The 288,358-nt window shown below is 35.4% G+C and overlaps 1 protein-coding gene across 15 annotated transcripts; it reads left to right on the top strand.

Annotated features, from left to right (window-relative positions):
• Positions 1–55,770: 55,770 nt before the first annotated feature.
• On the top strand, positions 55,771–173,368 carry LOC149773729 (adenylate kinase 9-like). Of its 15 annotated transcripts, none has more exons than XM_089946200.1 (41): positions 55,771–55,866; positions 60,468–60,671; positions 63,615–63,735; positions 66,737–66,886; positions 68,489–68,601; positions 70,207–70,314; positions 71,077–71,148; positions 72,420–72,548; positions 77,008–77,082; positions 79,798–80,039; positions 81,636–81,816; positions 83,853–84,015; positions 88,926–88,973; positions 92,141–92,191; positions 96,675–96,782; positions 99,891–100,122; positions 101,976–102,206; positions 105,481–105,584; positions 108,047–108,199; positions 112,833–112,883; positions 113,670–113,735; positions 114,801–114,841; positions 117,423–117,600; positions 121,333–121,454; positions 126,051–126,263; positions 127,777–127,979; positions 131,090–131,186; positions 133,943–134,070; positions 134,555–134,774; positions 137,769–137,954; positions 138,639–138,755; positions 140,773–140,991; positions 145,021–145,234; positions 146,362–146,563; positions 149,513–149,659; positions 157,373–157,590; positions 159,864–160,019; positions 161,802–162,003; positions 163,335–163,433; positions 168,806–169,023; positions 171,471–173,368. In XM_089946200.1, exons 1-41 carry the CDS (start codon positions 55,846–55,848, stop codon positions 171,680–171,682), a joined length of 6,015 nt encoding a protein of 2,004 aa, XP_089802326.1. In that variant the 5' UTR covers positions 55,771–55,845; the 3' UTR covers positions 171,683–173,368. The 15 variants fall into 15 exon arrangements, with proteins under 15 accessions (XP_089802326.1, XP_089802327.1, XP_089802323.1 ...); XM_089946201.1 differs by lacking the exon at positions 108,047–108,199 and adding an exon at positions 109,836–109,883 and having other exon boundaries at positions 96,675–96,866; XM_089946197.1 differs by having other exon boundaries at positions 96,675–96,866.
• Positions 173,369–288,358: the final 114,990 nt, after the last annotated feature.

Genomic DNA, 288,358 nt, shown 5'->3' with positions numbered 1-288,358 from the left:
CTCAAGGTGATGGTATAAAAGTTTAGCTTAGAGTAAATGTTCACTGCTTTCAGGAATTCTATAATACAAGTGATGTTTATTGAATCAAAACGTTTCTTCGTGTCATGCACATTGTAATACTGATCGCGCGTAGGTTGCAGGTCGGAACATTCTGTCATAAAGTGCTTGACAGTGAATGGTTCATTGCAAGAAACGCACTCTGGTTGGTCTTCGCCTTTTAGTATGTGGGAGTGGGTTATATGCGTCTAACCAGTTCGAATTCTTGCAATGACTACAACCTCCTTACGCACGGTTCTGTATGAAGGAGTGAATTATTCTAGGATTGGCTTAATGGCATGAAGTTTATTATTCATTGCATCATTCCATGATGCCTGCAACTTCTGACGTAAAGTCTCTTTGATACTATTCTCCTAGGGTTGGCCTAATGGCATGAAGTTTATTATTCACTGCATCATTCCATGATGCCTGCAACTTCTGGCGTAAAGTCTCTTTGATACTAGGTTTACAATCAGTGTACGCTATTTTAAAATCAGATGGTTCTTGTGATAGGACTATTTTAACAGCGCGACTTACTTTTTCATTACCTTTAATACCAACATGGCTAGGTAACCAGAACTATACGATGTTGTGGGAGGTACTCAGCTTTGTTATTTTAACGAGAACATTGGTCAACAATGGGTTCTCCAGTTTTCTATTGTGTAGTGACTGAAGTATTGATAGGGAGTCGGAAAAGATGGTGCTGCTTAATATACGTTTGTTTTCGATTTATTGCAGAGCAAGGTCTATTGCTTTGATTTCGGCAGAAACAAAATGATGTTCCATTTGGTACGCGAACTTGTGCTGTGTGTCTTCCATTAACGAAGGCTGCAGCAGCCTTTTCCAGATCCTTTTATCCGTCGGTATAATGTCGCTTGTAGTTTCAGTGGGGAGTTCATGATAAGGGTTGTGGAAGATGGAAGGGTTTGTCTCGGATTATTTTCCATTGTGTTGCGTAAAAGGTATTTTTGGTTGTTTCAGAAGCCAAAGAGGTGTTTCGGAGATGGACGTTCTCTGACTTTTAGAAAAATGAATTTTTTTACTCTCAAGGCTAGATGATATTCTAATGCCAAAGTAAGGTATGGCTTTTGGTGTATTTTCGTATAAGGTTTTGTATTTGGGTTGCAAAACAGCCGAAAAAGCAGGGTTCAGAGGTTGGATCTTATTGTGAGGGCATACTGAGAGGAAAGCATTTCTCTACGAGGTGATAAATGTGGTTCGTTCGATTTAGCAAGGCTTTCACACAATGATGTCTTAAGTGCTCAAAGAGCGGGTCTTATTCCTTGATGATGAATTGGATAAAGCATTTTCAAATATGACATTCTGGCTGAACTTAAACAACGCAACCATAGTACAGTTTGGAGCGAATGAACGTTTTATATAAATTGAGGATGACTTTTCTATCAGCACCCCAGTCAGTGTGCGCTACTACCTTTAAGTATATCTAGAAATTGTAAGCATTTAGTTTTCAAGTTCTTTAGGTGCGGAAAAGTCAGTTTTCTGTCGAAGATAATACCTAAAGACTTTGTTTCCACAACAACTGGAATAGGTATTCCGTCCAAAGTGAATTTAGGTTCATCGTGATATCTTCGTAACTGACAAATGCTTACATACCATTTTTGATTTCGAGAATTTTCAACCGTTAGTAATGGTACAGTTTTGTTTATATTTTTATATAGTTGTCTTTCAATTGTATGCACGTGCTTTGATTGATAACATATTAGAAAATCATCAACGTATAACGAGCAATCCACACCAGAAGCCAACCACTTGCTAATGCTATTGATTATGATGTTGAAAGGCGTCACATATAAAATGCTGCCCTCGGGTACACCCATTTCTTGCTCGTGCAGATCGGAGAGGGTAGAGCCCAATCGTGCCTTGAAATCTCTGTCTGAGAGAAAGTTTGATATGAAAGAGGGCAGACAGCCTTTTAGACCCAGATCGTGAAGGTCATTTAATATCCCGTAATTCCATGTCGTGTTATAGGACATTTCTAAATAAAAGAAAACCGCTAATAAATGTTCCTTCTTGATAAATGTGTCGTGAATAAATGTATCCAGTTTAACCAGATGATCATTGGTGCTACGGCCATGACAAAAACCACTTTGGAAAAGAGATATTAAATTGTTATTTTCCAGGTACCATACAAGCCCAGAATTGATCATTCGTTCCATTGTTTTGCACACACACCTTGTCAATGCAATGGGTCAATAGTTGGTATGATCTGCGCTGTCTTTACCTGGTTTGGGAACTGGCATTACTGTTGCTTCTTTCCGACTCTCAGGTACATTAACAGCAATACATAAATCATTGAAGGTTTTCAAAAGAGATGTTAATGATGATTCTGGAAGGTATTTCAAAAACTGGTAATGTATTTCGTCAGAGTCAGCGGATGAATCAATGGTCTTGTTTAAAGCCTCCATAAGCTCTAATAGTGAGAACAGTTGGTTATAACTTTCTGAGTTGTTGGATGTGAATTTGAAACGTGACTTTCTTTCAGAGTTTTTAATCTTCGGAATTCTTCTGAATAATTAGATGATGAGGAAAATTTTAGAGAAACTGTCGGCAAGAATATTTGCTATGTCACGTTTTGAACTATAATTGTTATTGTTCAGTTTCAGATGTCGGAGAAAATTGTGTTTTCACTTTCCGTTTTTTCTTTTGCGGTTAGTGTCCCAAAATGTCTTAATAGAGAAATGAGAGTTTAAAGAAAAAACGTAGTTCTTCTATGATGCTTGTTTAATTTCTTCGATTGTGCGGCGAGATTTGGCCCGAGAATACTGTATTTACTTAAATTTTCGGGCGTCGGACGATTGTTAAATTTTTTCGATGCTTCTCTGCGTTGGCTAATGGATTCCTTACATTCCTTAATGACCCAAGGTTTTGGGGTTCTTTTACAGTTCGGCGAGTACTTTGCAATGGATTCTTCTGCAATCTCGATTAAAATAGAAGTAAAATGCTGAATAGGGCCATTAACGATGAAAACTGTATAGTCATTCAGCCTAATTTAACAGAGTGTTTCAAACTTAACCCAGCGGGCCAACTTTATATTCCATTGTGGAATTACGTCATCAATTGTATAGTTAATAGTTGCAAGGGAGATAGGAAAGTGATCAATGCTATGAAAGTCATCAGAGACATTCCATTCATAGTCCAAAAGGAGAACAAATTGTCTAATCGATACACGTGTATGTACCCATTCCTTGGTGTAAATATGTCGGTGATTTGGTGATATATAAACAAAAATCGTGTCTAGAAATAAAGTCTTCCACTTTGTGGCCTCTGTCACTTACATGATTTGAACCCCATAAAATGGTATGGGCATTACAATACCCGAGTAAAACAAATGGCGCGGGAAGCTGTTGAACAAAAATGTCTAATTCGTTTGGTACTAGGTAGATGTTTGGTGGTATGTAAATAGAACAAAAAGTAATGACTCGATGTAGAGTGACGCCTACAGCAATGGCTTGCAAATTTGAGTTTAATGGGATGGCGCTATGAGGGGCTTTATTGTTCACAACAACATAAACTCCTCCTGAGGCCCAGTCAACATTTTAAAGTAGGTATTAAACAGGGAGTACTTTTTAAGTGTGATGTTATCCGTATCGTTCAATAAAATGTCCTAAGGGAATATTACTGTAAGATCTTGTTAGGTTAAAAGCACACTAAGATCATGGTATTTGGCTTTAAGTCCTAGTACCGTCCAAAAATGTACGAAGTCTTTACACAAACACATCAAAATGTCAAGCAACAAACTATAAAATAAAGCCCTACACTTAATTTACGTATATCATCATGTCAAGCCACGTACTATCAAATAGGGCCAAAACACTTAATACACATACATCAGCATGTCAAGCCATGTACTACGAAATAGGGCGAAAACACTTAATACACATACTACAGCATGTGAACCAGCGTACTATCAAATAGGGCCAAAACACTTAATACAGTTAAACAAGCACACCAAGAAATGTAGTATCAAACAGAGCCCAAACACTTAATACACATACATCAGCAAATATTTTCGAAGCATATGGGTGGCTATGAAAATGGCCTTTGGTTTTATGTTAACATCATTCCGTTAACACAGATGGCATTGCTAAGGTCTTCTTCTCTTCCTCAAACTTCTTCTGATTCTGAACCGTAGATGATTACTCTCTTTAGACAGCATTTTCTCTCCACATAGATTCTTCTTTTATAACCGCTCGTATCGATGATCCGGATAATTGTCCATGATGATTTGACATACACGGGTATGTCCGTACAGAACAGCATCTACGATACGAGAGTAGATGATTCAGCATTAGTCCACATCTTGTGACGAGAACTGGTGAAGGGAATGAAATGAACCGCTGTTATTTATAGTGGAAGAGCGGATCGAAACGAATTGAGGTTTCTTCATCAATCCAAACATACGTTACAAAATTCAGCCACATTGAGGAGTCTGTCTTCCAATCCGAAGACAGCTGACTGTGACGTGCCATTACTTATATGGATCCGCTAGCCTCTGTGCGCAGTGAATCCATGCAACAGAGTTTTCAAACATGACATAAGCTAAAAAGACGATAAATTGAGATGTACCGGCCATGGAGACGAGAAGCGATGGTATAGCAGCGGCTACCAAAGTCAACCTAGTCTTCCAGACGAGACCGATTTTAATTGGGATTTAGTCGATTTTCTTTCTTCTTTGCAAGAATTTGTTCCTATGCCAGTACCTTTGATACCTTCTCCTTCTTTACCACACGTCGATGATTTTAAACAGCTACAGAAGACGAACTGGATAAATTTTTACAACAGCAGAAAGAAGCAGAACAAGCTTTTCTCCTTCGACAGCAACAGCGAGAAGAAGAGGGGGTAAGAAGGAAACGACAGGAAGAAGCAGTAGAGAAGAAACAAGTTGGTGCGCATTGGCGAAACCAAAAGCACTTACCCAACCGGACAGCCGAATTGTTTCGTGTCACTGAAAGAGTGCGTGGCCGTCATCATGCCGTCTATAAATTGGAAGAGATGAAAGTGGATTTGTTAAAAGGAACGTTTTTTTTTGTTGCTCCATTTACAGCGCATGACCAAAAATGAAGACGAAGTCTACGACATCTAAAGCATTCTCAAACGAAGAACCCATGAAGTGGGAACACGACGTGTCAAAGAAGTCAATGTGTGTTGGAAAGGATATCATCGCATTTTGATTATTGGATCGACGCTTCGCATGTCATCGACTATAAAAAGAAGTGACCATCATGCCCTTCTGCAGCAGCCTCAGCTACCGCTACCGTGGCAGTGACCACTCCTTCACACAGTTCTTCTCTGCAAGATCTACAAAAGCAACCCTTGTGTGTGTGGTGCGAAGAACGTGTGCCTAAAACGCAAATCGTCCTTTTCTGCAAATCTTTGTGGTGTATTGTGTCCCACAATCTCCAACACAGAGACCACAACAGGCAACAACAGAACTATAATACTATGGCAACCATAACAAGATCACCAAACAAAATAAGAGATCTTTGCTCTTCCTGACCTATCGGAGCTGCCCGATTTTGTCGGATTTGCCAGATATTCCAGAAACATTTAACACCAGAGCGACATTCTCACCCGATTGACCCACCCACTCGCACCACTTATTTAATATCCAACCGTCAGTTACCATCACCTACCATCCCATCTCCAGTAAATTACCCACCAAAGTGTTTGTCCCCGTTACCACCGTCACAAACATCCCGCCATTCCCCTACTGATCAATGTCAACAGGCAAACAAAATGACAGATGCATCAAAACAACTCACTACCACCAGTAACAAGGGTAAGAAAGTCTAACCAGGAACAATAGCTAAAACTCCACCATTGCCACAAGGCAAGCACAAAAGGGGGCAGACAAACACCCCAAAATCAAAGAACCCAAACCACCACAAGGCAAAGGAAGTCATCCACTCCAGTCAAAAACTAGGCTCCTCCACGGAAACAAATATAGCAGATCCAAACATATATAATCTACTAGGAACATAAGATGATCAGGAATGACAACTTATCCCTATGCTATCTCCGGAAAAGAGGAGGGCAAGACCACCAGAGGGGATATGGAACCAAAGAAAGGGTAAGACTCCGATGAACGGAATATCCAATGTGAAAAATACAATAACAACAAATCCTAAGACAACAACCAAAACAAACAAGACAACAACCAAAACAACCAAGGAAAATATGCCTACCAAGCAACAAACAGAAAGAAATACGAAAGAAGGGACCAAACAACTAACAAAAAAGGACAATCGACCAAGAATAGGAGAACTACAGGTAAAAAGCCAGTACCACATCAAAGACCTAACTATATTCATCGCCAGCAGCAGCTCCAAACACATCAACATAAATACCAATAACTTAGCATCAATCCTAACCAAAACGTATGCAGGGGCCTTTGTAATCATTTGACCCAGATCAAACAACATCATAGTTAGGTGCACCACCAAAGATAGGTAGGCAAATACATGGAGATACAGCAAATAGGCCCAACCCAAATCAAAGTTACAAGGCACGAGACTCTCACAAAAAACACCCCCAGCAAAACCCAGCACGACCAGACCATGATCAAGAAAAAGGAGCAAAAACCCAAACAACGAAGACCACACCGACACAGGTGAATGGACCAAAATCATATACAACCTACAAAAACGTCATTAAACTACATCCAAAATACAATCTTCTAAACAACAATGACCTAGCCGTAGAATTAATAAAACAAAGAGCTTCCAGGTTCAATTCAAGTCAAGAACAACTGACCAACATATTTCTAATGGAATTTTACCCAATCCCACCACTGCTAGCTTACTTCGATGGCTACTCGTACCCACTACTTGAATACAACATCAAACCTCGCTTTTGCAGTCATTGCAAGTCATGGAGACACCACGCCAGCAGTTGCAAAAACAAAATATGATGCGACACCTGCGGCGGCAGCCACAGCATCTTATTCAAGTTATGACAGAACAAACAAAAATTAAGTTATGAGAAAGCAAATGCAACAAGCCAAATGAAACATACCGTGCAGGAAAAGGAGCCAGCACCTCAAATACCTAATATCCCTAAAGTCAAACCCTAAGCCCGTCCCTATCCAAGTTCACCACAATCCAGCAAACCAGCTGACAATAATGGTAACACAATCCAACCAAATAAATCCGATCTATCTACCTTCATTCGGGAGGCTCGAAATAAAACCAAAACAGAAAATTCAGGGCCACCATTACCGAGCAATGAGAGTAGCAAGGGCGTAAGCAATGCAGGTAACATAAGTGCGCCCTCACACGAGGTATTCTCACATGCCACCATTATTCACTATCTAAAGGACCTCATTGTGGGAATCACAGACATCTCTCAAAATTATCATATGCATTATATCTCATTCTTCAAATTACTATCTGACTTAATAGAAGAACACCTCGAAACCAAACGCTAATTTGACCTTTATAATCGGCTAAAATAACTTAATAATAACATCAAGAATGGGTGAAACCAGGAAAAAGAATCTCATAATCTGATAATGGAATAGCCGGAGATTAAGCATTAATAAACCAGAACCAATGATTAAACTCCAACAATCCAAACTCGAACCTGATTTGATAGTTATCCAAAAATAAACTCATTCTCCAAATATCTAAAAATATACCTAACATCCCAGGCTATTCAACCAGTACATTCACTATGAGAGACACTGAGAAAAGGGAAGGTTTAGCCATGTTTGTCAGCGATACAATACGACATACATCATTCCAACAACACTCTGTAGCTACAAATGACCCTAACAACCCCACACCCCTTGAGTATCACTCGATACTCATTCACAGTGGGCAACTTTTATTCTGCATTTTTAATATCTATGACCCTGGCAAGCCACGTGTATCTCCACTTTTAACTATGACCAATCAATCAGCACAACGAGAGAATATATGATATGTGGTGACTTCAACACACATATCAAAAGATGGGTAGGAAAGCACCAAAATAAAGAGTGGTTAATTAATCGAAGAATGGGTTCTCAACAACAATCTGGTCATATTAAATGATGGTACTAAAACCAGAATTTCACCAGAGGATGGATCACTGTCTGCAATTGATCTAATAATGTTTACACCAAAATTAGCATATATGACTAATTGGGAAGAAGATAGAGACATTGGACAGCGACCATTTCCCCATAATTATTACCATTAACCTTTCCAATCCAGTTGCCACTTCCTAAAAGGTTTCCAAATGGAGACGAGACAAAGTCAACTGGCATTCATTCAATTCCTTGCTCGCCGGAACTGTAGCCAACCTACGGGAAGACGACATCGACGTATCCAACCAAACAATCCTTGAAGCGATAAATGCAGCCGCCACTCAAAGCATCCCCACTACTGGAAATGATATCACTCCAAATGCAAAACAACCATTCCCACGGCGGACTGACGACTGCAAAAATATAATCAATGAAAAAAAGAAAGCTTCCATAAATTTCGCCATACAGAACAATCAACTGACTATACAGACTATAAAACAAAAGAAAAACAAGCGAATAATAACACGAAAAGAACAAAGGAAAAATCTTAACAAAAATAGTGTTCCACCCTTGAAATCAAGCAATGCAATTCAAAACAGGTTTGGAACAAACTAAAAGCGATAAAGCAATGCGAGGCAAACATAGTAACAATATTCCAAATATCATTGGTGCATCAACAAACAAAGAAAAGGCATAGCATCTAGCAAAATATTTCGCTTTCCATACCTCTCTAATGAACTCGACCCATGGATTTCTTCAATTAATGACCTGTTCAGCTGGGACGAATGGCGATCAGCACTTAGAAATAAGAAATCCACCTCCCCAGGAGAAGACAATTTACGATATGAAATGTATAAGAACCAATATGGAAAAAATATTATTAGATATGATTAATCAATCATTGCAGACTGGACAAATTCCCCACAAATGGAAACAGGCTATAGTTATCCCGATCCCAAAAGCTGGCAAGGACCCTACAAGGACCCTATCCTCCTACAGATCAATCTCCCTCACCGATACTGTGTACAAGGTGATGGAGACAATGATTAACAACAGACTCAAACATCCCCTTGAAAGCAATAATCTTCTCTTACAAAACCGAAGTGGCTTCCACAATAAAAGATCCACCCTAAACCAACTAATAAGGCTCGAGTCTCGTATGAAACTAGCTTTCAATGATAAAGGAAAATGATATCGACACCTCATAGCTATTTTCTTAGACCTTGCGAATGCCTTCGATTAAGTTTGGACTGATGGTCTCATTGCCAATTTAAACCACTATAAAATCAACGGCAACACGCACAAATGGATCAAAACCTTCTTAAAAGAACGACGCATCAGAACCATAATAGAGGCACAATATTCAGAAGAATACTTGCTAGAGAATGGCACCCCACAAGGAAGTGTCCTTAGCCCGAGCCTATTTAACATCATTATAAACGATCTAGAACGCTCTGTTGACCTCAGTAAAAGTGACCTATCACAATTTGCCGACGAGCGTGGCAGATGGAAAGCGGGCATCCTACGCAGCCAACAACTAATAACTGAACTAAAAGCCAATTTAAATAACATCGGCAAATGGGCCGGTTAATGGGGGTTCAAATTATCAAAAGGAAAAATAACGGGAACACTATTCTCCCCCCCCCCATAAAGGGTACAATATAGAACCATAGAACCACCAACCGTATATATTCAAGGCGAACCATTCAAATTTGAAAAAGTCGCAAAATGTTTAGGCATGTACTACGACCAACATCTCACATTGAATCATCACCTCACCGAATTCATACGAAAATGTAAAGGATACCTTAATCTCCTGAACAACATCAAAGGTTTGAGTGCAGACCAAGATACATTGGTAACACTCTACAGGGCCTTAATTAGATCCAAACTGGATTATGGCTGTCAGATCTATGCATCTGCCACAACATCAATTCTTAAACGCCTTGACATAATCCAAGCAAACGCTCTACACATATGTACAGGCACAATCTAAACTACCTCTATAGAAGAACTACATATCCCAACAGACGAAACATATTTAACATTAAGAAGAGAATATTTAACATTAAGATATGCCGCCAGAATTTCTATACACGTTCCCAGCCATCCCACAAGGAACATCATTAACAAATGCAACATCCCATTTAGCCGTAGACTCCTTCCCCTCCCACCATCTGTAAAAAAGATCCACACATTATGTAAAGAACTACAACTCAACTGCCTTCGTGCAGAACCAACACGATATCCAGACCCTACTACATCGACAAAGAGAAAACCTACCATCAGCACCTTAGCAACAACTTTCGGATCCAAAGAAGAACATCTTTAAGAAATAAGATCAAAGAGCCGGACTATATTAGACAATTCTTAAAAATGATTCGTCAAAATATACACAGATGGGTCAAAATCAAACAAACCAGAAAGAACTGCTGCAGCACTCACTATCCCGGAATTGAATAAGGAAACTGGAAGCAGACTCCCGGATAATTTTTCAATATACATAACATAATTATGGGCCATATTTGTATCAGCGAAGACAGCATATCAACAGAAATTCCTGGAAACATTAATAATAAGCGACTCACTGAGTGTGCTAAAAACTTTGGAATCAGGCAACTCAAAGGGGCGTGAAAACCTCCTAAAAGAAGCCAACCTGCTACTTAACAAGATGAAACAACAAGACCAAATTGTAGAATTCACTTGGGTCCCGTCGCATATAAACATCCCAGGTAACGATAAGGCCGACATAGCAGCAAAGAACGCACTAAGCGAACCAGAACTGGCCCACATCGATTACAGCGTCCCAGAATTATACAGCATAATATCCAGAAACATCGCCTCTAAATGGCAAACCCAATGGCATACATGCGCCAAAGGACGCACGCTGTACTCGATACAAAAAACAGAGAGTCGCAAAACCCAATATCAAACACCATCAACATAGCCAATACCCATTCATACAATATTTGATCATCAACCGAATTAATACAGGATAAACCCTACTAGCCAGTAGTATGGAGAAACAAGTACTGGCTAATTGTGGAAATGGAGCAAAATGCCCCAACTGCGTTGATGATGAAGACCTCCGGCAGGTTTTTAGCTTATACCCGAGATATGACAAACAAAGAAGAAAAGAAGAAAAAATAACCACCACGTTATAGAACATTGGCTCGTCATATACGAACCCCCAACTACTTTATCAAACTAATCCCAACCCCAGTCAAACAAATGATGCCATGTTGATCTTCCTCAACCTATTATGCTTAGACCGGCTTGACATCTCACAAATCCTATATATAATTACTATTAGCCACTTACTCAACCCAATCAACCATCTGCTAGTTTCATGGATTGAAACATGTGGGGAAGTGGGTGCGGACGTAATATACGGTTTACCGCCCGTGTAGGGGCGTGTAGAGCGTGAGGCGGGCTTATGCTGAACATGCACCCATCACCCACTAAGGCACTCTGGGTGGTTATAAAAGCAATGCAGTTTAGTGACAGATTCAGAAGTAGGACATAGCCAATACCCATTCATACAATATTTGATTATTACATCACCGGACATCCATCTTGGAGCGACTGTGTGGAAAAGTAGGGCGGGTGTAGCATACAGTTTACAGCCCAAGTAGGGGAGTGGTCCGCGTGAGGCGGGCTGATGTTACACCTGCACTTATCACCCACTTCAGCACTCTGAGTCGTACAAATGTTTAATTAATTAAGCAATGCAATAGGTGATCGGTAATTAAGCAACCTTTATATTCAGACGGGGACGTAATCTTAGACGATAAAGGATTGCCATAGCTCCCCATCCACAAAAACAGCCCCCTTCAGAGCTACCCCAATACTCTAGAAAAGAGATACTAATTCATTTGCCAATTACATGTTAGTAAGTTAAAAAATAAAAGTGTGTCTATAACCACCTGGTTTGTTTAACTTTTTTAGAAGTGTTTCTATGAGCACTTCGCTTCTGTTGCTTGTAAAAATATAGTCTGTATGTGTTGTTTTTGTAGTTAGTTTTTGTAAGTAAGAAATGAGTGAGTGTCTCTTTTAGGTCCGCGCATTCCATGTTTGTTTTGGGTAATGATATGGGTCTTGTACCTTCTGCTATCAGGGGATATTTTCCTTCACGTCCTCGCTTCACATATATAAATGGAGCGCTCGTCAGGCTGGCTACCCTGAAATCCAAGATAGTTTAAACAATATAGGGAGATGGGCAGATAAATGGGGATTTAAACTATCCCATGATAAAGCTATTGCTGTCCTCTTTAGAACCAATCGTAGTTATACAATCAAGTTCCCCGAACTCACCATACAAAATAAAATCATTAAATTCGTAAAAGTATCACGATTTCTGGGCATGTATTATGATGAACATCTTAATTGGGGACACCACATAAACGACCTAGAAAACAGATGCAATACGTACATAAACCTATTAAGGAAACTTAAAGGGACCACATGAGGATCCAATCAAGAAACACTCTTCACACTATACAGGGCATAATAAAGGTCCAAACTGGACTATGGGTGTCAAATATATAATTCAGCTCCACATAGGCACACACAAAAATTAGACCTGATACAAAGAAAAGCGCTGGTCACCTGCACCGGTCTCTTCCGTCTGTATCCCTAGCTGAACTACAAATACTAACTGGAGAACTGTCCCTACACCTAAGAAGGCAGGCGTTAACCTGAAGATATGCAGCTAAAGTAAATATCCACCTTAACACACACCCCACCTGTATAGCCATAAATAAATGCAACACACCATTCAGTAATAAACGAGTGTATACCGTCCCTGCAGGAAAACTTATATATCAATTGATTAGCCAACTACCAACTGACGATTATCAAGCCGAATTAACAACAAACTACGACACAAAGACATGGACTAATGTCAAACCATCATTCAACACACAAAACACGGAATTTGGCAATAAAAAAGATCAGGAACTCAAACTTAAAAAATTTATCACAACAGAAATTATGACAAAATACCCTAATTCAATTAAAATATACACTGATGGGTCCAACATATCAGAGCCCCCCAAATCAGCAGCAGCAGTGGTAATACCCAAACGGAACATTAAAATGGGCAAACGGCTACGTAACCACTACTCTATTTGCACAGCAGAATTCTGGGCCATCCTAGGAGCCCTCAGATGGATTAAGAACAATAACATACCTAAAGCAGTGATTATAAGTGACTTGCTGCGCGTCATATCATCTATACTAAATAATAATACTAAATCAAGAGAAAATTTCCTCAGGCAAACATATTCATTAATTAAAGAATTATATAACAACAAGCAAAAATTCTAATTCATGTGGATACCATCCCACAATGACATTCAAGGAAATGAGTTAGCTGACCACATAGCGAAACAAAAACTAAATGAACTAACTCATATAGCCGTTAATTATAGTGTCAGCGAACTCCAAAGCATAACAAAAACCTTTTTTTGATAGCAAGTGGCAAAAATGCTGGAACCAAAACACCAAACGTAAGATTCTAAAAGGTATTAACAGGAATAAGAAGCCACCCAAAATCAACAACACTGATCAAAAGACCATAACTAGAATCTAAACCGGAAAAACCAAATTGGACAGCAGCTTTTGGCAATACATAGGACTCCATCCCCACAACTCAAACTGCTACCACTGCCAGGCTTCAGAAGACCCAACACATATATTCAACACCTGGCAAAAACTAAAGAAAGAAAGAACCAAACTAAAAATGGAGCAAAATAAGATTGGAACCTTGGAAACATACCCAGTTTTAATGAATAACAACCCCATGCTTAATCTCACATATATAAATATAGTTAACTTTATACATGAATCTGGGATACAAAACATACTATGAAAGTAAAATTCCATAAATGCAATTCAATTTATTACAACTAGGAGACAGGCTAACAAACTAAATGTAAGGAACAATAAGATTACATGTCTTTGACATGTCTTAGCGACCCGAGTATTCGGCAAAGACATCTGTCTTATCAAACTAGATTTAGCCTGAAACTACAATCACAGAACTAGTAGACAGGCTAACAATCTTAAAATTAGGGAATACATAAGATCAGATGTCTATGACATGTCTTGGCGACCCGAGTATTCGGCAAAGATATCTGTCTTAACCAAATAGATTTAGCCTGAAACTACAATCACAGAACTAGTAGACAGGCTAACAATCTTAAAATTAGGGAATACATAAGATCAGATGTCTTTGACATGTCTTAGCGACCCGACTATTCGGCAAAGACATCTGTCTTATCAAACTAGATTTAGCCTGAAAATAAAATAACACCAAACAAATATAACCTGACATAAAATAACACCTGACAAATAAGGCAACTTTGAATTGAAATAGGAAGGGAGGAAAGAAATAAAAAGGGAAATTTGTTGTTTTCCGCCATTTTTCTTCGGGAGTAGTGGAGAAAAGGAAATATTTTCGTTTTATTCTTTACCCCTGCCTCGAAAAACAAACAAATTGTTATAGTTACTTCACTCTTATAAAATCAATCTAACCCCTCGTTTACCCCCTTTCTCTTAACTGTACCTGACAGACCAGAATGTACGTAACACAATTAATACCTCTGAGAATCTAATAATCTAGCTGAAGGTGACAGTAGTATATATAGAACGATAAATTTTAGGCCCCTAAAATTAGAGCACATAAGGTGGTCCAACACCCAAGACCATTAGGGCCCGCTGCACAAAGTGGCAAACCAAGAAATAGCTTTAGGAAAGAAAGGTGGTCTATAAGGTGGTCTAAAACACCAACGACAATCTGGCCCAGCAGCACAAGGCCGCAGAAAAACACGATAATGTATAAACGCAGGACCCTAAAAACCGAATCCAACATATAAGGTAGTCTCAAAAGTCCAAGATCGTTAAGACCAGCCACACAAGGTGGCAAACTTTATTAAAAACTGTCACCTAAAATACCTCTCCTTAGAAAAATTCTAACTCAAAACAGCAGAGTTTTTTCATAGTTGTGTAGGACGACAATTTAGACTCGATACCCTAATGTCAAGAAGCACCGAAATGTGACCTTGGGTCCGCTTTTTCCGTCCTCTCCTCCGTTGTCAAGGCCGGACATCAAAACAATCAGCGTACAGTACACGCCGTTAATGCCACTGAAAACTCATTACCAAACATATGAGTGTGTGATGTGTCCGTTCCCACTCATACATACCTAAATGCAGCTAAGAAGTAACCACTGAATAAACTGAGTGTGTGATGAGCCTATTCCCACTCGCCTTCAGTCCCTCCATTCAGACAGTTAGAACCTCTTATTAGGTCCACTGCCTGACGGCTTCAATTAAAAAGTGCTCCCTGAGCACATAATTGCCTGGGGAAAGTGGCTCCAAATCCTTATCCTAGGAACAATTAAATAGCCTGTCATGTAGGCACAAATCAGAGGTACATGCTCCAAAAGGCGCAAATCTCTATAATCCAACACAGATAGATAGATAGATAGTCTGGTTACCCATCGTTGATTCGTAAACTTTGAAATATGATCGGCAGACTAACCAAGCTTCTGGAACTTCAGATGCACCTGGAGTACGCCCGGCACTTGCTGGATGAACTGGAGGTTATTGCAGAGGAAGTTAGTTCGAAGATGAAGAGGAGGAAAAGAAGAAGTAAGAAGAGAAGAAAAGGAAAAGAAGGATCCTACCTCACCTCATACTTAGAACTCTGTGTGAGGTCAAGCCTGAGGTGAGGACACATTCACAGGCAGCACCAGCACCACAGCCACGTGAACAACAGCCACAACCTCTGCCACTAGTACAAGCGGATGTGGTCCCACAGAGGGAAACTGGGAGATCATCAGAATCCCAGAAACTGAAGATTGGGGTTCTGACGCCTCTAAAAAGGCCACTGCGCTTCCAAGAACAACTATGAATTTGGACAACGATTGGAGTCGGCATTGTGTCTGTGGTGCCCGGCCTTGGAGGTGTCATCACTGACAGGTGCATCTGAAGTTTAAAAAAAAAAAAAAACCTTTTCAGGGCTAACCAAATCTCTAGAAAAGAGACTATTCGAATTTCTAATTTGAGCGAGTGTGGATTAGTGCGATTATAAACACTCCTTTACTGATGTGAATGTGTATATGTTTGTATGAGCTAGCGTACGTTTGTGTGAATAATAATGTGTCTGTGTTTGTATGAGGGCACATACGCTTGTGTGGACAGTAGATTTTGGGGTTTGTAAGCGTTCGCGTACGTTTGTGTGGCTAGTAGATAGTTGGGTTTTTCTCCTTCGCGTGTGTGGATAGTATATATTGGGGCTTTTGATATTATATTTTGTGTTTTTAATAAATATGTGGGTTTTTTCCTCTTCCCGGGTGTGGCTAGTAGATTTGGGGTTTGTGGATAGTATATTTGGTTTTCTCTTCCCTCTTCCCCGTGTGAATAGTATACTTTGGATTTGTATGAGTTGACGTAAGTGTGTGTGGATAGTAGATAATATGTGAAGTGAGTGTAAGGGATGTTTTCCTTCACGTCCGTGCTTGAAGTATATAAATCATAGCAGTCGACATTCTGGATACCCAGCGTTGACTAGTCAACACCTTTGGATAAAATGGATTTGTTTAGCAACTTAAAAGACAGTTGGTCCTGGATGGTGGATACCGCCTATGTAGTGGAAAGGCTTAAACATGAATGGAGGAGGTATCCAGTTGCCAAAGACTTTGTGACAAGATAAGTGACCAGCCTGAAAGTAGCCAGGGATCTGTAAAAGGCATGATAGAGGAGGAAGTGGAAAGAATAAGAGACTTAATTTAATCAAAATATGTGAGCGTGGGAACATTGAAGGAGACACTTGATGGTGTCATTAAATTCCGGTGTTTACAGGAGACAAGAAAATAGAGGACTTTGAAAAAAAGTACCAAAACTGGATGAAGGTACAGGACAAATTTGGATTAATGGAACATCATGACTGGATACCAGATGATGATAAAAAGAAGAAGAAGAAAGCAATTATTGAGAAAGTGAGGAGATGGTGGGAAAAGTGGAGAAAATAGAAAAAGAATAACACAAAGGCCCTTTCAGGGCCAATCATATGCCTCGAAAAGATTTACTTTCTTGCCTGAAACACATTTTAGTAGTCGGTTGTATAGTTATTTATGTGTTAGATTAATGTTGATCCATCTATGCCAGTATATTGTATGTTGTATGTGTCATATATGTATATGTCCTGCCAGTCCCGTTCCCGCCAAGCGTTCAATGTATTTTATCCCGCTGTTTGGTCCGATTAGGGTCAGCCCCTTGCTACATTGTTACCAATCTCCAGTACTATGACGTCACCTAACCTGTTCTATTCCTATTGTCCCTATACATCAACCCCACTTTCCCTTGTTTATATACAATCCCAACCTTTTGTCAGTATATTCCTTGTCCGCATATCATCCCAGGGGGTCTTGTTATGCTAATTCCCATTGTTCGTATACATCATGTCCGTATATCATCCCAGGGGTCTTGTAATGCTTATTCTCATTGTCCGTATACATCATGTCCGTATATCGTCCCAGGGGGTCTTGTAATGCTAATTCCCATTGTCCGTATATCGTCCCCCTGTACTACTCTTAATACACATACAACAGCATGTCAAGCCACATACTGCCAAATAGAGACCGAACCCTTAATATAGTGATGTTTAGCACTGGGACATATGCCGCAGACATGTAGTATGTGTCCCACCCATTCGCATTATCATGTTACCATGCCAACCAGTCCTAACGCAAACCTCTTAATACTAAGCGCCTAGCGAGGCAGCTGTTAGTACCATTTTTTAAGTCTTTGGTATGACTCGGCCGGGGTTCGAACCCACGACCCACCGCATCCGAGACTCACGTTCTCACCATTGGGTCACCGGTACCGTCTTATTATATTATGTCATGGCTTTTGTCAGACACACACACACACACACACATTCTTTCAATTATGTTCTGTTGCATTTCGTAATGTCAGCTTACTAGCATTTGTTTGTACGTCATTTTCTGTTTGAACTGTACGTATGTATGTATGTATGTATGTATGTATGTATGTATGTATGTATGCATGCATGCATGCATGAATGCATGCATGCATGTTCGCACGCACGCAGGTAGATAGGTAGGTAGGTCGGTAGGTACGAAGGCAGGCTGGCTGGCAGGCGTGTAGGTAGTTAGGTGGGTAGGTCATTAGTTATATATCAATATATGTCTGTCTGTCTGTCTTTCTTTTCTTTCTTTCTTCTTTTTTTTCTATCTTTCTTTCTTTCTTCCTGTGGTATAATTATATATTATGAATGAAATATGTACTTTGTTCGTAAAGTATTTTAGTTCTTTCGTTAAATTAAGACATCTGGTTGCAAAGGTTGACAGAATTACGAAGAACTCTAGAATCGTCACGTCACATCTTCCAAGAGGTATCATATATTCCCCAAATATATCTTTTCAATAAGTTTGATTGTCTCTTTGAGATTATACCAACACTTTTAGTCTGATATTTATTGGTAATTATGGCAGTTACAGCGTGGAAAGACGTCAGTCGATGGATTGAGATTGCCTATTCCCAAGATTTCTGTGAGTGTAAGTGTTATTGATTATCTATCGATGTTTATGAACTTTGTTGTAAACCCACTTTCATGACTTTACACATTGATCTATATCTCCTAGTATGCTATTTTTTTAAACATTTGCACAGTAAGCCTATAGTACATGTTTACCCTAAAATGTCACTTTCACAACTAAACATTACATTGTTGCAATTTTCATTTGAAATAGGTTACTGGATGCAGAAATTCCCATATTTACTGTAGTGCATTTGTGACCTGATATTTGCAGTATTTGATTTGGAACAATAGACTGCAGAGAAGATGTAAACTAGTTTCTTTTTTAGTCGGATTTGCATCCCATATATACTGCGTAAATATGTTGTGGTTGGATAAAGTTTTATCAGTTGAGAGACTTGTTCATGTCCACATTCTTCTGTGAACAGAGTTGAGGTTATTTACTTCTGTAAGTTAGCATTTAAACCATGCTTGTATATGGGGTGGACTCTATATCTATGTTACATATATACCGACCCCTTCCCGCCACCAGCTATCAAATGAGCAAAAACCTTAGTTTAACTTCTTAGTGTTGTTCTTGTCTTGTAGTTTTAAGCCATTTTTCTTAGGATGATAGTGTTATACATGACATCACAAACTTCCGTGGGAATAACTTGTCCATATTCAGACAGCCGAGATAATTTGTCTTCAATTTCCAATCGTGAGTCGAGTTGAAACATGGCCGCCAAAGTGTTCATTCAAAACAAAACGTTCCAGAAGGTGGGGCTAGAAACGTTACCCCACGATCGCAGTCAATCAGTAAAGAGAATATTGCACAATAATTTCATGGGCTTAATTAGACCAGTCTGAATCACACAACTTAATAAACAGATACAAAATGAAAGAGAGCAGACAACTGAACGTGAGGAAACAAACACCTCGAAGCAACAGCAACAACACAAAAAAGCTGAGAAAAAGACAACAAACAGAATAAAAATAGCATCACCAAAAAAAGAAGCCCCTAAAACAAAAAAGCAAAATGAATCACCTGGAACTAAAAATATTAAAAAATGCTAAAAGAGATCGCACAAAGCCCACAACTAATTCCTAGTCTGCAACAAGAAACAACCAAGAAAGCCACATCACAAAACAGCAAGAACAAAGTACCACAGGACACCCAATCTTCTACACCAATCCAAAAAATCCAAACAATCAATACAAAATACCTCAGATAAAATGACCAAACCAAATAAAGGAAAAAGCAAAGCCCAAAACAGACAGCAAAACAAAGTGAAAGAAACAACAGCACTCACCAAAATGAATCCACATAAAAAACACAATAGTGTTTTACCATACAGATAGACAGTACAAATAAAAAATATATAAATTAAAAAGATGTAGATGTAAACTCACCACAAAAAAAATGGATAAACAGGAAAAATTAAAAATCATATCGATTAATGTAAATGGTCTGATTTTGAAAAATCAAAATCTTTAATTCAGATAATTAAATCTCATGATGTCATTTGTGTACAGGAAATATATCACATAAAATAAAAATAATACAACACATAGATGAACAACTCAATGCAATATTTATTATAAGCAAAGATCTAAATAATCCGTTTTCAGGAGTTCGAATAATTATTAATAACAAAACACTACAAAACAATTGGAAATTAATGGAAGTACCAACTGAATGCAAATGTATAGTCATACATATCTTCACAAATAAAACAAATATTATTAATGTTTATGTACCCTCTAAAAACAAATAAAGAGCATGTCTTTACGGATTGTCTAATTATATACAAGCATTAATTATATACAAGCATTTAAATTAGATAACTTAATAATAATTGGAGACTTTAACGCAGTAACCAGTGACCTTGATCATAAACAAGGTATTACCAAATGGGAAAAAGAATATACACTAATAATGAAAGGTATTATACAAAATCACAATCTAATAAACACTTATAGGTTTTTGCACCCAGCCAAAGTAGAATACACACATATGACAGAATTTACAGTTTCAAGAATAGGCCATTCCTATGTAACACAAAATCTACAAAATTGTATTATAGATAGTAAAATTTTAGAAGAAATAATATCTGATCATAAATCCATAACGCTTGAAATTAAAATATTATCCTCAACCAAATGGGGAAAGAATCACTGGAAATTAAACAACTCAATACTCAGCTTACAAGAAAATCAAGAAAAAAATCAATAACTTTTCTAACAATTTAAAAAAATATAATATTTATGAAATTTGGGAACAGATCAAACAAGAATACAAAAGAACGAGTCAAAAATACTCAAGAATGCAAGCAGAAAATTATAAAATTATTGAGATAGAGTGTATAAAAATAATAAAAGATAACATAACAGAACGGGAAGAAAAAGAAAAAGCAAAAAAAAAAAAAAAAAAAACACTTGAAGAAATAAATGAAATAAGAAATAACTGGGAAGAAAGAGCAGGTCTCTTTCAAGATATATATAATGTAGGAAAAGGTATATATAAAAGAGAATAAATTAGGAGAGGAATGCAAAGAAACATAACTAGGTTAAAAGATATTGATCAGGAAATAGAAGGAACAATCTTACATTAAATAAGAGACTTTTATGCTAAACTTTATACGTCACAAAATATTCCTGAAGAAACAATAACAAATTATACTAAATGTTTACAATTCCCAAAATTAAGTGAAATTAATAAAAATAAATGCGATGACATAATTGCAAAGAATGAAATAAAAAAAAAACAGTTGATGAACTCAACAAAGATAAATCTCCTGGTCTTGATGGCCTAACAGCTGTACTTTATAAGGAATTCAAAGATTCAATAACACCACTACTAAAATCATTATGTAATAACATAATTAAGAAGAAAGAAATGACAAAAAGTATGAAAACTGGGATAATAACCTTAATATATAAAAACAAGGATGAAATAACAGACTTGGAAAACTGGCGCCCAATATCCTTATTAAACCTTGATTACAAAATTTTAAGTAAAATATTAGCAAATATATTAAAAGCATCTCTAGAAAACTTGTTAATACAAATCAAACATGTGGAGAAGAAGGTAGGAATATTCAAAATAATATTTTGTCTATTAAAATCATAATAGAATACATGGAGTAAAAAGATCTGTCAGGTGCATTAATTCTCTTTGATCAAGAGAAAGCATTTGACAGGATAGAAATCAATGTTATAATACACAAACTTCAAAAATATGGATTTGGACCAGTTTTCACACAGTGGGTTCAAACACTATATAACAACATTGAATCTATTGTACAAACAAATGAGGCTAGAATAAAGCCTTTCCCAATAATCAGATCATGAACTTACTCCGATAAGTCCAAGGTAAAAGAGCTTTATTTTGTTGGCTTGAAAGTTGACTTGTTGGACTCATAACGTTTGCTTGCGTGCATAGTTTTTATTGATGAACATGTTCAAACCTGGTGACAAATATCTATTATATCTAATCATTCTCATCGCAATATTTCTCGCAGGCAATTATCTTTCATTACATTTTCAAGTCTAAACCGGAGAAATTTCAATTGTCGCAAAGAGCTGCTACATTAATGACTAATTTTTCTCATCCCGATGCATTCACGAACACTTTTGATAATTGCTAGACGTAATTAGGACACATGCGGTAAATTATTTTAATTAGGTAAATTAATTAGGTTTCAATGACTTTCTGATAACAAAACACTTTTTCGTATCAGATCGTAAGTACGACAAGGTTTTGCATGACAATCTGATATGAATAGCATCGACTTCTTACTTTAAGGTTTCATATGAGATGGCTGTTTTACTTACTATCTCATTTAAAATTTCTGTTTTTCGAAAACCTAATACTCATGATAATCAAAACGAAATCAGTAGCATCTTAACGGACACTGTTTAAATGGTATATGGCAAATTTCAGTTCAGCTGCTTCGGATAGATCACGAAATATTATTTCAGTTTGCAGCTACATATAATTCGTTACTGGCATTGTACTGGAAACGATATAGCGCCATTTGCATTACACGCTTATTGGAGGGGATTCTTTAAAACAATATGCAGTCATTACAACATAAACTGATACGGCATGGAACAAAGGCATTATGTTATAAAGTCGCACAGTTAAATATACTGAAATCAACAAAATCTATTCCGGATAGACGAAATGCATTATGATGTGCCTGCAATGACAAATCGTACTGTTTTGCATCAAAGTTTAGTAACCTCATCACTTATATAGCCATTAGAAAATGGACAGATAACTTTCTGAAAAGTTTCATTCTTCCATGCACCAAAAGCAAATTGAAGACTGATCTGCAATATGGGATATTTTCACTGTCGAAACTGTGATAGTTATGAGCACGATAGTTCTTATGATTCGACTCTATTTTGTTATGTAATATTTGTTACACCAAACACCTCTGTAGAGATAAGCCAATTTCTAAAAAATGATCACGCCGAAGTTTCGAAAGAGACTTTTTTTATCTAAATACCAGACCCTCATGTAGAAATAATAAAATCTATAATGAAAAAGCATATGGACATTTCTAATGGATAGATGTAACAGCCATGGCGGTGATTAGAGACCCAAATTGAATGTTATATCTGCAAGCACAAAACCCACTCTCCGGCCATCTTGGTTTAGGAAACGTGTATAGGCGCTGCTGGGTGGTGGTGTTGGTGAGGTTGATTAGCGGATTGTACCGTCTTACAAGGTGTCCGCTTTATTCAGTTCTCGTTATCTAGGAGATGATAGCCCTTGGTGTTATTGCCCAGAGGGAGTAAATATTAATATAAAGTGTGAAACGTTTAGGTGGTATCAATAAAGTTCTAAGCAGATATATAGAACAGAATGATACAAGAACCCGTACATGATAAAACAACAATTTAATCAATTACACAAACAACTGTATTGATACATTACATTAGGAAGATACACTTCTTTTTGAAATAAATCTTTCACCGAATTTCAAACACAAATATATTTATATAAATAGCAGACCTGTTTTAAATGATACAATTTGTTCATCACAGAATCGAGTGAACAATCGAAGTCATTGCCTTGTACAACTTCATAACTTGCTGATTTCCAGTCTACTCCAACTTCACTGTGGTCTTTCCTCTAGGTCCTTCCGCTTTTTCCTTTCTCCAACCTCCGTACTGTCTCGCCTCTTTTCGGCCTTTAAATTTCATGTGTGTTGGTGGATACGTATATACTTGAACCAGTAGGTACGTGGATTCGTCAGTAGAGCTCATCAATAAAATCATCGATTCTTCGTAATGGGAATGAATCTGTATTTGTCACACTATTCACCTTCATATAATCAGTAAACATACGGAAAGTTTTATCTGGTTTTGGAACAAGTATATATGGTGAACTACAGTGACTTTCACTGGGCTCTATAAAATCATTCTCCAGCAAATGTTGAATTTCTTTTCTCAAGTATCCCTGTTTGCGAGGGTTCATCCTGTACGGGTGTTGTTTCACAGGTTCGGAATTCAGAATTTCAACGTCATGAAAAATTTTGTTCGTTCTTGTATGAACATCTGAAGTGCTCATATTCAAATAATAACTGTTTAAGTTCATTTCTTTCTTGCTCCTGCAAATGTGAAAGTTTCTGGCCCAGATCTTTCATAATGTCTGAATTCCGGGGATTTATCACTCCAATATCAGTATAATCCGATGATATTCCTTCACACAAGATTCACTGAGTGGGACAGGTACAACTAAATTAATTGTATGCTTAACCTATCTCTTTCAATATACTCTTTTAGCATGATTATGTGACAGATTTTCTTTTGTTTACTACTCCCAGGAGTGTTTATTATGTAACTTAAATCATTTATTTTCCTGTCAGCTGTGTAATAATACCATAATACTTGGCCTGAAGACTATTTTGTGGTATGGGCAAGAGAGCCAGGACTCTATTACCAGAGTGAAAGCTCCTTTCCTTCGAGGTTTTTTTATCATATCTTGACTTCATGTTGGATTGAGTAGAGTGCAGATTTGCTCTTGCGACCTCACACGCCTTTGAGAACTAATACTTAAATTAGAAACATAATCAAGAAGATTAATTTCAGAATCTTCATTAAAAAGAAGTTTCTCTTTCAATAACTTCCATGGACCACACACAGTGTGTCCAAAAACCAGTTCAAAGAGACTGAAACCTAAAGATTCTTGCACTGATTCCCTAACAGCAAACAATAGCAAATGAATGCCTTCATCTCGATCTTTACTCGTATCAAAACAATATGATCGAATCATATTGTTCAAAGTCTGATGGAATCTGTCTAATGCCCCTCAGGGTGATAGGCAGAAGATTTGAATTGTTGGATGCCTAATTCCTAAAGAACTTGCTGGAAACGTCCAGACATGAAATTTGAGCCCTGGTCAGAATAGACAGACTTGGGAAGACCATATTGAGTAAAAAAAAACTTTATCAAATCCTTTAATATTGTTTTAGATTTTATATTCCTCAAAGGAATTGCTTCTGGAAAATTTGTTGACCCACACATAATGGTCAGCAGGTATTGGGTACCTGACTAGGTCTTAGGTAAGTGACCAACACAATCTAGCATAATTCTACAAAATAGTTCGTCAAAGGCAGGACTAGGTTGTAGGTGAGCCTTAAGCATTTTCTGATTAGGCTTCCTGCCATTTGACAGATATGACAAGATCTACAGTATTTACCAACATCACGTTTAATTTTTGGTCAATATAAGTGAGTCAAGTTCTTGTGATAAGTTTTATTTATCCCTAAATGACCAGCCAATGGTGGTTCATGGGGCAGACTAAGTATTTCTTGTCTGTAAGGTTTTGGAACTACAATATGATAGTTCACTGACCATTCGTCATCAGCAGGTACCTCGAGCGGTATCCATTTCTTCATAAGAATTTCATTTTTAATGAAATAACAGACATGAACTTCAGTAGCTTCAGTTTCACTAATGGCACTTTGAAACAAACAGGAGATCTCTGGATCTTTTTCCTGTTCGACGACAAGTGATTGTCGTTTATCACCCTGATTAGAATATAGAGAATGAGTAGTTAAAAGAGGATCACTCTGATCAAAACTTTCTGATTGATCCAAACAAGGAGTGAAAGTTACATCATCAAAAGCCTGACCAATATATGTGTCAGCTAAAGGAATACTTTCCTTATCAACATCATTATCAAGAGCGTTCTTTGCCATATCACTGGAAACTGCACAAGCTGGGAATAAATCAAGGAATTCTTTTTCAATTAGATCGACTTTCTGATCCAAGCAAGGCTTGTCCGTTACAAGTGGATTAACCACAACCTTGTCTCCAGCTAGGTCGTTGCCTAGTAATAAATGAATGCCATCAACAGGTAAAACAGAGACTGTTCCGACTGTCACGGGTGATATAGAACTCTTCGATATGAATGGTTCATAATTCTCCATAATCAAAGCAGACTGGGGTTTATTAGACACGACAAATGTTGACCTTTTGGAAATAAGAGCAATTGGAATAGGACTGTCTTGATTATGATGCCTATCTTTCAATTTGTAGCAATCAGAAATAACGTGCGTTTTTTTTCTTGCAGTAGGAACACGTAGAAAAAGACAAGGATCTTGAATCAAGCTTCTCTGAAGCTTAAATTTTAGAAGTTGTGCCAGCTTGAGTTTTAGAAGGGCTTTTATTAGGCTGAAATACTTTTCTGCAGAAGGCTGTTGAGTTGAAGTCTTATTTACAAAAGAAACTTTATTAGTTAAAGAATACGCATCAGCAGCTCGAGCAGCTTTTTCCAAGGTTTCAATCTGATGATCATCAAGATAAGACCTAATGTAACTATGGACTCTCCACGTAATAAAAGTTGTTTGAGAGTTTGATAATCTTCTTAAACTTTTTTGGCTAAGCACCATCTATCAAATAACTGCTCTTCTCTCTAACAAATTCGACATGAGTTTGTCCAGCTTCTTTTCTATAGTTTCTGAATTTGTGTCAATAAGCTTCAGGGACTAACTCATTCTTTAACTGTATCACAATCGCCACTTTGTTGAACTGACAGTGAACGGTAAATATCACTAGCTTTACCAGTAAGTACACATTGCAATAATTGTAATAATTGAATCCAATGCTCCTTTGACCATTTAATCTTTTCAGCAACTTTTTCAAAAAAAGGAAAATATTTGTCTACTTTTTTTCTCTGAAAGGGAGCACAAATCTAATATTCTTTGTAAGATCAAAACTTAAATTTGTTTTTTTTTTGAAGTATGAATGTGCTTTTCACTTGACAGTTCCATTTCTTTCAATCTAAATTTATATTAAATCTCTTCTTTCTCTCTTTGCATTTGCATTTGTTCGTTTTGTAATTGCATTTGTCTTTCTTTCTCTTTTTCTTCTGCTTGTAAATGCATTTGTTTTTCTGTCTCTCTTTCCTGTCTCTCTCTCCTCTTTCTCAAATTGTAACTTTATTTGTTCTTTTTCTTTCTCAAATTTCATTTCTTCTTTTACCAATATCATTTGTTCCTTTTATTTTTTCCAATTTCATTTGTTCTTTTTCTTATTCCACGTGCATTTGTTCTTTTTCTTTTTCCAATTGCATTTGTTCTTTTTTTTCCAATTGCAATTACATTTGCATTTTTTTTCTTTTTTTTTCTTTCTGAAATTTTTGCGTTCTTAACTCCAATTCCATCTTGCATTTTAATTTTCATGCCTTCATTTTTGTGTCAGAGTCTGATACAGACTTACTTATCGAAATGAAAGCACTTTGTCCAAAACATTCTTTTCTACTAAATGCTGAACTGAAATATTTCTTATTTATTGTTTCGTTAAGGAAGCCCTTACCTCAGAAAGATCTAATTTTCTGGCAAGTTGCATTAATTCACCTTTTTGAAAAGATCAAATTGCACCTGGGTAGGATTTGAAAGAAAGATATCTACTTTTGATGACATTTCAGAAAAAACTTGCCGACTTCACTTAAACATAACTATTAATACTAAGTATTTCGCAATTTCATAAATGCCTAATTGCGAAAAAGAGGATCACATGATCATGTTTACATGTAAAAGTCACATAGCTCATGTATGTTATTGATATGAAGCAATCATTTTTCTACTAGAAAAAGGCTAGGAACTAAGTCAAAAATAGAAAGAAGTGTTTCTATTATTAGGTATTTATGGAACGATTCAGGTCAAACTGAATTTTCTGGAAAATATAAAATTCCAAATAAACAAAATAACATTATATTGACATGTAAAGAAAATAAAAAGATTCAAAACCCACAAACAATCAAATCAATTCAAACACAAATTAAATCAAATATAAATTAAATCAAATATACGTAACAGTACAAATATTTCCATTCATTCATATTCTACGTTGTCGAGTGTAAAGTGCTGGTAAAATGGCAGATATTATACTGATGCTATACGTTAATTAGCTAGGTAGTGATCAAGGGACATAACTCAAGCGAGCCATAATTTCAACCCAATTTTGTCATCATTTGTGGCGCTCGGTCGAAGCAGCCGAATACTAATTCGTACAGAAGAATTAATCATATAGTTAACTGGTACAAATTTATATCAGATAGATATTTTAATCTTGGGATCACCTACTGCACAAGACGTGACGTGTAATATCGTGAACGGCGTAAAAGGATATTAAGAGGTTTTCTGTGTTCTATATCGCGGACATATTTCATTAACATTATGGCAATAGTTCACTTGAACTATTGTTAGACTTTTTACTACCATATCCATTTAACTATATGGACCCTCAATTCTCTCTCTCTCTCTCTCTCTCTCTCTCTCTCTCTCTCTCTCTCTCTCTTCCATTTCTGCAGAATTAATCAATAGCCCAGTGCCGTGCTGTTGGCAAATATTCGCCAATTCGTAATCTTAATTTACACGTCCATGACTTCTGATAACGAAATCATAAGACCACAAGGAAATCAATTCTTATTCTGAATTTCTTTGAGAATACAATAAACCAAATATCTTCTGTAACAGTGTTTTTAATACAAACGTGTGCGTAATACAGCGATGTGTTGCACTTAGATGCTTAACACCATGTATTGTTTTTGTTGTTTGTGCCGAGTTATATAGCTTCTGTATGTTGCCATCTCTTCTATTTATTTATTTAAATTTTTTGTGTGCCTCTTTGTGCACCATTTGTATAAGTCTTTGGTATAACTCAGCCGCGGTTCGAACCCGCAACCTCCCGGTTCCGTACCTGACCTATATATCGTTTTGTTTCAACAAAATCTGATGGTGCATACCCAAATCCGTAAGTAGTAACACATTATTTTGGTGTTATAAAACCATAACGTAGATCCAGATTTGATCAGATTGTTAACTTTCATAATAGTTTTACTAAGAGAACGTTATGTTTCTTGTGCAATCGAAAGTATCTTCTTTTTCTATATTACTAAATGAGGTAAAATACACTTCATGGTGTATCAACATCGAATTTGTTTACCTTCCATTAATCTAATTAATTGTAGTAAATGTTGCAAAACTCTTAATCACATTTTGTTGTTTAATTCAGTTAATGCTTCATCTATTTCTGATTTAGCTCCCTGGATTAATTTCCTATAGCTAGTCTTTTAATCAACGTGATCATTAATTTATTTTTAAATTTCATCTGTTTTTGTTATTAACTCTTCAACTTCTTTTAAATCTTTTCTAAATTGTTTCACTTTTGTATCAAATTAGTATATAATACCTTATATCAAATTTATATAAACTATTTTGTATCTAATTCGTCTATACTACCCTGTATGTAATTCATCTATACTACCCTGTATCTAATTCATCAATAACACCTTGTATCAAATTTGTCTATACTTTGTATAAAATGTAGTAATACTACCTTGCGTCTAATTCGTCTATACTACATCGTATTTCGTTTGGTAGTACCACCTTGCGCAATGACGATATTATTAATTAGTTATGGCTCTGTAAATATTTTACTTCATCTTGGAGCTAATTTGCCTTATATTTAGTTCCAACAGAAAGTAATTTTTAAGTTGTTAAATCCATATATGTTAAAGAATTAATTTTAACACATCAATCAATAATTAATAAATCGTATATTGTTCTCGTAGACCTGATACTGCCGTCATTAACACTCTTCATGAAGTCATTCATCTTTTCATTGCGTTCTATGAAGTTAGTTTTTCTGCATTATTCATTGACAGGTGTTAGTCTATCTTGCAGTTTGTTGACACTGATGTTAATGTCTTCCACAAGCTTTTAGTGTCGTCTGCTTCTTTCCATCTTTAATCTATTTTTCCAACTGATGCATTGTAATTGCACTGTATTATAATTTTATAGATACTACTTTGTTTAGTCCATGTCATTTTCTAAAGCTGATATTTCAATGTTTATCCTTTGTTTAATTGGATGCAACTATTGCTGCGTGTTTTCTACATGTATTATGTTCCTTTCTGCGATAACTATAATGAATGGAAATAGATGATGTGGTTGTTTATTTCGTGGCACTTAGAACTTAAGTAGTCTTCTTATCAGCTATTTAGTTCTACATTTCATATAGTTTAGATTATATATTATTAATATTCTCTGATCAACACTTGTTAATTCTTATCCACTTCTTAATTATTTTTATATCTTTCAAATTTATATTCTACAACGTTGTACGTATGTTAGGGTTTAGGACGTGTTTGTACAAGCCCTTTATTAGCTGCATCCGACATATATGTGGGATTTCCAAAATTAGCATTTGGGTCATAGTATATTAAAGCATCTAGTTCCATTACATTATCGTCTTTCTCTAAGAATTTAAGATTAAAACCACCAGTACCTCTTACAGATAGTATCCCTGTAAGAATGATATTTCCCGTCATTTTCTAGCTACTCGAATATATATGTAATGGGCATACTATTGCAACATAATAATTGTACATCTATGTTTTTAATGTTCATATTTAATCTGTTTGTAGCAAATATGTTTAATTGTTTGTATGGACCATTTAAATTGGGTGAAATGAAATCGTTATGAAATACAGTTTTAATGTGTAGGCATTCAATACATTATTAACATGTAAGCATTCTAACAGAGTAGAGCAAGTGCCTTAGTAGTAATCACTGTATTGCTATGTTGACAAGAAATATAGGCAAGGCATTGACTTTGAAAATCGACAAACTGAAGCTGACACAGGATGCGTCCATAAAGCTAAGATTTATACTCCTCAATTAAATCTTAGCATTATAAGGCTGAAGAAGGTTCCATGCACTGTATAATCTTTGCTTGGAGGTATACAAGTTGGGAATTATGTTTCTGAAAGTCAAAGTCTATACTTAATTTATTGTCATTATTACTCTTAATTTAAAGTACATTTCTAAACTGTATAAACCATTTGCCATTAATATTGTCCTGCATTTACCATTTTTGCTTAAGTAAGTAAATATAGTATTTCAGATCATGTAGAATATTATTACACACATCTACACAATCTCGCCTATGTATAAAGGGCTGGATAACTATATTTATGTTTCAACTTACCTTCCACAGCAATGCGTCTAGTGAAGTTAATAGGCTTATATCTGTGCTACGATAGTAATACATTTGTCAAGACTTATTTCATTTACAATTATTGCCTAAGCTACCATTTAATCAGCAACATTCGACTGAGACGTTACAATCATATCGTATTTTAAAAGTGTATTGCGTATTTTCTTTTATTACCTTTGCAACAACACCCTGTTAATACGAGGAATATTACATAATGTAATGACAACAACACGCTGTTAATGCAAGAGGAATATTACATAATGTAATGACGACAACACGCTGTTAATGCAAGAGGAATATTACATAATGTAATGACAACAACATCTGCACTGCTTTGAACACAGGATTTTCTGTCATCGTTTTAATTCGTTCAGTTTGTACCTGACTCCTTACAACAGATCTCAGATATAATATAACACTCAGACTGAGACAAACAATTCCTTCATATATTAGACGGCTCTTATCATGCAAAAACTAAATCTAACTCGTGCCTTCGTCTTACAATAGTTTGATTTCAATAAAAATCACAGTCGGCCTGCGAACCCCATCCTCTGTCCCATCGTATGTCATATTTCTCTTTTGCAAATTTATATACTTCAGTTTATTTTTTAATATAATTTCTTTGTAATATAATATTATAAATACACAAGCTGTATAATAAATAGTTTATAAATATTTATTTCATAGATATCTCCAATCCTAATGGTGTGGAATATTAATTTTACAGGTATTATGCATTATTTGAAATTACTCTACATTTATGTTATTGTTTGTTGGAATAGAATATATTTGCCCGGAAATTTTATTAATTATTCGGAAAGGAGATATTTGTACATGCTACACTTATATACTGTTTTATTAATCCATTTCTAGCATATAATTCCTGTAGATTATTATACAGAGCCGTTATACGCTCTTCTCCACAAGATAATTGACTTTGGCAGAGAGTTGTGTCACACATTGCTGATATCTTTCCCATTTAGCAAGATCATCAAATCTGAAAACGTATTGCTTGAATAATATTTAATGGAAAATATTCTTGTCATGTATAATATTTATAATCTAACAGACTTACTAATCATTTATAATATGTAACTAAAAAAATCTCAATGCATGAAAATTATAAAGTGTGCTCCTTCGTTTGTTAATTTGCTTGTTTGTTTTAATTTAAACAAAAATCACTATTATAAGTTTATACGTTGGCTTTTCATGCTTGAATAATTCAATGTTCAAGTCAGTTGGATAAAGGTTGTTGGATAGTCGACATGAGTTAGTAATGTTCGGTGTTGACTGCAATTACTTTCAAATCTGCAAGAAGAAATGTATGGTTGAAAACAAGCTTATAATTTAAACATAAAAGCAAGGTTTATATAAAAAAGTATTTGAAAATAATGTTTCTAGACCATTGTCTTTAATCTGTTTAGAAACAATTAGTCAGTATTAAAGATTTAATGTGAAAAAGGTCAATTAATTTGAAAAGGTGTTTTAAATTATTGTCTTTATTCTCATTTTAGTTTTCAAAACGTAAATAAAACACCCAATCGGGTCAAAGAAAATATCGACAGTTCCAGAACACGCGCTTTGTGCACTGCTTCCAAGTGTTATTTATTATGATTTTGACAGTATTGCAGTGCAAGTGTGTCCCAGTGCTATATCGTCGAAGGTAAAAGTGGAATTAACGACACAATCTTAGGCAATTAAAACCGCAAAGGGTTTTCTCAATCTTAGTTCTAAAAGAGACAAGTGGATGCTTATATCATAGACCTAAATATGTTTTTGTTTAAATTTGTATCATTTTATGTTAAGTTTTGTAGTGACATTTTTCGAAGCACACCTCTTCTTCTCTTCTTCCAAAATGTTGTTTTAATATCTCTGTGGATATGTAAAGAATTTACAGTATCCCACGTCACTATTTTGCTATTTTATTCATTTTAATATTTTCTCGTCAATTTTTTTAACTTTTCCTGTATCTTTTATTTTCATTAATCGTTAAAATTAAAATTAGGTACAAATCATTAGAATTGTTTGACTTGCCGACAGCAGATATAACAGCTTCATCATGCCGTAAACAACTTATGGCAAACAAATGTTCTTAATGACTTTTGTACCAATTACTAAAAGCGGTTAAACAAGTAAAGGACAAAGCGACAATTACGTCGGCAATTACACATACTAAATTCATCCCTTTGGTACAAGCACAAATATAGGATATAACTACGATCATCCCACTTCCTCCTATTCGAAATTGTTACTGCGTTCTAACACCATCGTTTTACTCTCTCTCTCTCTCTCTCTCTCTCTCTCTCTCTCTCTCTCTCTCTCGTTTAATTCTGAGGTCAAAAGGTCGGTATATTGTCAGTTTGGCAGTGCTTTGTCCACCAGACACAAGCCTTGTCGCCTTGTCAACAAGTGACCGCGTCAGTAAAGGTTATAAGTGCTCTGTCCTTACTGGAAACGTCGCCAGACAGAGAGTGTCTACTTTCGGCGAAGATCCACCTAAAGGATGATCACTTGGAACTTTAACATAATTTAGTCAACAATGAAAGGTGTGCTTAAAACATATATGAAAAATGGACAATGGGGTGAAAACTGGAAACTTTTACACTGTAGATGATGTAGATTTAGCTGTTGTATTTATGAGCTTGTCATTCTTCTTTAGCATTCTTTTAAGATCAAAATAATTAATCATGCTCATTAGTACTAATTTACTGAACAACAGTTTTGTCAGCTCTCTTGATATTATAATTGTAATGAATTGCAAACTGACTAAACTTTCGCAGTTGATGATGGGCTAATTAAAAACCTCAAAGCTTTTACATAATCTTGATTTAGGAAAACGCAAGAGAAGTGCTTGATACTGCGTGGTGAATTGTGTCCATGATCTTTGTGTTTCTGTTAACATTTGTCGAGTGTTAAGTGTGTGTGATATGGATTTTTAACGTAGCTTTAACATTTTTCAGTCATATTGCTACGATAGCTGCAGTGTGGCAATTTATAGTGATGTCTAGCACTGGGGCATCATGCCTCATACGTGTAGCATCATGTCCCACCCAGTCACGTATATATACATACATACATACATACATACATACATATTTATATATCGACCGCTCCGGTGACCTAGTGGTTAGAGCGTCCGCCTCGGAAGTGGGTGGTCGTGGGTTCGAACTCCGGCCGAGTCTTACCTAAGACTTAAAAAAAAATGGTACTAACAGTTGACTCGCTAGACGCTCAGCATTAAGAGGTTAGTGTAAGGACTGGTCGGCCTGGTGTCAGGATAATGTGACTGGGTGGGGACATCATGCTATATGTCTGCAGCATGATGCGCCAGTGCTAGACATCACTATAAACTGCCACACTACAGACATCGTAACAATATGACCGAAAAATTGTTAAAGCTACGTTAAAAATCCTAATCACACACAGAGAGAGAGAGAGAGAGAGAGAGAGAGAGAGAGAGAGAACGTTCTATCAATGATATATCACGAGGTGTATCCTTTTTTAATTAAAAGGAAAAGAGGCTTTTTCATTCCTGTAATGAAAAATGTATACACCGAGTGGTATATCATTGATGCAGCGTACATATTTTATTTATACCACATAAAAATAAATATATTTGCCCTTTGAACGGAGTTTAAGACTGACTACAGGCAAACTGTGTGCTGACCGAGTGAAAGAACTCCTCAATCCCGAGTGTGTCCGCCACAAAGTGTAGTTCTATGCCTTTATTGCTATTCACAATCACCCTTGCACATTGATAAGTGACTTGTTTTCTTTTTTGTGTTTCTATTTTTATTCACATTGATTAAATCAATATAAGACGCACTGATGATTTCAACATGAAAGATGGTTTTAATGAAGAAAATAGAGCACTTCAAACACATGTTTAGCTACTCAATTCACATAAACGTTCAGAATTTCACGTACCGGCGCGTGGACATTAGTGAGGAATATAAACTAAGCGCATTGACGAACCATTAAGGGGTACTTAAAATATTTTAATATATTTACAGTTGATCTATATATATAGTCTGCTTCAATAACGGTCCTACTGACTATACACCTCCCCCCCCTCTCTCTCTCTCTCTCTCTTAGACACATCGGTCGGTTTGACTTAACTTTTATGATCATTTATAAGTCCAGTCATGACAAGCGAAATTGAGAGAGAGAGAGAGAGAGAGAGAGAGAGACGGGAATTATTAATACTTTGTATGGTTACTTTCATACGTTACTAATGATTGATGAGTAGTGGATAGCACACATGGGCGGATCATAATTTGATATACCAACAGTACTGGTATATCAAATTGCTTTATACCAACACTTTCAAAGCCACTTTGTGTGTGTGTGTGTGTGTGTGTGTGTGTGTGTGTGTGTGTGTTTCTGTGCGTTTATAAGTATATAGCTGTTAACAAAGTCGTTTCATATATTCCTTTTAATTTATTATTTATTGTCTACACAGAAAACTTTACTCTGTCATTCACCATTGTACGTAGGGATTAGTGGTACATAACGAAATTTTGGTGGAAACGTTTCTGTCTTCATTAGGTACTAAATGACGAGATACGACAACATCCCCTGGAGGCAGTCGATGTGCAGTTTGGAAAAGACAGGATTATGAACTATTTTCTTCACATTCATTTATCAGGCTTAAATCGATATTGATAAGCCAATTATTCACACAAATGTCAATATTTCCTGCCCGTCACTAGGATCGTAGGAAAAGTTCATGGCAAAGATTAAAGCGCTTTGTCTTACGTAACTGCATTTTATTCTCTAGGTAGCGTTATATTGATCATTTTCCTGTAGTTAAATAAACTGCAATTACAAATTTAGAATTCCGAAAATATGGATATCGTGCTCTAATAAGTTTAGGTTTTGCTCAGAACATTTACGATGTTAAATTAACATCCTTAAGATATATATATATATATATATATATATATATATATATATATATATATATATATATATATATATATATATATATATATATATATATATATATATATATATATATATGAACATACAAGATGACTTCAATCATGGCGATTTCCGACTTCCGTTCACATACAAAAAGCCGGCAGTTTTGGCCTCCTTAACCTCGCGTCCTCTGTCCGTCGATCTGACCACGTTAACCTGTTAATAGTGTTATTTTCTCTATATCATCATATTGCAGACGAGCCTTGCCATAAACATGTCCACCTATTGAACTGTATGTGAAACTTTATTTTCGTTTCTTGCTATCTGTTATATGTGATGAGATTGCCAATCATATTGAATGTTCGTAATTTAGTCTAAATTTATATTAAATTAGACCTGTGTCACATGACTCCATGCTATCCAATATTAGTCCGTTGCTGGTTAGACAAGTTATAGCTGAACAAAGAAATATGAATTCAAGTGTATATTGTACGCAATAGATGATAAGAAATATTTTAGTCATTATAATGCATTGCGACTATTTTTTTGTTGTTGTATGTAGATGTATGTACGAACGTGGCTTTTATAATAATAATTTCTTACAACTGTTCTTATGAAGGAAGAATATAATATGTAACCAAGTTAGTTCATGTCCACTCATGCGTAATATATATAACTGCATTTCTCACTTAAATGTGCAACATGTGTTACATGGCTGTCTTTTTTAAGCTATTACGGGGAATAGTAGATATCCATAAGATTGTGTATCCTCGGTAATGGGTTCAATGGTGACATATGGTGGGGCAAAGGTTTTGGACCTACGGGTCTGAGGGGGTAAGTATTTTCCGGAGGGGTCGTTCAGTAGACCGGGAGTAGCCGACATCACGAGGTCATTCCATACCATTTATTGAGATAGGTGGATTATAAACATTTGTGCTGGATGGATACATTAACAGAGTTAACAGCATGATATTTATATAAATTAGATCAAATTATGATTAATTTACATTATACATAAACATTTCATTCACATGCTTGTGTCAAGTATTTTCGCTAGATCTCAATCCCACAAGATTTGATAATGTTACAGCCTTGGCATTAAGGCTGAGATTATAACTTGTCATGCACTTAATTTCATTTAGGTATTGACCTTCTTGTTCGGGAATATGATATAAGCGGCATGACCGTCAAGTACAAGCACACAGTTTACTGTCAATCGTGCCTCCGAGTGGGAAAGTGGTCTACTTTGGGGACAAAGTTATCAACAGTGTACAACATTTTCCGACAAAAAAGCTTAGCGCATTGAGCAGATGTTTTGTACTCTCCAGCTGCTTTGGAGGTTTAAGTAGATGATGAAAGCTTTATAAACTCACAAGTGTTTTAACATGCACGTGGGAGAGAGAGAGAGAGAGAGAGAGAGAGAGAGAGAGATTCATCTCTGTAACGTTGTATTTGCGTGGTTGGGTGTGCACTTCCATTCTTTAAAGCACAATTAGGAGTTTCTTACACGGTCATTAGTTCATGCAACTCATGCGTATTTTTGTGCTAAACTATGATAATAAAAACGTCATCATTTCCAGTATCAAACCACTTTGAATGAGTTAATCTATTTTCCTCAAAAGTATATCTGCTGACGTTTAGCCACCTCAAATTATTCACAAGATTTTTTATTTATATGGACACACAAGATAGTGGTTGGTAAAGGATTTATTAGCAAGTCATTCTTCATATTGCATTTCGAAGGATTAAACTATGTTAAAATCCTTTCACTGAGTCAAAATATTTTGCGTTTTTATGTATTTATGTCTTATGCTCATTTCTATGAACGCAAGAAAATAAATTATTTACCTTATCGACCTGACTACTCCAGCTGGGTTATATTAACAATATATTTAGTACCAACTTGCTACATGTCTGGTTGAAAGAACGATTAAAGACTGGAATTATAACTACCGGTATAAAAATTTTTGATCATAGTGGTGTCCTTGTGACTATAAACTTGACCTTTTGAATACCACACAGGTAGCGACATCTATATTCGGCAGTGAAAATCTATATTTTGTATTCTATTTTTTTATTCCTTAAAAAATGATTTAAGCAGTAGCCAGTAATTCAGAATGTTGCTTACTTTTAAAAATTCTTAATAACCTTATTTTTACATTAAAAAATTTCAGATATATCCTCCTTTTAATATTGGCAAATTGATGATCAAAAAAATAATAAATAAAATATGCAAAATTGTATTACTTATACTCAATGAAGTATATCTTTACTAATTTCATTCTTTATTCTATTTTTGAAAATAGTCGATATTTGACCAATGTGGCATTTAAATTGTTTACAATAACCGTTGGTTTATAAACTTATTAGCATTATATTATATTTTCCCAGTCCTAATTACATTCCCTCGTTTGTAAAAAAATTCCATTATATTTTTATGAATATGTAATTTGTAATGTGTGCTTGACATTTGTCCATGATTGAGTGTAGAGTTCTGACAACTGACTAGTGTCATTTTTTTATAAAGAGAGAGATATTTACTTAATGTATACTCAATGCCTTTTCTAATTTATATACTGAGATTGTTATGGAAGCGAACGTGTGAATCTCATTGTGATCATTTTATTGTCTTAGGTCAAGTGAAATTAGTATATAAAGATATGTTAAACAAAAGTATTGATTTCTATTTTATTATTAGTTCAAGGAATTCTTTTTAGTTGTGTTCAGATATAATTTCAAAGGAATTATTTATTTAAATTATTCATTGAAATTACAAAGTTCTAATTGACGTTTAGGACTAAAACACTACTTTGGGATTATTGAGGACTCATTCAGAGATATTCTGGTACTTCAAAACTATAGGGCTTCATATGGAATATTCTGTTTTTTTGAACTTGGGAAATATGTTTAGGATTATTTTGGATTTAATTTCACAAGTCTGTATAATCCATTAAATTTTACAGCTTGTATTCAAGGGAAATACATTGTTTGTTGAATTTACAAGGCTTATCCGTTTCGCTGCTCTCTGCGTTTTAGGTTAAGGTCATAGATACGTAAAAACAATATTCTATTTAGGTAAACAACACATGTCGTGTCCTTTGCATCTATCACGATAGAATTTTGCAGTAACATATTTAGGTTTCAAATTTTCTCTAAATTGTATTATTAGTAATTTTTGATTAAATTATATCGAACGTAATTTTTCCCTAAATTGTATTGAAACTAATTTTATTTATTTCTGTACTACAACTGTACAATGTTTTAATAAAGATTGTGCTTTTACGAGAAATTGCAAAACCCCTTGAACTATAAAATACATTTCACTTGTATCAAAAAGTCAGCAATTTTTAGACTCCTTTGTAAGCTATGCTGAACAGGCAAATTACTTTTTGCTGAGTACACTAGAATATTCCACGAGTTTCTTAAAACAAATAAGCTGATGCAGTAGATTGTCTGTCTGATGACGTACACAGACACAGATTTTGTTGTTGTTGTTGTTGTTGTTGTGGGGTTTAACACTATTTTCAGCACACGATAGGCTATACATGGCGGCCAGTATTAATGGTGGAGGAAGAACCCAGGGAAACCCCGGAAAGAACCACCGACCCACGAGAAGCTACTGGCAAGCTTTCTCACATACCCACATTGTCTGAATTTGAGACTCGAACCGACGCAGACAGAGGTGAGATGGCAGTGATCCGTAACGGAGAGCGCTTTCGACCACTCGACCACTCGGGGCCCCCACAGACACAGAGAATATCAGTGAGGATGACGGAAGCCTCGTTTTGATTCGAAATCAATGAACACAAAAAGTAGCTTGACTAATGTCCAAATCTGGCTTTGAGGATGCGTCCCAAATTGCGTATAAATTGAGAACAAGCTTGCGCACAATCAGTTCATTCATCGAGAATCAGATGATTCTGTTTTCCTTACAATGAACGCGCGTACCTCTCCTTCAGCCATTCTCCAAGAATGTAGGCGCCTCTACACAGTTATGAATGCCATTTCTTGTTAAGAGATCCTGAACTCATTCTCTCCCCCCCCCCCCAACCATTGGCAAAGAAATTTCTTAAGTTATGAGTGTTTCCTTCTCATAGCACGAAGTGAGGAGAGGATTTTGAGAAACATATAATCAGAACACATATGTTACCGAAACAGCTTGACCTTTACCTGACGTTGCCAATCTTAAAGACCGGGAACCTGAACATCATAAGAGGAAACTAAAGAGTATGTATGTATGTATGTATGTATGTATGTATGTATGTATGTATGTATGTATGTATCTAGGTATTATGTATGTAGGTATGTATGTATATGTGTGTGTATGTGCGTGCGTGCGTGCGTGCGTATGTATGTATGTATGTATGTATGTATGTAGGTATGTACACTTAGTAGAGCCATGGAAGCTCAGTCGGCCTCATCGGTATGTCTTTGGGAAAGCAACTCCAATTTCCTCGGAATGATATACCCTATGACGTTTAATTAACGTGCAGTTAAATCCCAACCAACAACAAATTGTTCTAAAATCATTACTTCTCTGGAGATCTGTTTTCTCAGATTTTAAATTTACTCACAGGAAACAAGCTACTTTTTCACATGGTTATCTAAATCTATGCAATTCAGTTGCTGTTTTAGAATGAATGATTTCTAATTCTTTTCACAAAAACATAAATATATTGCCATATTGTAACAATGAAATATATTCTTTTCAGCCAGATAAAGATATTTTAACATTGATATGCGCAATCTGTAAACTATGGCTATTGGTTTAAATTGGTTTAAATTGAGGCTGAGTTATGTCATTGGTTTAAATTGGTTTAAATTGAGGCTGCCTTGTGTCAAATTCACTGAAACAATAGTGCTTTCTTTGTTCCTGAAACAAAATGCAAAAACATTATACGAGTTTGATTCCTGTAATAATATTTATTGCAAAGACTTTTCAGAATTTTTTACAATCTGCTCTGCTGTTTAAAGATCGAAAAGAAACTGCCGTTAGTAATAAAGGTTTTACAGAGTAGAGCAAGTCTGCTACAAGGAATCAATGTGATATGGACAAGGTAATATAAATGCTGCTGGGTTTTTTGTGGGGTGGGGGGTTGTTCGCTATACCGAATCTATACCGAATTGGACGGCTTATATGAATAGTGTTTACCGCATGCATACCTCACTCCCTAAATGCAGGTTATTATTGTTTGATTTATTTTTGTTGTGTTTTATGGTCTTTTTATACTGTTGTTCAACTCTGCTTTTAGCATCTTTGATGCAATGAGTCACTTTTCATCGATTATGTTCAATCAATATGCACTGAAATCTGGATTTTAATCTCTTATGTCATTTTAATGAATATCATCAAACATACAGCCGCCTAATATTCTCTTATTTGTTTAAACAAAAGCAATTTAAAACAGTATTAAAGGTTTTTTATTTTTTTTATTTTAGGAATTTATATAAATTAAATTTTAAATCGTTTCATGTTTACGAGAACTTTTAAACTAATTATATAAACAATTAAAAGCAAATGATCATGCCTCTAAACCAAGCATGTGTTGCAACAGTAAAAAGCTTTTAAAAAGAAGCCAAATATAAAACTAAAAATAATTTTAGGAAGGACTGGTTTGCAACAGTGGGTAGTATTATATATATACATATAGTTTTTATTGTGCGCTGTATCTTTTTCAATAATTGCTTTTAGGAGTTGTTGAGCGTATCTCACTAATGTCCTTTTCTTAAACAACTTACTAAATTGCTAATTGCTGTCTATGATTGCAGATTATATATTTAGATTATAGTTTTATTTTGATAATCATGTTTACTTGGATATGCGTTCAGGACATTGGTATTCCCGTGGGAAAATTGGCGTACCTGCTGTTTGCCATGTTCTTTATTAAAGGTTTAGTATTAGAGTTGATACTGGTAATAACTTAGAACGTTCTAGAATTGAAGTTTTGACCCTCATCTCGGTCTTCAAATAATAATTATTTGTTCAATTTACAAAAGTTGTTATTTTTTGCATTTTCTGTTACTTAGTTTACTTAGTTCAAGAACGTGGAAAAATGACAAATGTTTCAAAAGACAATATTCTTAGAACTCTTACCAGGGCCGCAGGTGGCCTAGTGGTCGAACGCGCTCGCCTTTACATATCACTGCCATTTCACCTGTCTGCGTGGGTTTTAATCTCGGGTTTGGCCGATGCGGATATATGAGAAAGCTGCCAGTAGTTCCCGTGGGTCGATGGTTCTTACCGGAAGTTTTCTGGGTTCATTCAACACCTCTTATACTAGCGGCCATATATAGCCTATTACGAGCTGTAAAATTGCGTTAGACAAACAATAACAAAACAACAGAACTGTTACAGCTGCATACATTAATTTTATTATCTTCACCTCAATATATCTAATTTTTCTGAACGTAAAGACCAAGACCATTGAGTCTTTAAAAGTATGATGAGCAACCTCATATTTCGCATTCTATTTAACTTTTTTAAATTAATATCTTTGCACTCACTTGCAATGTTATGTCACTGAGTACTGAGTACATGTATGCCTGGAAGAGATAGCGTTCATCCAACACCACTTGGGAATAGAGCGACAGTACCTTAAATTTGCATCCAATTCAGAGATTAAAAAAACAGAGTCTTGATAAATTCACTGTCACAAATACAAAACCGTTAATCTAATGTGAATTGATAATATTTTAAATTTTAAGCGCTTGTATTATGAGCCACTGAGGTAGGATAAATCAGTCTTGATAGCAAACAATGCCTGACATACATTTGATATATGATGTCATTTGTTTTCTGTCGATGATAAATATCGAACGGCTATTTTAACACAGCTTTTAGTTACAATAAATGTGACCTATGCTTGCACTTATTTTTAGATGGCTTGTCCTTATCATGCCTTATTCATATTATTTCTTTTAGCTCCACTGCTTCTGAAGTATTTTCTGTTGTTTTTTATTATTTAGTTTGTTAATAGCCTTTAGTTGCTTTACTGTTTTAGTGTTGCAGTTTTGGTTACAGCTTTCTGTGATATTTAATTCTTCTGTAACGTTCTCATATAGTTTTCTTAGTATTTGTTATAAGTAGCTTTTAATTCCTCTTTCTTGTGACATGTATGCCAATAGTTCGCACACATAAATTGTATGTGTGTACATATGTACATTTACACAGCTTTGTTAGACCCCTTGTCCTTATATAGATGTCATATTTATAAGCGTCAAACGGTATCATAAGTGTGTATTTGCTAGACATTTAGACATATATGTCTAACGTAAAACGGTATCATAAGTGTGTATTTGCTAGATATATAGACATATATGTCTAACGTAAAACGGTATCATAAGTGTGTATTTGATAGACATTCAGACATGCATATTTAACGTAAAACGGTATCATAAGTGTGTATTTGATAGACATACAGACATGTATGTCTAACGTGAAACGGTATCATAAGTTTGTATTTGTTAGACATTTAGACATGCATATTTAACGTCAAAAAAAATGTCATAAGTGTGTATTCGCCTGACAATTAGACTTGTATGTCTAAAAGAGCATTTAAGTTTAGAGTAAAAATATTCGCGTAAATAGATTTCTCTGCTCTGAACGCCTACATGGAATTCAAATGTGGAGGGAGGATATATATTTTTACCATATATACCTAGTTTCATTATGAAAATTAGTATGTATGTATGTATGTATGTATGTATGTATGTATGTATGTATGTATGTATGTATGTAATATTTATTATTTTTGAAAACGTTGTGAATTTGTTTATAAATTTAGTTAGAAGTAAAGTGTGATCAAAACTATATGTGTTGCAAAATAGCATGAAAAGAATACAAAAATGATTAATTTCACGATATTAAACGTAAAATAATATATCATGTGATGCTTTAATCTTGATGCGGATTTAAAGATTAAATAAAAAGCAAGTTAGCAGTATCGATACTGATAGCAATATGGTTCAACCGTGCAGTATAAAGAAGAATTGAATTACATTATATGATGATGATAACTGTACACATGTGTATGCGGTAAAATTTATTCGCAGCTTGAACATCTAATAATCTTGATGAGGTCACTCTATAAAGATTCGACAAAAAGAGAAGAATTTTTGAGAAACTTGGTTCAGTTAAATCAGCACATGGTGTCTCGTTGTAGGAAACATGCAATTTGCATTCAACCACAGAAACGAATAAAATATAACATAAATCAGAAATCGTTCATACATTTTGATATGACTTAGAAAACATTTAATGTGCTAAACATTAAGGTTTTGGGGTGTATTGCAGGCTTGTTGATACAACAAAATGCAACCTTGCTGTTTCTTTTATATGGTTTAAATTGTTTGCAAATAAATTAGCGTTTATGATATATTTACAAACAGTCCAGTTTCTTACAGGAATATCAAACAATGTTGAGAATAATTGAATCCGAGCAAACTGAAACTAAAATACGCTGAACTGAAAGAATAGTTAGCGGACGACTCTGCCTATACGCTACACAAGAAAGTGACAACAAGATTTCCCCACAAAAGTGTTTACGTTGGTCACGAGGGTGGCTAAAGGCAGATATTGTTAACCCGCATTTGTGAAATATAATGTTAGATAAAATATATGGATGATGTATCAAAATACACCTGGTCTGAGAAAATAAACGCGAATAAGGAAGATAACTGTAAAATATGCAAAGAACGAAAATTTGATGCTTTTGACAAACAAAAAAGAGATTTACAAGAAAAGAAATAAGACTTTATTATAAAACGAAACCGTATAGTATATTTCAGTTTTGTCAGACAAACAAAACATCTGCAATGGACGCAATTATCAGATCTCTGAATACTTAAATGTGGAGGCATTTGACCCGAGAGGAAAATGACAAAAAGTAATATATATGTATATCAAGGCTCATTTATGGTTGCAATAGCACGTACCACACATCGATATAAATGAATCTTGTTTAAGCTGGCAAAGAAGAAAACAAATCAAACGCACGGATTAATCTCTTCTTTTAATTGACAACTGATATAATTGGAACTCCTAAGTACAAAATCGACAAAAATGTCAGAGTTGAAAATAAAGGTAATATTTGCTACCTAACATAACCCCCAAAAATATGTCAAATGAGTCTATTAATTTTAGCTGATCAGGTAGTTAACAAAATGAAACAGTATGTACTTGTGAATTAGAAATCATATGTTCAACTGTTCAAACGTTGGAAATCATCTGGAAACATTACTACATTAAGATAAAAGATAAATCGAAAGTACACCTCTCCAGTGTAAACGACTGCATTATACATTAATAAGGAACGCAAACGTTTTGAGGTTTATTACGATAATGAATTTCTAGAATGTGAGATGTGGAAACATAGTGCATTAGTAAAAAAAGGATTTGAAACACGTACTTCATAAGATTTTTGTACTGATTACGGAAGCTCAGGAAAAAAGAATGTCAATTCCCAAACATACTGATAAATAACAAAATTATACACACGCAAATGTGATAAAGCAAAAACAGTATTGTCAGTGTCTTGGTTAAATAACAAAAATCACCTAAAATTAAAACAGTATACAAGATGACGTATCTTTACCAATACATATGGTAAAGAAACTCATATAAACGTTGATGCAATAATGATGACATTTAAACGTGTTTACAAATTTCAGTGAAAGGTGACAAAGCAGCGATTCACACCAATAATAACTCAATTATGCGTTTGTTTTGGACAAGACCTGTAGCATGTACAATCTTCATTCACAATTATCAGATAATCAATCAAATAACTTGATAAGAAAATAATTGTCATATCATCTGGATGAAGTTAAACCCAGTTTACGTTTGCCGTGTATATATGTATTTATTTTGAATATAGTAAAACGTCGATTATCCGGACCCATCGGGAGACATTTTCCGTCCTGGATATTGATCTCCCGTGTAATAGAAATTTGTTGACAAGTAGAACTATGAATGAAGTATCTGGCTTAAGTAGGTCTAATAATGATACATTTCGCTGTATATGTATCACTAACAAAGAGAGTACTAGCATTTTGTACACATCTGAAACGCATAAGAGCAGAAGAAAGTAAACACATCAAATATATTTGTAAGATACGTGCATTAATTCTAACAATAACTTCAGCTGGTATAGTTGTTTTCGCACATGGATCAAACTTAACGGCAATAATTACATTTGAAGTTATTGATTTCGGTTTTACTGGTGTTAAAACACCACTAACAGATGATACTGCAAACTCGATTCAGAAAACTTTGGTTTGCAGAATAATGTGCAGTAGTAGCATGTGCCATAACCAACTCTAACTTTTTCTCACACATGCGAGAGAGAAATCTAGCTGTTTTGCTAACTTTACTTTTCTTATCTCAGTCTGATTATTTCAGTCAGGTCTTGTCTGTCATGATGTCCACGCGCTCGGAACTATTTTGAAATTGTCTTCTGCTCTGCTTGACGAAGTTGTTATAAAATCGATTACGATCTCCACGGTATAAACTAATCAAGTACCTAGTATTGAAAAATATATTAGAAAAGTGCACAGCATGAATAAAATACATCAACAATAAACGAACAAAATGGCAGCATTAAGAGCGTTTGCTACTCATAAGTACAACAAAGAATGGCTACAACAGTTGTAACTGGAGAGGAATCAGCTATCAGTCAAGAATATTAAAAAAAACCAACATTTTTTTAACCCTGATAAATCTGATTTAGTCAGAAATTGACAGAACGAAATTCGAATACCAGGCAAAAATTGAAGAGTTTAATGAAAGCTGATTAAAGACAACTGCATGCTTGAATGAAATATTTAAAGAACAACTTTAGGGTTACCCAGAACATTAACAGCCTGGACGACGCTTTTACTCCATATGCGATACCCATGTTAAGGATGATGGACATGACTCAAAAGATCCTAACGATAAGGTAAAACTTGATGAAACCAAGTTAACCTAAACCAGCTGATTTATAACAGCATTCTGATGATCAATTTAACCTAAACCAACATATTTCTAACAGGCTTCTGATGATCAATTTAACCTAAACCAACATATTTCTAACAGCCTTCTGATGATCAATTAAACCTAAACCAACAGACTTCTAACAGCCTTCTGATGATCAATTTAACCTAAACCAGCTGATTTCTAACAGCCTTCTGATGATCAATTTAACCTAATCCAACAGATTTCTAACAGCCATCTGATGATCAATTTAACCTAAACCAGCAGATTTCTAACAGCCTGCTGATGATCAATTTAACTAATCCAACAGATTTCTAACAGCCTTCTGATGATCAATTTAACCTAAACCAACAGATTTCTAACAGCCTTTTGATGATCAAGTAAAATATGAATTAATAGTGTTCGCACTTGTTATGGGTGTTAACGTGTATGTTGAATACAGTATTGCATACAACCGAACGAAGACCACTGGCCGATTATGTATGCATGCATGTATGTATGTATGTATGTATGTATGTATGTATGTATGCATGTGTGTGTGTGTATGTGTCTGTGTGTGTATGTCTGTGTGTGTATATTTGCACGTTCTAATATGTGGTAAAACAGTACAAGAATTTTTACACTAAATTTTATAGGGACTGAATGAACATACATTTTATTCGAGTACATAATTGTCACCTATCCATCTTTTAAACAAGACTTCCAAAAGAATGAGGTTGCTAATAGATCAAGAGGTGATCGCGATAGATTTGGAAGATAAATCGAGTAAGTGGCTAGAATAGAATGGTAAATTTCTACCGATATTTTGTTTCTAAATAACAACTGTGGTCGATCGTGTAAAAGTGCCACTTTGTGATTATTAAGGAAATATTCGTTTTCATCGTTGTTTATAGCAAGGACAAGAAAGGCAAGGAAGACAATACCTAAAGAAAACTGTGTTATTCCAGACGAAATGAAAGGACATAATATGAAGCAGAATAGTCTGTTAATACGTTTCGAGTTTCCATTCAGCTGTAGATTGCTAACGTGTCAATGTGTCATTAAGGTAATATATTTATGCTGTCAACAAAGAAAGAAGATCTTCACTACTCCGTGTTAACTGATATAACTGATATAATATCTCTCTCTCTCTCTCTCTCTCTCTCTCTCTCTCTCTCTCTCCATGAAATGAATAAAGTTTTCATATTAAATCACAAAACCCTATAATTATTCTAACGGTTTTTTGTCTTTGATTACGTCAGGTATCTTTTTATTCTTTGCAGTAAAGAAAAATACTTACTGGATATTCACTAGTGTAATAACAGTTAACGTTCTCTTTAATATCGCTGTAAATTATTGTCTGTAACAACACCAATGCCTAATATATCTATAAGTCATAAGAGGTTTCATTATGTCACTGCATTTTTTAAAAAATTTTGTGTTGTTGTTGTAATATAATTCTAACAATAAAGACGCAATATATCGGTTTGGTTAATTTGATCTTCCTTTTTTTATAACTGTATATCCCCATGTCATCATTAATAATTGCCCTCTTGTGCAATTATGTCATATATCAATAGCTGTATAGTCTTATTATTATTTAAGTTGATGTAATGTATCACATGTTTGCTTTATTTTCTATGTATTAATAGTGTTTGCACAAACTGACCTGGCTTTGCCCCAAATAATGACTTTTAATCTTACTTGACTCATTTTGAAGATACGGGAGAATTTGGAACCAACAGTTCCAATGGCATTTTCTACTACGATTATGCAGGACAATATGTTTGCAGCGATCTGATTTCACTCCAGATCAAAGCAGCGACGAAGGATGTAGCCATTTTATAAAATCTGGCCAACTCTCGTTGGAGATTGCTGTCGAGAAAGCAGCGAGAGTGATCTCGTATGCCGAACTCGACAGTCCTCTGTAAATCAACAGTATGATAGACTTGATCCTAAACTATTAAAAGAAACATGGAAAAAGAAACCATCGGCATCGATAAGGTTGATGCTTTCCATCCAGAAAAGACATTGCAGCAGTCACAAACCCCACTTGCATTATGGAAAAGAAACGAAATAAACAGTAAAGATGTCACGATGGCATGAACAAGAATAGCATTTAATCTCAGGCTTTGCAAGCCACTTGGATGATAAAATCACACTCTTAACCAGAAAACGTTGTAATGTCTGTCAAATCGATCATAATAGTTAATAAGAACATGAACAGTGTTTGATGAATCCAGAAGAAAAGATCAGATCTTATCTGGAAGAAGCATGGATTCCATTCGCATAGTTGACCGCCATTGAGATAAATGCATCAAAACATTCTTGCAGCAGAGTACAGTGAATTTCAGCTCACGGATTTACTTGTCTGAGCTCTTTAAAGAGAATATAAACGCAAAATCATTTCTTATCATTGACTGCTAAAATGAATACATGAGAACTTCATTTCATGAGTCCATTTTTCTGCCTATACCGCCCTCCTCCTAGTAGAAAAAACTTGCTGGCTGACTCTCTCTTTTTGGAGCATTTTCCTAATCTCCTGGACTATGGAAATTCGATAGGTGGCAACCTGATTATTCTTGGAAATTTCAACTTTCCCTTTGACTGTCCCGGAAACTCAAATACATCAAAACTCATAGATTCCTTTAATGTTTTCAACCTCAAACAGTCAGTTAACCAACCCACCCATAAACATGGTCACATTTTAGACTGGATTCTTCATATACCTAATGATAACATTCTACGGTCCTCCCTGGTATCCCATGACCTTGTATCAGATCACCTCTGCATTATATGCCATCTTGACGTATCAGTCCCTAACCCTCCACCTTTATCTGCTACTAAGAGAAACCTCCGTATGATAAATAGAACCAAACTAATGCACGACATCCAAGCTAACCTAACAACTTACTTACCTCCTACCGCAGAACAACTCGATAACTGTCTGCGTTCATTGCTTGACAAACATGCCCCAGCTACCAAGTGCAGAGTATCAATTCAAAAGTGTTCTCCATGGTATAGCAGTGTTAGGGGACCAGCTTCGCACTGCTAAAAGAGACCGCCGTAAAGCTGAGAGGCTCTGGCTTTCCACCAGACTCACTATTCATAGCAAATCTATGAAGTCGCTAAGAAGAATGTCACAAATATAGTCCATGCAGCGAAATCAGCGCACTACACTACTAAGATCATGGAAAGTTCCAGCTGCAAAGAGCTCTACGAGATTACTAACAAGCTAATGTCAAGGAACAAATCAACACCACTTCCAATTACCTTCGCTCCAGTCGACCTTCTGGACATGTTTGCAATTTCTTCTGTGACAAAGAACAAACCATTAGAGATAAGCTTGACACCACAATTTCAAATGACTCGTCGTCACCATACTGTTGGAATACAGAATTTGAGCAGCATTTGAACCTGTCTCTATGGATTTCGTACTTACAATCCTGATGAAGAGTGCACCAAAGTCATGTGGACTTGATCCAATTCCAACATCACTGCTGCCTGAGTGCTTAGATCCAGTACTGCCTTGATTCTGCTGAAGAAACCAACACTAGATCATAACGATTTAAAGAACTACCGCCCAGTTTCTAATCTCCCATTCATATAAATTATTTTACAAAAGGTTGTTCTATCCCAGCTTGTATCTCATCTAAATTCAAACAGTCTTTTTAGCAATGTACAATCTGCATATCGCCCTTGCCACAGTACTGAAACTACTCTTCTAAAAGTAGTTAATGACATTCTCTCTGCGTTGCATAGCGGAAAGATTACAGTTCTCATCCTCCTTGATTTGTCTGCAGCATTTGACACAATAGACCATGATATATTACTTCACCATCTCCAGCATGTATTTGGCATTCATGATACAGCCTTACTGTGGTTTAAGTCTTACTTGGTCAACATGACACAAATTATATCTTCAAATGGAATACACTCCAGCCCAGTTGATCTATGTTGTGGTGTTCCACGGGTGTCTGTTCTTGGTCCTGTTCTCTTCATTATGTACACTCAGTCGCTCTCAAGTGTCATAGATCATCATCCAGTGTCTCACCAATTGTATGCTGATGACACCCAAATATACAAATCTAGCCACCCAACTGAAGTTGATGCTACCATCCAAGGTGTAGAGAGGTGCATTTCTGATGTGAAATCAAGGATGACATGTAACAAGCTGCAGATGAATGATGATAAAACTGAGGCCATTCTGATCACAGCACAAAGACTTTCTCATTCACATCCTTTACCTCAAACAATAAATATCAGCAACACCAACATTATATTCACACAATCAGTACGAAACCTAGGTGTTACTCTGGACCGTACTCACACATTGCACCAACATGTTATGAATATATGCAAGGCTGCATATCTTGAGCTGAGACGCATCAGCTCAATTCGCAAATATCTTTCAGTTGATGCTACTAAAACACTTGTGTGTTCATTAGTACTTTCAAGACTGGACTATTGTAACTCAATTCTGTCTGGTTCATCTGAATAACTACTCCAGAAACTTCAAAAAGTTCAAAACACAGCTGCTTGGATCATACTTAGATTACCACTATCAGAGCACACCTCCCCGCTGCTCTGTACCCTACACTGGCTATCCATTCGATCCAGAATCAAACACAAAATGTGTTTTCTGTGCTACGCTTCACTGTCGGACTCTAGTCCAACATACCTATCCAATCTCACACATGTGTACACCAGCAAGATACTTACGCTCCTCTTCTGACAATCACATACTCATTATTCCCACTATGAAAACAAAGTCATATGGACAGCGTTCTTTTGCATACCAGGGCCTAGCAGCGTGGAATGAATTGCCCACTGAACTTAGACACAAAGACACAGTGATCACATTCAAGAGTGCTCTCAAAACTCACTTATTTCGACTGTAAGAACAAACTTAAAGACCTAATAATGTTTCCTACCTGAAATATTCTCAGCATATTTTTTTATTTTTTTAATGTTTTTCTAATTTCATGGTGTTTGTTTTTGTAATAATATTATTATATGGTTTTTTTTTATCTTATAGGTGTTGTCTAATGTTGAAAGCGCTTAGAGCTTCTAAAGATTAGGCGCTATACAAAGTCCTTGTTGTTATTATTATTATTATTACTTCCTGATCCACAGTTCGTACACAGAAACCAGGAAACCAGTAGTGTGTGCAAAAGGTGAGCGTCCTCATGAAAACCCCAGGTACGTTGTAGTCTATGTTATCGACACATGCGACAGTCATTGTCAAGGAACATATTGGGTGACCGTCTACTTTGGAGATGGATATAGAAGAAGCTGCATTGTGTGTCCATGTCCACGAATTCTGGTCATTAAAACGAGTGTGGCAAAGAGCAACACCTAACAGCTTTTTTCAGGGCCACCCAGCTCTCTCAAAAATAGTTCGTTGCGTGTATGTCATTGTCTTTCGTCTTTCACAATTAAAACATAAACCCTATCTCCACCCTTCGGACTTGTTTGTGAATTTATATCAGCAACGTTTGTGTGTATTCGTGAATATTCATATTCGTTATCTCTCCAAGTGTAGGGATGTGTGTATGAACGTGTTCCTCCTTATTGATATACGGTTTCACACTACGTTTTGGTCAGTAAGTGTCGGTGCTGGTTAGTAGATGTGAGTTATGGTATGTAAGGCGGCGTGCTGATCAGCATGTGTGGATGTTGATTAGTAGATATATGTGGTTGTCAGTTTGAATCAGGATTGTTGACATTACCATTCCCCGTGTAGTCAAACAGACCCAAAATTCTTTACCTATTGACATTTTAAACCTTGATTCTTTATCCTTTGTTCCAACGGCGGATCACAATGTTTAATCAATGGAATAATGTTATATTCGACCTATGTCCATAAAGGCCAAATCCAAAATGGTTGCCATTATGTTAATTTGCCTTGTGTCAATACAGACCCATTTGCATCTATATTGCCACCTATTACTGCCTCTTAATATTTTGTATTTTGTGGATCATATATTGAATCAATTACTGTAATTGCTCCAAATGTGATTTTGATGGTCAATCCCAACAATCATTTTGTGTATTTAAAATAGATTCTGTGAAATAATGAAAGTTATCATCCATATTGCTACATGTTGTTTTTGTCTCAACCTTAAGACAATTTTATATATGAATTTCCGCTGAACAGAAGGTATTTATCATCAAATATCCAGTATGTCAGATATTCATCTTGTATATTTTTCCTTATTTCCTGTCCGAAATTTGTACTGTGAAATGATGAATAAGTGTTCCGTGATATCATCCATTTCACCCCTATTCATTAAAACATTGGGACTTGTTCTATGCAGAGAGAGAAAGAAAACAAAAACATGAAGAAAATAAATATTCGGCTTCAGTTTACTCATCCTCTAGCGTAGTTATGCTCATAAGTTTGAACGTTGAGCCTAGATGTTATTTCCTTGAGCCAAACCGCCTAAATTTTCAAACTATAATTTTAATATGATTAAATCTCATTAAATAAATTCATACAAATCATGATTGCTTCCGTTATAAAAGCTGTCCTAATTAAAATTTCCATAAATAATTTCCTTTTTTTTATATATTGAGAATTGTGATCAAATTTGCTTCTTGATACGTTCGATATTTTTCTTCTAATTTAGGGCGTGACCAAGGTATTTGTAATTTTGAGGAAACAATGAGGAAGTTAACAAAATGAATGTATATCTATCTATCTATCTATCTATCTATCAATAGATAAATAGATAGATAGTGGTTTTTTTTGTAATATAGGCCACTGGACCATGATACATATCCATACATCATACGGTACAAAAAGATGTTATAGTGCGTAACAAAAGAACATCGTATTTATAAGAAGTAACATACATGACAGTAATAATTATTGCTTTTTGAGATATAGGTGAGATACAAATATATACTGCACATTACTTAAACAAACGGATGTAAGGGTAACCCTAAAACTTGTGCGGAGCAAGATTTGTGATATTGAATTAAAGTCTTATGTAGCAGGAGTTGTTGATAAAACGGTTCTCTGCTCTTAAAGGCTTTTTCATTATAAAAAAAACTAAAAAGCTAAATTATTCATCATAATTTTCCTAGTATCATTGTGTACAAAGGACCTAAATTTTTCTAAATTTGGATTTCATATACAAAGGTGGGTAAGTATTTTCTTCGTATTTCTCCATATAGCGGACAAGCAGTAATAAAATGGAATTCATGTTTGATCTTACCATTACAAATTTGACACAGTCTTTCCTCATAGCAGATACTTTCATATCCTCCAGTATTACCTCTGATTGACAAGTTCCCCGCTGTAAGCATAGTGATCGCTATCTCCCAACAATTCTAGATATCTTTGACAAGTCAATTCTCTTCCCAATGACCTATAGTAACGCAGTATTTCCATCGACTTAATCTCATCCTGCAGCTTTTGCCTAAAAATATCTTCACATCTCTGGCTGAACAGTCAAAGAAATATATTTTCATCATTAAAGCCCTCGGTATATCAAATCCAAATGCAAATGGAAGCTTTTTGACATAGTTAGCCCAGCAAGCACAGTCCCCCCCCTTCTTAATATATATATATATATATATATATATATATATATATATATATATATATATATATATATATATATATATATATATATATATATATATATATATATATATATATATATATATATATATATATATATATATATATATATATATATATAATAATAATAATAATAATAATAATAATGAGGACTTTGTATAGCGCCTAATCTTTAGAAGCTTTAAGCACTTTACATTAGACAACCCCTATAAGATAAAAAACATATAATTATATGATTACAAAATCAAACACCATGAAATTAGAAAACATTAAAAAACATGCTGAGCATATTTAAGGTAGGAAACATTATTAGGTCTTTAAGTTTGTTCTTGCAGTTCTTGTTGGGCCCTGGTATGCAATAGAACGCTGTCCAAATGACTTTGTTTTCATAGTGGGAATAATGAGCATACGATTGTCAGAAGAGGGACGTAAGTATCTTGCTGGTGTGTACACATGGGCGAGGTCGGATAGGTATGTTGGACTAGAGTCCGACAGTGAAATGTAGCACAGAGAACAAATTTTGTGTTTGATTCTGGATCGAATGGATAGCTGTGTTTTGAACTTTTTGAAGTTTCTGGAGCAAATATTGAGATGAACCAGACAGAATTGAGTCACAATAGTCCAGTCTTGAAAGTACTAATGAACACACAAGCGTTTTAGTGGCATCAACTGAAAGAGATATTTGCAAATTGAGCTGATATATATATATATATATATATATATATATATATATATATATATATATATATATATATATATATATATATATATATATATATATATATATATATATATATATATATATATATATATATATATATATATATATATATATATATATCAGTCAAAGACACACAGGTACAAAACTACCGTAAAGATGGCATCATTTTATCAGCTGGTGGTTACAGGAAAACGAAATATAGACATGCTATTTAATTTATTAATTTTCTACCACTACTTTCTTCCTACTGGGTTCTTTTTAATTTTATTACTTGTAATGGCGTAATAATCTTTCTTTCTGAACAGTAATACTGAGTGCACGTGAGAAGCATGATGTTGATGTCGCTTTGACATTTCTTTAAACATTCACCAGGTACACATAGGTATGCCACTGTGGGCAGTGCCTATGTTATTGTATACATGAACAAAGTGCCGTATTTATTTAGTATCAGTTGAATTCCGGAGTTGAGGTGATGTATATTATTATAACTTACCGGATGTTACTGAGACCTTGACGACGAAACAAAAATGGCGGACTCAGCGGAGTCGGTGAGTTGAAGAAAAAACTTTTATGTAATTTGACCAGGATTTCGGTCTTAAAAACCACTTGTATTGATTAATTATGTGATAGAAATGTTCAGTATAGTTTTAAATTGATGCAAATGTAGAAGAGTTGTGCACATTCTACTGAGAATATCATTTTGTAATGTATATTATTTAACTTGTCTGTGTTGTAACATCACAATGTCGATGTGTAACTGCGTTTCTTTCTGTCTTGAATTTTTTTCTTTATAGCGGAAACCACAGTTCCAGTTTTTATATGAATTGCAGGAACCTTAAGTTTTAATAAAGTTTTAGTATTTGTAAATATAAAAGATGTTATCCATACAATAATTCCATTCTGCAAAACGATTTACGAAGATGATCAGTGGATTTTATTGCCAAGATCAGATCTATTCTAAATCGTATCCAGCCATCTTTATCTGAACATTATTACTCAGAACAAATACAGTCTGGCTCTGAGTTATTTAATCCTATTATACCTTGCAAATTTCAAACTATTCCTTACTCTGTTTGCACAAAAGTTTGCAGTTTGGAAGTGTGTCAACGTCATCGTTGAATACAATGTTGATGCCATGTTAGTTTTAGGAGACGGAACTGCCTACTTTGCTTATTGAGGTCATTGGCAGGATGAGGACTGAAACAAAAGTAGATATGTTACACATTAGAACATGTGGGATACAACTGCTACAGTGAATACAGTTAAAATATAATGGAGATGAAAGTGCTTTTAAAAATTTATCTGAACGTGAAAAATATCCAGTAGGTATGATCTTGGTTTAATTCTTTTCATTTTAGTTGCAAAATATTCCACAATTATTCAGTATCAGGACTGATAAAATGCATAGGTTGACATTCATTAACTTTTAATTTTCAAAGATGCTAGCCCAGGATATATGCTTATTTTCTGTTCAAAAACAAGTTTACCAAGTACTAATTTTCATGGCTTAATAATTTATTTATTTTTATCTGGCCATTCATGCCCCCAGGACATACTGAATGCTTGGATTGGCCAGACTTCACTTATTCATTGATATCCAGTGATACTACAGTTTTCATTGGTAACTATCACATGTGAACATTCCATTCCTTTGAATGGATATTAGACTAAGTAACTGAATTATCAGGCAATCAGAACTCTTAAAACAAATCAGTTGATGATTATTAATTAACAGTGTTTTAAATGGATTTGTTATATTGTATTTGCATGCCACATATACTAACAAGCAAATCACATTTATATCTAGTGAGTCAATGTAGTTAAATTAATAGAAGGCAAATACCTAACATTAGAGTCAGTTTCCATTACAGACAGATTAAATGAGAGAACAGTATAATAATTTTGAAATATTTAATTGATTATATAGAGGATGTTTCCACATTCAATATTTAATTGGAATCGAGGCAATTATGTAATTATGGAGTAATCTGTATTTATATTTTAAGCTGCAAAAATTTATACAATTACAACTTTGAAGAAGAAAAAATGTTTTGCCGTTATTTCAAAAGAAATCTTAAACTGGTAAGATTGTGCAGCAGAGTACATACATGTACAGCATGTGCAGAAAATCCCTGAAGTCAGAGTTGCTGACACTCCCCTAAAAACAAGGAAATTTTCCAACTAAACATGAATAATTGTTGTTTAAAATTGACAGCTCTTAGTGTTTAATTTTTTGTTAATTACAAGCACAGACATCGATCATAATTCTTTTGTTCTGTCATTTGATCAAGTCTCAAAAGAATTAGTTTGTGACAGTCTGAATTCCAGTAAATTCCTTGCCATTTAAAAAAAACAAAACATGTTGCACTTTGTTCCTTTTCTCTTTCTTGCAATGGATTACAGTGCATATATCTCATTGAATAAGCACCAATTTATGAAAGTTTTGGACACTTGAAAAGGTAGGTAGGTACAAGTAAATTTTCTGTAACCACTAGTCTTGTACAAGTAGATGAAATTTTTTTATCAGCCCCAAGCATGAATAACAGTGGCTTTACCCTAGAACTTTTGTTAGGCAAATTGCTGAGATCTTAAATTGTACCCAAATATACTTCTAATCAGACAGCATTATTGTGAAATTTTTTATTGTTAAAAATATTTTAAAATTTTAGAAATGAACATTATTATGGTTTAGAAAATTCTGTCAATGAGGTTTTGTGTCTCTTTTATTTTAATTCTAGCTGTTGTGAAAATAATGCATGTTGTATGTAGCACATATGTACTTGCTCTGTTTTTTGACACTGATTAATGTTCTCATCATGCCTGTGTACCTCATTTGGATGCATTAGGCTTCCCTTCTAATCAGAGAGCATGTTTGAATTTAGATTTATCCAAATTGCAAAACTTTGCAGGGTCATGAAATGTATGGATTAAAACTGGTATGAATGGATGAAATATTTTTGTCTTGATTGTATTTGTGCCATTTAGTTACTTTTCAGAATTGAAGGTTAAGTATCATTTAGAAGGGGTCAGATCCAAACTATAATGATATTTGATACATATAGTTTAGCTTGTAGTTTATTCTTATTGTCGTCCCCATACCAGTAATTCAGAATGTTTTTGTAAATTATGGGGTTGTTTCTCATATCTTTGTTCCAACTGCAATAGCTACATTTATGATTAGAAATTTGGAATTGGTAAGTGAAAACTGCTGCTTAGTTATCTTATGGCAACCTTTGGAACCATGATGTGACAACTAGAAAATGATATCAGCACTTGGTAATTACTTGGATGTACAATGATTTTGTCACTAACAACATTGGGCAGATGCAGTTAAGTCACAGCATAATGCTATTTCAATTGTAAGACTGCCAGTTCCCATTTTTACATGTCACTTGTCTGGGTCACAGATTTTAAGTGACCAGCCTAATACAAGACTCATGTAGTCAACATCAGCTAATTGTACAAATCCATAAAAATGTGGTCATGGATACAAGTACATAAAAAATTTTTATAAATAAAATTGCTGTGAATCAGGTTTCCTTAATGCAAATATATGTTTAAGGCTTTATTGATATAAACTATCATCGGGAGAACATTAAGGTCAGAGCCCTTTATCAGTGAATTTAAGCTAGACAATATGCATAGAGATGTGTAAGAAAACTCTAAATAGAGAATTGTAATGGCTGGCCTGAGGTTGAGGCAGAAAGAGCTAGATATATATCGTTTATAAATATCTTTGTACTTGTTAAAATTACGTTTAATTTTCCTTCAACAAGATTGTAAATTTGTCATCTAATACATTTAATTTCCCACTCAGATGATTTCAGCTTCCATTGTCTAAGGTAGCCAAATTATTAGGGCTTGGTGAACTAAAATTTGAAATGACCACTAAAATTTTCAAATAGGTTACTCAATTTGGGCTAGGTGACATAAAAGTAGGTATTGGTGACCTAATATTTTCAAGCAGGTCACCCAGTTGCTACTAAAATTTGAATGGTACTTAGATGGAACACTGAATATTTTAACATTTGTTCTTAATAGTTTAAGAATCATAACATCTTAAGAATTAATATGAAGATAGAAAGGAACATTCTGAATATATGCTTCCCAGTGTCTGCATTAAGGACTGGTATAGTGCAGTAGTCCTAAATTAATATGCTCTCATATTTACTCACTCATATGCTGAGTCGAACTGCAACAACATAAGATCCTAATCTGCATTAGCATAATGCACCTGCAGATTGGGGTCTACGTTGTTTATTCTACTGATTACTCCTAACAAGCTGCACAAACTGGATCTGCATTATGTGCTGGCAGATCTGGATATGTTCTGTTCGATTTATCTTATAAACCAAAATGGATGGTGCTTTTCTTACTGGTCTCGAGTCAAAACAAACCATGTTTTAATATACCTTGAATTACATGTAGTTTATTTGTCTATCAGACATGTCATCTGGTATCTCGTGTACATCAGTCTCCATTAAAAGGCAATATATATTCCTAGTGTAGCATTCCACATATAGGCAGACTTCCCAAAAGTGTACATTCCTAGTGTAGCATTCCATATATAGGCAAACTTCCTAGAGTGTATATTGCTAATGTACCATTTCAAATATAGGCAGACTTCTCAAGAATGTTTATTGCTAATGTACCATTCCACATATAGGCAGACTTTCCAAGAGTGTATATTGCTAATGTATCATTCCACATATAGGCAGACTTCCCAAGAGTGTATATTGCTAATGTACCATTCCACATATAGGCAGACTTCTCAAGTGTATATATTGCTAATGTACCATTCCACATATAGGCAGACCCAAGAGTGTATATTGCTAATGTAATGTACCATTCCACATATAGGCAGACTTCCCAAGAGTGTATATTGCTATTGTACCATTCCACATATAGGCAGACTTCCCAAGAGTGTATATTGCTAATGTACCATTCCAAATATAAGCAGACTTCCCAAGAGTGTATATTACTAATGTAGTTTTTCACATAGAAAAATGTGGTATATGTTTAAATATTTGTCTGTGATAACTCTCCATAGCCATCCATATTATCCACCAAGAATCATCAATAAAGGTTGAAAAAAATCATACTGCATTCATTCTGTTTTTACCTCCTATTTATTTGTTATTCTTTTCAGCCACATGAAATAGGTGGAAGGGAGATTCAAGCAGAAACTACTCAGATGAGCTTTCCTGACAGTAGCATCACAGGTTATCAGGAAGGAAACATTCCACAAACAATCTCCATGGAAGCTGTCAGTCTTTCAGATGCATCACATTATTCATCGGAAGTCGAGGCACTCCTCAGAAAAGTCGATTATGACCCATACAATGAGGAAGAGGTAGTAGCCTTTGTCCAAATATATTCACTGAAGCAGGCATATAGTGTTACACATTCATCATGTAACCCCATTTTCTGTCTAGTCACGTTACACATTCATCATGTAACCCCATTTTCTGTCTAGTCACGTTACACATTCATCATGTAACCCCATTTTCTGTCTAGTCACGTTACACATTCATCATGTAACCCCATTTTCTGTCTAGTCACGTTACACATTCATCATGTAACCCCATTTTCTGTCTAGTCACGTTACACATTCATCATGTAACCCCATTTTCTGTCTAGTCACATTACCCATCCATCATGTAACCCCATTTTCTGTCTAGTCACATTACCCATCCATCATGTAACCCCATTTTCTGTCTAGTCACATTCTTTCATTCATTGACAAGGAGTAAAGTTTTTGTTAAGTAATATTTGGAAAGAATTCATAGATCTAAACCAAATTTTGATATGAGATTGTATATTAAGAAAACCTAAGTCAAGTTCAGTTTTCATGTTTTTAACTAAATTTGAGGTATATCTCTTTGCCTTTGCACACTGAACAAATCTTTCTTTGATTGCATAATATCAGCAGTAGCAGTCTTGTCATATTGATATGTACAAGGTTTCAGTAATTGTAACCAAGGCATATTGCCTAGTCCCAATCCTAAATATGTAATAAAACATTGAAACATTTCTGATTTTGTCATCACGTGGTCAGTCTTTCTCTCTTGATCTCCCTGTCTCTCACTCTCTTTTCCTGTCTCTTTCTCTCTCAATCTGTCTGTCTTTCTGTTACTTTTTGTGTCTTTTTATTTTTATTTTATCTTACGAACATATGATTAGTTACACATGAATTGTCTAGGTCCCCAGCTAGGGTTTGCAGGGATGGTCCTGGATTTTAAAAAGCTGTCGCCAAAAAAATCGCCAACCTCAATATTTTGTCGCCAATTTTCAAAAAGTGTCGCCAGAACAAGTAGTGTACATTTTTCCAAGTGTTAATTTAGTCTATTAATGTAACAGGCAATGAAAATTACAAAAGATGGGTTACTTAATTCTTTAATTACAACAAGCATTAACAAAATGTTACAAAGTGTTACTTGAAGATCCGTCGCAATTTTAGGGCTGCCCACTTGTTGAATGCAGTTTCAAAGTCTAATTTTTCACATCTGTACATGCTGATTCTCATGAAATTCTCGAGAGATGAGATGCAGAGTTTATTTCTGATGTCAGTTTTTATGAGGTTCATCTTACTGAATCCACGTTCACAGTCCACAGCACTGACAGGTGACACCAGTAGTCTATCAGCAGCCCCCCCCCCCCTTATGGCTAGCTTAACAAAGCTTGTAGTGAATTGCTTCCTAAATCCCAAGAATGATCACTGAATGCTGTATAAATTTTCTCGACAAACAAAATAGGATCTACATTCCCACGAATGAAACTTACACGAATCAACACCTGGCAATATTGGACCGTATATATAAGCATAAATTCACACCCAATTTAGAGATTCTTTCACTCTTGTATTTTGAGAAATAAATAATTATTATTAATTATGCAAAACTGGTTGTTGTTTTTGTTTTGTGCTATTTCTTGTTTCGGAGTTTAAGTCTCAGCAGCTGTAACACGGATTGATGGCAAAAGGAAAAGATCAATGAGTAAAATGCTGCACTGGCGACAGACATAATTGTGATTGAGATTTTTCCATTTGCTTTGTATTTATACACAGTAGTCGGTACTTCAAAGGTTATCAGTTTTCTATGAAGGTTCAGCAAAACTATTGTACTGGTATATGTAACAAAAAAAAAAAAAAAAAAAAAAAACCAACAGAAGATTTAGCCATTCAATTAATTGTATCTGTTCTATTCGCATCTTCAGAAGTCGGTCAGTTGTAGGTATAGTTCGGTAGCATGATTGACTGTATCACAGCATACTCAGCCCAGATGTCGGCATAAGCAGATTATGATGTAACAATGCACTGTAAAGATGGGGTTGTCAATACGAACAAAGGATTGTTTGTGTAACAGATTGATTCCAATGCATTGCTTAGTCAGGTTTGTGGCTTCCTTTCGTTCTCCCTTTTAATTTATCCAGTCCAAATCTATGATTGTATGTACAAATTAAATAACCAAAAAGTCTGTCGCCAAAAAAATCGCCAGATGGGATATTTTTGTCGCCAATAAGGAAAAAAAATCTCAATTTGCGACATTGGCGAAGCCCAGGACGATCCCTGGTTTGTCAGTATTGGAACATGTATATTTATAGGTGTATATGTATGTATCATGCCCTTTCACAGTGAAGAAATGGGGTGCGAAAATCAGACAAGAGAGATAAAATGAAGCAAAACCTTTATTTTCTTGCTATATGAAAATCTTTTTATTTTGTCATTAGTCCCACGCTCACACACACACACACACTAATACCATGAAAAATATAAATTTTCATTGCAAGAAGATATTGCTTGCCAAGTTTCATTTTATTGAAAAATGTATACAACTAGTGTATGTCAAAGATATAATGTATATAATATGCATATACTGTATTGTATGGCCAAGCAAGCAAACTATAATTGCATTTGAATGCAGGACATTTGCTGTTAAATAAATAATGAAATTTAAAAAGCCATTAGACAAGATATTTATAACTTTGTTTTACATGTGTTAAACAGACTTCTGTAGTGGTCAGGAATATCTGTAATCAGTTAAGCTTGATATTATGCACTGTAACTTGGCCAGCTATCCAAGTAACTATTATGCCCCTACATGGTGGAAGCCATATTTACACTCTGCTCTGAAGGTCAGAAACAGCAAAAGATCAATTTGCGACATAAATATGTATTCTGTAAATTTATGTTGTGCTTAGGCTATGCAATAACATTTGTTTACTTTGGTTTTGTAAAAGAGGAACATGTAATATATGATTAGTTAATGATTTTTGTGGTGTAATATTTATTTTTCAGACTGAGTTGAGATATCTTCATTCTAAACCAACATGTTTCATCATAATTGGGAAACCAGGAGCAGGAAAGACAACCCTTGCTCGCAGACTGGCCTTGGAATGGAAATGTGAAATTATAAATCGTATGTTCAAATGTTCATTCTTACACATGTGGTACATGTATTTTCAAAGGGAGCATAGCTTCAGTTTATGTTAATGCAACATATCATACAATGTTTATGACCTAATCACAGGCATAGCAGTCTCATGCACCAAATCACAGGCATAACAATCTCATGCACCTAATCACAGGCATAACAATCTCATGCACCTAATCACCGGCATAGCAATCTCATGTACCCAGCCTCAGGAACAATCGCATGCACCTAATCACAGGCATAATAATCTCATGCACTAATCGCAGGCATAACAATCTCATGCACCCAATCACAGGCATAACAATCTCATGCACCTAATCACAGGCATAACAATCTCATGCACCCAACCTTAGGCATAACAATCTCATGCACCTAATCAAAGCCATAATAATCTCATGCACCTAATCAAAGCCATATCAATCTCATGCACCCAATTACAGGCATAACAATCTCATGCACCTAATCACAGGCATAACAATATCATGCACCCAATCAAAGCCATAATAATCTCATGCACCCAATCACAGGCATAACAATCTCATGCACCCAATCACAGACATAACAATCTCACACACCCAATCACAGACATAACAATCTCATGCACCCAATCACAGGCATAACAATCTCATGCACCCAATCAAAGACATAACAATCTCATGCACCTAATCACAGCCATATGAATCTCATGCACCCAATTACAGGCATAACAATCTCATGCACCTAATCACAGGCATAATACTCTCATGCACCCAATCAAAGACATAACAATCTCATGCACCTAATCACAGCCATATGAATCTCATGCAGCCAATTACAGGCATAACAATCTCATACACCTAATCATAGGCATAACAATATCATGTACCTAATCACAGACATAACAATCTCATGCACCTAATCACAGTCATAACAAGCACATGCCCCTAATCACATGCATAACAGTCTCATGCACCTAATCGCATGCATAACAATCTCATGCACCTAATCAGCAGTATAGCAATCTCATGCACCCAACCTTAGGCATAACAATTCTTATGCACCTAATCACAGGCATAATAATCTCATGCACCCAACCTTAGGCATAACAATCTCATGCACCTAATTACAGGCATAACAGTCTCATGCACCCAATCACAAGCATAACAGTCTCATGCACCTAATCACAGCCATAACAATTCTCATGCACCCAATCACAGGCATAACAGTCTCAGGCACCTAATCATAGCCATAACAATTATCATGCACCTAATCATAGCCATAATAATATCTTGCACCTAATCACAAGCATAACAATCTCATGCACCCAACCTTAGGCATAACAATCTCATGCACCTAATTACAGGTATAACAGTCTCATGCACCCAGTCACAGGCATAACAGTCTCAGGCACCTAATCATAGCCATAACAATTATCATGCACCTAATCACAGCCATAATAATATCTTGCACCCAATCACAAGCATAACAATCTCATGCACCCAACCTTAGGCATAACAATCTCATGCACCTAATTACAGGTATAACAGTCTCATGCACCCAATCACAGGCATAACAGTCTCAGGCACCTAATCATAGCCATAACAATTATCATGCACCTAATCACAGCCATAATAATATCTTGCACCTAATCAAAAGCATAACAATCTCATGCACCCAACCTTATGCATAACAATCTCATGCACCTAATTACAGGCATAACAGTCTCATGCACCCAATCACAGGCATAACAGTCTCATGCACCTAATCACAGCCATAAAAATTATCATGCACCCAATCACAGGCATAACAGTCTCATGCACCTAATCACAGCCATAAAAATTATCATGCACCCAATCACAGGCATAACAGTCTCAGGCACCTAATCACAGCCATAATAATTTTATGTACCTAATCACAGTCATAACAGTTCTTCTGAAGATATGTGGTTCAGTAGAATTACACAAAAACACAAAAGGAGAAACCCACATTACTGGACAAGTATAGCTTTGGAATAGAAGAAAAAATATTTAATTCCTTCTTGACTGCAGTTATGTGAAAAGTGCATGATTGGATTAGCTAATGATTTGTCCATAGGTATGGAATTATGGAATAATTACATTAATACAGTATTATTTCATTGGAACAAATGCAACTTTGCTTAGTGCCTGCTCATAAATTCAGACTTTTAATTCCAAACAGCATATGGTTGGTTATTTTACAACATACTTGGTTTACAATAGTGTTGGGCATGTGGCCTTTAAATCACAGTTCTGAATGTTTTTTTTTAGTAATTTTTAACATAAAATGATCCAGAAATTTTCAGTTTAAGGTAACTTCAGTCTTAATTTGAATCTTTGTTTCTCTGCCAGTTTAACTTCAGTAAAATATTGGGTGGATGGAGTAGCAGAAATAATTTTACAGTGGAAGTACTTTCTCATCTGGAATAAATAAAATGAGAAAATACTTCAGAAATGTGAAACATAACCAAAAATAGTAAATCCTTCTAAATTGTAGTCTTACGGTATATATATACTTAGTCTTTACAATATAAAGTTTGACTTTGTTATAATCTCTTCATTATAATGACATTCATAATTCAACATAGTAACACTTATGACCCCATGACTAAAATTTATCCAAAAACATAAATAAATATATTTAATTTGTATACACATGATTGACATTTTGTTTAAGCCCCATTCCCACCACCACCCCACCACAGAAGCACAAACATTCTTCAAATTTTCAGTTATTCACACTATACCATGGTTGGGGTCAGACTGCTGTTAGTTTATGGATACCAAGTTCCACATTATAATGAGGCAGAGATATACCTTTGAGACTTAAGTTGCATTTCATCTTGATTTAATGACTGTGACATTGTGTGCACTTCATATGATACTAGCTTTTAAAAAGTCATACAAAGGAAACTTTTGAATCTTCATTCTTAAATGATAATTAGCTCTAAGTTGTTTAATATAGCCATCTGTTTTTTGTATTTTTTCAGCCACGGAATTGCTGCAGCAAACAATTGAAATGAACTTGGAGTTTGGTCAGAAGTGCACAGAGATCCTGATGAAAGGCGAGGCTATTCCTGAAGACATGGTCATCAAAATGTTGGAGGATAAAGTAAACTCACCAGAAGCTGCACACCATGGTAAGTCATGCATAACAGTGCATCCCAAAATGATAAAAAGTTTGTAACTAGCTTAAAATATTTTTTCATCATCTTGGTTTCTCATTTTTAAAATAAAATTGTAAAACTGTTCTAGGGTTAGTTTATACAGCTGATTATCATAGAGGCAGTTAAAAGATAAGTCCTTTGAACACTGCTGTGGGAGAGTCCATTAGGCTAATTTGCATAGGTAAAATACACCAAGTGGAACAGATTAATTCATTTTAGGTTAGGTAAGTCATAGAGATGCATGTTGAAGAACAATATTTAATGCATATACATTCTTGAATGAGAATCTTTAAGCCATCATTAACAAAGATTCTTAGCATGTACATGGTCAGCAGCATTTCTTTGAAGTCAGATTTTGCTCCATGTATAAAATACAAAATATGATTATTTCAGTGCAAATCTGATTAATTTTTTAAGACAAAGGTTTGAAATGCAGCTGTTATTTAGTGAAGGAAGAGCCCAGTGAAAACTACATTTCATTTCATTCTGAATTCGTATTGTGCAGCAGCAAAGGTAGCATTTTAGTTTTGAACACTGCCAAAACACCATATCAGCATTAATCATTCAGATGTATGACATGCTGAGAACATTAATGATCTTTGGGGAAGTTTGGACAGTGGTACCATCTTGTCTCAAAGAGCACAAAGATGAACACAAATGACATCAGCATTGCCCTCAACCCCTCCACCAACTGAACTATTGAGAGCAGCAAAAATTGTGTCAAATTAAGAAAACATCCCACTGTCAAATGAATTTGAAGACAGAAACTTGATATATTTTTTTATTTATTTAATGTTTTTATGGGTGTTTATGTGAGTATGCATGTGTAGCGTGATAATACTGGGCAGTGCTAAGTCTGTTAACTAGTTTTGGTTTATAAGTATTTTAAATGCTTACAAAATGTGTTATTTTCTTTTTTGTCAAATTTGAGTTTTCAGTAATATTTAACATGCTAATATGGAAAGATAGCTTATTCTGAATTGGATGACATCACATTTCTATGTCATGCCCGCTGACCCCACTTGGGACCCCAAAACAAACTTTTCTGAGTTGACAAAAAAAAAACCAACACTGTTTGGGAATATGGCAGGACTGGTATGAATTAGTCTTTAAAGAATTTTTAAGATTGTCTTTCATATTATCCTGATATGACATGTAAGTTAATGTATCTCAGTGGTCAACAATTTTTACACCTTGATGCATTGGACAAGCAAATTGTTGTGTTGGACTGGTCTAAATTTTAAATGTCTGCCAAGCATGTGCAACATTTCAGACATACTGTTGTTATTGACATGTAAATGGCAAACCAAATCCCTGCTAATAACTTTAGTTGTGCAATAAAACTGCTCCATGAAAATTAAAAAGCTGCCCACTCACAGCTCCATCATGTCCTTTGACAACAAGTGACTGTAGAAATGGAGTAAATTAGGGGAAGGATTGCACTCAAATTATGTTACTTTACAAAACTTAATGACAAGTTTTGAAAGGAAATGGTTGTATATAATTTTTGATTATAAGTTGAACAGAACAAGAAGGAGAAAGATTGTTGTTCAGGTTCATATATTTTCCTTGCAGGTTATGTTCTGGATGACTTCCCATGTCTCTCAGAAGCAACTATCTCTATCAAGGACCAGCTGGAGCTGATAAAAAACTGGAAACTCAAGCCAGACTTCATTATCAATCTCAAGGTAAAAACAAAAGACTAATCTATGCATTTTCCTGACCTTAGATATGAACTACATCTTAGGGCACTCTCTTTGATGTCATGTAGGTTAATATAAAATTATAAAAATTACGAATGCACAAAATATGTACAAACTCAATTTTGTTTTGTAGCAAATGTAAAATTTTACACATCACCAAAATTTTTTGCTTAGTGTATATTACTAAAAAGTCTTCAAGTTTAGTCTGTTCAAACCTGGATAACTTCTATCCATAGGAAACCTATTCACTGCATGGAAACAGATTCAGTTGTAATGGCTTACATTATACTTGTCTAGTTCACACAGGGTACCAAGACTATTTTAATTCCTTATGTACAAAATTTACTTCCCTTGGAGAGGAAATTAGGTTTAGAAAATAGATAGTGTTTTTTTTATTAAAAAAAGAATGCTATCAGTAGTTTCATTTGTTTTTCATTCCATGGATGGAAACTTTTATCCTCTGTATAGAACTTTGCAAGCATTGATTTAATTTATTTCTATTAAAAACAAATTTCACATTTACTGCCATGGCTATGTTGCTGTCTGTTGCTAGGTTTTTCTATGCATGTTTATGACTGAACTAATAAGGCTTACTGACAACTTCAGCATCGACCAATAAAAACATTTTTTTACATATATTAACTCAGAGTGATGGATATATAGTCATGTAATGAATTAACTTGATCTGCCTAATAATCTGGATTGAGTGGCTGTCAAATTGCAGATATATTTAAGCTACATGACAAATATACATCTTTTTGATAGAAACTGGTTTTATTTTACTGGTGTTCTAAACATTATCAACAATGAGGTGACAAAAGACCAGTCTGCTTTGGTTCTTTGTAAAATGGAATATTTTATTTGGGTTGTTCATTGGGTAAATTTTTTTAATGATCCTACATTTTTTAAAAAAATTGATATTATTTCAAGATTTTACACTGTACAGCATTTAATAAATTTATGCATTATATCTTACATATTCTGATAATTCACTTGTGTACTTTGCCTTTTAAGTAAAATGAAGAGGAATCAATTGTCCCATATGCAGGGCAACCAAATAGATAAATCCATTGCCCAAAATGTTATGACAAATAAAAGTAATGCTGGGCAACCAGATAGATAAATCTATTGCCCTGTATGTCAGGATTAATAAATTGAATGCTGAACAATCAGTTAGATCAGTCCATAGCCATTTTTGTCATGACTGTTAAAAGTACTACAGGGCAACAAAATGACTTAAAGTCATGGCCCAAATAGATAGTTTGGAAGAATTCCAAGTTTTTATTAACTGAGTGATTAAATTTGAATTTCCTCAAAGAGTTTTAGCTGGTCAGCAGTTTTCATGCACAACCAGATTTTCAGTATGGTTGTCTTATAGGCAGTGATGTTTTTGAAAATGGTTCATCTTATGCTTTACATTATAGTCCTAGTCAGTTAGGTTCAATGCTCATGAACATATTGTACTCAGTAAACACATTCATTATGCCTGTGTAATGTGAGATGTAATAACTGTTTACTTGTGTATTTTCGTTGGTATTCTTTAGACTGAAGATATCATGACATAGCTAATAAATTTATTGCATACTTTAGATCCCAGATAAAGATTTGGAGCGTCGTAGAACAGGGCAGAAAATAGACCCAATATCTGGAGAAGTGTACACAGAAGACATTTACAAACCTGAGAAACCAGTCAAGGAGGTATATTTGAAGTCAAGTGATATAAAATAATTCAGTTACGCATGGCATATGCATGAAGAAAGATTTAGGGAGAGGGAGAGAGTGGTTTTTCTTTAAATATATAAAAAACATTATAATGATTTTATTTTTTCTACATTTGATTTGATTTAATATACAAGTCAGAGTTCCTTTGTGGTTTAATAATAAGTTTGCAATAGGGTATATATATTTATATTTCAAACCATTCCTTTTCACAAATATAATGAGTAATACAGTCTTTTGAACTCATGTCAGTGTTACCAATGAGTCTTCGGTTAAAATTTTCTATTTTACATGTAGTCCTGAGTTTTACTATTCATCTATTTGTTTACAATGTCAATTTTGTGTTTTGGTAATTAACTTAAAAGTGAACTTTAGGTGGTACATTATATATATAATGTGTTTCTACAGCCACTTGGTTAATATCGGTGATGGACATTCATATATAGTTATGTCTGGTTATTGCTTTGAGATGGGCTTACTGCATTTTTAAACTATACATTTAAATAATATTACTGCTAATTAAAAAAATATTTTGTAGTATTTTAAAACTATATAAAATATCATACTAGTTGTGTTAGTGTGCATATATGAATAGTTGTTGTTGAGCAGAGTCTGTTTTAAAGGGTTAGAAAACTACTGTGAATAGATGGCAAAATGCCATTGATATGAATCACATTTATTTTCAGTACATTTTATGTTTTACATATGAGATTCAATATATGACCTTATTATCTGTTTTAGCCTGAGAAGGAGGGAGAGGAAGAGGAGGGAGAGGAGGAAGAAGAGGGTGAGGAAGAAGAATCTTCTCAAGCAGTAAGTAGATGTAGGGTTATGGTTGAATTTTGTATTAAAAGACAAGAAGTATGATATCAAAAGCCTGGAAAGTATGCTGCCTGAAAAAAAACACATGTTCTGCATTGCTTCAGATACTGAAACAGCAGGGATTAGCACCATTTTCATATGCAAAGGATGAAGGGGAAAGGGATGAAAATCATGTAGTGTAAATGCTTTTAATTTTTCTACATTTATTAAATCTGCATCAAGCAGCTTAATTAAGTACGCTCATTCCTGCAGATTGAAACACAATACTTGAAGCTACCAAGATTATTTCTGTTCTTATGGATGTGAAGAATAACAAATCCAAAATTTTGAGATAATGTTCTATCTTACAGTTACTGCCCCTGTTCTGAGGTTATATAACAAATTGTTCACCTGGGTAAATATTACCTAACATGTTTGCTTGATTATAATGCTAAATACACCATGGGTGGATGGTTAGTCATTTCACTTCACAACAGGACAATAATTGTTTTGTTATGATGATAAAATATCAAATAAGTAATATAAAGGACAGATTCGGAGTGAGCAACACCATTTTGAACTACGGGGCTATTGCAGTCGGTTGTTTTTTTTTAAAGAAAAGAAGAGGGTTGAAGTAGTCAGAACACTCTGAGAAATCCAGGATAATGTCTGTTATCTATGATGACATGATGAAGCAGGCTTATGAGGATAGTATGATGTGACCTTGATAGTAACATTAAGACTTGTGAGACAATTGATTTCTCATTTGGAAAATATAGCGTGTTAAACATGATTTAACTGAGTTTCAGCCAGTGATCAGTGGAATCAAAGGTGCTGCCAGGATGAATGATTGCGTGAATAGAACAGATTAACTTCAGAAACCATCAGTAGATTAATCCTTTTACAACTATAGGCACCATTTATTTTAATATTTTTATTTTGATATAGTTCTAACAGAGCAGAGAAGGAAGAGAGATGAATCTTGAAGTGTTTCCTTCTCCCCCCTCCATTTTCTTGTATCCCCTTCCCTTTGTGAATGACAAGGGATGGAGAGGACCCCCCTCCCCTTAAGATAAAATCCTAGCAGCACCTCTGTGGAATTATAACACTGAGGAGTAATAATTAATATATTTGTATGTTATATCATTATTTATATTACACATTTATGATAGGTCTTAGTAAGAAAAATAAAGATCAGAGTGAATTTTGATCAGCTTTTGCATTCTTTGATTCTAAAGCTGAAAGTTATGAATTTGACAAACTTTCTGTAATACATTTTATAGGGTGAGGATGTAATCCCTGAACTTCCTGCTGAGGTGCTGGAACGTCTTGTGTCACGTCCGGAGGATATGCAAAATCAAGTGGAAATGCAAATCAGACATTACAAGAACAACATGCTTCGAATTTTAGAGGTTAGATAGTACATTCATCATCCGTTGAAGAAGTAAATTATTTGAAGCTTTTTAAAAAAACATGTTGTTACAATCATCTTAAAAAGTGCTGCACTTTAATGCTTTTTATGTTACCCTATATTTCTATCTTTTTGTAAGCCAAAGATTTGCATTAATGAGAATTTTGTATGTACTGATGACAGCACACTGATCCAAAAGGGGGTGGTGGGGCTCATCTGGTTAATAATAATAATAATAATGAGAACTTTGTATAGCACCTAATCTTTACAAGCTCTAAGTGCTTTACAACATTAGACAAACACCTATAAGATAAAAAACATATAATGATTACAAAAACAAACACCATGAAATTAGAAAACATTAAAAAACATGCTGAGAATATTTAAGGTAGGAAACATTATTAGGTCCTTAAGTTTGTTCTTGCAGTCGAAATAAGTGATTTTGGTTAACGTTTTTTCATATATATATATATATATATATATATATATATATATATATATATATATATATAATAGTAATAATAATGAGGACTTTATATAGCGCCTGATCTTTAGAAGCTCTAAGCGCTTTACAACATTAGACAACACCTATAAGATAAGAAACATAATAATATTATTACAAAAACAAACAACATGAAATTAGAAAAACATTAAAAAATAAAAAACATGCTGAGAATATTTCAGGTAGGAAATATTATTAGGTCTTTAAGTTTGTTCTTGCAGTCCAAATAAGTGAGTTTTGAGAGCCCTCTTGAATGTGATCACTGTGTCTTTGTGTCTAAGTTCAGTGGGCAATTCATTCCACATTGCTGGCCCCTGGTATGCAAAAGAACGCTGTCCATATGACTTTGTTTTCATAGTGGGAATAATGAGTATACGATTGTCAGAAGAGGAGCGTAAGTATCTTGCTGGTGTGTACACATGGGTGAGGTCGGATTGGTATGTTGGACTAGAGTCTGACAGTGAAACATAGAACAGAGAACAAATTTTGTGTTTGATTCTGGATCGAATGGGTAGCCAGTGTAGGGTACAGAGCAGCAGAGAGGTGTGCTCTGATCATGGTACTCTATGTATGAACCGAGCAGCTGTGTTTTGAACTTTTTGAAGTTTCTGGAGCAGATATTGAGATGAACCAGACAGAATTGAGTTACAGTAATCCAGTCTTGAAAGTACTAATGAACACACAAGTGTTTAGTGGCATCAACTGAAAGATATTTGTGAATTGAGCTGATGCGTCTCAGCTCAAGATATGCAGCCTTGCATATGTTCATGACATGTTGGTGCAATGTGAGAGTACTGTCCAGAGTAAGAACTAGGTTTCATACTGATTGTGTGAATTTAATGTTAGTGTTGCTGATATTTATTGTTTGAGGTAAACGATGTGAATGAGAAAGTCTTTGTGTTGTGATCAGAATGGCCTCAGTTTTATCATCATTCATCTGCAGCTTGTTACATGTCATCCATGATTTCACATCAGAAATGCACCTCTCTACACCTTGGATGGTAGCATCAACTTCAGTTGGGTGGCTAGATTTGTATATTTGGGTTTCATCAGCATACAATTGGTGAGACACTGGATGATAATCTATGACACTTGAGAGTGACTGAGTGTACAGAATGAAGAGAACAGGTCCAAGAATAGACCCCTGTGGAACACCACAACATAGATCAACTGGGCTGGAGTGTATTCCATTTGCAGATACAATTTGTGTCCTGTTGACCAAGTAGGACTTGAACCACAGTAAGGCTGTATCATGAATGCCAAATACATGCTGGAGATGGTCAATTAATATATCATGGTCTATTGTGTCAAATGCTGCAGACGAATCAAGGAGGGTGAGGACTGTAATCTTTCCGCTATCCAACACAGAGAATGTAATTAACTACTTTTAGAAGAGTAGTTTCAGTAATGTGGCAAGGGCTATATGCAGATTGTACATTGCTAAAAAGACTGTTTGAATTTAGATAAGATACAAGCTGGGATAGAACAACCTTTCGTAAGATTTTTTTATATGAATGGGAGATTAGAAACTGGGCGGTAGTTCTTTAAATCGTTATGATCTAGTGTTGGTTTCTTCAGCAGAAGCTTTACAATGGCAGTTTTGAAAAATGATGGGAATTCCCCGGATGAGAGAGAGGTATTAATAACATCAGTTAGTGAAGACAGTACTGGATCTAAGCACTCAAGCAGCAGTGATGTTGGAATTGGATCAAGTTCACATGACTTTGATGCACTCTTCATCAGAATTGTATGTATGAAATCCATAGAGACAGGTTCAAATGCTGCTAATGGTTGCTGCTCAAATTCTGTATCCCAACTGTATGGTGACGAGGAGTCAATTGAAATTGTGGTGTCAAGCTTATCTCTAATGGTTTGTACTTTGTCACTGAAGAAATTTGCAAACATGTCCAGAAGGTCGACTGGAGAGAAGGCAGTTGGAAGTGGTGTAGATTTGTTCCTTGACATTAGCTTGTTAGTAATCTCGAAGAGCTCTTTGCAGCTGGAACTTTCCATGATCTTAGTAGTGTAGTGGGCTGATTTTGCTGCATGGACTATATTTGTGACATTCTTCTTAGCTTCTTAGCTTAAGAGACTGATAATCAGGTGCTATAATTTAAGTGATGATGCTAATTAAACGGTCTGAAAGCCATAAAGTGTCGACAACACTAAATAATGCTTTTCATTCAATCTTTTCTGTGAACCCAACTTCTTGCCACTATGCAGGAAATCTTATGAACATTGTACAAAAAGTATTCAAACTGATATTATGGTTCCTCATAACAGATTACCACATATAATAGAGCACTATGACATTGATCAAAATATTCCTTGGGTTCATTCAAGTTGTAGATAGTGCTGATCACTCTGAATCAGTGACTGTTGATTTTGGTTTACCACGGAGTACTATGAAATCTGAAGGAGCCAAGATGGTTCAGTGGTTTCTGTGCCAGATTTGCAATTGGAGGGTGTGGATTTATAGTCTAGCACTCACTTGTGTTTTCCCCCAAAATCCATTGCATTAATATGTAGTGAAATTATTAATATGCATTAATATGTTGTGAAACCCCTCAAAACTGAAAACCCATTGGGCCAAATATAGTTTTCTGATTTTAGAGGTTTTCTGTTTATTGAGGTATTTTGCAAATGCAAAATAAATATGTATTTTTGTAAGTACATTTTTTGATGAGAGAAAAAGAGAAAAGAATTGTAATGGAACATTTGTATATGTGTGTTTAAGAGTGCATTAATTAGGAAAGCTGCCAGTGTTTTTAACATTTAATAAAAAAATTACCTGAACAAATATATGCCTCTTCTGAAAATCACATTTAGTCACATGAATAAATACATTTGTTCCAGATATAAATACAGTCCTTGTATTGAGAAATATTTAAAGAACAATATACTTTTATAACTTTATTATAAGTCTATTAGAAATATGGATAATCCATATTGTTCCTATGCCAAAATCTTTTCCATGTTTCTTCAATGTTAGTTTTGGCAGATTCATACTATTAATCAAACTAATTTTATCATGGTTGTTTTGACATCATGACTTGCAAGTGAAAACAAGTGACAATCTTGATTACTTAAGTGCATGTCATGATTTTTCACCTCTGAAAATCAGTTGAGTAAATCGACTTTTAGAATACTGTTTTGTCAGCTACCATAGGTACAGCATAGAAAGCAAAACCACATGCCTGGTTAATAGAGCATGAGTATTTAATTATAAAGCAAAAAAAAATGTTCTATTGATCATGTTTACAAATGATTTGCATCAATAACAATTTGATAATAAGCTGATAAGCATAATCTTTCTTAAATGGCCGATCTACAAGCATGTAATCATTAATAATTTACCATGAAAGCTGGCTCATTTTTTATTGTGCAAAGAATTCAGATTAGCCAGTAGTTGGATCTAATATGTGTCAGTACATGTGTTAAGTATTGTTGTAATCTTGTTGCCCTTGGGACATTTTATCACTGATAGCCTACAACAGAATTATTTTGCTAAATGTAAATAATTTAGTCCACCATGTGTAAATTTAGCAGCTAAGGTACATTTCCAAGTTTGAAGGGAGTTTCAATTTTATGGAATTTTTTAAAGTGTAAAATTGAAATTTGGGATCAAAATTTGTTTCAGTTTTGAGAATAGAGAGGTTTTGGTACTGAAGAAGAAAAAAATGATTTTATTAAAGATGGAAAACGTTGGAAATCTTTTAAAAATTTTGTTCTTGAGGGCATTACTATATACTGCAGGTTGTTTTGAGGGGTTTTGCTGTAGTATGAAAATATGTCATGTTTCTAGAAATTTTGCAAAGCTGTTTCATAGCATATTGTTATATAATGGCATGTTTGTACAATTTTTAAGCTTTTATATTTTGGTTAAACTGAGTATATTTTAAAGGTTATTTTAAGTAGCTTTTATTGCCTGTTTTTTTTAATTCTTTAACTTTTTCAGGATTACATGGCAGATCATGACCAACAGTATCTCATAGAAATGGATGCCAATCAAACGGCTATGATGCTTCACAAGGTCAGCATTCTGTTTTATATTATGATAAACATAATCAAAACAAAGGTTAAAAACAGTACTTTCAGTCAGGTGCATTCTCTAGAATTAAAAAAACATAATAATGCTGTCAAAGGTTTTCATCAGCAAATACTGTCATGGGAGACCAAAATTGAATGGGCTTTGTGATTTCTACAAATATTGAATTTAAGTACCCAGACAGCATAATCTTGTATGGAGATAGTAAGTCCTGGATCTCTTTTCCAGTCCAGGAATTTAAGTACAAACAAAGAAGCCTTTTTAACAATGTGATGAAAATTGATGCCAGACAAATACATGAATTCATAGGATACAAGCAGCATACTGTGTTTGTATTGTTTTTTCATTACAATATGTTTCTAACCTCAGGGCACACACGTTTTTTTGTGTACTTTATTGCCTATGCCACACAAAAAGGTTTAAGCTGTGAGATTTTCATTTGTAATGTTTACAAGTCAAGTGATGGGTGGATGTTGTTTGAAGTGTTGTCATTGTTACTCATACACCATTAGTTCATGTTAAGAGGGAGAGAAATATGGATCAGTGGGAATAGTGGTTATTGAACTACTTCAAATGAAGTCTATACAATACTTGTTTCTTCCTCCCTTTATTAAAAGTACATCTTCTCAACAGGCCTGTGTGTTATCTTTGTTCTTCCTTTGGGTTCCTTTATACAGAAAACTCTTGCCAGTTAAAATAGCAAAGTGAATAACATGATTTGATACAATCTTCAGGATAAACTAAAAACAAACTTTTAAATTCAGTGAGTATTTGGTAAATATATATGTGTGTGGATGTATGCTTGTGTACAAAGTAACATAATTTCTTGAATGTTTCTGCTAAATTCCAGTGGAATCCAGATAATTGATGTAATGCTATAGTTCCTTCAGTTCAGCATCATGAATAATATTCATGTCTGTAGCAGTGAATTTTCACAAGAGGGTCCCACAATGTAGATAAATTTACTTAATTCATTTTGCACACACAAATGATTTCAACACCATTTTTGTATCCAAATACAGAGCAACATCATTCAGTTTATACATGCGGTTTACATTTAATCTGTCACGTTGGTCTCATACCATCAGTATGCTGATACTGTTGGTAGAACAGAAGCTGTGTGGAAGCAGGCAGCATGAGAACTGTCCCAAGCTTGCCTTGCAGTGTATGCCTTCATTCAGACTGGTTTAGTCTAAGCTGCAATTGACAGACAGTCAGTAGTAAAAATATTAAAGGCTGAATATTGCATAACAGCACAGACTTCAGTTATCTGTTTGGGGAGTCCTCCTGTTGTCCAGCTTCATCATCACCATTGACAAGTGGGTGCTAGAGGAGTTACCTCCTCACATAAACTTTCTAAAAGTGATGGCCACAGTAAATTTATTTCATTTCTGGAAAGTTCAGTTTTATGGGAAGACAGTTCTTATCATGTTGGACAACCTAGTGGTGGTGGGCTATCTCCTCAGCCTGGGGTTGGGGTAGGGGGACCAGCACAACTGACATATATTTTTTGCTTTTTTAAATGCCTGTCTTGGTCAAGCATTTCTCCAACATGAAAAAATTGCCCACTTCTATGTCCCCAGTCCTAGACTAAAAAACCTGGGCCACTTGCAGTCAGTTACTAGGGGTTTGGGGGCTATGCCTAATCACCAGCCTCCCATCCTCCCCCTGCCCTAAAGGTCTAGTAACAAAGATAGTACAGAAAATGAGGGATCAGAAATGCAAAATGATTATGATTGCGTCTCTAAATTGGGACAAGTCCTGGGTGGATGATATGCTTGATCTAGTGATAGACATCTCCATGAAAATCCTGCAACGCCCAATTAACTATGGTCATGGCTGTTTCATCTCTGCCTAAATAGTCATCTTCATGCCTGGTTCTTGTCAGGAGAGCGTTGCCTCAAATGGAATTTGAATCTTTTATCATAGAGAGAATGTCCAAGTCAGAATGATCCTTTACTTGAAAGTTTTACAAGAAAAAGTGGCAGATTTTCAGGTCTGGTACAGTGTCAGCAATATCCTCCCATTAAATGCCTCAGTACCACATTTGGCTAACTTTTTCTCTGGCTTTAGAAATTTGTCATTGATTTGAAGATATGTCGAAGATCATAGACTCCTGTTATCAAACATACAAAGACAATTGCATGTTAGTGAGAAAATGTTTCAGTATGACACAAATATTGAGATCACATTGCTTTCCAAAACAGAGCAAGCATTGATGATTTACAGCAGGTGATCAAATTATAGAGTTCAAATGAATCTTTTATTTTTCTTTGACTATATCATTTCCTTTCACTGAATTTATTATTCTGATTAATACAATTTTATATCATACTTTTTTTCTTTTTTATCATTTAATGAGAGCCAGATGCAACCAGGCCATTTATGTTCAACATCTTTAAACATTCATAGAGCTATGATAGATCTAGGGAAAAAATGTTGTATTGATGATGTCAAAATGTAATGACCACATCATTTCGAGCAGCACTATAAGATTTAATTTTGCAAAAGTGGATTACCTGGTATAGTCTGGTTAATAATTAAAGTGTGCTGAAGTGTTCAGAAAATCCTGTCTTGGTCCTTGCTTACCTTTACTCATAGAACAGGTATCATGGTTCACTATACTGCACAGTGACATATATGATGATGAAAGATATTAATTGTAATTTAATACTGAACTTTATCTTCTCTACTGAATAGCAACTGATGCAGCGTTTGAACTGCTTTGTCCTGCGTCCAGCTGCTGTTCCACTTCGTCTCCATGACCCAGAAGAAGAAGAACTTCCAGAGGAGATAGAAACAGAGGAGCTTATGAGGAATCTGGGTTCAAAGCAAATGGTGGCTCCACGATTCAGATGGCGTAGAAGCAGGTGGCTACGTCACTGCCCAGTGGCTCTCCATGATGGAAATATTATTCCCGGAAAGCCAGACCTGGCTGTCAGGTATGAATTTTGCTGATCATGTGGATGAAGAAGTGGTCTAACATGTATTGCTCATTTTACATCAGTATGGGGACGCAGAATTAATATCCATCCAGTTGTGAAAAAACTTGCACATGTATTTTGCATATATATCTTAGGATTTTGCCCAGAATGGGTATCCTGTTAGCTTATGAAGCATACTCTTTGGTTCTTTAATTTCAATCAGAAACGTGCTGACAGTGTCCTACAACGAATTAAATAGTGAGCACAATTTGCATGTTTTTCTTAGAGTTAAGGCCCTTGCTAGACTAAGAATGGATGTGCTCACTTTAACAATCAGATTTGCTTGGAAGCTTTGTCTTAAAAAGGTCTTAGCTGAGTTGGATGATGAGTAGGTTTTGACTGATTTTGTTTTACATAATACCTCCCCAAGATCAGACCATGGTATCCTTATAGCATAGATATGCTTTAATTTCCATTAGTCATTTCACTTCAAACAGATTTTCTGGGAGGCTTCACATTAGCAATTTTTTGATGAGTTTGATTGTAAATAAGAAGTAATAGGTTTTAATTATATGTTTAAGACCATGTGGATCACAGAGATCACATAGTTTCAGATAGTGTGCATAGTGTGCATATCAGTATGTTTTATACATGTTGTTAGTCCAAATACATCAGTTCTGACAAGGCTACTTTTACCAAGTACACAAAACCTTTTTTTTGATAAATGAAGTTAGTTTGTATTTATTATTATTTACTAATCACCTTTGCAGTTGGTGATGATTCTTGAAAAAATCAATTATCTTTTGCATTAGATAATCAAGACACTTCTGCAAAATTTTGTAGTAAAACAGTTAAATACTATACTGGTTTTAAAAAAAATGAAAATATGACAAAATGTAAATGCATTTAGTTTTTTGTCATTGTATATGTTTAGATTACAGATAGTGGACTCGCATCATACATGTGTATTTACTTATTTTGAAACATACCAAACATTTGAAGTCAGTCATTAATGTTAACTATATTGCATGCTGTATGTCCTCAGGGAAAATACTATTTTTTATTGAATGTACCTGAGGGGAAATTGCTATTGTCTATTGAATGTACTTGAGGGAAAATGCTATTGTCTATTGAATGTACTTGAGGGGAAAATGCTATTTTCTATTTAATGTACTTGAGGGGAAAAATGTTGTCTGTTTAATGTACTTTAGTGGAAATGCTATTGTCTGTTGAATGTACTTGAGGGGAAAATTATACTTTCTATTTAATGTACTTGAGGGAAAATGCTATTGTCTATTGAATGTACTTGTGGAGAAAATGTTATTTTCTATTTAATGTACTTGAGGGGAAAATGCTATTTTCTATTTAATGTATTTTCAGATTTTTGGTACCGGCAGCAATGAATCAAGATGAAATTAGTGCCATCCAATTTTCTCTAATTTTACACTGACCATTAATTCCAAATGCAAAAAGCTGAAGTTATAATGTTCTATTAGTTACTTTAAATCATCCCCATTGTATTACATTTACTACCGTACATGGTGGTTGTAAAATAGTCTTGGCTGTGATTATGCTGTGCTTGTTTTATGAGGAAATCCTTATTCATTCTTTCAGTTTCTTGGACAAAATGTATGTGTTATCAAGTGCTGAAGCCATGGAAAAATTCCTGAAGAATCCCAGACCTTACTTATTGCCTCCTCAGCCCCGTCCGCCATGTAAAATTGCTGTTCTGGGCCCACCACTGTCTGGCAAAACCACATTCTCTCATCTCCTTGCACAGAAATATGGAGCCAAGGTATGTTTGTGTCTCAGCAAAGACTTGGAGAGATTCAGATTTGATAAACACCAGGGAAGGTTCATAATGAATTTGCTCTGCAATAAGCATTATATACTTTTATTAATAATCCTGGATGATAAAATGCACACTAGTCTATAATATGCAAAGTGATTTTCAATTTCTGGGACCCTTATTTATGTGATAATAATAATTGTTTGATTGTTAAATATACCTCTTCTTTGTTAAAGTATGTATAGATAACTCGTGAACCTGTTATAATATGGAGATTGGTGTGGATCGCATTTTTTTATTTTCAAAAATACCACAATAGGCCCATATTTGCCAAAGGTGAATAAAATCACAATAAAAAAATTAAATTCATGAATTTTAATAAAATTGGTATATTTTTGAACATTTTCTTTTTTTAAGAAAAGCAATTCTCAGGACACTGTAAATAACAATACATGGCAAAATATCAATTAGTTAAAATGGCACTAATGCCTACAGCTGTCAATACTTTAAGAAATAAATACCAGTTAAATAAATCGTATCAAGTGAAATTTGTGCTTTAGTTTTATCATTTTATTTGTTTTCAGTGTAATCATCATAAATGCAATATGGCTTTCTGCATTCAAATGTAAAATGTGTAAATTTGCTGTCACAGTGATGCCATGTGCATTTCTGTGACAACCTAAATGCCAACTATGTTTTGATTTCTGTCTTGTGTATGCGTTGGCTGCTTGGTACTATTGACATGCACTTTATTGTCATGTTAGACTTTTGCATCAAATCAAGTAAAGGGTGTAGAATATAAAAAAGTTACATTGCATGTAATTCATATTTGCATAAGAGCTAGCAGTCTTACTCATGTGTTAAGCCAACACATTTCAATTTACTAATCAATGACTGAAAATACAGGAAGTACGTATAGCATGCTGAAAGTATCTAACAGTAACCTGTGGTTTTTCATGCTTATTCATCAGTGTGATCAATGAAAGCAAAGGAACTAAGGTACATGGAAAGTTTAGTTTCACAGATGCTGTTCATGGAGAAATGACTACAAAAGTTTATAGCGAACGTAAAATTCCAAAATTGACACTCAAAGTTTTGTTTAAGGATGAGCAGAAATTTTGCTGTAACTTGCAAAGACATTGCAGCATCAGTATCTTACTATTATGAAAATATAAATAATAAAATAGACTTTTGACATACTCATTTTCTAAAATTATGTGTTGCTTTTAAAAATAAAGACTTGTTTTATTCAGACTCTACAGTAACATTAGAATATATCCACATTGACCTGCAAAAGGGAATGACATAGTATGCCACATTTTTTTTACTGTGTTGTGTGTTGAAACCACCTGGTATAATGCATGAAATGATTTTTCAGAGATTAGATATATAAAAAGTCAAATGTATTTTAAATAAAGGAGGTCTTCCTTAGAAAAGTTATTTTTATTGACAATTCTTACCGACATGCTTATTATACAAGTATTCAACCATTTACCACACCCAATCCCCAGTCCACACACACTTGTCACTGTTCATGCCCACCCATTTCCTAATTGTTCAGCAGTCCTCTTTCAACTTGAGCATTTTGTATCCAATGGTCTTTTGTTTTGGACCCTGTTGTGCATGAGTTAATGAGGGACTGGTGTACTTAACATTTCACAAGCGATCATTCACAATGGCATCATTTTCAGGTGTCAGAGATGTCATTTAAACATTATGATCATATTTATATATGGTTGTTATATATTTATGTGTTGTACATTTAGTTACTGATTTATGTTGGTAAATAAACATGTAACAAGATCAGTTTTTTCCTTTTTTGTTTAACCAAACCTTTATTTCTAATTTACACAGCAAATGGCACAGTAAGATGTTGGTCATGTGCATCTGTTGTATAATATGCCTTGTGGACAGTTTGATAAATTAATTATAATTGGTGATAATTTTCATCATGCTCAGATACACTTATAAAATTGTGCAGTGACTATTTTTACATCAGTGATGACATCTTCACAACTCTCATCCTTTGTGTAATATTGCAGGTTCTTGATATGGATGCACTGATAAAGCCCAGGTTAGAGGAGGAGAAGAGAAAGAACCTGAAGCAGATGAGAGATGAGGCTACAGAAAATGCAATCAACCAAGTCAAGGCAAAGATCAAGGAGCAGATTGAGGCAGAGCAAGCTGCAAGAGAAGCTGCTGAAGGTAAAAGCAATTTTTGAGGCATTTTATATTAATTGATAGGGCAGGTCTTCTTTTGATTGGATGACTTGGGTAATTGTTTCATCTTCATCAGATGCCAAGACATGTGTTACTTTGCCAGTGGCAGAATTGCAATATAGAGGGTTTAAATTTTAGGTTTACATTTTATGTTACATTCTTGGCTGGATTGTAGAACAAATCCACTCTGTAAGTTGATATGTCTTTTAGCTCATCCATCTGTCCATCAATCAGTCAGACTGAGTCTCTCTGTCTTTTGTTCAGTTTAGGGTGAGCACCTAAATTAGTGTTTGCCTTCGTAGCTCAGTTCCCCAGACATTATTGCTTGCATTTAACTCAGACATTATTGCCTGCCATGTAACTCAGACATTGTTGCCTGTCATGTAACTCAGACATTATTGCCTGCCATGTAACTCAGACATTGTTGCCTGCCATGTAACTCAGACATTGTTGTCTGCCATGTAACTCAGACATTGTTGCCTGCCATGTAACTCAGACATAATTACCTGCCATGTAACTTAGACATTATTGCCTGCCATGTAAACTTCATATTTAGGTTTTACATGTCTTGAGGAGTTTTATAATGTTCAGACAGGATTGGGTCATTGTGACTTCATTTTCTGAATATCGTGATTCAGATTACATTTTGTGATTAGCTAAGTTTATTTTTCTTTGACTTACAGTTCAGGCAGTTGGCAATTTATTTGTTAATAGCCATTTACAGAGCTCAGTCTTTATAATTATATTCATGGGAGCCACTTTTACATTGAGAGATGTTCCATTAAGGCTCTGTTTTGCACCTACGGGCAAAAATGAGCATTTAATCATTTGATACCAGATCACTATTAGTTCTCATGAGCTAAAATAAAATGAAATAAGTTAATGACTATATCCACATAATAAGTTTCATATCTTTGTTCACATGTGTACAGTTGTATAGTGTAATTATCTACCGGTTACTGTATGTTCTAATTCACCTCAGAGTCATTGTTTCAAGACATGACTTTTTAACTCATTCTTTTATCTGTAATAATTCGTTGATTTATTATTTTATTCTGGAATTTATTTGTATTTTTAGAAAGGTGCTGAATGCTTATTTTTTCATGCAGTCTATAAACTCATTTGCAGGTTCCAGCTTTTAAGTCACTTTATATTTATTAATATCCTGTCTTTCAGTATATAATTTTTTTCTTCTTTTCCTTCACAATTAGCCTGGCTGTAAAGATTTATATTTGGCCAGAGCCCTAGGCTTAAGTGATTTTCTTTTGTCATTCATATATGTTTTGTAGCTTAACCAATTCAAAACAGATGATGTTACTAGTATTTTATCAGATTTATGACCTTGAAACTTTTATCAAGGACATGCTGGCAGAATTATGTATGTTAGTGGTGCTATCATTAGTTCATCACATCTCATGTAGTATGGCATACTTACATATGATGAGAAATTGTTTTTTGATTCATGCTATGACTTTGAGCTTTTATGTTTGCTATAAGGCAGAGTATGTTATGTTGTTGTGTTTTCCATCTATCTGTCCCTGTTTCCATTACCAATTTCATTTCCACAAAATAACTCAAGTTGTCTGTCATCTACAGTTACTAAATTTTGTGGGTAGCTTGCACTTAGGGTAAGCAAGAACCCTACTGATTTCAACATCAAAAGGCCAAATGTCAGATTTACAGTGATTGTAAATTGAAAAATATTTTTGCACTATAACTTGAGTTCTCCACCATCTTCAGTTGCCAGATGTTGCAAATAGCTTGCAGTTAGCATAAGGAAGGTGCCTATTGATTTGGGGGTTCAAAGGTGAGTGAAAGATGAAAAATGGTTCCTTCACAATAACATTACTTATTTATCATGGATCCAGACTAAACTTTGTCAGTGGCTTGCACTTGGGTGAGAAAAAAACCTATTTATTTTGATGTCAAAGGTCATCTTCAGGGTGACTGAAAAAGAAATGTGGTTTCTGCACACAAGGTTTAGTTAGCAGCCAATTTTGTGTATGGCAGACACACTGCACCAGAAAAAAGCTACTGATTTGAGGGCAGCAAAGGTCAGAGATCAGAGTTACTGTGACTGAAAGAAGAAATGTTTATGTTTGTATAAAATCTTTAGTTATAGACCATGTACATTGACTAAGTTTTTGGAGGGTTTGTGCTTAAGGTATGGAAGGGGCATGATTAATTTGGATTCAAAAGGTCAAAGGTTAGGATCCTTGTGGCTGAAAGAACTGGTTTTGCAGAATACCTTTTGTTAAGTATTTGATCAAACTTTGTAGATCACTTGCACTCATGGTAATAAAAAAAAAATGCATTGATTCTGAGCTTTAAATGCCAGAGGTTATGGTCATGGTGTGTCTAATAAGAAAATAATGGTTTCTGCATATTCAATTTAGTTCAAGACATCATGTCTTGACAAAAGATCAAGGTCATTTAGACCCATTGGTCAATAGTCCCCACTGTCAAGTATACCCTAATGGTGCCTACACAGAGCATTATTAAACATGGGGTGGACATAAAGTGTGCCATTTATGGTACTCTTATTTATTGGCTGGATTGTATGCCAAATTGTAAAGCGATTCCAGCTTATGGAATGGTATCTGCATGAAAGTCTTTCTTTCCACCTGTCTGTCAATCTTTTTATCAATACATATAGTGTCAACACTGAGGTAAAGGTGTGCATGTAATTTCAATTTTTTTATAGACACTGGCACCTGCAGTTGTTGTTGTTGTTGTTGTTGAAGGGTTTAACGCCATTTTTCAGCACACGATAGGCTATACATGGCGGCTAGTATTAATGGTGGAGGAAGAACCCGGGAAATCCCCAGAAAGAACCACCGATCCTCGAGAAGCTACTGGCAAGCTTTCTCACATACCAACATTGGCCAAATCCGAGACTCGAACCTACATAGACAGAGGTGAGATGGCAGTGGTCCGTAACGGAGAGCGCTTTAGACCACTCAGCCACTCGGGGGCCCCTCACTGGCACTTGCAAAGTCACATAACTTAATGAAAACCTGGTCACTGTAATATATGTCTCATGGTGTAATGCACTGTGATACCTTGACTCAGTTTTCAGACATATAATTACTTATAAAGTTACATAAGTTTGCAGATAAAGTTTTCATTATCAGTGTTACTCCCTTATTTCAAACTTAGGTCACATTGATCTATATTTCTTGCTGCAGTGTTGAGCCCAGTTTCTCAGACACTATTACCTGCAAAATCATTGAACTTCGGATGTTAGTGAATCATATGGAGTATTACATCTTTAAGTCAGAGCTAGGTCACTATGACCTGTATTTCATGCACCAGTGAACTGCACTAACTTTTGCAGTCAGGTAAGTTTCTTAAACACTACTGCATGCAGAGGAATGTAACATGTTACACTGATGGACAATGAAGAGCACATCACCGTTTAGAAATAAAACATTTCAGTTTGACCATGCTTTTTTTTGGTTGCATTAATGTTTATTTCAGTTACTAAAATCATAATATTCAGTTACAGCTTACAGTTACTTGCTACAAAGCCTTGTTTTCATGCATAAAGTGTACATAAGTGAGTAAATATAGAATGATTGCCACAGACAGGTGTGTGCCTTTTTGGTAAATGCATGATTGTTGTTGCAGGGTACAATGAGAGGACAAAAATTGTAGGGTCATGATCACATCATTTGTCCTATTTGTGTGTTAATTATGACAGAAAACATTGGCTAATGTTAGAACTGGATGTCCAGATGATAATAACATGATCACCCTCTTTGTTTCATTATTGATTGCAGTGTTGTTTTTGATGTTGGAAGTTGCATCATAGCCGAGAAGCATTTTAATGTTTGCACATATGTTACATCAGTATAAACTATATGCTTTTATTATGAAATGTTCAGTGTGTAACACTTAGGCATATTTAAAAATGTATATAAAAGCAGCATTGAATCTTCGCAGTGGTAATTCAGTTGAGGATGTTCACATTGCAGAAGTATAGTTCTGCATGAGAATTTTTTTTTAGGTTTTATTGAATATTGCTAATTAATCTGTAACGAGATTATATTTAACTGTCATCAAAACATTTGAATACTGATGCTCGTAATTGTGTAATAAAAAATCTCATATATTGTCAGCAAACACAATTGTTACAATGATAATGCACTATATGTTTTATGATTTAATTGCTTCATGATTTGGCAGTACATGATTTCAAATGTATGATCTCATACAGAAAGGTGATGTGTTGTGAGTAGATGAGTGTATACAGTACACACTGAGTCTAAACCCTATATAGGATTCAGTTATTTTCTGACACAGAACTCAATAACTGAACTCTCCCCTACCATATTTAAAGCAAAGATAAAATGACTATTAACTTTACTGTAAACCTTTTAAAAAGTAAATGAAAATATTGATTTGTCTAATTTATACTAGTCCTATCTGGAAAATGAGACCATATGATATACATATATAATGTGTAGACCAGCAAATTGTTTTTTTTACTACTTTTTATCATTTTCTGACATTTATAATTCTAATGGCATGTAACTAATTAATTCATTGATGCAGAGTGCTATTTTTACCCTGGCAGCATCCTGAATCTTCCTTCTTTGATCCATTGCATCCAATTTGTCCAAACACTCATTGCTTGTTAGCAATCCTTCTCTGAATCTACCACTAATCTATAAAGTGGCGGTTGAACTCCTTTTCAAACTGTTAAGACATGTGTACAGATTGTCCACCAAAGAATTTGAGGCTGTATGGTTGTTCTCTTCTGCAGCCAATACTGTCAGAAAATTAGCAGAAAAGTGATGGAGAACAATTTGTTGGTGAAGATTACATGCATTTACATAAACTGGATATTATGTGTCACTCACTAAATGTTGTATGCCTTTGGTATCTGATAGCTGCACTATTGGAGGAGGCTCAAGCCAAAGCACAGAAAGAGGCTGAAGGTAGATCACCTGTATATCCAATAATCATCCTGCTGTCGCTGATGTATAATGTCACACCTAGATAACACAACACTTAGCTGCCAGTTTCTAATAGTCACAAACTTTATCATATAGAATGACACAGCTAAACACATTGTAGTTCCATATACTGTAACTTCATGCTGCTAATTGTCACAAAACGGTATCATATAGAATGACACAGCTATGCACATTGTAGTTCCATATACTGTAACTTCATGCTGCTAATAGTCACAAAATGTTATCATATAGAATGACACAGCTGAACACATTGTAGTTCCATATACTGTAACTTCATGCTGCTAATAGTCACAAACTTTATCATATAGAATGACACAGCTAAACACATTGTAGTTCCATATACTGTAACTTCATGCTGCTAATTGTCACAAAATGTTATCATATAGAATGACACAGCTGAACACATTGTAGTTCCATATACTGTAACTTCATGTCACAATAGTCACAAACTTTATCATATAGAATGACACAGCTATGCACATTGTAGTTCCATATACTGTAACTTCACGTCACAATAGTCACCAACTTTATCATATAGAATGACACAGCTATGCACATTGTAGTTCCATATACTGTAACTTCACGTCACAATAGTCACCAACTTTATCATATAGAATGACACAGCTATGCACATTGTAGTTCCATATACTGTAACTTCATGTCACAATAGTCACAAACTTTGTCATATAGAATGACACAGCTATGCACATTGTAGTTCCATATACTGTAACTTCACGTCACAATAGTCACCAACTTTATCATATAGAATGACACAGCTATGCACATTGTAGTTCCATATACTGTAACTTCACGTCACAATAGTCACCAACTTTATCATATAGAATGACACAGCTATGCACATTGTAGTTCCATATACTGTAACTTCATGTCACAATAGTCACAAACTTTGTCATATAGAATGACACAGCTGTGCACATTGTAGTTACTGTAACTTCATGTCACAATTGTCACAAATGTTATATATAGAATGACACAGCTAAACACATTGTAGTTCCATATACTGTAACTTCATGCTGCTAATAGTCACAAACTTTATCATATAGAATGACACAGCTATGCACATTGTAGTTCCATATACTGTAACTTCATGTCACAATAGTCACAAACTTTGTCATATAGAATGACACAGCTGTGCACATTGTAGTTACTGTAACTTCATGTCACAATTGTCACAAATGTTATATATAGAATGACACAGCTATGCACATTGTAGTTCCATATACTGTAACTTCATGTCACAATTGTCACAAATGTTATCATATAGAATGACACAGCTATGCACATTGTAGTTCCATATAATGTAACTTCATGCTGCTAATTATCATGCTTGTTAGTGTTGTTTCATGGTGAAGTTAATTTTTTAATCTGCTGCTGGAACAACATTATTTCACAAGCTCAATGTATTTGATTAAATCTGAGGTTCAGTGTAACATATTATATAAGTGTTGACATTTTGAAAGTGGACATCACTGAAGGACTAAAAGGATTTTGGTCTCCTACTCCATTCAGTTAGTGATTATACATAATAATAATAATAATAATTATGATCATACTACTAATTCTTCTGTATCTACCATTTTTTAACATGTATCTTTTCCTTGGGTATTTAACTTTCTTTCCCCTTTACATTTGCTATTGAAAGATCCATGTTTTTCAGTTGATGTTAGTATATTTATAATTATATTGCTACTCATCTAAAGCTTCAGTATAAGCTTTATATTGTGAACATCAGAAAGCATTTCTTTTTGTACACATCATTGTACTGTATTAGCATTTATTTTCATGGATCTTATTTTTCATGGTTTTTACAAAAGAGATATTGTTGTGGGTACTTAAATTAATGGTTTACCTGTCAAAGTTTGCGTATTTGTAACTATTTAATTTTATCATTTAGCATCAACAAATACCTGATGCATGGATAAAATGAGAAGTGCTTTCATGAGGTTTTACATTTTTTTATATATTATATGTGGCTAATTTTTCATCGGGTCTTTGAATTTGTGGTTCAGGACAATAAAGAAATCTATGAAAATTGTTGACCGTGAAAATTAGTGATACTGCAGCATTTTTTATTCACATTGTTTCTTTGATAATAAAGTGTGTGAAAATGATTTTCAGCATTTATCATTTGGTGCAGTAAGGTCCATCAGATTATTTATTCGAAGATAACTTCTGTTTTAACATTCATGGCAGGTTTAAAATTTGTTGCCAAATTACTGGAAGAAGTTTCTTTTCTATAAAGTTGAATCAGATCATCCTACTTAATGATGTTAAATCATTGTTCATCATTCATACCAAAACTATTGGTACAGCTTGAACAATTATTTCATCAACCATGACAGGCTATACATCTGTCAGTACTAATTCTTTAATGCTGAAGTCTGCTATTTCAGAAAGATGAATTTAATAGTTAACTGTTTAATTATAATTTATTAAAATTTATATAAGGTACTTTACATTGGACTTGGCAAGGTGTTTATAAAATATACAATGCAATTAAACCAGTTTCTTAAATAAGAAGCTCATTATTATTTGCTTTGATCCTCTTGTTAATAATTTCATATAATTTTTCATGCAAATTAAAAGATTTTAAATTTTAGAGAAGCTATTTCTGAATATTCATATATATGCATGCAACTTTTTGTGTCTTTATCATAGACTTTCATTGATTTTAATATATTAGAAGTGAACAAATTTCAATAAACAGTTTAAATTTAAGTTAAAATTTGATGATCTATCAGTGGCAAAGTTAATATGTTGAAATTATGTAAACTTTTTTATCTATTAGTTCCAGCAATTAAAGCAAACACTTGGCCATTTTCATATTATTTTGTACAAAATCATTTTTCTGGTATGTGAAAATAAATAGATAATGCCAGTACATGCTGAAAAAGATATTTACTTACTGGGAAGTGCCACTTTCTATTAGATTAAATCCCCTCCTGCATTTGTCATGCAAAAGATACAAGAGAGCAAAAGGAGATTTTAGAAGTAAAATTTTAAGAATGATATCAAACTATGGCAAACAGAGGCAGTGATATAAGTTAATTAATCCTACAATGATATAAGAATGAGCAATTGACATTTAATTGAAACCTTTTGACTAGATGAAGAAGATGAGAAGGATGATGATAAAGGAGAGGCAAATGAGGAGGATGGTAAGAGAGCACCTTGCCTGACACCTCTGCATGCATTGTTATTTAGCTGTGCAGCTTTGCATGGCATTGCTATATATGCACATAATGTATATTTTTCCAATGATTTGGGGTTCAGTTTGAAACATTGTTAGTTCTTTGTTCATTGTTACTTTGCACCTTGTTATTTTCATTTTAAACTGTTCTTTGTAATACTTTCTTGTCATTATAATGCTGCAAAAGTATTTATCTCACTGTCACCTAGTATTAGGTATAGTACTTCACAATGTCTTGTGTTGAATTTATTTGCCATTGTCACCCTTTGCAATTTGTACTGCACAATCACATGTATACTATTTACTTATGTTTATCAATACTTTCATGAATTATGAAGTAGTCTATGAAGTTAGAGGTGAGATTCATTAAATATTCAAGTCTTCATTTTGTTTAATCAGTTCCAGATGTATGAAGAAAGTTTAAAATTTGCCTTTAAAAAAATCCATTCTGTATATTTATATATAGATCTTGTATTATGTATACACAAAGCATTCAATTTTAAACCAATATATATATATATATATATATATATATATATATATATATATATATATATATATATATATATAAAGATATATATACCTTAAGTGTTGCTAAACATTCCATGCACTGATGATATACAGCACTTTTTCATTGTTGCTCTAAATTATTTAAAAAATATATTCTTTTCCATTACTTTGTGCTAGATCACTTTTTGTATACATAGGATAGGCTAGAACTGTAGGTAGTGTTGCATTTGTGCAGTGTTGCTAAATGGACAAGTTCAGATAGTTGAGATTGTGAGTGTTTGTTTGGAATGTTTGGTTGCTAAGGTGTTTATGGGGGATTAAGATGGTGATTCTTTACTGGCTCTTCTGCATTAGTATGCTTAGATACAAGTCTAATTTTTCTGCAATCAATGGCAGTATTATTTTTCTTCTCATTATTAAAGTTTTTGTGGGTCAGGTACATGGGATTCATATGCAAAACACTAAATTGATTCATATAGGATTCTTGGTTGGGTCTAGGATGCATGATTGTAAAAATTCTGCTAAATTGAAAATTTAGGAAAAAAGTTTTTAATTTGTTTGGGCATAATGACACAAAAAGAGCAGCAATAATCACAAATTTCATGAATTGTGCATGCTTTATTTCCAAGAAATGTTGAAATTACCCTTTTGCTACTGTACAGTTTTGCCATACCTTTTGCTACTGTACAGTTTTTCCATTGTGAAGCACAATTTCATTTGGTTGAAAAGTGGTGGTAGCTGTTGAATGCCAAATGAATTTAAACTTCGAGTTTATTTTTTTCATCAAAACCAAACTGTCTAATCACTTTTTGTTGGATGTGATCAGACATTTAGATTCATTAAAGAAATTGTACCTATAGTTCAGCTGACTTCAACATTCCTCAGCTACCTTCACTGTTGAAACTACTTAAATGTCAGTCAGCATGGTTTTGAAAGATATAACCACCTGATTGCACCAGAATTTACTTCAGTCAGGAAAAAAGGCATCAGATATTAGGTTCAAATAAAACAGACTCCAAGCTTTGCAACATTGTCACTGTCTGCTGCCAAGTACCTGTATGTGGGATATTTTTTATTTGGCCTCGGTTCCCCTATTGGGTCAGAGCTATACAGTGGTGATTGTTATGATAGTAAGATGTTGACCCCCCCCCACTCCCTTCATGAAATGCATGAACCAATCTTGATCCATGCTGATTTCTTCTATTAGTAAATTTGAATGATCAGTGTGGACACTGATAGTTATGCTGGCACATCATGTATGATGTTCAGCAATAACCTAACTCACAATACCTTGTTATACATTCAAGGAATTAGTGTATACATGATTTCATGATAGAGATTCTTCATTCCATTCTTGTGACAGCAAAGTTCAAACATTCACTCTTATCTGAAAATGTAAGGAGGCACAGATGAGTGATTGATAGTGTGGGGAAGATGCAGCCTGATTATAGTGGTTTTTTGGCAAGTGTAAAATAAAAACAACTTTAAAACATGAGTTGAAGGCTAATGGCACCATTCCTGCTTGCATTTTAGGACTTTACCTGTAACTTACCATATAGTTTTCTAAGCTTTCTCCAGGATCACATCTTAATTTCCAAACTCAGTTTTCTTGAAATCTAAAAATATTTCATGCATATCTTTATGTTATTAATCCAATAACATTTTCCACCATTCAGAAAGCTGATAATGATTATGTTCTACAGTATTTAATTCTAATTTATTTTTTTGTAATCTTCACCTTCTTAAACTTTTCAATCAGTTTTTCAATTTTATTTATTTGACCTCCATTGAAATATTCTGCCATTGAGCAGTTTGGCCAATTTTCCTCTTTTATGATTGATTCTGAGCAAAAGTTTTGTTTTGGAAGACTAATACATCTAAAATATGGTATGTCATTTCACCAGATATTTTTATGCAAAACTTTCAGAGGTATTCCTCTTTTTATGGGGTGCTTTTTTTCAAAGATAAATCATTTTGGTCAAAATGTCACTTTGAACAAAATTACATGACATGCATGTTTGTCTAAATTGACAGTTTTTTCTTCAAGGGTGATATCTTCTTTTTCAATTCTGCTTTTTACTATACATAAAATATTTAATGTTCTGCAGTAACCTTTTTAATATTTACTTTGCATGTCATACTTTTTCATATTTTCTTCACCATTACTTGTACAACTCTCCCTTGTTAAAATGTGGTAGTTGTAGCCCATGGTCAGCAACCATGTTATGTACCAAACCATGTTATAGAGGGACCTATGTTACACAACAAACTGTTATATTATGAATAACATTATATACTAGATCATGTATAGTAGAAATGATGCTATCTAAATTTGTTAAATGATTGTGTTTTGAAAAGGAAATAAAATACAATGCTAAGCTTAATGTTTTCTTTCAACCAGTATTGTTATACATTGGTATGATTCTGGTCATTGGGTCCATAGTGTTACCATTTTATATCTGAAATTGCATTATAACAAGGTACATTATACTGAGGGAGATTTGTAATATGAAAATGACTTGTGCTAGGCTTGATAATACATACCATTTATACTTGCTTTTAAGTTGTTTTTTTTTAAAACTGCAAACAGCATAGACCCTGATCTGCCATTGCCTTATGTGCTGGCAGAAGAGGGTTTATATTGTTTGTTCCACTGATTGTTCCTAGTAAACTTCAAAGACCCACATCTGCTAGCACATCATGTGATGGCAGACAAGGGTCTATGCAGTTCACAGTTGGACCAGACTTTCTAAGCAAGTATATTTGTTACTATTTTCTTTGCTTCTTTTGCTATAAGATATCTTTGTAGATGCTATCTGCATTAAGTTCTGTCATTATGACTACCAGCATTGTAATGGTCAGTGTATAACATTTAGGGCCAACTTTCATGTATAATTCACTTAAGGTTACTGCTTGTTCAGCTTTAATATAATAGGAAATGGCTTAGTTTTTGAGAGAGAATACTACATTAAACCTAACTCCAGGATGATTGTTTAAGTGTATGTAGTTAGTTTTGTTTCAATAATTTAAGAAGTTTCTGTTGAGCTTATATACAGTATTTTCCCATGCCCATTGAGTAGCATCCCCCATCCCAACAAATCCATTTAAAAAATTTTTGGATAATATTTATTGTAGATATCTGTGTTTGATAACAGGCACACTACCCTATTTTTACCAAATTTGTTTTTGCTTTAGCCCCAACTCTTTTCATGGGAGAAATACTGTAGTGACAATTTAATCTAGATAATTCATGGCTCCAAGATTCTGAAAGCATTCTCAAATTTAGATTTTTCTCAGAATTTTGAGATCTGATTGTTCTGGGATTTCATGTCCTCCAATCATACGTAAATGTTCTGAGCTCTAATTGGTCTGGGATTTGATGTTATCCAATGAGATATAAGTATTCTGAGATCTGATTGGTCAAGGATTTGATGATATCCAATCAGAAAATTCTGAAATATTAGATCAAATCAGATTTCAGAATTTTAGTCAAGAGTTTTAGTGTATGAAATTTTTTAATCTTCAGGGTGAGTTGATGTATGATATACAATTCACACTAAATTTAATCTTATATTGAGCAATTGTGGATATATATATCTTTGTATTTAAAGCACTGAATTGAACAGTTACCAGAGAAAGCATGTATAATACTTTATGCATCTCACACTTTGAGGTAATTTTTTGACAGTTAAGATATCATATAAATTTATAATATAACTGGCAATTAATAATATAAATGGCAATCAATGAATCACTGAATGGAGTAGAACAGCTCCCTTTGTGTCATTTATTTGTCATGTTCCCTGTTTATAATTATTCAGATATATATTGATATATGCCTGAGGGTTTTGTTCCATGTCTTGGCAGGGTTAACACATTTCTACATTTGTGATGTTCATGTTTTAATGTTGTTATCATATTACAATGTCTTAACAACATAGACACAAGGACAACACAAGAGACAGATGTCTCCAAGTCTGAGTCAGAGAAAAAAGAGGAGGAGAAAGCAGAAGGAGAGGGGGTGGAGGAGGAGGAAACCTCCACAGAGGGTGAGAAGGTGGAGGGTCCAGGTGAAGGGGAGGCACCTAAAACAGAGGAAACAGCTGACACTACTGCACCTATAGCACCTCAAGGCTTTATGGCTTCACCTCAAATATTCACATGTTGCACTAACATTTATGCAATGAATGCACAAATATAGTACAGTTCCTTGCACATGAAATATACATCGTGTGTATGCCTTTCTGCATAAAAAGTGCTGAGTAAGCAGAGTCCATTCTGTAAAAAGATGATGGATGCTAAGTCAGCAGAGTCCATTGTATGAAAGGATGGTTGATGCTGTGTCAGGAAAGAGAGAATAGTTGATGAGTGATTTGATAGTCAACCTATAAGTTGAATCATGGTCAGATTGCAAATATGCATACTTTTGGTAAACCGGTTTGTCATGTTTAAATATGTTATGGTCACATGTTTTTATTTTTCACCATGCATGTGTTCTTGCTTATTAAATACTCACTTGATTGTTGTTTATACTATCACAGATTTTGCATCTTTTCAGCTGATGAAATCGATTAATAATCTTGTTTGCTGCCATGTTTTTCACAGACAAAGAGCACTGTTGACCGTGTTTTCTGCTTTCACGATTCTGATGAAGCTCTAATTGATTTTTGTTTCCTCCACAGAGTTCTTGCACAAATGATGTGTTGCTTCAAGAACAGTTTAGTAATATCACATCTAATATTTTTTTCAAAATAAAATTATTTTGATTACTTGGTTCTAATTTCATTTACCTATAATTTTTTTCTCTTTTGATATAAAATTGTTCTTGTGTCTTTATTCGTGTGAAGTAATTTTTGAGGTTTATTATATTTAGCACAAGAAATTTTCAAGTTAAACCTTCATGTTTGAGACGTGTTCCTATATCTCACAATCTATACTTTTGACCAAAGACCCAAGTTACGTATTGAGACAATAGGAGGCATGATAATCAGAAGAAAAACATAGAAAAATGAAATAAATCTGATATTTTGTACACTGAAATACATGTTGAAGTCATTTTCAGTACAAATGTCACTATGCAAGATCTGGCCAGTTAGAACTGGGCATTAACCTCCTTGGAAAAAGTATTTTTATAGTTTCATAGTCATGACTGAAGGATTCAAAAAGAGTCCTTATGCATTGAAAAAGTAAGCACTCATAGGTTTAACTGGCTGTGAGCACTATGAAATATTATGTGATAGATGCACCTCTGGATTGGTGATCATTTTTATAAGCTTTTGGTTGCAACATTTGTATCATTTGCCCATATTTTATAAACAAGAGTAAAAGTTTATTCTTCTTCAGTTGTTTTGAGATGGTATTTGTTTTTACTAGTGTAGGTAATGCACTCATTAATGATATATAGTTACTAGAAAGAAATTTGCAATCAAATGCAGCCTTTAGGTACTGAGATAAGTATCGATCAACTCTTGATATTCATATATCAAATGCAGTCTTTAGGTACTGAGTTAAGTATGGATCAGCCCTTGATATTCATATATTAAATGCAGTCTTTAGGAACTGAGTTAAGTATGGATCAGCCATTGATATTCATATATCAAATGCAGTCTTTAGGTACTGAGTTAAGTATGGATCAGCCCTTGATATTCATATATTAAATGCAGTCTTTAGGTACTGAGTTAAGTATGGATCAGCCATTGATATTCATATATCAAATGCAGTCTTTAGGTACTGAGTTAAGTATGGATCAACCTTTGATATTCATATATCAAATGCAGTCTTTAGGTACTGAGGTAAGTATCGATCACCTCTTGATATTCATATATCAAATGCAGTCTTTAGGAACTGAGTTAAGTATGGATCAGCCCTTGATATTCATATATCAAATGCAGTCTTTAGGTACTGAGGTAAGTATGGATCAACCCTTGATATTCATATATTAAATGCAGTCTTTAGGTACTGAGTTAAGTATGGATCAGCCATTGATATTCATATATCAAATGCAGTCTTTAGGTACTGAGTTAAGTATGGATCAACCTTTGATATTCATATATCAAATGCAGTCTTTAGGTACTGAGTTAAGTATAGATCAGCCCTTGATATTCATATATCAAATGCAGTCTTTAGGTACTGAGGTAAGTATCGATCACCTCTTGATATTCATATATCAAATGCGGTCTTTAGGAACTGAGTTAAGTATGGATCAGCCCTTGATATTCATATATCAAATGCAGTCTTTAGGTACTGAGTTAAGTATGGATCAACCCTTGATATTCATATATAAAATGCAGTCTTTAGGTACTGAGGTAAGTATGGATCAACCTTTGATATTCATATATCAAATGACATAAAGGCTGTTACCTTCACTTGCCAATAGAAGATGGATTGAACTGCAAAATAAAGTGTGGACCAACACATGTATGAATAATAATATCACCTGTATTTGTTCTGTAAATATTTGTATCTATCTTTTCGTTAATTTATTTTTTCTCAAGAGTACACATAAGTATAGATAAAAAATAACATTATTTTCTAAGATATTTGCAAATTGAAATATTTGATAAGAAAAGTTATATAGATATAAATGTAGAAGTTCACAGAGTCTAGTGTATTAATTGCTCCACTGCATGACCTATTATCCATACATTTTTCACATCTGTTAATCACATTCCATACCATCTCAGATCTGAATGTCAAGGGTTTGTCTTGTTTGACAGTAATTAGAAACCAAAAAATATTTTAGTAAAACAGATAGTTTAAACTAAAACCTTCAGAGAGGCTTTTTGGAGAGAAGTTTTAAAACAAATGTAGTTGGTTTGTACATACATCTACTTTAAATTGTTCAATTCACTTGTGACCTAGCAGTACTGCTGCTGCTCGATGTATCATAACGGTACTAACATTAATTCATGCCAGAATATAATGCCCAGAATAAAATATATGATAATTTTATTTTTTCTGCTGTATTTTAATAACAGTGACAAAGAAAAGACTATAACTTATATCACTGATATGAGAGGTGCAGTGCTCTTGTAGGTTGGTACCAGATATTTATTTTGCTATATAGGTATGACTTTATAAAAAGATACGTGGCATATCAGCTTTTACTCTTAGTCCTGACCGATCCATCCTAGCTAACAATAATTATTCCCTCATAGTTGACACCCAGTCAGAACATACAGAAGGAACCATTGAGGAGAAACCTCCAGCACTTGTCATGCCTGAGGTCGATGCAACCCACCCTGAGGTAATTGCTATCGTAGAGAATATCATGAAGGAGGCAGAGAAGCAGCCAGTCACATTGCCTCCGGAGGTGTATGTAGAGGTCCTGGATGCATCATTGAAGGAGGCAGAAAAAGAGATGAGAAAAAACAAATCAGATGGACCTCTGTAAGTAAATCACCATTAGAACAAGAAGTGAATAAGATTTTCAACTGCACAGTATATTTTATCATGCTCAGTGTTCATGTATGTCTGCTTCCTTTTCACAAATTCAAGCATTTGTATATCTTGCAAATGCATTTATATTTATTTGGTTGATTTAATGCTCCATACATTTCTTCAGGATAGAATGAGGTAAAGAAGATGATATCTTAAGTTAGGTGGAATTAAGAGTTGGAAGGACTAGAAGTTACATGTGACAGAAACTTTGGTGATAACTGCATTTGTTATGTTTGTTTTAGATTCTGTCGAGCCCTGGATCTTAAATTCAGTGGACATATCAATTCTACATGACATTCAATCTCTTGCTTATAGCTTATTACAGCTGTACCTATCATAGCTGCATTTACAGATGTCAAAACTTAGTTATAGGCAATATTATAACTTACAATGTAAAATATGTCATGACTTTAATGTTTTAATCCAAATGTTGGATATATAGAGGATTTTTATGAGTGTTCATGGTCTATGAAATTCATGCAGTGAGTCATATACAGCCCATCATAACACTTTTCAATATAATTTGATTCAGACATAGCATGATATAGCTTTGGACCCAGGGACTAAAATTGAACCATTTGAAATGCATTTGGATTGCTTTTGTTGTTATATCTTTACCTTACATTATAACATGACTAAAATTGAACCATCTGAAATGCATTTGGATTGCTTTTGTTATTATGTCTTTACCTTACATTATAACATGACTAAAATTGAACCATTTGAAATGCATTTGGATTGCTTTTGTTATTATGTCTTTACCTTACATTATAACATGACTAACATTTAACCATTGTACTTGAATTGGCCTATCTAGTGTATGAAAATGTAACTTAAAAAAACTAATAAACTTTGTTTATATCTTTATTTCCTTTATAAAACATTGTTATTTGACAAAATTAAATACACAAATAATATAAAGTTAAAAATATTTTCAATTTACATATTATAAAATTACTGTAACAGTAGGTTTGACAGGTATTTTATTTCCACATCCCACCTTAGCACACAAACATGCATTTATCAATTTGGAAGTCATTCTTGTCATTCCTTGGTTCAGTACATAATAATGTCATCAAAAGTTATTGATCCCAACTACTGCACATTTACTACACATTTGCCTGGCATTTTGTTGATCCCCTAGCTCCACAGCCAAACACACATGCAGTCACTAAATTTTCTATTATTTTTTGCTAAACCATGGTTTGGTACATAGTGCATTCATCAGTTATATACCTGAATGCATGTTATTACCATATATTTGGCTGGCCTTTGATTTATCCTCTCTTCCAACAGACACAAATGTAATCATTAAATATTTGGTCATTCATGCTTATAGCATGGTTCAATGCATAATGCAGTTGACAGTTTTAGACCTTGAATAATGCAGTTGGACCTCAGCTACAATTGTATAATCAGAGACACCTGTCACTTCTATCTTTCAGTCATCTTTGCAAACATAAGACTGAAGTTATTTGACAAGTTTCATAAATAAATTCATTTGCAATGAGCACACACGTCAGATTCTGTTTATCATATGACAAAAAATACAGAGATTATGAAATGAAACTACAGAAGAGTCTAATAAAATTGTTTGAAATGCATTTGGATTGCTTTGGTTATTATGTTACATTATAACATGATATGTGTGATGTCAAGAGATGTTATATATATACATATAGAAAAAGTATGACAGGGATGTATTAACCTAAAGGAAACACAGCTATGTGATAATGCATGCGTAATAGACATGTTTTTTTTATGGCATAGTTTTCATAGACTTTTTAATTATTGTTGTACAGGCATGGTGGTTGGATCCTGGACAACTTCCCTCGTACTCGTGATCAGTGGAATGTGTGTATTGAGAAGGGTGTGCTACCAGATGATGTAGTGGTACTGAAGGACAGTGGAGACCCAGCTGGCTTTCTGATGAAGCGCTACTATTTCATGAACAAGGAAAAAATTGATGAGAAAATTCAAATCAGAATCCAAGAAGAAGGAAGAAAGAGAAGGCAAGAGGAAGAGGAAAGAAGGTCAGTAGAGATCATAGGTGATTAAGCGAAGGGTAAAATTTTACTTTTGTAAATTGTTAATTTACTAAGCGCAAGATAAATTTAGTAGATGCTTTTAATTACACTTTCAGCCATTTTTAAAAGTTCTACATGTTCTACATTTTGTATGTTGAAAAACAGATGACATAGTTCTATACTGATGAAAAAATTCTCATTACAAATATCAGTTGCCTGAATTCCTTAAGATTTGTACAAGTCATTCAAAATTCCAAAACTATTTGTTTTAGACATGAGTATATCTGGTTTTTAATAATTTATAATAATTTTGATTTCAGAACACCAACAACAAAGTAACTTTTTATTTGTATCTTTTATGTTGAATTCTCTCAAATAACGTTGTTTGTTTGCATCTTAAAATTTAAAAGCTTTATTAATGGATTTTGACATGTTTTAGCTTTACAGTAAAACTTATGGAAAGTTTGGTCTAACAGTTTTGCTGTGATTTTATGTAACTAAGTTTTGAACAAATTTTTGAATTTCTGTCAAATGTCTAAAGATATCTTCTTTAAAACAACGATAAACCATAGATGGGGAGATTTTTATACTTTTGAAATTTATTAAATGTCTAAAAATTTGAAAGAGTTCTGTTTGGTTGTTTAATTTTGAAGTCATTATATTTCTAGGCATTTATTCAGCAAGTATTAAGTATTCAGACTTAGTCATGCAGATGAAGTTTCTATTTGAAATCTTGTCCGTGAGATTCTTGATCAGCGGTATTAGTTGTGTTCTTTAAATTGAAATGGGGCCATCAAGTAAGGGCTTTATTTTCAAAGTGATTCTTTGAATAAAAGATATATTGATTCACTGGATATTCAAAAATAAACAATATAAACGGAAACTGTTTAATAACCTCTGCATGAAATTAGTGTTTTTTTCTTTATGCATGCATTCTGTGCAAATTATTCTTATTGAAATTTGATATAGATTTAAGCAGTTCTTCCAGAACAAAATAAATATACAACTGTTGCTTCAATTAAAATGTAGAACTACTGAAGTTTGTGACATAAATTTCATCTGATTTTTGTCAGAATTTATATTCGTTGATGTAATACAGGTATCAGTTTTTACTTATTCTTCTTTTGGAAATAATCCAATTTGAATGCATGCTTGAATCATGCATATTGTGGTCAATTTTTAATCTGTTTTATTATGAGAAATATTTACATTGTCAATGAGAATAAATAGAATGTGAGTAAAATTGCAGTTGGGTTGTTGTGTATCAATATTAAAAACTACACTGCATTTGTTCTGCTTTTAATATTATCTTAACTAACATCACCATAAAATTTGCTGGCATAAATGTTGTAAAATTGAAAAGCTGCTTGTGTTAAATTTTTTAATTTATAGGATGCAGGCAGTTTATTCCCTTTATCACAAAGATGTGACACTATTTCTCATGTGTTTGTGGTATGTTTTAAAAAATATGAGTCACAATATTTTGCGTTTTGTGTGATTCATAAGTATGTGAACTGGCTCTTATTGTCATTGATAATTTAGTCTGGGATAATGTATGGAGGAATGATATAGTGTTTGCCCATGTACATCTATCCCATCAAGTCATGTCTTGTCCTGCCTGCACATTTAATTTCTACCAAGTTTGGTATAGCTTTCTATGCCTCCACCATATGTGGATGGGTCATTTAACATTTTCCCATGTCCATCCATTCTATCATGTCTTGAGAAATCAAGTCACATACTGTCATATTGTGTCAAGTCACATTATGTTACACTCGACTCCAAGTTTTAATTATACCATTTCCACTGAACAACTTAAGAAAAATCTGCATTAATTGAAACCAAATGTGGTATAAGGCTTTTTAATTAAAGATCTAATTCAAGTTTAATTTTTTTGCCCCATTTTTTTACCAGTTCAATGGCGTTATATAGCTGTTTGACTTTAAACTTTGCCCTTCAAAATGCATCATGTTGTTAGAGACCTCTGGGTGTATTGGACACATTTTTTGTTTTAGTAATGCTTCATTGCAGCCAACATTTTTTAAACAGTTCAGTGAGTAACTTCTTAAAGCTGAAAGAAGTTTGTTATATGTTTGTTTAGCTATGCATTTAAATGTTTGGATGCATTTTTGTGTTTATATGAGAGAGAGAGAGACAGAGAGAGAGAATGAGTGATCACCCCAGTGTACAAGGATTATTTGTATAATGTGGAAAACAGTGTTGTTTGCAGTTGTTTTGAAGCCTAGTCTATATGAATGCAATGATTAATGTAAAAGATAATAATGTACACTTGGTAACAAAGATTTTACATTCCAGAAACGTATGATTTGGAATAATCAGATTTTCATTATTTGGACTGATCAGATTTTAGACTAAAACAGAAACATATGGTTTGGACTAATCAGAAACAAATTTTGGGGAGTTAACATACACTTATTATTTGGAATAATCCGAAACATATGGTTTGGGCTAATCAGAAACATGATTGGAACTAGAAACTTATTGTTTGGTCTAATCAGAATTGCATGGTTTGGGCTAATCAGAAACATGATTAGGACTAACATAAATTTTGCATTTAGTCTAATCAGAAATGTATGGTTTGGACTAATCAGAAACATAATTGGGACTAATCAGAAACATTATTTGGACTAATCAGAAACATTATTTGGACTAATCAGAAACATTATTTGGACTAATCAGAAACATATAATTTGGTCTAATCAGAAACATGGTTGGGATTAATAGAAATTATTATTTGGTCTATTCAGAAATGTATGGTTTGGACTAATCAGAAATATGATTGGGACTAATCAGAAACTTATTATTTGGACTAATCAGAAACATATGATTTGGTCTAATCAGAAATATGATTGGGACTAATATAAACGTATTATTTGGTCTAATCAGAAATGTATTGTTTGGACTAATCAGAAACCATTGATTTTCACTAATCAGGAAAAAATGATTTTGGACTAATTAGAAACTTATTATTTGGACTAATCAGAAACTTATTATTTGGACCCTGAGGTTCCATACCTTGACCAGAGTTTGTTTCTGTTCCTGACAGTTTATATGTGTCCCTCACAACAGAACTTAGGTCTTGAATTAAACTTGAGTCTTATATTTAGTGTTCTTATTGGATGAAAATCTTATGTTCTATCAATCAAACAGCTTTAGCCTAAACCTTTGTTTTAAGACGTGTTGGTGAAATTGGGGTCTGTCATGTGATGCAGGGCTTACACCTCATTCTGAAATTAATGAAAGTTAATTTTTTGTAAAGACGAAAGGCTGAGGAGGAACGTTTGAGGGCAGAGGAGGAGGCAAAGAGGTTGGCTGAGGAAGAAAGGAGGAGAAAATTGGAAGAAGAGGGAGGAGAGGAGGATGGTAAGCATATAACTTACATTGGAGATATTAGTCTTCAGAAGCTTTCTTTCATAGAACTACTAGACACAGGCCATCTTGGCAAGACAAAGCTGAGTTACTTAATATTAATCCAAAATATTCATTGATTATGGTAAATGTAACTCTCTTTCTAAACCTTGCAGAAGTTGACTGGACACGCTTTAATTTTAAAAGTAAGGTTTGTCTGTGTTGGTAATAAAATATCTGAACCTGTCTTGAAATCACTCCTTATGACAAGAAATCATGGTCTTTCAAGGCAGGTGGTCTTGCTTGACATGTCTTATCTTATATAATTAGTCAGTCTGTGCATTGAGAACCTGATCTCACAAGACAGGTGATGGTATAATTCATAATTGACTTTGAGTTACTAAAAAAGTTTTTGAATTGTAATATGAACTAGCTGTTAACTTGAAAGAAATCATACAATTTTTGTGGTGAATCTTGTAAGCACTACATCTATTTTTATCTCACCACAAGTTGTTTTTATTTTCCATTGTTATATAGTCAAAACATTACAAAATATTACATTGTAAGGATAAGCCATTGTTATTCATCTTCATCTGTCATCAGAAATTTCAGAATTAGTATCAAATGATACAGTCACTGTTTTCTATGAGAAGTGCCAAATTCAAAGTGAATTACAATGAGTTAAGGGAAATTTCATGCATAATTATTAGGACATGACTTTTTATATATGAAATCTTAAGTGTATTATAGTTGAAAATCAGTTGGTCATCTGAATGATGTAGTTGATTTTTATGTAAATTTCTTTGAGAATTAGCAGAAGTAATGAAGACTGACAAAACAGCAGGTACTGTCAGATGATAATCTTAAATTTGTTTTGTTCAGAAACTAGTTTGTTTCTGTTTCACTTCTGCCTGCCTGTCATGAAAAACAATTTGAAATAAGTTTGTTGGATTTTTGTTGTGTTTTCAATATTGGTTTGTTTTACAGTGATGATTAGTGTGATTACTGCAGTTACATTTGTCATATTACAGTACAAGTTCACCAGAATGATGTGACAGCAATAATCTCAGCAGTTACTACTGCTACATTTGTTATTGCATAGGCTAAAAAGAATGATGTGACAGTGATAATCAGTGTGATTATTACTATAACATTTTTCTTTGTATAGGTTCACCAGAAGGATGGGACAGTGATAATCAGTGTGATTATTACTGTTACATTTTTCTTAGTATAGGTTCACCAGAAGGATGGGACAGTGATAATCAGTGTGATTATTACTGTTACATTTTTCTTAGTATAGGTTCACCAGAAGGATGGGACAGTGATAATCAGTGTCATTATTACTGTTACATTTTTCTTAGTATAGGTTCACCAGAAGGATGGGACAGTGATAATCAGTGTCATTATTACTGTTTATATTTTTCTTAGTATAGGTTCACCAGAAGGATGTGACAGTGATAATCATTGTGATTATTACTGTAACATTTTTCTTAGTATAGGTTCACCAGAAGGATGTGAATGTAATAATCATTGTGATTATTACTGTAACATTTTTCTTAGTATAGGTTCACCAGAAGGATGTGAATGTAATAATCATTGTGATTATTACTGTAACATTTTTCTTAGTATAGGTTCACCAGAAGGATGTGAATGTAATAATCATTGTGATTATTACTGTAACATTTTTCTTAGTATAGGTTCACTAGAAGGACGGGAATGTGATAATCATTGTGATTATTACTGTTACATTTGTCAATGAACAAGTTCACCAGAAGGATGTGATGGTTTAATCTTTCAACAGATCTATCATTATAATCAAGTAGGCAACGAAACTTTTTTGTTGCAGTACCTGCATTTAGAATGTCAGGTGCTAAGTAATTATCTTCTTTACATCCAACGTGCACAATGCATGCATACAAGTATATCTTTATGTCAGGTAAGCATTAGACCATGTTAATAATGTTAATAAAGGTTAAATGGACAGTCATGTTGGGTGAACTATAATAAAGGATGAAATTGTAATTTAAGAGATCATTTTCATATTCTACCATATTCAGTTTAAACATTTGATTGACTTTGCATGGAATTATTAATGCATGATGTGTTACTATGTTGATATTAAACACTTGCATGATTTGCATGACCATGGGAATATGAAACTGTTATACTCACCACATATTAACCATCTTGGCATGGAACCAAGTGTTGTTTGTTAATAACAACATACATTTTTTCCTGACAAAGGAAAGAAATTGAAATGCAGTAGAAACCAATCCTTTAAGAGTCTGCATTTTGTAAAGTTACAAATGTACTCCCATACGAGGCAATCCAATTTTTATAGATTTGCCATGTGTGTGTATGTGCGTGTGTGTGTTCTTATCACTGAAATGAACCCCAATGAAGGATATACTAGGACTATGTATAATGGTAAGTTCAACTCTGCAAAATGTCACTGTCTTCATGTGCTGCTACTTCAGCTGAGCAGCATGAGGGAGAGGAGGAGAATGAGGAGGGAGAAGAGGGAGGGGGTGAGGAAGAGCATGTCTCTGAGCCCCCTGCAGAACTGGGGGAGGAGGCAGAACCTGAGGTTGAGGAAAAAGAAGAACCCCCTGAGGAAGAGCCCCCAAAAGGTCAGCCTGTGGGCGCTAGCAGGAAACCCACGTGAAGCCTCTTCCTAATGTTATATATTCCCTTTTCCTTTAGTATCACTCTAGATGGACCTTTTCCCTTGCTTAACCACCTCATGTAATTGTCTGCTAATGCAGTAATCCTCACTCTCATCTTAACTTTGAGCAGCTTCTATTCTAACAAACGCTTTTCTCTGAACAGGCTATGTTTGATTCTTAGTACATTTCTTTAAATTGTTTTACTATTCACTTATGATTAAAAGCAGACATATACTGCTTACTCTGCCAACTTGGACATTCAGTTAAGTCTGTAATCAAGTTTACTATTTGTTAATTGCTTTCAGTTCAGTTTGTAATCATTTTTACTATGTGTTAATTGCTTTCAGTTCAGTTTGTAATCAAGTTTATTTGTTATCAGTTGCCTTCAGTATTTTGTTCCCCATTGATCAGAACATTTGGGGTCCACCTTCCTCATCATCACTGTTGGGTGAAAACAGAATTTGTAATAAAAGTAAAATATTTTGCTACTGAAACACTAAATGCCTTCCACATATAGGTGGACACAAACTTAAAACCACAATACAGACTTAATAATCATTACATTGTTCATAAACTCAATCTTCTGCCCTTTATAACTTATGGCAATTATTGGCAGGCTTTGTATCTCAGTGGAGTACATATTAAACTTAATATGATCTGTTAGAAAATTATTAATTGTTTCCACCATGACCTTAAAATATCCTTCATGATTATGCAGATCTTGCTAACAATCAGGATAAAACAGTTATTTTGAAGAGCCTGCTTCACCTTGTTGAATGATGTCTTTTATGTGGGCATTTTATAATTGGGCAGATTTTATCAATTTTACCTGTTTACATTTGAGCACTTCCCAGTACACTTTTGAGCAATATTATCAAGCATATAAAGTATGCTGATGTGTCATTAGACTTAATTATTTCCTTGCTCTTTCCATGTAAATCACCATTTACATTTTGATTAGCTTTGTTCAAATTAGTGGTTAGTGGTTAATGTCATTCACTGTCAAAATGGAAGGTGTACCAAAAAAAAACCAATGACATGTGAAGGGAAAAATATATCAATTATTGAGTAATATATGATTTTCTTGTAGACTGTATTCTCAAAAAAAGATTATTTCATAGGAATGTTCACCATCAAAATGAACCGCTAAGGTAAACACTGATGCTGAAATAATTTTGGTTTTGTGTGGAGCAAAAGGAAATACATATACTGTATTTATATGTGCACTTTAGTTTATGATTATTATCAAAGGCAAATATGTAACACTTAGAAAAACCTTGCTCTAATGTGTACAACTCTTGACCAAGTAACCGACTGGTAAACATTACTCAGTTGTTTTCAAACTTTGACCTGCAAACATAAAAATTGCAGTTATTGTGCCAATCCACACAAATGTAAACCACAGTTTTGTAGTAATTGCATGGCATTTTTAACCTTTTTATAATTTTCACTCTAGAAGCCTAAGAACAATGCTTTTACATCTTTCTATATCTATCAGACAGCAATATATATATATATATATATATATATATATATATATATATATATATATATATATATATATATATATATATTCATTGTTCCCAATTATAATTATCAGTACTAGCAATAACAGACTCCCCTGCTATGTCTGCAAAAGTGCCTCAAGGTATTTGTATTCTTTTGCTAGGCTTTCTGCTTACTGTATACATTACTTTTTTAACTTCTGACCGAAAAAGTGCAGGGGTATATAACATTTGCAGTGTCTGTCTGTCCATCCAATCATCATTTAAAAAGGTGGTTTCCTCAGCATAGCTTTAGGTCAGTGGTCTGTTTTTCACAAACCTCATTTGTACCATACCTATGGTTAGAGACAGAAGCCTATGAAATCTGCCGTTGCTAGAACCAAGGTCAAGGCCACTTGAACTTTAAACCGTGATTTCCCATTCTTTATTATGAAGTCAAGTTTCCTTGATCTACTTTTTAATACAAAGTCATTGGTTCACTACATTTGGGATTGGATAGCCCTCCGGCAGATTCAGAGCCTGCAAGTGGAAGTGTCAAGAAAAGTTGGGGTTTATTTTGTTTCCATGCTCAGTAGTTATGTTTCCTGGATTTCATTTTCATCATGGTTTTTAGGTATTCTGAACTTGGGCAGAAGCACCTCCATTTAGATTCTTGAGCCCAGCAGTCAAATGTCTAGACTAAAGTATTCTTGATATGCCTGTGTACCTTAGGTTTCTGTCATCAACTTTGTATCATCTTTATAGATGTAAACTAAAATTGCCATATTATGTTCATTGTACATTTGTAATTGCTATGATTAATTGGAGTGGGGGTGGCAGAGGTCAAATAATATTCTCATGTCTATTTTTTAAATACAGTCATTTATTATGTGCATTTTTGGGGGGAGGTGTGGGGGTGGAAATAATTCTTGATATTAACAAAATTTTGACTGAATAATGATCATACCAGTAAAGTTTTATTAAAATGCAATATTTCTGTTAGTAATATTTCTGTTACATGTGCTAGAAATATATGAATATTTTTACACATAGAAAATAAACATTCCTAACAAATATCCATGGTAGATATTTGTTGAAAAAAGCAACTGTGTTTGCCTGTTGTCTAAGTGTTTTTTACCACAATATTTTGGGGTGTTTTTTTTTAAATGTAAATATTTGGCACATTGTAATGAAAAATTTACAGTGCACTTTTTTGTTCATACCTTAAAACACCACGGCCCAAAATGGTTCCTAAATGTAGACATAGTTTTTATATACATGTAGTTTTTATATACGTCTAGATAGCACTGCACAAAGATGCATATTAGCTTTATATTTTCTGCTATTTAATAATTAGATGGTCTCAGCTATAAAGATTTTATCTGAAACAGACCTTTGACAGTATTTATTAAATATACATGTTATTTTATTTTCAATTTCTTCCATTGTTGTTAACTGTTAGCAGAATTTTTATTGGTCAGACACCTCTTTATGAAATTAATTTGACAATTCTGCAATTATTTGATTATTTTGTCAGCCTTTTCACAATCTTTATGGTTGGGACAGCTCTCATTTTCTCAGTGAAACCAGACTAATAAGGACATTTAAGGGACTACATCACATTGTTCATTGTAAACAGATGTCCTTATGTTGAGGTAAAATTTGAAGTAAAACAAAATGGTTTATTGTTATTTGTTAGTAGATTCATTTATATAGAAGTGTCCATTATTGCTGGTTTTACTCTATATATTTTTGCTAGCCATTACCCTTAGTGAGCTTAATATATAATAATTATCACTGTGATACTGCTTGGATTCAAATGTTATCAGCAGTATTGTATATTACATTTTTGGTGGTTGTTAAAAAAGTTCTCTAATTAGATTCCTATATTATATTGAGCATAAAGACTGTCTTTCTCCTTCACTAAGTATGCATTTGAAAGCATTTGCATAAATATAGCTAAAATACATTCTGATTTTTCTGTCTGAAAGATTCTGTAAATATAATTATATTTTTTAGATTTCAGAGTTAATCTATAAAGATGGTATCTCTGGATCAGTAGTAAAGTCAGTCTATTATTCCTGCTTCTTTGCCTAAAGTTGAAGCAGATCTCTAATTTAATGTTTGGGTTTGGATCATAATTTAGAACTAAAGCTTTCATATTGATAAACATTATTAGACTTCAACTTGCCTTAATATTGATCCAGCTATGAAATACAAGATAAAGGTTCTGGAGGGAGGGGGTCATTTTGATTCCATGTTGTAAGTTTCAGATAAAATTTGCCAAAATATACCTGTTTTTTGAATGGTTATTGATTTAAAGCAGTTGTTTGGGAACCAGTTTGATATTTGTTGTAGGTTACAAAATTATTTCTTGCAATGTATTTCAATGAAAATAAAAATTCATGTAATAATAGTGCTGAAGGGTTATTATTACAAAAACACACACACACACACACACACACACACATTTATATTTTTGTTGAGTTTAATTATAGTGGCGTGCGCACAGTTGTGCATGTGCCACTTACATTTATATGTTTAAATCTTGTTATAAGTAATAGATGTAAGAATGAATTTGGATTTTCCTGTTTAATAATGTTTGAGACTTTCAGAACAATTTTTATATTATATTCTCTGCACATAGAAATAATTTGTATGTATGTGTATTCATGCATTTGTGTGTTGTCACTTTAAAATAAATAATTGTTAAATATTAGAATTGTAAAGTGCATAAGGTTAAAGAGGGGCAGTAATCTCAGATATGGATACAGCCTGTGGATTATTTAAATGTTGAAGTAGTGTAAATTTGTACTTAGAAGTATATATTTACAGACAAGAAATTAACATGTATATAGACTAAATATCCCTGTAAAGATATAGAAGTGTGTGCATGGCATATTAAAATTGCATTCATATTTATTTGTCATTTATATTGCACAAAATTATTATGTAAATTTTTTCAGTGATATAAATATGAGTTTATGCTTGCTTTATCTAGTGATATGTTAGTACACGATATAGTATCATATAAAAGGACAGCAATAAAAATTGATTAGGTTCATGAGTTTTATACAAATATTGCAAATTATCTTGTGTATTTTACCTTGCAGAAGAGGGGTCTGAACCTGATGCAGCAAAGACTGAGAACACAACAGACTCAGGTATAATTATTATAGATAGTCCAGTGCTAGATATGCTAATCTGTTAAATTCCTTTCCACAGTTACTATGTACGTCTGAAAATTGGACAGGTGTAATGTGAAGTTGTGTGCACTTTGAGCAGGCTCAGTGTAGAAAATGTTAGCATACTTCTATGCTACTTTCATGTTCAGTGACTGAAATTTCTTTGTATCTGGTATTATGGAAACAAAATTTTGTATAAAATCAGACAGATTATTGAAATGGTTTCTTCTTCCCATGTGCTCAAGAAAAGAGCTTTATCTAGTCCAAATTACACTAACTTTAGCAGTTACTATGATATTGAAAATCAATTTAGCAAGAGTATACTAAACTAGATTCTGAAAGAGCAACAAGCAAGCTATAAAATATAAATAAAACTAAAAAAAGTGTCATCATTCCCTTTCAATTTACCTCAGAAGTCCAGGAAGTGATAATGAGCCAGTAGATCTGGCAGACTTTTGAGAGATCTACCTCACAAGAAAATCCAATCTGTATACTCTCGACTTCAAATTATGCCCACCAATCATGTACCAAAATAAAGGGAATTAAAAGTTATTTTAACAATGCTTAATATGTATAGGATTTCATTTAAAATTAATCAGGATTACATGTGAGGAAAAGGTGGGTAATTCTTTTCTTCTAATTTCAAAGCCTGTGCAACCATCCCTGGCTGTCATCCATTTCTAATGTATTAATCACGCTGTTTATTGAACTTCAGCTTCTTTCTTTCCTTATCTATCTATCCTTCTAATTTCCATCTAAACATAGAGTACACAAGTAGAACTGCTGTCATACCTAGCTTGAAGAGCCCAGCTATCCTAGAGAGGAAAAAAGGTACATTTTTCATGAATAAAAATAAGTCAGTAGATTTGGACAGTCACCAGTGAAAATGAGAATAGTGTAACCCTACTAGAACAGACAGCCTACAGCCACCTGAAATAGTACTCATGTCAGTTTCTCAGTTGATGATATAAAGAATAGCAAATTTAATATTGAATAAACATAAGAGAGCATCAAGTGCTGCACAATAAATTTATAATGTATTCATTACCATATATACTCGCTTATACATCAAAGTCAACTGCAACCTGCACAGAGTAAGATTACCCACCACATAATGTGCCTACAGATCTGGGTCTGTGCAGTTTGTTAGGAGTAATCAGCAGAACAAAGAACATAGACCCTGGTCTAGAGATGCATTATGTTATGGCAGATCAGGATCTTTTTTTACAGTTTGCCTCAACTTATAAGTGAGTATAGATGGTAGATATTCAGTCTCTCATTATAACATAGTACAGCAACCATTAAAGGGTACTGCATTAGAAGTAAATCCTCAAGTAGATTAAAAGAAGACTTGTATTCTTATGCATTTGCAGAAAAACATATACAGAATCTTTTTCATATTGTAAACTTCGTTATAACAGATATTTATTAGTAAAGAAGTGAATTAAAGTGAAATAAATAGTGACATTGATAAAATAAAATGTACTCAGTATTTAATGGGTTTCATTACCATAACTATATTACATGAGGGGCAGTGGTTTAATGGGGGTGGGGGTTAGTGAGGATGATAGTATAGGATTTTAAAGTTTCATGAATGTGAATCAAACATTCCCCTGAAAAATGTGAGATAAAAACATCATTGGATTAATGAATTTCATTCAGACTCAAATAATGTATTCCTAGCTATCATCCCATGGAAGAGAAATTAAGAATATAACAAATAGAAATCAAGCTTGCATTGATTAATAAGTCTAAGGATTTTTTGCAAATTTTAAAACAAATCAATATCATCATAACCATATCCATTCATAGTCATACTTTTATATATATATGTATATGCCCAAATTTATCAAAATAATATAACTGTAGCAGCCTTATATTTTGATCTTTTTGCAGGTGAAGATGGAGTTAAGTTTGAAAAGCCACAAGATTCAGAGGTAAGCTAATTATTGAATCTACAAAAATAATGGGAATACATTGTGTTTATGTTATGATGTGTCATGGATGCACCACATATCTTGGATATCTCGCATTTATAAAAACACTACATAATTTCATGCATGTTATAACTTCATTGATATCACCTAGCAATTTGGGAAAAGGGTAATATAGCATGTTGTAACACATGATATAATGTATCTAGACCATGCAAATTATAGCTTGATTGACATGACCTAGTAAGTTGGGAAAAGGGTATTATAGCATGTTATAACACATGATATAATATATCTAGACCATGCAAATTATAGCTTGATTGACATGACCTAGTAAGTTGGGAAAAGGGTATTATAGCATGTTATAACACATGATATAATATATCTAGACCATGCAAATTATAGCTTGATTGACATGACCTAGTAATTTGGGAAAAGGGTAATATAGCATGTTATAACACATGATATAATATATCTAGACCATGCAAATTATAGCTTGATTGACATGACCTAGTAATTTGGGAAAAGGGTATTATAGCATGTTATAACACATGATATAATGCATCTAAACCATGGAAGTTATTGATCAACATGTCTTAGGACTCTGAGAAAAAGAGTGTTACAACAATTTGTGTGCATTGTGCATGTTGTAACACATATGATGATGCATTCAGACCATGCAAATTACTTGCATGTATATCAACACCTTTATTGTGAGTTGACTAACCCTATATGAAAATTCCACTTAAGGGTTACATGGACTTGTTATTCTTGTTAACATATTTTATCTAGTATATTATGAAGCTGATAAATTGCTGTGTAGAAAAAGTTGAATTTGCTAGATTTTTAAAAACAAATTCCATCCTGCATCCATAGAAAAGTTTATGTGAATTATAAGACAAAGCCTGATCAACAACTTCGCTTCATCATTTTATCTAGTAACTTCCTGTTTCATGAATATAAATGGTATCACTATATGCTATTCCAGAGTAACTGAGAAACTGCAGTCACTAATGCATGCATGCTTTGTCTTGTATTGTTCATTTACCTGATGATTGTCATCTTCCTCATGTACAAGGGCACTATTATATTCCATTGTCAATTGACACCTTTTGGTGAACAGTTTAATTTTGTTTTAATTATGATATTCACTGTCACAAGAACCATGTGGCTTGACAGTGATTTTACATGCTAGTCATAGGGAAAGAGAGATGTAAAGAAAACTAACAATAGGGACAGAAAAACAGAGAAAAGTCACATGAAAAGAGTAAATAAAGGACTTCTTTTTATAATTGTTTAATATATCTATTTAATTTTATACAAGAGAGAAGGCATCATTTATTGTGGTTCTCAATCTGCTTAAGATCATAAAACTGGTAATTGATATGAATTAATGATAGAGAGAAGGGGGGGGGGGTACCAGCATTGCCTTATACCCAAAGCAATGTTATGGTTTAAACAGCTTACAGGCTTAGATTGATTTCAGAATCCAAAAACCAATCCATCAGTCATATTGAAAAAGGGATGCTAAAAAATATAAGCATAGAATGTGTATGGTTAATATGTTGATATTACATTTTTCTTTAATCAAATGCAAAACAATTTTTTATATATATCAGAAATGCAGAACTAACATTTTATCTTTTCCAGAAGATCATGGTCTGTGTTGTTTGCTTAACTGATTACTCCTAACAAGCTGCAGAAAGCCAGATCTGCCAGTGCATTATGTAATGGCAGGTCTGGGTCTGTGCAGTTTGCTGATGGACTCAACTTATAAGCCAGCATAAATGGTATATTTATAAATATAATGTCTGAGCTGTTCACCTATATGTTAAGGCATTCGTCTGTAATTTCTATTGATTTTCTGGACACGGCATCATTGTTAATGTCGTACAGTGCATTTTCCTTATTTCACAACAAATTAATGAAATTTATTTATCTTTGATATCTTTAATAAAATCCATCTTTTGTAGCATTCATCCTTGAGAAAAGAAATTAGATAAAATGTTTATACTACAATTCCAGTTTATGAAAATACATATAAAATTTACCTATGCAGTAAAAGGTAGTTTTGAAATAAAGGCATTGCAAAAACCAAATCAAGAACACTAAAATGACATAGCCACCATGAGCCAACTACATTCTGATCCTTTTTGGGGAAAAATAAAAGTGTACATGAAAAAGAAATAAAATTACGAAATAGGAAAATTTACAACTGAGAAATATTTAAATCACATGTATGATTATCACATCTTTGGTGATGCGTTTGGGACTACCCTGCTGGAACTAGGAAATGGTGCTGTGAATTGAGAAAAAAAAGAGCAAAATATGGTAAAAGCCAATAGTCAGAGAGATGGATAGATGGATGGATGGATGGATGACAGGAGTCAGAGCACCCTTCCTCATGTGGCTTGTTTGAGAGGCATAAAAATAGCATAAAATGCAAATTAAGAAACATGTGAAGGTATGCATTAAACTACTTTAATCAAAATGACAATGACAATCAGAAGGCATCTTTTGATGTTTGCATCCTTTTCATATCTGAGTAGTATACTGAGCCACAGCTCTATAAACTTTTCTTCAGAAAATTCCTGATGGTCCTGAGATGGAGGAATATAAAGAGAAGAGAAAAAATTTTGACCTTGAGTTACAAAATATTCTAGCCACATTATCAGGAGGAACCAGTCTGGACCCCATTGCTGTGGAGGTAGAGAACAGGAAAGTAGAAGAGATGCTGGAGGAGGTCACTCAAACAATGGAACGTAAGTTATGCTTTCTGTTTAATGAGTCCGTGCACTCCATTAAACTGAGTTGTCATATCAGAACCATGATATGGTTGATAAAGATAATAAAACTAGAAGATATATATGTGTGTGTGTGTGTGTGTGTGTGTGTGTGTGTGTGTGTGTGTGTGTGTGTAGTGAGCATAGTAATATATATATATATATGTGTGTGTAGTGAGTATAGTAATATATATATATATATATATATATATATATGTGTGTAGTGAGTATAGTAATATAGTAATTATGAAATTTGCAAAGCAAAATGGATAAAATAACACCATTTTGTTTTAAGTAATGAGAATGATTGGCAGGTGTGATTAGCAACTTAAACCTTGCAAAAAAAACTCCTTTCTTTGACATAGAAATTTATTATTAAGTCACTATAGATAGATTAAAAGGTGCTAAAATATATTTATTTCTAATATGATAAATCCTAAGAAATCAAGTTTACAGCATCCTGGCTTGTGTGCATTGGGGGTGGGGGGAGTGGGGAGGATGAGAGACCCTGACTAATACTCCAGATTGCTCAACAATGATTTTTTTAAATGTTCAAACTCATTTGAAGGTCACCAACAGCTGATTCTCCAGTAATACTAACGATATACAGTTACAGCTAATGAGGCAACACTGATATTGTTTGATTTATATGAAGTGATGGAATGAAGGGTTGATAATCCAATCCTGTTAATTCACAAATCTGTTTCCTAGGCATTGTCATCAAAATAGAGAATTGTAGTTGGTTCAATCCTTGCAACAAAATGGTTTTCAAAGGATTTTACTCCGTTGTGTTTGTGCCATAAACTCTTAATGAAATATCAAGAATTCATAAATGTATCTGGTTATATTGAAATGCAGAAGTTTTGACTGAGTCATTTCTTCCTTGACTATTCACTGAGTTTGTAGCCCAGCAATTTTAAAATCACTGTTATGCTCTTTCTTTCTCTCTTTCTTTCTTTCTCTCTCTCTCTCTCTCTCTCTCTCTCTCTCTCTCTCTCTCTCACACACACACACACACACAAGTTAGGCATTGCTTATGCAATGATAAATGAATTGAATGTCAGTAGGATTAGTTGTTCATCATGGATTTGTCTATTATCATCTGTCATATCATAATGCTAGATAGAATGTTTTCCTTTTTCAAATTCTCATGTTAATTAGCTGTTTTCTTCTTTGCTTCTTTGTTGAAGAAGATAGCAACCTGAAAATGGAAGATTATTGCAAAGTATTTTGTCACAACATGTATGGGAGTAAAGAAAAATAGTGTCGTTTTGTCATTTGCACATTATTACTCATGACATTGTGTAGATTTCTGAAAATGTCCAATAAAAAAAATGCACATATCCAAAGTGCCAAAACATGTCAAATAAAAGTTAAAATCATGTACTTTGTAATGCTTTGATTTAAACCAGGTCTCATTTGCATACAGTGTCCAAAAAATATATTAAAACTCTACAGAAATTTTCCTGCTGGTTATTTTGTAATTTTACAATAAGATAATTGCATTACATCTGTATTTTGAAAGAAAGGGCCTTTTTGGGGTCAAACATTATGCCTGCATTTTGAAAGAAAGGGCCATTATGAGATCAATCATTATTCCAGCATTTTGAAAGAAAGCACCAGTGTAGGTTCAAACATTTAGATACTGACCTTGTATTTGCCTTTTTAGGAATTTCCTGGGACCATATTTTTGGACTACATACTCAACTTGAAATCTTTATGAATGCAGAGTCATGGTACATATATTTCTTGTGATGTTAATGCATGTCTGGCTCATCAGGTTCCTTGTTTGCTGTTGTTGATTTTATTGGCATTTTTTTTAACATGCTGAGGAAATGGGAGCTAAGTGCTTTTGCAAGGACACATTGAAACAATTTTGAAGCTTAACACCTTTATGTATTTAAGTGTCAGGTCAGGCCCATTCCTGATGTGAGTGTCAGATCAGGCCCATTGCAGATGTTAATGTCAGGTCAGGCCCATCACTGATGTAAGTGTCAGATCAGGCCCATTGCGTATGTAAGTGTCAGATCAGGCCCATTGCTGATGTAAGTGTCAGATCAGGCCCATTGCGTATGTAAGTGTCAGGTCAGGCCCATCACTGATGTAAGTGTCAGATCAGGCCCATTGCTGATGTAAGTGTCAGATCGGGTCCATTGCTGATGTAAGTGTCAGATCAGGCCCATTGCAAATGTAAGTGTCACATCAGGTCCATTGCTGATGTAAGTATCAGATCAGGCCCATTGCTGATGTAAGTGTCACATCAGGTCCATTGCTGATGTAAGTATCAGATCAGGATCATTGTTGATGTAAGTATCAGATCAGGCCCATTGCTGATGTAAGTGTCACATCAGGTCCATTGCTGATATAAGTATTAGATCAGGTTCATTGTTGATGTGTCAGATCAGGCCCATTGCTGATGTAAGTGTCACATCAGGTCCATTGCTGATGTAAGTATCAGATCAGGATCATTGTTGATGTAAGTGTCAGATCAGGTCCATTGGTGATGCAAGTGTCAGATCAGGTCCATTGCTGATGTAAGTGTCAGATCAGATCCATTTCTGATATAAGTGTCAGATTAGGCTCATTGTTGATGTAAGTGTCAGATCGGGTCCATTGCTGATGTAAGTGTCAGATCAGGTCCATTGTTGATGTAAGTATCAGATCAGGATCATTGTTGATGTAAGTGTCAGATCAGGTCCATTGGTGATGCAAGTGTCAGATCGGGTCCATTGCTGATGTAAGTGTCAGATCAGATCCATTTCTGATGTAAGTGTCAGATTAGGCTCATTGTTGATGTAAGTGTCAGATTGGGTCCATTGTTGATGTAAGTGTCAGAATAGGTCATTTGCTGATGTAATTGTCAGGTCAATTCCATTACTGATGTAAGTGTCAGGTCAGGTGCATTGTTGATGTGTCATATCAGGCCCATCGTTATGTAAGTGTTGGATCAGGTCTATTGCTGATGTAAGTGTCAGGTCAGGTCCTTTGCTTATCTAAGTGCCAGATCAGGCCCATTGCTGATGTAAGTGTCAGGTCAGGCACATCACTGATGTAAGTGTCAGAATAGGCCCATTGCTGATGTAAGTGTCAGATCAGGTCCATTGCCAATGTAAGTGTCAGATCAGGTCCATTGATGATGTAATCTGTACAGCTAATTTGTCTTTTTTGATGCACTGTATGCCCCTATTTAGATACACTGTACACCATTATTTTGATACACTGTACACTATTATTTTGATACAATATTGCCACTATTTTGATACACTGTACACCATTATTTTGATATGCTGTGCATCATGAAAAGGCTTATCCAAAATCTACCACAAATAAGAGAATCGTGGGGCACAAGTTCTAATACTGTGTATATGGTAAAACTCCAGAAAGAGGCCAATACTCAGTGAAGATATCATTCCCTAATTTCAGCAAGTTGCAATTACAGAGGGTTTTGTCAGATAATGAGACACATGTGCATCCTCACTTTTAGACAAAAGAATTACTTAGATTGTAATATGAGAAATACAATGTGGTTACATTTAGAAAATAAGAGGATGATTATATAATCAGAAAATGAAAAAGTTGTCTAAATCTAACTTTGTTGTGAGTCAAATTACAAATATACAATAATTTTATTTATTTATTGTTAGCTTGATTTAATTAAAATTATGTTTTAGTGGATTTTCTTAAATCTGTATACAATTTGCCTTCTATCAGGTCAGTTCAAGTACCAGGGCTGGGAGTACTCTGGGTTGGATGTTGATGAGGAGGAGGAGGATATTGCTGCTGATAATGAGGCAGAAGAGGAAGAGGGGGATGCTGAGGAAGCTGGAGAGGAGGTATTGTAATGTGTTCTTCTAATGATATTGTATTTGTGTTGGTATCATACGTGGATGAGTTATTCTTACTGAGATGAGATGACAAACTATTTTGCCATTGCTATTGGAAGAACACAGGACAAACCAGTTTATATTGCACTTGGAAGAACACAAGACAAGCTACTTGCCATTGCTGTTGGAAGAAGACAAGCTAGTTGCCATTGCCATTAGAAGAAAACAAGACAAGCTAGTTGCCATTGCCATTGGAAGAACACAAGACAAGCTGGCTGCCATTGCCACTGGAAGAACATAAGACAAAGCTAGTTGCCATTGCCATTGGAAGAACACAAGACAGTTTAGTTTCCATTTACTTTGGAAGAACACAGGACAAGCTAGTTGCCATTGCCATTGGAAGAACACAAGACAAGCTAGTTGCCATTGACACTGGAAGAACACAAAACAAACTAGTTGCCATTGCCATTAGAAGAACACAAGACAAACTAGTTGCCATTACCATTGGAAGAACACAAGACAAGCTAGTTGTCATTGCCATTGGAAGAACACAGGACAAGCTAGTTGCCATTGCCATTAGAAGAAAACAAGACAAGCTAGTTGCCATTGCCATTGGAAGAACACAAGACAAGCTGGCTGCCATTGCCACTGGAAGAACATAAGACAAAGCTAGTTGCCATTGCCATTGGAAGAACACAAGACAATTTAGTTTCCATTTACTTTGGAAGAACACAGGGCAAGCTAGTTGCCATTGCCATTGGAAGAACACAAGACAAGCTAGTTGCCATTGACACTGGAAGAACACAAAACAAACTAGTTGCCATTGCCATTAGAAGAACACAAGACAAACTAGTTGTCGTTACCATTGGAAGAACACAAGACAAGCTAGTTGTCATTGCCATTGGAAGAACACAGGACAAGCTAGTTGCCATTACCATTGGAAGAGCATTAGACAAGCTAATTGCCATTGCCATTGGAAGAACACAAGACATTAAGCTAGTTGCCACTGCCACTGGAAGAACATCATGTCCATTTAAGATATGAGCTACCATATATACTCGACTGTAAGTAATGTCCAAATGCAAACTGCACAGGCACAGATCTACCAACACATAATGCATCAGCAGATCAGGATATATGAGTTAAGAGTAATCATTGGAAAAAAACATATGCCATCTTCTGTATGCTCATTATGTATGGCAGATTGGTTCTTTGTTGTTTGCAGTTTGACTCAACTTGTAAGCGAGTATTTATGGTATTCATTTTGTAATTATTGTGTCCCATGGCCTGTGTTCATGAAATTCATCAAATTTAGTGCACATTCAACTTCAGTTTATAACATTTGATATATAAACTTATTAATATACATTAAAACTCTTGTGTTACATACCTCTTGGGGCCTTCCAATAGGACTTCCATAAATTCGTGATTCAAACAACTTTGAAAAATTCTTAAATTTTAGGCTGCCTTAAGAACTTGATTTTTTAGAATGGTTGGTTTGGAAAAAAACCTGAATTAGCTGAAAAACTCCTTGAGTTTTCCCTGAAACTCCTTAAATTTGTAGAAGTTAATACAAAAACATTAAAACTGAATAAAATATAATACTTTTTAAATTCCAAACTTTACTTAATTTATTTTCCAAAAATAATGAATAAATAAATAAAATGAAATACAATTGGATGATTAAATCAGTACATGACAGAATAGCTACCTGTTGGAGTAGCATCCCTTTGTTTTAGTGGCATGCTTATTAGCTATGTGGTTGAAGGGTGGGGGTATTTTCAGCTTTTGTGTCTATGTCATGCAGTGACAATAAAGTAACATATTCAGAAAGACAGTTATGATTCTGCAAGAATAAAGTCACCTTGAAAACCTTTTGGAAGTTTTTGAAAAGTCCTTGAAAAACAACCCACTGGGACTGTACAAACAATGATATCTATAATTTGCTAATCCTATATTCATTTTGTGCATACATAGGGTTTTACTGGTATGAAAATCTACTTTACAGTAAAAAAAAATCTATATCCATGTTCATAATAATAAAATTCTATTGCAAATGCGAACATTTTTAAATGTCGAACTTTATTTACTTAGAGAGTTTCATGAAATCAAAAGGTTTATATGAGAAAGACTCAATAAACATCATATTGCAACCAAGCAGGTAATAGCATCCCTCTTTGTTGGCAATGATTCATGTTATATATGGTTTGATAACACTTTTTGCAGGAATATATCATCCACACTTAATTTTGCCTGTGTAGCTACTACTAATTATTAGGATGATTAAAACTATCATGAAAGTTTACATTTTTAACATTTGTTAATTTATTAACATTTTATGTTGCTAAAATGCTAAATTTAAAGAATCACAAAAATGTAATTCTACTCAGATATTGTGATGTACAGTATTTCTTTGTAAGCATTAAGCAAGTGTTTCAGCAAACATGATTTATTGCAATATCAGACAGGTATTTTAGCTGCATATTTGTTTGTATATATAATGTGAGGTGATACAGAATCCTACTGTCATGACTGGGAATCAAACCTGCTTCATCTGACTCACATTTAGGTGAACACACCTCTAGTCTGAAAAGATGAGATCAGCTTGGCTGGTTAATAAGTGGCATCATATATCTCTTACACAACACTACACACTACACCATACTACACTATACTACACAACACTACATTACACTATACTACACTACATTACACTACACTGCACTACACAACACTACCTACCCTTTCCTTGCCATTCATCCTTGAATGTCACTTAGATTCACCTGTCAGAACAGTTGAAATCCATTCTCAGCAAGCGAGTCAGATTAGCTGCTCAGATCCAAAGTTTCATTGTTGCAGTCAAGAACCAGCCACATTTGGATCTTGGGTGGTTAGTATGTTGCATCGTATATGTAGACTGCTACATTCCTCCATCTTTACCTTGCCATTTAAATTCACCTCTCAGAGCACTTGAAACCAACAGCTACTGTGAGTGGAACAAGCAACCAAATATAATTGGAGGAGATACAATGTCTAACTGTCATATGTAAGAATTGAACATGATTTCTGGCTTCACACAGTGTAGTCAGTTTTGATTTTGTTTCCATTTTAAAGTGGAATTTGCCTTTTCTCCTGGTCTGAATCTAATTTTCTTTGATATCTACCCTTTTTTTATCATTCTGATCCAGTTTTAAATGATGTTCTGTCCAGCCCTATTCTGCAGTACTTTATCTGTGTAAATATAATTATTGTAATAGTATTTGTTCTGTATATTTTTAAACAGGAGATTGTTGTAAAGAGGGTTCTATTTCATCAAAACTTTTGACTCATCCTGTGACTCTTCGTGTAATCATAACTGATGGAAATAAGCATAATTGCCATACAGGGCATCTCAAATTATTGATCGAGACACAGGAACAGAACGTTTGTATAGAGGTTTTTTAAAATGTGTGGAAATGGGAATGGTCTGAATGCAAAGTCAATGGGAATATAGTTGATCAGTTTGTAAGAAAACCAGTGAGGAGGACTAGCATTTAGTGATCAACGCCAGAACAATTTGAGCACTATTGCCTGCTCTAGCATCTTTCATGCTAAATGAGAAAGTGTTGGACCTGGATGATTTGGAAATTCCAAACTGATTCCCTTACAGAATTTAACAAGGGACAATGTATAGGTCACTGGTAGTGAAGAGGTGGCATTACGGATCAACTCCAAAGATAAACAGCATACTTGACCAATACAATGGAGCCCTTTCAAAAGATTTCTATTTAGAACATTATCATGATTTGTGGTTTTCCACAGAAAACCTTTGAATTGACTATGCACATCGTGGGAGCTCTTTTTAAGGAGGCAGCAGTTAATCATAATGGGGATTTAGAGGAATTGGGTACTATAATGGTGGTTTGTGACATGTACTTTAGTCTGGTTTACAGTCTGTAGCATACAAAGGCTGACTGCATCACCTATATATTTTAGAAACCAGTAGCCAGAATCAACTATTGGTTGTTTTTTGTTTGTTTATTTAGCTCAGACACTCTCATAAATGGTCATGGTTTGAAAGGATTAAATTAAGGTTAGCAATAATTATCTCTGTTTTTGTGATGTGATCATGCATAACAGTGTTGTTAGAGAACAATCTGTATTTTATATACAGACGCTTATAAATGGTTGTGGTTGTAATGGATTAAATAAACATTAGCAGTGTTTATTTGTTTTTGCAAATCAGTTGTTTGTATCAGCATCAAAATGCACTTTTTGCCAGAAAATCATGGTCTCTGGTCGCATTCTGCATGTGGTCACTGATGACAGTGTGTTTATATATTAAAATTGATCCCTACCTGATGATTGTTGTCATGAATGACAGATGGTTGCTCATAGGAAAGGTCACTCAAGACAGGTTTTACTGTAACTCTTATCGGTTAATATAGTTTGAGTGTTCAGTATAGGGGGTAAAGCTGTAAATTTTGAAACTGCTTATCTATTTGTTTGGTGGAGTTTTCATGTAGTCATAATATTAAGCTCTCTAGGAATAAAGCATGTTATGTAATTTGAACATTATATCATGCATTATATCAGACACTAACAGATGTTATTTTTTGAACATAGGAAGAAGATCCCAACAGGAATAAGAAGAAGCCCCTTGGTGACACTAATCATTACTGCCCTGTGGCCCTTAAGGAGAACTTTGTCTTGTATCCTGGCAACCCTGAAACGGCAGCAAAGTACAGAGAGAAAGTTTACTATTTGTCTACACCTGAGGCTAGGGAGAAATTCTTGGCTAACCCTACAGAATATCTGCCAAAAGACGCACCACCAAAGGTAAATTATTACCATAAATATTTATTTATAACTGTCTATGTTTACAGTAATTTTAAAAAGGAGCTGCAGGTATTTCTTAGGAAATGGTGTTTATTGGTTCCTAAAATAAGTGACAGTCGATGACCATGGGAGAACATGACCCATGGACAGGCAATCACTGACCTATATAGTATTTGTCCAAGAATAAACCCAATGGCCAGCCTTGTAAAGTTTCAAAAAAGATGGGTGGGCCTAATGTGAGTTAGAATTTTCTTAAAAGCAGTTTACCAAAGGATTTTATTGTTAGACATTGAATTAATTATACGATACTTGGAGTATACATGTGGGGAATCAAACTTTGCTGCATTCACCCCTCTACATCTAGATTAATATGACTGGCAAAATAAAATGGGTGAAATTATATCACTGCATTCAAAAAATTATCAGGCACATGACACTCATCAGATATCATCTTCATTCAGTACTCTAAAAATATATGTACTACACTTCATGGCCATTGGCTTTTGACCTGAGCTTTTAGTTCCGCAAAATTGAGGTTGTGTCATTATCCATTATTAGTGTGTAAGCATTACTGGTTGCACCTGTTAATCAAGCAATTCTGTCTCATATTGGATTCTTTGTACCATTGTATTCCTCTGCAGGAGCAAAGAGAGTTACTTATGTCCATCCATCAAGCTTTTTCGCAGTAATTTGGTTTCAGCTTAATAAGTTTTGAACCTAATTTGGTTTGGTTCTAAATTTCAGCAAAAGTTATGTTGAGATATGATCTTTTTTGTCTTTGAAACAACTTCAGCCAAAGGTTTTGCACTTGTGCTATGTTTGTAGAGGCATCTGTGTCCTTGTGTCTGTGTCTGTGTATATTGTAACACCCTCCATCTGTCCATGCAGTGGTGGGGTATATTGTAATACCCCCCATCTGCCCATGCATTGGTGGAGTATATTGTAACACCCTCCAACTGTCCATTCATAGGTGCAGTATGTTGTAATACCCTCCATTTGTCCATGCTTTGGTGGGTTATGTTGTCATACCCTCTATTTATCCATGTTATGGCAGGTATATTGTCATACCCTCCATCCGTCCAAGCATTGGTGATGTATACTGTGATACTATCCATCTGTCCATGCAATGGTTAGGCATATTGTTATACCCTCCATATTTCCATGCAGTGATGGTGTATATTGCCATACCCTCCATCCATCCATCCATAACTATCTCTTTCAAAACAGCTGGATGGAAATTCACCAATCTTTGTAATTAGTTTGCCTATTTGGTAACCATTTGTGAGAGAGGTACAGGTTTCTATCTCTTCCCTGGGGTCCCTGTATATGGTCAAAAATAAGATTTACCTATGTTCAGCAATAATGAAATTTTTTATATACTTTTAGACCAAACATTTTATGTTAAATCATATCAATAGAACATATATATCAGATTTTGGATTATGACTTTTGGGTCATTGTCCAGGAATGTGGAATGTGGACAATTGTCATCCAATATGATCCTTATCCACAGGTACCTCCTGTACGTTTGCTGCTGCTGGGTCCAAGAGGAGCAGGGAAAACCATACATGGACGTGCCCTGGCAAAAAAGATGGGCATATTCCACATCTCATTCAAAGACCGCCTTCAAGAACTAATCATGCACAAGACCAAGAGGAAAATTGGCCCTGAATATGAAGATGACCATGAAGAGCCAGAGGTGCCCGAGGAAGATGAGTGAGTACTGACACTCCTAATTAGCACATTCGATGCAATGGTAACACAACTGATTTGTGCCTCAGTAGGTGAATGTTCAATCCCCAGTCTTAACTCCTGCAAAGATTCAAGTTTCTTTATGACTGTCTCATGTCCTTTACCATAAGGGTCACTTAACACTCCACCTGGGCCATCAAAAGTAACTTGATAAAAATTGTTGTACAATGAACATAAAATAGAGAAACTGTAAATTTAAATCACAAACGTATGCACAAGTGGGAAATGATCTTGCATACAAAAAAGCATTAAATGGAAATGGTCAAATAGAGCTCATTGAAGTGGAAGTACAAGTTAATATTGACATACATGTTTAGCCTTCTCTCCACTACCTTTTGTTTTGTCTTTTGGTACAAAGTTTGAGCACAGATCTCATAATAATTCACAGGCTATCCATCCATCCATCCATCCATCCATCCAGGATTCCAATTATCTGTTGATCTGACTGCTGCAGGTAGAGGGGATATGGCACTTTGCTTATTTAAGGATGTTCGTATTTATAGAATCTATGCTTACTTTTCAGCCAGATTGTATCAAAGTGATGTTATATCTGGGAGAGATATTGATATACAAAATAAAATAATAAAAACTGTTAAAGTATAATTTTAATAATTGCAATAACAGGCTTATGCAGTTAAAGTTATAGCAGTGAAAAATATTATTGACCTTTGCAAAATCTTGAGCACATAAAAACATTTCCTTTATATGCTGTGCAGCCATTTTGGTGGCAGAAATCCAATATGACCCCAATACACCAATACACGGTCTTCTTCATGTATTAAATAAGAGATGTCTGTGGTCATGCACATGTGTAACTTTGATGAATATTTCAAATGTTCTATCAGCTATTATTTCATGATTTTCTACATGCTTTTGAGTATTACAGTAAATTTTAGTTGATGAACACAAATGAGATGGGGGCATAAAATGTTACACTGTCCATCTATCCATCTGGTTTATGATAAGATAACTGTCCATCTATCCATCTGGTTTATGATAAGACAACTGTCCATCTATCCATCTGGTGTATGATAAGACAACTGTCCATCTGTCCATCTGGTTTATGATAAGACAACTGTCCATCTATCCATCTGGTGTATGATAAGATAACTGTCCATCTATCCATCTGGTGTATGATAAGATAACTGTCCATCTATCCATCTGGTTTATGATAAGATGACTGTCCATCTATCCATCTGGTTTATGATAAGATAACTGTCCATCTATCCATCTGGTGTGTGATAAGATGACTGTCCATCTATCCATCTGGTGTATGATAAGACAACTGTCCATCTATCCATCTGGTTTATGATAAGATGACTGTCCATCTATCCATCTGGTTTATGATAAGATAACTGTCCATCTATCCATCTGGTGTGTGATAAGATGACTGTCCATCTATCCATCTGGTTTATGATAAGACAACTGTCCATCTGTCCATCTGGTGTGTGATAAGATGACTGTCCATCTATCCATCTGGTTTATGATAAGATAACTGTCCATCTATCCATCTGGTGTGTGATAAGATGACTGTCCATCTATCCATCTGGTTTATGATAAGACAACTGTCCATCTGTCCATCTGGTGTGTGATAAGATGACTGTCCATCTATCCATCTGGTTTATGATAAGATAACTGTCCATCTGTCCATCTGGTTTATGATAAGATAACTGTCCATCTATCCATCTGGTGTATGATAAGATGACTGTCCATCTATCCATCTGGTTTATGATAAGATAACTGTCCATCTATCCATCTGGTGTATGATAAGATAACTGTCCATCTATCCATCTGGTTTATGATAAGATAACTGTCCATCTATCCATCTGATGTATGATAAGATAACTGTCCATCTATCCATCTGGTTTATGATAAGATAACTGTCCATCTATCCATCTGGTGTATGATAAGATAACTGTCCATCTGTCCATCTGGTTTATGATAAGATAACTGTCCATCTGTCCATCTGGTGTGTGATAAGATGACTGTCCATCTATCCATCTGGTTTATGATAAGATAACTGTCCATCTATCCATCTGGTTTATGATAAGATAACTGTCCATCTATCCATCTGGTGTATGATAAGACAACTGTCCATCTGTCCATCTGGTGTATGATAAGATGACTGTCCATCTATCCATCTGGTTTATGATAAGATAACTGTCCATCTATCCATCTGGTTTATGATAAGATAACTATCCATCTATCCATCTGGTGTATGATAAGATAACTGTCCATCTATCCATCTGGTGTATGATAAGATAACTGTCCATCTATCCATCTGGTTTATGATAAGATAACTGTCCATCTATTTATCTGGTGTATGATAAGACAACTGTCCATCTATCCATCTGGTGTATGATAAGATAACTGTCCATCTGTCCATCTGGTGTATGATAAGACAACTGTCCATCTATCCATCTGGTTTATGATAAGATAACTGTCCATCTATCCATCTGGTGTATGATAAGATAACTGTCCATCTATCCATCTGGTGTATGATAAGATAACTGTCCATCTATCCATCTGGTTTATGATAAGATAACTGTCCATCTATCCATCTGGTTTATGATAAGATAACTGTCCATCTATCCATCTGGTGTATGATAAGACAACTGTCCATCTATCCATCTGGTGTATGATAAGACAACTGTCCATCTATCCATCTGGTTTATGATAAGATAACTGTCCATCTATCCATCTGGTGTATGATAAGACAACTGTCCATCTGTCCATCTGGTTTATGATAAGATAACTGTCCATCTATCCATCTGGTGTGTGATAAGACAACTGTCCATCTGTCCATCTGGTTTATGATAAGATAACTGTCCATCTATCCATCTGGTTTATGATAAGATAACTGTCCATCTGTCCATCTGGTTTATGATAAGATAACTGTCCATCTATCCATCTGGTGTATGATAAGATGACTGTCCATCTATCCATCTGGTTTATGATAAGATAACTGTCCATCTATCCATCTGGTTTATGATAAGATAACTGTCTGTAAGATGCTTTTCTGTCCCATGAACACATTTCTAGTTTGGTTATAACCACGCCTGTTTCTTTCCCAGTGATGAAAAGGAAGCTGGCATCACCAGCCCTGATGGTACAGCAGTGAAAGAACAACCTACTGAAGAAAAGAAAGGAGAGGAGGAGGGCAAGGAAAAGGTATATATATATATATATATATACATACAGTACTCCCTCATGAAAGTCACTCACATCATAAATGATTCTGAAGGATGTTCCAGTAAGACAATGATATAATTGAGCATAAAAATTCAACAAACATTGGGTACTATTTCATTATTTCAAATCAAATTCTTTCCTCTTGTTAACCAAAAATAAACATTTTTTGAGCAATTTAAAGTATCAATGATGAAACAAAATTCCTCTAACGTAAAGGAACCCATGACCATACAAGCATTATAAGAGGCCCAGCAATATAATGAAGCACTTATAGTGAGGGAGCAGTGTACTATGTACAGTATAACTTTTTGTGAAAACTGGGGTCTGGCTTGTATACTTTACTTGATCCCAAATAATTACTCTTTTTTAGGTTTATTGAAAAAGCTGGCCAGTTGTAATTTTTTGTGAATCTATAATTCAAAATTGTGGCCTATTATTTTCGGGTGTAACTATAAAATTTTATGCGTTAAGTCCTGCACATCACTTTTTTATTTGCTTTAGTTGGTTCTTTTCTGTCAAGTTTCCTTATCCATTTCACAAAAATGTCCAACGTCATCCAAGCTTTTGTGTTTGCATAATATTCCACAGGAAGATGGTGCACATTTTTAAAACATTGAGGCTTCTTAGACTTGCCAATAACTAGAAGTGGCATTTTATCATTGCCAATCATGTTTGATGTGACTAGAACAGAGATGCGGTCTTTAGGCTGTTTCCCACCAACACATGGTTGACCTTTGATGCAGTATGTCTTGTCTGGAGTACACTTAAAGAATAAATGTTTCATCCGCATTGTATATTTCCTCAGACTTATAATTCTGCAATATATCTTTAAGTTGGACTTTCCATCCATCAAGCTGTGATGTGTCTGCTGAGTTGACTTCTCCACAAATCCTTTTGTATCCAATGTTATGACAAGCTTTAAAGTGACTGAACCAATCACTTGTTGCAGTGAAATTCTCCATGCTAAGTTTTTCGCAAATTCTTTCGATTGTTTGATGATCATATCATGATCTATGGATAAGGTGGAATGTGCAATGCAGGTTTCATTGAACCATTTTGCTGTGGCCTCCTCCATGTCTTCAGATTTAGCAGTCTTCTGCTTCTTCCTTTGGGGAGCGCAGTTACCTTCAATGTAGTCTTTCTTTATAGACTTGGCAGCTTCATCCATCCTGACAGGGTGTTATGTTTAAGAGAAAAATTTTCACAGACATCTTTGTGAGATGCTCCACCCTCAACTTTCTTAACCCTTTACCTCATAGAGCTAAGTTACCCAGTGCAGTACGCTATAGATAGAACACCTGTTACCTATTCAACTCCATATGCATAGGCCTGCCTGTTAACTGTTAAGCAGTGTAGTGTATGTTATGTTTAACAGCAATTTTAACCATTTTACATTTTTGGTACACATCTGTGGAAAAATTTAAGAGTAAAGTCTGATTGTTATAGCTGTGTAATTATTTTTCATGGAAGAATTTTTTATGTGCTTTAAAATCTTGAGAGAACTCATTCATCTTCAGGTCAGTGAAGCCACGTGAACAACCGTAGCTGCCATTTCTCTTACTCAAAATTTACAAGTTTTTTTGTCTGCGTCTACATAACTAAGTCATCTGAATTTGATAATTTATAAAAACTAATTGCTGCCTACATCAATATCAGAGCCTTTACCTAAGTTATTCAAGCTTTCATAGTTGCGATTCTAATCGTGAAAACTTCGTAAGTACTGAGTGAAATCCACGACCTCCATTTTGGAGAGTGGAGATTATGACCCAGTTACTTTAAATAGCAGCTTTAAACATAAGCAGTGACCACAGATCTGACATAATTGTCATTTGCAGAAATGAATCTAGTATCTAATAGGGGGTTTTCCCCGAGGGTGGTGCTACGAAAACCCGCTTAAAATGGCTGATGTTTACAGCAGGCATCAAAAGGCGCTTCCATGCAAATGGAGTAGAGGCGTCAATAGGCGCTTCCATGTGAATGGAGTAGAGATGTCAAAAGGCGCTTGCATGAGGTAAAGGGTTAACAGCCAGATATTTAGTTTCCAGAGACTGTAAATTTAATCTGCATTTTACAATGCCATTGGTAGCCATCATAAATATAAATAAAGTTAGAAAGGAAGCTTTCACAGCACAATAAACTTATTTTAATCACTGATCAATTTGGAAAATGCAAGAATCGATCAGATTTAATTGCTTTTATTTAAGTTGTCATAAAAGGCCAACTTTATAGGACCAAACAAAAGCCTGTTTTTTTATCTGACCACAACATTAAAGCCTGGCGGCAAGATCAACTAATTGTTGAGTAAAGTACAGATCGGAACTGGCCGCTTGCTGACATAAATGATTAGGCTGGAAAATTAAAGCCTGGCGGCAAGATCAACTAATTGTTGAACAAAGTATGTGTCGAAACTGGCAGCTTGTTGACATAAATGATTAGAAAACAAAGGATTTGTTCAAGCTGGGACCAAGATATTCTGTCAACATTTTTCTGGTAAACACTAGTGGAAAAAGCAGAATAGACTTGCAGCCCATTATTTGATGGTTGGTGAGTATTTGTGCTGTTTTTGGATGGGTCTCATGATAGATATGGCAGTTTTTCATTTATCATGAAAATCTTGATCCTTTATGGTTTGATAGTTCCAAGATTTGTCTGAGTACTCAAGACAAAATTTGAATTCTTGAGGTTTGCCTAAATAAAATTGGTTAGACTAACCTCAGAATTTTTTTATCTGTTAGGAGGAGGAAGAGGTTGAGTACACTGAAGAGGAGGAAGCAATCAAGGCCAACCTGGAGTCTGATGAAGCTCTCTCCACAGAGATCCTAGATAAAATTGTGCCAGCCTGGTTCACAAAGGAACCCTTCAAGTAAGACTTGACCCCACTTTGATTCAGTCACTCTTTTTCAGATGGGCATATGAAAGAGTGAATGGCTTCATAACATTACATTAATTGTATTACATTAATTGTTTCAGTATCGACAGTCATATTTAATCAGCCTGTCTCGCAATGAAATGCAGGACAATATTCTGGCCTTATAGTGGTCCATGCAATCAGTAAAAATGTCTCATCCTATATTATTGCTAACTTGGAGCCAGTGTGGCCTTTTGTTAGTATGCTTTAAAAAACATTGAATTGAAAATTTAAACTACATTGAAACCATATCTTGGAATATATCAAGTACTTTGTAAAAGCTGACCCTTTGCTGCCATAATTGTTAATTAAATTCTCTCAGTATATTGCAAACAAGAATAAAGCACTATTATTTAAGTGTTTTAAATTTTGAGAATTTTCATTTTTTTAAAGTCATACTGATTTATCTGTTTGCATTACTTTTCCATAATATTTCTAGATCAACAGGTTTCATCTTGGAGGGATTTCCTCGCAATCCTGATGAGGTCCGATACTTGGCTGAAAATGGTTTCTTCCCTGATTCTGCTGTGATTTTGACAGTGACAGACTCTGATGTCATCTCGCGTCTTCTGCCAGCAAAGCTAGAAAAATGGCGCATTAAGAGAGACAAAAGGATTGCAAAGAAGTTACAAAAAAAGGAAAAGGCTAGGTTAAAGAGGGTGAGTGTAGTTGAATTAAGTTTCTTCTTACTCATATTGGTCAACAAGCTTTTCACAATATTAGTTTTGTTGTTTCCTTGGATTTAAATACATTCTAGCATGCAAACTCAGACCATCCCAAACATTCTGACATATTATAAGTCATTTATTTTGGAATAGCCAATAAGACCTATTAAAATATTCTGAAAACTTATTAGTCAATTATTTAACAATAGCCATTGACATGTTAGAAAAATTTATTTCAGTCTGAGTTTGTTTGTGAGAATTTTTGTTATCTTTGGGTCATTTGAATTATCATTTTTAACTATCACATTCTTAAGAGAGATGACTATTCACTGACAAATTATTTACATTCAGAAATTATTAGGTCCCTGCTTAATGAAATTGGAGGTGCCCCTATTTCTATGACATTACCTGTCTATCCATCAATGATTGGATTCTACAAGATCACTTTTCTGGGAATTGTTGGATCTTGGTTAAATTTAGTCTGCAGCTTTATATTAATAAAATATCAATTTTGAATAAAACCTGATTGCATATCCTCCTTAGTATTGTTTCCAAACCTAGCTTTTACCTAAGATTGCTGGATTTCAACAAGTTTGGAATCCATTTCTATACTGATGATGCTTTGAATGAGTTTGAATTCCTAACATTCCACGATATTATTTACCAACATTTTGCCCCCAGATATGACTTTCAGTGACTTTGGTTTCAGCATCATAACTTTTTTTGTTGGATTTTGTCAAAAATTTGGCATTCAGGTTTATATTAAAAAGTCTCTGAATAGTTTGGTTTTCAGCATTCTACCACATTATTACAGGAGTTATGCCCCCTGATTGTTCACCCTTATTACTTTAGTTTCTGTATCATTATTTTACCAGGGATTGATGGATTTCAAGCAAAGTTAGCATGCACCATAATATTAATAAGACTTTGAATTAGTTTGATTTCTAGCATTCCATGACATAATTTACAGGAGTTATGGCCACCAGACTGCTGTTCTTCTTACTTGGGTTCTGCATTAGTACTTTACTAAGAATTGTTGGGTTTAAACTAAATCTCGCATGCAGCTTCATATTAATGAGATATTGAATGACTTTCATTTGCAGCATTCTACATTATGGCCTCTGGTTGCCCTTCCTCACAACTTCAGTTTGTATACCACATATTTACTAAGAAATGTTGGATTTCAACCATAAATTTAATCATTTATCTTCATATTGATGAGACCATGAATGGATTGGACTTTAAGCATTCCTTATTATCATTTAGAGGAGTTATGTCCCCTTAATGCCCATCTTCCTAACTTTGGTCCCCCACTCAGTTTCCTGTCTTTAAGACTGCTATCAAATTGTAGTAAGCTGGGTCCTTTATGATGCACCCATTTCTGATAACTCTATATCTTATTGGAATAATCCAAAGAATGTGCCAAAGTAAATTTTTAAAAAAATTAGAAAAAGGGTTGAGGGGTCCACAAGACTAGCTTTCTCAATGAAAGTTCATTGTTTACTTACTTGAAATAAATCTGTTGATAAACTTTGGTCTGCATATTGTACACATAAATATACTGAAACTAATCTAGCTAACAAACATAGGATGGAATAATTTTGTTAGAAGCCTGTTACCGAGTGATTTATTTACTCTTGAAAATCAATCAGTTCTGCAAACAAATTTTCAGAATGTGATTATGCAGTCAGTTTGTGTCCCTAACCAACATTTTAGTTATAAAAACACAATCCAATTCGATTGTTTTATGGTTTGTCAGTGTCTTGCTTAACTAATGATTACTTGATATAAACATAAATATTCAGTTTATTCATTTCATTTTATATGTCATGATTTTCTGTCAGTGGGTTTAACAGTATTTTTATCCATTTTACAGTTGTACAACCTGAAGTGTGCATGTGTATGATTGGGATTTTTTAATGTAGTTTTTAAAAAATTGCAGTCATATTGCGACGATGTCTGAAGTGTACCAGTTTATAGTGATGTCTAGCACTGGGGCATCATTCTACAGACATGTAGCATCATTTCCCACCCAGTCACATGATCCTGACATCAGGTTGACCAGTCCTAACATTAATGTGTAAATTCTGAACACCAAGCGAGGCAGTTGCTAGTACCATTTGTATAAGTCTTTGACGGCTCGGCTGGTGTTCAAACCCACAACCTCCCACATCCAAGGCAGATGCTCTAACCGCTTAGGTCACCAGATCAGTCACCAACCTGGAATAAACTTGTCATTAATTTATGAGTATAGTTCTTTCTTTAGGTAAGTCCTCTTAATACTCTTGACAAGAATACACAGTAGAACATCAAAACCTCCAAGCCTGATGACCTAAATTTCTTGATTCAAGTTATTAATAATTTCTGGTTTTTCATGGTTGCAGGCCAGAGAATGCTTTTTAGCAGGTATAAGAGATACCAAATTTTTGAGTGATGACTCCACTAACCTTTTATGTTAGGCTGTGCAGAAATATCACACATCATTGGGTGTAAGCCTCAAGTTTTGATATAAAAATACTTTGACCATTGTCACTCATATCTATGTAACTGCCAGTGAGTTTCATCCCATTGCACTGGGTAATATCCATGTATTACAGATGGGATCAGGCCCAAATTAAACTGTGCTGTGAGATTTGAAACTGTGATTGATTTGCAACCAATGGAGTTCCCACCTGTCTTAAAGATTATCCTGATGGGGTGTCTGTCTGCCATTTGAGCATAATTTGCACCCAGAGAGTGTAGTACAGATGTTGCCAGAATTAAATACAGCTTGGTATCAATGAATGAAATACAGTGGCATCCACACATGCATAAGTGTAACTGTGCCTGCCCACTTGGTGTGCTAAGTACTCTTAGTTGCTACATGCCATGGCAACTTGGATAAAGTTGGATACAATGAGCTGCTAAGTTCTAACATTATTCAAATTCAAATGTCTGAGGATCCTGAAGAGTTAACCTTGGCTTATTTCATTTGCAATTTTTTGATAGGAAGCTGCAATCCAGAAACGTCGTGAGGAATTGACAAAGGAAATGGAAGAGAAGAAGCAGCAGCGTGCAGAAGAGCGTGCCGCTGAGAAAGCTGAGGCTGAGGAAGATGAGGAAGAAGCAGTGGAGGAAGAGGAGGAGGAGGAGGAAGAGGAAGATATTGAAGCTATGCTTGCAGAGGAGTTTGAGGTAATGCATTAAATACACATTCATATAAAGAAAAGTTCACTAAAGTGTAGTGACCCTTAAATTTTAAATCTTTCCACCCATATATCTTGCAGTGTCAATCAAATTTAATCTCATTGTTCCTACAACTCCTGCAAAATGATCTTTTTAATAGTATACTGAATATTATAGTATTAAGCATTATGGAGGTCAAATTTACCATTATACCATTATACAAATGACCTTAAAAATATAGACTGTCTGCCATTTGTCCCCATCTCATTTCTCTTGAGTGAATACTGATTAAAGTTAACCTACCTGTGGAAAAAGAAAAAGTGTATGAAGAATCTATTTAATAGAGTGCTTCTATCAGAGTTCTTTGTTCAATAGTAGTGAAAGCTAGTTTATTGAATCCATCCTGGTTCTATGATCTTTATTAGTTGCATTCTCTTCAATATGTAATGCCCTGAGGAAACACTAAAGTGACTAGTTAAAATGCTTTAGTTTCAATTTTTGTGTATCTGTTATAAAATCTGCTGAATTTTACTTACTAGATATTAAGAACAGTCTTGTTAAAAAATGTCAATACTGTAAAAATGCTTTGAATTTTATTACCATAACAGTGTGAGAAACATCAAAGCGTATTACATGTATCAGTTATGTAAAATAGCCTATTTCATTTATATATATGTTTCTGTTCACATACAGGAAGAGGAGGAAGAGGAAGAGGAGGAGGAAGAAATGGAGGAAGATGCTACAGACAGAATAAGAAATGAGCTCAATGAGTTCTTTGATAATGATATGAACAAGCTGGCAGCAGTTCAGGTATTGGGCTGGCTTTCATATAATGCCATGTTTTTGTGATATGACCCATCACACATGTGTCAGGGCCGTATAATGTTACCTTTTTTATATGTCTGTCTATATGTCTGGCATTTTAATGGGTTTTTAGACACTGTGGTTGTTCATTTGTGTTCCCTGATTGGGAAAGGATAGTTTAGTCTGTAGAGCATCCAACTCGTAACCAGCAGGCCCTTAGTTTGAGCCATCTGATTTTATTCCTAGTACGTTGAACAAGGTTTCTCATCTTAGCTTGACTAAATTGTTGCATGGAACTAATCCTTCTTGTGGCCCTCAGTTACATCCATATTTAAACACAGAGGACAATATTGGATGTGATGCACAATTAAAAATAAATAATATTAAGCTACATTTATATGTGAACAAAACAAAACAGACAATTTTGTAAGAGAATGCTTCAACAAGGTTTATATAAAGTTAAAAACTAGTGAGACATAAGTCAGAGAGGGAAAGTCTGGGAATAGTACTTTAAGTTTCCTTCTCTGAGCATTTCATTTGATGTTTCATAAACCAGTACCATTTGCATTAAATTATGGCAGTTTAAACATTTTGGAAAACATTGTTTCAGTTACTAAATGTATAAATTATTAGATTCAGAAAGATTGTACTTGATCTTGCATACTTTATGGTAAGACCCTTAGCATGCATTGTATTTCAGGATTACCAGCAAACACAAGAAATGTGTTTATATACCATGGATGCCCATGCCAATATGATGTATTTAAAGAGCAAAGTGCTTGGTCAAACAGGGGCCCTAACTCTGTATTATTTTGGCCAGACAACAATTAAAATCAAACATGGTCTGTGTTTATTAACATAAAATCTCATACCAAATTTTGTTTTAATCCATGTGATGCTTAGACATTTACTGAGTATAAATTTATGGCAAAGAGGGGCCATAACTTCATATAACTTTGCTAAAAGTGCAGTCCAAGCCTAACTTGATCTGGGTCTTCTGTAAGTAAAGCCTGACACCTAATTTGATTTAAATGCCTTAACCTCATCATAAGTTACTAAACAGAAATGAAATTGATGTGCAAATTTCAAACATGGGCCATAACCCTATAAAATGTTATTAACAAATTAAAATCAAACTCAGGGTCTTTTTTATTTGAAGCTGTACACCAGATTTGATTTTAGTCCCTGTACATCTTCAAGAACTAAATTAAAGGGCAAAGTTTTAAGCAACACTGGGCTATAACTCCGTAAAACATTGCCAATCAAGTCCATTGACCCAAAATGTTCTGACTGTGGCACCACATAATCCAGTATATGCATTTATAGCATATGTGCATTTGTATAATGCTTGTAGACCACCAGCATATATGACTACTAACACAGGACAAAACATGTACACAGTAAGCTATCAATAATTAACATACTGCTTTTGCCTTTGGAGGAAAACAAAGACTGAATCAGGGGTCAGCTCAGTTCAGTATCACTGTTGTACAAGTTTGATATTCATGTAATTTTCCAGTAAGGTAATTTTGGGAATGTCCATTATATCATTGAGACTTTACGAGATGTTAACCGCTATTGTTGCTTGTGTTTTCCAGTGTAAATCTGACTTTTTTGAATTAGTGAAATTATTTAATCAGTTGCAGTGAACAATTACCAACGTTCTGATGAACATGTTTTATTACACATAAATACATAAATACATTTATAGTTATGTTGGTTGGGCATAATTTTTTTCTCTATTTCTCCACCCTACACCCACCCTCACTCTCAGAAATATGTACAACTTCATGGAGTTTTTTATATTTCATGTAATATGGCATTTTCCAAAAGGACATGGTAATTAGTCATTGACACACATTAAGGCAGTAAAATTGGGGAAATTTGTACATGTTGTTTTCTCAATATAATGCCCATAATATATATATAATTATAGGCTACACTAGTCCCCAAACTATTTTAGCAGTTAATACCAAGTTGTATTTTACAATTTGAGAGTATAAATAATATATTACTTTTCTAGGACACATTGGATGAAATACTGATACCCAGACTAGATGTAGATAGTTCTAGGAAGCCACACATAGTTCGGTACATGCTGAGCAAGAAACTTAAACCAGTCATCGATCACAGGAACAGCATCTTTGAAAGAGTATACCCAATCAGTGAGTTTCTAGCATCGAAAATGCTGCTGGTTGGATACAAACAACCCAGCAGATTTGGAAGATGGTGTCCTGTCAGGGTAAGAGATATTAATTTTGAATTGTTGACATTGCATTGTAGACCTCTATTATGAAGAAAACATTATGGGCAAGATCAAAGAAGAAGTGTAACACAAATTTAGTAAGACCATAGTAACTGTTGCACATGTTTATGTCAAAATATATCTGGAAATCGGCTAGAAGCCAAATCCTGAAAATGATAAATTAATTAAAGTTATCAAGACTGATAAGAATATATTAAATAATGGTGAGAAAAATATGTCAGAACTAACATTTCAATAGTTACCATGCTCTTTCAGTCTCATGTCTGCATAGCTCATCTGGTCATTGCATCAAATCAGCTTCTGCCATTATTAATTTGCAATCTTCATTAACACAATGTTTAAATCTACTAGAAATCACATTGTTTATGAAGAATGAAACTCTCAAATCGTATGACTCAGGTCAAAGATAGAAATGTTATAACATGCCCAAGAACTCATTCCACCATTGTGCTGTCACTTTCGAATAATTTGGACTACACCGAAAGGACTACAAATACCAGTTTTAGATAAAGTAGAATAGATAGTTTCATGTTTGAACTTGGTTTATGTATAACAAAGCACAAAATTAGTAAAAAGTGAAAACATTTGAGCATAGTTTTGTTTTGGTTTTTCTCAAGTCTTGCAAATGGATTTAAGGTCTTTATTGTGTGCAAATACTAGGAATTGTATCTTTTCTTGTGAAGAAGTGTTCAGCTACAAGAAATACAATATTCATAATACTGGAAGTGAAAAAACAAGTATGTATTTGAAATGGAGAAAACTCATGCAGGATATTTACATACAGTGACAGGATGTTATATTTAGTGGTTCTCTAAAACAGTGTCCAATTTGACACTATATACATGGCACCTAAAAATTTTCTTTGCTAATTTGGAAGAGAATTCATGATATAAAGCAGCTGTTGGTTTTAGGTAAATGTTATGTACTCCATTAAACTAAGATTTTTCTAATGGTCTTATAGCCTCTGAATATTTAGAACACCACCTGTTTTGTGAATGTTTAGAACACCACCTGTTTACTGAATATCTAGAACACCACCTGTTTACTGAATATTTAGAACACCACCTGTTTACTGAATATTTAGTACACCACCTTACTGAATATGAACAGCTATTCAAACCTTTTAGTTGATAATTCTTCTGTGCCTGTCAAAGTGGTTGCACATGGAATGCTAGATTTCACTTATTTTGTCTCCTGGTTAGTTAACAAATCTGCTAAATGATTTCCAACATTATGATATGTTAATGAACTGCAATCAAGTACATGACACCCATATTCATTAATAAAAACCAGCATATATGTCGGTCAGAAGCATATTGTGAAGGAGCATTGATTTCATCTACAAGTCCACAGTTAACATCTACTTTCTGGATGACTGCCATTTTAACACTGATATGGTCACATGACAAGGTATACAGTAGCAGAAATTCATCCTGGATTAAAGGAAATAATTTTGTGGTGAAGTAAACAGAATCAGGACCTTAGACACTGAGGTATGCCGTCAGTATGGCTTACACAACAGAAGAAAGTGTCACCTACAGTTTGCTTTCCTTAAGTTTTATTAAGCTTTATGTATTGATGTCAAAATGAATGGAACCTTTTAATTAATATTCCCAACATCAGCACATCATAGTAATCAGTGTATGATACATGTATATTGATCAGTTATCACCATGTCTAGGTAAGGTGGGAAGGGGAACAAAAACACAGCCAGCTATAGAGTTTACAGGTTTCAGTTATCAAATAACATGGTTTGAATGTATCAGATATGGAGTGTACAAGTTTAATTATCAAATAACATGTTTTGAATGTATCAGATGTGGAGTGTACAGGTTTAGTTATCAAATAACATGGCTTGAATGTATCAGATAGGGAGTGTACAAGTTTTATTATCAAACAACATGTTTTAAATGTATCAGATATGGACTGTACAGGATTAATTATCAACTAATATGATTTTAATGTATCAGATGTGAGGTGTACAGGTTTAGTTATCAAATAACATGTTTTGAATGAATCAGATATGAAGTGTTCAAGTTTAAATATCAAATAACATGGTTTGAACATATTAGATATGGAGTGTACAAGTTGTATTATCAAGCAACATGTTTTTAGTGTATCCAATATGGAGTGTACAGGATTAATTATCAAATAACATGGATTGAGTTTATCAGATATGAAGTTTACAGGTTTAATTATAAAAAAACATGGTTTGAATGTATAAGATGTGGTGTGTACAAGTTTTATTATCAAACAACGTGTTTTGAATGTATCACATATGAAGTGTACAGGTTTAATTATCAAATAACATGGTTTGAATGTATCAGATATGGAGTTTACAAGTTTTATTATCAAACAACATGGCTTGAATGAATCAGATATGGAGTGTACAGGTTAAATTATCAAATAACATGGCTTGAATGAATCAGATATGGAGTGTACAGGTTTAATTATCAAATAACATGGCTTGAATGTATGAGATATGGAGTGTACAGGTTAAATTATCAAATAACATGGCTTGAATGAATCAGATATGGAGTGTACAGGTTTAATTATCAAATGACATGGCTTGAATGTATCAGATATGGAGTGTACATGATAAATTATGAAATAACATGGTTAGAATGCATAAGATATGGAGTGTACAAGTTAAATTATCAAATAACATGGTTTGAATGTATCAGATAACTCACATTGGCTCCCAGCAACAGTGTTATGTAGAGCCATCAGTGTAACACATCTATATATTAGTACAGACTGTGCATTGAATCACATTATTGGAAACCTTTTGATGTAGGGATTGTATTAATACATTATTTTAGTTCCATGAAGGTAGTGCTAAATCAACACAAGAATTAATGGAAAAATATGTCTCACTGGTGAATATTGTTATCATGTGTTTTGTTAACTTCATAAATGTTCTAATACTTTTTGACGCTTTTTTGGATATCATGATCAGAAAAGTCATTATACATTATGACACTGATTTTGACATCATGATCAGAAAATTGCCAATGCTTTATGATACTGGTTATGATATCATGACCAGAAAAATATAATACTTTATGACACTTATTTTGACATCATAATCAGAAAATTGCCAATGCTTTATGACACTGATTATGATATCATGATCAGAAAAGTCCTAATACTTTATGACACTGATTTTGACATCATAATCAGAAAAGTCCTAATACTTTATGACACTGATATTGACATCATGATCAGAAAAGTCCTAATACTTTATGACACTGATATTGACGTCAGTGGTCAAAAATGTTCTAATACTTTATGACACTGATATTGACATCATGATCAGAAAAGTCCTAATACTTTATGACACTGATATTGACATCAGTGGTCAGAAAAGTCCTAATACTTTATGACACTGATATTGACATCAGTGGTCAGAAAAGTCCTAATACTTTATGACACTGATATTGACATCAGTGGTCAGAAAAGTCCTAATACTTTATGACACTGATATTGACATCAGTGGTCAGAAAAGTCCTAATACTTGATGACACTTATTGTGACATAAAAAGTGACAATGAAGTCTTGCTGTCAGCTGATACATGCAAGATAAATGTCAACCAGTACCCATCACACACACACACACACACACACACACACACATGACTTTTTAGGCTCAGCCATTCTTAAACATCAGCATTGCAGGTGCTATTGAGTACAGGTTTATTGCATGTTTCAAAAAATAAAATTGTATTTGTTGGTATCTGATTGATGTAGCTAGAAGCTGATCATGTAGTGATAATACAGTTTCTCGGCTGTGCAAGCAGTTGCCAGTACCAATCGGCTGTGCAAGCAGTTGCCAGTACCACTCGAGAAAGACCTTGAACTCTTCCACTTAACCTCTGACATTGTGCTTCAATAAATGTTTGAAAACGGCAAAACTTGTATATCTCTATCGAGCACCATAATGTAAAAAATCATACACATGAACAAATAAGTATTGATTGGAATATTTTACTTATGTTTTTGCAGGTGAAGGAAGGAGATTGTATCCAGACAATGAGTGGACCTGGCTTCACCACATACCCATGCATCTACAGGCAGAATATCTACTTCCTGTCATCAGTTCAAGCACGGAACCAATTCATTCAAGACCCAATTACATACTTGAATCAGCCAACTCCAAAGCCTGTTGTACCAATACGCCTTGCAATTATAGGACCTCCAAAATCAGGCAAAACATCATGTAAGTTCTCTTTCTCGATGGAAACTTTGCAACAGCTGTCAGTCATTTATATTAAAATTGTGCCACCACACAGTGTACAATTAGCTACTTCAAAGAACATAAATCTTTACAAAGTTCTTATGTAATTAACACAAGAAATGTGATAATTATGATCTCTCATTTTAATTTTTTCTTTTGAAAATGAATGTAATATTTACAAGCAAAATTTCTTTATTCCACAGTTGAGATAAAAACAATGACAGTATCAGTATTCCAGAAAGTAATGTCTTTTGCAGGAATATTGAATAACAAAGTCAGCAAAATTACTTGCATACCTCATACAGATCATAGTTGAAGTCTTTCATTTATTCTTGAAAGATAATCATGATCAATACAATTTTTGATGAAAGTGAGTATTAGAGGATTTTCATTTATAGATACAGTTGGACTTATTTTAGCAGTTACCTCTACATAACAGTTATTTGTGTGTAAATGTCAGGCACATGAAGTCCAGTTTGAAGTGGTGCATAATTAACTATATATATTTATGCCACTTGTGTGTAAATTTTGCCTACAAAAAGTTCTGTTTGAAGTGGTGCAAATTCAACTGTGTATACAAGCCACATATGCGTAAATGTGAAGTACAAGAAGACCTATTTAAAGTGGTGCAAATTCACCTATATACAAGCCACCTATATGTAAATGTCAGATACAAAAAGTCCAATTTGAAGGGGTGCACATTCACCTGGGTGTATATACAAGCCAACTATACATAAATATCAGGTACAAGAAGTTTTTTATGAAGTAGTGTAAATTCACCTGTATATGCAAGTCACTTGTTGATAAATGCCATTTTCTGCTTGACACATGGGTGATCATTTGCAGACACATTTGGTTGCAGACACATTTGGTTGTTAAGCAGGTATGACATTAATGATATATGGATGCTAATTATTCAGGCCATTCATTGTGAAGACCATTGAAGTTGACCTTAGACATGAAATGTATTTTCTTTAAATCAATTAATGTGGTTTGGCAGGCAAAAACAAGCTTTTTCTGATAAATATTAGATTGATCATCTTCATTTTGTACAATATGTTCTCTCCATGTGAACCTTGTGTTCCTGTCTTCCTCTGTACATGTTCCAGTGGCTAATCGCTTTGTGGAAGAGTATGGCCTAGTGAGGATGTCTATCGGTGAGGCCATGAGGATAGTGCTGGAGAATCAGCCCAAATCCTTCCTAGCAAAGGAGATGACCCGACACCTGCATAAGGGTCTGACTGTCCCAGATGAACTGGCCGTACAAGCTCTGGATGTCTGCCTTCTCGATATGAGATGTCAGACCCGAGGGTAAGAACCACCTTGTATGTATGCATGCATGAATGCATTCATGTGGTTTGATGGCATCACAGTCCCAACTGTTTAGTGCTGATTGAAAGTTCCAGTTCAAAAAAATATAAATGAAAACTTTCTGAAGCCATTTTAAATAAAGGTAAACATAGAGTCCATAAAGATGAAAGGCAGTGATCTTTTAAGTGTGATATAATCTTCAGGAAGAAAAAAGCCCCTCCAAATAAAGGTAAGTATTTTCCTTTGCCAGATTAAAGATATAAGATGCAATAGTACTTTAAAAAACATATAAAATAAAACAAAATGTTTAAAATGTTAAACTCCATCAAATATAGGATACAAATCTGTTTTATAAACTTCATTCTGTTACAAAGTCTATAAGCAGGTACAGACGGTACATGTAATACTTTCAGATTACCATGTATACTCACATATCAGTTGGCTCTAACTGTACAGAACATAGACCCTGATCTTCTGTCACATAAAGCGCTAGTAGATCAATGTCTGGCTTGTTTGTTCTGTGATTAATCCTAACAAAATGCATTGATGTAGATCTGCCAGCATATTATATGATGGTAGATCTTAGTCTGTGTTGTTTGCAGTGGGATCTGACTTATGCATGGATATATGTGGTATACAGTACTTATCTGTGAAATTGGACAGAATATTATGCAAGGTGTAAAATATGCACACAATCCTAAAAGAATAACCCTCATAACATTTCATTTACAAGTTTGCTTGGAAAGTGCCAAATATCACCAAGGAAAATCATAATACAGTGGAACCCGCTATAGCATGATAACTGAGGTCTGAAAAATTGGATCGCATTAATAGTGGGGTTACATTAATGTGGGGTTTTACAGTATTTTACTTTTTTCAGAGAACAACTCATTGGCACATATACATTTATTCATGTCTAATGTATATGATGAATAGGGTATCAACACCATTTACTATTGTGCTGTCATGGCATGCATTTCATCCATAATGCATATAATCCCAATGAATAATTGCACACAGATTTACAATATTCAATAATTTTGTCCCAGATCATTGTGTCTGAATTCAACATCTAACATACAGCATGAACAGAGTCTTAACACTGTTTACTTGCCATCTGATATTGTACAGTCGGGGCTTGCAATTAATCCATAATACATGTAATTCCATTGCATAAATTGCATACATATTTACACTATTCAATAGTTTTGTCTCAGATCATTATGTGTCTGAATTCAGTGGGAAAAATTTACAGAAAAATTGGCTTAAGAAAGACGAAGCACATGTATGGTTCATTACATTTCAGGGTCTCTGAACAGTGTCTGTACAAATTTGATACTGCTAAAATTTTCTTATATGCGTTTCAGTTTACATTTATCCATTGTAAATTTCCAATAATTAATGCTTGTATGCCTATTCGTTTGAATGACTACATCAAGAATGATTAACAATCAACACATGCTTTCAGCATGCATATAACTTTTACTTCAGAGTTTGAGAATATTTAAATAAATGTGTGAAAACTACTATACTAATCATTGCGCAAAGTGCAGAGAATGACTTGCATTTGTGATCTTGCTTTTCCATAACGCTAAAATATTTTATAAAAAAATAGGAAATTAACAATGAATACATAGGCAAACAACATACACACGTAAAACCCAAGAACTAAGTACAGTAGACCTGCAGTGGTCACGAGTCACTTTTATTTTAAAAAATTAAGCTGAACACTTGTACAATTTCATACCCTTTCAATTTCTAGCTAATAAAGCAGACATTATTTACTGGTCAACTGATTGTGTCTAATAACACCGCCAAGCCCAGCAAACATGTTGGAAGCTTTCATTTTCTGATGTTTATCTTTTATCAACTACCACATTGTCTGCTGCTTGGTTGTGTATGCAGTTAAAGAAGAAACACATGTTGGCTATTGTTTGAGCAACGATTGTATACAGAATTAATTGAAGACAATCACAAAGATGACTTACTGGCTTTACTCATGGATCAGTAATAAGTAACATTTCTGATAATGTTTATTGTGACATAACACTTCAAGAACCTGTTGAAATTGTTAAATTTCAGAAGCTACACCGTGATCTTATATTAAACTTCATACTCGAACTCTTCCTGAAAATGATAGTAAACGTTTTACACACTTTTTCTCGTACTTAAAAAAAATATTTGTTCCTAGTACGAGAAAAATACACATACATATATTTAAAATTGCAGGAACCCCACCACGATCGTATTATATTTGAATTCATATGCCATCTCTTCCCCAAAATGATAATAAAATTTTTTATACACTATTTCACGTACATATACTTTGAACAAATGAATATACAAAATTTCGGGAGCCACACTATGGCTGCATTATTTCCGAATTCATGTTATCATGAGACGCATTATGGCAGGGTCACACTGTACAAGACATGTAGTTGATGTAGTTGTCTGCAAGAAATCAAACTTAACGGTGAGTTTTTGACATAGTCCTGAATTGTCTGAGATTATTCCTCGAATTGTGATATAACACATCTATGAATCAATTGCAATCCCAGGAAATCAGTCTCTTTGGTATGATGTATCTGACCATTGTAATTAATTTCAAGTTGTAGTCAATGGTGGGTGCCGCATAATTATGTGTATCTATTAATTATGCATATCCATTACTTATGTACATGTATATCCATGCTTGAAACAGAATGAAGATATGTATGTACCTATCATCATCATCATCATTATCTAGCACAATAATTTCGAGTTTTTATTGATTATTCTTACTGGAAACTCATGTTCTGAAATGTAAAACAGCACAGCTTGCCTATACCTTCTTTTCAGATATGTTTGCTATAGTAATATTTATTTATAAGTATTAAGATTTGAAAATATCTCATGTTAAATATTATCACTTGAAACTGTACTGAGGTTTTTTATCTACATTTTTGCCAGATATGTTCTGGATGGTTACCCAGTCACAAAGAGACAAGTGGAGCTTATGACAGAGAGGTCCATCATCCCAGTCCGTGTCATTGAGCTTCAAGTAGACAACAAGGAAATCATGGTGCGGGGCACAATGGACCGAATTTCTCCCAAAAGGTCAGAAAATACGTGCTGCCAAAAAAATTTGTCCTTATTGCCACATATATTATAACATTTATTAGATCATTTATCATCATCAAAGAATGTAAACCTACTTCGTTTCCATAAACATGCTTCTTACAATCCTGGTAATACAACATATCATACCACATCCTTAGCACACTGTTATTTCAATAGGGGCCACAGTAGTTCAGATGGTAGAGTGTTGGATTTGTAATCCAAGAGTCACGTGTTCAGTGCCCACCTAGGCAAACCCAGGTCAGCTGCATCAGTGTGTCCTTTGGAAACATACATCATGTTTCTCATTTCCTTAGCACAATGTGCTGAAACCATCAAATCAACCAGTTTGTGGCAGTAATATGAACAAGAGTCCATGGAATCCAAACATGGTTTAAATTATTTTAACATTGTTTTTCAACCTTAGCCACAATATATGTTTCTAGATAAATTATTCCTGCATTGATTGCAGAGTTATTGTTTAAAAGGATAGAGATATCTCTGTATTCAGTACCTTCCAATGAGTTGTACTAAGGTTGGTCAGATATATAGAGAAGCTGTTCATTGGTCACTCACTATAGCATACCCCACCCCCACTAGGGTGGGTATGGTCTTGTGTTCCATTAAATCGGTCTGGTTTTGTTTTTATCATTGCCACTTTATTTATTTCACTTTCTGTCAGGTCTTATCTCATGAAATCCAATTATAATGTGATTTTAGATTCTTTAAATCCTTCATTTGTGTGTTTAATTGCACTATAATGATGAAGATCTTTTGGGAAGTTCCCTCAGCATAAGGTCACCTCACTTAAAACAAGTGTCACTTTTATGGCTTCCATGAACAATACTATAAAGAAAAAGCACTGTAGTGTATTTGTCCAACTGATATCATTGTAGGTAAACATCTCACATCACATCATTTAAATCAGGGTCAGTGCTATTTGCCCAACTGTTAACAGTGTTTGTCCACATCTAACATTGCATCATTTAATACCACATCAGGGTTGATGCTATTTGCCCAACTACTAACAGTGTTCATCCACATTTGATGTCTCATCATATGATAATACATCAGGGTCGATGCTATTTGCCCATCTACTAAGTGTTCATCCACATTTGATGTCTCATCATATGATAATACATCAGGGTCGATGCTATTTGCCCATCTACTAACAGTGTTCATCCACATTTGATGTCTCATCATATGATAATACATCAGGGTCAATGCTATTTGCCCATCTACTAACAGTGTTCATCCACATTTGATGTCTCATCATATGATAATACATCAGGGTCGATGCTATTTGCCCATCTACTAAGTGTTCATCCACATTTGATGTCTCATCATATGATAATACATCAGGGTCGATGCTATTTGCCCATCTACTAACAGTGTTCATCCACATTTGATGTCTCATCATATGATAATACATCAGGGTCAATGCTATTTGCCCATCTACTAACAGTGTTCATCCACATTTGATGTCTCATCATATGATAATACATCAGGGTCGATGCTATTTGCCCATCTACTAACAGTGTTCATCCACATTTGATGTCTCATCATATGATAATACATCAGGGTCGATGCTATTTGCCCATCTACTAACAGTGTTCATCCACATTTGATGTCTCATCATATGATAATACATCAGGGTCGATGCTATTTGCCCATCTACTAACAGTGTTCATCCACATTTGATGTCTCATCATATGATAATACATCAGGGTCAATGCTATTTGCCCATCTACTAACAGTGTTCATCCACATTTGATGTCTCGTCATATGATAATACATCAGGGTCGATGCTATTTGCCCATCTACTAACAGTGTTCATCCACATTTGATGTCTCATCGTATGATAATACATCAGGGTCAATGCTATTTGCCCATCTACTAACAGTGTTCATCCACATTTGATGTCTCATCATATGATAATACATCAGGGTCGATGCTATTTGCCCATCTACTAACAGTGTTCATCCACATTTGATGTCTCATCGTATGATAATACATCAGGGTCAATGCTATTTGCCCATCTACTAACAGTGTTCATCCACATTTGATGTCTCATCATATGATAATACATCAGGGTCGATGCTATTTGCCCATCTACTAACAGTGTTCATCCACATTTGATGTCTCATCGTATGATAATACATCAGGGTCAATGCTATTTGCCCATCTACTAAGTGTTCATCCACATTTGATGTCTCATCATATGGAAATACATCAGGGTCGATGCTATTTGCCCAACTGCTAACAGTGTTCATCCAAATTTGATGTCTCATGATATGATAATACATCAGGGTCGATGCTATTTGCCCAACTGCTAACAGTTTTGGCCTACATCTGAAGTTGCATCATATGACAGTACATCAAGGTCGATGCTGTTCACCCAACTCTTAACAGTGCTGTCCACATCTGACATCACACCCTTTAGCCGAGTGGTCTAAAGCACTTTCCTTTACCAGTCACTGCCATCACACCTCTATTTGCATTGGTTCAAGTTTCAGGCTTAACCAACGTGGTTATGTGAGAAAGCTTTCCAGTAGCTTCCTCTACTAGTTATACTTGCTGCAATATATAGCCTATCTTGTGCTAAGAAATGGCGTTAAACCAATAAAAAACATCAAACCCTATTTCATTACCTCAGGGTTGATATTATTTGCCCAACTGCTAATAACATTGATCCATATTTGAGATTCCATCATATAATAGTACATAAGAGTCAGTGCTATTTTTCCAACTACTAAACAGTGTCGGTCTACATCTGACATCATACCATATGACAGTATCTCAGGGCTGACATTATTTGCTCAGCAGTTAACAATATTGGTCAGCACCTGATGTCACATACATCAGGGATAATGCTAGTTGCCCAACTGTTAACAGTGTTGGTCTTCATCAGGTGGCACATCATATGACAGTACATCAGGGTCAGTGCTAACCAGGTCTTCTCTGTGATCTCAAGTAAACATTTCGGACTCTTATTTGCTGTACATTATATGACAGGAAATCTGAATCTACAGGAGGCAAAATTCCAGTATTTGACTACTAGCTCAGTACTGACATTGATAAATACATTATCTGGTCCAAATGTTTTTTTAAAATATTAACTTAATGTGACAAAGAAATGCTATCGAGGCAATGCACTGCATTCTGCACAAGTACTTCATATGGATTAATCAGGACATGAAACTAAAGCATCCAAAATTATATAGATGTGTCAGAGTCAGAAGAGTCAAGCTGTCATATAAATCAACTTACTGTATGCATATTTTCCTGTTCTTAGATTCAATATTTACTTCTTTGAGATCTTTGGGTAAAGTATCAGTTAAATTTTAACTTCGTTGAGATATTTTTATATTGGATTTTTGGTTTTGTTGTTCGTTTTCATTTGTTTAGAAAAATTGTACCATTTATTTCGTCCAATTATTCCCATTTGTTGGAAGTTATTTCATGAATTACTTACCTGATTCATGTTTTGCAACCCAGGACAAAAAATGACATGCTGTTGACTTTCTTATGCAATTAATAGCATTGTTTTGATATTATTCAGTGAAACATAAGGCTTGCAGCCCACTACCCTAAGAGAAACTGGATGTTGGTGTATAATTCATCATATAACATTAAAACAAAAGCAGTCATTGTTTTATGATCAGCATTGTAACTTATACAGTTGTAGTTGGATGTAGTACCAACACCCCATAAAGGTCCATCTTTAGAGCACAGGTATTTATCAGTGGGTACATTGGTTGAAACACCAACTCTATGGTAATTAACATTGATATAATGTTTAAAATGTCATGTACTGTATATAATTTACACACATAGTCTATTCATTGAAGGCAAGTTCAGGTAATAGTGTTGGTTATCTTCACGTGTTGTGGCAGTAGTTTTAAATTTATTTTAGCCAAAGCCTCCATGTCAGAGCAGTCATTATAAATTCTTGTTTTTCTGCAGTAGATAATTTTTTAAAATAAATTTCTGTATGATGCAATCTTCATACACAAAATAATAGCCAGGATGCTTATATTGCCTAACTTGACAACCTTGGTTGCATGTTATTCAATGTGCAATATAATTGGATAATGATATCAGTGGATATTGATGTTAAATTCCAAGCAGAGTATCTTAGTCTGCGAGCTACTTGATAGATCATCTAGTAGACTACAGATAAGCAACTGATAGATCATGACCACAAATTTGCATACACTTGTGAAGTGAACTTTGTAAACATGTGCCAAATAAGTCTTTTATGTTGACTCTGCAAAAATTTATAATTGTATACAGAGATTACTTCATATCTGTGCCTTTGATTTCTGTTCATGCATGCATGTGGAGATCTTTTCGGAAGTTTGTGCAACAGTTATTGTACTTGAACTATGTAGTTGTAGTGCATAAATGAGAATGCTGATGTTACTGAATAAGAGTGGCATTGCCTGCATGGCATGATCTGAATAAGAGTGGCATTGCCTGCATGGCATGATCTGAATAAGAGTGGCATTGCCTGCATGGCATGATCTGAATAAGAGTGGCATTGCCTGCATGGCATGATGCCTCAAGTATTTACCATCAATCTTTTTATATCTGCTAAGAAGTACTCCATTTTAGGCATTTGTCAAAAAAAATTAAAAAGTACTGGATTGATCTTCAGATTACATTAGCATACTTTTAAAGTATCGTATTATTTATTAAAAAGTTTATTTCATTCATATCTGGTAAATTAAATGGGGTTTTCTGCCTTTGATGTTGACACTTGCTCAAATTAGGTGTGTTGAACAAACAGCACAGTATACCTTGTCTCACATGATGTTAAACATTTTGGGCATGGGATGGCAACATGATCTGACCTTGTTTGTCAAATAAGGGTACCTGTGGAGGTGGAATTGGGCATGGGGAAATATACATTTTGGCTTTTTTCTAAATGAACATGATGTCAGTATTGGCAAGGATAAATATTGTTACTGTTTTGGATGAAAGTTTATTGAGCTCAATAATATAGAAATATCTTAATATTCTACTATTGTCTTGACCTAATGGAGCTGTTCTCAAGTTGGATGCATTGGTGGTGTAAAATGCCCAAGCCCAAATTGTACTCCACCAAACTGCGCTGTACAAGGACAGTTCCCTTGGAAGAAGGCAGTTATATATAATATTAACATATCTAATATATTACAGAGCCAATAGTTACCAAGAGAGAATGCAGCATACATGTTCATGTGACATAATATAATGTCATTTTGTGGCAATAGCACCTGCTGGAACAGATATAATTCCATAAAAATGTATAGCATCCTGCAGTCAAGGGCAAATACATACTGTCTTAAAATAGATCCTTGTAATTTTGCCAACTGGAACTGCAATTTATAATATTGACAGTGTTTAATTTTGGCACTTTCTTCTCAAATTTCAAACTGCTATATAGGGCTTACACTTGAAATTTTTATTCTGCTAAAATAGCTAAACATATTTTATTCATAATTGTTTAGTAGTTGAAGATTACCAGATGTATGATATAGAAGGTAAAGGATTGAAACAAAAGCCAATGGTATATAATATTCTTCTCCTATGACAATAACAACATTGTAAATATTAAATATATGTGAAAATATGGTGGATGATACTGAGTTTTAGTGACAAAAATGTTAAATTGTCAAATAGTAAAAGTGAAGTCTTCTTAGTTAAAGATTGGCATTTAGTCAATATATATAAAATGACAAATATGAAGAATGAAGGAGTTGATAAAAGATGAGAGTGAAAAAGAAAGATGATAAAATAGAAATTATTAGCTGAGATATGTAGGATGTTGTGTATTAAGTTGAAATGAAAAGAAGGAAAGGAAAAAGGAAGAACAAAGGAAAAAAGATAAAATCAAGATTCAAAATAAATAGTGCTTCCTTGTAGAGTGAATCATGACAGAAGCGATGGCCAATTATTTGAATACAAGAAAATCGCTCTTTACAGCTTTTTAAGACCCACATAAGTGCATACATGTCATTATTAAGTAAATCTTGCTTCTTTTTTTTATAAATATATGGCTGACATCAAAAATACACATGATTATTTTATATGGATGTGTTATATCACCATGCAAAATGATATTTAAAGATAATTACTACTTGGTGTTAAGGATCAAAACAGTTTATTGTTGTTGGTAAAGATCACAAGAGAAAAAAGAAGTGTTTTGTACTCTCTGCAGAAGGGAAAAGAAGTGTTGTTTACTTTCTTCAAGTTCACATCTACAAAGAGGTGATACAGTTGTATAGATTGGATAATGTGTCCCATTGTTTAAAAAAATATAAAAGTGTAAGTTTTGTTTTTCTTGTCTGCCAAAATACAACACATCATCTACATTTGGCATACTTGTTTGCAGTTGGGGAGGGGGGTTATGGGGAGATAAAGAATATAATAAATATAAGCCATATACAGTGGTTTTGAATTCCTATCAATCTTGCCTTATTTTTTATGGTAATTATAAAATTGGGACCAGAAGATAGATCCACCAAAAATTATTTTTTTTCTCAGTATGTTATGGTTAATTTGGAAAACTTTTGTTTCCTTGAGAAGAATTTGCAATGGCCTTCATTGTAACACAGTTTCAGGTTTAATGCAAATATGGTAATAGATTCCATTTCATTAGGTGTTAGAACAATTATATATAATATGTACTTCGTTTTAAGATGGCCTCACCATATGTATACACAATGACTTTATAATAAGGGAGTACAGTATATGCATATATAATTCATTATAAGATGTTCCCACTATGAGTACACACCATGGCTTTAAAATGAGTACTGTATATGCATATGTACTATATGCAGTGTAATTCATTATGATGTGGTCTCAGTACAAGTACACACCATGGCTTTATAATGAGTACTGTATATGCATATGTAATTCATTATAAGATGGTCCCACTATTAGTACACACCATGGCTTTAAAATGAGTACTGTATATGCATATGTAATTCATTATGAAATGGTCCCACTATGAGTACACACCATGGCTTTAAAATGAGTACTGTATGTATATGCATATGTAGTATATGCATATGTAATTCATTATGAAGTGGTCTCAGTACAAGTACACATCATGGCTTTATAATAAGTACTGTATATGCATATGTAATTCATTATGAAATGGTCTCACTTTGAGTAAACACCATGGCTTTGTAATGAGAGAACATTGTATATGCATTTGTAATTCATTATGAAGTGGTCTGATATGAGTACACACCATAGCTTTGTGATGAGAAAATATTGTATATGCATATGTAATTCATTATGAAGTGGTCTCACTGTGTCTAAAACAACATGGCTTTATAATGAGTACTGTATATGCATTTCTTTCATAACTTTTACCTGTCAAGCATTTTTGCATTGCTTAATGTACTAATACATTGTTCATTCCCAAAAAATGACTGAATGAGTCTTCTTAAAAGGAACATTGTACACTTAGAAATGGAAATAATTGTATTTTGGGTGGATGTTGTCAGAGTTAATTTCATAACTAATTGTTGCATATTATTTTACATCCAATAAGCATTTCAAAAGTTGTTGATTGGCATATAATTGTTTCAATTTTGAGGACATTATCTATTTATCTTAAAAATCATATTCATTATTACATAGTGAGATTTTGATTTAACTTTTATCATATTTACCTTAATTATATTAAAATGGTTGCACTTACAAATTTTTCAGAGTGTTGCCACTGCATGACAGTGCTCAGATTTTGGCCATGAAATTGGCTGCCTTTAAAAGCAACATCAGTGATGTCAAGGAATGGTACACCACAGAGCATATGAACTACCAAGCAGTTGATGGTCAAAGGTCTAAATGGTGGATCTGGGACAAAGCCTTGGATATTAGTCGAGAAAGTGTCACAAAAATTCAGACATACCTTCAGAGAGTATCAGATGGTTAGTTAAGTTTCTTTTCTGGTGCAGGACATGAACAATGTGTTGGTAACATGGTGTAATTCTGTGTGGACTGCACTGTAACAAGATTTGTCCAAGTATTCTCATAATTTACATTTTATTTGAAACCAGATATTTTTTAAATTTAGTGTGCAAATGATATTTTATAAACCTACACAGCACATCTTTGGTCAAAATAATAATAATAATAATAATGAGGACTTTGTATAGCGCCTAATCTCTAGAAGCTCTAAGCGCTTTACAACATTAGACAACACCTATAAGATAAAAAAAACATATAATAATATTATTACATAAACAAACACCATGAAATTAGAAAATTATTAACAAATAAAAAACATGCTGAGAATATTTCAGGTAGGAAACATTATTAGGTCTTTAAGTTTGTTCTGATGGAACTTTTCTAATAGCAACTATATCTGTTTTGAAACAAAGAGTGGCTAGATAAGAAACACATGAATAACGCATGCATGTAAAGTGGCTAGATAAGAAACACATGAATAATGCATGCATGTAAAGTGGCTAGATAAGAAACACATGAATAACGCATGCATGTAAAGTGGCTAGATAAGAAACACATGAATAACGCATGCATGTAAAGTGGCTAGATAAGAAACACATGAATAACGCATGCATGTAAAGTGGCTAGATAAGAAACACATGAATAATGCATGCATGTAAAGTGGCTAGATAAGAAACACATGAATAACGCATGCATGTAAAGTGGCTAGATAAGAAACACATGAATAACGCATGCATGTAAAGTGGCTAGATAAGAAACACATGAATAATGCATGCATGTAAAGTGGCTAGATAAGAAACACATGAATAACGCATGCATGTAAAGTGGCTAGATAAGAAACACATGAATAACGCATGCATGTAAAGTGGCTAGATAAGAAACACATGAATAACGCATGCATGTAAAGTGGCTAGATAAGAAACACATGAATAACGCATGCATGTAAAGTGGCTAGATAAGAAACACATGAATAACGCATGCATGTAAAGTGGCTAGATAAGAAACACATGAATAACGCATGCATGTAAAGTGGCTAGATAAGAAACACATGAATAACGCATGCATGTAAAAAAAGAAGTTGACAGCGAGATAAAATACATTAGTACAGATACAGAAAAACAGCATTGGTCTATTTCATTGAATTATATCTGCAGCTTTTAGAATTTGGCAAAAACAACTGAAATTGTGCAATTTTCAAGAAAAATGTTTAAATTATTGAAGACATCAGCTTTTGGTTTTATTGCAGGACATTGCATAACTTAAAGTAAGGCATAATTTTGCTTATTGGTAAATTAAGACCATGTACATTTCTTTCCATGACATATGAAAAACATTGTACGTAACAGAAAATTTGCTTTGGAATAATTCTGTTTAGTTTCAACCTTGCAGTCTTTCATTTTTTTGAACTTTTGTAATGCTTAAAATGGTTTTTGCAATGATATAATTTAAGATGTATACGGATAGAATATGTAGTTTTTTCCTTGAATAGAATTACTGATGCACCAAAATTATGACAGGATTACAGTGTTATTTATGTTCATAAACCTATAGTATTTTTATTCCATGTTACACGCATACAAATTTCCCAGTTTATCACAGAGATGGATGAAACGTCAACATCTATATGATGCGTCATATTTGTAAACGTAAACAATGAAGACATACATAACTTACAATTATTTATTGCTGTTGAAGATTAAAAGTGACTTTTATGAGGTAAATATCATTTTGAATTAATTCTCCGCATTTAGGATTGATGTGTGTATTGAGATAACAAAATTATTTATGCCTGGATGCATCAGTGAATCATTGTATCCTAGTGCAAACGACATCATGACTCCATGCAAATGAATGCACAATGTCAGAAGCCTCCTAATGAATGTATAAGTCAATTCATTACAGTAATTTATGGTTTTATGCTTATTTAGAAAAATGGTTTCTTTTTCATCATGTCATAAACAGACTCATGCTTTTGTGTTCATTCCAATGAAATTTATGATTCTCATCTGATGATTTTTTTTATTGGTACACATTGTGTAATACACATTCAAAAACGTAGTCTACTTTTTGGCCAGTAATAATTTGAAGAAAACAAATGTTCATAATGAAACCTTGTGATGGGTAAACAACTCATGAATAGCAAAAAAACTCTGACAATACAATACTAACTAGAAAATTACCTCTTATATTTGATTTTGTACAAGTTTTAAGATATCACTTGCATATCTTGCAGGCAAGGCAGCTTCCATTGCTGACCTTTGTATAACACCATCAGAATTCCTGGCCCGTATGGGTGACTTCCAGCAATACTGCCCAGTGAGCCTTGCCAATGGAGAACTTGCCGACTGTTCCTCCAACACCACACTAAAGTATGCAGTGGAGTTCAGAGGTAATGGGTATGACTTTTCAGTATCTACATATCAGCTTACAGTTATCAATAAGGTCACACTGTAGTGTTGATAGAGTCCTATGAATATTATACTGTTAATGTACTGATCACAGAATTTAAGAGAGTAATCGTTTTTTTATTCATAAAATCAACAAAGGCTTTAATTTTTTAAAGTAATTATAGTGTATTTTGGTTTCACTCAGCAACAACTACATTCATTTTATTGTATGTTTTTGTTATTTACTTACTAAAAATTATTAAAATCTGTATTTACAGACCAAGTGAGAAATTTTTCTTTTATATTTCAAGAATTATGTATTGAAAAGCAAACATTACAATTAGCATCAAAATGCTATCTGGGTAGCAATTTCTGTAACATCAAATTATATTGTTGGATATTAGAAATACAGTATCATGTGTTCAAACTTTCTTTATCCAGCTATGATTCAACTTTTCACTATGACCATGTTTGAATGGGAAAATTGGAAATCAGTGACAACATAGAATATGAAGGTTTATTGGATGTCAATTCTTATCAAATCAACTCTCTGACACTCAGATTATTATGATGTTTTTATTGGCAAAATATTGCAAATCTAATATTAATTAGATTCATCTCTGCCTCCATGGAATCTTTGAGTACCAGATTAAAAATTTGTAGCCATCTAGGTTAATGTATATTTGTCCCACGCTATCAATTGCCTGGATAAAGCATGGTTCCACATATAATACTGTTATGAGCATGGATTCCAATTTTTAATGTCTGTAATATTAATATTGAAACTTCCTTAGCCTAAGGTGACCAGTCTGGTGTTACATATACTTATTTATAAGATGAGTCCAACTGCAAACTGTGCAGACCCAGATCTGCTGGTGCACTGTGCACTGGCAGGTCTGTGTCTACACATTGTTTTAGGTCTAATCAGTATAAAAAAATACACAGACCCTAATTGCAGGCACATTATGCTGCAGCAGATCAGGAATTTTGTTGTTTGCAGTTTGACCTGGCTTAACAGGAGTTGTTGTTGTTGTTGTGGGGTTTAACGCCATTTTTCAGCACGATAGGCTATACATGGCGGCCAGTATTAATGGTGGAGGAAGAACCTGGAAAATCCCGGAAAGAACCACCGACCCACGAGAAGCTACTGGCAAGCTTTCTCACATGCCCACATTGGCTGAATCTTAGACTCGAACCGCCGCAGACAGAGGTGAGATGGCAGTGATCCGTAACGAAGAGCGCTTTAGACCACTCGGCCACTCGGGGCCCCCTTAACAGGAGTTAAAATGGTACATGTTTATGGCCTTCCTGGACTCCATTTGAGTTTATATTTCATGGCTCAGCATGACAAATGCTTTATTTAGTGAGGGTCCATTAAATCTTTGTGTAGATTTTCTCAGCTGACAATAGGTGCTACAGAACAAACATCATTTTCTCCTCATAGCTCTTCTGATCCCATATTCTCTATATTTTTTCATCATGAAACTCCAGCTCAGGCACGAAGTTTGAGAATTTTGACTTTTGCTAACTTTAATAAGAATAATATTAGAATTGTATAACCTCCAGGACCTTGGCTATTATACTGTTATGTTTAATTTTAAATAGTCGGGTTTACTTTAAGTATGGTTCTTCATATGAAGGTTTTGAACCTTTTGAGTTTCAGACACAAAAGGTTAGAAGAATATGGACCTACTGCTTGTTTTCACTTGATATTTTACAGGCTGGGAGTTATATTTTCATTCATAGCCCAGATTATGTCTTGATTACATTTGTCCGAATTGTAGGTCATTATTACAAATGTTTTGGCCAGAAGGAATTGGACCAATTTCTGGCAGAACCAGAAAAGTATGTACCTCCTATGGCACCCAACAAGCTTCCTCCAGATGACATGCTGCCACGGCAAAGGATGCCAGATGAGGTCAAGGCCTCAGAGGTTATAGAGCTACAAGGATATTGTCCTGTGACCTTTTTGGATGGCAAACTCAGGTATGTGGTTTAGTAATGTCTGTACTGTCATTATTTTTATGACCCGATTTTGTCCTGGGTTTTTTATGACCAGGCTTGTATAGCCATATTAATAAACATTAGTCAGAATGATGATGGACAACTGGTTAATACAAATTGATAGGAAGGCTAAAGATTTATATCAGACTGTACATAAAGTTTTAAGCGCTGTTCCAGTAAAATATATTTGGGACCCAAGGAAGGCACTTTCAGTATGGAGTAGTCACCCATAGATGCAATTTAGAATTTTGTATCATTTTCATATGAACTCTTTGAATAATCAGAGTAACCTGGAATATATTTTTAAAGAGTGCCTTCCCTGGGCACCATATATGTTTATACAAAATAGTCCTAAGCTCCTTTTCTGGCTTGATTCCATGTTTGATACACTTTTGTGTCTTGCCAAATGTGTCAGGGGCATGTAACATTTGGTTTGTCTGTCATTGCTGTATGTACATGTGTGTGTAATAAAATCCTACATTTTTTTATTGACTGTCTTGACATGGAAAGAGCAAGTGTGTATCAGACTGTTGTTGTGATTTGGTGTTTTTCGAGGGTTATGCCCCTTTTTGATGTTAAATCCATATACTGTAGTATAATAATTCTTGCAACTTGTTCCACAGCTTTTGATGATTGCCCTGAATCTTGTCAGACAAATATGTGAATTTACTCTGTCATTGCCCTCTGTTGAATTTTATTGTAAATTATCTCCTTTTTGGTCTTAAATAGATCTTAGTTATGTCCCTTTCAGGTCTTAATTATATTCACAATATAATAATTATTGAATGTACCACAAATTCTGATAAATTCTCACAAAACTTGGCAAATATTGTTAACAGGAAAACATGAACAAATTGTTCTGTCATCATGCTCAAATTCATTTTTCAGAGTTATGTCCCTCAAATACTGACAGGCACTTAAGACCAGTCTGCCACGCAGGGCCCCAAATTTGATTTAAAGTTATTTTAAAATTAATGTTACTAAGCCGCTGCACTTAGCCATGTGTGCATGACAAACACTGTTTGCATTAGCTAGAGATACACAAAAGATTTTAAGTATAATATTTGATTAACTTTTTTCTAGCATCAAGGAATAACTTAACTGAAACTGCACACATCATGTTTAAATGAGTACACACAAATTTACACTTATTTGTCTATTTCTTATTCTTAAACTTTATCAAATGAAAAACACAATAATTTTTAGATTATGGAGCCTTTTTGTTATTATATACACTCTGTAATGGTTTAGATCTATGGTATTTGAATATATAAAACTCTTTTGTAATCATCACATTATTTTCCATCCAACAGATATGAAGCCATTGTTCCTGGCAGCTCTGAATTTATTGTGGAGTACAGAAAGAAGTTCTATTATTGTGAATCAGAGGAAAAACTTCTCAGGTTCATGAGGTAAGTCGTTGGCTGGTTGGTTGGTTGGTTGGGTTGGGTTGGTTGGGTTGGGTTGGTTGGTTGGTTGGTTGGGTTGGTTGGGTTGGTTGGTTGGTTGGATGGATGGATGGACAGGCAGACAGATGGATGGATTACATTTCATTTAAACAGAAACTAAATATATTATATATATCATATCTACTATTGATGTTTGGACATCATGGAAGTTTAACCACCCTATTTCAATCATTATTTTTACCATGATGAATGTTTTAGGACATTTGTATTTTGAACTTCTTCAATGGGCATTGATTGTCTGATCAACTTACATGACTAATTAATTATCTCCATCATGACTAATTAATTATCTCCATCATGACTAATTAATTATCTCCATCATGACTAATTAATTATCTCCATCATGACTAATTCCTAAACAGGCTGACTGAACAATGCAAGCATTTGCTGAAAAGGTCTAATTATTGGTTGAGTTAAATATCGGGGTTACCTGCTCAGCTCAACCGTCTTTTGACATACTGACATATACAACATAATAATGCTACAGGCATACTTCTCAAGGAAGCAAAACCCAATTGTTTTAGTCCAAATGTGATTTATATAATGAACATAAACAACTTTTTCATTCCCAAATTGACCATAAATTGAAATAATCACTTTGGAGTAACCATTTTGCAAGCATGGTAATGGCAGCTTTGCTTACTCATTTGACTGAGCTGTCCACGTAGGACCTACACTTCCTGCTTATCTTTTCTTTCCTCATTTATTTGGATGTATTTGTACAACTACAATCAAAACAAAACAAGCCAAAGAAGATATCCTATCAAAGGCATGTATGACATTTTGATGCTTGTATAAATATTTGAGTATTTAAAACAGCTGGAGGCATGGAAAATTTTATCATTTTTTAAAGTTTGGGAACAAATTTTTTAGTGAATTTCTTTAGCTACCAGATACATATATATATATATATATATATATATATATATATATATATATATATATATATATATATATATATATATATATATATATATATATATATATATATATGGTAACTATAAATCAAATATTCACTTTGAAGTCCAGTTAAGCTGCAAATTGCACAATCCCAGATCTGCCATCACATAATGCATACTATTTGGGTATTTGTAATTAGGAGTAATGAGTAGATCAAACAGCATAGATCTTGATCTACCTGTGCACTATGTGATGGAAAATCAGGGTCTATGGTTATTTTGGTAGTTGGGCTTCATTTTTAAGTAGATATATACAATACTTTATGTGATGACAGATTAGGGTCTATGTTGTTTGAATTTAGACTCCACTTATAAGTAGTTATATACAATACTTTGTGATGCTAGATTAGGGTCTATGTTTTTTTTTTGCAGTTGGGTTCCACTTTTAAGTAGATATATACAATACTTTTTGTGATGACAGATTAGGGTCTATGTTGTTTGAAATTGGACTCCACCTATAAGTAGATATATACAGTACGTTATGTGATGAAATTGGGCTCCACTTATAAGTAGATATATACAGTACGTTATGTGATGAAATTGGGCTCCACTTATAAGTAGATATATACAGTACGTTATGTGATGAAATTGGACTCCACTTATACGTAGATATATACAGTACGTTATGTGATGAAATTGGACTCCACTTATAAGTAGATATATACAGTACGTTATGTGATGAAATTGGGCTCCACTTGTAAGTAGATATATACAGTACATTATGTGATGAAATTGGGCTCCACTTGTAAGTAGATATATACAGTATGTTATGTGATGAAATTGGACTCCACTTATAAGTAGATATATACAGTACATTATGTGATGAAATTGGGCTCCACTTGTAAGTAGATATATACAGTACATTATGTGATGAAATTGGGCTCCACTTATAAGTAGATATATACAGTACATTATGTGATGAAATTGGGCTCCACTTGTAAGTAGATATATACAGTACATTATGTGATGAAATTGGGCTCCACTTGTAAGTAGATATATACAGTACGTTATGTGATGAAATTGGGCTCCACTTATAAGTGGGTATATACAATACTTTATGTGATGAAATTGGGCTCCACTTATAAGTAGATATATACAGTACATTATGTGATGAAATTGGGCTCCACTTGTAAGTAGATATATACAGTACATTATGTGATGAAATTGGGCTCCACTTGTAAGTAGATATATACAGTACGTTATGTGATGAAATTGGGCTCCACTTGTAAGTAGATATATACAGTACATTATGTGATGAAATTGGGCTCCACTTGTAAGTAGATATATACAGTACATTATGTGATGAAATTGGGCTCCACTTATAAGTAGATATATACAGTACATTATGTGATGAAATTGGGCTCCACTTGTAAGTAGATATATACAGTACATTATGTGATGAAATTGGGCTCCACTTGTAAGTAGATATATACAGTACGTTATGTGATGAAATTGGGCTCCACTTATAAGTGGGTATATACAATACTTTATGTGATGAAATTGGGCTCCACTTATAAGTAGATATATACAGTACATTATGTGATGAAATTGGGCTCCACTTGTAAGTAGATATATACAGTACATTATGTGATGAAATTGGGCTCCACTTGTAAGTAGATATATACAGTACGTTATGTGATGAAATTGGGCTCCACTTGTAAGTAGATATATACAGTACATTATGTGATGAAATTGGGCTCCACTTGTAAGTAGATATATACAGTACATTATGTGATGAAATTGGGCTCCACTTATAAGTAGATATATACAGTACATTATGTGATGAAATTGGGCTCCACTTGTAAGTAGATATATACAGTACATTATGTGATGAAATTGGGCTCCACTTGTAAGTAGATATATACAGTACATTATGTGATGAAATTGGGCTCCACTTATAAGTAGATATATACAGTACATTATGTGATGAAATTGGGCTCCACTTGTAAGTAGATATATACAGTACATTATGTGATGAAATTGGGCTCCACTTGTAAGTAGATATATACAGTACGTTATGTGATGAAATTGGACTCCACTTATAAGTAGATATATACAGTACATTATGTGATGAAATTGGGCTCCACTTGTAAGTAGATATATACAGTACGTTATGTGATGAAATTGGACTCCACTTATAAGTAGATATATACAGTACATTATGTGATGAAATTGGGCTCCACTTGTAAGTAGATATATACAGTACGTTATGTGATGAAATTGGGCTCCACTTATAAGTGGGTATATACAATACTTTATGTGATGACAGATTATGGTCTGTGTTGTTTGAAGTTGAACCCCATTTATAATAAGTAGGTAAACATTATATTTTATGTGACGACAGATTAGGGCCTATGTTATTTGAAATTGGACTCCAATTATAAGTAGGTATATACAATACTTTATGTATTCAAAGATTGGGGACTGTTCTATTTGAAGCTGGACTCCAGTTGTAAGTGGATATATACAATATTTTATGTTATGGCAGATTAGGGTCTGTGTTATTCGAAGTTGGGCTCCACTTATAAGTAGGTATATATTATACTTTACCATCTACTTATGTACCATATAATGTACTGTCATACAAAATCAGTTTATATATTTATTTCGAAGCCATTGTTTTGTTATTTATGTCATAAAATATGAATTCCAGTAGGCACAAACCATGAATTCAGATATCTGCTTTTCCTCATTATCTGACAATTTCAGTACATTAAAGAGTTATTTTTAAAAAAAGGCATGTAGTTATCACAACGTTCCGATACTTCTGTGACAGGAACCAACTGATTTGGTTGAATACTGTTTTGAAGAATGCTGGTTGTTCAGACACAGTATGTTTTCAGTGTATTGATAGTTCATAGTTTGCACATAAAATTTAATTAAATTCCCAGATACATATACTTACATAAATAATAATCTCAAGAATGGAAATAAATAATTTTAATTTATGAAAAAAATAAAATACTTATTTGTCAGTCTTTAATAACCAATCAGTTTTGTCAAAAACTTACAGATTTAAAACAGTTTCTACTATGTTTTGGCCCAAACCATTATTAACATAACAATGTGTATAACTGTAAAGAGTAATGTATCTGATCATAAAACAGCTCTAATGTCTTCATGGAATTTAGTTGTCCTGGAGATACACATAGACTAGGCAGTACAATGGTAAAATGCACATTTTGTACCTCAGCCATCCCCATTTGGATCACGAGTTTTGGCATCATTGAGTCAGATTAGTTGTTATCTCAAGACTTCCTCCACATCTGATTACATCCAATGTCATCATCTGTGCAGTAAAAAGTGTTCATTCTCAGACATCAACAAATTTAACATACTTCCTGCTTGGTCATACATCAAACTTTGTAGCAGTAAAGCAAATGTAACATCTTCCTGATTGGTCATACATCAAACTTTGTAGCAGTAAAGCAAATGTAACATCTTCCTGATTGGTCATACATCAAACTTTGTAGCAGTAAAGCAAATGTAACATCTTCCTGATTGGTAATGCATCATAATTTGTAGTAATAAAATTCACAATATACATGTACTGTAGGAAATTTTGACATCATTTTGACAGGTTGCATCTCTGACAAAATAACAATGAGTAGAAGTTTTTGACAACATTTATTAAAATATTTTGAATGGAAAAAATAGGCTTGTTTGAAAGATATGGAGACATTACAAGTAATGGCAGTTTTGCTGTTGCAAATATCCATTTTACTGACTGCTGCTGCTTAGCACATAAACCTCAATTTACAGTCATAAATGGGGCCCCGAGTGGCCAAGTGGTCTAAAGTGCTTTCAGTTACGGATCATTACCATCTCACCTGTCTGTGTGGGTTCGAGTCTCAGATTCGGCTAATGTGGGTATGTGAGAAAGCTTGCCAGTAACTTCTCGTGGGTCAGTGGTTCTTTCCAGGGTTTTCCCAGGTTCTTCCTCCGCCATTAAATACTGGCCGCCATGTATAGCCTATCGTGTGCTGAAAAATGGCTTTAAACCCTACAACAACAACAACAACAGTCATAAATAATTATTAACATACTGAAATTGTCACTTATGTGCAAAATAATTTATTAACATTCTGAAATCCTCAATTATACACCTGTGATTACCAGGTCAGCATGATGTGGTCTTATGAATGACAATTTATCAGGAAGTCACTCAGTGTTTATCAACACTTCCACATGATACTGTTTGCAAATAATGTAGGAATAGTTCATTAAGGTAATTAGTGAAGTAAATTGATTGCATAGTTTGTTAGTACTTTACGTGGTATTGTCATATGCTAGGCTCTTATCCTCTAAAATATTTATGGTGTGACCAGTAAAATAAGTTTGTGTGATCTCTTTCAGACTGCCAGAGAAATACTGGGACCTCAAACTGCCTCACAAGCTACCTCCTCCAAAAGAGAGTCTGAACCTATTAGGTCTGCCCATGCTTGGATATATGGAACAGACTGTGGCCACCAATCTCATCAAGGCATTAACGGCTGTTGGAAACATCAAGCCCAAGTATCCTTTCCTAAGTGCCACTCGATCAGCTCTCTTCTACGTGGCATATCATCTCAAAGGTAATGCACTGACACTAGACTTTTATTACAGCATTTTAAAAATGTGCTTTAGGCTTTTTTGGACTTCGCTCATAGCATCATTTCAGAATCTCATAAAAAATGAGTATCTTTGAAGAAAAAAATGAAAAACAATCTTGTCCATTGCAGGACAGAATACATATAGGTTTATTTCTATATGAGAATTTTATAAACATTATTAGCTCCACCAAATGTATGGCCCTTCATCTATTGCGTGTCATGTTTCATCCATTGCCCATCGTGTATCATGTGTCTGCCAACAGTTGCTTGTTACCACTCTGGAGATCTTATTTTTGATCTGAGATTGATAAAACTTGGAATATGGAATTCTATCATCAAGATCCTGGAAGCACTTGGTAAGAACCAAATCCCTTTTCCCATTAATAAACTGACTTTGTATCCCTACTCTGGAGATATTTTCTGATCCAATTTTGATCAAACTTGTAATATGGGCTTGTATCAATAAGATCTCAGAAGAGTTGGATACAGAATGAGATCCCAGTGTATCACTGAGGTGGTCTTGCATTTGATTGGCTAGTTTGTTACCACTGCCATATTTTGATCTGATTTTGATTAGACATTGTATATTAGTTTATTTTGTAAAGATCTCTGACAAATTGGCTAATTAGCAAGATCCACTCCTACTAATGAGGTCATCTTATGTCATAATGGCTTAGCTAGCTACCACTCTGGGGGCCATATTGCTGATAAAACATTTTTTCAAACGTTTTTTCAAACTTGGAATATAGGCTTATATCAAGATCTCAGCCACTTTGAATAATGAGCAAGAATAATCTTGCATTTGATTGGCTGAACTTGCTGCCATTCCTGAGACTGTATTTCTGATCTGATTGTGAGTAAACATGTTAAATTGGCTTACTTTGTCAAGATGATAAACAAGTTTTACTATGATTCAGATTTATGTATATTAATGAGGTGATCTTGCATTTGATTGGATGAACTTGATACCACCCATTTGGCCTTATTTTGACTTATAAATAACTATAGATGGTATTTTATCGACTCATGACTATAATAATAATAATAATAATAATAATAATAATTAAATCAGTGGAAACTGTTATTAATATTTGCTATTTTGTGTATTCAAGGACTGAAAAATGTTGCATTCATGATATTCCATGAGTAATGTTAGCACATCAGTGTCCATGCCTTTGTTTTATTCCTCTATAACGTCTCTTTTCCTGTATTTGCTAGATCTTTGTCTTTTAAAATTGGTTTAATTTTGACAAATATGCCTGGGAGGCCAGAAAGCATATACATGTCTGTCATTAGGTGGTTTATTCTGATTGTGAGTGGTTTTAAAGGTGAGAGTCTTTCATAAACATTGACCATACCTAAAAAGTGTTTAATAATGTGTTACTGCATTGGAATGGCTCAGCTTCACACCACTCTGGAGGCAATATTTCTGATACAGTTTTTATCAAATTGGAATATAGGCATATATTAATATCTTTGGACACTTGCATAAATTGATTAATAATTCAGATCGATCCATTTAACTGAGGTGATCTTGTGTTAGATGGGCTGAACTTTTTACCACTTTGGAGACGATATTTCTGACTCAGTTTTGATTAAACTATGATTAATTTATCAAGACCTAAGCCAGATTCTGTAATGAGAAAGATTCTTGCATATTAATTGGGTAATCATGCATCCGATTAATTAACTTGTTACCTCTTTAGAGACTGTATTTCGATTAAATTTTCATCAAACTTGGTAAATAGGTTTATATGAGTAAACTGCCATATGAGTTTCATTATGTGCATGATTTACATACAGATGTATTCATGAGTCAGTATTGCATCCAACTGTCTAAGCCTCTTATCACTTGAATGGGCCCTGAGTGCCATGTGGTCCAAGACACTTGCCCATAAATTTTCTGAGTAATTTGCTAATATCATCAAGATATTGGATAAAGTTTATTATCATTTATACCTGATAACCTCTCAATGTTTTAAACATCCAAACATTTTTTCAACAATTTTATTTTATACATTCATAGCTTTTGAACAGTTGTGGTTGCTAACTACCATACATACTTGCTTATAAGTCAACTCCAACTGCAAGCAGCAAAGATCCTGATCTTCCATAGCATTATGTGTCTGCAGATCAAGGTCCATGTTATTTGTTCTACTGATTACTCTTAACAAACTGCACTGACCTCGATCTGCCAGCACATTATGTGACAGCAGATATGGGTCTGAGCAGTTTGCAGTTGGACTCGTCTTATAAGCAAGTATATATTTTTATTGGTATATTCTTAATCCTAATTTCCATACAAAATTGTCCTCTGCTCTTTTCCTTCATTATTTAAACTGTTCTATATAAATTTATAATTTAATTGTAGAATATATTTCAGCCTTCAATAATCTATTTTTCTTTGCAACTTTGTCTATTTTTTTCAGCATTTAACCCCAAGAGTTCAGATTATGTAAAGAAAAAGTACAAGCAAAAGCTACAGCGATTTGAGGAAACCTGTCAACTGATTAAGTACCTTGGAGATAACATGACTGTGCGGTACAAAGAACCCAAGGAAAGACCTAAAGACTTTGATGATAAATTGAATACTTTCTTTGCGCTTCGTGGAATTGAGCCAACACCAACATGGATTTCATAATCCACATACATCCAGTTTCAAAAGGAATTTCCTAAGGCAATCTTTGACATTAAAATTTTTATGGAAACTGTATTGATACGATAAAATCTCATGCTTATATATTGGTACTATTGTTCTCTGAAAGCTTGAATACTTGTAAATATGGTCAGATGATAATAAAAAAAGTTTAAATAATAGTTTTGTCCACATCATGTCCATTCATAATATTTTTTTTAGCATTTATATATCCAGTGTTTTGGGGAAGTTGGTGGCATATTTTTCCCATAATGTTTTGAAATATATCATCTGAAAGAAATCTAGAAAAATCACATTTTGTAAAATCTAGAAAAATCACATTATGTATTTTACAACATAGGTTGAATTTAATTACTTTAAGATCAATGTTTCTTAATAGAATTGTGAATTAATGACCAAGGAATATATTTGAAAAATGTATCTTAAAGGATTGTGAAATTACTTTGTAGGAATGAAAGTGTTTTTTTTTTTTGTAAAACAATACAATGCTCACATTGATTGTTGTGCTGAGATATATTTGAATAGAGCAATTTGAAGAAGCATTATGTGTCTCCATAGCAAAATAAAGTTTTATAAAATGTTTGCCTTAATATTTATCCTGCTACTTGTATGTTCCCTTTAGTGCCTTGGAAATTCTCTGATGATATTTTATCTCTGTGTCTGGTTTTGTCCATCATCATAGAATTTCAGTGGATTTTTCATTACATATACTGTTTTCATGATGATTGATTCAATTAAATATTCATAAATAAGGTATTTAAAAAATGAATACCAATTTCTGTAACTCATTTTCTGTGTAAATTTGCCATTACTTATAGAATTGTTTCACCATTAATATGTTAGAATAAATCATTCTGTTTCTATCTGTATATATATTTGTATGAGTTGAGATAACTGTGGTCAGACTGCTGTCTTCATTCTTATTTATGTCAGCAAGATTTTTAAAGCTCATACGTTAAAAGTTGGCCAATGCATATATGTACTGCTGCATCCTAATGAATGTTAACATTGTGTGTACTCTCCTTGCAGAATTCTACATTTGATATGTGTTTTAAAATTTATGACTAAATTGCTTGTCATTTGTATTTTTAAATTATGATAATCTGTCTCCAGCATATGTTTTCTGTGATAGTGAGTATGAAAGATACATGGAAATTGAGAATTGTCATTTTTCTGAAATTTTATCCCACTAATCATTATATTAGCACTGGACAGACAGGATCCGATTAGCAATCTTGAAACATTCCTAAGTTCAACATTTACAAACACTGTTGATGGGTGCATTGCAGTACAAAACGTTTATGGAGTTATTTCCCTTTGACCTTGTTTTCAGCATTAGTATGGTGCCTTGTTCTCTCTTCGAGTATTTTAACTTGAAGAAATATGTTGATTAATGAACAAGTAGGACATGTTGGATACCAATAGAAGATTAATTTTACAATATTACTTTTATTTTCATATTGTAACAGTTATCCATTATGTGTAAAACTTGTAATACAGCATTCTGGTAAAAAATTTTTAGTTTTCTGAAGCAGCAGAATTGTAATGTTATATTTACAAAAACTGTGATACATAATATTTTCATAGTATTCTTTGTGTAGCTTGATTATCATCTACAGTCTGATGTAAATAAATGTACTGAACAAGCAAAATAAAAATAATTTTCATGTACAGCTTTTGTTTTGCAAATGTTCAGGGATCAAATTGCTTTTGTGTCATTAACAGTGACCTTTTCAAGTTTATATGATATTTAGATAAAAAGGAATAAAAAGCTTTCTAGATAAGAAAATTAAAGTAAATTATCAGGGTTTTCATAAAGCAACATAATTTTATCCCAGTCATATTATTTTCAGAATAGTTTGCATCTTTGAACTTGAATTAATGCCATGGAAAGCCCTATACATCAACTTGACACATACATGCAGTGTCTTTCATCATTATATATCTATTGTCAAACTTTATTGTTTGTATACAGAAATATTCCTGTGGAGAAATGTAATACAGTATTAAAGTTACTACTATGCATTAGATTTGACAAGAATTTTGAAACATTCTCCTTTTGAGCCTGCAATTTTAGTACAGTTGATATATTTTCTCAAGAACCAGTACAAATTTTACAACTTCAATTAATTTTGTCTTGCCAGTATAATATGTAGACCAAAAATGTCCCAGTCTTTATCAAAATGTGCTTTTTTCTTGGTATTTCTCTCTCATTACAATATATATTTCTTTTAATTCAGGGTTCTCCTGATTTTAAGGCAGTCCTCAAATCCCACTGGAATTTGAATTCATTGAAAATATCCTGGATACCTCCTTGAAAATTACATTTTGTCACAAAATGTCCGGAATTTGATATTATAAAGCTAAACTGAAATTTTGTTTTAGAAAATACATTATTTTTCCACTGCAACTTTGCAGTGAACCATCAACACACAGGAAGCTATTGACAAGCTTTCTTATGTGCCTGCATTAGCCAAACCCAAGACTCGAACCCACACAAACAGAGGTGTGAGATGGAAGTGATCTGTAACAATGAACACTTTAGACCACTCAGGGGTCCCTGCTTTGATTTGGAACAATAAATTAAATGAATGTCATTAAACTAATAACTGAACAACTGAAAACATTCTGAAACTTTTGGGAACAACACAGTCTCAGTTTTAATGAATACTATCCCACTTTAAAAATTGTCACTTAATGGATATTAAATTGAAAAAACTTTGCATGTCATTTACTGTAAACAAAATTAACCATACCCAGTGATTGATTGCAAAGACAGTTCATGTTTGAAAAGTTAATCCTTGTTTATATATACTCAACTGCATGTGAAAGCATTATCCCATTATAGTACACACTGCTGTGAGTAGTTCAGTTCTAGAAAAGATAGAATTCTTTATGCATCATTATGTTGAGTTGCTTAGCAATGTCATACTACACAGTACTCAGTGTAAGTTTTGGTACATTTATATTGCCACTAATGATCATAACAAGTATTGAAATTAAATCAAGTACTTAAGCCACTGTTCATGGACAGGAAATGAAAAAGGGTACACCGCTGCAAGAGGTTCAAATAATACAAAGACCCCCTTTATCACTGTTTATGCATCACCGCATGGCGTTAATCAATGGACACAATGAATATTGGAAGGTTTGGGCACAGATGTATTTCATCTTATGATCACAGAAATTAAATCAATAACATAAGCAACCATTTTTGTTAATGTGACATAAAAAGGCACACTTTGCAACTGAAAAAGGTCTGGCTGAATGGAAAAATGGCTTTGTGTGGAATTAAACCGGTGTGATGCCATTCTAAATGGCCTCTGGAGAGCAATAAGTCCATTACTTTTAATATTAGGTTATTTATTTAAATTAATAAAATGTCATAAAATGAACACTCTACATTATCACTTGAACTCTGTGTATGAAACAAAGTGTCATTGTTTCATTTGTTAATAATAATCCTGAATATTCTTGCTCCCTTTACTTTTTCGCTTGCTACTTCTAGTCAAACAAATTTTATAATGTGCAGAGTGCTGGAAAACATTTTAAGAAATTACAAGTGTGAAAAGTAGCATATTCATGCTGATAAACAACACCTGATCAGGAAAAATCAGTTACTAAATAATTTACATGGCAATTTCCTTCTTCCCTTGGGCCTTCGAGATTCTGCTTCTTCAGCCCTTTTATTCTACAGTTAAGCTACTGAATATTCAATATGGAATCTGTACAGATATCTATAATTCTACTATGAATTTTTTTATTTTCTAAATTACATATGTAAAAAATCTAATGCAGCCACACATAAATAATCTTAGTAAATTTGAAGAATAGCAAAACAAGTCTGGTTAATCATGTGCACATTTTCAGAGAAACTGATAAAATTGCATATCAGATGTAAATACACAAAATCAATGATATGAAGGGAAATTCTGTGGGTGCAGTCAGCCTGTTGCATAGAGGAAAAATCAGCATTCAACAATGAAGCCAGGGTAGGTGGTAATAAAGCAATAGACAATAATGACCAACTTAACAGAGCTGAATACAGAGGTATAATACTGATGTATGATATGGTATTGAATGACATAATCTGACCAGATCCCAGTTTAATATCTAATATTATATGGTATTTAGCACTAATAGTATATAGTAGAATATACAGTATAATGATAAATTTTAAATAAATCTAACATATGCATTAATAAGCAAAGATCAATATATATATATATATATATATATATATATATATATATATATATATATATATATATATTAAAAAATGGTATTGCATGAGCCCTCTTTTCAGGATATTTTGTTGGTGTTCATCATTTTAAGTGACATCAGTGAGTGGTTTGGTTTCTGCGAGTGGCCGATCAGGTCTATTTGTGAACTGTTTGTGGCATACTTGATGCAACTTGAATTTGCTTTATTATTGGATTTTACACTGCTCTGCAATTCTTCACTGTTCAAAGTCTGTATCTCCAGTATGGATGAGGCTTTGCCAGGTGGAGCAATCCCATGTCAGATCTTCCCAAGACTCTGGGTTCAATGTTGATCTGTATCAAAAGATGACTTGAGTGAATCTCTGAAGTGTTCTTCTGACAATTCTCAGATAATTTTCCTTCTGCTTGCCATATATCTTCTTCAGTAGTTGCTCTTCTAACATCCTGATGACATGGCCTGCCAATTTAACTATGATTTCATCAACTTTCTAACATCCTGATGACATGGCCTGCCAATTTAACTGTGATTACATCAACCTTCTAACATCCTGATGACATGGCCTGCCAATTTGACTGTGATTTCATCAGCCTTCTAACATCCTGATGACATGGCCTGCCAATTTAACTGTGATTTCATCAGCCTTCTAACATCCTGATGACATGGCCTGCCAATTTGACTGTGATTTCATCAGCCTTCTAACATCCTGATGACATGGCCTGCCAATTTGACTGTGATTTCATCAGCCTTCTAACATCCTGATGACATGGCCTGCCAATTTAACTGTGATTTCATCAGCCTTCTAACATCCTGATGACATGGCCTGCCAATTTGACTGTGATTTCATCAGCCTTCTAACATCCTGATGACATGGCCTGCCAATTTGACTGTGATTTCATCAGCCTTCTAACATCCTGATGACATGGCCTGCCAATTTAACTGTGATTACATCAACCTTCTAACATCCTGATGACATGGCCTGCCAATTTAACTGTGATTTCATCAGCCTTCTAACATTCTGATGACATGGCCTGCCAATTTGACTGTGATTTCATCTGCAGAACATGGATGCTTGGATTGCCTGCCTGTGTGAGAATCTCAGTGTATGGGACCTTGTCCTGCCATTTTGTCCTTGTCAGTTTCCTCAGGCAGACCATGTGAAATTTATTCAACTTCAGGCCATTGCATCTGTACACTTTACAGGTTTTGCAGGCACACAGCACGATCAGCAACACAATGACTTTAAAGACCTTAAGTTTTGTTTGCAGACTGATGCCTCTGCACTCCAATACATTTTCACATAGTCTGCAAAAGGCCAAGCTTGCTTTGGCAATTCTGGCATTGGATTCATCATGGATATGGACTACACATGACACTATGTAGCTGAGATAGGTGAAGTTGTCCATTGCCAGAAGGGTTTAGCCATTTATGATAATGAGTGTATGACCAAAACTGTCACAGACTGAAGTGAAATGGCCCATACCCTGTTGCACATCAGACACAGATTTAGCATTCAGTGAAGAGTCATCAGTAAATAGGAAATCACAAACAGTCACTTGTATAACTTTACCTTTGCATGTAGTCCTCTCAAATTAAAGAGCTCACCATCAGTTGAGTATGTATATCCAGTATCATAGTCACAGAAAGCATTAGTCTGCATGGCAGAGAACATCATACTGACAAGTTGTTGCCAACACATAGCCATACTTGACTTCTTAGATGGATGGGAAGGGTTCAGATGATTTGCCAGCAGAACATTAAATGAAACTGATGTCCGGTAAGAGTAATTACATAATGTTAGAATGTGGTACAGCATGTGCAAAAAAGGAAATAGGTAGTAATTGGTATATGCATAACTTCAAATCTACTGTTTTTCACTTTGCTAAACTGTAAGATTAATTTATTTTTTTATTTAATAATAAGCCTTTAAAACTTTATAACTGTACATTAGGACAGATTATCTTAAGTAAATGAGGGTGGATGGGGCCAGAAGTCAGAATTGCATTGCTGTTAGTATTTATTAGTTTTGCAATAAATAATCTAGATGTTTTTTTAGCATCATGAATATGATTGTACACAGTCATATTGCAGTGAATATGACTGTTAAAAGTAGAACAATATGGGGGTGGGTGAAGGAAGCATCTGAAGTTTCCAGGTTAACAAGGTAGAATAATAAAATTGACTGATATGCTCACTGTGTTGAGTTTTAGACAGGCCACTTGTTTTTGTAAAGAATTAAATATTTCATCGCCTATGTAAATAAATCATTATGTCTTCCTTTTTCCAAATTGTTAATTTGGGGACTCAAATTCGCACAGCTTTCTCATTCGGGATCATTCGTTGGTATAAGGGTTTGGGGAATTTCAATGAAATGCTTTTTTTTTTTGTTGTTGTTATAGGGTTTAACGCCATTTTTCAGCACAAGATAGGCTATACATGGCGGCCAGTATTAATGGTGGAGGAAGAACCCGGGAAAACCCCGGAAAGAACCACCGACCCACGAGAAACTACCGGCAAGCTTTCTCACATATCCACATTGGCCGAGCCCTAGACTCGAACACACGCAGACAGAGGTGAGATGGCAGTGATCCGTGACGGAGAGCGCTTTAGACCACTCGGCCACTCGGGGCCCCTAAATGAAATGCAAACAATTGAGGATTCAACAAACTGATTAACGTGGACAACATAGAACAATTGTATTTTGCATTGTCATGTTCTAACAACGAGAGCAAGGAGAAGTTAAAATAATATTAAAATAATTAAAAGGCATTAAAACTGTTGTATATTTATTTTGAAGAAGAAAAAAAGGCATGAGCCATCGATCAATCAATGAGGGGTGGGGGTGGGGGAAAAATTCTGTATGATGATACAAGAACGGTAAAATTCAGAACTCGAATCACTTTCCCAGCATTACTTACGATTATTTTTAAAAATCATTAATGTTACAACATTATGGAGACAAGGGAGTCAATTATAGTTTGACTTAGTCCTATAATGTAAGACGCCAAAAAACACAAATAACGGAAGGGGGCGTCTTATATTGTAGGACTAATCACTAGCTTACTCTGTCAGGTCCGTTATGAATCATACCCAATCTCCCGTTTTCGAAAGTGTTTACCTAGCACGATTACGATCTAGCAGAGGATTATTTAATCTCTATAAACCTTAAAAATAGCAATCAAAACCTCTTCCGTCAGCGCAAACGTTTTTCAATTTAGATAAAGAAGTTGTTAACGTTGAGACCATCGTTAAACACGTGCTATTCTAGTAGATGGACGGCCTAATGCACACCCTAAGCTTTATACAGAAGCAAAGTGACGGTACAATGTCACAAGACCTCGTTTCTCATAGTGCAATGGTATCCTTGCTGGTCATAAACAAAATATTTACCATTCCATCATGTGAAAATGAAACAGTCAATAGACAACCCATTCTCGTATTTGATAAACAGCGATAATCACTCTACACCCACCTAGCTCCTTAGCATGAGACTAAACGTGGCCAAAATGAAAGGACCCGTATGTAGGAAGACCATGTCTTACAATATCCATGCAGTTTATTGGTTGAATCACTAGAACCAAACTCAGGCCCCAGAGTTATTAAATTTACATATAGAGTCTGCAATATAATATGCAAATGGTTACACATTGTGTCTGCTGTGGCACCTGCGAAATATGGTACCATCAAGAATGAATGGGTGCAATCAATGGAGTTTTCAATGCCTTGACATACACAAATTGGGAGGGATTTTAATGTCGAGTTCCAAATTTATCAACGGAAACATTCGACAGAACCTCTCTGAATCCAGCAATAGCTACTCCTGCCTAAGTGACTGCACTCAAAGAGATAGTGAGATTAGTTTCAGCAATCCAACCGTCACATGATCACCACATAACAATTGTACAGTATCCACATCAGGTGTTTTACCTGGACAGAGATTCGATCTGCCTTTGAGAACTCTTGTCGTAAAGAGTCAGTAGATTAAAGCGTACGTCCAGTGAGAGTAAAAAAGTCTCCTCGTAGTGTTTACATGTACAAGAAAGCAGACTACAATCAAATTCGCGAAAAGCTGCGATCCTACTACGAACCGTTATTAAAAGAGACGAAAACATTCTTTAGAAACAGAACATGGGAAATATTCGTGAGGAAATTTAAGATATTGATGAACAAATATATCCCTTCAAACTTAATCTCTAGAAACAAAGTCAACAAAACTTGGAGAGATAAATCTGTGAAAACATAACATCGACTTTGAAACAAACTCCTTTCTCAGCAAAAAGCTACAGGAAAGGCTAAATAAAGGCGCTTGTATCTCGAGTCCAAATTAAGTCACGAAAAAAGAACCGCGAGCATACTGAAGATACATTGAAAACGTTGTAGATCCAGAACAAAATATCAACCCAACAAACAAATAAAGCGGTTCTGGATCTACATAAAGTCCAATAAAAAGACAGCCGTGATGTATCCCCACTCGGAAGCGAAGGACTGGACCAACATGATAAATAGACAATATCAATCCGTCTTCACACAGAAAAATAAGAGAATGATATCCCACACAAACAGGGAGAAAACTTCATCACCATGCCAAGCATAACAGTCACCACAGAGGGTGTAGGCAGCTTACTAAGGAAGCTAAACCCACAGAAGGCATCTGGACCCAACCTTATACCATCAAATTTCTTGAAAGAACTGTCAGAAGAGTGTTCCATGTTTGTGTCATATTTTTCAGAAGTGACTCTCACCTGGATTAGTACCGGCAATTTAAAAAGAAAAAAAAATCCTGTTAATGTGCTAGCCATGTTCAAGATTGGGGGAAACTCAAAAGCTTGCAATTACCGCCCCATTTTTATAACGTGGAACTGTTGTGAGCTGCTAGAGCACAACCTTGTTAGCAACACGATGCGCCATGTGTACGCACATCATACCCTTACAGACCTTCAGCATACCTTCCGCGCCATGGGGAGCTACGAGACTCAGCTACTAACTCTGGTGGACAAGCTTTCCAAATGCCTAGACAGAGGGAAACAGTATGACTTTGCGGTCCTTGATTTCAGTAAGGCTTTTGGTCGTGTCCACCAAGAAATACTTCTTCGGAAATTGGACGACTATGGAATTCGGGGTAACGCTCTGTCGTGGATCAGATACATTCTGACAAACAAGTCTCAACATTTCAACATTTGATGGAGCAATATCCGAACGAGTTCAGGTCATCGGGTCTGATTAAACTGGCAATGTGGAAGAAAATATGGGGTATGGTCATATATCCAGAGAATTGTAGCATTTTAGAACATACAGGAAGAAGTCTCCAATCATGTACAGCTATACGCTCATGGGTCACATACTTAATACAGAGGACGTTCAAAAGTACCTTCGAGTAGAAATATCCAAGGACCTGTCGTTGAAACACCATATTGACAAGATAGTTCATGAAGAGAACAGTACCCGAGGATTTCTCCGACGCAACCGTTGAATCAGTAGTAGTAAAGGGGGCCACTTTACGGACAATGGGAATTAGCATTAAAAACACCCCTGGGCCACTTTACGGACAATGGAAAATTAACATGGAGAAAAATCGTGGGCCACTTTACGGACAAGGGAATTTAACATGGCAATAAATCGTGGGCCACTCTACGGACAAGGGGAATTTAACATGGGATTTTTTTTTTTAAAAAAAAAATTTTTTAAAAAAGGGGTAGGCAATGGAAAGGCTATCTCTTTTCGAGATATATGGCTGGCCCTGAAAAGGGCCTTTGGGTTTTCTTCTTCTAATTTCTTCTTTTCCTCCACCAACTTCTTATTTTATCTCCAACACTCTTTCTCTTCTTTTTTTTCTCCTTCTCTTCTTTCTTCTCTTCCTCCTCTTCTTCTTTCTTCCTCTTCTCATTTTCCTCTTCTTTTTCAATTTTTTCGTTCCATGTTCTTATTCTTATCTTTTCCTCTTCATCCTCCTTCTCCTCCTTGATCTCTTTCATGACACCACTAATCTTGTCCTTTGCTTTCCTTAAATTGTTAATTTCCATCTTTACACGATGGGGACTATAGGAATAATGGTCTTCAACGAGTCTTATTAGCATCTGTTCCATTATTCCTAAGTTGTCTAAAACGTCTTGCAAGGTTTGTAATTTGTCCATTTGGTTTGACGCCATCTTCTTTTTTATTCTTTGCAGAATGGTTTGAACGACGAATACTGTGGGTTCTTATACGACAAGCGCGTACGTGAAGGAAAACATCCCCCTAAAACATAAAATGGATCTTACCTAGATGATGACCAAACATCGCGCGGACGTGAAGGAAAACATCCCCCTACTTTCTCATTTCATATAATATAACCCTAACTATACTCTCCACATTTGCTAAGAAACCCATAATCTACTATTCACACTAACATACCTGAGCTCTTACAAACACACAAACACATACACTTCCACTATTAATAAAGAGTTAGTGTTTATTTTCACACTACTCTACCTACACACATTGGCAAATTAATAGTTATTTCTTTTCTAGAGTATTGGGTAGCCCTGAAAAGGGCTGTTTTTTTTAACTCCTGATGCACCTATCTAATGGTTGCACCTTCCTGGCCTGGCGCCGCACACGCATCTTCTTCCCCAGTCTTCTTTCACCTTTCTTTTGGGGAGCGCAGAGGGAGGATGATTCGCTTCAACACCCCAATCCTCTGTCTCGGGAATATTGAACGACATCCTCTCTTTTCTTTTCTTTTCCTCTTCTTCCCTCTCTCTTCTCTTCTCCTCCTCTTCCTTCTTTACTCTTGCTTCTTCTACTATAGCCTCTGCTGATAGTTCGTTTACTATCCGCCTGGCATATTCCAGGTGCATCTGGAGTTCTAACAGTTTCACTATTCTGCTAGTCATTCTTCTGGCTGTGTTGATCAATCAACAAGGGTAGCTGGACTGCCTAACGAGTTTCAATTTATACTGAAAGCGCGTACGTGAAGGAAAACATCCCCTTAAAAACATAAAATTCATCTTACCTAGATCATGACCAAAAAAAACATCAACAACGCGCGGACCTAAAAGAAACACTCACTCACTTTTTATGCTACCCATCACTATTGTAAAATTTTTATTAATCACTTCAATAGACTATCCTCATACGCAAAGCAATCCAATCTAACCTAAAATATATACCTCTAACAGCCAAAAAAACTAACATCATTTTAATCTACTATCCACACCAACCTACTTTATCACTTACAAACACAATCACACAAACACATACCCTCACATTTTTTAAGAAAGAGTTAGTGTTTATTTTCACACTACTCTACCTACGCACACTGGCAAATCGATCGTTATTTCTTTTCTAGAGTATTGGGTAGCCCTGAAAAGGGCTGTTTTTTTGTTTGCTATGGCATTCTTTTTTTTAGTTTCTAAGAATGCGATGTCCTCTGAGGATAGACTTTCTGGCGATAGGTCTGCTTCTTCGGAAAGAGAAGAAGAACTCTTTGGTGTCGATACGACAATCGACAAAGCCTCTGTCAGCTTCAGGTTGCTGCTGCTGTTGTTGCTGCTGTTGCTGCTGTTGCTGCTGTCTCTGAAGTCTGTACTTCTCTGTCCATTCTTCTTTCTCCCTGTTCATTTCTTCTCTGAAGAGCTCTTCTATCAGGTCTTCAGTGATTTTTAACATTCTCACATTCTCTATTTCTTCTGGCTTCGGTATCAGACTGTGTCTGACCCTATGCAAATTCACGTAGGCTTCGTTGAGCTTAGCTAGTTTGGAGCACATCTTCTTAGGAGGATGAGTCGACAATGGATGGCTAGACTGGGAACAACTCGGTTCTTAAAGTTAAAGCGCGGACGTGAAGGAAAACATCCCCCACACGGTTTTCGAGCCGCAACGTTCATGAGAGGGATAGTAAGAAATGAAAGAGCATCAATCCAACATTCTTATAGCTAAACAAAAGACAAAGGCATTTTTTTCTAAACACAACATTTTTTATTCAAAAATCACTTAACACTAAACAACAACAACATTTTTAACAATAATCCAACACTATAACATCAAACATTTTTTTTTCAAATGACAAACATTTTTTTCTTCAATTACTAACTACTTTGAACAGGGCTGACAACGTTGTGAATGAAATTGTGATTTCCACTTTTGGAAGTCATTAGGCCATTGATGGACACTACGTTTCCTAGCTTGAGACAAAAGATAAGCATAATGGTCACAAAACCATCGATCTACTTTCACATCGTTTCTAGCAGAAGAACGAGGATCGAAATGAGTCACTAAATGTTCTAAGGAATAGCCCAGGCTGCGATGATGCAGAAAATACACACAGTACTGTCCACACACCAAGGAATCTGTGCCTTGTAATTTCACGTTATTGAATCGGGTGGTTTGAGCATTTCTTCTCATAAAGTCGATGATATCGTCTTCCAGAGGGGGCAATCCGTACGAATCGAAATATTCCACGCATCCTTCTTGAGGAAAGTAGACGGCTACCCAGTGGGTTCCTGGGAGATGACTATCGTCCGTGTTGATCACGTAAGCTTGATGGTCTTTAGGTTTGCGATGAGGGAGTTCATCTTTAGCACAGACGACGGGATTCCAAGAAGACGTATACGAACTGTGGTTCAAAAGGTAATAAAGTTCCCAGGTATCCATTGATTTGTGTTTGTTTTCTTCTTCTTCACAGGTAATAATAAGTCGTCAATTCGATCCTGACTTTTTGCTTGAAAATGTCTGACGAATAAACGGTTATTCGTTTTGTTTCCTCACTCTGATTCAGGAGAGCTTCGATACGATGGATCTCTTGAGTGGTTAATGTTGGACAAGAATGTTCACGCAAGTCTTTATACCACTGGTGCAACACGTCTTTGTTCGAGATGAGGTTCCAAGCTTCGTCCAAATACTCGTCCAATTTTTCTTCTTGACTCAACATCAGGCATTTATCGTGTTGAATTTGACTGGGATGATCGTTTTGACATCCATAGCAATTTTTCTTGATCAATTCCGTCATTTTGTCGACCAAGTGTTTGGCAAAACAGCAGACTAAATGGGCTTCTTGTTCTGGCCATCTCGACTTCATTATGATATCTTCTTCGTCTTTGTCTTGAGATTCTTCTTTTTCCACGGTCTCTTCACATTTCATCTCCAAAGTTTCTCCACTAGGTAAAGAGGGATAACAGTCTTCCATGGCTTTCTAATAATCTAGAATGACTTCTCTCAAACTGTTGATTTCTATGGTATTATCGAATTCTGCATACAGGAGGACGTTCACCGTCTCTGTTAGATTTGTAGTAAACTGAAGTTCCACACGAATCTGGCCTGATTTTATAGGGTGGAAATGTCCCTCGTCGCTGCCTTGGTCTGGAGTGAAATCGAAAGCCCACAAAGCATAGCCTCCTGCATAATCGTCGTACGTAATGCCGTGACTGGTGTTGGTTCCTAACTGTCCGGTAGCTTCGTACAGGGACAAGTACGACCTCAAATAATTCCCGTCACCAAATTTAGGTTCTAAAGGCCGGGTACACAAGGTCTTGCCGTCGTGACTGACTTCGATCTTGGACACATTGCAATGATTAAAGAAGAAAGGATTTTCGTGGTAGGCTCCGTTGAAGGCTGAATTCTTGACGATACCAACAATCAAACGTTTGGGTAACTGTCCTTGGAACAGATGATCTTGGATCATGGATCGGAGTCCAGAGGCAATGGTGAACGTTTTCACTTCCACACGTCGGATCGGATACTTGGCGGTTGTTCTGCTCAATGTTTGACTGATGTCGTTACCTACTTTAGGTAACACTTCCACACGACGCACGTAGAGTCTGGCTTCTAGGATTTTGGTTTTGAAAGTGGCATTTTCTGCAGCCATCAAATGGAAAGCGGCACTGCTGCGATTCAGTCTCAGGCGGACATCCACCCCGTTCAGCAAATACTTTTCTTGCAACCACATGTCCAAATGCAAGCGATCCATCAGTTCTAAACTACGACTTCCAGCAATTTTCGCTCGTCGTTCTACAAATCCCTTTGAATGTGCAGCATCCGCAGCAAGTACAATAGCGTTGAACTTAGTTGCTGGGTCAGGTCTCCATACCACGCAAGCATCCAGATGAGTATTCTTGGCGTTTATTCCATACGTCAAGAGATTTTCCAGGTACGCTCGATAAGGGTAAGTATCCATGCTGCTGCTGACCAGTTTGTTATTCAAGTACAAGTCCACTTCGCTGAACAAGGAATGCATGAAATTGTTGACGGGAGCTACTGCATCAGTATTGTCTAGGTCATCGTTGTTCGCTTCGGTTACTTTGACTTTCAAGTACAGGTAACTGCTATTTAGATCGATGTAATCTTCGGGTTGTCCTTTGATTTCGAACTCGATGGGAGCAGAATCGGTTAAAGAGGAGATGGGATTAAATTCCACCCATTGGGATTCTTGCATCGTCATCATGGTGGGGGGCATGGCAAACAGATCCAGTTCCGTCTTGGAACAAGCACAAGACTCTCGGTGCATCATTTTTTTTTGTGTTTCAATAATCGAAAACGTCTAAGTCTCGAACGGTTCTTCTTTTCTTGGCCTTTCTCGCTTGAAGTCTGGTGAAAGGGTGTTTTCTTCTTCGTCGTCTCTTTCTGCCTTGTCCTTGCTGAATGCTTGACTCGGTAGCGTGCAGGGCATTTATAGGTGTGTCTCGTCGGCCTAAAATGTCTTTGCCCGTTTGCAGCAAGACATTTTTGCCTGCCCTCATGAAGGCTTCTTTAGGGTTTTGTTTGTCGATGATGACATTTTGGAGAAATTCTTTGCCTTGTGTCAGTGCCGCATCTTTCAAGGCGTGCAATCCTCGTGTCACCATCGGTTTCAAGACTGGAGCCACCGAACGAAAGGCCGATTTTAACATGTCTCCTAAACCGTGTCCTCGCTGTCGAGCAACCCCTCGGTACACTGGATACATGACTTACTTACTTACGAATCGTGAGAGAACCGTTTTCGAAAATGGAGTTTCACCGTGACTTTTCCTTTGGTGAATGGAATATTTTGTCCCAAATCTCCTTTTATAGTAATGTTGACCGTGTCCAAATACGACTTGCTGACCGGCAAATAGTGAGGATGGACAAATTCGCGGTGGACGTGGTAAGTGTTTCCACCTTCTTCGTCAGCGATTGTGGCAGAGTCCACTTTGAAAGGAATGACACGCAGTAACGGCACGGAGGTGTGTCCCACCACGTTGTATTCCACCACATCGGAATACACAAAGATCAAATTCAGTCCTTGGTTCAGTTCTACCGGGGTACGAAAATACTTGACAAAAGTATCGTTGTCGTAAATGACGGTTTTTTGGGCTAGTGTTTGTTCTACTTTCTTCCTCATCTTTACGTCACCACCCAACATGTCAAACAATTCATCATTAAAATAGAAAACCATGATTTTTTCCCCCTCAGGAAATTTCATCAGGAAGCGACGAGCTGTTTTGTGGTATTCCAGGGTGACAGCTTTGGACTTGAAAGTCTTAAAAGCTTCCCCAAACACGCCATTAAACTTGGAGGCTATGGCGCTGACCAAATGTTGACCACTAAAATAATAGCCTGAAGGAATGAACAACTCATAGTCGGTCCACTTTGGATTGACTTTGTTTTGTTTTTTATGGGGATATTTGTTATTCTCATTCATCCACTTTTGCAATGGTTCGTCATAAACTTCCACCGTAAATTTACTTTGATCGTCAATGACATTGAGGACTTGGGTCGGGTGAATCATTTCTACCAAAGCCACTTCCCAATGGGCTTCGTGATCTAAGGGGATGGCCTGAGGTAATTTGGCCGTGTAACAGCACACCGTGTTGTTGGGAAACACCTCCATGGAACTGTCACTGGGTAAGGTTAAGTAAAATTGGTTTTGGTGACTCATAATTCCAGAGTTCTGTGGCTGTCCGAGGGGTTAGTGGATGTCAGAGGCGTGTCTCCGCCCAAAATGGGGTTTTGGTTGTGGATGTTGGAATGGTGACTGGCACTGGCACTGGACACAACGTTCCCGTTCGAGGAGAATTTCAGGGAGGGGTTGGGAAGCAGGTAACCGATGCAACTGCTCAATAAAATGGTCCACAATTGTTTGTCTCCTTGTTGCAAACTCAAATTGGCGATGGCTGCCCCGATGACACAATACACCACGAAGATTTGACAGAAAAAGACGATTTGCGTTTTAGGCACACGTTCTCCACACCACACCCACAAGGGTTGTTTTTGTAAATCTTGCACAGAAGAACTAGGGGAAGAAGGAGTGGTCGACGTAGCTGCGTCTGCTGCTGTGTGAAAGGGCATGATGGTCACTTCTTCTTTTTATAGTCGATGACTTGCGAAGCGTCGATCCAAGAATCGAAACTGGGTGGATATCCTTTCCAACGTACTTTGACTTCTTTGACACGTCGTTTGCCCACTTTACGGGTTCTGCGTTCGAGAATGCTTTCGATGTCGTACACGTCGTCTTCTTTTTTGGTGACACGTTGTAACTCGGGCAAATAAAACGTTCCTTTGAGTACTTCTCCGTTCATGTCTTCCAATTTATAGACGGCAGGATGACGGCCATGTACTCGTCCAGTGACGCGAAACAATTCGGTCGTCCAGTTAGGTAAGTAACCTTTGTCGAAAGTGCGTTTGGTTTTGCCAATGCGCACCCAATCTCCTACGGTCAACTCTCCACTTTTCTTGGGGACAGCCCTCGTCGGGGACGTACCGAACAGGCGCTCAAACACCAGCACTTCGTTGTCGGGAGTCACGTCTTGCGGGGCACGTCCGATGCTTCGATGGTAAGATTGGTTGTACGCTTGCACCAGGTGTGGTAAGATGTCGATGTACTTCAGAGTGTGGTGATGCGTAAAATATTTCCACATGCGTTCTTTCAAAGTGCGTTGAAAACGTTCCACGATGCTGGCTTTGGTTTCGGGATTCTCGGTGGTAAAAAAATGAATGTCACGTTTCTTTAATTCTTTTTGGAAAGCTTGGTTCAGAAATTCGGTGCCTTTGTCCGTTTGCCATCGAAGAGGGCGACGACCGCTTTGTTTCAACACCCGTTGCAGGGCTCGCACTAACTCGCTGCTGGATTTGGAAGTCAAGGGCACGACCCAGGCAAATTTGGAAAAGACGTCGATGACACAAAACAAATATTTGTAACCACGATTGTAGCTGGCCAAATGAGAGACATCGGCTAAATCGGCTTGCCATTGATGATCGATGCCTTCCACTCGGGTGCGACTTCTGGCAAACTTGCGTCGAATGGGTTTGTGCAAAGTGTAGGTAGCTTGTTCTTGTAACCATCGTTGCACTTGAGGTAAACGGAGACTTTTCAGTCGCGTTTTGGCAGCACGATACAATTTTTGAACTCCTGCGTAACCTGCAGGATGCGAGGGATCGTAGTAAATGCTGGCTAAGACTTTTTCCATTTTTTATTTTGTGTTGGTGTGTTAATAAGTCACCCACTCTTCGGTGATGCTACTTTGGGTGGGTCGAAAGGGTGGTTTGGAAACGGATTTACGTGTCCGATGGGCTACGGGAGTAGAAGTCGAAGGTAGTGGTGGAGGTGGCAATGGAATGGCTTTGGTTTTCTTTTCTTTTTTCACTTCTGGTTTCCCTTCTTTCTTTTTCACTTCTGTCGAAGAAGGCGTGGACATCATCTTTTTAACCCAAGCTTTCATTTCTTCTCGTTGGGGTGTGGGGGACGGGGTCAACAAGGATCCTGCAATCTTACTCGAAATGGGAGCTGCTGACGGTGTTTGAAACACTTCGCGCGTCTCTTCTTCCTCAGGTCTTTGTGGGGTAGCATCTCTGGTGACGGTTGGGGATGACAGTAGTGGTGGTGGTGGTGGTGGTAATGATGGTGCTGGACTTTTCATCAAGGTCTTAAAATCTTTTAGAGTGGGTAAAGCTGTTTCGTCTAAAGCTTTCTGGTGAAAGAGTTGCAGTCTTTGCAAGAGTTGACCATACTTTTGCGATTTTTCTGTTTCGGACAAATCTTGACGATCCATCAAGGACTGCAATTCGTGTTGTAACTGGGACATCTCGCTCAAATTGGGATTGGGAGGTAAATGCGGGGTGCGTTGTTCTTGCCACCGATGGTATTCCATCCATCGTTTGTAAGGCACTAAAGCTAGTTTTCGTCCTTCCATGGGGTTGTCAGGGGTGAATTCTGAGATCTTGGGACTTCCGAAGGCCTTTTTATCTTGCTCCCATCAGTCCTCCCAACATGGTTCCCAAGACTCCTTTTAGTATGGGGCCTAACAAGAGAGGTAAAATGCCTCCACGTTGGACCAACATCTTCTTTTTTTGACGAATGGGAATTTTCTTTTGAACCATTTTCCGAAGAACGTGACGATGTTTGCCTAAGCATTGTTTCTGGTGTTTGGACAAAGGGATCGTGCCTTTCAAAACGTTCAAACAACATTCGCACACGGTATCGATGACCTCTTTGGAGGCCGTTTGAATGAGTTTTTTTCGTAGGGGTGGAGAAGCTTTGGACAGGACAGATAACATGTCCCCATGTTTGGCTAAACGTGGTGGCAGTCCTTTCCTTTTTTTTCCTTGGGGTTTTCTGGAGGGTGACATTTTTTGCTTGTGGGTTCCGGGACATTCACCGAACAGACACTAACGTCGATGACTTAACGCACACCCTTTTATCTTTTTTTTGGGACTATCGCTTTGTCATAAAGGTGACAATGTTTTTCCGAAAATCGCCAAGGAATCCTCCCCTTTGTTGGCGCCTCTTTTTCTTGGAACGACTGTGTCTTTTTTTAGGGTAACGTCGATGCTTGGCTAAGCGCTTTGTCGGATGACGCGTCTGCCTTTGTCTCTTTCTTTTGTGGCTTTTTGGAGGTGACATCTTTTACAAGTTCACTGATACCCCCGACTTGGTCACAGGTCTTTTTATACTGGAACGCGTCGCCACTGATTGTCTTTACGTTTTATCAGTTTGAGGACAGGCATGACACGTCGTGCAGGGGTACGTAACGGACTAAATCGAGCCAGTTCTTGTTTGGACAAATCCAGTTAACTTTGTAACATGCCCGATCTTTCTTGGACTTTGATTTTGGGAGAAGGTACTTTGTGAGCAGCAGCCACTGCCGCTAAATTGGAAGGTCCTGCCACTGGGGAAGTTCTTTTGGGGGTCATCAACGGAGAAGTTCTTGGTGTAATCAACGTCTCCAAGTACTCTTCAGTTCCTGGTGACATCAACGGAGAAGTGGACAAACGTGAGGCTGCCGGAGACGCTGTGGCAGGTCGTGGCTTGCGAGTGTAAGGTTGCGTCCTGGCCGAAGTGCCTCTTTTGCGACTAGTTTTCTTCTTCTTCTGTGGACTTTTCTTTTTCTGGGGACTTTTTCTCTGTTTCTTTTTCTGGGGGCTTCTTTTCTTTTCCGGGGTGATGGTGGTGGTGGTGTCTGGTAAGAGGAGGGTCCTGCCACTGGAGAAGTTCTTCTTGGGGACTTGGTCTTTTTCTTTTTCTTCTTGGGGCTTCGTTGAACTTTTGTCTTAGGGATAACTTTGGGGGCATTAGGATCCCATCTTAAGAGTGAGCGAATGATGACCCCTCCTAGAGTACCGCTCCCTCCAGGTTTCAAAATGATTTGTTTTTTGCTTTGAGTGTCGATGCGGGGATCGGCCAGTTGGACCAAAGCGACTTTGTTTCGATCGAAAAAGCGTTGGGTTTGATGAGGAATCTGAATGATTCCTTGGAGTAATTGACGTGCCGTCACCGTGAACCATCGTAAGACTTCTTTGAGACTAGCTTCTAAGACACGAGCTCGTGTTTGTGGATCTTTTTCTCGGCTGATGCCATACAAGGCACGAATCAATTTGACGGGAAGATGCGACTGAAGGGACGTCATGTTCACACTGTGTGAGACAGACGAAAAAGGGTCTGAGGTTTTTATAGATTTTTTTCATGGGAGGAGTGAAATGAAGTCGAGGACGGAGACGTGTACAGGACAGGCCCTCCGTCTTGGCACCAGTGGTGAAACAAGTGGGTACGAAATCGCAAATCCTCGGGGGTCGTAGGTTTCAAATCGACGAGTAAATAGGCGTGTGGAGTTTGAGTGGCATCGTCGTACGCCTGAGTCAGCCAAGGCGTTCCTAACTGTTTGGCTAAGACTTGCACTTGCGATTTATCTCGAGGGCTTTTAAACAAGACCACGTAATGCGCATTGAGACTGATGGTGCGATGGGCTTTACTTTGTTGAAACAAATTTTGGGTGATGTAAACGACACTGGCATTACGGTGATGCCCTTTGCGCGTGAACCACAATTTAATTTCTTCTTCGTCTTCTCCTAACATGTCGTCGAAAATGACCAAATGGGTTAGACGGGAGTCAGAGACGATGCCATCGTCTTCTTTAGGAATGCCTTCCACAAACACGATGGAATCGCCTTGACTTTCTCGCAAGAGGCTGTACGCCGATTGCCACTCTTTGTAACACCACACGATCCGTTGAGGGGGCCGATCGATCAAATGATGTTTATGTTCGATCAAACGTTTGACGAATTCGGTTTTGCCTGAACCGCTAGGTCCAGCAATGAGCATGTTAAAGGGATGGCGAAGATACAAAGCCTCCCAACTGGCACGATCTAAGTGTTCGTCGATGACTTTGACAGTAGAGGAAGAGGGAGCAGAGACAGCAGAGGTAGCCATGGTATGAGAAATGTCACTTGTGACACGAAAAAACAAACAAGACAAGAGTTTATATACTTTTTTCAGAACACGTTTATTGAATGTTTCAAATATGAACACGAAAGACAAAAATACATACAACCCAAATAGTGATGTACAGGAATATAAAACACAGCAAAGCGATCAAAGTGGAATATAAACAAGTGTCTGTACAACATGTTTTGGGTAACCAAGATGTCCTAGGGACAGTGTGTAATGTTCTTACAGTCTCTACATGAGGTATTGTCACACAAGTGTCCTCCCGGAATGACCTTTCAGGAATGTCCATGACAGTCCTGTCCTGAAGCGAGTGGTTGTTCTCGGTGACGGGTTCTTCTGGCACCGTCACTAACACAGGTTGAAAAGTAACTTTTTTCCTTGAACAACTCTTGTGCATACTGGGCCACTTCTTGGGTCCAAGCCTCAAAACCCCCCTTTTTCCAATCACGAACATCTGTCCAATGAGGGTGTAAGTCACAAGCTACACACACATCGTCATACACGTCTTGGGTCGCTAAAAGTTGACGAATCTTTTTTTCCTGTTGAGGTCGAGAAGTATCCAGATGAAAACGCAAGGCTTTGAGCAAAAGGAGTTTTTCGTGACCATTTAAGGCCATGGAGGTGGTAAGTACTGATCGTAAAGAGTCCACAAAGAATCGGCTGGTAAACGAAATCCCAGAAAACAAGTCACTAAGACACACACCACTTGTCGTCCAAAATTGAATGGATACAGTTCTTGTAATAATTGATGGTAATGATCCACGGTTTGAATATGGTCATTGAGTTCCTTCCACGGAATCTGTTGGATGACATGTGACATAAACCGTGGCATGGCAGCCTGTTTTTATATTCTCTTTTTTTCGGATGCAATAGACGTACTTTCTAGCCAGAGATCTTCGTTCTCCAGTAGGGAATCTAAATCTTGCATACTGTAACCGAAACGTCAGAGTTCGTTTAGGTGTTTCCTCTTCCTCTAAGTAGATTCCACGTAAAATATGTTGGTAATCCTTTAACTTGTCTTCCTCAATGCATTGCACTAGGTGAATCTCGAAGTAACCATAATCATGAACATGTCGATCATTAGCGACCTCAAAGTTTTGAACAATGTCTGACCATTGAAAGAATTTCTGACGAATCAGTTCTCTTATACCCTTCAGGTACCAGTGGTTAAAGATCTGGTGACGTATCGGATGCAATTGTTCTTTACGTTTCACTTGTATTTTGACCAGCTCTCGGTAAATGCGTTCTCTCAACTCCACAGGCAAAGCACGAATGTTCTCTTGTAAAGTACCCATGAATAGGTCATACTAAATCCTCTTTGGTCTGACACAAGAAATGTACTCTTTGCACAAACATGGTTTCACTTCAGTGTCGAATTTAAATCGTTGAGTCACTAATCTACACATTACAATTCGTTCAGAAGTTTCCTCTTTCACCAAGTTGACATTGTGTTTAAGATGTTGGTAATTCGTTAACTCTTCCTCTGGAATTCGATGCAGTACGTTTACAATGTAGTAGATAGAATCGTCAATACCAAACCATTCCTTTTTATAACCAGGAGGTCGTTGATCAATGTCTGTCCGATGGAACACTTTCAATTGAATCAGTCCTTGTATAGCCTTCAGGTACCAGTGGTTCAAACACCGGTGACGTAACGGATGCAATTGTTCTTTACGTTTCACTTGTATTTTGACCAGCTCTCGGTAAATGCGTTCTCTCAACTCCACAGGCAAAGCACGAATGTTCTCTTGTAAAGTACCCATGAACAGATGATTATGGTAAGAAGTTACTTCAATGTCTCGGTCCCACTAAGGGTAAGTAATGACAATTCGGTGACCATCGAGCATGTTCAACGAAGGCCGAATCTTGCGGTTCCCAGTGGTGAAGTGACACACCGCAACTGAAGCACTTGACTTTATCTCCTTCGCCCAAGTAGAAAAATCCGGCTCTGGCTAATTCTTCGGGGGTCGGTCCTCCCAGATACTTTGGCCATTTTCCTTTGAACGATTGAAGACGATTTTCAAAGTCGCAGTATTCCGACAAACGCACAGGAAACGAATATTCGTTTTTCACAGGTTCGTTTCGATGAGGGTTGAGTGAAATGGGCAGGAGTTTGCTCAGGGCTGGATGACATCCGTAGGGAGGTAAACGTGAAGGTCGACATTCCCCTTTAAAACGAAACCCAGTAAAATGTCCAAGAGGACGAGCAGCATCGCTTTCGCATCCCACAGGTTTGACACGCACAGCATCACTTTCCATGACAGGGGTAGGGGCACTAAAGTTCCCATGATGCTTTACGGCATCGCTCAGGTCACAAGGTACAGCATCGGTCCCATCGCAAGGCTCACAATCGCACTCGTCTGCAAACTCCGTTACGCAATTACAATGGTAACCACATGGACAATCGCAGTTTCCTTCCGGACATTTTCCGTCGCAATGTCTGGGTCTTATCCATCCAGTATTAGTCACACTAGAGAAAGATACAGCTTTTTTACAATCCCCAAACTGGAACGATGTCTCTTTCAAAGTATTCATCTTGTTCGCTCGGTCTTGGTAGTCACAATGAACTATCGATCTTGACCATAGCCCCCTTTTTATACTAGTCGCAATGCAGTCTCCAGTTTGTACATCTTTCCTTTTTTACGTTTTTTATGTCTTGTTTCGGAAGGTACCGTCTCTAAGGTACCGTCAACATTGTACCGTAGTGTAATGGGTGGAAAGGCCATAGAAAGGTAAGGGCAGTGCGGAGACCATCGAGTATGTTCCAGAAAAGCTGAATCTTTATAGATACATAGATCCATTCGTAACTTCAGTCCGCAAGCGAAACACTGTACCTCGTATCCCAATCCTGACTCAGGTCCCAAGTAGACAAATCCTGTTCTAGCTAAAACATGCGAAGAAGGTAATCCTTCCCTATCCGTAGGCCATTTCTGAAACGTGTCCAATCGACGGGCACAATCACAATAGTCAGGTAAGAAGACTTGAAAATGGTAGGGTTTGAACTTGGAGTTCTCATCGGGTTTCTCACTTGATTCTTGCTGTGGCGAAGTCATCTTTCTGGTGGGTGGCTATCCTCTTACAACCAATGTTTTATACCAACGTGTCCATACGGTAAGGTGAAATGATTGGGAAGTCGAACTCGCTTCTGGTACACGATTTGATAAACTTTTTCCAAAGGTCGACTGACGATGTGGTGAGTGGGTAAACGTACAATCTTGTTCGGTTGGTAAGTGGTCACTTTAAAGTTTCCATCCTCTCCCGATTGCAAGGCTTCTTTCAATACCCCAAAGTTGACCACACGACTGGTACGATAATTCAGAGTCAGTCCTTTCACTTTGCACGTCGTGTGCACTTCTCCTTGTTTGTCCCGGTATTCGTAGCCGTAATTTTTGGGACCGCCACTGACAAAACTTAGAATCTTGTCGTCGGGATGCTCGTCTGTCCAGGCTCCTAAACGGTCTCCTTCGATGTTAGGGTGATGTGTTGAATCGGGTGATGGATGTAAATGCAACTGTCCGTGTCAAAGTACAGGACGCGTTCTTCTAACAGTTCTAAAGCTTCGTACAATTTTAAGCGAGCATGGGCTGTCACGTAAGCCGCAATGATGACATTTCCAAAAGGGTCGTCTTGTACAAAGTCCAGATCTTCTTCGTAATTGACCAAGATCAAATTCTCTCGAACGACGTCCACGTGTTTCGTGTATTTGGTTTTGTCGTGAATCATCTGGAAGTAGCGGGAAGGTTCTGTCAAATATTCCGTCTTGGGTAAACACGGTCGTTGTGCCATTTTACCCCACAAGCAATTTAACATCACTTTGGCAAACGATCGCCTGCCTTCGTTTTTCTCGATGTGGTCTAAAGTGATGCCTTCTTGTTCGTAGTATTTCTCTTTGAATTGTATTTGGTCTTCGGGAGTGTGACACCAGGAAGGATAGCCGCTGGCTTCTTGCTTCAGTTTCAAAAAGGCATCCACGTAGTCGGCGAAAATGCCTTTCTGCGTGGGGTCACCCTTGCGGTATTGTTGTGTCTTGGGAAAGTGGCAAATTTCGTACACTTCTAACAGTTGGTATCCCATGTCCAGAGCTTTGAACAATTCTACGCTGACCCAGGTTCCCGTCAAGGCCCGTTCTTCCTGGCTGTGATGGCAAGGTTGGTCTTGGTTGTACGTTTCGGCACAAGTACGGCACAAGGGAAACATCAGTTTGCCTTGACAATGGTGAGGTAAGACGGGATGGTATAGGTTCGTGGGAGGCAAAACTTTACACTTGATCAAGCCTTCGTATTGTCGAATGTTTTTCAGGTCGATGTGTTCCGTCAGCAATTGCGGGTGCCCTACAGGAAAGCGACAATATTTGCACACGTAGGGATACAGCGAACACACGTCCAAGTATTTGATTTCTTCTCCTTTCTCTTCGTCGGCTTGGTACAGCAAACAGGTGGCATTGGTCCTTCCTCCGTACAAACTATCCCTCGGGTTCAGCGGGTCCATGAACTGGTAACTTTCCACGAGGCGTTTAAACTCGGGATCGGTTTTCATACGGTGATCGTACTCGTGTTCCCACATTTCCACCACTTGGTATCCTTGCTGTTCTAACTTTAGGCGTCGCTGACAAGTGTCCTGGTACAAGTCTTCCATGGTTCGTTGCAAAAACTGATTTTTAGTGCCACGGTCAGGGTAACAGACGGGACATCCGTGAAATAAGCAACCGTTAAACTCGTACACGATCTTGGGGTTTTCTAAGTCCCAGCCATCGACCGAATACGTTCCGATGGTCTTTTCGCCTCCTCCGTTGCGGGCATGCTGAATCCACTTGTCTTCCTTGTCGCACAAGTAATGTAACCAGCGTAGGGCTTTGACCGAGTATTGACGTTTGACAAAGTGGGTCGTTTGAGGACTGATGACAGCCACGGTCTTTTCAGGCATGAATCGTTGTCGATACACTAAGGAACACGCTTTGGCAATGGTGCAAGCTTCTTTCAAAGGATCGACCCCTCCGTGTTCCATGAACAGTTCTCGAAATTTTCCACAGCAACGCCGTAAAATGTCCACGTCGGAACGACAATACTTTAGCATTTCTTCCTGAAAGTCGAAAGGGTCCGAGGCGTGAATCTGGTACCAAGCGTAGAAAGCTTCTCGTTGTTCGGTACGCATGTTGTCGGGGTCGTAATAGTGAGCCTCTGGTAAATGGGGTAGAACGACGTGTTGATTGGCTTCCGTATTGAAAAAGTGTGGAAAGTACCCTTTAGCCATTTCTGTCATTCCAAACGTTTTAGGCATTCGACTCAAAGGCATGGCCAAATAGCTCATCGAATCTTTAAACTGTACTTGTCCCACTTGCATGAAAATGATTTTGGCTCCGTTCAAAGTCACTTTAGGACACTCGGTGCCTTGTTCCGTATAGTATCTGAGAAGAAACTGTCCATCGTATCCGGAGAAATTGTGAGCCATCACTGTGGCATGGCGATGACAATCTCGGTAACGTTCGATGTCCTCTTGGCTCCATGTCTTGTCGACGGGGTCTAAGACCCATTGGGCAAAATCGGCTAACGTGTTTGGTCCCCGAAAGATTTTTTCACGCCCTCCGGGAATCTTGCTGCAGTGAGGGCAATGACTGAAGATAGGTTCTTGAATGCACTTCTCGCACGCTCGATGAGCCACGCAGAAATTAGGAATGTGAATGCCGGTTTCTTGCATGCATTCGAAATCGAAAAAGATGAAATTGCCTTTCTTCTTGTGACCGTCCTCTTTCTCTGGTGGGGGTTGGTATTTTTGCACGTAACATTGGTGTTCCAAGTCCACGATGTGGTGACAAATGTGACATTTTTTCTTTCCTGAACATACGTGTGCCTTGGTATTATTGGTACGTATGACTTGTTCACACGTAGAGCACAATCTCAGCAGTTGACAAGCGCATTTCTTCTGTGAACCTTGCGTTTTCAGATGTTGTTGGTAACAGGTAGGGCTGACAAACGTGCGCAGACAAGTGGAACAAGGCACTGGTTCTTCGCTCAGACAGGGTGAAGAGGCCAAACATCCTGAGCATTTCCATCCACAATGTTTGTGTTGCTCTCGATTATTATAACCATGGTCACATTTCTCACAGTAATATCTGTATACCAGGAATCCAGTGATACTGGTAATGGTATCGAAATGGTCATCGTGATGATAAAGGTGAATGTATTTTCCGTCCTTAAAGTCTTGGCCTCGAAACAATAGAGGCCCGCGCATTTCTTGAGGGTGCACTTTCAAGGTGTAGCGTGGAGCTAGGACATCTTGCAATTTTTGCATCTCGGGAATGCCACAGGGTGTGTCTTTGGGCAATCCGGCTTGTTGTAACAGGAGTTCTGCTTCGTTTCGTTGTTTGGCTCGGTCGGAACGTTGAATAGTGTCCCAGGTTCTTTTCCATTCTACCGTGTCGTTCTTGTTGGCATAGGTTCGTCCCACCACGATGGCACGGGCTAAACACATCTGATCATGAGGGTTGTTAATTCGAACGAGACTCTTTTTGGTGTTGCGAAGGTCGTCCACCAATAACATCTTTTTGCGTCCTGTCCCTTGAGGAGGAGAGACGTGGGTCATGTCAAGTGTGGCTTTACCATCGGTGATGTCAAACTGATCATTAGATTGTTGTACGTGTTGAATCTTGTCCATGACTTTGGAAGCAGTCAATTCTGCAGGGGTGCTAAACTCGATCCAAACAGGGGATTTCAAACCGTCGTGTTGTATGGAAAGTCTCAAGCGATCGTCTTCTTTGGGTTGACATTGTCGCTTGAGTGCAGTGAGCAAAGAATCCCACACCTCGGTGATGAACACTTCTGCTTTCTCTAACGGCACTTCAGCCTTGAAATCTTTAAACTTCACCGTGTATTTGTAAGCCGTGGTTCTAAATTTTCTAGAGGAGCGCTTTTCCGTCTCTCGAATGGAATAGTACTTTTCAGGGTTGACTAAGGGTGGTGAACTTGGTTTAGAGGGTTCGGATTCTGGTTCACTCATGTCCTCTTCAAAATCACTGGCATGAATTTGTGCCAAGATTTCAGCTCTGGTACGAGGCGATAAATCACGTTTCTGCCTTTTACTTTCTTCTTTCTTCTCGAATGAATGGGATCGTTTCATCTTGAAAGCAAAAAGTCAAATGACTTAAGTTCAAACACCATAAACTACTTTATAGTCATAGCAGACCAGCGTATATAAAAGGGTGTGTGTCTTGTCCTTTTACTATTCATTTCACTCTCAAGCCGAGCACAACGATGGAAGAGACTAACCAGATGGAACGTTTCGTCAGAGCTTTGCGAGGGGTCATTAGAAAATTCTCTTCAGACCAGCCTACGGACTACTCTCCTTCCTTTAGAGATAAAAGTCAAGATACTTGCTATATCTGTCAGAAGAAAGGGCATTGGTCTTCAGAGTGTCCAGACCGTCAAAAAAGAAAAAAAACAGGGGATAAAAAAGACAAAAGTCAAGATACCTGTTATTATTGTAAAGAAAAAGGACATTGGTCTCCAGATTGCCCAAAAAAGAAACAAGAGGAGTCAGAAGAAAAGAGGAATTCTTCAGAAGAAGAGAGGGATTCTTCAGAGGAAGAAGAGGAAGAAAAAAGACAATTCTATTTAAATGAGGCAAAGAAACACGAGAAGAAAAGAAGAAGGGAAGAAAGCGAGGAGAAAGAAGAAGAGGAAAAGAGTGTGAAGGTGAAGAAATTCAAAAAACCGAGAGACTAAACAAGGAGAAAAGAAGAAATCAATGAACTTTTTATTAAAGTGTTGTGTTGTGAATTGTGAATTGGATTGTAAAAAATGGAGAAAAGAATAAATGAATGATATAAGGTAAGAGTCTTTGAGTTTTGATTTTAAAATAAGAAGCTAGACTCACGCACTCATACACAGACACGTACTATAAGGGTAACATGGGTGAGTTTTTTTTGAGTTATTGGCAAATTGAAATTGTATTTCTTTTCGAGAAATGTGGGTGGCCCTGAAAAGGGCCTTTTTTCTTTATGGTGTAGGAGTGAGTTTAAGCAATCAATTTTAACTGCCTTAAGCCTTTGCCACGGCCAAGGCCTACTTCTGGACTGCGTAATGATGATGATGATAATGATTGGGTTGAAATCACTAAGGGTGGTACGGTAGGCTTAGTCACAGGGTTGACGTGTTTAGCTCGGGAAGGTCGTATTCTCTTCGGTCGTGATAAAGAAGTCTGATACATTTGTTTCAGACTTCTTAACTCCGCTAAAATGTCCAACAGTACCGTGACCGTTTGATTTTCACCCTCTTGTTTCTTTGCTGCTACTTCTTCTTGCTGTTGTTTTTTTCTTACCTCTTCTTCTTGTTGCTGTAGGAGAAAAGCCTGTTCCGCTTCCTTTTGTCGTTGTATAAATTTCTCCAATTCTTCTTTCTGTCTCTGTCTAAAATTCTCCACTTGCGGTAATGAAGAAGGGAACGAAGGTTCCGGAACAAATTCTTGCGAGGAGAGAAAATCCACAAAATCCCAATTCACCTCTTCTGAAAGTAAGTCCGGGTTCCCTTGGGCGGTCTCCCCTGCTGGTGCACCCCACTGGATCGTTTTCTGAGTTTCCGTCATGTTGAATCACTGTCGCATAGATTGACTGCACACAAGCGCTAGCGAATCTATATTGACTACGTGACGTCACAGACTGCTCTCTTCGGATTGGATGTGGGCTGACTGAATTCTGTAACGCGTGTTCGGATTGGTGAATGAACTCAATCCGTTTCAATCCTTTCTGTCCCTATAAATAAGTGCAGTTCACTGCATTGATTCACCTATTCTCGGAGCCTCAACATGTGGACCGACGTTGAATCTTCAACCCTTGTGTCAACAATGATGTTCAGGACGGACATGCTCATGTATGTCCGATCCAAGTGGACCGTTGTCCACAGGACCAACAGCAGCCTGTGGATAAGAAGAGTCTATATAGAGAGACAAGGTTGCCTCAAGAGGACTCTGATGTATGGCCCTGCTCTAAGACGAAGTTTGAGGAAAAGAAGATGTCGCAAATGCCCTTTATGCTAAGGGCATATTAACATAAACCAAAGGCCCTTTTCAGGGCCAGCCATATATCTCGAAAAGAGATAGCCTTTCCATTGCCTACCCCTTTTTTAAAAAAATTTTTTTTAAAAAAAAAAAATCCCATGTTAAATTCCCCTTGTCCGTAGAGTGGCCCACGATTTATTGCCATGTTAAATTCCCTTGTCCGTAAAGTGGCCCACGATTTTTCTCCATGTTAATTTTCCATTGTCCGTAAAGTGGCCCAGGGGTGTTTTTAATGCTAATTCCCATTGTCCGTAAAGTGGCCCCCTTTACTACTATCAGTAATGAGCAAATAAAGAGTGCAGCATAATTCTCTCTCCTGAGACTAGACCTCCAATACGGCTCAACCGTCTGGAACCTAAATACCAAGGATCAGATAGACAAGCTGGAACGGCTGCTAGACATACCATGAATCGGTATATGAACACCAGCAGCGTCCTCACAATGTTGGACCACCTGACATGGAAATGAAATGGAATCGAGAAGGACCAAAGCACAGTTGACTATGCTATGTAAGATCACGAACAACCTTGTAGACATTCCAGCTGACCAATATCTGAATCTTGTTTCACGTAGAATTAGAGCACACCACAACAGGAAATATCAGTTCATATCTACCTCTATAAACAGCGATAAGTTCAGTATCTCCCCCCCCCACCCCCGTAAGATTGACATTTGGAACTCCTTACCATACACCATTTTAGAAGCTCCTAGCTTGGTTTCCTTCTACCATGGGCTATCTCGACTCACCGTCTAGGTTTTAGGCGAGCTACAAGTAGCACCTAATGACTGTGCTGGTTGAAGTACACTTACTTCTCCGCTGACATAGTAGCCGGATAGGTTTGAGATGAAGGGACGAATATACAGCTTGGCAAAACTTTCCTGATTTTTTTCTTTACTAAGGTATATTTCTATCTATCCTATTACTCTGTTCATTCTTCGTTGTCCCGTGCACCATCGTCGTGTAATAGTCATTTGCAACGAGTAACATCCAGATAGATAGATCGATCGTAAGGTACATAGCTGTGACTGATGCACCCGGAGATAAAAGTAAAAGTCCGTATATCTCTGCTGTACACACTATTCAAAATAGAAACTGCTTCAAAATAGTTCAAAGATGTGCTGGTCTTGTAATTTTTAAGTTTGATATTTAATATTCTGCTATGTGGTTAGAGAGCTTAAAATGCAAAAGAATTTATTGGTCCAGGTCTAATATTTATCTTGCAAAAAAGGTATTGATTACTTGTCGTTCTTGTTATTTGCAATTTTTTAATTATATTTTCCAGTATGCTAAATGAGCAAACTGAACGCAAAACAAAACAAAAGCTGATTGCTCCAGGTCTCCCATATCTGTACAACTAATATTCTTACGTCATAGGACAATGAAGGTTAGAAAAGGAAAACAGAGCTGTTAATTTTGTAGTTTTTAAAAAATAATTCTTCTGCGTTTTACGTGGTGTAATCTGTTGCCCAAACACACTACTTAGTCACTCCCCTTGGGCGTTGTTGGCTGTACGATTCGGCAACTGAGAAATGTATAGCACGATAAACAGAAAACTAAACAACATTCAGTTCTTATGTATATGTCTCTAAGATTAGAATCTGATGGAGAAAAGGGCGTAAGTATTATTAACGTGACGATATTTTATTTACCTCAACAATATCGGTGCATTTGACATGTTCTCAAGAATCAACGGTTTATTTTTACGTTACCCATGCAGTAAGCAATGTTGCGGTTTTTTTCCCCAAGTATGCATTTTTGTTGAACTTACTGAGTGCCGGGATATTTTGTTAGAAGCATATGTAGGTTGATAATTATAGTGTCGGTGTTCCAACATTATTGTCGCAGCCACACACATTCACTTGTAGACATCACATTTTAATTCCGAAGCAGTAGGAGCGTAGCATAAACAAAACAAACAACAACACCACAAATACCTGAATGATGCGACCTGAGCAAAATGTTTTGATAGGAGTTGTGCCTCCAGCCAGATACTGTGACAAATTTAAAGAGAAGTGGCAGCAAAAATATAACTTATTTATGTCAAAGACATTTCATCTGTCCTCAAAAAGTATGTGTGCAACAATCTAACGGTCTTGCGCAGATATTTAAGAAACAGATACAGATATATTTGTCCTATGGACTTCTTTGAAGACTTTAATTGTATGGTTTTAGACAGTGTAATTGTACCTGACAGACTTCCCACGGATACGCGAATGTGTTGGTACGTTACGCACGGTTTTATGCGAAGTGCTGAATAACTGTCCTTTAAGTCGTATAAATTATGGATAGTCCTCCTTTTGTAAAAAAATAATAATAATAATACAATGCTTGAAAACAAATTCCAAAATTTACAATATTTATGATGACACGTGAATGTACGTGCTGAATTAGCTTGTTAAAAATGAAATACAGCAAATCTGTATTTCGTAATTACATGGATATACTTTTTTCCGTAATTTGCCTCTTTCTATAGCACAATAACATGATCATTACAACTTTCTCTCAAAATCTTCATCAATACATGACTAACATAATCTCAAGCCAACTCTACGTGGCTTCCTGTCTCTATAAACAATGGACTATCAATTCTGGTTAGAAAGTAAACTGCTTTAAATAAGAAATTTCGTAATATTTAAGGAAAATTTGTTGGAATGTTTGTTTTATGTCTCAATCAACAATTGGATTGCTGGTATAAAACGTACATGCTGACATAAAAACGACACAAACCTAATTGTTAATGAAAAAAAAAAAAATTAAAAGTTTATGTATAAAATATAACGTATGATTACCATGGAAAAAATCTCAATACTGCATGTCTTGACATCGTGTTTAATTTGGTAATGGCTATCTAGCCACGCACAACCACCTCCCATTACACAGCCACATCCCCTTACACAACCACCTCCCCTTACACCAAAACTACCCTACCACCACAATTATTCGTGATGATCATTTTGATGTAGATGTGACTATTAACCAGTGAAAACGTTTTCATGGCTAACGATACCATTTCTTTCCAATTGTTATGTACATATTTCAAAATGGATGTATGCAACTGATCTCTTTAACCACAGAATTAATAATCATTGCTCCAAAGATCATGACGAAAACATATTTAACAACAATATCATATTTTATAAATAGTTTAGGTCACGACCTCCCTGAAGAAAGGTATTTTCTCTTATAACAAGGGAATAATTAGGTTTCCCGACAGATGCATAAATCTGTTAAAGATAATGTACATGTACTATTTCTACTCAAGTTCGATTGCATGATATATAAATATTCAGGGGCTAGGTTGTCTGGAACTGAATTTATGCGTCCAGTTTGGAAACTATATTCATCAAGTCAGTTTTCTCCAAGGGAATTGAATTTCCATGTAACACTTTACATCAATATATCTGCATCGAAAACGAATCTTTACATGCAAAAATAATAGCATTACTCACGCACATTCGTATTCATGTCAGTATTGTGTTACGACTCCATGGTCTTTAACTAAGTTACAGAAAGGCAAAATCAGCAAGTTTTGTCAAATTCAACAAATGATTAATTTCCCTAGAATACAAAAGCGACGATTTAGAAGAAAATTATAGCATTGTGAAATAAATCCCAAATTATCCTAAAAGTTATATCACAAGTCCAAAAGTATAGAGTGTTCAAAGTGAATTACAGTATAGAATGTGCTGATTTTTCAATAGTCTTGGATGAGTTGATGTACCAACAGTCTTGACGTAACACAATGGTATAATCCAGAATGTCCTTAAATGAATTCACAATAAACCCCAAATAGAGTTTAGTGATACATGTCTGAGAGTAATTCAAACAAATAATTCTGATAAATAATTGATTCCTCTTATGAACTGGGTACAAACAAATGCTGATCTTCAAAACGATACAAATGTATACAATCAAATCATTCTTCAAAATAAAATAATGCAAATATGCCGTCAGAAAATTCAATATGGAAATCCGCAGAGGCATATATCATCCATACTCATTAATAGTTCCAGATTCAGTACATCTACTGCACGCAGTAAGAATAACTTCGGACAAATATCCAACAAAATGGAATTCTATTTCTTTTCCCTCATCCAATACTACATCTGTAGATAATATCCATGGCCTGAATCGATGCATTTTTCCGGTGCGAATGCTGTGGGCGATCTCATCGAAATTCTTAACAACTCCAGAGAACCAAACGCGAGTGAATTTTGTGATATGACAGGAATTTCCATACGAGATCCAATATTGATAAACGATGTTGTCCATTTCAAATGTTCTACTGACTGAAAAAGACAGTTACTCTTTAAGCATCTGTATAATTTGTTAACATATCATTCAAATTGTTGTTGGTTATCGAATTGTACAATAGTGTTTCAGTTAAGCCCGGTACTATGTTTCTTTCAATTCAAGCATTGAAAGATGCGTAATTAAATGAAATAGTCTGCCAGGCCTTGCAGACGCTGGAAGTTATTCAACGAGTTTCATAAATTCCATATTAACTCATTATCTATATGCTATGTTGGCACCCCATGACTCCGTTCCAGCAGATGCTGGTAAAGAGTTGGAGGTGTCACCCTGTTTTTCGTTTCTAAAGGTCATGGTTTGTGATTTATGTATCCGCCGTCCTCCCAATTGTGGATTTCACGTGTGATTTTGTTTTATTTGTATTTATTTATTTATTTTTTATATTTTTATTATTTCTGTTATATTTTTATTTTCGTCAGGGTTGATCTTTGTTTCGTTTCGCCATATTCCTCGAGTTGTCCCTGCATGCGGGTTCTGAGTTGTACTCCGTTCCCACTCGGTACGTAGGTCGGTTTCGATTCTCAGGTCAATACTTGCAAACACTGGTGCTTGTGATTGTTTTCTTGCCTTGAACCCGACATGCATGAAACTTAGGATAGTAGTCGTTTTCCCTTTGCGAATGTTCAGTGTGAAAGTTTCCGTTCACATCCCCAATAGCCAGCAAAGAAGTAATGAAAATTTATTAAATGTTTCGAATGATTCGATCTTATTCAAGCTTTGGTGAGCAAAGCTGCAAACTGCTTAACAATTTGCATACGCAATACACATCTTGTCTTAGGAGGGCATATTTCAAACGTAATTTTTCTGCAAACTGAGCAGGGCCAGATTGGTCTCTTTAAAACGTTTTATTTATTAAATCTGGTAGAAGCCTTGCTGCCATCTAGGCACGTCCTCGTATCTGTTCAGTACAATCACTCGGAATATCGCCAACCAATTAGTGCGAACAGCCATGCGACCACCAAGTGTTGTCATGTTGAGAACTTTCTTCAAGGGATAGAACTCAGATCTTTCACATCGTTACTCAAATTACCCAATTAGTATGGTTGTTGTTGTTGTTGTTGTGGGGTTTAACGCCATTTTTCAGCACACGATAAGCTATGCATGGCGGCCAGTATTAATGGTGGAGGAAGAACCCGGGAAAACCCCGGGAAGAACCATCGACCCACGAGAACCCACTGGCAACCTTTCTCACATACCCACATTGGCTGAATCCTAGACTCGACCCACTTGATCCGTAACGGAGAACGCCTTAGACCACTCGGCCCCCGGGGCCCCCAAATTAGTCTGGCCTCCGCCAAAAAATGTTTGATGTGTAACAGGGAAAACAGTCTAAATTGGTCAGAAAATAAATGACCGGCTGAGATGATTGTGTGTGCTTTTATGTTTATATTTTCAGTGACAAAGACAATGCTTCGAAATTTATACTCTATGTGGGGATGTGTACTGATATGTATATACATTGACGATAGTTTTATATATGCTCTGGAATTTTGGTGAATTTAATAAAAAATTAATTAAATGTTGATCAATTTCTCGGTCCACTTCTGAAACTGCATTTTGTTTGATGGAAGAAGCCGGAATGGGTTCAATGCAAACTTTGGTATTTTTCAGAACAGACCACTTGCATTTCGGCAATATGGGATTGCGGACCACATGCAAGATTTACTTACCTCCGAAGAGCTTGACAACATGTAAATAGAACTTACCGGCGAAATTTTAAACTTTAACAACTGAAATACTCAAGGGAGCATGGGTAATTTTACGTTTTGTCAAACCAAATTACAAAAAATTTATACAACGCATTTTACTTAGTTCGAATTAGAATCACAACATGTATCAGACTGACTTTAACAAAATCATTACCGCAAGCAGATTAAAGGGCCAAGTGTTGGGAACTATTTAGTTAGACTCTTCACGTATACAAGTGTTGGGAACTATTTAGTTAGACTCTTCACGTATACAAGCGTTTGCTAAGGTAGTCGTGTGGGGATAATATATAAAACTTTATAGTAAATCACCAGATATCACAGGCGCGTATTTAGCGGCAATGGTGCAGAGTGAACTCGGGCGATGTTCCCAACTGCAAAAGAACGCATTACCTCTCTCCATCAGAACTATGATCTCTTGCCACCATGTACCTGTTGCAAAACCTCGGCAGAACTTAATTATGGGACTATCTACCAATTAAAGAAGCTGCTTAATGGGACATTTGGGCTCATGCAGTTGTGGCGATTGCTTGAGCGATTGCTACACCACTGCTGGCTTATAATGGTTTAACAACTGGTAACTGTTTATTTTGCATATATTCTAAATGCATTCACTTGCAGACACGTAACACGTGCAATCAATAAATATTATATAAGGCATCGTAACACGTGCAATCAATAAAATTATATAAGGTATCGTAAAAATGCGTTGCGAATTGCTACTGCAGAACGATAAAGACAATAACATTCTAGGAATGTCAGCAATAATACAACCGTCTTATAATCCTTTCGATAAAGTTTCATCAGATTCACGATAGTTGAATTCCGAACGGAAAACATGAAAAGAAGGAAAGTAATTCCAAACTTTAAATATCGCTTCAGAAGAGCCGTGAGAGCGGTATTTAGAATTTATTACCGAATACCATAATGCTGCTGGAATCTGTATTATGTTTACATTTTGAATTCAAATCTTAGGACTGGTGTTTTTATATGAAAGCAGATATGAATTGTTTCTGTTTCTGTTTCGATTAAGTTAGCGTTCGTTAGCTATTTCAAGCAGATAATTCTCCTTATCACCAATTACATGACGTCATTCAGTCATTCGATTTCGAAATGATGCTGAAATAAAACTAGCAAAGTAGTACATTTTATTAGCCACATATGAGACTGAAACAAGTCCTAAATACAATTGCTGTCAATCGTGTCCAGAGTTCTGAGACAAATTAAGTCGATTTACTCGATTACAGACACCGTTTTAGCTGCGATCAAAAACTAGGTTCTATCATTTTATGTATGGAAATGTGAGCCCAAGTGAACAGGGAATGTATGACAGCTTGCTTTTTTTCATAGATACTTTATTATTACATTGTGTGTGTGTGTATATCTATCTATCTATCTATCTATCTATCTATCTATCTATCTATCTATCTATATATATATATATATATATATATATATATATATATATATATATATATATATATATATATATATATATATATATATATATAAGAATAAAATCATAACAGATAAGAAACAACCAGAACATGGAGGGGATAAAAATCCCCAATTTAAGGCAAGAAATTAAAATGCTCCAACATGCCGACGAATGTACAAACTTTATAAAAGATACAGGATCTCTTAAAAATCTGGAGAAAGAATTTGAAAGTTTTGGAAAATCCTCCGGATCCCAAATTAATCAAGACAAAACAGAGATATTAAAGATAGGAAACTGGCGAGGGAATCACTCGGGACTCCCACCACACCTAGTGAAAAATAGGTTCAAAGCGCTAGGGATTTATTTTGGAAAGGATGATGAGATAGAAAACTATAAAAGCATGATTGAAACAATCAATGATAATGTCAACATCTGATCACCAACGTCTCTTTGTATTATGGAGAGGGTCCAAGTGCCCAAAACTTATCAATATTCGAATATTAATTATGTACTAAAATCAGTAGATATGGACAATACAAGGCTAAACAAACTTGGCAAGGAGATTATAGATTATATTTTGGGTTTTAAAACGCATTATGTAGTAAAAGAAACTTTGTATAGAACCAATACAATGGGAGGACTAGCACTGCCTAGCACATTACTTCTAAAATGTTCTAATATAATTAAAAAGAATTAAGACTAAATTCGGAGCCGAAAACACATTCGGACGCTCTTTATATATACATGTATATATATATATATATATATATATATATATATATATATATATATATATATATATATATATATATATATATATATATATATATATATATATATATATATATATATATATATTGGTTCGGTTTTACAATTAGATACAAACCGGACATATATAAGAACAACCTGCTAACTAAAAAACCTAGAAGTACCTAAAAACTTCAAAACCATAAAAGACATACTGGTAAAATATAGAGATAAAAAAAAGAGTTATGGGAAAAACCAAAGGGTGTGACACATAATTGGATAAGGGAGGAAGTAACGAATAGCATAAGGTGCAAAGTAGAGCAAGAAAACTGGGGGATAAACTGGGAGAGAACATGGGGTCACTGGTTCCAAATTAAATCATATATATATATATATATATATATATATATATATATATATATATATATATATATATATATATATATATATATATATATATCAAGAATAAAATCATAACAGTCCTTTTGAGTGCACTGGATCCAACAAGGGATCGCGTGTGTCAGGGATTGATTAAAATAAATGCAATAAACTGGCAACGAGCAATGCAAAACTAGTTTCTAACTTACATGAGCGCTTTCGACTCTAAATAAGTCTATTCCAAAGACAAATACAAAACAGATACAAAACAAAAATATAATAAAAAACAGAAAAATCGTACAAAACTCTTTTACATCACTATTTCTACATGAATGAAAGCTTCAATTGTTTTAGGTCAACTTGATGCTGATGCTGAAAAATATTTTTTTGGACCTAAAAATGCATGAGCCATATCGCCATCTGTTATTTTATGTAAATTGTTGTGACTGTAAATTATATCCCGGACATTTCATTGTTATCGTAATGATATGTTATTGAGTGACTAATAAGTGTATTTAGAGAATTATTTAAAAGAAAATGTGCCGGCTGCGAAAAGATGATTTTCGCATACATACATACATACATACATACATACATACATGCATGTATTCATTCATCCATCCATCCATCCATGAAAGAAAGTTATATTAAATCGCATGATAAATGTTAAGTTTGTGGGTGGCAACATATTGTAAACTATAGCTTTGTTGATTTATCATTCAAAGGTTTATAGAAAGATACATGTGTAGCAGTAATCGTTTAAAATGTAAAATAGCATTTTCGAATACCTTGATACTGCCTTTCTTGGACCTAAAAATAATCTTGCGGATCGGTGCAAATTTAATGACCGATGACTGGTTAATTGTATTTGGCCCACTGGGAATCGGTTGAAATTTAACTATTCATGATTGGTTCATTATAATTCATCAATTATAATCAGTTAAAGATATTCATCTGGTCTTTTCAGTGGAAAGTTTAACCTTTCCGTTTTTTATCCCCATAGATTACCTTTAACATTTGTCCTCTACAATGCCGTTTGAATAGGGTAATACCTAACTATGGAAAGGTTTTATTCTTTACTGTTAGACTGCATTGACAGCAATTGGTACCTCACGTTTGTTGAATAGGGTAATACCTAGCTATGGAAAGGTTTTATTCTTTACTGTTAGACTGCATTGACAGCAACTGCTACCTCACGTTTGTTTTCTAATTAGCAGATTAGTTTAACATTTCGTCCACAAAGAACGAAGAAGAGTAACCTAACAAATGAAATATCAGCATATATACTATAAATACACTTTATACAAGGGCTCTTTCATATTCGACCTTTGTCTCACGGTCTTATTTCTGCCTCATAATTGCAAAAATATTGGAGAAAAAAATATTCAGTATAATTTTCCAACTACTACAGCTCAAGTCTTTTCAGTCGAAGCACCCTTTCTTTTCAGCAACACCAATTTAGTAGCCTTTATAATGATGGATGAGGCCATCCGGACACTTGGACACGTCAAAGATACTCTTTTTCAAACAAATCCAATTGCCGGTTTAAATACAAAACAAAAACAAAACATATATACACAACTGGGAAAGAAAACAACATAAACGCCGATAATTCTGTGCAACTAGTTTCGCATTTACTGTATGTTTCTTCAGGTGCAAAATGTTTTGAAAGAAACGGATGACGTGTTTATTTTTTTATATTTTTATATTTTTATAAAGGATTTAGTGCCTTGGTATTAAGGTCATTAGGAGACAAAGTATCTAACTTATGAATCCAAGAACTTTCTTTTATGAGTCTATTCATGTCTCCATGCACAATATTTATTGGCATGAAATAAAAATCGAGTAGAAAGTGATCACTGGTATTAAAGTGTGTTGAAATATTAGATGAGAACTGATGATCTCTATAACTTTTTATATGAAAGCGATTAGAAACTTGTTGAAGTGTTTGTCCAACATATTGCATGTTATATATATATATATATATATATATATATATATATATATATATATATATATATATATATATATATAATTTGTGAGTGGATGGGTTTATGTGCAAAATTAAATTTCCTCTCATTTTCTGAGCATATTGCTTCCCACTAAAACATTTAAATTGTCTTATGTTGCTTCAATGAAGCCGAATCTTCTGATATTTAGATGACTTTTGTTTCCTTTTGGAAACTTTCTTTAATTTAGACTGACATTAATCTTGTTGTGGGGTTTAACGCCATTTTCAGCACGCGATAGGCTATACATGGCGGCCAGTATTAATGGTGGAGGAAGAACCCGGGAAAACCTCAGAAAGAACCACCGACCCACGAGAAGCTACTGGCAAGCTTTCTCACATACCCACATTGGCTGAATCCGAGACTCGAACCGCCGCAGACATAAGTGAGATGGCAGTGATCCGTAACGGAGAGCGCTTTAGACCACTCGGCCACTCGGGTCCCCGACTGACATTAATAATCTAATTTAGTTAGCGATTTCACCAATGAGTCTTATAAATTAAAGAAATGCAGAAAGAAACTAGGTAACAAACGTTAATGAATATAAACTGATAGGTGAGAAAGTAGACACAAGAATGAATGAATGAATAAATAAAGAAACAAATGAAGTACAGAGCAACAAATGAATTTACGAAATGATGGACAGGTATGAGAATCGCGAAATATATGAATTTAAACACGAGTGTGAACGTACGCGAGGATACGTTGTTAGGTATGCAAGTCTCCGTATATTTACTGTAATAGTTTTTATTTGATATACCTTGCTGTAACTTTGAACCTGAGAACAAGTAACAAACTGTGTCCAAAGCTTGCCATGTTATTATGTACATGTAATTAAAACGTTTTCTAGTATTGTAGGCGACTTACACTATTAGTAAGCGTCTTAATGAGCGCTATATCTAACACTATTACCTACGACAGACGAAGGAAATCCGGACTGGCCAGAACATTAAGAAAGACCGGAATTCAAATATTAGAATCGGTCTAAAATGCAGAAACAAACCCTTAGTTTCAAGTTGAAACGAGTTTGCAGGGCCTTCTATCTTTATTTCTCCATACTAACTGCTTGTCTAATGCATAGTACATGCATGCGATATAACTGTGACGAATGACCTGTAATTAGTACAGACGGGGAAACTGTGGAGACGTAATCTGCGTTTAGAAATTAAGAAACGGGCTCTTTACAGGAGAAAAAAAAAATGAAATGAGAAACGAATTTTAGCACGAGACGTTCTTGAGACGTTAATTTTACGAGAAGTCCTAACCAGCTATTACAGAGTGCGGCTGCGACCAATGTTATAATACACAATAGGGAAATGTGAACATGTAAATAGTGACCATGGAAATAGTGATGACTATAAAAGCAACATTCTGATCACGTATGAAAGTAATACCTGTACTATAACAACTGGATAACAAAGCACATCGTCGTCTATGAATTTGAAAGGGATCTCCACTGAATTGATTTGGCGCAGATCTTGCCTGCAAATTACTCGCTCGTTTGAGCATGCGTGTTGACACAGATGATATCACAATGTTTGCCAATGGGTACTATTAACCTATACGCCATCCTGTTCTGTTTTTGTCAAAAATTAAGAGACATATACTAATATCCTTAATATAAGAAACTTAATGGAGTAAAGCTACTGTATATTTTCTCTCGGAATGAGTGATTTCTCAAACAAAGCTGTCTTATCGCTCTGGCGGATACCATGTCAAGCATAAATCCAATACAGATATATTATGATGACCATACGGTCTCACTATACATTTCCTTGGAAACCAGGTTACACATTAAATTCGGTTCTATAACATATCCATATCTTTCAAATATACAAAAAATATTATTCTACTCTGTAAAACGGATCTATGGTGCCAGACTCACTTTCAGATATAAAATATATATAATTTTACTCTGTATAAAAAAATATTTGGTACCAAATTCACAGTTTTCAATATAAAACATAGTATAGTCTGTAAAAATGATCTCTGGTGCAAAGTTCACACTTTCAGCCATAAAATATGTCATATTTTGCTCCATAAAAATGATACCTGTGCCGATTCACACTTTTACTGCTCTCTCCCCATTTGCACACGTCATCGCTTGTTCTTGCCAATTTTAAATTTCCCTTGAAACTTATATGGATGGCGAACTAAGGGCAACGTCATGTCAGTATACTCTAAATTAGAACAACGCATGTCATTTTGTTAAAAGATTGCAGAGTGTGTCATTTCCCCACTCATTTGTATTGGGCACAATAATGATATGCATTATATAGTGGGATGATGTCAGTCATTAATGTTGTGTATATTTGATTTAATTATATCTTATTTAATATATATTTATTTCAATTTATATGTTTGTCAGTTTATTGAAAATATGTTTTTCATTACATGCTATTGTAATGTAAATTTGTTCATTTAAGATGATACCTTTTTCAGAGCATAGTTAGACCTTGACTTTTTTTTGTAAACAACCAGGTGTTGATCTAGATCCTGACCTTGATTCAAAATTAGTAGCAACGACGTAAACAAGTTTTATTTTAATTTTAAAATGATTGGTTGTTGTCGATGTCATCATTGGACTTCGTGTTCAAGATGTAAACAATTTATTTTTATTTTTATTTCTTAGAGTAAAATGATTGGTTTTCGTCACGGCCACACGGGGTGGACGTGATCTTTATCAAGAACCTAATTTTTACGAGCTTCTAGAACATGATAGCGTGGCCCCTGTTTACGTTTTAGAAGACGATATAACCTTTGTTTTGGAGAGTTATTCTCAGATTAGCTGGGCTTTTTTTTACTTTAGAAGTTGTATGTTGTGCTCTTTGGAGTTATTTCAAATTACTTGGATTTGAGTTATTTCAAATTACTTGGATTCAAAAGGATTAATTCTTTTTTCCTGGGAAAGATGTGTGCTCATGTGAAATTGTTGAACAAGGACAGGTTTTATAAAAAAAATTTTGAATTTCCAAAACCGGAGTGATAATTCTTGTTTCTACAAGGAACTGTAGACTTCAACACAACATATTACAGCATACGTCATCGTCTTCCATCTTGGATTCTTCGTCAGTATTCGAACTTGAAATCAGAAGAACATTTTATTATGAGGACTTCACACATTTTATTCTTGTATTATTCTAGGATTAATTTTGGAATTGATTCTATAAAACCGTAAGTACATATTGGTTTCATTTTTACAGAATTTGTCCAGGGAAATAAATTATTCTATTTTTTCAAAGCTTGTTGTTTTCACATTGTCTTGTGTTACTATTTATTTGAGCCTAAACAAGTGACACTAATTTGATAAGTGTATTTTAAGCCCTCAGAGTACATGGGACATTGGGCTGCAACTCTCTTCATATAGCATGTGCAACACTGATACACACTGTACTGAATATCAAAGGTCTTCTTGAGTTGGTGACTTTGACGTGAGGCCACTGCGCCTTTGTATATCAGCCCAGTCTATCCAAATTTATTTTATATCAAACAATATGTCGATCAAAGTTTATAGTTTCATTTGTTACGTGTCAATGTTCTTAACATAAGTAACGAAAAGAGTGGTGACAACAAGCTTTGTAAAATTTAACAAATAGTTTATTTCCATCGACTACAAAGTAAAAAAAGAACTTACGATATTGCGAATTAAATCCAAATTGTAATACAAGAATTAAAAAATACAAGTTCTATCAATGAAAGGTTCTAAGTGAATCACAGTTCAAATCCCGATGAAAATCCAAGATGGAAGGCGATGACGTATGAAATAGTCAGCTTTGTACTGATGTGTGAACAGTCTTTTGTTGAATCATAGAAAATATTATTCCAGTTCTTGAATTCTGTATAAATTTCGGTAAATATATTTGTCCAAGAATTAATTTAGAGCACTTTAGTATTTCCAGGGAAAACAATCACTTGAAATTCAATAATATGAAGAAAATAAAAATTCATCTCCAAAATGGACACGACATTAAACAACTTGACTTCTCAAGTGTTAAGGCACAACTGATATAATTCTTATCATAACATAAGTTATAGGATTAACTAAAACGCAAAACAGATTCCCGGATGAGGGTCAAAAGTTCATACTTCTAGAAAAAATAGACGTTTGTTTACGAACTAGCACGTGCCTCATGTCACGTAGCCCAGGTACGACCTTGACTCAACTAAATGATTCTGATTCTGAGAAAGAATTAAAAAAAGTTAAAATAAAGTTGTTTACCAAAACTGTCACTGATTTAAGATCAGCAATTAGATACAATGTTTCTATTATTAGGTATTTACATCAATGAAATAAAAAAAAATTTAAAAATCAATCAAGTAAAACAGAACTGAACTTAATTCTGAAATAAAATCAAGCCCAGTAAACAATAATACATTACAATAACCTGTAATGGAATAAAAAAAGATATGTTAAAACAAACAAACAATTAATTTAAATATGCATAACACATTCTTCATTGGTCTTAGGATACTCACACTTAGTGTCAGAAGAAGTGTCTATCTACCGAACCACTACAATTCTTCTATAGACACGATATGCACAGGGAAGTGTGGAATCGGCCTTGCTAGAGTGGCACACAACACACATTGTGTAACTCTTTTGGTGACTATTTTATCAACATACATCTCCATTGTACGACCTTAGTCTCTTAAATATTATTTGCTCTCAATAAGCTGGCTTACTTTCCTATACTTCTAATCTAACACACATGACACATACAAAATGAAGGAGTGCGGGTTGTTCATATACTTAGATATACTATCCAAATCACCATCACATACATACAAGTGATGGGGATGACTCATATGCTAAATATGCTATCCAACACACCGTAATACTTAAACGCGGAATGGGGTAATTTATCTACTTAGACTTATTACCCAACATATCATCGCACATTCATAGGTAAGTATATATTTTCCATACATACCAACACAAACACACCGTCACACATTCACAAAGGGAGAGCAAGGTATATTTGTTTTTGTTTCCCATACACACATACTTCATTCAGTCCTTCATAAATAAAGATAAATATATAGAAGTTATCGATAATCAATATTATCCTTTCCTAGAATACTGGACTAGTATGAAAAAGGCCGTGAATTTTTGTGAAGGATGGTTAATGCTAACAATAACCACGACAACTTCCTTGGCCTGGCTTGACAGCAATGACATATTTGGCTCCATTCATGTGATAACTGTCTCAACATCCAAATGATATTTTTATGGTACTAGTTGTGGCTGTTGTTGTTATCGATCCTGCTTTTGCTTCTACTGTTGTATTTCTGCCTTCTGTTTCCACCCTTTTTGTTCTTTCCTCCGTCTAACTAAGGAAGACTGAAGATTAGGGCAGTCACTTCTCTTGTTTTAACAATGCATACGTTTTCATCGTGGAAATAAGCACTGTACAACGTAAATACAATACGATACATTATTTTAGTGAACATGTTTACGGGGTTGACCATGTAAGCGATTGGTTTCAGTGTTCCATGACACGTCCTGTTAACCACTGACTTAAAACTAAGTTTTCAGGCAAAAGCAAAGAGATAACCACAATAATCATGAATATAACCAATTTATGTTTGCATCCTTTCTATATAAAAATTATTGTTACCAAACAAGTGAATATTTAGGTGAGAGGTAATCGAAGACTTCGGTAATGAAGAAAATACACACAACATTGTCCACACATGATGGAATCTGATCCTTGTTATCTCACATTTATGAATTGGTTGGAAACAAATTTTCTCCTGTAGTATGTGAACACTCTTCGATCGAAAGCAGTCAATACGAATACAAATATTCAGCCAAGTCGACGCTCGGAAAGTCATCAGCTACCCTGTTTTACGGGTCGACTATTGCTATCAGTGTTAATGATATATGAACAAACGTATTTGGGAGGGATAGGAAAATTTATATTTGTCATAGACTACTACATGGTTTCATGGTGACGTGTGCAAAAATGTGTAAATCAAGGTAATGAGTTTCCCACGTACTCACTCTTAGACTACCTAGAGTTTACATGTAATAATTTCAAATGCGACTTTTTTGTAAAAAAAATATGGTTCAATCAGTTACGTGGAGTTGAAGAAAGGATGCATGGTCTGATGAAAGAGGGCTTTGTCTCAGTGCTAGTCAGTGATGGTTTAGAATCGTGCCTAAGTCTTTAAACCACTCATTCAAGAGTTTCTATTCTTTGATGAGAGTTCAAGCTTCCTCCAGATAATCTTCCAACTTTTATTCTTGACTCATCTAGGTGCGTGTGTCGTGCTGTACTTGACTAGAATGATCGGCGTAATCAATAGCCATGCTATATGGTCTGTAGCGTGATTCGTGTGGCAATGTATATTGCAAAACATTTCACCAAAGCTTTGTCTTGTCTGGATCATCATAGTGTGGCAACGTATATTGCAAAACATTTCACCAAAGCTTTGTCTTGTCTGGATCATCATACCAACACAGTTTCTGGTTATCCTTAGTCGTTCCCTCCATCTGTTAATGTTGTACTGTGACTTTTGGATGATGAGGTTCTTGGTCTTGATCGTCTATGCCCATGACTATGTTTTCACTGAATGAGTTGTACTTATTCCACACTCACCTCTCTGACGCTGTTGATTTCAAAGGTAGTTTTAAATTCTGCAAATTATCTCGCGTCGTGTTTATTGTGTTGTCGAGAGCTTGTGCGAACCGAATTTCCCCCGTAACCGCCTTGATTTAATTTAAAATCAGTTCCCATCAAGAAATACGCTTGCACAATCGTCGTAGGAAATGACGTATGCTATTGGTACCCAATTGTTCAATCACTTTAAGCACTGAAGTTCGATTTCACGTTAATCTTGTGAGCAATGTTAGATTCAAAGGGCTAGTGCACATCGTCTGTCAATCACAACTGACTTCTATCGTTGAGACATTGATTTTATTCTGTGATGGAACTGGTAATAAATTCGATCAATAGCACCATCGAGGATTCCAGGTAACAAACCTTTAGCTATTTTGCCTTTTACGCAATGTCTTCAGTCTTGGACTGGAGTCCAGCCTCAATGGTGAACGTTTTAATTTCCCATTGTTGTATTCGATACTTGGCATCATTTCTGCTCCGAAATAGAATGATCAAATTTCCACCTCTTGATTAGATGTGGCGTGGGTATAAGCTTTCTGCTTTGATGCTGGTTTTGAAATCGCCAGCATTAGCTATCCAAGGAATCCGGCGCTGCATTCACTCTGTCAGAGATGTACATCCATTCAGTTCAACTGATTATTATAAACGTTCCGCTCAATTCGAAACTGGGGTCTGTTTGATTACTGTATATCAGTAGATGTTTGACTGTGGTCTGTGCCAGCTTCATCTATCAACTATTTAACATTGTACTTGCTTAGTTGTTCAGGTTTCCATATTACAAGCCATTAGACTCTCTAGGTATGATCGGTAATGGTAAGTATCAAAGCTGCTGGTGTCAATTTTGTTGTTCCTGTACAAATCCACTTCACTCACAATGAATTCATAAATCGTCGACAGGAGCCGCTCCGTCATCAGCGTATGGATTTGTACCGTCAGTTTGCATCAGTTGCATACTACGGAGGTACAAGGAAATGTTATTCAGATCAATGTCATCTTCGGTTTGCCCGCTGATTTCAAACTCGATGGATGCTGTCGTTGTAATACACGTCACTGGATGTTGCCCAATCCACCGTTATTATTTAATCTTTATCATTGTTTGGTGGCAAAAAAAAAAAACAAATGAATTCCATCTTGTTACATTAGAACTAATCTTAACGCAACATTTTTGTTTTATTCGCTTTTGGGGGAGGGGCGGGGGTAGTTTAATTATTAATCAAACATGTCCAATACTGTGATTGTTTTGCGTCTCTATTTTTTTTTTTTGGTCCTCATTTCTTTCTACATCCATGGTTGCCTTGTTCTTGCTTCTGCGAGGAAGTCATATAACTTCTTCGACAGATGTGTGATATGTTTCATGGACGGTCCTTTATAGCTTTCTGCGATCTGAATCAACACATTTTGCCATTACTCTGTAATTATTGCTTAGGATTCATTTTGTCGACCATCACGTTTCATATGAGTTATTTTCTTACGACATGACATTGTTTTTTCAAGGCAGACAGTCCTTTGTGAACAAAAGGTTTAACGTATTCCCGAAACTATGTCCTCGTTGTTGAATTATTCCTAGATGCACGTGATACTTGTTTCGAAACTAGCTCGAGTATCGTTAGCGGAAGTGAACTGTCGTCATGACTTTTCTCTTGGTGAATACTATATTTTGTCGGCTGGCCCATTTTGCACCAATGCTCACACTTCAAAATACGATGTACTGATCAAGCGGACAAGCAAGTTCTCGGTGACCGTGATATGTGATTCCACCTTCATTGTAAGCAGCTATCACAAAATCCAACTGAAATGGTATGACTCTTCCCCTCACAATGCACTCGACCACGTCATAAGTCACAAACATCAAACTGAGTCCTTCATTCAGCTTGAGCGGGTATGGACGTTACTTCAAGAATTTATTGTTGTTGTTGTTGTTGTAATGGTGGTGGTGATGGTATTTCTTTGGTTATGAGATATTTCCATGTTTCCACCCTGAAGAGCAAATGAATTTAATGGGCTACGTTTTCTGCTGTCGAATATATCCATTGGTAGACTATGCCATGGGCTCCTGGTAGACGATAATCAAGCACTTGTTGGTTTTTGGTGAGTGAGCTGTGATACTAATCGTTGAATATACACGAAGATTATCATCTCGTCAAAATAATATCCCTCAGAAATTCTCGTTTCGTACAAATTCAGTTGGAAATTGGATGCCTACGTAATTTCTTTTCGAAACAGGATCTTATTTGTCCAACTGTCACTATACGTGTTCATCAAATATTTCTACAGCGAAAGGTGATTGATATTCAAGACTTGGGTGGGATACATTATTTCTACCAAAGCTAATTCCCATGAACTTTGTGGTCTAGTTGTATGGACTGGGATAACTCGTTGTAAAATAACACAGTTTGTTTGTGGGAAACACATTTTGCCAACTGTCACTGGGCAGAGTAAGATAATAAAAAAAAACAATATTATCATTCACTTTTCAATAGTTATTGTCACGACGGAGTTGACCAATTTCAAAAATGTTCTTTACAGATGTTCCAAGAAGTTCCTGTGCTTGTGATTGATGCTGCTGTGATTAATGGAACCGGCGTTGCTGCGACTGCTACTATTACCATTGTATATATTAACCAAGTACTGTTGGTACAAATGCATACTCATCTGTTTACTGCAAACTTAATCCATTTACGCAATACACCATATCGATTGGGACACGATCACCACACCACATCCACTATTCTTCTTCTTGTTGCTACTGTGTTTCTATTTGTGTGTCTCTTGTAGTGATGATGACGATGGTGGTTAGATGATGTTTAACGGCATTTTCATGGATTCTTCTTTTCACAATGGACGACTTGTGAGACTGCAATACAAGAAAAGAAACTAGATGGATAACATTCTCAAATTATTTCCACATTTTTACGCTAGATTTTCTAACTTTGCGTTTTTTTTTATATCAAAGTATGCTTTCATTATCGTTGATGACGTCTTGTTGTATCACTATTGATCAATATGGCAAGTAAAATGTTCTTTTTAATTTTTTTCGGTCATATCTTCCAATTTATGAACGGGTGTGTGAAGTCCACGAAAGTCGTATGTTCATCGCGAATTTCAGGGTTCGCACTAACTCATGGCCCGTTTTGGAGGTCAGAAGTGGTGCCACACAAAACAGATGTTTTTAACCTCTATTGCACGAAGCCATGTAGGAAACATCATCCAAACTGGTTTTCATTTGATGGTATATACCAGTTACCACCATTTGTCTTCTGTGAACTGTGTTTAACCGTTTGAACGATGATGTCGATAGTTCCTGCAGCCACCGTGGTACGTTAGGGAAGATTATTCTGTGGAGTTGTGCTCCCAGCACAAAACAATTTTTAATACCGCAGCAGACGGCAAATACTAGCCGAAAAGAAATATCTGCATGCTGCTCAGTAAGTCAAACAACTTCTGATGTTCCTCTTTGCTTGTGAAATTTCTGCAGCAATGTTTTGCATGTAGGACGAGCGAAGGGAGACGACCAAAATGACAACCTTGGTTGTAATCAGTACCTTCTCACTATTTTCATTACTTTTGTCTTTTCTGGTTCTGAAGGATGATGATGCCAATGTCAGCGTTTTGACCCTTTCTTTCATTTCTTGTCGACTCAGTGCTGATGTCAATGTGACTGCGAGATTGGATGTCATTGTATTTTAGCTGGTAGATCTTTTAACTCTTGTATCCCTCTTTCTGTGTTTCACTTCCTCTGGTCCCTCGAATTGTCTTAATGTAAGCATGAATTGTGAAATTCGATGACATAAAAGACATTGTCAAGGTTGTGGATTTCTTACTGCATCTTTAAGTAATTCAATCCTGAGGACAGTTGTTGCTATTGCACAGGTTCAAGTCATGGAAGGTGTCAGAGAGCATCATCGATCTAATTCACCATATCGGATCTAGTATAGGGATCGATCTTCTTTGATAAAGTAAACCATGCTTTTCACCATAGGACATTTAAGGATCATTATTCGTAGAACGAAATGCGATCTCCTTTGCGTTCATTTGTGGACGCTTTCTTTCGCTTGCCATAGTAATGCATTTATTTTCAAAAAAACAGTCTGAGAGACTGGAATGGTAAAGACCGTGGGTGTGGCTGTGTTCGCAGATGCTGTTTCTGCTGCTTGTTTTCATTCTTCATCAAATTATTTTGTTTCACTGTTTTGTCATCACCTTGCTGGCGAAGACGTCGCAGCAATTGTCCGTGCCATAGCGATTTTTTCAGTTTCAGTCCATTCTGTTCGATCCATCAAATCCTGTTGTAAGTCGATAATCCCTTTGAGAGCAAGATTCCGTGGTAAGTACGTATCCGATGCTCATACCAAGATGGAGGTCTTCTACCGTTTGCAAGTGACTAATTTTTATTTTCATAAATCAATAACGTGAAATATTGTGTCATAAATGTCCATTGAACATGAACTATCCATTTCATGTTACCAAAAGAAAAACACACCTAAAAGAGGACACGGCATAGTTCCTGGCATGTGAACAGCTACTTTCGCTAACAATAGGGTCAATAGTATAGAACAAAATTCTCCTCATTAAACACCGAAAACACATTGTACTGTTTTGAAAGGGAATTTAATTTTTTTGTTCTCATTTTACGACTTTTTATGATGACAATGATGATGACGACGACGATGCATGAGATGGGGTGGGTAATTTGACCTTTTATTGCCGCATTACGATCCCGCCGTAGAACGACTAATGACTCTTCAAAGAAACCCACCACATTCCGGTATCAAGATAATTTGTTTTTTGGTCCGGGTATCAGTTCTCGGATCAGCGAGTTATGCCAGTGCCACTTAGTGATATTCTAAAACTAAAAGCCAAAAACCTTGTGCTTGCTTTCAAATATGATTCATTGCTTATAGCTACTGAACTGCAGACAAACTAAACCAACGCAATATTTCTTGTAGATCCAGTTCCAACAAATGCGAACGCGTGTGTATATTTGTTAGCGACTGATAGCATACAGTGTGCGAATCAATCAAGCTGGTTTATAATTAAGGGTTGTAATGTTTAACGATAATGTGAACAATCAGTGAGATGTGTGTGTGTGTGTGTGTAAATGATATTGTATACTTGTGCACATCACTGGACCATCACTGTGCCTGCAAACGTGAAAGAAGTCAGAACAAAATCTGAAACAAATCAGAGCTGCTAGGTTAGAAAGTAACCTGAAGGAGTGTTTTTTGTAAATGAGTGTCATCATCATAGGCAAAATATAGCTATGGCAATCCCAATGCTTTAGACAATAATTGTACCTGAGATTCGTCTCTGGGGCATTTAAACATCGCCACGTTATGTTAACTGAGACTGGTGGTTTGATTTACTATACTTTCTTAGAATACGTTTGTTTGATGTAAATAATAATGGAGCTGAGATGATGCCCCTTTCTTCCAAACAAAGGATTGATTTCATCTTCATCTTTACATCATAATCAGTCACGATATCATCGTCTTCGCGAGGAATACCCTCCACATACAAAACTGGTTTTCTTTTAATTTCTTTAAGCAAGGAGCCGATATATACTTATTTAACCTGGCAGGATGCATTGTACAGAACGATCGAACAAAACAAAAGTTGTTGTTTTTTTTCTGTTCAACCCAATGTTTGACAAACTGTGGTTTGCCAGAAATCAAGCGAAAAGCATGCTTTATAGATGGTGACTTTATATGAGGCCTTCCAACTTTTGGATATTTTGACATTTTGTTATTTTGTCACTAATTTTGATAGCGGACTACGCAGCCAAAGGTGCAAAAAATGTTACACTCTGAGCAAATGCATTTTAAAATAATTTTATACAGAATAGGAATAGGATTTTTGATTTGTAAAGAAATACAACACATGAACGCACTGCCACAACAGCAGCCACCGCAGAAACAAAAAGTTCTTGTCTTTCTTTCCTTCGTCGCGGCGACTTATGTAAGGGTACGTCAGGTCGTAGATGGCGGTAGCGGGTGTGCGCCACTTTTTGAAGACATCCGTATTATGAGTTACGTTTCGTTTCCAGGCATAGAATAAAGGAGTTGTCTGTTCCTGTGGATGATTCCAGTGCAAAAATATGTTAATGTTGATCAGTGCTGTGTACAGACAAGGAAGGACGAACCTCTTCCTGACACGGAGGTAGATTTTATTAATCGCAGATCGTAACACTTTTAACACCATGATTATCACTGGAACATAGCAAGATTTTATTGTCATTGCGGTCATGTCTCTTCATGCAGTGTCGATAAATGGTTCAAAGTTGGTATGCAGGCAAATTCAATCTGTCAAACACATGAGCACTTTCTAATCCTTTAAGTCTTCAACCTTTGACTGATGCACTCTCACACCCACCCGCACCTGCATATGGTGCAATATTGGGAGCAAAAGTCTAATTCCAGAAAATAACTGGTTACTTATTGGAAACTTTTTGTTTATGTTTACCTTTGCATGTTTGTGTGAGAGTGTATCTGTATGACAACATGTATCAAACAAATAAAATAAATATATCTTACCTCCTCCATTTGTGCATGTGTTATTGTGTGTTGATAAGAAGACTTTAGATCCTACCCCATCTCTTGGTATGTGTGACTGGGTGTGAATATGCATGAAAGAAAACAATACCCCATCCATCTGTATATGTGATGGTGTATTGGGCAGGAGGTCTGAGCCCCCCCCCCCCCAACCTTTCTTGTGATGATATGTAAGCTATTCTATTCTCACGTATATATGTACCGTATATACCTTCTTAAGTATCGAGTAAAACTGCAAACAACAAAGATTTTGATCTGCCATAACATACTGCACCAGCAGACCACAGTCAATATTGCTTGTTCCACTGATTACTCATTACACACTGGTACGTGTGGCTGGGTGTGAATATGCGACGGTAGATCTGTGTCTGCATTTTTTTCGCTAGACTCGTATAACCACGTACATACGTCATATATATATATATATATATATATATATATATATATATATATATATATATATATATATATATATATATATATATATATATATTAGAGAGAGAGAGAGAGAGAGAGAGAGAGAGTATGTTTTTCTTTCATCCATGTTTAAAGTTAATGACCATATTATTCTATTCCAGTAAGGTTCTATAATAACCCACAATGTTGAATATGCTAAGCCGCACCACCACCATCATATCAGCAGATAATGTTCAGTTTTGACAGGCCCGTATATCAGTCCAGACACTAAAGTTTAATAACCATCAGGTCTGATACCGTGTCATTGGTCCCCAATGAAGCCCCTGTCACTACCAACAGTATTTCCCACGGCTTATAAACACTAGTATGTTTCACACTGTACCTGTGACTAATTCCCGATATGTACAAGAACACTTTGTCCGTATTCCTGGGGATTTAGAAGAGTGAACCAGACGAGTTTTGACAATCCCAATTTACTCATTAAACCTCAAACACAAACATTAAAGCGAATCATTATAATGACAGATAGTTGGTTACAGTTTTATCTTCAAGCGGACTATATTCAGCTTACACTGAGAAAGTGGATTTTGGTCAACAGCCAGCGTTTCAGTACTTCGCATTATGCATTCCTTGTTGGAAGTAAATCGCCGTTCGCCGTTAGAAACTTCCTGCAGATTTAGCCATTGATAATACACTTCGCATAGCGTTGCACACGTTTTACCAAGACTTATGGCACGCTGATAAATGTTCTCAGTGTTGCAGCCCAAATGGGACATGGAACGATATAACCCCCAAAAGTGCCAAACTCGTTATTACTATATGTAAGCTCTGAAACTCATTAATTTAGTTCCAGGATTGCTGATATAATCTCGTCTTGGAGATTGCTTATATTCAAATACGCAGTATAGTCCACTTAAGCGTTCAAACAAAAAACTCATTAGTTCCAAGAGATCGTAAACCTATTTTCAGATCTAACGAAGAGCAGCTCAGTGGTAGTCCGCTATTTCACCTACCAAGAGGTAATTATTTTTCCTTTTCTATCATTATGCCATCTTTATCAAGAGTCTTCAAGTCTTTCTGCTGAGAAATGAAAATGAAATGAGAGGCACTCGCAACGGAGATTCTTTCCGAAAAGTTATGCCATTCACACATTCAAAATATTATTTGCAACTGGAATTATGTTTGTGTTTACACGCTATTAACCTAGCGTGTAATTTAAATGAATTTCGGCATCCTGTGATAGAACATATTATAAACTGTTTTATTTTGTATTTTAGGAAAAGAATGTCTAGACATTCTTTTTATAGCCTTATTTTCTGGTGGTTGTTTTCTTGTTTTGTCCATCTTGTTTTGCAATGTTTGGTTCTAATTACTTTTGCTCAAATCATGTTTTTTTTTGTTTTTTTTCAACATCGTTAGGTAACATACCAGCTAACGGAATAACACTTGCAATATCGCAATTGACCTCTAGCTGGAACATGAGAGATAACCTTGCTTACTCAGTAAAATAGAACGTCGTATAAAATCACCGTATCTTATGCTGACAATTACCCCATGTGAATTAGTGTTAATGTTTCAGTACATATTGAAAAATGCATGAAAAAGGGCGGAAATGTGTTATGACGAATGAATTTCTATGGGATATATAGTTGCATTCCAATAGATGACAGACATAAGGCCGGACTGTACGACGAATGTCAGGAATAGCGTTGGTTGGTGGTCATCCATTGGTATCGGGACGTGAATTTGCGTGACATCAGGGCTATACATTCATTAAAAAGACGGAGTCTTAATAAACTGTATAAGTTTCTTTCTATTAATGTCAACACAATAAAACATCATTTTTGCTGCCTTTCTTTGTTTAAGAGCTATACATACTTCCCCATCTTTTTCATGCAGCTCCAATAAAAAATATTTCTTGAAATAGTCCTAGGCGTATCGTTGAAACAACGTAATTGTGGTTGTTACAACTGGTCTCTCTTTTTTTGTTGGCGTTAAACATCTGTTGCATCTGTTAAACATATAACTTTAGTGTACCTGGTAAAACGACATTCACATGTTGGCCGTTATCGTTAACCCCATGTTATACATATTACCTCGGTGTACCTGGTAACATGGCATTCTCATACATGCCACTATTATTAACTCCATGTTAGATATAAAGCTTCAATGGACCTTGTATAATTACATTCCCATATCGGCCATTATAACTTATCCCATGTTAAATATAAGGCCTTAGTGTACCTGGTAAAATAACATTCCCATGTCGGCCATTATTATTTACCCCATGTCACATACAGAGAATGTGAACCTTTTCCAGAACTTTTGATTGACTTATCACAACTACTTTTCAAACAGGCCTTGAACCAACAACCCCGAGTGTCGAAAGATCCGTATCACCTTCCAGCGAAGCACGGAAACAGAAACAAAAAATTAGGAAAATGATAATTGAAAATAATCCCCAAAATAACATCACTTTTTACCCAAAAGAAACTTTTCGTAAAAAGAATTACACATTAAAATCGTGTTTTGACAGACTGAAGTCTCATTGTTAAAGTAATTTATTTGTGCTTTTTACTGCTTCATATGTGGCATAACAATCTTGTGTAGGCACAACATTAAAAGATACCTGCATGTTCTTTTGAGGGTACAATTCTACAAGAAATTATGCAGTTACAAGTTACTAAATATATTTCCTTGCAAATATAAAATTGAATTCTCTGACCTTCTAAGAGAGAAATATGACTTAACCGGACTTAAATTCCCATATAACTTGTTTATTCAGCGTGGAGACTTGTATAAAGAAAATGCTATGAAATGGGGGGGGGGGGGGTAAATCTATAATGTTTTTTCTATATATAGCAAAAGCTTTTGACAAACATTTTCCTTAATATTTTTAATAACTTATAAATTCGAAACAGTCGTGTTTATTAATTCCGATATAGTGCAAATCTTCACTTTCGTCGCTACCACGAGAGAGGAGAATTGTATATACTTGTTATCACCGAATAAACCCCAATGCACAGATTGGTCTAGGATAAATGAGTGTAATCAATCATCGTATATTACGCGTGTCATCAATAAATGTATGAAATATGGAATTTATATGAAACGTAAATCCTCATTTATCACTCGGTAGCAGCGAAAATGGCAGACACCCTGGAGAAATTATATTTTGTGCATGAAAACCAGCCAAAAATTTTCAAGTCAATGAGATGGTGTATTGGGAAATTATCCTGACAACTGGAGAAAGTTATGTGTTCAATGTTTTGGAAAGCTTGCGTGTATCGAAGTCTGAAGGGTGAAATGTCGACAAAATGAACTGGATTGTGTTGCACTTTATAACTTAATATGGATTGTGTATGCATTCAAATATGTGTCATGTCACTGGAGATGCTTGTCAAAATTAAAGCTGCAGAGCCTCGCAAGAAAAGCAAAAACAAAAAAGAACAGATCCAAAAAAACGCATATTTAAATGCAACTCCTAATGAAGAATAATGAAAACTATGTTGCAAACAGGTAACCCAGTGTCAAGAAAATTAGACGAATAAAGGGGGTCACCTATGTTTAAGGCAGATGAGATAATATGTAAATACGTTAGGTGATCTGTGCATGGTTCACCACACATGCGTAAACAAACCCCAGAACATGTCACAAAATCTCTTATTTCAACTGAAGCTTTGATTAAAACTAAGTGTAGAGCACGTGCTCTATATGCCCCAGCGACTACTGACGATTTGTGCTTGCGTAAAACGTGTTCTACCTCAAAAGTGTATTAGACACAATGGTAAACGAAAACAATCCTTTGAATACAGTGTATGATTACAATCGATGGAAAGCTAGTCTCGTTTAAGGAAACCTCAACACCGCTAAGCGTAATCGATAATAAGTTGTGTCTACATTACAGGTCCTAAAATCTAGACAGTCTGAACTGGACGATCCAGGTGATTTTGGTGGCAAGACATTTAAAATCAGATTCGGGCATAAATACAACTATAAAAACAACACGTGTGTGTGTGTGTGTGTGTGTGTGTGTTTATGTGTGTTTATGTTGCGTGCGTGTGTGTTCAATCGATCGAGAGAACAAAATAGAATTTTTCAAAACGAACTGCTTACATTTCACATTAGTGGGGAAAGTGAGATTTATATTAGATATGTTATCCTTGCACTCATTCTGTTAGTCTCATTTCTAACTATTTTACACCAGTAAATACGGCGATTCTCTTCTGATGAAAGACACTGAAGATGTCATGGTACCAGGTTTATCTTTGACACTGGATTTTGCGTGTACATAGAATACTAGTCATTATTTAGGGGCTGTAGCAAAAACGAAACCTTCATATCGGTACTTTTGACTTTATGCAAGGCATTTGAGTTAGATATATTATATTATAAAGATGTACAAGTATGAAATAAATGCTGTCTCGAGCTCTTTGGTAACACTTCTGGGAAAGAAACAGTTTTCTCTGACTTTAAGCTTGGAATCCGATGTCCTACCTAAAGTCCTGCAATGTTCTTAGGAAGCAAGCAAACGGTACCCGGCTGTCTGCTGCATTCTTTCTCTATGGTTTCACTCCGCGTTTATGAAGTTCTTCTGAAAGAAGGACATGCATAACGTAAAGTTTTGTGCGTTTGAAACAAGCTCAATATAGAGAATGTTGACACACCTGTAGGCTACTTTCATGTTCTGTCACTGAACTGTATATGTGGTATTAGAGAAACATCTCGATGCCTAAGGCAAAGAGTTGATCGAAATGTCTATCCACATGTACTTGAAAAATTACCTTGAACTAGTCCAAAGCACATTAACTTTATCAGTTATTAAAACAGAGATAAACAATACTAATTTCGGATATACAATAGACGAATTTTAAAAAATTTAAAACTATTTTAATCAACTATTACGTACAGAACGTAAAAATTACCAGGATGAACTAGCAGGCTTTGATAGATGCCCGTCGGATGTAAGAACAAGCTTTACAATCTCCATCTTAGGTTCCACCAATCAATCATAATATACTAAAAAAGGAATAAAAGGCGCTTTCAACAATGCGAAAGGTATACAATGTATTTTTAATGGATGGACTACAACTGAGAAAATCTTAAACACATGAAACTCTGTGCAAGGTACAAACTATAGAGCAGAACCGTTATTTGTAAATTCGTAAATTTGTAACTATTAAATCCTGATCTTTCAGCAAATTACATGGCGCACCTGTATAACAAGAATTTGCAAATTCATTTCTACTGCCAGCGTGTGCTTCATGAACAAATTGATACTCTATCCATCGGCGCGCGCGCGCGCGCACACACACACACACACACACACACACACACACCCAACACCGTGCTACTACTCATCCTCTTCCACATCACAACGAATGACAGGGATCCAGATATCGATCATTACAATCGAATGAGAACAAAGCAGTGAAAATAGACGTATATCCGTCAGACAACCACTAGTAGTTAGAATTATGGAAAGGGGTATGGGTGGGTTAAATTTTTGTAAATGCCTGCAGATGTCATTGATTTCAAATAAAGCCGATTTCTTTTAATTTTCGTCACCTATGATTTGGTTTGAATCGTGTGTGTATTGCCACCTGTGTATTGTGCTACAGCGATGGTTGCTGAAGTATTCTATTTCTCGCGTTAACTTTGTTTGTTTGTAACGTCGCCCTCTTAATAAGAGTGGTGGTTAATTGGATTTGGATAGCGTGATCCAGAGGATGACCTCCCTCGATGTTATAACCCGGTGGGACTGAAAAAAGAATAGAATTTTCAACAGAGAATTGAGCAAGAATACTGGGAAGAAATAAAGCAATACGAGCTCCCTTAGACAAGAAAAATAAAAACAATTAATCAAAACAAATTGAATGTGGCAATTCCAATTCAATCCTAATTATGTCAACATAATTTAATAGCAGTGTCCAATTAGGACTGATTTCATCATAATAACGAGTGGTGAAAAGAGCGCAATGTCCACGACTGCTTGCATCACCTTCCTCACTTGACCATGTATCAGCGTCTTCCTATTTCCTCGACTCCCTATTCATTCAATAACGTCCCTTCCTGGACTTCCTAGTCCTTTATTCTGACCTCGTTATTTTTTTTTTACTCGCACTTCGGTCTTCGTACTGTCCCCTCTCTCTCTCTCTCTCTCTCTCTCTCGCTCAGAAAGTTGTTCCTTAAGGAACAAAATTACCCCTAAATCTCTGTATGTACCACTTTCTACACGGACATAAAATTCCCTCACTTCATTACTCAGAAGCATACTAGCTATCCACACACTGCGTAAATTCTGACTTAGTACGGTAGAACATTACCCTCGCTTCACAGCGACAGGTCATAAATTACCACGTGAGCGTCTATCGAAAATTACCGTATTCTTTTACCCTATGCGACTATATGTTCGATTACTATTGCATGAAATTCACAAATTCTAACTCACAGCAATCTCAAACCTACAAGATTATTTAAACATTACAAAATCAAATATAAATAGGTAATTATCGTTAACTCACGATAATCAGTATCGTCCTAACATACAAAGGAAATTATTTCATATAACCCTATGAAATCCTACACATATGAAAGTTTGGATCGCATGCAATCAATTCTACCACTGAACTAATAAATGTTAAATTAAAAGGTAAATTGCAATACAACTCTATCATCAACAAATTTCCATGAAATTGAATAACATAAATTGCATAACAACTCTAGCATCAACACTTTTCCATGAAATTGAATAAACGATACATAGTATGGGACCTAGTCATAGCAACCACGTTTGCATAAAACAAATAATCAAGACATAGAAAATTACGTGGGAAATTAAAAGTGTGTACCTTAATGTTGTTATCTTTCAGAACGTATGCATCCTAGCATGAAACCCTGTCTTTTGTCACAAGACAACCACCTGGTCCCTTTCCTGTTTAACGAGGAAAGCACTATTCTCTTTAGGCTTTCCCCGGAGCCAAAACTAGTCCTCTGTCGGGAAATTAAGACTAAAAAGTTCCGACTAAGGTCGCCACTTTAAATTCACATTGCTTCTAAAGTGCACGCCTTAATTTATTCTGCCCAATCGTAGGTTCCAAAATTTTCCCCAATACAATAATTTCTTCCGTCAGCATAGAATCTGTGAACTATGGGGTATATCAATTTCCCTTTGAAAATGATAATTTGACATGGGTTCATATCAAGCGGGTATGGTTCGTGGTTCAAATGTTTACATTCTCAGGATAGCGTAGCAATGCCCTTAGTCAACTCTCACTCAGTCATAAATTCTAGCCTTTCAAGTTTTAACACTGATACTGGTGGGGGGGAGAAGAACGGTCGAAGTGACTCTTCACAAAGACTTTTCTGGCTTAAATGCGATAACATTTTAATGCTGAATGCGTTCAACTTTGAAGTTCAATACAATTCAAAAGTCGACCTTCACAGTGTTGTTTTATTACCAAAAAGAAAAAATAACTTGGATGCACTGTGAAAGGTTGCTTAGATTTGGCGGAAATTCGGCGAAAATTCTTCACATCTCTTTGTTTCTGCACTTTTGATAAACAACTTAGATTTTATTGGTTTTAAACTAGCGAAGATCTGGAGTTCTGTTTTGATGAAAAAGTCAGTTTTAATAATTATATTTAAAATGTTAATTCTCATCACTTCGATTAATGTGCCTAATGTGGAAATGACAGACATGCATGAAACGGTGCTTGATTGTCTTGTGTGAATGATTAAATTTAGATGCCAGGAAAACCACCAAATGAAACTAAATTAGGGTCTCGATTGGGGAAAGCTCACAGACCCCTTAGTCCGTTGGAAGGGGCACTAGCCCCCTCCCAAGAACCGTCCAGCGCCTTCGGCAATTCAGACCTCATATTCTGGCCCTTTGGGCCATCATAGTCGCCATGGGCGCCATTTACTAATAGTACGTCACTGCAACCGACCACCCTCTTAATAGCTCATAATTTTTCTTAATAAAGATCAGGGCCAGTACAAATCTTAGTACAACCACTTTCACAGTTTTGTACCTATACTCACAGTACATCGACTTTACGCAGTTTTGTATCTATAATCACAGTACATCGACTTTACGCATCTTTGTATCTATAATCACAGTACATTGACTTTACCCATTCTTGTATCTATAATCACAGTACATCGACTTTACCCATATTTTTATCTTTGATCACAGTACATTTACTTTACGCAGTCTTTTATCTGTGATCACATTACATCGACTTTACGCATCTTTGTATCTACAATCACACTACAGCGACTTTACGCAGTCTTGTATCTATAATCACAGAACATCGAATTTACGCAGTTTTGTATCAATAATCACAGTGCATCGACTTTACGCATCTTTGTATCTATAATCACAGTACATCGACTTTACGCATCTTTGTATCTATAATCACATTATATCGACATTATGCCTTTTTGTATATATAATCACAGTACATCGACTTTACGCATCTTTATATCTATAATCACAGATTGTAGTGCAAACATAACAAGCTGAAAACGTGTGCATGTTTCAGTGTCTTTTTGTAACTTTTCATCAAAGAGGTCCTCATGGGAAAGTTTCGTTTAACAAGCGATATGCCTTCCATAAATAAACTACTACTTCTTATACTAATACTACCATTATTATTATTATTATTATTATTATTATTCAGAATTATATCAATACATATTAACTATTCAATCGTTTACACAACACGTACAAAAACGGAAAGTGAACATAAATTGTGTGTTGGCCAGGACCACGCCATTCTATATTGCATAACCAATCCTTTTGATGAAATAACACGAGCTTGGCATCATTTATTTAAAAACCTATTAACATAATAATTCGTAAGGGGATTTGGAATCGACTTGTAGTAGTATCAAGTGAATGAATGGACAGTTGCCATATTTATTGATTATCGGTATAATCCAAATACAGTTTTTTAAACAATATACTTGAGCGTCTCAATACTCATTTTTTCCCCCTAAAATGACGCCAGCTTTGCACTTCATATTAAGAATGCATTCAGTCTATTTGGTATTTTTCAGATTTTATGGTGACATGCAACGTGAAGATAAACACTAAGTGATGAAACAATGGAACAGACGTTAACAACAGGCAAGTACATAGACAGAGCTGAATGCAGTCCTCTGCATTCATTCGTCGAGATGGTACGCACTTATCGGTTGCTATTTTTTACAGTCCTCCTTATGTTTTTCATCACATATTGTTTTCCTGTTAGATAACACGAGCCGGAATTAAAACGTTATCGTAGAACTCTTATATTAAAAGGTACTTCACTCTTGTGGTTTAATTTAACACTTTGTGGTACAGAACGTAACATTATCATGTGATTTATAGTTTGCAACGCGCTGGCTCAGTGGTTAGATTGCTTGACTCGCAAGCAGAAGGGTAGATGTTTAACTTCTTACCAAACCAGGCCTGGTCTCGCTCAGTCGTATATCTTTCAGCAAGGTACTTTGCTCCATTTGCCTTGGCATAAGAAACATTTTGCGCAAAAACCAAACCGTTCATTCGTGGTAAAATATAATTTTAAAACATCGACGTCATCTATAATAGTTGTTAGCGCAAAGATCGACCGATCAACCCCTGCTAACAAATAACAATAATAAAGAACTGAATTGTCCATGATTTTCAGTTTTATTTCAAACAAAGTAACACAGTGTCATGGCGAACATAGTGTGAATTTCTTAAGCTTCTGTAGTACGTTTCCATTTGTAACTTGCACAAAGATATCCAATTATTTTTGATTATGTTCTTTCACAAGGCAAGAAAACGAGGATCCAAAGTTTATGGGTAAGGCCAGAAGTCGAAGATACAGAGACGAGAAATCAGTGAATTTTTTTAATGTTAAGACCAATCGATGAAGTAGATCAAACCTGTCGGACTCGTTTAGTTTACTCACTACAGAATCATGACTACAAAAATTCAAATAAATGTAGATGTTTTAGGTGTCTTTTAAAAAATGAAAATAAACTAAATGTCTTTTTAAAACAAACAAACAAACAAAATAATAAGAAACAAACGGCCCCGTAATTTAGTGTCAGTAGGCTAGGAAACAGGCCTGAATGTCCGAAACATTCCAGTGATAACATTGTTTGGTGATCTGCTGTAGGTTTCGGTACGTGGATTTGATAGGCATTAAGGCGATACATTTTTACTAAGCTGTATTAGTGTATAACACAAAGATATCTCAATTGACCTTTACCCAGGACGTGAAATAGCCATGCTTACCCATTAAAACAGCACATCGTTCTGATTCAAAGTATTTTATGCTGACAATTACTCCATGTGAATTAGTGTTAATATTTCAGAACATATTGAAAATTGCATGAAAAATTGTTGAATGTATATTTAAGTTCTGATTATATCAATTTGCATAAGATATATAGCGTCCGTCAGCTAGTAACGGACATTAGACATGAAATGTCTGACGGATTTCCTGTACGCCTGTAAATCGTGTGATGCCTCGCATCTTTGCCAGTGAAAGCATTTGTCGGTGATCAATATGTATCGGTCTTCGTGTTTGACTCACATAAGGCAATACTATATTTGCTAAGAAGATGTATTTACAAAACGATATGATTTTATGGTGTCGTCTCCATGGCAACCAGAAGATTGGGAGCAGGAGGGGGTTGAAGGACAGTACATACATTAAGCAGGATTTCGTTACAATATGTGTACATTACGTTCATACATCTTGGTTTGAGATCCCATGTCATTAAGATTTAGATAAAAATATGGAGCTTTTTTGTTAGCAACGCTTTCGGCTATGTAGTACAGGGGTTTTGATGTCTAGCTGGACCTCACTGAAAATATGTTCATCACTGCTGCTGTCTTGAAAATCTTATGACACTTGTTTAGGCTCCAGTAAAGAAAGAGTGAAAACAACAAGCTTTACAAAAATAACAATAATTTATTTCCCTGGAAAAATTCTGTAAATGTGAAAAATATGAACTTACGGTTTTATAGAAATCCAAAAATAATCCAAGAATAATCCAAAAATAAAATTTGAGTAGTCCTAATAACAAAATGTTCTACTGATTTCACATTCGAATCCCGACGAAGAATCGTTGACGATGACCTATGCTACAATATGTAGTGTTGAAGTCTACAGTTCATTGTAGAAACCAAAATTATCACTCGGGTTTCTGATAGCTAAATACATTTTTATATAAAAAAAAATGTTCTTGTTTCGCAATATTACATGAACACACGTATTTTCCGCAAACATTACAGAATTAATACTTTTGAATCAAAGGAAAGTTTTATCTGGTTTTGGAACAAGTTTGCATGGTGAACTCCAGTCACTTTTACTGGACTCTATAAAATCATTCTCAAGCAAATATTGAATTACTTTTTTCAAGTATTCCTGTTTGAGAGGGTTCATCCTGTACGGGTGTTGATTGACAGGTTTAGCATTTACAATTCCAACGTCATGGACAAGTTTATTTGTCATTGTAGGAACATCTGGAAATATGTGCTCATTCTCAAATAATAACTGCTTAAGTTCATTTCTATCTTGCTCTTGCAGATGTGAAAGTTTCTGGCGAAGATCTTTCATAGTTTCAGAATTCCGAAGATTTGTCGCTCCAATATCAGTAGAATCCGATGATATTCCTTCACTTAAATCTTCACTGAGAGGAACAGGTACAACTAGATTAATTGCATGTTTAACCTGACTATCTCTTTCAATAGAATGGTACTCTGTTGGCATGTTAATGTGACAGAGTTGTTTTTGTTTACGCCTCGCAGGAGTATTTATGATGCAATTTAAATTATTTATTTTCCTGTCAACTGTGTATTGACCATAATACTTGGCTTGGAGAGGATTTTGTGGTATTGGCAAGAGAGCCAGGACTCTATCACCAGGCTGAAAGCTCATTTCCTTCGAGTTTTTATCATATCTCGACTTCATTTTGCATTGAGTAGAGTGCAGATTTCCTCTTGCGACCTCAAATGCTTTGACAACTTATATTTAAAATTAGAAACATAATCAAGAAGATTAATTTCTGAATCTCCATTAGAAAGGAAGTTTTTCTTTCAACAACTTCAATGGTCCATGCACAATGTGTCCGAAAACCAGTTCAAAGGGACTGAAACCTAAAGATCATTGAACTGATTTCCTAACAGCAGACAATAGTAAACGAATGCTTCATCCCAATCTTTACCCGTATCAAAACAATATGACCGAATCATATTTATCAAAGTCTGATGGAATCTGTATAATGCCCTATGGCTATCAGGGTGATAGGCAGAAGATTTGAATTGTCGAATGCCTAATTCATATATAACTTGCTGAAAAATTCCAGACATGAAATTTGAGACTTGATGAGACTGTACGGACGTAGGAAGGCCAAATTGAATATAACACTTTATCAAATATTTTACTATTGTTTTAAATTTTATATTCCTCAAAGGAATTTCCTCTGGAAACCTTGTTGACGCACACATAATGGTCAACGGATACTTGTTACCTGACTTGGTCCTTAGGTGAGGGACCAACACAATCTACCATAATTCTACTGAATGGTTCGTCAAAGGCATGAATAGGTTGTAGATGAGCCTTGGGAATATTCTGATTTGGTGTTACTTCAATTTGACAGGTATGACAAGATTTATATTATTTACTAACATCACTTTTGATTTTTGGCCATTAGAAGTGAGTTAAGATCTTGTGATAAGTTTTACTGATCCTTAAATGACCAGCCAATGGAGTTTCATGGGCCAGACTAAGTACTTCCTGTCTGTAAGGTTTTGGAACTACAATTTGATAGTTCACTGACCATTCGTCATCAGCAGGTACCTCGGGAGGTCTCTATTTTCTCATAAGAATTCCATTTTTAATGAAATAACAGACAGGAACCTCAGAAGCTTCAGCTTCACTAATGGCCTTCTGAAACAAACAGGAGATCTCAGGATCTTTATCCTGTTCAACGACAAGTGATTGTCGTTTATCACCCTGATTGGAATGAAGAGAATGAGTTGTTAAAAGAGGATCACTGTGATCAATACCTCTTGATTGCTCTAAACAAGGAGTGAAATTGACCTCATCAAAAGCCTGACCAATATATGTGTCAGCTTTCCTTATCAACTTCATTCTCAAGAGCTTTCTTTGCCATATCTCTGGTAACTGCACAAGCTGGAAATGCGTCAGTTAATTCTTTTTTCAACTGGATCTACTTTCTGATCCAAGCAAGGCTTGTCAGTTACAAGTGGATTAACCACAATTTTGTCTTCAGCTAGGTCGTTTTCTAGTAATAAATGAATGCCCTCAACGGGTAAAACAGAGACCGTTCTGACTGTCACGGGTCCTGAAACTAACTCTGATGACAAATTTACACAATAGAGAGGAACAATAACAAAGCTACACTCTACTCCCTGAATAAGATCTCTCTCATTAGAAGAAGACTTCTCAGAAAAAGGCAAAGTACTTGACAATAAGAGACTCAGAAACTCCTGTGTCCCTTAAAATTTTAATAGGGATAGGATTGGCCGAATCACCCAAGAGTGATATAGAACCCTTCGATATGAATGGTTCATAATTATCCATAATCAAATCAGACTGGAGTTTATTAGACCCAACAAATGTGTTGCTTTCAATACATGACCGTGACCATGACCTCTTAGAAATAAGAGCCTTTGGAATAGATCTGTCGTGATTCTGATGCATATTTTTTAAATATTTTGCAATCAGAAATAACGTGTCCTTTTTAGTTGCAATAGGTACACTTAGGAAAAGACAAGGATCTTGAATCAAGCTTCTCTGAAGTTTGATTTTTAGAAGTTGTGTCAGTTTGAGTTTTGAAGAGTTTGTATTAGGCTGAAATAGTTTTCTGCCAAAAGACTGTTGAGTAGAAGTTTTATTTACAAAAGAAACACGATAAGCTAAAGCATAATTGTCAGCGGCACGAGCAGCATTTTCCAATGTTTCGATTTTATGCTCGTCAAGATAAACCCTAATGTCACTATGGACACAGATTCTTTTATTTTTTTTACTGAAGTTTTGCCAATAAGCCTCAGGGACTAACTCATAACCCATCAAGAAATAGTCCTTAACTATATCATAGTCAGCGCTCTGCTCTAGTGACAGTGAAATGTAAATATCACGAGCAGTGAGTACACATTACAATAATATAATCCAGTACTCTCTTGGCCACTTAAAACTCTCAGCAATTGTTTCAAAACGAAATATATATATATATATATATATATATATATATATATATATATATATATATATATATATATATATATATATATATATATATATATATATATATATATATATATATGTCTACTTCTTCCAGAAATGAGGTAGTAACTTGATCTTTTTTAAAACATCAAAAGTAGGGGAGACATTTCTCTTTGCCAGCTATAATTCTTTCATCTGAATTTGAAATTCCATTTCATTCTTCTCTATTTGCATTTGACATTGTCTTTCGCGCTCTTCGTTCTCTTTTTGCAACACCATTCGTCTTACTTCCATCTCTTTCTGAAACTGCATTTGTCTCTCATCTTTCTCTCTTTCTGAGACTGCGTTCGTCTTACTTCTATCTCCTTTCCATTTGTATCTTTTCGATCTGAAACTGAACATGTCTTATCTCTAGTTCCAACCTTTATAGCTGTACTTCCATTTGCAAAATTGTATAACCACTCCTGAGAATTTTATTTTTAAAATTCTCTACTTTTGATGATATTTTAGAAAAAGCTTGCCGATTTCACTAAGATTTCAAAAACATGGGGAATTCAAATTTCAAAAAGGTTTCTGAAATATTTAATCTAAAATTCAAATCAATCATGAGGACGAGCTCTCCAATTTTCTTGTCACTTATTTATGCTCAAATAAACAGTAACACAAGAAAGAGTGAAAACAACAAGCTTTGAAAAAGTACAATAGTTTATTTTCCTGGAAAAGTTCTGTAAAAATGAAAAAAATAGAATCAAATCCAAAATACAAGAACAAAGTATTAGTAGTCCTTATAACAAAATGTTATACTGATTTCAAGTTCGAATCCCGACGAAGAATCCAAGATGGAAGACGATGGCGTATGCTGTAATATGTAGTGTTGAAGTCTACAGTTCCTTGTAGACACAACAATTATCACTCCGGTTTCTGATAGCTGAATAAATGTTTATTAAAAAAACTGTTCTTGTTCCACAATATTACATGAACACGTATTTTCCAGAAAAATAACAGAATTAATCCTTTTGAATCCAAGTAATTTGAAATAGCCCCAAACATCACAACATACAACTAACAGTTTAACAGCCAAGCTTTCACTGAAATTAATTCTCCAAAACATGGGTTATATGGTCTTTCTAAAACGTAATCAAGGGTCACGTGATCATCTTCTGGAAGGTTATATAAGCAAGTACTTGTTACAGACCACGTTTACCCAGTGTGACCCTGACGAAAACCAATCATGTTAGTCTAAGAAATAAAAAAATAAAAAATTGTTTACATCTTAAAGACAAAGTAACATCATCGCCTAGAAAATAACCAATCATGTAAAATAAGATAGAACTTGTTTACGATGGTTGCTACAAATTTTGAAATAAGGACAGGATTTAGATCAACACCTGGTGTCTATAAACTAACAGTCAAGGTCAAACTATTTTGTGAAAAAAGTATCATCTCTAGTGAATAAATTTACATTACAATATGATGTAATGAAAACAAAAATTGAAGTGACAAAGAATTAAATTTAAATAAATATATATTAAATCAGATACAAGTAAATCAAATATACATAACACTTGTTATTTCAAATCCTCAACAGAAGGTTATATCATCAACAAGATTCCACCAGAAGACTCCTTGTAATCTCTGGTTGGTTTTGCATTAAAATTTTATTCATGTCATTATTGCTTCATATCCTTTAGATGGATCGTCTTATCATCATCGGGTTTTCACCAAAAGACTTCGTATCATATTTAGTTTATTCTATGTGAAACTGAGGCTGATCTGCTGACGTCCAGTATGTCCACCATGGCTGCCATCTTTAAAAATATTGTTATTGTTTCTCCTTTGAGCATTTTGTTATTGCTGAAAAGATCAGAGAAAGTTTCAACACTGAACAACCAAATGCGTACAATTTTGTTATATTTCCTGAAATTCAACAATTTTCACAATTTGGGTTGGACGTTTAAAACGACTAATGTCAAACATGAAGACTGTGAGTTGACGCAATCAACACAATATAGCAATTTATTTTACAGAAAATCTACAATTATAGGTGTAAATATATATTTTCAAAGCAGTAATCTCACGCTATGAATTGTTTTTATGAGATTAAATACTTCGGGATCGCATTTAGCGCATTTAGGTCATTTTATGACGTAGTAGCAAGCATAACTAATCAAGCCAACCAACCCATATTTCAGTTAAATATAAACTTATCTAAATTTATAAATATCAATGTAAGGGATACGCTCGAACTGTTTGATAGTTATAACTATTTTACATTATGCTACTGAAAGAATCATACAATATTTAAGAAGTTTTACATGTAATGCGAAGTCTACAAAATGATTTTATCTGCGAGGAACTTTGCCACATTTTGTTAATGATATTTACATTATCAAAGACAGACTGGCTTACAATTTGAAATTGTGAATATATAACATAAGATATATCGTCTTGTTTACAATGTGTTATGCACCCGTACAATGACCTGGCCTCACTTGTTCTGCGGTGTCCCTTTTTTGTGTCATCGTATTGGCTATACAGCTATGCATCGCTTTCTCAATGTGTCGGGGATGTCATTACTTTCATCTCACTATTTGAACATAAACTAAGTGACAAGTGACTTACCGTGTATATACGACTGCATGCTGCATAGACCCAGGTCTGCCGGCAGATGATGCGCTGCCAGATCTGGGTCTTTGCGGTTTGATAGGAGTAATCAGTAGAACATACATTTTAGACCCTTAACTGCAGACGCATGATGATACGGCTGACCGGGATATTTGTTGTTTGCCGTTGAACTGGCCTTATAAGCGAGTATAGTCGGTATAATTATGTTATAAGTCAATAGGTGATAATTACATTACAAACTTGGCGCCGCAGAACTCTCGCAATGCTTAACATTATGTTAATTTTGATGGCTTTGGTTTTCAATCATGTCCTGATATTATTAATGTGGAAAATATTAGACTTCATCTTTGCAAATAATTATCTATAAATACATTTAAACGGAGAAAATAAGATCGAAGATCTCTGCACGAAATGATAAATCATACTTTGGATATCATTATTACTCATCTAGGATGTCAATGACGGGCTGTAGCCAGCTCCTTTTTACAATCCTTCGAACTATTTGTTTCACCGCCGAGATATAAGCAATTAAAGTTTGTATATGATCGCGGCTTCATTTCATACACTGAGAAATGGGATGTATTTTGCCTGACCGTTAGTTTGGGTATATAAATTTGATTGTAATGGTGGCTACCGGTTCATTGATAGTGGTCGAACGATGATTCATCTTCTACTTTGTTGTCAGACTAAAGCAAAGTAGTTATAGATACATGCCTATGCATATATTAAGAAAAAATAGTACTAATCATGACCCAAAATATCTTGTGCTTTTGGCCAAAAAAGGACCCCTATATAAATTCTGTTCTGCACGTTGGAAGCCGCCAGTTGTTATATTCGCACTTAAGTCTGATGAAACTGCAAACAACTTTCCCCTGACCTGCCACTGAATTTTAATTGCTTCGGCACACACACCCGCCCGAAAAACCCATTGCATTATGTGACAATAGATCAGGGCCTATGTTGCTTGTAGATGGATGGATCCTACACATAAGGTAGGCCGATCAAAAGCAGGTTAGATTTAATGAAAAGAGTGCATATAATTTGCCTTTCTGATTTTTAGAGTTGTTATTATATAAAATTTTCATATTTTGGTGGTCAGGTATACAACTGCGCTCATTCATGAAGTCTGAAAGTATTTCACTCTATTAAAACTCCATCCTGTATTAAAATTAAAGTGTCACTTTATGCCCTACCTTAGATGATAATACATTAAATATTATTAGTTCCGAAGTGGCGGCCTGACATTGTTGGCACGCAGCAGGAACATATTACAAAACCCCGAAAACATTTAAATGAGGGGCCCCGGGTGCGCGTAAATAGGTCACGTGACGTCTTTTACGCCACACGGGTTGATGAAATATTCTAAATCTAATGATTAATGTAATTTATCGCTTTATCCGTCTTAATATGTTGAATTATTACGCTCAACAGGGCTTAATCAGCTTTGCGCATGCCTATGGAGAAAAAGCATAGCCCCGAATCTAACATTTCAAAGGCAATTCAGGCAAAGTTTCAGAAATGTCAACCCCAATGATTAATGATTGTGTGCTGTTGATACTTCTTCAAATTGAAGTAAACATGAATACTGAGTAAGTAGATTCAATTAGGAGAAGTGTTAACATACGATTTAAGTTTAAAGTGTTTCTCCAACGTAGCAGATCCAAAGAGGATACAAATAAAACATGCACGTGTCTATTACAGCAGCCGCGCTTGCTCAGTTGGTAGAGCGTCGGTTTGGGGTTCGATACCCTCTCTGTCCAGGCCGGGGAAAAGTGATTAACATTCATTTTCTTGGCATGATATAGCCAATAATGTATCAATATTGCTGTTAAAACCCACGAAAGTATAACAAACAAATACGTCTATTACTTGTGTTTGACTGTACTATCTTCTCTCTCGCACTGAATATCATCCGTACGACATGTTTTCAATCAAATGTATCGTTGGTGTGCACAACTAAATTTTACAACTTCCTTTTTGTAAAAGCAGAAGCAGGTCTGGAGTCTTTTCAAGGTGGACTATGTAAGTGTCGATCGTTCTTCTCTATCACTTACAAATACAGATTTGTTTTGAAACAAATCTTCATGGCTCTCTTAATTAAGAATCTCCCCTCCCTTCCTTTTTACAGACTCGGAGACACAAAAAGGCCCGATGTAACCTACTGCAGGCTGTAAGAGGCAGCTATGGAGACGATGTTCATACTGAGATAGTCATACGATTTATACAGAAAAATTGTGAGTTTGGATTTGCAGCAATTAGCCCTTTTTTGCCTTAATCACTGTTTTGTATGCTATTTGGAGGCTAGTTTCCGTAAGATTGTTACGCTTTTCCCTTTGTTTCAAGGTGCATATTAACGTCTGGTTAGAGGAGATTGTTTTCCTTGAAATTTTGGCAATGTTTGTCCCGTAACTATATTGTGTCGTTAAGCACATGTATATTTTGAAGGCCAAATGGGAAAATATGTCAATGTTGAAATTGTCCGTGGAAGTCATATAAACCATAGGTCGGGTTTGAAATAATGGATACCATGCCGAACGAATGAGCGGATTGCTTAATTTTATCACTGATGCGTGACGGATGAAGTAACTGAATAATATGTGGGATGATTATAGATTGGATGGTTACAGACCAGGCCCTTCTTGAACGATGCAAGGTCTAGTCTATGTAGCGGTTATTCCAGATTCAAGTTATTGTGTAATTGTATTTTGGACTAGGAAACACTATGCTACGTCTTGTGGTGAAATGGATGTGCAGTACAAAGTTTGCTAGTCATCATGGGATTTGAATGATTTAAAAGCACAAGACTTTGTTTCGCGTATGATTTTAAATTCTCCAGTGTTGTGTAATGTCCTTATCTTTCTGTAATTAATCAGCAATTATGCAACGTGTGCTTGATTTATTACTACCCGCCAAGTTCTGCGTTAATGTCATTTTATTGGTTGAGCAGGTTTTGGCTTTTTGTTTGTTATGCTGTGTGCCACGTAATTATTTTCTTTCTTTCCGATTGAATGACCTACAAGTATATATTTGAGAACAGTGACATTGGTCTGTGACACTGGCTATTTATAAAAAGGGGAGATCACTGATGTTATTGGATGTACACCATAACATGACATCACATATTCCAAAGAGCATAATATATGTTTAAGATGTCGTGGTACCAGCCACGGTTTGGATGCCGATGCAGGTATAAACAATGCAACAGCTAACAGGTGAGAGATAATAAAAAAATACATTATAAAAAGCAATAGAAACAAACTCAAAATTGCAAATTACTTTAACACAGTAGGTTATCTGACATACTGGGAGCAGCTAGAAATATTAACTCGTGTAGCTAGGATAGCGGACCGATTCATTAAGGTCAGACAAATCCTGGGTTGGATCCTGGACTGATGTTGCAAATTCTGTCATGCGTGTTTTCATGGGATCTGTACTCTTGTTATACAGTATCCATCAAGTCAACATTACAGGGGTACGGTTCCAACGCCAGATGGCAATGCTGTTGGAATCAAACACGGTGTGCGTGTTAGAACCGTTTACCGGAATAAAATTGGAGAGTTTAAAGGTTAAATGTTTTAAAATTTTGTTTTGCTGAATATTTTAACTTAGAATACAAATAGTCTAGATGGATTTTCCGCAAGGATGAAGCTATAGATGTTTGTTTTTTGCTAAAGGTCGTTAACAAATCAATAGGGTAATTCGAACCTGCTGAATCCCAAACAATGTTTGCTAATTTAGTTACATGTGGCTTATTAAGGGTTCTAACTTGACGTCCAAGTGATGCATACAAATTACCTTTATTGAAGCAGAACTTAAGATATTTGTTTTGAGCAATCATTCATAAGTTTGGACAATGCATGGTTTCTAACAGAATTGATAGTTGGCATATGTATGCGTTTTAGTCGCGCCCACTACATAGTTAAAACAAAGTGTACATCAGCAAACACACTGTATAGGAAAAGAATGTAAAACAGAAGTAACTGCTTTCCAACAGCGGCGTCACTGTCAAGAGTTTTGTAAAGTCTACTGCTAACTCATTTAAGTTATTTATTTTTCCTTCACCTCTTGATGAATTCTGTATATAACTGAATCGGCGTGAAGAAAAATGGCAATTTGTTTTCACCACACTCTCTCATTTTCTGACCTGTGGTCAAAAGGTCAGGGTCGTGTGGTTTGTTTGTTTTTTGGGGCTTTTTTGTTGTTGCTAGACCGTGAATTACTAGATTTTAATAAATAGCTGTCCACTACTATCAAAAAGAAATATGGTTTAGGTATTATTCTTCACATTACAGATGCACATGCTCGTTTGCATCCGCATGACGCCGAGGCATCTAAAAATTATTGTCTTTGATAAAGGCAGCAAAAACGCGCTCTATACATAAGTGCACGGATACGTGGTCGCACATGCAAGGTTGATGATTCTCTATGATATCTCCGGTATCTATCCCCAACATACCTAGCCCAAACAATTTTTTTTATATAAAAATAGTACCATTTGAAGTTAACGGAGAGTTAACCTGGTATAAGAATATGTTTATAACATGGTGAAATCTCTAATGCATTTTCCTGTTAGCACATAATTGTAACTATCCACATAGTTTGGTGAGCCCATTAATGTAGAAATGTGTTACTTAGCACAAAAGATCTCCTTGTTATATAACATTTTAATAAAAACTAAATTTTATGCTAAACTATGTATTCATTCGAAAGGGAAGCTTTAATTATTCGAAATGTGTTATCATTCGCACATATAATTTCATGTAAGATACCTTTGTCATAATAGGCAATGAAATAAACTAAAGATCTTCGAAATGGTTAAACTGAAAACGAAAAAGACTTTGTCTTAAAATATTAACAATCAATTTGATGCATTAATCATAGTTTTTTTTTTAAAATAAAAATATTTCAATCAGTAAAACAACCACAGTCCCGATCATTTCCATATGTGAAAAGTCATTAGCATGTTTAAAATTGACCCAACCACCGCCTCAAACACAAACACACACTCTCACACACAATTACTTTTTAGAGAATAGTCTTATTTGTCAGTATTATTTGTTTAATTGGAATGACATTAAATACTGGAAATTTTCTTATAAGTACACAACATATGTGAAGACGGCTAATTTGAACGTGAGAACATTCGCTTCGTAGAAAAGTAACCAAGCAATATGAATACCCAAACACTTTTAATCTAGGGGTCAAATTAAATATCGTAGAAGAAAACTTAGGTTCACATTTTAAAAGCAGTTTTGACCTCTAGGTTCTTGATTTTAATCTACCCGTGACAATTTAATGTAGAAACAAAGCACTTGTATTATGACACGAGATAGGAAATGCCTATTGTCGACACCCGTTGCGCAACTGTACCGGACAACCATGGCATCTAGACCTCAAAACAGGTACCGGTTGTGTAGCTATGTTGATAAGAAACAGCGAAAATAGAACAAAGAAGAAATGTTTGGTCATTAGTCTCAATTTAGGTTCTCCTGTATTGCAGTTTTTCTCTCAAACATATTTTCTAAAAACGATTTCCTAATCCGTTCTGCAGTTAGACGGGCCTGACTTGCATAAATCTCGCCTCAACAAAGAGGACTTGGCTTTTGTGTTTGTTCACAGTGTACCCAAGCGATCATAAAATACAAGATAAAAGACAGTCCCATAGTTTTGTTTTTTGTAAAACACTAGGCTCAACGCTTGGAACGTGTTTATCCGAAAATCCAGATTTAAAAACTGGTTTAAGACAAGTGGATACGGCTCAATCCTACGAAAACTTCTACCGGTATATGTATGTATGTATGTATGTATGTATGTATGTATGTATGGGTGTGTGTGGGGGTGGGTGGGTGGGTGGGTGCGTGCGTGAGTGCGTGCGTGCGTGTGTGTGTGTGTATGTATGTGTGTATGTGTGTGTATATGTATGTATGTATGTATGTATGTATGTATGTATGTATGTATGTGTGCGTGTGTGTACATGTGTGTGTGTGTTCGTGTGTGTGTGTGTCCGTTAGTTCAACCAAACATCTGCCGTGGGTATAATTATACAGATAGACAAAAAAGATAAGGGGGCTATGACGAGGGAGATCAAAGGCTTGCACAATGCATATACTGCATGTACAGTATTTAAGTAGGGTAAACAAAAACGCCCGGCTAAAAGGCAACGACAAGTAGAGAGCCTTGCAACACTTGATACGGTTGATCGTATTACTGCCATTATATTGCTATTCTTTGATCTATAGTCAGAACGAAAATTTACGCAGTAACTCATTAGCGTGGAAAAGTTGAGTATACCGTATATCCACTGTATAACTAGATTCCAACTACAAACAACAAAGCACGATGCGCCTGCAGCTCAGGATCTATGTTGTTTGTACCACTGATTACTCATAACAAACTGGACAGACCCAGATCTGCATGCACATTATGTGACGACAGATCTAAGTCTTTGCCGTTTGCAATTGGACACGTCTAATAAGCGAGTACATACGGTACTGAAGTAACCAATAAACAGTTACAGAAAACAAAAAATATGTACTGGCTTTTAACTCCAGTTGATGTTCAAACTGTATAGACCCACATCTGCCGTCGCATAATAGACTGACAGATTGAGTCCACACGAGTAATCTATGGAACAAACAACATAGACCCTAATCTGACAGCGCAATATATATATATATATATATATATATATATATATATATATATATATATATATATATATATATATATATATATATATATATATATACGTTCAGTATATATGATCAGTTATTTATAGACACTTTATTAGCTTATAATTAGTGGAAACAATATGAAGTATGTTTTATGTAAGAAGAGAAAGAAGGAAATGAGGAAAGTTTTGAAGAAGACAAACTTGAAAAAGATGAGACATATCAAGATTACATTAGAATAAGGTGTGAAAAAATACAAGACTTACAGAATAAAAAGAAAAAATGCAGTGGATGAGAAATATGAAAATGAAAGGTTGTGATGTTAAGATCAAAAGCAAGATGTCCGTGGAAGGACAACTAAATACCATATTAAGTTAGAAATTAGGAATCGTAATAACAAGCTCGCGTTAAAGACGATTGAAGGAACATACGGATTCAACAGATATTTTATGACAGGGAACAGTTTCTTATTAGAAGTTACATTATTAAATTAGCGTATGGTTTCCCTTATAAATCGAGTCCAGCTGCAAACTGCAAAGACCCAGATTTGCCGGCACATGATGCACCGGCAGATCAGGGTTTGTGCAGGTTTTTTTATTATAGGTAACTAATGAACAAACAGCATACACCCTGGTATGTATATGCATTATGCTATGGCGGATCAGGATCTTTGTTGTTTTGTTGTTTGCAATTTGACGGTATTATAGAGTTTAGACGGTAGTGTTTTACAGGGGGAAAAATCATGAAAATACATTAGGTTTAATTGAATGTAAGGTTATTAATAATTTATCAAAAAGTTTAAAAAGTAAAATTACCTATCAAAAACTAGCAAATGTAGTTAAATATATGCATCGTGATGAACATCCAGCTTTGAATTTTTTACCATAGAGTTTGTTTATATTTAGGGGAAAGATGTGGGGGTTCTTGCAAAGAGACCCAACATTGTAGTTTTTAAATTGCCTTTAAATTTTGATGTTTCCATTCAGACTTTTAACAGATTATTTAATGCTGAGAAATATATTTCAGAGTCAAGTTATTAAAGTCGCAAGTTTTGGATTGAAAAATTAAGTTTTGCACCTAAATATTTTCTAGAACAAGAAACAAAACAAAACATTTTTCGGATTTTAAAGAATACAGTACTCCCACCTCTCCCCATCTTGTTTGTATTCATCTATATAAGAAAACTGGTATGCAAAACAGACAGGTTCCATTCATGATGAATGTACGCTATCGATGTTTATAAATTCAGCATACTGCACTAGATCATTTCGTTTCATCGGTTGCAGCTGCTTGTTCGTTAGCATAAAATACGTGACGGGTGCGTAAATTTCCCTCATGCAAATACGGAATTCAGAGATGTGTAATTAAATATAATTATGTGAAAAACGTAAAACCTCCATGGAGTCTAAACGAATTATAGTCTCATCCTAAATACTTCCTAACTGCAATGCCTTAAAAACTCACATATCAAGTTCCAGAAGATTATCTAACAGAAGTTATAGACAGGTGCTGTGACAAACTAATTATGCCTTTAAGTAGATCCGAGCCATAATTTATACCGTCAACATCTTGGAAACTGGTTTTATATTTAAAGATAATTACATTTATTTCATAAGAGAACCTGAGTTATCTGATATTTTAATTTGCATGGACATTTAATTTTCTATATTCCCTCTTTTTTCCCCCCTCTTTTCGATATCGTGAACTCTACATAAGTTTAATGACTTACTAAAAGCTCTACTGAAAGAGTCAGAAATATCGAGTATTGCATGGTCTGTATAAATCTTCTCTTATCGGCAGATAAGATTTAGCTTGTGTTTGCCGCACAACACGTTTTCACAACTAGTACAGCACGATCTGGACAGTTTGTATTCCTCATAATACAGTTTTCTAATTGCTTCACAAATTTTAAAATATTTATATTTTAACCCGTATCGAATTCCATAGTTTTATGAATTTAGCAGTAGGATATTAAAGGAAGTATATTATATTTAAAATACGTCAACGAGAATCATTTTGGGCACCAACAAATGTAATAATTACCCGTTTATGTTGACGTATGATTCGCAATTGAAAGAGTTAGTAAGGTAAACCATGGCCAGGAGCTAAATTTATAAAGCTTCCAAGAATGGATCTCACGAATGTACTTGGAGCTGTGATATCAAATATTTCTATCGAAGCTACTGACGTTTGAGATCAAATGTCTGTATCAAAGATACTGAACAGTGAGATCAAATATATCGATCCAAGATACCGATACGTCAGATCAAATATCTATATCAAAGATATTGAAAAATCCCTAACAATAGCTATAGGTATTTCAATCATACATAACGTTGCCGTGGATTTTGGAAAATTTGTTTCAGGTCGAGTAGTGGTTTTTGGAGATTGATATTCGAATTCAAGTCTGAGTACTGTAAAAGGTTTACGAATTGCTGGCGAAAGCTTCTTCTGCTTTTTGGACAGGTTTGTTTTTGTTGTGTGTTACGTTTGCTCAGCCCCAGTTTGTAAGTCGTGTATGAAATAAGGTATTATGGTTTGATGTCTAAACATTGCCACAGGCTAGAATTAACTTGTTACGCAGAGAGAAGACCCGGCATCTTGGATCAGCACAGGTGTTAGATCGAGTGACTTCCCACCTATATTTTACAGCTTAGTCCTAAGATCAGAGGAACCCGCGAGGGGGAAATGGGGCATGTTCTAAATCCGTCCCCACGTGGACAAACAGCGAGAAGAACATTGCCCGCTAAGTTTGATTGGATCGGGTCAAAGCGACATCCAATCGGAATTGTGATAACAGTTTCGATCCGAATTATAACTTCTAACTAACAAGCGAAAATTTAGTCTCGCTTATGAAGATTGCTGAGCAATATAGGGTTACTCCGAGGAAGCCACTCGTAATTTGGCAGTAAAACTTAGAGAGGAGAAACTAAAGCGAGACAAAGCTTCGTAAAGATCAGTAATTTATTTGCTCGATTTTTGCAGAATATTACGGCATTGTAGTTGTAATTATGTGTAGTATGTATACTTAATTACTAGGAATGTTTAGTACGTAGAACTACCTTTGTGGTGTTCATTTACAGGCGTATATGAGTATTATGTAGATAATTATGTAGATTGTTAGCTTGTGGTCAGAATTATTTTCGTCATTCGCTAATAGGTTACTTCGTAGTAAACTAGTGCATTTTTTCATGTGATATGCTAGATTTTACACATGCTTGAATTCTGAATTTGGAAAATGGTTGAAACGTGTAAGATTAGTTAATATGGATGTATGGACATATCATGGCATGGATATTTGAATATTTGTGTACTTTGCATGAGTTGTAATGTAAAGAAATGCGTCTGACTGTTGTGATATTGTTTAGTATGATGGAAGTAGGAATATGTACTGATGTGACGCAATTTATTGGTGTAAGTATGAGAAGTAATTGATACCGTGCTTTTATTACGCCGTTGTTTTACCATACAATGAAGTATGAATATTTCGATGTGAATGAATGCGTGACCGAATAAATTTAATAGCCTTTGTCTGGTGATAGACTGGGTTTAATGTGAGATGGGAGGGCTAAGGAAAATATTGTACCGTCCTAGTGTTTTAACAGGACACTTTATGGGGTACAGAACTTCCGGTTCTGTTAAGTACCGAGTCTCTAAGAGGGGAGACGGAAGTGAGACTAGCAGAGCAGTTGGAGTCGACAAGTCTAGTCGGTGGAGAGAGTCGTGGAGGAGGAAGAAAAGGAGTCGAGAAGGAGAAGGAGAAGAGGTATAGAGAAGTCGAGGAGGAGAAGGAATTTGGAGAAAGTCTTTATGAAATGGGGAGACGAATACACAGATGAGTAGAATACAAGGACAGGTGGAAAGCTATCTCACACTACTAATCAAGGGATGCAATAGGCTATCACAGGGTTGAGCGGAAGGAGAGTACTTGGGAAATTTGAAGCACTTGACTATTGAATTGTTATTAAATTGTTATTCGCTGAATTTAACTTTTTGTATAAACAATCAATTAATCGTCGGCATTGCTGACTGGGGGCTCTAAGAATTACATATATATTTCACTAACTTAACTTCCAATAGAGCCTGGGTGGGACTTCTATAATAACTTAACTAGAATATTGGGAGCGCCCAACCCCAACCATAACACACCTACCACAGTGGCGGCATAACAACCCCCTCACATCACATGCTATTTGTTTATTTGTTTCGAAAACCATTTACTTGTGTCAAGTGCCATATATATGAAAACCTATACTGTGCTATATTTTACATTAATGTAAATGAAACAATTGTGGCAGTAACTATGGTAACTGTAACTAAATTCTTTTTAATGTTCTTTTTTCTCAGCATCGAGATTTTGAAGAACTGGAAAATGTACGTTTTCGCACTTGGAGCATACATGAAGTTTTGTACGGAAAATGTGTAATGCCCTCGTGACAATATATTGGAAATCGAATGGTGGGAACAACCAGTGCCACTCGCAATCATCATATGGAAACGCAGGCATTCGACAGGTGATCAAAAGCAATATTTCAAAAGCAACACCGGCCCAACACTGTGCGAACACGTGAAAAGTGAATATCAATTGCCTGTCTGCTCTTCCATATTTTTTGCGTTAGGTATACTTCGTTCGCGGCGTCTTTTAAGTTAATTGTATCTTGCTATTCGAAAATGTTATATATATCCCATTAGAGCGTTTTATAGTCTAGATATAGAGAGATAAAACGTTGAATTTTAAATTTGTTAGATTTGAGGTGGGTGATAACATTAGTAACGTACAGGCCTCGAATAACATCGACCATTACAATCTGCATCCCTCGTGGTTCAATCGAAGAACAAAATGAATACGAATTAGGAGCTTCGTTTACCTGTTCACATGGATAATGTTTTCTTAAAACTTTCTTTAGCCCAAAACGTTTGACACTCTAAAATTATGTTTCCCATTCATTCTTTTATTCTCATAAGCATAAGAGGACACACTACGATAATTGCGTGATTATCAAATGCTATTACGTACAAATTTAAACAGAAAGTCAAAAAAGGTAATCGCCAAGAACTCGAAAGTAGACATGATCTTTATGATAAGTTGCACTAGAAAAAAATAATCTACCTCATATTTTAAAAGCTTCATAAATAACTTTAGCTAATGAATACTGTTGATATGATATTGAGAGATTTTCAGTTTAAAATATTGCACAATGTGTTCTTATTATTGGAAGTTAACAATTTAGTATATTCTAAAGAATAGCCAATAGAACTTTCAAAATGTTTATAATTGAAGTTCCTCTTTTTGTACGCAAAAGTTAATGTACATAAACTTAGGTATAGTTCAGTTTTTAAACTCGAAAAATACTGCAGTGATGGGTATGAGCACTTAGGCCCCGAACTACAGGGTACGTCTTTGTACAAAACAAGAGGCAGAATACATGTATACATTTTCTGAATGGGTATTGATATCATGTGTTATAATATATATATATATATATATATATATATATATATATATATATATATATATATATATATATATATATATATATATGTGTGTGTGTGTGTGTGTGTGTGTGTGTGTGTGTGTGTGTGTGAATAAATACGTGCCATATATCTTGTTTCAAACCTAGAATATTTGATATTTGTATTTATACTGCATTAATAACATTGTAAATTTTAGTAAATATTTGTTTGCTGGGAAGATATTTCTCAGACCGTATTATTAAACAGGCGTATTGAACAGTATTCGTGGGAGTTTATGGTAACATGGAATAGTCTCAGAAAATGGTCCAAAATCTCTATGCATACGAAATAATTTGGATTTGAGTTATTCATTTGAAATAGGAACAATTATGTGTATTGTGTGTAAGGTCGTAATGCGTATTCCGTGGCTAATGCCAAGGGGAAGCGCGAAAAGCTGTACAAGTGTGAAATCAGAATCTCATGAATGTGTGGTCCCTGGTTGATTAGATAGAAATTATTTGTTGTCTTAGCAAAGTTTCAAAATCCCTTAATCGACGACAACTGTCTTGATGTCTTGGAAAATAAGAGAAATCAGGACCTCAAGCCAAATTCGAAATAGGTGGTTGCTTATGTTGTATTTTGTTTTCTCTAGGCCTTTAGGTGAACTTGTACATGCTGCTTTGAGACTACTGACGTGTTACAGAATTATCAGACAATTTCAAACAAATGCGAGGTTATTCAAATTTTCTTTATAAATGTATTCTTAACATTTTTTGCTATTTTTTTTTAACCTGTGCAGATCCCATATCCTAACATTTGTCTTTCATTGTTGTGCAGGCACTGGCAGCAGGCACCAGCTGGTAGCCACGTTATTTGGACATAGAACACAATTAATTTTACTATATGTTCTCTACATTTGTTTCCCAGTACTGACCTTTCCACTGTGTGACAGTCAATGCAAATCATATGTTAATCTAAAATACATTCAAAGATGATTTCTTGTCAAATGTTGACCTGCTCTTTTTTGAGATGCTGGACTGTCAACACAGCAGCATGTAAACAGAACACATATTTCACTTTTGGATCATCACCAAGGTCTTCTTACTCACTGTGCACTGTCGCCGAAATACACACAGACAACAACAAACTGAGCTCATATTATCAAGAATAAACAGTTACCTTTAAATCCCTACCAAAAATGGGTAAATAAAACTCTTCTATCACCACCAAAATGAGAGAGGAAAAAATGTTCTAAAAATAAACTAGAACTACATTCGTGGGTACTGAACTGGAAGTATTAATTGTGACCTAATTCCATTTGACCTCTTGGTTTTTGAGGTTTATCCGGTGTACTGGTAGAATGTGGTAGGGATTCTGTCGGTACGTGTGCCGCCTTACAGTGCCAATGAACCGGTTTGGCGATATTTTAATAAACACTATCTAATTAAATCATTTACGTTCGCCTTAAACTTTTTGGTTTTAATTATTGTGTCTTCAATTGATGTTGCTCTAAAGCCCCAAAATATTTATGTGTCCGCCAAAAAAAAGACATGAGATTGTGCCAAATAAAAGTAAAAACCACTCACCCATATAACAAACTCATCCAAGGAAGCTGTAAAGATAATCCATAGTTCATTTTATGCACGGGTATTTATCTAATTTAATATATAATGTGTGGCTGTAGATTGCATAGAATCTGCAAATAGATGTCAAGTTTCTAATAATAAAACCGGTTGATAAGAGATTATATTGGAAAATACTCCTTATTAAGGTTTATGCATTACATATCCAAACAGAAATAAGAAAATAGAAAATACGCGGCCATTGGCTCATTGTGGGGCAGTGGAGTACTGAAGGAGCACGAGGGGGCGGTCCGCCCACGGTGACAGCACGAACGGGGGGTGCCATCGGGAGAGTTGAAACACCAGCTTAAGTTTTCAAACCAAATGAAAATTTCGCCAAAGTGAAAGTTATTTCCAATTCGATTATGAGAGTACTGTACCGTTTAAAAATTTGTAATCGTCAGAGAGGCCATAGTTAAGATGATCTAAATTAAGCCATAGCATCTGTCAGCTGGCTCAGACGTGTCCACGTGTAACGCTGTTTCCCAACCATTGTTCGCTTAAAGAGATTTAAAAGTAATTAAAGTTATATGAAACGTTGACTTGATGTTCACTTTAATAATGTTTTGCACTTTTTACAGCATTAAGAGGTTACTGTTAGGACTAGTCGGCCTGGTGTCAGGATAATATGACTGGGTGGGACATCATGCTACATCTACGTTTGGTCACTTTTGTTTTACATACCTGCATATTTATGGTTCTCTAAAAAGTTCTAAAATAGCTGGCATGGTCGGTCGAATTAGTCCCTGTGCTAGCACATAATAATTTTTATATTATCTCTGGAAATAAGTTTTAGGTTTGATTGCAGCCAGAAAATTATATGATGATATAACATTACCTGTACACTACATGTTCTACCGTTTGATAAAGAAGATACAACCATTTTGCAAAAACATCAAATATACTTAGAAGGTTTCGTCTCCAAAATGTAAAGTACAAAGCTAAAGGTTTCCTGTATAAAGATGCAGGAAAACGTATCCTTCAGCCTGTGGAAATACATCCCAAAATACTCGTGCATTTTAGTTCCCAACAAGTCTCATCGTAGACTGCACTATCGCGGTCCAGGATGTCCATCAACAGCCAATCACATCATAGTCTAATAATAATTATTTAATCTAGAATTGACTCATTGTGTTGTTATTCTGTGTCTTAAAATTGAATACATTGCTCTCTTAAATACGGATAGCTGCAAACAACAACAACAACAACTACAAAATATAAACAAACAGACAAAAGAAAAGCAAGCAAAACCAAAACTAAAATCAAACAAACAAACCATTTAAATAATTGACCTCTGCTGCTGCTGTTCTGCAAACTGTCCGAAATTTATTGATGTTAAGCTCTATCGATAAAATAGGACTTGCCAATACAAATATTAATTTCAACGCCGTTCGTTTCTGTCTTGAAATTTTTATTATAAGGCCTGATAATATTCTGCCACGTTTACTTCAACCAGTAGCAGTTGTAATACCGTGCACAAAGCATGATGCATACCTCCTCTGTGTTGATGCCAAGAGGTTAACTGCTTGAGTTAACAAAGTAACATGTCTGGAATTTCAAGATGATACAAATTTAAGCTATTGAAAGAATTGTTAGAGATGAAAATGTAATATTCATGGGTACTACTCAAGCCCTGTTCTTTTCTGAAAGGTTTATATTGCTTGGACGTTTATAAAAATGTCCATCTAATGTGATAAAAACATATCTCATAGTTATATTACGATACAAAGTTAGAGAATAGAGGGACAAGAACTTGAGTTGTAACAATTCATTGTTATGGGAATAAGAAGATGCTTTATCATTACATGAACTTCAGAATTATTTGAATTAATTTACATATCATGTTTAAATTGTTAGTTTGTGATCAGATCCATTTTGAAGTTTTTAATTCTCGCGGTCGATCTCTCTCTCTCTCTGGTTCTGAAGACAGAGCAGAAAAGACCTCTTCATTAACTGAATATGACAAGACCTCAAATTCCAACGTTAGAGAAAAGCACAAAAGCATAGCTACCCACATTCCACAAGAAAAGATAACATATATTTAAAATGCTGAGATGGATTTCCAGAATGATTGGAATGACAAGTGACATGCTATATAAACTCACGTTTTGTAATAGCAGAAAATGCATTTTGAAATAAGCGGTGCAAATGATAGGGATAAACGAAAATTCATAGAGCATGGCACAAATAGTGCACAAGGTGCATTTACATTACAGGTTGGTATCAGTTAGTTATAAAATTTCTTATAATCACTTTTCTGTAGTGAGGGTGCTACCTTCAGTATTGAAGAAATATCAGAAATTAGTAATCGTTGTATTGCAATTTTTGCAAATATATTGGGATATCTTACACATTATTCCCTATATGTATGCCTTTTCATGTAACGAAGTGTTTTTAACTATGATAATATATATTAAAAAGATAAAGCAGTCTTGGTGAACTCCACCACAGGGGGGAGAGAGTCAGAGAGAGAATGTGAGACAGAGAAAGACAGAGACAGAGGCAAAGAGAGACACACAGAGACAAAGGCAGAGAGAGACAGACGGAGAGGCAGACAGACAGAGCGTTTTTGGATTTTTAAAATAGCTTTAAAATTTTGTTAGTCGTATCGCTACGATGTCTGCAGTATGGCAGTGTATAGTGATGCCTAGCACTGGGCATGCCGCAGACATGTAGCATAATGTCTCACCCAGTCACATTATCCTGTCACCAAGCCGACCAGTCCCAACTCTAACCACTTAATGTTGTGCGCCCAGGGAGGCAGCTGTTAGTACCATTGTTATAAGTCTTTGGTATGATTCGACCGGGGTTCGAATCCGCGAACTCCAGCATCCGATGCAGACAAACTAACGACTAGGCCACCGGATCGTTCACACAGAGAGAGAGAGAGAGAGAGAGAGAGAGAGAGAGAGAGAGAGAGAGTGATACAGAGAGAGATTGAAATTAAAATAAACAGAGAGGGAGAGAACTAGTCCTCGCCAATACCCAGTACTATTTACTAATATCTGTACATCGAGGTATTCTGTGGATATGTAATTTGTATCAAACATAAAGGTAGAAAAAAAGTCCTCATTGTTAGCTTAAAATATATATTGTACACATATGTACAAGTAGGTTGTGGCATAATTGCATTAACATTTTCCCACTTGTGTTTCTTGTTTTATATGTACATATTCTCATATTAGAAGGTACCAGTTCAAAAGGCAGAGCTAGTACCGTCGTTTCACGTTATTACTACAATCAAACCTTAACATTTGTTTGCTTAGTAAAAACGTCAAACTAGTATGTTCCTGTATCGATTGTTCGTGTCAGCTGTTCTCGAACGTCTGAACAAGGGAATAAACGTGTTCGTATTTACGATAACAGTGACACCAAGTACATTCTTTGAGGGATTCCGATCGCTTCTTAGCCGAACCTGACAGTGGCACTTTAGTAGATTCTTCAGCTGCCAGGGCGTTTTCCTACTCGATGCTAAGCAACATTACTTTTCATATGCGTTGTTTTTCCTTGCGCGACACATTACGCACCTCTTCGACTCGTAGCTGTATTTAGCTGTATTACCAGACCTTAAATAAATTGATGCAGTTCATAAAATCATCATGCAGGAACATCATAAAGTATGCATACACGTTATAAAACTGTATGTATAACACGCTTTAGTCCAAAGCTTAGTTTAATTAACTTTTACATTCACGATCATTCGATAAACCCTATACTCCGTCACTCCTTGTAAATATCTACTGTTTATTTACTGTAGAAGTGATGTCCGAATTTCGTGTTTTCAGCACGAGAACATTGGGTCTGACTGGAGTTCAAACACCCTTCCCCGAACCTTCAAATCCCTAAAATGTTCAGTTCTCGGGTGTCCTTTGATGCTCTCAAAGAGCTCCACCCTACCTACAACCACCCCATCCTATTCCTTGAATGTCCCATGTATCCTGGTAGGCCAGTCTTACTGTAGAGATTAACTTTGTTCCACCAATGGTTTTCGAGCCTAGAGATCCTAAGTCTAAGTTCTGCGCTTCCTTCTTGGCGATATATAGATATTAGTATACGTATTAAGTTCGTAATTGTCATTAAGTATTCACTCTAGATCTTTTAAATATAACCAGAAATAGCGTGAAAAGAGCGGTACTCCAATATACATTTTGTTGTTCTATTGAATGATAGCTATGCTGGCTCATTAATAGAACTGAATGCACGTTTAAAATACTTTTGTCTCGCAGATCGCTTCAATGAACAGCCAAACATATTATTCGTTTGAAGTTATATCATGTCGTACGATAATATTCAAGGCGATAAAGTCTTAATTGAAATTTCCTTTACCCACAGTGACAAACATATATTTAATACCATGCATGAACGCCACTGCTACTATTGTCTTGAGAATGCTTAATTAAAATGACACGACCTCGTCCATGATCGGATTTTTCATTCAATTTTCGTCCAAGCTGCTCACACCAATTTTTATCCCTTTGATGAGGCTCCACTTGAAGGGTAATGCGGCCAATGTGCACATTATATTGGTGCGGCCTGAAGCTACCGTCGAGCCAAACCTGTCATATGAAGTCGAGAATTGTTGATAAACACATAATAGAATAAAGCTTTTCAATTATACCCCAATTGAATATAGAACCGCATGAGAATGTTTTTTGGTACCATACTCACCCAGATAAAGAAAAAATAACCATTAGTTACCTAAGCTTAAAATTCACTTAAAACACGCCGCTCAGAAGCTTTGAAACGTTTCCCATGAGTAGATTCTTTTTAAACTGTTTTGAAACCGGCTTTCCGCCTGTGCTTTAGTCAGTTGTGTTGCATAAGAGACGTTGGAGGGGTAGAGTGTGTTTGAGAAGGTACGGCACTTTAATGTAAGACAATATCATTGTGTCGTCTGAATAGTGTTGATCACACGGAGTTAATCATCTGCTTATTTTCGACGCCTACCTGAGAGCCGATATTAAACATGTCGTTCATCCAAATCTGTCTAATGCGAAAAGCTTATTATCTCGTGTAGTGTTAACGTATGATGCAAGTTTGCAATAAATCCTTCGTGATTGTTTTGAAAGTCATCTATCATTGTATTCAGTTTATCGATTATTTTACTTGTTCTTCTTGGAAAGTTAATACGGTGATGGCATTCAGTGATACACCAGTTCAGTTCTGTTTCATTTGCTGAGTTGTTATGTAATGACATTGTTAAATACGATATGAATTGATTATACCTTCCACTTAACTTCAATATTTTGAATCTTTGGAAGTATTTTTCAGTCCCGTTACTCTTATTCAACGTGCATTATTTCCTGTTCTTCCAAAGACAGCAACTTTCATCAACATTTACAGTAAGGATTGTTTGCGTTCTTAAAAAGCATTTAATTCTTATTGACTCATTATGTTATCCGTCATGTGTGGCTCCAGATCATTCAGGAAAAATAGTGTAAAGCAAGCGTGACTCGTTCTCCTCCTGACGAACACAAGTCATACAAAAATAACGCATTGTTCGCCATAAACCGCTATAGTGGCCTAAGTGGTTAGACCGTATGGAATTGTACAAAAGTTGAATTGCTCAGCTTGATGATCAGGCTACTCAAGAAACTCGAAATAGATTTTTTAATCACAATATTAAACTTAGTCAAGAGGAAAGAGAATCATGCGAGGGTCTGCTTACAATTAATAATCCGGCATGTCTCTAAAACGGATGGAAAATGGAAAAAGTCCTGGCTCGGATGAATTCACTGTAGAGTTCTATAAATTCATTTGGAAGTCTCTTGGGGATTCATATATGTAAAACAATAAATTGCAGATATACTGTAGGAAAACTGTCAGATTTTCAGACTCAAGCAGTCATCACATGTCTACCAAAGGGAGAAAAAGATATTTAAAAAACTGGAGACCTATATCACTTTTAAATGTTGACTATATGATTGCTTCGGGAGCCATTGCAACTAGGATTAAAAAGGTTTTTCCATCAATAATCAGTGATATCCAAAAAGGATATATGAAGGGTAGATTCATTGGAGAAAATACCAGGCTATTATACGATATCATGGACCGACATGAGATTAAAAACAGATATGGTTTATTATTATTAATAGACTTTGAGAAAGCCTTTGACTCAATTAACTGAATCTTTGTGGAAGAAGCTTTCCAATCTTTTAACTTTGGTGAATTCTTTTGTAAGTGGTTTAATCTGTTTTGCAGTGACTCTAAAAGTTGTTTTATAAATAATGGGCATATGTCATCTTTTTTTAGACTTGAAAAATAATGTCGTCAAGGAGATCCCCTTGCACCTTATTTGTTTATCATTGTTGTAGAGATTTTAGCTGTAACTTTAAAGCAAACTGTGGACATACGGGGACTAATCTTTGACGCCAGTGAATATAAATTGGGTCAGTATGCCGACGACGCTTTTATTCCTTTTGATGGATTACAACTCTCTCGTGAAGCAACTATGAATATCTTGCATGATTTTTTCTTCTTCTATTATCTGGACTTAAATGTAACATAATAAAAAACAAAAGCTATTTGTATTGGAAACAGGAAATTTTCTAAGGAAAGAATATGTCCCGAAACGGGCATATTTTGGTCCTCTTCTAACTTTACACTCCTTGGCATATAATTTTCTCCCGATTTACAGCAAATGGTGGAAATTAATTATATGAAGAAACTAACGAGGCAAAACGAATACTGGCAAGCTGGAGTCAACTACATCTGTCAATAGTTGGTAAAGTAATTGGTGTAAAAATTCTTGTTCTGCCCATATCCATACATCTTTTTTCAGCACTTCCAGACCCATCAGCAAAAGTTGAAGCAGAACAAAATCGCACATTATTTAAGTTTGTATTGGGTGTAAACGTAGAGAGAATAACACATGATATACTAGTATTCCCAGAAAACGAGGGAGGAGTAAATATGATACACATCTTTTCATTCATTAGGTATATTAAGATAAGATGGGTTAAAATATTGCTGAAAAAGGAAAATGGAACGTGGCAGAGCTTAGCCAATACAATTATACTCAGAAATAGAAAGGATATTTGGAATTTAGGGAGAAGGAAATTAGAAGAATTTAGTAAGTTCATTAAAAACAGTTTTTGGAGAGATGTAATTGTAGCAGTATCTGATTGGAAAGAGGAACCGCAAGGTCCTAACGAGTATCTATCCATGAGTATTTTAATTACCCCCCCCCAAAAAAAAATGTTCTATCAATACAAATCCTGGACAGAAGCCGGTTTTGAACTTGTGAATGATCTAGTAGATAATCACGGTAATTACATACCTTTTAAAATAGTAAAACAAAAAACGAAAAGAGATGATTTCTTGAAATACTTCTTAATATCCATAATTCCAAAAGCATTGAAAGATGCCACATAAAACCATTTAGTACATAATAATTTTGATAAGCAGGAGGATAAAATAATGAACTTGAAAAAGCAAATTTCACTCAAGTTTGTTTATAAAGATCTTTTATAAAAAAAATCTAAAAGGCAATACACTGCGAAGCAAGAAACTTGGATGCAAGTATTTAATAAAAATATAAGTAATGACGTGTGGTCTGAGATATTTAGCCAGGCGGAATGCTGTACCAAGGATACCAAGTTGATCTCGTTTAACTTTAAAAATTATCCATAGAATAATCGCTACTAGTGATTTTCTGAAAAGAATTAACATATTAGATTACAACAGATGTACTTTTTGTAAGAGTGAAAATGAAAGTATTGAGCATCAACTTTATGATTGCAGTCTTACTTCACAATTTTGGTACCGTTTTATTGACGTTTTTGCACCTTTTTACCTAAGTATTGTACATTTGTACAAAGAAGGAACATTCTTAGAAGTGAACAACTGGACAGTTTGTGTAATTTCCCGCTTATTTTGGCAAAATATTATATTCATACTTGCAGAATCAATATGAAAAATCCTTCTATTTTTACTTTTAAGCAAATAGTTGCAGTGCATAAGAACATTGAAAAATACACTGCTAAGGTAAATAAAAAAAGAGGACCAATTTCTCCAAAAAGGACCTCAATAATGAACATGTAACTTGTATCTGACTTGATGGTAAACAGGAAAAAATACTGTAATATCACAAAGTCCATGTCGCCTATAGTGTGTGCCATATGCAGGTGAGCATGCGTGTGTGTGTGTGTGTGTGTGTGTGTTTTTTCTTTTTCTGTTGATTATATTTATTATCCCTAGATTATCTGATAACCATAAATGTTTGATTGTAAGGTGACTTTGGGATGGTTCCCCGACCCAGTGGTCAACCTATTACGGGGTTAATAAATAATAAAAGAAACAATAAATGTAAAACAGGAGTTTCTTCTTAGTTATGACACTTTCAATTAAACATGCAATACAATAATATGTTCGAAAGGGGAGTAACCATTTTTGAATCCCGGTAATGATTTAGTTTCCTCAAAAACACCGGATATTAATTTCTATGATATTAAATAAATCCTCAAAAAAAAAACAACTTAATTGTGTGATCGGTCTCTAATTTTAGGATCTTATTTATTGTCTTTGTTTCCTATTAAATAATTTTGATAATGCAAACTGACCACTCAGTGGATATTCCATCTGTATCAAGGATGATATTACAATGTTTCCTTTACAGGGGCAGCATGACGCAGTCATTGATAATTCCATCGTGACCAGAAGCTTTCTTGGTTTTAATTACTTATATAACTCTTTATTACTTTAATATTCTCTCCTATTTCACCTATATGTATTTTTTGCTATTCATATCAGTATTTGACAGATTAAGAATAAGGCGTTCTTAAAAATCTGATTCAGAATCACGTGATTACACGTTTTAAACTTGTTATATATAATATTTAATGGTACGTGGATGTTTTGTCTAATGGATCAAATTTTTTTGAGGTCTCCAAAATTTCTGTCTGTCATTTTGCCTGCGATTTTCGTATTTCGTTTTGAAGATCACGTTTATATTGGGCAGTTCTTAATAACATACATTATTAAACTTCCTTGCTTGGGCCATACATGTAGTTTGTTTACTGTTTGCATTATTATTGTTTACTGTAGTTTGTTTACTGTTTGCATTATTATTGTTTACTGTAGTTTCATACATTTAGTTTGCTTACTGTTTGCAGTATTCACGGTTTCATGAGTTTTCCTGGCCAAATGATTTTTTTCCTACCCTCTGTTTATTTAACAACCTTTTGTTAGTATGTTGATTTATTTTTCCTTAGTTGTATGATTCCACAAGTTTCATTTTCACAATGAGGAAATATTGTATTCATACCTTTTACAATATCATTATCATTGATACCTTTTTTCATATTTTTGACGGTAAGGAAAGGTGACCAATTCTTTATGCAAATTATTAAATACAATGTATTGTGGGTAAGTGTCCCTGGGGGCTCAAGAAGGTCGGCTGGGGCAAGGATGGTGTGACTGAACAGCAAAGTGAGCTAGGGGAGTTCCAGAACACTTGATGCCTGGGATATATTGTAAAAAGTTGCGAAGAAGACAAAATTCATCAGTCATATTCTGACTGTATTGTGGATTCTCTGACTAAGTGGCGGGTGTAGACATGTTATTATTTACTGCACTCGTTTTATTTTTCTCCCCACATCATGGGCGTTGTCTCACGTGCTTTTCTCTTTTTGACTCTCATGCTTTGAGATTTCTTTTGTTTTACCTAAACTAGTGTCAAGTATCCATTTAGTATAAGAAGCTCGCTACAAAACAAACTGGATTAAAACAAACAATATAAAGAGAAAATTGTACGGATTCTAGAGAATGTAGTCTTCAAAAGCCTACTTACCACACAGACGTGCAAACTTCAGCCATTATTGCATGACTGATGCGTTGTCTTGTTTAGTTATTACTTGCTTCGCTGATGCTTCTGTGTACTATTTATTATCACTTGTAAAGTGGTTAGAGCCACTACTATTTACTCTGTCATCTGAGTCTTGATGACTAATTGCCAATCAACTCTACTTTCGCTTTGAGGCATAACTGGTCTTAAGGGTTAAGGAAGTTCTCCCACATCAAAAGAAACAAAGCTTTGGCAGGCGCCTGTATGCAGTTTGTTTATTTCACCTGGGCTGGGAACTTTAATAAAAGGGACACGAGTAATGAATTATTACTAAATGTTTGGTCATATGTTAGACTCTGTGTTTGACTACAATGGAACGCTTACAAATGGATTTATTTATTCTAGAAGATTTGCCGTATTTTGGTGGTTGCAAATTGCTTTATTTATTCTAGAAGCTATGACCGTAAGGATACAAACGTAAAGCTAGCCATTAATAGCGTTAAATATCAATGAATTCACATTCAATTGATTCACCCTATGCTTTCAACACATTCTAACAAAAACGTATATACAGAAGATTTACTAAGAGTAAAAATCATTTTTTTCCCCCAAAATTAACAATCCTCTTTTCGTGGTTTAGTTGACGATGTTCGGGTCTTCATAGTGTTTTCCGTTATCCAAGTAAGAAGGCTTACAATGATCACTATGTAATTCACGTTAATATACCCATATAATAATTTGTATTAAAGGATTAAATGATCTTTGTTGGGTATTTTACAAAGTATTCATTCATACCCAATCATTCACAAAGTAAATAAAGTCCGAATGACTTCATGCTAACTTCTAAAAGTAATTACGTTATAGTGTAACCAACCACGATCATTTAAACCTTTTACTTCTAATTTCCTCTTCGTGTCTTAAAATCAGCGAGTTTCGTCAGCAAAGAATTTTATTTTAAGTAGCTAGTAGTTTTATACAAGAGCTTCTTCACATACCTAGCCTCATTTGCGCCAGCCAATGGCAGTGTACACTGAATGGTAGGGTAAAGTGACATACCGGGTCGTAGCAGTGATTTGAGGATCTTTTGTCACTCCGTATTTTCTTTGTTTGTTGGTGAATCAGACTAGTGTGTCCGTTTGTTTTGGATGTTATTTTGTTTCTTTTTTCCGCACCATTATTCATGCATCCCGCACCTGTTGTTTTCGCTTTCGTTTGTTCTTGCTTTCTACGCATTTCGATCTTTCAAAACCAAAATTGCGTCCATTGTTAGTGACATGTACTTTTGCTATCACGTCATATGACTATGGCCTTCAACAGCAACTGGTGGAACATACTGTAATTTGTGACTTGCGTGGCTCATAAAGACCTTGTCATTTGCTTTCTTTGAAGAAAGATGTGAACGCTGGAGTGCAGGAGGAACATTCACTCCTGCCAAAACTTTTTGGCCAGAAATCCTTAGATTGTTATTCAGTATCCGGCTTTTATTCGGAGACTTTGTATGCCATCAAAAATTGTTTGTAAGAAGTAAGTGCCATTAAATCAACTATTTGTTTGTGTGATTGTTAGTTCTAAAAACATGGTCCATACTGTGTACAGGAAATTCAACATTGCCCCAAACATCTATCTAGGGTGTTGATTGGCTAATGAAAATACCGTAAGCCAATCAAATTTATTATCCTATAACAATATTATATTTAATATATGTCAACAGGATGTATTTCATATTGAAAGTGTTCATGAAATTGACTGTCTCCAGCAGTAGTATATTGCATCAAAACTACTCCTACTGCATTAGCTCCTACTACTACTACTACTGATGCTACTATTGCTACCGCCACCACTACTTCCTACTACTGACGCTTCTTTGTATCTTTTTGCATGTTCATAAAACAACTCCACAATTTTCTAACTGAATTATCTTCTACAAGCAGTTATTTATTATTATTATTATTATTATTATTATCACACAGATGCTAGAAGAGTTCAGGTCCTAATTAATCTGTTGATTGATTTAAATAACAGACGGCTTCATTTTATATAATTGTGCGCTTTCCGAAAAATACTTTGCTCTTTGATTCTGTTTAGACTTTTAAAGTTGTCACATATGGCTGAATAATAAAGAAATAATAGATGTAAGGGATGCTTTATTTAAATTTATTATTGTTAACATTGTTCTCGAATTAGTTTGCAGAGATGTTCACGCCGACATAAAAATCATCAACGTCGTCGTCATGTTTTCTTGTCTCAGTGTGTCTGTGTCTCAGTTTTTCCACTGTTTGTAACCATACACGGTAGTAATCTTTTTTTTTTTTGCCGTTTTACTGGTATTTATCGAAAAAAGCCGTTGAGGGTCAGCTTCGAATACTTTCAATTACACATTCTTTGTCACTTAACTAAGTGGATGGATTGAAAGGACCTACCTCAAGACAGTATACCCCTGTTTGCTTCCAACGACAGCATATTTTGGCTTTCACTTTTTGTTTAAACTATTGGACATAAATTGACTTTAACACTGTCATCAAAGCTATAATAATAAACCGAGCCGGAACGTAGCAAAGCAACGTCAATTAGCGTATGAAATTTTCACACATTGTGTCATATAGTCTGACTGAGTATGCTAAGAAATTAATATAAATTACTTGCATACATAGTCGTGACGCTAGGAAACAGTGGCGTTTGGACAATAAAACTTAATGAAGTGAACAGTATGTATTAAGTCTTTCTGATTTATCCCGACTTCCTGGGCAACCCGCATGCCATTAACATTGCATTTTTTCAACATGATTTCATGCTTCTTCCATATTAACAGCTAATCGTTTCCCGTGACCGTTCAACTGTTCGGCCTTTGCTTGGTGTGAGAGGTAATAACAATATCTTTGATCTCTTTACGTGCATTTTATTTGTTTGAAGCCTTGATAAAGTATCGTAGACGCGTTTATATGGGTTACTTCGTGTGTAAAGACGGAATGTCGCTGCAGTAAAGTCAGATTTCTATTCATTGTGTACTATTCGTAAGTCTTGTTTATGGGTTTATATGTTTACTCTGTAAAATCAAGGCTAGATATAATAAGCGACTCCTTTATCATTGCATATGAGCTAAGGATGTGTTGCTGATACTCACTTGATGCCAGATGTTTCGTTTGCTGCTGCTGTTGTTGTTGCAATCATTGCCGTTTATATTGTTGTTGTTACAGGCGTAATAATAATAAACATCTATATGTCTTGGTAACATGGGTAAAAAAAACATGGAATAGGAAGTCTGCTCAGCCTGTACATTGACATAGCTGGGTGTGAATTAGTACAAAATATCCATTGCATCAAGCGCACCATTAAAAAGAAACATGTTAATTTATCAAACAAAGTGTGCCCGGAGCGAAAAGTGATAGTGTATGTGCTAAATGTAGCAAGAGGGGATGATTTTTTCATAATTATAGAATATATAAAAATGGAATGTTTTCTGCATAATTTGAGTGTGCAGATTCCAAAAATGAACCCATCTTTATGATATATTTTCAAATAAATTCACAAGAAGCATTCAAACACATGTACCGTCCACCATTTTTAATATTGGTCTTTGGCAATGTTTGAAAATTCTTGACCTCATGTTATTTCAAGCTGAAATTTTCATATTTCTTATATATATTTTATATAGAAATGTTTTGTGAACATTCAGCTTTAAGAATAAATTGACTTCTTTATGTTCCAGGTAATTCAGGAGCCCCCCTGTGCCTTTTTATCACCCCCCCCCAACTTTTTTGCATACTATATTTTTGAGTCATACACAAGTTGAAATTATATGTTGCTTTTAAAATGGAATATTTTCTGCTTAATTTGAGTGTGCAGATTTAAAAAATGAGCCCATCTTTATGATATCTCTTCAAATAAATTCACAGGAAGCATTCAAACACATGTACCATCCACCATTTTTAATATTGGTCTTTGGTCACTTTTTGAAAATTTTTGACCTCGTGTTGCTTCATGCTGAAAGTTGCATATTTTTTAATATGGTTATATATAAATGTGTTGTGAACATTCAGCTTCAAGAATAAATTCACTTTTTCTATGTTCCAGGTACTTCTGAAGACTTTCTATGCCTTTTTATCACACGCCCCCTAACATTTTTGCATGAAATAGCATAATCATGAGTCATACCAAGTTGAAATTGTTACTCTTAAAACCAATAGTGCATATTCATTACAGTGTTCTTGTACATGTATACATTTATCTGAAATCACAATTTAGTAAATAACAATTGCTATTTTAGAATTTAGTTATCATAAGATATATTTGGTCAGTTTTCATATCTATAAAATAAAATCAATGACAAAAGGTTTTCCACTAAGTTTTCATCACAGTAAGTCAGGATTTCTATAGTGTCAACTTAGGATGGTGCAATATTAAATTTTGGATGTCCTGACTTTGCGATATTTTCATAATAATTCTGACCATTGTTTTGAGCAATATTACATAGTTCATGAAGTAAATACAATTGTGGTATCAGAGATAGAGAAGAAACTGGCACTGAGTTGGTTCTCAAGAAATAGTTATAATTTTGTATTTGTTTAAATGGAGAAATACTACAGATCGATTCTTTGCTTATTACGACAATATTCATATTGATATTTACAAACAATGGCATGATAGTTTTAAATGAATTTTGTTTTCATTCTTCAAAAATCTGAAAAATAGTTGAACTTTTACCTCTTTTCCGTCCCTACTAAACATGAACATTTTAATTTTAATACCAGGATCTCTAGATAAGAATCGTACGTAGAACAGATGACCTGATATTGATAATATCTCAGTGATCACAATCACATAATATTATCAATACGTCTAGTATCACTGAGTCGGTGAGTGATACTCCCGTCGAGTCTCTAACCTCGAAAATATATTACACAACAAAAGTTGTACAAATATTTTGTAATAAGTTTGGTATAATGACTGACAGTACGTCTGTATAATCCGATTCCTTGCTATAAACGTCTGCCTTTTCATACAATCAAGTTTTCGTCTGTTTTTGAACCCAAATTATGTCGTATTGTTGTCATTGTTTACATTTTATACGTACCCATGTGCCGGGAAGAGTTACCGTTCTTGCTGGCATGGGGGACCTTTGAAAAAGACGTAATTCGTAGGTTTTCCGCAAATACTCGCGCACATTTTACCATTATTCTCGTAAAAATACTCCAAAATATTTAAAAAGTAGGCGTAGGTGAGCGTATATGTTCGTTTATTTAGTTTTTCAGCGTTTTGAAAAATTCGTTTTTCATTTTTTCCCGCTGAATAAGTTGTAGAAATGTCCCAATGTCATATAAGCTAAACATAGACAATTGACCTTTCAACCATGAATACAGTCGGATGTAATAATGTCGGCTTTTTGCATATTAAAGCGGAGAAAGTACCGGGTGTAATGAGGTTGACATGTTGAGAAAACGTTAATCTTGATCGCCAGTGCTCTCTAGCGGCGTCCCCTGTTGCTACTAAATGGGTCATATCTGTCAAAAGTTTAAACTTAGCAGTTCAATGTCAAACACTTACTTCGAATTTTAAGGATGAATACTTATCACAATAAACGTATTATAATAATCAATGCAGAAGATAACTAGGCAATACTACAAAGAAAATGAGAGAGAGAGAGAGAGAGAGAGAGAGAGAGAGAGAGAATTAAAATAACATAATACGGTAATGTGACGAAATCTACATCAAGGAATATGTGACATCTTCTATGAAATATCTACTCCTTCGATTGTTACATATATCCATGGACGAAGACAATCAATTCAGTACTCGGGTCTTCTAACTTAAAGAGCACATCGTACCACCACCTTTTATCTAGAGTTCATTGCATATTGTATTGCATATTGCGTTATCAAAATCAATAACCACACACAAGCATAGACACATTTTTCCACAAAAATCTTACGTTCTTAGGTGAACGAAACATCCCCTGAGCTAAAAATAAAGAAAATGAGTAGTGCTGAATATTTATTCATTGTATGTTATAGAAAACAAACAAGGCAAAATGCGTTAGCACTTGCGCCTCCCCCACCCCCGATTTCACTGCTAAGCATAATTTGGCCTATATCCATCAAACATAATAGCTGACCATTACAAATTTGACCTCCAACCCCCAATAAATCTGCGATCGCCCCTGAAAGAGCATACGTGTCCTTCTTTATGATGTATTTACGTATTCTGAAACAATGGCTAGTATGTACAATATGCATGATTAGTATACAAGAAATGCATACATATTTTTCACGAATTTAAGAAACCAAAAACAAATAGAAAACAAACAACAACAACAACAAAACAACAACTCAGTGACCAATCATCACTGCTTTTACTAGAAACCTATCAATTTCATGTTATTTGGCGACGGTGTGGTCATGTGATTCATGTTAGAAGCTTATCTTCAGAGTGTTGCAATAATTTATATTCCAGCATATTATAGGAAAGACAAGAAATACAGAAATATAAAAATTAAGTCCCATTGGAAACTAGATAAAAAGTTACAGGGTGCCAAACACAAGAGGATGATGCCCATCAGATAATAGCTATGCCTTCACATTTTACGATCTGTATTAAGCTTGATCCTTGTATGCACAGTTATGGGACCCCATTATGAACATATTGCGAGTAACAACAGAACAAAGCAAAACGAAATGCATACCTAACTCCCAACTCAATTTTCAGGAAACACATTTTCACTAACGATAAAGTTTTGAAAGTTAGGGCTTATATGAAAATTACAAATGACGAAACACTGCGATATCATCTGCAGTCTTTGATGTGTTGCACTTGCATATTACAGTCTATTTCAGAGTGTATTGTAGTCTATTTCAGAGTGTATTATAGTCTATTTCAGAGTGTATTATAGTCTATTTCAGAGTGTATTAGAGTTGATTGCAGAGAATATCGGAATCTATTTGTAGGTATACTGGAGTCTTTTTCAGAGTCTATTCAAGTCTATTTCAGAGCATCTTAGAGTCTGTTTCGGAGATTTTTTATACTCTCTCTCTCTCTCTCTGAGTCTATTAGAGTCTATTTCATAGTCTTCTAGAGTCTATCAGAATATTTTTCAGAGTCTGTTAGAGTCTATTTCAGAGTACACTAGAGTTTATGAGAGTCTATTGTAGAGTCTGTTAGAAACAATTTCAGTGTCTATTAGAATATATTTCAGAGTGTACTAGAGTCTATTTCATAGTCTATTAAAGTCTATTCCTAGTATTTTAGAATCTATTTTCAGAGTATTTTAGAGTCTAGTTCAGAGTGTATTGGGTCTATTTCATGGTATATTAGAGTCTAGTTCAGAGTGTATTGGGTCTATTTCATGGTATATTAGAGTCTATTTCAGAGTGCATTGGGTCTATTTCATGGTATATTAGTGTCTATTTGAGAGTGTATTTGAGTCTGTTTCATATGCATTCGAGTCTATTTCAGATTATATTCAGCCCTGTTTCAGTCAGTTAGAGTCTATTTCAGTTTGGAATAGAAAGTCTTCTGATCAATGCGTAGCACCTAATTTGTTGCGTTCAGTCATAGAAATTACATATATATGAAGCAGAAATTACATTGGCTTTCTTAAGTAAAGTATGAAAAGAGAATTGGTTCTTACTTAAGTTTGGATCTACCGTGCTTCCTGAAGATGTATTATGTTACTGTTGCATATTTGCTTTCCTTCATATGGATAAGCCATCGTCATAGAGGAGGCCTTTGAAGAAAACATAGCTAAGAATGGTTTTCCCATAGAAAAAAGACAAAAAATACATTCCAATCCTTTATTGTATTTTTTCTGATTGATTTTAGAATCAGTCTGTGCTACGTTTGGTACGTGTTTGTTATATCGTCTAGATAAATTGTCCTAATGAACGATATTGCTAAATAATTACACCTCAATTAATCTACCATATTTTCTTGTTTCCAAAGCATATGAGACACTAAATTTTTGAGAAGTTTCTTTAACTTTGTAACTGGCTTAGTCGTGTGTGTGTGTGTGTGTGTGTGTGTGTGTGTGTGTGTGTGCACATACAGACAAGTGTTCGCGCATACACACAAGCACAACAGTGTGGCTGCTTGGATGTAATTGAAGCAAAGCCCCTCCCCCTTCAAAAAATCTGCAATGATACTTTCAAAATATGATGCGTGAAAATTGCTTTTGCTTATTGACGCGTCTCGTATTATTTGTCTCTTGAAAACCACCTTATAATGACATTTTAATAGTGTTACGATTTTGTGGTCTTAAACTATTTATCAGAAAGGACGCCAAGCCAACAAGTTTTGTAAACTCAAGAATTTTTTTCTTCTCTAAGTTACAAAAGTGAAGAGTTAAGAGGAACATACAGTATTGTGAATTAAATCTCAGATAATCCTAGAAGTTCTAACACACGTCCAGAATTTCATTGTTCTGAATGAATTCCAGTTTTTAATGTGCTTATTTGTCAGTAAAGTTGAATGAGCTGATGTGCTAACATTCGTGATGCGTCACAATGATATAATCCAGAATGCCATTGAATGAATTCACAATAATCCCAAATTTGTGAGTTCGTCTAAAATGTAAATGAACGCCGTGTAATTCGAACGAATAATTTGTAAATAAATAATCTTCACAATTTATTTTATAAAACAGCTAAAAATTATTTAGAGCTGAACCTAAAGTAAGATTGAAGAATTTGGTTTACTTCAGAAACTTGCATAAAAACCTAAGAGACAATAAGATGATCAGGATATATGTCATTTTCCCATCAACTTCGAAAACAAGTTCTCTTCCATAACATTATAAGGCATGACATTAAACTCAAATAGCAGAAAACAACCTATTTATAACTTATTAGCAAGACAACCTTCTACAACCTTCTGAGGTCAAAAGGCCATGTCAACATATTTACAGTATTATAAATTACAAGCTACAATAGTTGATAATGCTATGCTTGTTTATAAATGACCATTAAAATCTACAGCAATGGAGAAAAGTTAAACTCACAATACAAATATCAATAAAACAATCCAATATGTTAGAGTTATTGATTGTATTCAAATATTTTATAACAATTTGAGTATAAGAGCAAACCCAGTCTGCAACAAACTAAAATATGTGTAGCCTATGTTACTCACACATATGTCATAACTGAGAAAGATAAATATTTGAAAACAAACTTAGGGAAGATGATCGCTTAACAGAGACGTACATAAATTTAATTTAGCAAGAATTGTATAGTCAATAGGTTCATAAAAGATGATGTTGTACAGAAGATCTGTACCGTATGGAAGAAGCAAAGAAGAAACATTTAAGGGAATCATTATATTTCTAAAGGGTTTAAGTTTTGTGGGGCTGCCATAGGAGAGGCAGATTCATATTTCAAAGATCACAGGTTCTTTGATATCAAACATTCTAATGGCATGAAAACCGTGTAATTGTAAATCAGAAATTCAGCCGAAGAGCTAACGAGTACAAGACCGAATAATCTGCAAATATCTTTAAGTTAAAATGGCACTCGAATCTTCCTTCCGTACACTGCAAACGGTTACAATAAAGTCTTTCACGCATTATGTGTCCCTGATCAGAATTGTCTCATTTTTTTCACTAACGATACCATGGTTAATCCTGTTTGTTTAAACCGATACTGAAAGCCATAATTCTTGGTATGTCGTAAGAATGTTGCAATCATATAACTTTAAAGAACCTTACTGTCTTATGCTATGATGATATCTTTCAGCAACATTCAACCACCGTTTTTTACCACTGCATTGTTAGCATCTCCCTTTTCGCTTATGCCAGTCAACACGAAACCACTACCAGGTACAGTCATGATATAACTTGGGCATATAAATATGTCATTGATTTAAATTCTGCTAGGAGTGTCTATTTCAAAGACGTGTTAGACTGAGAAATTTAATACCTTGAGTTGCTTTCTCTTGCTATGTATTGTTTTCGAGCTCTAGGCATGTTTATTCAACTTATTGTATTGAACAAAGAACGATCATCTGCAATAGCTTGAGAGCAAGAACTGCACTATCACGGACCATAATTGCTATGAAAATGTATTAATAGCTGACCTGTTCATCAGACGGTTGGTATAAATTATTCAATTTTTGGTTGTTCTTATTTTGCAAGTTTTGAATTATCGTTTAAAGCATGTCTGCTTGCAGCACTATGAGTAGACGCATACAGACCAAAATCATCATCCAGGTTGTTTAAATATTTATTCACAAAATTGTGCTCTCTTAATACTTTGTTCAAATAATCAGTGTATTCGCCCTGTTCTGGTTGGTTTCCTAAGATTTTTTTTTTTTTTTAATAATGCCTAGTTCGTTTCTCATCGGCTTCATTGGGATAAAAATAAATTCATCAAATAGATGCTGCTTGACCTTTTATTCAATGATATATTTATTTTTCAGCACCCATTTTATGTGTAACGTATATTCAGCAAAACATAATAGAGCGTAGTTAGGCCCATACGTTTAATTCAAATTCAAATTTGATGTTTCCAACTTCAAATTTTTAAAACGAATTTTAAAATAACTATTTTTATCTCATTGTAATACTGATATTTTTCTCACACTCTTTTCAATGGCATCACGATACTGTTATTTGGTATAATGCAAACGTCGTGAAGTAATCTTCGTCTCCGCACTAAGTTTGTTTTCATTCCTCATATTTCAATTTGATTTTAATTTTGTTAACTGTTTGGTCTAGTCTTGTTTCTTTTACATCTGTTTTTGTCTCAGTTTTTAAAATGTCATTTGGACTTCTAAGTGATGTCTTTCTAAACATTGATTTATCTTAATACGGGAAATTTAGGTTCCAAGGTTAAAAGTATGTTGTGAAAATCACACTTCCAGCTTCATTTCTGATGCTGATGCTAAGTCTGATAAATGTGTTACTCTGCTCCTGATTGTAATAACTATCAAGAATGCGTAAAACAAGGCCTCCATGAAAAACAACTTTATCTAGCAAAGGACTCAAATAAGCACAAATAATAGTCATTACTCGCAATTTTGTTAGGGACTGCGGTGATGCAGTGGTTAGCATGCCAAACTCGCATCCAAATGGGTGCGGGTTCGAATCCTACCTTCAGATCAGACTGGTGTGTCCACGGCAAACCACATTACTATTGGAACGAGATGATCTATTTGTGTTACTACAATACCACCTAACCAATATTAATTGTTCGTCTTGATGACTTTTGTTTAGGGGACAAATATATTGGTTTCAAAACCATCAAATTGAAACTGTATCTGATTCCGTATATACTTGTATAATTCCCTAACTATCGAATCAAGGAAACGTAACATTTACCTGGCTATGTATTCTATTATCCTAACTTATGAGTTTTGTTTCAAACACCCATCATCAATACTTTCCTCCTTGTCATAATGTGTAATGATTCCTCTTTGATGTTTTTCTTGTACAAATCGAGCTTGTAATAATCATAAGGAATTAAGACAACATTCCTTGTTTCATTCTCGTCATTAATTTAGCAGAATAGATCAATTTATTTAGTTCATCTGAACAACATACTGCACAAAGTCTCTTCTTTTCAACGACATGGAGAGCCAGGAATTTGTTTTTTGAATTAGGCTTGTAAAATTTATTTCATTTTCATGGAGACCATTAATACAGCACTCTTGTATAAACTATTTATTTAATTATTTTTGGCAAACTGCTTGTATTTAAATTTCTCTCCTACACAGTTTTGCTGTTAGGTTTTATTGTAAAATCTGACTGTACTAGCTGTACTCATTACACTGGTCTACAGTGCTTTAGAAGTCGTCTGCTTCAGAGATAAAATGTGCTATTTATATTGTGTTTTGATGATCTGCATTTGTTTCCTAGATGTTTCAGTTTTTACATTTTACGTCTATGTATATTGTGTAAAAGATAAAGTTTTAAATATAAATTGCAAACTTAAGTCATTTCATGTGTTTATGGTTGCTTTACATGCTAATATTCCACCTGTCCTGTTTAAGTAACACTTTAAAAAAAACAGCAAAAGGTTTATATAAATAAAATTTATAAAGAAAAAAAGACAAAAGCTAAGTTAGTTCTTATTCAGTGTCTACTCGGCATTCCTTTGATTGTTTGTTGTATGCATTCAATTGATCATCTCTTGTTACTGTCCAACAATAGTCCGCAAGCAATGATGAGCTCCATTTACCCTGATCGTGTTTCTCCGTTGTTGCAATGCCCTGGCGAAATCGTTCGCCATGCTCATAACTGACTGCTTCGCAGTTCGGTGAAAAAAAGTTAGATGAAAGTGCAAAAAATGTATCTTCAGTGACATGTTGCAACCAAGGCTTTTGTATGCCTTGAGGAGGTTTTTCACCAACTCCCTGTAGCTGTGTGTCTTGTTGTTTCCGGGAGCATTTGTTGCCACTAATTGGAAGGCTTTCCATTCCGTTTTTTCCTTGCCATGCAGTGCACGGTCAAGTGCAGTATCTCGAAGAAGTTCATGAATCTGAGGACCAACAAAGACAGCTACTTTTATCTTAGCTTCACTTAACCGTGGACATTTTCCAAGGAGGTACATGAAATCTGCTTGTGTTTTGTCCATGACCTTCATAAAGTTCTTCATCAGACCCAACTTGATGTGTAATGGTGGTAACAAAACCTTCCTTGATTCAACAAGTGGTGGATGCTGAACACTTTTCCTCCCAGGCTTCAATGACTTGTCACAATAGCCAATCTCTCTTGATGTAGTGGGAATCTTTAGCACGAATATCACATTCGCAGACAAAACAGCAGTACTTTGTATATCCAGTCTGCAGAGCAAGCAAGAGTTCAAGAACCTTCAAATCGTCACACAGCTGCCACTGATGTTGGTAATAGTTTATGCACTTCAAAAGCTGTTTCATGTTTTCATATGTTAACTTCATACGGGCTGCATGACCAACTGAAATTGATTGCAAAATATTGCCATTATGCAGCAAAACAGATTTACGGCTCGTCTTCGATGAATCATTGAACAGTCTCTACTCATCTGGATCATGAACAATGATGAAAGCTGCCATCACACCATCGATGTTATTCCAGGCCACAAGATAACCTTCCATGAAGACGAATGGGACACGATCCTTTTGACGGTCACGGAACATGGAAACATCACCTGTCAGGAGATTCCACTGCTGTTGACTGGAGCCCAACAGCTCTGACTTACTCTTGGATAGCTCCAAATCCCTGACAAGTTCATTTAGTTCACCTTGTGTTATGAGATGTGGTTCAGAGGAGGAGGATGGGAGAAAATATAGGTCTTTTGACATTGATGTTTCTGGACTAGAAATTGCGTCCTCTTCCTCGTCCTCGTATGACTCAAGTGAGAATGATTCTAGTGCACCAGGAACCGGCTGTTTTTCTCTGTGGGGTACTGGGTGCATAGTTGAAGGAGTGTTTCAGCATATGTGTGGGGCCCAACTCTTGTCCTGATCTCCAATGTTGCAGCCAAAATAAAGGTTTTCTTAACCACATTGATTATACTGCACTATTGCGATGCAAAAGTCACAAATATAGCAGTAGTTATTTAAATTGTTTACACGAGTATGAGGCATCCCTGCTCACTTTGGCTAAACAGAAATGTGTCCCTTTGCAAAATCAAATAAGAGAGCACGACACGTTATGATTTCTAGATCTGATATAGGGAAATTTGTTCAGCAGAGTGACTTCTAGGAATAACATGATGCAATTCATATCATATGTGCCTCAATACCAGACTCAGATTGCATCAGTCATTGTTTTGCCTAAGAAACATGTACTGTCCAAACCCAGTGATATATTTATTCATAGATCCAGTCTAAGATGTATTTCAGTCATTTCTTGTTTAAATTGAGATCCCTTCCCTTTATAACTCACTTCCCAAGTCAAGGGTCGTATATACTGACCCAGTATCATATGTTTAAAACTAGGGCCAATCAACAAAGTTAAGCATCATTTTCGCTCTTAGTGAATTAGTAAAGTGTGACTACATTTAGTTCGGAAGCATTTGGCTGTAGACCAGTGTTATTGATCAATATGAATTCTCTATCTTTTGCCTTGCTGCCAATGATTAATTTGCTTATCACGTCAAGGATGATTTTTAACATAGCTGATGTGATAATTTCATGTTTTAAAACGTTGTTCATAAAATTATTATTTTAGTTCACATTTATGACACAAATCATGTTACGGCTGTGCTAACTATAATTGAGGTTGTCAGAACATCTATACCAGTAGCAATTTCGAATCTTCACAATTCAGCTGTTGAAACATGTACATAATTTTAACCCTTTTACATTTTTGCCTCATCTGAAGCTGTTTCCATTCTAGCCTGTAGCGTTTTTCAAAACGTTATAAGTTAATTTGTTGCTGTCTGTCGTTATAGCTTGTATTCTTTGGTTTTATTGAGGGGGGTAGTTTGGTGTGGTGTATATGGCGGTGTACGAGTCTTTTTTTTGCCTTCTGTTCTATTAAATCATTTTGCATCTCTGTAACTGGTCATCAGTTTTGAAATTACTTCAATGTTAATCTTTACTTTTGGAACTATTTATATATTAAGCAATTTCTTCAAAACATAATGGATGTAACTCTAAAAAAAAACACCAATCAGTTGCATGGTAAGCAGAGTTGATACAGTTTTTGTTTCTTTAGGGATTGTCACGTTTGCTCAGCCCCAGTTCGTAAGTTGTTTATGAACTAAGGTATTATTAGAAGCCATGGTTTGATGTCTAAACATTGCCGCAGGCTAGAGTCAATCTCTTACGCAAGGTTACCGTGACCAGAGAGATAACCGGCATCTTGAATCAGCACAGGCGTTGGTTCGCGCGACTTCCCATCTATGTGTTACAGATTAGTCCTAAGATCAGAGGAACCCGCGAGGGAACGGGAGGTGTTCTAAATACGTCCCCACGTGAACAGACAGCGAGAAGGACATTGTTCGCTAGGTTTGATAGGATCAGGTCAAAGCAACATCCAACCGGAATTGAGATAGAGGGTGTGATAACAATTTCGATCCGAATTATAACTTCTAACTAACAAGCGAAAATTTAGTCTCGCCTAGGAAGATTGCTGAGTAATATAGGGATACTCCGAGGAAGTCACTCGTAATTTGGCGGTAAAATTTAGAGAGCAGATTCTAAGAAAAGGCAAAGTTTGTAAAGGTCAGTAAGCTATTTGCTCGAATTTTGCAGAATACTACGGCATTGTAATTGTAATTATGTGTCGTATGTATACATAATTATTAGGATCGTTTTAATTACCTTTTTGGTGTTTATTTACAGGCGTATTTTAGTATTATGTAGATAATTATGTAGATTGTTAGCTTGTGGTCATAATTAATTTTGTCATTCGCTAATAGGTTACTTCGTAGTAAATTAGTGCATTTATTCATGTGATATGTTAGATTTTACACATGCTTGAATTGTGAATTTGGAAAATGGTTGAAGTGTGTACGATTAGTTAATATGGATATATGGATATATCATAGCATGGATATTTGAATATTTGTGCACTTTGTATAAGTTGTAATGTAAAGAAATGCGTCTGATTGTTGTGATATTGTTCAGTATAATAGGAGTAGGAATATGTACTGATGTGACGCAATTTACTGATGTATGTATGAAACGTAATTGATACCGTGCTTTTATTACGATGTTGTTTTACCGTACAAGAACGTATGAGTATTTCGATGTGAATGAATGCGTGACAGAAGAAACTGAATAGCCGTTATCTGATGATAGGCTGGGTGTAGTGTGAGAATAGAGGGCTAAATAAAATATAGCATCGTCCTTGTGTTGTCACAGGAAGCTTTCGGGGTCACAGAACATCCGGTTCAGTTAAGTTCCGAGTCTCTAAAAGGGGAGACGGAAGTGAAAGTAGCAGAGCCGTCTGAGTTGACAAGTCTAGTCGGTGGAGAGAGTCGTGGATGAGGAGGAAAAGGAGCCGAGGAGGAAAAAGTGGTGAAGGAGGAGGAGGAGTATAAAGAAGTCGAGGAGGATAAGGAATCTGGAATAGGTTGGGAGAAAGAGCAGAAGCAACTGGAGGAATCGGAAAGAAGACTACACAAACGAGTAGATTACAAGGACAGATGGAAGCTATCTCACACTACTAAGTGATGCAATAGGCTATCACAGGGTAGAGGGGAAGCGATGTACTTGTGAAAGTTTAATAATTTGATTACTGAATTGTCACTAAATTGTTATTCATTTAATTTCACTTTTTTGTATATTCAGTCATTTGTCCGTCGGCATTGCTGACTGGGGGCTTGGAGCTTTGCATCTATCTTTCACTAATTTAACTTCCAACCAAAATCGAGCCTGGGTGGGACTTCTATAATAATTTAAATAAAATATTGGGAGCACTCAATCACAACCATAACACACCTACCACAGTGGCGGCATAACAACCCGTCACGTCACAGGCATCCTGAAAGGTTAACCAAGAAGCTGCAGTATTGTGCTTTACTTCATACAGGCTTCACGTTTGATTGCTGAATTTTGCCTCTATGTTTTTGGTAATTGGTCATTCCTCACACTAGTTTATATCACTAGGTGTTTGTTTTCCTTCGAGATACCTCGAAGTAGGCGAAGAAGTCATTGTGAGTAAATTAGGTGGTTCGACCAAAGGAGGAGATTAACACTGTTGCATCAGATAATATATTATTTTGCTTGAGTTTGCTTCTATTCTGTGACGTAGTGTGAAATCAGCAGCTTGTGACGTTTTTAAACATTCGTATTTTGATTTTTGAATCCCGTGAAAACTCTCCTGGGTTCCTTTCAAGTTCAACTGGATCTCTGGTACATGGCAGAATTGTCTTTTTAGGTTCTTCGCAAATTGTGTTTCCGTCTTGCATTCGCCTTCGAAATCTTCCATTTATTTAGTAAGGAAATTTGTACGATAGGTGAAAACAGATATGAATCTGGACAATGGTGACTTGCTAGATGACTTTGTGTAAATGTACAAAATATCGGGAAGATAAAGACGTGAAGGCATTAACATAATACTGGTATCAAATGAGTAGGTGAAAATAATACATGGGACAGCTAACAAAGCAAACATATGACACTGAAGTAAACTTCAGAATTTCAGAATTGCTTTGACATGTACACTTATACAAGCACTGAGATAAAACATCAAATCAGACACAACATTGAGTCTTCTAGGTGGTCCATCTATTGATTGCTACTGTTGATGACTGAAGATAACAAAAGATAAGATAATCATGTTACACCATGTTGATCTTTTGATTTACCTTACGCAGAACAGCAAGACATTTCAATCTGACAAATACTAATTTCAAAATAGGCAGCAAACACGGATAGAAAGGACGCAATTCTTTTTAAAGAGATCACCAAATAAGGTTGAATCATTCAAGATCGCTAACTTCATCCATGAGGTGATCTTGAACAGTATTGTCTCTGTACAAATTTATTGCACAGTAACGAAAACATTTATAACCGGTGCGGTTAAAGGCACAAACGAAACAACAAAGCATCCAGTACAAATTTCAATTCTGAAGTATTCACATTCTTATCTATCTATGTACCCCGATTTCTATTTTTTCATGATATTTAAATGTTTGAAAACTTTCAAGCCAGCTCTAGGTGCAGATAGAGGCAAACCTGGCGTGAATGATAAGAGTCAAATGAACTATCTAATTTCATTCAAGGTAATGTATTCATTTCTCGGTTTAGTTTGTAAAGTGTCCATGCTTTCGATCTGAGGAAATCTGCTAATTACTGACATCTCACTATAACTCACAACATCAGCTAATACTTTGAAGACTTTGGCAGCTCTAGCATCTATAAATAATTCGTTGCTAATTTGAGCTCGTTCTCTTTCATCCATTCTAGCTATTTTAGTTTAGTTCTTAATGGTTATCTCTTTATATGTTCCATTTACAATAGCTACGTTCGGTTTCTGCTTGCGTTCTTCAACTGTTATGTGATATGAAAATTGTATCATTTATAAATCTAAATTCTTCTTCCAGATGAGACTTATCCATTTCGTTGCTACTTAGATAACCGAGAAAAGGCGATGATGGAAAAAACTGAATGGATACAATTGAAAATCAAAGTCAAAAGAAAATTTGATGATACTGTAAATATTGCTAGCGGTTTTGAAGTTCAGTTTGTTGATGGCAAACGAGATTTAACAAAAGAAAAACACAATTATCGAGAAATAATGATAATAACAATAATAATAATAATAATAAGAAGAAGAAGAAGAAGAAGAAGAAGAGGAAGAAGAAGAAGAAGAAGAAGAAGAAGCGCACCAACAACAATAATGATATACGAAGATACAAAGCTACGGTTAATGCAAAATCTCTTTAAATAGGCATCGACACAGAAGACACGCGACCTAAATGTACAATTGAATGTACTGCTATTGTACAAAAGCAATCAACGCAAGTACCTTAGTAAGAAGAGATGGCAGATTTTAGTCATTCATGTCAGCTTGATATAGATGAATTTCTTTGATGAAATATATAAATCATAATATGTACCTTCATAATATCAGTTTTTTTAATTGTTTCAATCCCCACAAAAATAGCACTTTGTCTGAGGATTATGTTCCGAACAGTAAAAAGCAAATGTTGTATAAAGTCTTGTTTGTCCAATTCCAGGTACACCTACTCCCGAAATGCAACCTACTCCAGGTGTCTGATGGTGTGACAAAATCAAACATAGCGTGTGTTATGTCCAGCCACAAAAGCATCATGAGAATTGAATGGAATTATTTGAGACGTCATGCGCATATTTTCCCGGACAAATATTTTGTTTCCTTGTTGAATGCGTTCTGTTACTTGTGTTGCCACCATTAGGTTTGTTATTAGCATTTGGTAAAAGGTATTAACAAAACAACTAGATGAATTGATGAGTTTGAGCTCCGTAAACGATTACAAAAGGTAAATGATACAAGCTTCTTCAACCATCAATGTCAAAATAAATTACTGGGTTTTTCATGGTCAGTGTTTTCTTTGCATATTTGTAAATTGCAATGTTTCATCCTAACAGATGTAACTCGCACTTCTGATAATCTGATAAAATTAGCACACCTGAGATTAGGATTACTGTGATCATTGTCCTTATTGTCAACAGCCTTGCTCCCAACAAAACTCTCAATTAGTTTATAATAGTGTCTGACACTGAAAGAAAAAGATCGTGTAACTGCTGTTGTATTTTGAACGTGCGCACCCATGATGCAGATTACATATGCTGCGATTTAACCTTGAAAAACATTCATCTCTCAAACGATTGGTGTTCCGCAGAATGAGTTATATCCAACCTGTACCATCCTCCTTGTCTACTATATGATTCTCTTCATCAGCTGACAATGTTCCCAATATTCAACAGTACCAAATGCATAGTTATATTTGTGTTTGTAAACTACTAAAACAAACACAGATGTGAACGCCACGTAACTTTGGTACTACATTTATTGGCCTTCTGGTGCATTTTTAATCAATTATTTGGTGCCCCCCCCCCCCTTGCTATTTCTGCAATCATTATGTGGTCCAGTTCTAAAACTTTTGCAGATTACATTTTATTACTTCAAAAATATATAACCTGTTGTTATTTGAATGCATCATCATCTAGAAAATGTACGTTTTTGATTTCAGACTGCAGCTTTGTCATCTAGAAATACTGGTGGACTTTGTAAAGTGATTTGGCTAACCCTGTTATGTGTATATGTCTCAAATGCGCTACGGAAATAAAATAGTCCCATCTATACTTCCAGTGCTAGCTGCTTCTGCTAAAGGTTCATGTCACACTTTGTCACCTTTGAGACAGTTTTCTAACAATTCCTTCTTCATGTAATAAATGTCTTCTGATAGAATTCGTGATTCAAAGTACATTGGGTAATGTCACTAGGTGTTATATAAAATTACGATTTTAAGCCGATTCTGAAACAAGGAAGCTATCTGTCCGTGAATTAGCCATTGCGTTACGGTCAAATTCACGGTTATTTCCTTTGAAGAACCTAGCCATGGTGGTGAGAAACTGTTTATTTTGCAATAAGCAGAGATGTCATGGTCGGCTTGGGCTTAGAGACCGGAAACCCGACATTATAACACATCAGTGATACTACCCCAGACAGTTTTTAAAGATACCACCGGTGTCCAATCAGAACTAAGATAGTCAAATTTTGGGGCGGGTTTCTCACGCAGCCAGAATTTATTGTTACATTCACTGTGAACAGATCAGTGCATGTCATGGCCATTGGAGAGAGCAGACAAAAGAAAGTTGGAGACACTAAACTGCGCTGCGAGTGCCGAAGTTGCGCGCTCGTTAAAAGGGTGGGTGTGAATATGTGTGTGTGATTTAACGTGGCTTTAATAATTTTTCAGTCATATTGCTACGATGCCTGCAGTGTGCCAGTTTACAGTGATGTCTAACATTGGACCATCATGTCGCAGACATGTAGCATGATGTCTCACCCAGTCACATATTCTGACACCAGGACAACCATTCCTAACACTAACCTCTTAATGTTGACCGCCAAGTGAGGCAGCTGTTAGTACCATTTTTATAAGTCTTTGGTATGACTCGGCCGGGGATCGAACTCACGACCTCCCGAATCCGAGGCGGACGCTCTAACCTCTAGGCCACCGGAGCGGGAAAGGAGTTCTAGGATCATCGGACTAGATTTGGAACAAAGGTTTCTGATGAAGCTTTCCGGGTGAGATAGAAAGCCACCCAAAGATTAGAGAGATGGAGGCAAGGAGATGTGCGAAGTCGCAGGGCCTGGAGACGGAAACAAGGGTACCGGAAGTACCGACAAAGAGGCCGGGGGGAACGAAAACAAGGGTAAGGAAGTACCGACAAGGAGAGCCGGGAGAAGGGAAACAGGGGTATCGGAAGTACCACAAAGGAATACAAGACGGATACAAATGAGTATCACATAAAGGACACGGGATAGAAAAACCCTCACCTTTAATTTCGCGTGATAAAATAATTTTCGGTTTGGATAGGTCTTGTATTGATTGGAAGCAATTGCACTGACAAATTGTCATGTAATTGTTGAATACCGTGATGTAGTTTATTAAATTGTTATACCTTTCACCTTATTATTTTTATATTTTCTACACCTAGAAAGTCGGCTTTGCTGATTGGGTCCTCGGAGCTACTTAACCATTCAATTTTCTGTCCTTCTCTGGGGTTATTAATAATTCCGTAGAGGGCACGTGACACACTGTTATCTGTATATTTTCAATGATGCTTCATTGTCAAAGATAAAATGGTAGATTTTGAAATGTTCAGTGGCTTGTAGGTTGAAATATCATTTTGAGTAGTAATTTTATCTCGTTAAATGCATTTGTTAAATTAGCATAGTTATGGTTTTGTTAGCCAACTTATGACCTTAAACTGAGTTGCATTACATGGGTAATATATCATACTTGTTCGGTCTGTTTCGTTTCTTTAAATCTCAGGTCCATTTATCATAATAATTCTCATCTTTTAAAACCACGAACTTAGTTTTGAAATTGCCATCTCTTGTGCAAATATACTGGTCCTCTATTTAATGTTTTTAAACACACACACACACACACACACACACACATACACACACATTATATTTTCGTCTTGATTTTGCACTCTAATCCTTGCATCACCGCCACCCATCCCAGTGAAATAACAGTGATCTGCAGTTTAAGGCAATGTTAACATCTCTGGTATTATTTAAGTCTTATTTCCATTTCTGTCACCTTTCTCTTTGTGACATTTTTAATATTATACAATTATTTGTTCCAATTATTAGTAGTTCAGTAGCTCAATATAAGTTTGTCTACATATCGGCGAAGGTCATGTTTCAAAGTTTTTATACTTGCACAATGACATAGGTGAACCGAAATGTCGTACAATTTCTTAATTGTGTGGTAATTATTTCTGATTGAAGGTTTTATAGATACCTTAAAATTGGGCATTTTAAATATTTAGTCCAATATAAAAGTATTGCTGGTTGGTTGGTTGCACGGGGCAACTACTTCTCCGTCTTAGAGTGAACGGTCCTGATGATTGTACAATCGTCTTGTGAATTCCATTGCCTTTTTCAGTTCGCAGTCTCGTAGGCCAACATAATTGGTCTTTGTCAATGTATATTTTTCCCAGCGTGTTTTATATGTAGTTTGAATTAATTTTATATTCTCGAAATGTTGTTTCTTTGTGTGATATCGTTCGCTACCGTGTTTGAATTTTTCCTTC

This window comes from Sinohyriopsis cumingii, unplaced genomic scaffold (genome assembly GCF_028554795.1).
Source record: "Sinohyriopsis cumingii isolate HCF-2022 unplaced genomic scaffold, ASM2855479v2 utg000622l, whole genome shotgun sequence".
NCBI lineage: Eukaryota > Metazoa > Mollusca > Bivalvia > Unionida > Unionidae > Sinohyriopsis > Sinohyriopsis cumingii.
This window is presented reverse-complemented; position numbering and strand designations above follow the sequence as displayed.

Coding starts and splice junctions, on each gene's coding strand:
- LOC149773729 (XM_089946197.1), top strand. CDS start 55,846: ATGGCGGACTCAGCGGAGTCG. Junction 114,842..117,422: donor AAAAGCCACAAGATTCAGAG/GTAAGCTAATTA, acceptor ACTTTTCTTCAG/AAAATTCCTGATGGTCCTGA. Junction 140,992..145,020: donor GAAGATGGTGTCCTGTCAGG/GTAAGAGATATT, acceptor ATGTTTTTGCAG/GTGAAGGAAGGAGATTGTAT.